Source organism: Lithobates pipiens, unplaced genomic scaffold (genome assembly GCF_037356315.1).
Source record: "Lithobates pipiens isolate NorthernLeopardFrog02 unplaced genomic scaffold, aLitPip1_a1.2 Scaffold_8, whole genome shotgun sequence".
In the NCBI taxonomy this organism is placed as follows: Eukaryota; Metazoa; Chordata; class Amphibia; order Anura; family Ranidae; genus Lithobates; species Lithobates pipiens.
Window position 1 is genome coordinate 509925176 of NW_027507903.1, and position 288358 is coordinate 510213533.

A 288358-nucleotide genomic window follows, 5' to 3' on the forward strand; every position below is an offset into this window, starting at 1 on the left:
TATGAACACATATTAGCAACTTTACATTAAGTAACTATATACTAATATGTATTAACATGACTGAGACTACTCTAAACTTATTTTAACAAGATATAATCCACAATGTATCATTTCTTTAGCTACGTAGACACATGTCTATTTTTGTCTTCTTATGACATTCTGTACCAAGATACCATATATGTCATACTCAAACTGGTTACATCAGAAACGTATTACTAACTCAGCTTTCGATGAGGATATGTTTCACTGAACACTTGATCAAGGTCATTCACACATACTATTTATTATGATTAATCATAAAACCAAATATGTTTTGCAAGCTTGCCATAAATATATTATAACACCTATAAATGCCGAATTATGAATTTGGAATAATATTCTAACACTCAGCACAGCACATCTTTACTCGTGACCAACGCCTAAGTCACTGGCAAAAAACTGAGTTACTCCCAGTAAGGGGAGGGGTTATATAGGGCGTAAACTTCCTGTCTAGGGTGTGCCAGTGTCCATCACCTAAAGGTGGCCTATATAACCCATATAGTTACTACTATGGCGTTGTGTCCCGTACGATAAAGAAAGCGGTCATAATAAGTTGTACTAACAAGAAAGAGCCGGAAGAACATTTTGCAACTGATTAGGTTAATTGGCAACAGGTCAATTACGTGATTGGGCATGAAAAGAACATCTTAGAGAATCAGAGTGTCTCAGAACTAAAGATGGGCAGAGGTCCACCAATCTGTGTGCTGCATCTAAAAATTGTACAATTTCAGAATAATGTTCCCCAACATAAAATTTTAAAGAATTTAGATATATCATCATCTACAGTGTACAAGGGACAAAGTTGAAACGCAATATTGAATGCCCGTGATCTTCAGTCCCTCATACGGAACTGCTTTAACCACTACAATAAAGGGCACTTTCGCCCCCTTCTTTCCCAGCCCAATTTTCAGCTTTCAGCGCTCTCGCACTTTCAAAGACAACTGTGCGGTCATGCTACGCTGTACCAAAATAAAATTTTTATCATTTTGTTTGAACAAATGTAGCTTTATTTTGGTGGTATTTATTCATGACTGTAAAAACAGCTCATACTCACTGATCACCAGTCGGCTGCAGTGATCCGCTCTCCTTTCCTCAGCGATGACTTCTGTGTGAGGAGAGGAGAGCCAATTGCCTAACAACCGGCCGTTTGTTTACATCACATGACGGCTGTGATTGGACATGGCCGTCATGTGATCAGGAGGGCCAATCCGAGATGCACCGTGTCCGGGTGACACAAGCGCATTGGGAACGTGCCGCTGCGCGGGCATGCGCACGCGAGTGATCCCCCTACTTCTGAAGGACGTTCAGGAACGTCCAGTCAGAAGTAGAAGGCTCCCACCTGGCCGTATATATACATTGGCCGAGTGGGAAGTAGTTAAAAACAGGCATGATTCTGTGATGGACATCTCTGCATGGGCCCAGGCATACTTCCAAAAATCACTCTGTCAACACATTTCGCTGTGCTATCCAAAATGCAAGGTAAAGCTCTATCATGCAAAGAAGAAGCCATATCTGTGCATGATCTAGAAATACCACCGTCTTCTCTGGGCCAAAGCAATTTTTTATGTAATCTTTATTTATAACACATAGAATACAACATATCCAACAATGCCCTACTTATGAGCATTTGCGAACAAGATAGCAGAGGTAAGTGCATCGACGTATAGGGCTGTTCTATCAGAAAGCTGCTACCCATCAGAATATGCAACGGAAGTGACGTGCCATCACGGCCATCTTGGTACACCTGCACTCGTCTGCAGTAAGGTTACAGTTAGAATTATGAAAGCAGACATCTTTTTACACCCACTGAAGTCTTGCATTTCACACTTATATCAGACTAATGCAAATTTGACATTCTTTTTGGCAATCGTGGGTGCAGATTCTCTGGGCTAAAGAGTAAAAGGACCATTCGGCTTGTTATCAGCGCTCAGTTTAAAAGCCTGCATATCTGATAGTATGAGTATGCATTAATGCGTATGGAATGGGCAATAGCCAAAAATGAAAAACGCCTGTACACGAAATGCATCTAAATGCGAGTTACCGCGTTTACAAGCTGTTAGCCCTTGTACACATGGTCGGACATTCCGACAACCAAATCCGTCGGATTTTGTCCGAAACTGTTGCATACACACAGTCGGACAAAGTTGTCAGAAAATCCGATCGTATTTAACGTGATGACATTGTTTCGTTAGAACGGGACTACGTTCAGGCTAGTAGCCAATAGCTTTGGTCTAGGAATTTGATCTGAGCATGCGTGGCACTTTGTCCGATCGGAATTCTCTATACATGTTCGGACAAAGTCCGATCGGATCATGTTGTCGGAAAATTTTATAGCCCAGCTGGAAAACTTGGTCCGCCGGATACTCCGACGGAAACAGTCCGATGGAGCCCACACACTGTCGGATTATCCGACAACACGGTCCTATTGGACATTGTCCATCGGAATGTCCGACCGTGTGTACAAGGGCTTACAGGCATTTGGTGTTTGAAATGCCTCTGAACATCTGTCCTGAACCCATTTTTTTTGTGTTCCAAAAAAATGCTACGAAACTCAACTGTCTAGAAACAACTATAAAATGACCCTGTGTACATGTACTGATAAGTTAACAGAGGAGAGTTCAGGGGCACCTGAAAAAAATGCCCAACTGCTCCTAAACGTCCGTTTACCAGCAGCAGTGTATATGAGGCCTAAGCACTGGGATGGCATAAAATGTGTTGACATCTTCTTTGGCCAACCAAGTGTCTTGCTGTTACTATTGAAGATGTCATTACAACAATAAAGTGGATCATTTTTTTCAGAGTGCAGCCATCCAAGTTTCTTGCGGTTACAGAGTGTTGGTAAAAGAAGGGATGCTACAATGTTTTAAACATTACCCTGTTCCAACTTTTTCAGGAATTGGGGTTGTACTTTGCCAGCATTTTGTTGCTCTCTCCCAACTTTTTTGAGATGTGTTTCTGCCATAAATTTCAAAATGACCATTTTTTAAAAAAAGTGTACATTTTCTGTTTTCTTTTGTAAATAAAATTGGGTTTATGACATTTTCAAATCCATTGCATTCTGCTTTTATTTAGATTGTACCCAACATCCCAACTTTTTTGGAAATGGGGTTGTAGAATATGTCATTTGCACACCAAAATGGTTGTAGATAGATCCCTTTTTATTGCATCATGATAAATTACACCATCATGCAACTTTAAGAGCCACACAGGACCTCTTTATCAAAACTAGTCTTAAATATTTTTGACACCACCTTATATATTATACATAAGGCCCAGTTAACATCACATGCAGTCCAGTGCATTTTTTTTTTTGCATCAAAAACACATAAAAAGTCAGTTATATGGTTTAACATGTATGGCATACTTTTTTTTTTTTAAGGTAACTTTAATTATACAATATATAAAACATACATAGAAAACAAACACAATAACAAAAAGAGAATTGAACAGTCGCATTTCAAGTATCACCATACAATGCAAACCAGATGTCCACTTAATACACTGATTATATATAATGGAAGGGCAGTTACACAACACAAGTTCACCAAAATACGTAAAATAGAAATCGTCAAAAAACAAACAGTATGGCATCATTAGTGTGATTCTGTTCTTTACTGGCCAATCACAAGCTGGGACTCAACCTTGACCAGGCCCGGATTGGCCATAGGGCAAACCGGGCACTTGCCCGGTGGGCCACGGCCGCCTGGGCCGCCAGGCTGCATGTCCTTGCTCATCCGCCCGCTCAGCCATCGGCGCCAGGGGGGAGGAGCTAGAAGAGACGCCTTCGGCGGCCTCTGAGCGGCTGCGCGGCCGCCCGTATAGGTCAGCCGTCAGTGCCTGGGAGGAGCCAGAGCAGACACCTTAGGAAGTGCCCGAAAAACCGTGAGTACAGCCCCCTTGTAAACTGTATAGGAGGAGCCGGGGGGGGGGGGGCGGCTGAATATAGAAGAATAATTCTCTCCATCTTCCTCCTGCAGTAGCGGAATGCCTGCAAGAGGGAGAGGAGAAGCATTCAGAGACTGCAGGAGGAAGATGGAGAGAATTATTCTTCTAAATGCAGCCGCTCCACCGCTCCTCCTGTCCTGCTTCTCTCTACTGCTTCCCCTGGTCTCTCCACCGCACCCATACTCTCTGCCATCCTGCCATATTCTCTGCCATCCCCCCATGCTCCCTGCCATCCCCCCATGCTCTCCACCTCCCCCATGCTCTCTACCATCCCCCCATAGTCTCCACCTCCCCCCATGCTCTCTGCCATACTCTCCACCTCCCCCCATGCTCTCTCCTTCCCCCCCATGCCATCTGCCATCCCCCATGCCATCTGCCACCCCCCATGCTCTCCACCTCCCCCTATGCTCTCCACCTCCCCCCCATGCTCTCTGCCATCCCCCCATGCTCTCCGCCATCCCTCCACCTCCCCCTATGCTCTCCACCTTCCCCCCATTCTCTCTGCCATCCCCCATAGTCTCCACCTCCCCCCATGCTCTCTGCCACCCCTGTGCTCTCTGCCACCCCCGTGCTCTCTGCCACCCCCCCGTGCTCTCTGCCACCCCCCCGTGCTCTCTGCCACCCCCCCCCAGTGCTCTCTGCCACCCTCATGCTCTCCGCCACCCCCCCCGTGCTCTCCGCCATCCCCCCATGCTCTCCAACTCCCCCTATGCTCTCCACCCCGCATGCTCTCCACCTCCTCCCATGCTCTCCGCCACCCCCCATACTCTCCACCTCCCCCCATGCTCTCTGCCATCCCCCCATGCTCTCTGCCACCCCCCCATACTCTCTGCCACTCCCCATACTCTCTGCCACCCCCCATGCTCTCCGCCATCCCCCCATGCTCTCCACCTTCCCCTATGCTCTCCACCTCCCCCCATGCCATCTGCCATCCCCTCATGCTCTCCACCTCCCCCTCATGCTCTCCACGTCCCCCCCATGCTCTCCACGTCCCCCCATGCTCTCTGCCATCCCCCATAGTCTCCACCTCCCCCCATGTTCTCTGCCATCCCCCTATGCTCTCCACCTCCCCTCCATGCTCTCTGCCATCCGCCATAGTCTCCACCTCCCCCCATGCTCTCTGCCACCCCCCCATGCTCTCTGCCACCCCCCATGCTCTCTGCCACCCCCGTGCTCTCTGCCACCCCCCCGTGCTCTCTGCCACCCCACGTGCTCTCTGCCACCCCCCAGTGCTCTCTGCCACCCCCATGCTCTCCGCCATCCCCCCATGCTCTCCACCTCCCCCCATGCCATCTGCCACCCCCCCATACTCTCCACCTCCCCCCATGCTCTCTGCCATCCCCCCATGCTATCTGCCACCCCCCCATACTCTCTGCTGCCCCCCCCATGCTCTCTGCCACCCCCCATGCTCTCTGCCACCCCCCATGCTCTCTGCCACCCTCCATGCTCTCTGCCACCCCCCATGCTCTCTGCCACCCCCCATGCTCTCTGCCACCCCCCATGCTCTCCACCTTCCCCTATGCTCTCCACCTCCTCCCATGCCATCTGCCATCCCCCCATGCTCTCCACCTCCCCCCTATGCTCTCCACGTCCCCCCATGCTCTCTGCCATCCCCCCATAGTCTCCACCTCCCCCCATGTTCTCCGACATCCCCCCATACTCTCCGCCATCCCCCCATGCTCTCTGCCACCCCCCATTCTCTCCACCACCCCCCATGCTCTCCACCTCCCCCATGCTCTCTGCCACCCCCATGCTCTCCGCCTCCCCCCATGCTCTCCGCCTCCCCCCATGCTCTCCGCCTCCCCCCCATGCTCTCCGCCACCCCCCATGCTCTCCACCACCCCCCCCATGCTCTCCACTACCCCCATGCTCTCTGCCATCCCCCCATACTCTCCGCCTCCCCCATACTCTCTGCCACCCCCCCATGCTCTCTGCCATCCCCCATAGTCTCCACCTCCTCCCATGTTCTCTGCCATCCCCCCATACTCTCCACCTCCCCCCCATGCTCTCTGCCACCCCCCCATGCTCTCCACCTCCCCCCCATGCTCTCTGCCACCCCCCATACTCTCCACCTCCCCCCATGCTCTCTGTCATCCCCCCATACTCTCCGCCTGCCCCATACTCTCTGCCACCCCCCATACACTCCACCTCCCCCCATGCTCTCTGTCATCCCCCCATACTCTCTGCAGCCTCCCCCATACTCTTTGCCACCCCCCATGCTCTTTGCCGCCCCCATGCTCTCTGCCGCCCCCATGCCCTCCAACACCCCGTGCTCTCCGCCACCCCCAATGCTCTCCGCCAGCCTCCCTGTGCTCTCTGCCACCCTCCCTGTGCTCTCCACCTCCCCACATGCTCTCCAATGCCCCCCTGTGCTCTCCACCTCCCCCTATGCTCTATGCTGCACCCCTGTGCTCTCCTCTTCCTCCCTGTGTTCTCTGCCTCTCCCCTGGTGGGTTCCCCCTCTCCCTCTCAGGGGATCTGTCAGGGAGGAGAGTGGGGAAGGGGCCGGTTAACATGTCATGGGCTGCTCAATGCAAAATGCCCGGGCCTATTTTTTGTCCCAGTCCGGGCCTGACCTTGACCAATGTGTTATGTAACGTCAAGGAGCCAGCTTTGCTGACTGACAGAGCTGAAAGAATATCAAGACTTGCTTGAGAAATTTTCAAGAATTTATAGGTATATCAGAGCCTTCCAAGATCATAACTCATACCTACAGTATGTCAGAATTATAGGAAAAACAGTTCAGAGTCCCTTGAGACATATTATTGGAGATCCTGTCTCAGAACATTTTTTTTAACCTGATCCCAGTGCTCTTTTGTAGCTTCAGGCCTTTAAAGCAGTAGGACAGAAATTATCTATGTATATCTACTCGGGTCACACCTATACTAGCATAGGTGCCAATACCAAGGATCTGTCGGCATGGAGAGCGGAGGAAAGAGTCAGTATATGTGTCATTTACAGGCTCCACTCTCCTGTCCATTCATCTTCAGTCTGCAGCTGAGGCTACAGAAAAGGGGACTGGGGAACCTGTGTCCTCAGTCCCTTTCTCTGTCTCAAAGGGGAGATATCAGGGATCTGTTTAGACCCCTGATCTCTCACCAATGTCTCCACCGCCCCGGACCATTTTGCTGGCCAAAGACCAGACCACTTTTTGCGATTCGGCACTGCGTCACTTTAACTGACAATTACGCGGTCATGCGATGTGGCTCCCAAACAAAATTGACGTCCTTTTTTTTCCCACAAATAAAGCTTTCTTTTGGTGATATTTGATCACCCCTACGGTTTTTATTTTTTTCGCTATAAACAAAAATAGAGCGGCAATTTTGAAAAAAAAACGCATTATTTTTTTACTTTTTGTTATAATAAATATCCCCCAAATATATATATAAAAACAACATTTTCCCTCAGTTTAGGCCGATACGTATTCTTCTACATATTTTTGGTAAAAAAATTGCAATAAGGGATTATTGATTGGTATGCGCAAAAGTTATAGCGTTTACAAAATAGGGGATAGTTTTATGGCATTTTTATTCATTTTTTTTTACTAGTAATGGCGGCGATCAGCGATTTTTATTGTGACTGCGACATTATGGCGGCTACATCGGACATTTTTGACACATTTTTGGGACCATTGTCATTTATACAGCAATCATTGCTATACAAATGCAGTGATCCCTGTGTAAATGACACTGGCAGTGAAGGGGTTAACCAGTGGGTGGCAGTGTAGGGGTTAAGTGTTCCTAGGGGTGTGTTACTAACTGTTGGGGGCTGGGCTTTCTTTTAGTGAACACTGATCTCTGCTCCAATCACATGGAGCAGAGATCGGCGTCACTTGTTGTTAGGCAGAACGGGGAGATGCTGTTTACAACGGCATCTCCCAGTTCAGCCGCCCTGTGAGACGATCGTTGGTATGCCCATGGCGATCGAGTCCGCGGGACCTGCGACCGAACTCACGGGGGTCCCGACCAGCACGCGGTGCTCTCGCGATGGCAGGGCGGCATTTAAGATTGGACGTACCTGTACGCCAATATGCCTGCCCGTGCCATTCTGCCGACGTACATCGGCGTGCGCTGGTCGGGAAGTGGTTATGGTTAAATTGTAAAAATAATACACACCTCCTCAGTGCCACCTATCAGTGCCCATCAGTGCTGCATATTAGTGCCACTGTCATGCGACATTAAAAAAAGTATCAGTAATTGTTATCGGCGAGTACTTGGAAAAAAAAGTATCAGTACTTGTACTCGGTCTTAAATAAGTGGTATCTTTGCAACCCTAATCATGGTAGCGGATTGTAGGAGAGGTGAGTATATGATGAGGGTGTTGGGGAATTAAAGAAAACCTATTGCTTTGTCCTGGATGAGAAAACACTGCCTTGCTTTAGATTAGCCAATAAGTATCTCTTAATCTAAGGATACAGAGGCAATGAAATCCCTCTACTTCTACTGTTGGCAGACACAACATTTGCAGCACGCTGAAGTCAAGGTGATTTTAATGAGATAACTGTCAAGAAGCAGTCAAATCTTTCAAAGGTAAATAGATTTAAAAGGTGTATAAAACCAAAACCTGTTTTTTTTAGGTTTTGGGTAAAGTGTTGCATTTTTAAAACTGAACTCCAGGCACAAAAACTCATTTAAATATATTCCCCAATGACCACAAAGGATATAAATATACTCTGTGTACATCAAATGCCTTTGCAAACCTAGATATTTCCTTGGAAAAGTAGATATGACATCAACCTGTGCAGAGAGCAGAGCTGTGGGAGGGGCTCAGGGATCATGCCCAATACAGACTGCCTGCAGAAAACTACAGGTGTGGGAGGAGAAAAGACCAGTCACCCTGCACAAGGAGAGAAAGCAACAGTTACTGGTCTTTATTGCAGGAAAATAAACACACTGGATTACTGCACAGATCTGAAAGAACTACACAAAGCACAGCAAGATCCAATTAAGAATACACAGGATTCTTGTGTTTAGACAATATTTCCTTATCCTGGAGATTTAAACACCCTGCAAGTACAAAAAAAATACCTGATCTGCCAGAGAGATTTAATCACCAGTGTAACCCTAGTCTAAGTAATACCCACCCTTCATTGGCTATGCAAGATCCTTTCTATCCTTTATATCTCCTCCTTCAGTTTTCTGCTGGCAGCCTGTGTTGCAGGGCCGCTGATGGGGGAGGACCACAGGCCCTTCTGTAGGGGGCCCAGGCACACAGGGGGATCAGTGTGGCAGGGTGGGGGGGCCAATAACAGGAACGATGCACTGCTCTCCCTGCAGCAGCTCAAAGACGGTTTCTCCCCCTCTCCCTCCCCCCGGATTTCAGCTCCTGAAGGGTGAGACACAGACACATTGTTCCTGTATTTGCCCCCCTCCCCCGCACCAATCCTCCTTCCTGTCCTGCCCACATCCAATCATCATCCCCCCTGTGTGCACCCCCATAGCGTTGTTAGCTTTCTTCTCCCACTGGGCACTGCGGGTACACATGGAGAAGTGTCAGCTGTCAGAACTGAGAGCAGAAAAGGGACACAGGAGCGAACACATCAGTACTGATCGCTCCTGTGTCCACTGATAACGGAGCATAGTAAACTGCTTCAGTTTATGACTAAATAGGAGCCTCTGTCTCTGAGGCTGCTGAGAAAGAAATTAGAGAATCTGTGTCCCCAATTACTTTCTCTGCCTCAGAGATGAGATGTCAGGGGTCTGTTATTTTAACCAAGTGCCCCCTAACAGCACTGAAAAAATAAAAAAAATTAACCATTTCAGCCCTGGAAGGATTTACCCCCTTATTGACAGGCCATTTTTTGCAATACGGCACTGCATTATTTTAACTGACAATTGCGCGATCGTGTGACATTGTACCCAAGCAAAATAGAGCTTTCTTTTGGTGGTATTTGATCACCTCTGCTGTTTTTATTTTTGAGCTATAAACAAAAAAAGGCCAACAATTTTGAAAAAAAAACTAATTGTTTACTTTCTGCTACAATACATATCCCCAAAATAAAATATATTCATCAGTTTAGGCCAATATGTATTCTTCTACATAATTTTGGTAAAAAAGAAAAAAAAAAAAAAAACAATAAGCATATACTGATTGGTTTGCACAAAAACTATAGCATCTACAAAATAGAGGATAGATTTATGGCATTTTTTATTTTTATTTTATTTTTTTACTAGTAATGGCGGTGATCAGTGTTTTTTAGCGGGACTGCGACATTGGAGCTGACAGATCCCACAGCAAAAGCCACATTACAAAAACACATTCACACTGTACAGGCCACAGCACCCATGTGAATGAGCCTCAAGACCTCATTTACACACAGAGCTTTAGTAACTCAATACAGTTTTATTTGTTAGATTTAAACAATAACTATGTAAATTATGCAATTTTTGTTGATTTTGTTTTTGTAGGAATACAAAATAGAAGCCATCTAAACCAGCTATTTATTTATTTATTTTTTTGGTGAAAAAATTGTTTTGATATTTTCAGGGGGTTGGATTTCTAACAGCTTCCCTGTTGTAGTGTGTAGGACTTGCTGGGTCCCTCCCACAGCTCGGCTCTCTCCACAGGCTATGTTCAGCACAGTGATGTCACTGCTATTTTTACATGGTAATATCCAGGTTTGCAAAAGCACTTGGACACACAAAGTGGATTTATATTATTTGTGGCTATTGAGGAATACATTTAATTGACATTTTCCATGCCTGGAGTTCAGCTTTAAAGCATAAAATGTGTGAATGTGAATATACAGTATTACAGAGATTTACTGCATATGTTTTACCTAGACATACAATTTAATCTTTCCTCATGCCTGACCTTCTGTATGCCTCGTATTATTATTTAATTGCCTTTCTCTGGTCTCTCCCCAGTGCTCCAGCATCCTTTTTGTGACCTGGTGCCTAAAACTGGAGCGCGTATTCCAGATGAGTTCTTCCAAATGCTTTCTATAAATCGTACTAATTGCTGCCGCCTGTACAGAAAAGAAGTAGACTACTGGGTATAATGAATAAAGATAATAAACTCTACATGTGAATTATACATGATACGTTCCAATGTGCATTGTATACAGTTACAGAGCGTGCTATGTATCGCCTTCATTGTTATGGGTGCCAGTGATGCAACGTGACAATGATGGTTAGTTGGTGGTGGGTGACTAAAAATGTTTAAAGGTCAAAGAATGCCCATGTGACATGGCTTGTGCGTGACATTCCAAATAGTTCCCTTCACACAGCACGACTCCATCCTGTGCATTGATCACAAGTGGCACATGATCGGTGCCTGGCTTATCACATGCTAACCAGCCAGACCTTTAAGACCTCATCCACACTGGCACTGTCAAACCTGTGTTTATATGCAGAGGACATTTCTGAACTCATATAAATGCACATAATGATTTTTCAATCATGTCATTCACATTGTGTGTTTAATTGCATTTAGGTGAGGTCAATTTATCTGCATTTAGAGAAAACAGAATTATGTGTCCAGGATCCAAGTAGAAATGCTAAACACATGTAAATGCGAGTAAACTGGCTAATAAGGATGAGCTCCGGCGTGTTCACACACTCCACGTGCAGAGCCCGCCAGGAACGTGGAGTGTGCGAACACGACGGAGCTCATCCCTACTAGCTAATCCTTCTAAATAGCAAAAACATCTACATGCAGGAAAAAGTATTCTGGGAGGCATAAAATGATTTATACTTTGCAGATAACTTTTCCTGCGTTTAGAAAAGATAAACACAGGAGTGCCAGTGTGAATGAGGAGACCCTTTTAATGTTTATATGTATTTCCAGGGCACATCTAAATGCATATAATGATTTTTCAATGGTGTCACTCACACTGTACATTTACCTGTATTTAACCACTTCGCACCCAGGCCAATTCTGCCATTTCTCTCCTACATGTAAAATTCATAATTTTTTGCTAGAAAATTACATAGAACCCCCAAACATTATACGGTATATGTTTTTTTTTAGCAAAGAAAAAAAAAACATTAAAGTTAGCCAATTTTTTTTGCATAATGTGAAAGATGAAGTTACACCGAGTAAATAGATACCTAACATGTCACTCTTCAAAATTGCACACTCTTGTGGAATTGCGCCAAACTTTGGTACTTAAAAATCCCCATAGGCAACGGTTTAAGTTTTTTTTCTGGTTACATATTTTGAGTTACAGAGGAGGTCTAGGGCTAGAATTATTTCTCTCGCTTGAATTTTTGCAGCCATACCTCACATGTGTGGTTTGAACATCATTTTAATATGTGAGTGGGACTTACGTATGCGTTGGCTTCTGTGTGCAAGCTCACAGGGACAGGGGCCCTTTAAAAAAAAAAATTATGTTAATTTGAATTTTATTTTTTAAGTTTGACACTTAAAAAAAACAAAAAAAAAATCTCTTGTAATAGGAATATACCACAATCGGTCCTTTTTACAGTGAGATATGGGGCCAATAAGACCCCATATCTGACCTCTAGGCTATGAAGCCTAAAATTAAAAAAAACAAAACGATCACGGCTTCCCAGCCAATGCGATGCCATTTTTTTGAATGCAGAGGCCAGGTGTGACGTCATAACATCGCGCCCGGCCTCCGAACGATCATAGAGACTGGTCCGCTGGAAATCTCTATGATCACCATCCGGGGCAGGCGTATCCGTTTTCCAACTCACTGATGGAAGTGGTGAGTCAGTAGAAGCACCGGTGGGCGATGGGAGGGGGGAAATCCCCTCCCGCCACCCATAAGAATGATCAAGAGGTGGAACAGCCGCTATGATCATCCTTATGGTGTAGGGAATCGCCAGCTGAAAAAGCTGATATCTGAATAATGTCTGTAGCTGCAGGCATCATTCAGATATCCCCTGCAAAGTCAAGGATGTCCATGGACGCCCTCCCGGCGCAAAGTGGTTAAGTGTGGTTAGTTTAGGCTGCGTTGAGAGAAAGTAAAATTCTGTCTGTCAAAGATCTGGTTAGACACTCTAAAGCTGCGTACACATGATCGGATTTTCCAACGGGAATTGTGTGATGACAGGCTGTTGGCGGAAAATCTGACCATTTGTACGCTCCATTGGACAATTGTTGACAATTGTTGTCTCCATTGGACAATTGTTGTCGGATTTTCCACTGACAAATGTTGGATGGCAGGTTTTCAGATTTTCCGCTGACAAATGTCTGTTGTCGGATTTTCCGAGTGTGTGCACACAAGTCCATCAGACAAAAGTCCAAAGTACAAACACGCAATGCTCGGAAGCAAGGACGAGCAGGAAACGGCCAGTCTTATAAAACTAGCATTTGTTATGAAGAATTAACATTCATGATGTGGCAAATGATGAAATCTCCAAATGCAGCGCACATTCTCTTGTTCTTTAATGGGATAATAATGAAGCTGCTTTACTGGTGATACTGATGGAGTTCTGCTAAACGTATTTATAACGTTTTTTCTCGTGATAAAGAAGATTTTTTTCTTTTTGGGTCAAGTTACCACAACACCATTATCCCATAGTTTAGAAGATCAAAGACACAACTATGTTGATGTCCCTTGTTAATTTTACATTGTATTTTTTTAATGTAACTGCTTACTCCCAAACTGTCATTTGAAGTAAAACATATAGCCAAGTATTTTTCTATTACATTTTTATTTATTTAATAGGGATCACTAGAAGGTCCTATAAAAATCAAGAGGAAGGCAGCGATGGAGAAACTGTTGGAATTGGTGAACCCTTTGTACCCCAGAGCAGACCTCAGTTATGGGAAGAGCAAAATTGGGAACCTGAATGGGAATCCATTTATAGGGAGCACAAGAATGTTCTGGACTCCGAGAGATCGGGAGCAGCAGCAGATGACTGGTATGTCCCCAGGCTGTGGTATTACCACAGACTGTGGTTTTTGACAGACCAGACCAGAACCCAGGCAATCGTTGTCAATGCTCCCTTACACCATTTTTTTCTTGTGCATTATTCCAAAAAAAATATGTAAATAAATTATACATGTTATCTGCCATCCAAATAAAAATTAAATAAGTTAACCAAACTAAACTACAACTAAAATCATAATTTTTGAACAAAAAGCAAATTTGTAATTATATGGATGAAAATCCCCAGCCCAGTGGGATTGTTGGGGGTTTTGGGGCTGGAACTGCCAATGTCTGGCATGCTGCTGTGGTGGGTGGGGCTGCTGTGGTGGGGCATCCAAATCATAGATCTGGGTTCTTGATGAAATTTCTCCCCTCCTCCCCTTGTTGAGGAGCTGGAGGATTAGTTCCTCGCACATACTCCTTTGGTCCACATCCATAGCCCTCAACTGATTTGCTGTCAGACAGCCAAATGCCTCAGCTCCATCTGGGGCCATAGTGATAGCAGTTGTTGCATGGCTCAGGAAGGCAGCTTTGGCCTCATCTAGGTTTTTTGCTTTTCCTGGCCCTTTTAGCAGGAGGGCGTAGGGGAGGGATCTGGGACTCTGTGTGGCTGCTAGCCAGGGGCTCTTCCTGACTGACACTTTCCTGTGTATGAAAATGGGACATAATTATTATTTTTATAAAAATTTTGGTCATCAATCACACACAATTTTGAGATCATGACTGTTGCAAATTGAATGTTGAGAAATTGAAGAGACTATCATTCTGACCCCAGCATTTTGGAGTGTTGACAGTGATGGCCTGGGTTGGGTTTGGTTGGACAAAAAAAATGCAGGCTGTGTTAGTACCACAGCCTGGGGACATATCTGTCATCTGCTGATGCTCCCGATCTCTGTGATTCCTGGACCTTCTTGTGCTCCCTATTAAATGTACTCCTCAGGTTCCCAATTTTGCTCTTCACAAAATTGCTGTCTGCTCTGGGATACAGAGGCTTCACCAATTCAAGAAGTTTCTCCATCGCTGCCTTCCTCTTGATTTTATTTGAGTAATCCCTACTTTTCACTTTCCACAGAGGGCAGCTCTCAGTATTGGGAGTATCGGGAGTAAATTGAGGCAAAAAGTCTGGTGCAGTGAATTTAGCCACCATTTTCTAATATTTCTCTGATGCCTATAAGACAGAACACAAGATAAACCATAATGTCAGGCTTAACTCATAATCTGGTCCCAATATAGGCCTCAATCTAAGCAGTATAGGTCACTAACACCACCGATGTCCCAATTTACAATTGTACCTTCGTTTTATGGCTCCTTTTGCGTGTTGGCGATGGCGATCATCAATTGCGCGTTATGGCTTTATATAAACTACGCATGTGTGAAACTCTACCCCTGTCCTTCTTTCTAGTTGTAGCACTAACCCACGAAGGAGCTGCTGGTTAGATTTGGGCTTACCGTTACCTTCTTCTTTTGTCTAGGGGTGTCCCGTGGTAGATGGTCCAGTAACTAGAGAGACTGACAACAGATCCACTTGAATAGATTTTATTTGCAAAAACGTAGACAATTGAACAGTCTCTTAAATTGGGATCAGAGGGTTGGAAAGGAAGTTCAGGTACTCTTTAGTGTCAAAGTCAATATTGAAGAAGCTGCTTACTTTGACTGCATCCAGAGAATAGCCATTCATAACTGGATGTTCACTCAAGTTGGACAGTCCTTCTCTCACAAGGCCTAGCAGCCAACAAGGTGCTTAACTCAGGAAAAGGTCTCTGCAACAGACGTTGTTGTAGAGCATGTAGGAAAACTAAACTTGAAGAACACTCGTGGGATACCTGGATCTTTCAGCCAGCTTGGAGATATCCATGAGACCGGATTCTCTTGGGTACTTCAGCCCTTCCAGGCTCTTACTAAGAAACCAACCTGTACGTGGTCTTCTTCTGAAGAGTCCTCCCCTGGAATGCTTGAAGTCACTGGGTCTCTCCCAAACCGGAGGCGGCACCCAAACACCTCAGACTCCTCCTTTAGTTTCCTTGCCTAGGGCTAGCCAGCCCCGAGACATCAAGATTGGGTGGATCCGCACCCCAGGCCATAGCCATCCTGGGGGCTGGTCAGGAGGACCAGGACCATGAAGTCAGTACATCCTTCTGGACCGAAACACCGAACCACGTGACGTCCGCATCTTAAATACCCTCTCCCAGAAAGCACAGCAAGAGCGCCACTCCCACTGGGCGGGCTCCGAGAGAGAGTAACTTAAGCACCCAACCAGACCATAGTTCCATACCTGCCAGAAAAGACAGTGCCCCCTGTGATCAGGCGGAACATGTCATAGTCCAGTCAGACTGATGCTGAAGTCCAAATTTAGACAATTGTACCCAAACCAAACTGCAATTTAGGTATAACCTTAAGTTTGAAAAACGCATAGCGCATGCTCTTCAGGAGCCGGCACTACATAGTGTATTCCCCACCTCTTCTCTTTCAGGACAGTGGGATAGCAAATGGTGGTGAGACAGCAGGTGTGTGGCGAGAGCAGCAATGATGAAAACCCAGAAAAAGCCACTTCCAGATCCAGGAGGCGTTATAAGGCCACAAATATGTCGTTTGAAGAAATGGTGAAGATGGTGGACATCTTATTGAGGACCGACTATGATGGGAAACATGGACCTTACAGAAACCCAAATGTCAGAAGGGCCAAGATAAGGAATTTTGGGGTACGACGAAACAAGGATCAGCTGAGAAAACGCTGGTCAGACCTTAAATTGAGAGAGAAAGATCAGTATAGAAAGATCAGGAAAGTGCTGCGAAAAAGTAAATATTTGTCCTATGTTCCTATTATTACTTTTGTGCTGGTCCATGTTCTTTTCTTTACCGTTCTACAGTTTAAAATGGCAAGTTTTATTTTCGTGGACACAGGGATCATTCGCGGGACATTAAACATCGTTTGATCGTCCACTAATTCTTCGTTATTGGGAGATGCACGGTAAATGCTTTTATTATGGCCTATTTTGATGTAAATACGTTTATTAGATTGTTGTCTAGATGTGTTAGTAACTAATGAAATGTCAACTTTATTCAATGCCAGTAGAGACACTCAGCAGCTGTTACATAGATGGACACAGGAGCACCAGTGTGGGACACCATAACACCCTTGTTATGATCTTTTTTGTTGCCTACATCATGTTAAAAAGGATCAAACCAATGCGTTTCAGCACTTGCAGCCTTCCTCAAACGAGTAATTATGCTTTATGAAGCATTATGAATTATGAAACACATCAGCTTGTTTCCTATTTACATTTTTAGTGAGCAAAAGAGGAATCATCGAGTTGCCAGCTCCTATTTTAACTTTGCCCATTTCTCAGGGTGGTTTGCTCCCTCACCTACAGCACCAAATTGGACCCCGCACATTGTTGAATATGGTGGGGTAGCTTGTCCAAATGTATTGTCATGTACAAAAAGCTTAAAGGTGTGCTTTCACACATTGTATAAATATCCGTGTTTTGTATATTACTATTTCACCCAAAAACTTGAATAACTTCAGTTTTTTTTAGTTACACGTTTACCTGTCATTTTTGTAGTTTTATAAGAAATGTATCTGTAAGCCAAGTTACATCTAAAAAAGTAGGAACCAACTTGGTGTCTGTCCTTGCTTCTTTAGGAATGCTGTATTTTGTTTGCAGAAAAGTACAAATACGTACTTTGTTCATTTAAGGATGCAAATCGGTTTGGGCAGCAAAGCCTTATGTAGTGAGTGCAAAAATTAACGTATTAACTAAAATTAACTAAATCGCCCTACTTCACTTGAAGTTGCGCGATTTCTAAGTAGCAAGGTCAGTGCGCTTTCAGGTACTACTTGATAGACATTTGTGTGGCTTCATGCCCAGATGTCTATTGAAGTCGCACCTTAAATTGCCAAAATTAGTGCAGGAACTACTTGTGTGAATTGGTGCGGTGCTGCTAATTCTGTGTCACACAGATTGGAACAATGCCATTGCTGCCAATAGGCTGCGACTTGTCATGCGATTTTATCTCTCTGCATGACAAATCACTCCAATGTGAACCTAGGCTTTAGTGCTCAAGGTCAGTGTTTCTCTACTCCACTTCTCTAGGTGCACCACCAGGTCCTGTTTTCTGTATGTTCCTCAGTAAAAAAAACAACTGTGTGAATTACTAACCTTGAAAATGACATCATCTGTCACAAAAGCAAAAAATATAGAAAACAAGACCTGGGAATGCATCTGGAGAAGGAGAGTTGGGAAACACTGCTCTAAGTAATGTTAATTGTAATCTTTATGTTTTTTTTCTTCTGTTTTTAAGAATAGCAAAGCTAAAATTTGCAGATGCCCACAAAGGGTGCCAAAATATTCTTATTTTCCTCATGATCCCATACCTAAAATGTTTGTCTTTCTCTACATCTAGGTTGCTAAAGCCACAAAACACACAGTGGGTCAACATGTGCTAGCTCCCATCATGGGATATCAATGGGCACATTTTGGGGGTGCAACCCCTTCCTCTTACCTACTTTAGTTATGAGGAAGGGGTTGCACCCCCAAAACGCTGCCATTTATACCCTGTGATGGGAGATAGCACATGTTCACACACTGTGTTTTGGGGCTTTAGAAACAAACCTGTTTGTATCTACACACATTTTAGGTAGGGGATCCTAAATAAGGGACATTTAACAGTTATGCCTTTACGTGGCTTCAATTTTTGTATTTTAGAGGGGTGAGATCACCCCATCTGAGAAAGGCAACATCAACACAGTCTTGGGATACTAATGTCTCATATGGCCTTCACTTTAACAAACTCAAACTTTGTAAGTTCCTGAGTTGGGGATGTGTATCTTATGTTTTCAAACATGCCTGTTTAGCCCCAAAAACTGGCTTCCTGACGACGCTCAAATGTGAAACGCGTAGGAGTTGTGGGAGACATACGGTCCTTGAATACAAGCCAGGAACAGGTCGGCCCAGTGGAGGGAGACTAACACCACCTGCGGAACATCAGTGGCTTGCCCGATTTTAGAACGGTTTTCTCATTGCTGGAAAGGCTTGGTGTCGGACAATAGACACATTGAAATGTGAGTGCAATACGTTTTTTATTGATTTTTCCATTAAAGTTAAAACAGTTTTACACATTTAATTTTGTATGAATATATGGACGTTGAGGAATTGCTAACGGGAGGAATGCGTTGTGGATTGGTTATCCGTTGAATGAACTGAAGGCTTACTGATTGGGGACATCTGGTGAGTGGCCATTCTGCTTGGTGACGGTGGCACAGTTTGGTTATTTTAGTTGACACAAGTGGACTTTTGATTAGAAGATGATCGGTGATTAAGACAGCACAGTTGGAGCAATCGAATTAAAATATCGCACAATAAGGACGCTATATTTTTTGCAATTATAAATTAATGTCTTGTGTATATATTTTGGATAATATGAGGGCACAGTGATTATTTAGTGAATATAAGTATTATTAAGCATACTCTATTGAGAAGGGGGTAGTATAAATAGTGAGTGGGAGGCGCAATCCCCTAAAGATATATATATACACTGTCCAAATTGAAGCACATTTTGCCATTCATAAATTACCTATCAAGATAATATGAGACAAAAACTTACTATGTTACAATCGAGTATAAGCCTAGGGTGGGAAATGCAACAGCTACTGGAAATGGAAAAGTGGGTCAACAATGCCAATTTTCAACCTCACTGTGCCATCTCCATTCCTCACTGTGCCCATCTGCAGCCACATGTACTTGATCTCCTGAACACCAGCGCTGTGACATGCAGTCTAGTCAGCGGCTTTGCAGTGTAACAAAGCCCCGCCTCCTCCTCGTCCTTGTTGGTGACAGAACACTGATTCAGTTTCCCAGCAGTGAGTCAGTGTTCTGCCTATCACGGACGAGGAGGCGGGGCTTTGTTAAACTGCACAGCCGCCAACTGCATGTTATTATGATTATTATTATTTTTTAAATCATAATAATAACAAATGTTTACAATCACTTTAATGCAGCAGATGAAAGACACATCATGCTTACTTCCCTTAGACATCGGAAGATGTCCAGCAGTGCCATCAGCACAGAACTAGTGGAAAATGGTGAGACCCAGGTACACCCATCTACTGTCTGGGGAGGTCTGGCTAGAAGTGGTCTTCATGGTCTACAGGAAGTGCGGTGAGGTCAGTGGATGGTGAGGCACTGGCTAGTATCAGAGCCAGATACACACAGGTCACATACGCCATGATCGTTGGAGCGAGAACAATAATTCTAGCACTAGACCTCCACTGTAACTTTAAACAGGTAACCTGTAAAAAAATTTAAAGCAACGTTTATGGTGATTTTTAAGGAACTGAAGTCTGGCGCCATTCCACTAGTGTGTGCAATTTTAAAGTGTGACATGTTAGGTATCTATTTACTCTGCGTAACATCTTCTTTCACATTATACAAAAAATGGGTGTTTATTTCTTTTATTCATGAAAAAGTTTTTTTCCCCCCAAATAAAACTCGCTTGAAAAATTGCTGCGCAAATACTGTGTAACATACAAAGTTGCAATGACCACCATTTTATTGACTAGGGTAATCTGCTAAACTATATATATATATATATACATACATATATATATATATATATATATATATATAAAAAAAATGATTATGTTATAACACATAGCATAATAATATATGATTTAGCTTGATTATAACAGTACCTTTTAAGCAGCAGCAGAGTCTCATTCACCCATAAACCCATGCCTTTTCCTTCCAGTTAAGAGGGCTTTGGAAGGGAGCATGTGTCTTTTAGACACATGCCCCCTTCTATGACACTGTAGTGAGAGGAGAGCCTGTACTCCAGCATTGTTATTGGATAAGCTGATCAGATTTCCCCGTTTTCCAGGAACGCTCTCCCTGGACTGAATTTGTCCCCGGGTTTCACGCCGCAGCAGCCATGGCACTATTTTCGGCTGCTCAGTCTCAGCTACTTCTGCATTTTAGCTATCGCCTGTTGCCCATCCCATCGGCACTTCCTGGCTCCTCCCTCACTCTGCCGCCTGTCCGATCAGACACTTTGTCTAATTGGTGTCCGTCTAACCCTGCCCACACTCCAGCCTCCTGCATGCAATGCTTGGATTGTGCCCAGCCTACCTGTGAAAACCAGCCTGAGAGGGGAGGCAATATTGGTGAGTGAGCCAGTGAGCCATCCGCTCCATGAACAGCTCTCCCGTCTCACCAGACCTCTTTGATTTGCCTCTTTCCCTTCACATTTTGTCCCCCCCCGTGCTGACTGAGGGGGAATTGTGCTGACTGGGGGCGGAATTGTGCAGACTGGGGATTGTGCAGACTGGGATGGAGAGATTGTGCAGACTGGGGGGGAATTATGCTGACTGGGGGGGGATTATGCTGACTGGGGGGGGAGGGCTTGTGCTGACTGTGGGGGCTACTCAGTGCTCTGGACAATAGTCTGAGGGGACGCCTGTAATGTACACAGTGCTCTGGACAGTGGTCTGGAGGGGAGGTCCAATGTACACAGTGCTCTGGACGGTGGTTAGAAGTATTTTTTTTTTATCTCATGGACGAAATGTGAGAAATAATGTATATATCATACAATCATTCCATAAACACATACCACATATACTGCATCATATCATTTGAGGAAAATATGCCTATAAAATAGTTTACCCTTTGCCAATAAAAAAATAAATAAAAAATGTCACGGCTTTCATTTTGAAAATCTGGTCATCCTATTATTGGACAGCTTGGACCATTGGTACGTTACCATTGGTCCAAGGCTCCAAGCTGTCCATTGAGCTCAGTGCCTTTAAACAAGTAGTGAGAGGCACTGTGAGCTCTTCCTCTCCATCTGCTGCAGAGTGCGCCAGCTTGTATTTAAACTGGCTGTGCTGTATGTAGCGTCAGACAGGCTGTGCAAGGAGCGTGGTATCTCCAGAATCATAGGTGGCAGGAGCCCCAAAATTGTCCAGTGGGCAGGTAGGATTTCAAATATTTACCCCCCAAATTTGGGGTCTCTGAGCTATGACCCTCAAAGCTCGATCCCTTTTTTTTTTTATATGTCCTTGGCAGGTGAGGCTCATGTACCGGCTCCACTCTCCAGCCCTTTACAAACAAACTTCCTCCTGCTATAGCCAAATATTTAAAATTTTGACTCATCAGTCCTAAACACCTGCTGCCATTTTTCTGTAGCCCATTTCCTATGTTTTTGTGCATAGTTGAGTTGCTTAGCTTTATTTCCACATCCTATGTAGAAAAAATAATAATCTTCCCGTGTATGAAAGCTGTGTTCAATTGTGAACAGGGCACATGGAAAAGAACGTAGAGACCTTGAGCTGCTCCCTGTTTTAGAGAGAATCACCCAGCACTGAAAGAAGATCCCAAGGACCCTGCATATCACATGGCCATCAGGAAAACGCAAGTATAGAAATGAAAAATAAAATAAAAATTATATTATATATATATATATATATATATATATATATATATATATATATATATATATATATATAAAAGAAAATACTGCTGGGGTTGGGGGTCATATGGAGCTGGGGGTTAGAGCATGAAGTTAAGGTGGTTGTAAAGGCTCAAGGTTTTTTACCTTCATGTAATCTATGCATGAAGATTTAAAAAAACCTTCTCTGTGCAGAAGCCCCCCCAATACTTACCTGAGCCCCATTGCTAACCAGCAATGTGTGCGACAGTCTCGGCTCTCCGGGGACTCTCACTCCTTATTGGGTGAAGCAGCAGGGGGAGCCATTTGCTCCCGCTGCCATCAATCACATCCAGTGAGCCAATGGGGAGAGGGTCGAACCGCAGCTCTGAGTCTGAATGGACATGCAGAGCAGCGGCTCAGGAGCGCTCCTTCTCAGGTGACCCCACAGCAAGCTGCTTGCTCTGGGATCACTCAGTAGGAAGGAGGTGGCTGGAATGCTGCCAGGGAACCCGTGAAGAGGAGGATCTAGGCTGCTCTGTGCAAAACCACTACACAGAGCAGGCAAGTAGAACACGTTTGTTATTTTTTTTTTTTTAAAGACAACAAGCCTTTACTATCACTTTAAGCTTAAAAATAACACCTGGTGGTCCTGCCATGAAGTTACTTTTTCAGGCACTTTCTGCTATAAGATGAAAACTGTCTAACTATTTGAAAATTGTTGCGCTATTTTGGTGTCATATGCCGCCCCCACTGTTGTCACCACCTGGGAGAGGGTAAGAGGATGTGCATATACAGTAGAAAGGTAGTGGCTGAGAGAGGCTGCAGGAGATCAGCAACATTGGGATACAAAAGGGGATTATTTGCCAAATGTTTATAATACACTAGGAGAATATCATTCGGTTAGGTTTTAACTCTACTTTAAGGAGAAAAACAAACTTTTTTGGTGCCTTGCCAGCCCTTTTACTCAAATGGGCTGCCTTTAAAGTGTAAATAAATCCTAACAAGGAACTTCTTTTGTTTGCTCATGTTTGGTTTGTTAAAAATACAATTGGAAGTGATAAGTGCAACAAGAAAAATACCTGTTGATCCCGCCAGGATCGCAGTGAGCTCCTAACTTTCTTTGCTTTCTTCTGCACTGAAATCTAAAGACATGTCAGCAGCCTTGCTCAGATCACTTCTGTCAATTATAGAACACTTCCCCCATGTTCTGGTGGGGGGTGGGTGTTCTGTAGTCCTTATTCATATCCTAACCCAGACAATGGTGATCCTCCCTCCATAGATACAGTGCAGTGCATGATCTAGAATGGGAAGTTTAACTTCTGCTCTTGGTCGTTCTGCTTCAAAGCAGTAACCTTTACTTAGTCATAAAGTCTCCAATTAATGTAATATAATAGAGTGTCATTATGTACGACAGAAGAGAAAATAAAAATGTCCCTAACATATACTCTGCACAATATAATGTTCCCATTAAAGATAATTAGGCATTCCCAAGTGTTGTTGACCTACTTACAGATTAATGAGGTCATGTAGCGGGAATGCAGTCTGCTACTTATCCCAGACACACGTGAAATCTGGATCACACACAGCTAACATTTATAGTAAACATATATGGAATCCGCACATATAAGCACCTGTTGTGTGGCAATATTGCCTCATGGGTATATTATGGGCCCATTCAGATCTCGGTGTCCTGGCGAGTTGTGTTAATGCACAATTTTTTAACATATTAATGTGCATTGAATTAAAAGGTGTAAAAAAGTGTTCAATAATGGCTGTGCAAATGCTTTTGTAAAAGCTTGTTGTATGTCCCCTGCAATTATACAAGATAAAACATGTGCATGCAAGGCCAAAGAGGATTATATTTAACATCAGTTAAAAGGATTATTAGTGGAGGTGTGAGATTGGATCTGGTACATCCAATCAAAAATTAAGAACTAAAGTTCATTAAAAGATTGAAGTATATTTGTTCAGGGTAGGCTTTCTCAACTAGAGTCCCTTCAGAGATTACTATGGGTTCCTTGAGCATCGACTAACTGATTTCCCACTTACAATGATCCCCAATGTGAGGGGCAATTTCCAACTGACATCAAATGGAAGGTGTCTCTCTGTACCAAAAACACCAGTGTGTGTTGTCATTTCTTCACTGATCACCAACCTAAAGGGGCATGTCTTCAATGATCACAAACCTAAAAAGGGGCATGTCTTCGATGATCGCCAACGTAAAGGGGCATGTCTTTGCTAATGTTAAGGGGCATGTCTTCAATGATCATCACTTTTCTACTGATGACTAGATTTCACAGGATGTGTCTGTTCTCTGGCTATTATTTGTTTAATTTCATGATTATTTTTGCCATATAGAGCAAGGAAATGTTGTAAAATAATCCACTCTGGATGTCAAATGTCCCAGGTATGCCATATTTAAAGTGATAATAAAGGCATTCATTTTTTTAATTTAAATAAAGATTCTATACTTGCCTGCTCTGTGCAATGATATTGCACAGAGCGGTCCCTTATTTTTCTCTTAGCGCCCCCCTCACAGGTACTGCTTTTTTTCTCCAGGGGCCCCCTTAACAAGCCGTGTGCTATGAAGCTGCTATGAGGCACCTGTGAGGGCAAGTCTATGGCTCCTGCTACTGCCAGGAAGTAAGAGGAGCAGTGCTGCAGACGGAATAGTGTTGGATTGGTGAGAGGAGTCAGGTAAGTGTTTAGGGATGAAAGGGAAAGGGGGGGCAGTTAGTGGGGTGGTTTTTACCTTTATGCAGGGAATACATTAAAATAAAATAAAAAAATTTACTTTAGAACCACTTTAACCTTGCAATAGCTTTTTTTTTTACAATGGAATATAATGGAAAATTTGTGTACATGCCTTAGTGTCCGGAAAGGAAAATTACTGTCATGTAAGTATACAAATTTTCAATTTTCCTGACACAAGCATGGCCGCATATACATTTGGAATGTAGCAAGCAAGAGACAAGGGTGGGTAATGCTGAAGTGTTTACTTTGAGGATTAGTTCTATCCAACACTGAACGACCAAAGTATATTGTAGCAAATACAAACAAACCCAAGGATAAACCGAGGAAAAAAAACAAGCTTTACTTACCACCAGCCCACAGACAACCAGATAACCTGTCTAACAGTATGCGTTAAAAAAAGGGGTTTAGTCTACACACATTTGCAAATGCATGCGTAAGCCACAGAGCCGCGCCAAGGCACCCCAATATCTGTGGTACCTAACACTAACTTATAAGTGTCCCCACAGTGGAGGCACATGCATTCTGATGGATAGGTGAAAGCAGGTGGACTGAAGGGGAGCCACCCCTTCTTAAAAGGTACAGGAGCACACTGAACACCCAGCACAATGGCAACACAGGTGTCAGTGAGATGCCTGACCAAAAAACACAACCTGTGACACAAAAAGATGCCACCCACTCTCACCTATAGCTGGCTATCGCGGTAAGAAGCTTGGAAGGCAAACAAACCCAAGGATAAACCGAGGAAAAAAAAACAAGCTTTACTTACCACCAGCCCACAGACAACCAGATAACCTGTCTAACAGTATGCGTTAAAAACGGGTTTAGTCTGCACACATTTGCAAATTATAAGTGCCTTGGCGCAGCTATGTGGCTTACGCATGCATTTGCCAGCTATAGGTGAGAGCGGGTGGCATCTTTTTGTGTCACAGGTTGTGTTTTTTGGTCAGGCATCTCACTGACACCTGTGTTGCCATTGTGCTGGGTGTTCAGTGTGCTCCTGTACCTTTTAAGAAGGGGTAGCTCCCCTTCAGTCCACCTGCTTTCACCTATCCATCAGAATGCATGTGCCTCCACTGTGGGGACACTTATAAGTTAGTGTTAGGTACCACAGATATTGGGTTTTACAGAGTGGGTTTACCAAGAAATGTGACAGTTACTGGGTCCCAGATTGTGAGGATCCAATTCAGCATCTAATATTCCCATATGTAGGTTTACTTGCATATAATACAATCCTTACAGCAGGGAAGAGAGGAGTCAGTTCTTTAACTTCTGCAAGGTTTCCCATGATGTAGTATACCTGAAGTTTGGAGTAGGTGTCCTGACTTTAACACGTTTTCAAACACTCCAGGAGACCTCCAGGTGAGTCTTCACTTTTGGTCTCCAGCATCTAGATATAACTTTTCTGACCTTGGATGATACAGTCGGCCAAGCTGTGTGATTTATTGGATCTCAGGAAGGAGAGTTGGTGGTTCCGGGATCAGAGACTATACCTGAGGATATCATGGCCTGCAGGACACAGGGCAATTATTGTCCTCCTCACCATTGGACAACTGCGGATCCTGATAAGGATCTTGGAGACCACTAGGTTTGTTAGATATACATATTGGCTAAACTGCAGACCCAGCTGGATGTCAGTAGTTCCACTGCTTCCACCTCTGGGAAGCCACTGAGTTTACTATCAGGTTGATATTCTGAAAGCCTTATTGTTGTAGATCCCTTGAATGGCTTGTTGGTTTAGAGGCCACCCCTTGACCGCCAATGGTTTTGTACTCTATGGTAGTGGTCATCAACCCTGTCCTCAGGGCCCACTAACAGGCCAGGTTTGCAAGATAACTGAAATACATCACGGGTGATATCATTTGCTGCTCAGTGATTGCAGTATTCTAGTCTGCATCTCCCCAAGGTAATACATAAAACCTGGCCTGTTCGTGGGCCCTGAGGACAGGGTTGCTGACCACTGCTCTACGGCATCCCCCAGGAAGTTCTAGGAAACCAGACCCCCGACAGAAGTTGACTAGTCTTGCATTCCTTCTTGACAGTGAAGATAGGAACTTACAATTTTGATGACTCTTTCGAGGATAGCTGAGGCTCTTTGTTGCGTTTTTAAATAGACTTTAGCCTGAGAAACACTGCAACTTTGATGTTGGACATTTATCTCCTCCATTGGCATGAGTACCCAATAAGTAAACAGATTGCAATGCTTGGCATGTCAGGTAGCTGATCAAGCTGAAAAGACTAACTGGTTTAGCCACCACCAAGGGGACTCATCTCCTATGTGGAGTCACTGTTCCTGGTACAGGAAGCAAGCCGTCCATTACTACAGACACTTGTTATTAAAGTTTTTAACCTTCTATTGAACCCTTTGTATCACATGGATTACTGCCGACTACTTTTGTACCACTGAGACCCTGAGATGCAACAGATGGAAAAAAGAGCTATGACTTGTTGAGGTGGGATACTTATACGGTCGCTTGCTTTGAGGTAACTACCGTATTCTTCTGAATTATCAGAACTGCTTTCAGGAATGTCATTATTGTAATGTGATTAGTTGGTCTCCTCCCAATGAGGACTCATCCAAATTTGATCCAAGCTTAATTAGAATTTTGCCCGTATCTGGAGGACATTGAGCCAGCAGGCTGTTGCCCAAACAATGAATACCTGTAGCCCTTGCTCATGCAAGACAGACACTATTGGCTGTAATGCCCAGAAACATGCCCAGGGTATGTAGAAAGACAGAAGTCTGTCAGATGAACTTGTAGTGAAACTCTCCAACGGCCAAGTGAAGATATTTGCAACAGCAAGGGTGTATTGGTGTGTGTATGTACATACCCACACATCTGCTAGGTCAAAGACGACCTACAATCATATCTGATGGCTTGAGCAGTTGATTGCAAGGACTTGATTGCAAATTTCTTGGATCTTCATTCTTTCTGCCTCATGCCCCAGTCAGCGACTAAGAACCATGTATAGCATAATCCATGACATCATCTTTGGACAGGTGGTTCATTGTTAGAGCAATTAACGCGTGAAATAAGTGTTACCACATCTAAGGATTTATGGAGGGAATGAAAATTTCAATGACTTCCTTAATGCACAGGATCCACGTGAACCCAATGCCCAACTTTTCATTGAATTTTGCTGACCGACAACTACTGGGCGATTTGGGTGGAGAAAACTTTGTTGCTCTTAGAAAGGAGTAGACTCTGCCTTAGGCCAATAGATAAAGAGGATCATGGATTCTTCCAGTCCCTGCTATAGTTTTTTCCAGGTTTAACCTGTCACTCTTCGTTACTTTGCCTTTTGGCTATACTCTGGTCATTGGAGACCATCATAAGGCCGCGTACACACGCGGGGACTGTTCGCTCAACTTTGTCCGCTGAACAGTGTTTCGGCGGACAGTCCGCTCGTGTGTGGGCTTTCAGCGGACAGTTTCAGCGGACAGTCTGCTGAACAAAGTTTTTCGGAAATTCCGAAAAACTGTCCGCTGAAACTCTGTTTCAGCGAACAGTCCCCCCGTGTGTAGGCTTGTTCGTCAAACTAAGTTCCGCGCATGCTCAGAAAGGATTTACACGCCGAAGTTTGCATTGCAGTGTATAGGACGTCGTATTTTTCGTCTCGTCGTACGTGCCGTTCACGTCATCGCGCACGGTTTCAGCGGACTGTTCGTTCGTCGTGTGTGGGCAAGTCCGTCCATGCTAATTTTGAGCGGACTGTCCGCTGAAACTGTTTGACGGACAAAGTTGAGCGAACAGTCCCCACGTGTGTACGCGGCCTAAGGGGTTAATCCCTCTTCTTGATATCACTGGATCCAATATGAACAATCGCCAATCTGGTTTAGAAGCGGTATGTGCCATCTATGGGTTGAACCACAAAGGTTAACGATCCACAACGGACTACTAGAGAAACCACATACAGTCCTGTATCCACAGTGGCTGATCTGGATCAATGGCCATTTTGTTTTCACTCTAAGATCAGATGTCATAGAGTTCCTTACTGGCCAAAATGTTGCTTTCATTCTGCCTGGCAGACTAGCACCCCTGGCTAATCTGATGACGACAGTTTGGCTGGCTGCTTTTGAGGTAGAGGTACCCTTTAACTGTTGCCGCCCGCCCACCGTCATATGACGGCGGAGCGGTGCAGCTCTTGTTCTGGGCCACCGTCATATTACGGTGGCCCAGAACGGCCCTATAGGCAAGTGGTTAAACAACTTGGTTGTATTTTTTTGAATAGAGTCAGTTTGAGTTAAAACATCCATTCTTTTGTTTTTGCTATGCCTATTTGCCATAGCAACTTTCCAGAAGCAAGCTACTACCAGCTAAGGCTGACCCATCTGGCCGGTCTGATAAGACTCCCTGGCCCACTGCTTCTGAGGTAGAGGTACTCTTTAAACACACTTAGCTGATTGATTAGCTTAGTACCTGAGTATTAGCGAATAGAGATCCACACACTTAGTTTGAACAGCGTCAAAACATCCACTTTCTCACTTCTGATATGCAAACTTGTCATAGCCACTTCCCAAGCTACTATCAGCTAAGACTGATAAATCTGGCCAGTCTTGATAAGAATCCTTGGCCAACTGCTTCTGAGGTAGAGGTTGCATTTAAATAAACGCAGCTGCTTGATTAGGCTTAGTACAGGACCAATAGTGACTACAGCATTTTCAGCCTTTGCCGCACCTTTTGCTGCATGCAACTTGGCATCACATCTGGGCAGGTTGACTCTCCTCCTCTGGAGAAGTGATGCTGGTGTTGAGGGCTGGAGAGATTTGCAATCCATTATGCCCATAATGTGCACTCTTTTAGGTTAAAAATGTACTTACATGTCTTCACCTTTAGTAAACATGGCTGGTCTCTAGGAAGGCTGATTTCTACTGGCTCACATAGGAGCTGAAAGACTGGAGGCCTAATACCTGGGAGTATATGCCAAGAAAACCTCTAACAGTAATCCACTACCAGCAACAAACCACAAATCTATGCAGTCTACTACAAGTAGCATACACACACACAAACAAACTCACATTCCTCTGCAGACCATTGCAGGATCGGATCACCCTTCACAACTGTGAATGACACCATCCGCAGCCAGCCACCGAGACCCAAGGGCCTGCCACCAAGCCAGTTGCAGTGCCCAAGGGTTCCCAGATAACCAGCAGCAACTGATCCCCCTGCAAGTGTGAGTGAGGTCTGAGACACTTCAGGCAGAAGACAGATAGATAACAGGCAGAGGCAAATGCAACTAAGCAGGTCACTGAACCTCACTCAGGCAACAGACTAGCATGTAACTGCGCAGCAGTCAAATGCATAGTAGTCCTTAAAGAGGGGGTAAACCCTGGTGGGTTTTACTTCCTCTTTTTTCCATGCAAAAGTAAAGCATAATGGGCTACTATGCATTGCATAGTAGCCCATTATGTGTCACTTATCTGAAACCGAAGCCTGTAATGTCACTGCTGTCCCCACTAGCAACGAGCGTCCATCTTCACCCCCTCTTCCTTCCAGGGCCGTGAACTCCGGGTCTGTGACTGGCTGGAGTCACCTGATGCCACTCCCACGCATGCGTGTGGGAGCCGCCGGTCACGGCATGACCCCTATTAGAAACGGCACGATCTGCCCTTTCTAAAGTGCGCATGCAGTGTAGTCATCGGTAGAGCTTTTTTTGTAAATATCTCCTAAACTGTGGAGGTTTAGGAGATATTTCAAGCACCTACAGGTAAGCCCTAATATAGGCTTACCTGTAGGTAAAAGTGGTTGTACAAACGCTTTAATACTGTAGAATCAGTATAAATCACAGGCAAGCAGTAAGGGTTAATAGACATCAATTGCAAAGGTTCACACAACAAACGAAAAGAATTAAAGCATTAATACACCATAAGCAAAGCCAGCAGAGCCAGGTCTTGCTGAGTAAATAGGAAAGGCTTCAGTTCAGCACAGCACACCTGCTATCAGCCCAAGTATTATCAATACTGCACACACAAGCAACAACCATAAATAAGACAGACTGAAACTATGGACAAGGCAGCGAGTTTCACATGTGTGATAGTTGCTCTCAGTGGTGCAAGTTAACAGCTTATACCCGCCAAGAACTTCTAAACCCATCTAAATGAACACTATAGAGTTGTGCACCATGTGGTGCCTTACCACCAGCACACCTCATGCATACCTTACAACTTTTTGAGATGGGAACGAGGGACACCTATTAGTAAAAGTATGTAGGCAAAGGACACGCCACATTAAAGGACAATTGTATGGGTAAAAAAAGGTTTGGCTAAACCCACAAGTGCTTTATTACTATTTATATTCCTTTATATTGGCTTTTGAAATGTACAAAAGCAGCAATTTAGAAATTGGATGAAGGTTTAGCACTGGGAAACACATTTTAAAAGACAAATAGTGCATTTTATATACAAATATATAGACCAAATATCAGACCAAAATGAGGGACAAATGAGGACAGAGGGACATTGTTCCAAATCAGGGACAGTTGAGAGCCATGCCTCATGGCCAACAGGAAGGCCAATGAATGTTCATCCATGGAGTCATGATGAAGGAGCAACCCCAATACCTGAAATATGGGGGGGGGCCTCCTCCATATAGGGGTTTTACAGCCTGTACAGCGGGGAGCATCGACCCAGGAGAGGCTTGAACCTGTGCAGCTTGGCCAGATGCATCCGGCAAGATGAGGGGAAGAAAAAAAAATCTTGCTTGTAGTAGTAGAGTAACCGGATGAGCAAAAAAAAGAATGTCACCTGGTGGGAGGCATCTTATTTATATAGTATAACCAGTCCTGGAATTGGGCAGGAGAGTGGAGCGTGACCACACGTATATGCTGTAATGCTTGTGTCAGGAAAGATATTATTTTCAGCAGAGTTCCTTGAGACCTTAAAGCGGGAGTACGCCGGGAGTCCGCGTTTTTTTTTTTTTTTTAAAAGCCAGCAGCTACAAATACTGCAGCTGCTGACTTTTAAAATAGTGACACTTACCTGTCCAGCGCGCCCGCGATATCGGCACCCGAAGCCGATCTCTCGATCGTCTCTCGGGTGCTGCCGCCGCCATCTTGGGTATGGGAATCAGGAAGTGGAGCCTTTCGGCTTCATTTCCCGGTTCCCTACTGCGCATGTGCGAGTCGCGCTGCGCAATAAGGACGGACCCGCTGCCTCTGGGATCTGTGTGTTTCCCAGCAGGCAGCGGGGGACTTTCGGAAAGGGGCGTAATCTACGCCCCTTTCCGCAGAGAGCTATCCCGGAAGTGGGTGCAGATACCTGTACTGTACAGGTACCTGCACCCCCCTCCCCCCTGAAAGGTGCCAATTGTGGCGCCGGAGGGGGGGGGAGGAATCCAATGAGCGGAAGGTCCACTTTAGGGTGGACCTCCACTTTAACACTTAATTGTCATATGACGTCCGTAGATGGGATCTCCCATCCTGGACAGGCATCATATAATGTTCTGGGCTTCCCGGCCGTCTGGGGGGCACGTGCGCACCCCCGTCGCGTCACTTGCGACCTGATGCGCGTGTCCGGCGGCACCGATGTCTGCCAGGCACCCGCGATTTCCCGTTAATCGAGCAGGACCGTGGATCTGACACAGATCCCCGTCCTGTCAGAGGAGAGGAGACCGATCATGTGATCCTAGTACAGAGGAACACCGATCGGTCTCCCCCCTTGTGAGTCCCCTCCCCCTACAGTTAGAATCAATCTCTAGGACACACAGTTAACACTTTGATCTCCACCTAGTGTTAACCCCTTCCCTGCCAGTGACATTTATACAGTAATCAATGCATTTTTATAGCATGGATTGCTGTATAAATGTCAATGGTCCCAAAATGGTGTCAAAAGTGTCCGCCACAATATCGCAGTCACAATAAAAAAAAAAAAAAAAGAACACCCCTCGCGGCTCACCGCCATTACTAGTAAAAAAATAATAATAAATGTCATAAAACTATCCCCTATTTTGTAGACGCTATAACTTTTACGCAAACCAATAAATATACGCTTATTGTGATTTTTTTGTGGGGAAAAAATGCTAAAAATATAATTTGGGTACAGCGGCGCATGACCGCACAATTATCATTCAAAGTGCGACAGCGCTGAAAACTGAAAATTGGCTTGGGCAGGAAGGGGGTGAAAATGCCCTGTATTGAAGTGGTTACAATTATTTCAAGGGTCCATAAAGCGATTCAAACTCAAAAGGTTTTATTTTAACATAATGCATAACACATAACATAATTTACCCTGTGTAAGGGTAAAAAAGTCCCCAATACTTGTTTTCCCCCATCCCTACAAATGTACCTGCCTCCTTTCTCCTTTCACCTATCCAGCACTGTCCCAGCTGCAGCACCGCTGCGGTCTCACAGGAGACACTGAGGGCAGCGGAGCCATAGGTTCCTGCTGCTCACAGTCTCACTCCTGTGAGTAGGGACCTTACTGGTGCAGTGTGTGTCTATGGACACATACAGCCAAGATCAGGAGTGCACCCATATGAGTGCCCACAGAGCACATGGCTTACTAAAGGGCACTCGGAGGAAGAAGGAGTGAACAGCGCAAACGGGGGACTACAAAAGTGAAGGTAAGTGACCGCTTTGTACAATATCATTGCATACAGCAGATGAATATAACATTTTTTATTTTCATTAAAATAGATTATGTCTTCATTCCTTTAAGGGTAAAAAGGGTGAGAAAGTCTAGTTTAGAGGATCATATTTCACAATGGCAATTGGAGCATGTGCAAGGTGCAAGGGTCTATTCTCTATTGTATAGGTGAGAAAGACTAACTGCATACCTCTAAAATAGCCACTATGTAAACATAAGAAATAAAAAATGATGGTAATGATTTAACATGATATTGATATGAAACAATTAAAACCTGATTTGTATACTGCTTTACATTATTTTCTTTTCCCCATTTAGGGCCGGTTCACACTATTGTGATGGCAGACATTGCATGTAATTCTCAGCGCACTGCTGTTCACATTACATGCGCTGTATGTGCGGTGCAATGTCAGCCATACAGATAGTATGGCTGATATCGCACCGCATTTGGTGCAAACACACACAGGACCCTTTTTTCTGTTCGGAACAGAATCGGATTGCATGTGTTCACACATATGCGATCCGATTCATGTCCGAACTGTCAGTTCGCAGTGCAATATGCGAGTTGAAATGGGGGTGTCGTTAACATATGACACCCCTTAGCAGTTCGCATATGGCAGTGTGAACTGCTGTGTGTGTCGGGTGCGATGCGGGAACCCGCAGTTGATTCGCAGGGTACTTTCATCGCAATAGTGTGAACTGGCCCTAAAGGAGAAGTATAGCCAAAGCTTTTTTTGGCTGCACTTCTTCTATAGACAGTATCAGGGCTGCTGATAGGGCAGTACAACCAGCCCTGTTGTACCGGGCCCAGCCAGCAGGGGGGGAGGGGGCTCAAGCAGATTTCTAGCTAAAAATAAAAAATAAAAAAAATGAATTTGCTAAATAACTTTCTTATCCTGCACCTACTCAATTGGCAAGGTATATCATACCTTCCTGAGCCCCATCAGGTTAATCGAGGGGCCCAGGAGGTGAGAGAAGAAGAGGGATTTTTCTGCATTTTTGGTTGGAGGCATACAATCCCTGCTCTGTGAACCTTGTGGTCACTGTATGCTTTCCTGGGCGGATGGATTCAATTGTAATGCAGCTCCCTTCCCTCAGTAAGGGCTCTTTCACATGGACGATCTGTTTAGGTCTACTTGTCAGTTTTTTAGGCGGACCTGAACGGATGCTCCATAGAGGTCTATGGATCGTCGGATTTCAGCGGTGACATGTGCGCTGACATTCGACCCGCTCCGATCCGAAAAAGTGTGACGGAGGAAAAACCTACTTTTCCATCCGTCATCGGATCAGATCGGGTGACGACGGACTCTGCGGTCCGTCATCATCCGATCTCCCATAGGGCAGAGCGCCGCTCTGACAGGTCCGTCCTTGCACAGAATGCAGAGACACAAACATAAAGAGGGTTGGGACTTTGACGAAGCATGCGATTTTGGAAGCAAAAAGCAGAAGAGCAACAAAAACCAAATAATGTAAATTTATTAACTATAGATTAAATGTATAGCATGGGGTACAGAGATACACATTGTATAATCCATAATCCATCATAAGTAGTAAGTATATTAAAGTATTGCACATCAAAAACATCAATCCCATAGTTCATACATCAAAAGCATTAAATTCATGTATAGGCATATTGCACATAATAAGAATCAATAGAGTTAAGTAAAAACATTCCAGAGTCTAGTAAAACTGCATGTTTGAATGTAATTTGTAGTATTTAAAGCTCTACGCGTTTCGTGGCTACATTGCCACTCATCAGGAGCTGATATATGATGAATATCTGTGGGACGAGAAATGGTGTGCCAACAATTAGTCAAGTTTGTATAATAAATAAGAAAAAATGGGGGAAAAAAGGCAATGTATCCAAGTCAAGTACCCATACTTACGGGTCAAGGGATGGCGGGAGTGCAGAGACAGACCTGTCATCTTCCTGCTCAGCAGGGATCAACGGAGCGATCAGCAAGCAGATGTTCATGGTGCGCATCCAGGGGTCAAGTCCTGGGGAAAAAAAGTGTGGGAACTCCCACCCAAGATCCACTCCCCCACCAAAAAATAAAATAAAAAATTATACGCTCATATGCACGAACACTTCAAAAGTGGTATTTTTCATCCAATTTTTGTATTGTGTGTATGAAGCTTAACTGTTAGTACATAAAAAAACAACAACAATCCTCAATAAACATAAATACAGTAATTCTCTGAATAATCAGCATTCATTCAATTGTGCTTCCATGCAAATGTGAACATCATGTTCTGGTCTTTATCTGATCTTTATTGGGGAATTTTATTTGGATATAGAGTGTTTATGTAGTGCGTTTACACTTTTCATTGAATAGAGTTTGGATAACACAGGGTTAAGCGGAAAGGTTATAAATTAACTGCACATTCCACTATGTCCATTATCTGGACAGAATGCTTGGGGAGATAGTGATGTGTTCCTGCTTAGGAGATGTATGTTAGCTTGGGGGGCTGCAAACTCTGCAGGGCTCCAACACACACTCGCTACTATTCCAACCCTTCACATATTTCCACATAAATTTCCCTCCTGGCATTAAACTTTGCCAGGTATTGTGCTCAGCTTACCACACCAAACTGATGTTCCTCCCTCAGCTCACCTCTCTCCCTGCATGTCCTGTGAGTAGAATAGCTGTGCTCCTCCTCTGGGTTCTCTCATCATATGGCACTGAAGATAGCGGGGGGGGGGGAATTCAGCGGGACACACAGAGCAAGTATGCAGGAGACTGGGGGGAGGATGAGGAGACAGAAAATCTGGAGGGGCCGGCGGGGAGGAGCGCATCACAAGAGGTCTGACTAAATACAATCTCTTAGCAGCAGGGACCGGATCTACCCGTCAGCTAGCTGTGATTGACAGGTAGATTGAAGAGGAAGCTGTCATGGGGCCCCCTACTGGCAGTGTGAAAGAGCCCTAAGTGCTGTGCTGCTGCAGCCTGAAGGAGAGACTGAAAGAGAGAGTAATCCTGACTCTGGTCCCACAAACAAGCAATTCCCCTACACACATCACACAGACTGAGGCTCAGTCCCCACACTCCCCATTGTGTTCTCATGGTTATTATGATGATTAGAGCACAGCAGGTTCGCTATGGCTCTGTCAGTGTAACATGCTGTTGGATGCTAACTTTCTTAATATATGGCTGTACTGTGCGTTACAGATTAGAACACAGCACAGCCATAAGAAAGTCAGCCCCACACAGTCATGTAAAGCCCCATACACACGATCGGACTTTGTACAAACTTTCCCTTGGATTTTTGTACAAAGGGCGTTGGCCATAAGTTTGTATTGCATACAAACGATCTGACTTTTTAGGCAACAAACACGAACATAGTGATGTTTCAACGTACTGACGACACTTCAAAAGAGGACGTTCAATTACTCCAGTGCCACCTTTGGTCAACTTCTGTATTGTTGTATGATCTTTTGCATTGGTTCTGAGCATGCATGTTTGTACAAAAGTCCGATGGTTTTGTGTACACACGATCGGACTTTGCTCCATCGGACTTATGTTGTCAAAAAGTTTGTCCGTTCATACAGCCAACAAAAGTCATATGAAGACCAAAGAAAAATTTGTCCGATGGAGCGTACACACAGTCAGATGTTGTCTCAAAACAGCTAATTTGCATGTTTGTTGTCAAAAAGTCCGATCGTGTGTACAGGCCTTTACACTGACAGAGCCATAGAGAACCTGCTGTGCTCTGATCATCATAATGACCATGAGCACATAGTGAGATGCAACTTTACACATGTGATGGGGGGGGAGGGGGGGGAGGAACAGTAAAAACACACAGCCAAGCTGCATTTTTACCAACTCCCAAATCACTCCCCTTTAAGAATTTTTCACCGAAGCTTTGCAATCAGTTCCACCTGTCAGTTTTTCCTGTGGACCAGTAGGTACAGTAGCGGTGTATGATGAGATAGTGGTGGCAATTGATGGGCACAGTAGCTACATTTGATGGCACAGTGGTGGCAATTGATGGGTACAGTAGCTGTGTATGATGGCACAGTGGCTGCAATCGATTGGTACAGTAGCTGCATATGATGGCACAGTGGCGGAAATTGATGGAAACAGTAGCTGGATATGATGTGATGTGACAGTGGCTGCGCTTGATGGGCACAGTGACAGCAATTGATGTGTTTTTTTCTGAATTTTTCCGTTTGTTCCCCCCCCTCCCCCCCCCAAACTTTGAGCACCAGCTGCCATTGATGTGGACCTGATTGAAAGCTCCATGTAGGTCTACAGGAGTCCAGATATGAATTTACTTGTGTCCATTCAGGTAAAAAAAAAAAAATTATATATATATATATATATATATATATATATAGCATAATAATGGTTATTAAAGCGAAGTTCCACCCAAAAGTGGAACTTCTGCTCATCTTATTCCTCCCCCCCCTCCAGCGCCACAATTGGGGAGGGGACAAGGTATCCTTTTCCACTTCCGGGAGTCCCTGCCGCGGAGCTGTGACGTCACCACGGGGCTCCCTCCTCCTCCCCCGGCCCCTGGGCCAATAGGAGAGAGGAGCGGGGCCTCGTGCATGCGGAGTAGGATTCCAGACGTGAAGCCAAAAGGCTACACTGCCGGATTCCCTTACCCGCAATGGTGGCGCGGAGCACCCAACAGCTGATGGAAACATCAGCTGCGGGTGTCGACATCGCTGGATTCCAGGACAAGTAAGTGTCCATTTATTAAAAGCCAGAAGCTAAGTATGTGTAGCTGTTGGCTTTTAATGTTTATTTTTTTTTGGGTGAAACACCGCTTTAAAGGTTCACCTTTTTGAACATCTTACATGTTCAGCTCCTGCCACCATTCCCCCTGATTTTGTGACAGCATGGGGTCAGGGGCGGAGCCAAGGGTGGGTTGTGGGCAAGGCCAAGGGGCCCTGTCAGGTACGCTATACAGGGCCCCATGATTTCTAACAGCAGCCCTGGACAGTATGCATAATTAAATATAAATCTCACAGTAAACTGCACAAAACAATGTATAGGTGATCAGTGTTTGTAACAGAGTCCAGGCGAGGTCATCCGGTGCTCAACATGAAGATTGGAAAATGCTCCACTGACAGGGGCGACACTGCAGTCTCTCCTCTTAGTGAGAGGCAGGGAGAAGAGAGCATCTGAAATTTCCAGCCCATCCCCATTGCACCTGGTGCACATTGCCTCTTCTCTTCCCAGCCAAGCCCTGGAGCCAACGCCAATAGTTAGTTAATCTTATACAGTAGTCAAATACATATTTGCTATAATCCAGTCCCTAGTTGTGGCACTCCTAATTTAGAGAGAAAGTAATATATAAATAGTGGTCATATACATATAAGCTTTAAGCAGGGTTGGACTGGGGCAAAAATTTGGCCCTGGACTTCATCCAGACCAGCCCACTTTAATTTTGCAAACAAGCACAAAAACAGTATATAAAACTATACCTAAATTGTGCAAAAAAAAAAAAACATAAGTAGCATAACATAAGTAGTCCTCACTAACCTCTTTTATTATTTCACTTATTCTCCTCTGTATTTTTCTCATCTTTCTCACATCACTACGTGAGGTTGAGGGCAAGCAGCGCAGCCATTAATTTGTCACTGAAACCGGCCCACTGAGCTATCGGCCCACCGGGAAACTCCCTGTAGCCCCAATGGCCAGTACATGCCTGGCTTTAAGGCAAATTCTAGCCAGACACACACATTATAATATATATTAGAGCTGCACAATTAATCGCCAAGAATAGTTATCGCAATCTTGACTAAAGTATTTCACAATTCTTTCTATGCAAAGAATTTTCTCTGCTCTTCTGAAGCCACAGCCCTCAAAAGAAAGGAAGGGAAAAACCGAGCAGTCTGCCAAGAATCACAACATTCTTTATCAGTATAAACATTGTAACAATTTGTCAATGGAATAGACTTCTGTATAAGTGAAAAAAGTTTAAACCATTTAAACACTAAACCTTTTTCTGACATTTGCTGGTTTCAAGTAAAAAAATATTTTTACTAGAAAATTACTTAGCACCTCCAAACATACATACATATACATATATATATATATATATATATATATATATATATATATATATATATATATATATATATATATATATATATATATATTTTTTTTTTTTTTTGTAGACACCCTAGAGAATAAAATGGTGGTTGTTGCATGTTATGTCACACTGTATTTGCTCAGCGGTCTTTCAAATACAATTTGTTTTTGAAAAAATGACTTTAATAAAAAAAAACAAAAAAAAAAACAGTAACGTTAGATTTTACATCGTGATCTTTTTATTCTAAGCAAAAAAAATTGTGATTTTGGCCAGAATCGTGAAGCTCTAAATTTATATATATATATATATATATATATATATATATATATATATAAATAAATAAATAAATAATAAAAAGAAAGAAAGAAAGACAGAGGGGTGGCCGGAGAGAAACACTTGTAGAACTATTTTGAGACATTTTTCTGTCAGCGGAGATGGCGAAGTCACAGCACACAAGATCAATGACACAGGTGCTTCTAAGGTGTGGTCTTGTTTACTAGGAGAGCTCAACAGGTCTTGACAGTTCTGTCCAAGTATCACAAGATAGATACATTGGATAATTAAAAGCGGTGTGGCCATTTCAGTACACCCTGGAACTTTTGAAACATTATACTCTTACTAAAAGAAAGAAACAAAATAAAAGGGAGTTGGATAGCAGAGCAGTATTAAACCCAAAAACACCAAGTGATCTGACCAGTAGGTCTGCTGTATTTCAACTTACTTTAACAGAAGAAGCTGTCCAGACAAAAGTAGCAGTTAGGGGGTTGAGACCAACCATTAACACTGACAGAGGGCTTACAATCATCAGCTTTTATATATTTATATAAAACCTTTATCCCTATTGGAAAAACCTGTTGATCTAACTGCTTGCAAAGTGTTAGTCAGAGTTCAGCTTTAAATGAAAAGTAGGGCCAAAGCTCTTTTGGTCCTACTTCTCCTGGGGATCACAGGACTGACAGTCATCGGATCTCTGCTCATTAATGACCGAGAACTGAGCAATCAGTGGTCTTTGCTTTCTCAGTTCTCAGTGTAGAAACGGGGGGAGACAGATGCTGCATCCACCTAGGTGATTATACATGGTTATTTGCATAGGTGTGTGTGCCTAGACACATTCTAATCGCCCCGCTGTCTTCTGAGATCTGCTCTGAAATGTTGCATCCAGACAGTGTGTAGCCCACGCTGCCTGTGAAACATTCAGCAGATGGCGAGGTGAGAGCTGCTCAGTGTTTGACACCGTTAGCTAATGTAACGGCTTACAGTGAGAAGATCAGCTGTCACAACTCAGCGGTGATGTTGGGGGTTGGCAGGACCGAAAAGCCATCAAACACCAGCCAATGGGATGGGGTCTGGGTGGGCTGCTACATGTATGCGGCTCCGCCCCCCTTCCTTACACAGCCCAATTATTAGCTGGTGTTGTATAGCAGCTCGGTCCCTCCCACCCTGACATCACTGTGGAGTTGTGACAGCTGATCATCTCACTGCATGCAGTTACATTATCTGACAGTTTCACACACTAAGTGGCTCTTGCCTCATGATCTGCTGAATGTGAAACTCCACCGATGCCAATCAATAATCCCAATCAGTGCTGCCTTTCAGTGGCAATCAATGCTGCCAATAAGTGCTGCCTAGAAGTGAGACCCATCAGTGCCAATCAGTGCTGCCTATCAATGCCAATCAATACTGCCCATCAGTGACACCCGTCAGTGCCCATGAGTGCTGCCAATTAACGCTACCAATGCTGCCAATCAGTGCTACCTACTGGAGGTAGGCAAGTAAAAAAAAAAAGTGTCCGTAAAAGGCTTGCGGCTAAGCACTGTTATGTGTTCCCACACCACAAAATATAATAAAAAAGTGCAGTGCTAAATTACTAATCAGTAACTTGACAATAATGTTGGCACCCTCCAATGTATTAAAATCTCAATAAACTTCAATATTACCACAATAGTACCGGTCTGTGTGATTTGCAATGTCATATATAATACACATCAAACTGAAAACAAGACATAACAAATGAAACTTAGCAGGGATGGTGGAAACCCCTTTTCAGATAATTGCAATGCAAATTAACTTCAAGTACAACAACTTTTTAGTTAGGACTTTCACACCATTACAGCACTTTTGGAAGTTTTATTGTTTAGTTTGTTACACTTAATTTTATCTGTTTTAGTTACTATTATAATGTGAATTATTGCACTTGAAGTTAATTTTCCTCCACCCAAGGCTCACTCATCCATGTCTTTATGGACCTTGCTTTGTGCGCTCGTGCACCGTCATGTTGGAACAGGAAGGGGCCATCCCCAAACTGTTCCCACAAAGTTGGGAGCGATAAATTGTCCAAAATGTCTTGGTATGCTGATGCCTTAAGAGTTCCCTTCACTGGAACCCAGGGGCCAAGCCCAACCCTCCAAAAAAACCCACACCATAACCCCCTCCCCCTCATGATGTGGACCAGTGCACAAAGCAAGGTCCACAAAGACATGGATGGGCGAGTTTGGGGTGGAGGAACCTGACTGGCCTGCACAGAGTCCTGACCTCAACCTGATAAAACACCTTTGGGATGAATTACAGCGGAGACTGTGAGCCAGGCTTTGTCCTCCACATCAGTGCCTGACCTCACAAATGCGCTTCTGGAAGAATGGTCAAACATTCCCATGGACACTCCTAAACCTTGTGGAGAGCCTTCCCAGAGGAGTTGAAGCTGTTATAAAGGCAAAGGGTGGGCCAACTCAATATTGAACCTTACGGACTAAGACTGGGAGGCCATTAAAGTTCATGTGTGTATGAAGGCAGGCGTCCCAATACTTTTGGTAATATAGTGTTACATTTTGACCATAGCCAGTGTGTAGGTAAAGTTACAGATAAATATCTTGTTTACAATTTAAAAAGATATTCTCTCTCTCTCCTGAAAAAATAATAAGTCATACAATAATGTCCTCTTCTATAGCTGCCAGTGTATTATCTCTCCATCCATAGTAGTTGTATTGTTCTATTCCCAGAGGCTACATATGCCTAGAATCCAGTGTAGATCCTGAGGTGCCCCGCCCAGCCCCGATGATTCATTCCGATCACACTCCGTGCCACCTTGAGGGTGAACTTGTCTGCAGCACACATGGCAGACCTCCCCGCTTAGCCCAGCCGCCTGACCTCATTCGCTTCCCTCTTCTGTCCCTTTAAACCTCCAGCGCTCCTTCCATTGGCAGTCTATTTGCCTACCCCCGCCCTCTCTGCGCTTTCATTGGCCTCGCTCAGTCGCGCCCCTCCCGATCTGCGCTAGAGTCGCCTACTGATTGGCTGGGACCGCAGCGTGTTGCAGGAAGCGCCCCGCTGATCCGCTATGGGAGACGGAAGTGTCGCCTGACTGGGGGTCTCCGGCCGGGTCTCAGTGAGCCGGTGGGCTGGTCGGGGTGGGGGGACACACAGCAGTGAGATGAGAGCAGCCCCGGAGGGGGATGGCCGCCGTCAAGAGTCACAGCCGCGCCGGGAAGAGAGAGGAGGAGAACGGCGCTCTGGACCGCTCCCTCCAGCAGATGATCTCAGCGATAGTGGACGAGAGGAACCGCCTCAATATCCGCCAGGAGATCAGCGGCCTGGGTGAGGGATATAGGGGGGCTCCACTATACGGGGGTGGGGGGACAGCAGAGCCTGAACGGGATCTGTTATTATTGGGGGCAATAACGGGGTCTGATCATTGGAGGAGGGGGGTGATCTATTAGAGGAATGGGTGGAAGGGGTGATCATTGGAGGAGGGGGTGGAAGGGGTGATCATTGATGTTACCGATAGTAAAGGATAGAGGATCTGATGTTGGGGGGGGGGGGGGGGGTGGTGGTTAGTACAATAATTTGGGGGTCTGATGACACCTTGGGGGGGGGGGGGGGCTATTATAGAGAGATACAATGTGATATCATCTATATTACTGTGTGATGTACTAATGCTAACATTGCAGTGTGTCTGGAATGTCAATTATAAAATACAATTTTTTTTTCATTGGTGGGGGTCTTTATTATTGGTGGGTGTTGGTGCCACAGGGAAGGATCTGATCATTGTAGCGGGATCTTCTGTACAGTCATAGATGATGATTGGTTGGGGGGGTCCTTTATTATTGGGTTATGTACTAAAGGGAGATCTGACAATTGTATATTGCTGGGCTCCCTATTATTAAGTAAGATTGCTTTTCATTAGTGGGGTTTTTATTATCGGTAATCATCAGTGCAGTGGTAGGGTGTCCGGCAGTTTTATATAATATTTTATGATCTAAAGGGGAGATCTGACATTTATGTCCATCATTGACAGAGTCTTTGTCAGTGGGCAATGTACTAAAGGGGGAGCACTGACATTTGCATCTGTCTGAGTGCTCTATTATCAAATGTAATGTTACATTTTCATATGTATTTTTTATTTTTTTGGCAGGTGTCAGGACAGTTGAGGGGGGTGTTATCATTGTAGTGAGATCGCTTACAGAGAAATGGTCATTGATGGGGTCTTTATTATTGTATGATGTACTAAAGGGGTCTGATGGCTGTATCTGTCTGGGCTCCCTTTATATAGAGAGAGATTTATTAAGGGAGTTTTCATTATTGGAAGGGGGAGGGGAGGGGGTTATGAATGTGATCTAGAAGGATCTGATCATTGCAGTGAGATTCCTTGCAAAACTATACTCATTGCTATTATTTTATTTCAGATACTTATATAGTGCTGTCAATGTACACAGCAATTTACATCAGTCCCTGCCCTCATGGAACTTACAATCTAAGGTGTGCTGTACTAAAGGGCATCTGATAGTTGTATATGTCTTGGTTCCCATTTATATATTACAGAGGCATTTATTCATTATTGGGGGGTGTTATCAGTGTAGTCTAGAAGGATGTGAACATTGTAGTGTGTAGTCATTGCAAAAATATAATTATTGCCATTGTGTGATATACTAAAGAGGATCTAATAGTTGTGTCTGGGCTCTTTTATAGAGCGGGATTTATTCTGAGGGTCCGTATTGGTGGTATCCATGCCGTGTCTGTGTGCTTGCTGGCAGAGATAAATATTTAAGGGTCTTTTTATGCCAGAAATGTACAGAAGGATCTGACAGCTGTGCCCCGATAGACTCTTCTATAGGCTGACATTATAATTTGTGGCTGTTTAAATATTGGTGGGTGTTTATGCAATGAAGGGGGCTCTGGTGATTCAGATGCCCAGAGAAATACTGATGGGGTCCTTATTAGGAGAGGTCATTGTAGTACATGAGGGTCTGACCATTGTTCTGCATTAGGCTCCCTTTATAGGAATGGATTTCTCACAGGTTGGGTCTTTATCATTGGAGGTAGTTTTTAACAAAGTAGTATCTGATCCTTCTGGTGGGCTCACTTGCAGAAACTGAATAAAATGATCTTTATTGATATGATAAAATGGTCAGATCCCCCCCCCCCCCTTTATTTGATCTCTCAGATTAACAGACTTTTATACAGAAAATCTTTAGATCTTTCTTTTATAATTGCTGGGGTCTTTATTATTGGTGGGTTTCAATGCAAGAAGAGGAACATATAGACCTTAATCCTGGTGTCCTTTACAATACTTCGTATTGATGGAGCCTTTACGGTAGGTGATAACACTCAATATATAAGGCACTTGCTAGGCTGTTGAGATCGTTATAGGAAAGATTTTCTCAATGATAGAGTTCAAGGGTGCCAGTGCAATAAAAGGGGCATCTGATTATTCTGGTGGTCTCACTTGTAGAATCAGACAAATTGATGGGGCTTTCATGACTTGATACTGTAATAAAGAGAAATCTGACAACTCTTCTGTCTGGGCTGGTGGTTTAATTTTGAGCTTTTTCATGGGAGGGTGGGTGGCTTTCATTATGTATTAAGTGGTATATCTGCCAGTTTTGATTGTAATCCTGGAAATATAAATATTGATGGGGTTAAGGTCCTGTCACCTAGAACAAAGGAAGTGTTGAGAACTGTACCTATCAACGCTGATGGTCTCTTGTTTTCAATGGGGGAAGTTGTTTTTTAGCTTTAAGGAGATCTTATGTTGGTGGCCTATCTCATAGGAGAACTCATTCTTACAGGGTCTTTATTATTGTAAAATGTGGGTATATAAAGGAGGCTCTAGCAGTTTCTGGGTGTGCTATGGGTTTTTGTGGTGTGTGTGTGTGTGTGTGTGTGTTTATTTTTTGTGTTTGTTTGGGTTCTGGGAAGAGATGTCTGTAGACATTATTACAAAGACACCGATCTCGATCTTTGTAATAAAGGGAGTATATGACATCTCTGGGTGTGTCCTTGGTGTCTGTTATTGAAATATTTGTGTGCATTTTAAGACTGCAAAATGCATTGATGGGAGTTTTATATTTCTAGTGACATGTTTGTGGCAGGAGTACCTGGTTTCCCTCTCCCTGGCAGTAATAGAATATTTGGGTTGACATGGACAGGACATCTTTTGATGGTTTCTCATTGACACAAATATTTTTGATAAGAATCATTAATAGACAATGCTACAGATAAAAGATCCATCAGCTCTTGTTGCGCCTTTTTATTTTATTTTTTTATTTTTTATAAAGTGAAATTTGAGGTGGTTCTTTTGAAAGTTTTCATTGCAGTAGCTTGGAGGGAGGTCGGCTGGCCGAAAATTCTGGTGGCCCCTCTCAGGTTTATTTTAATAGTAATTGTTTGATTTTTATTTATTACAGGTAATTTATATAGCATGTACAATATATGCAGCACAGCTTCACATATATCCTAAAGTCACATCAGTCTGTACCCTCAAGATGCTTAGAATCATTGGTCCCTACTTCACATGCATACGTATACAAGGGCCAATTTAGACAGAAGCCAAGTTACCTACCAAAATGTCATTAAAGTACCCAGAGGAAACTTATGCAACCACATGGAGAGCGTGCAAACTCCATGCAGGTAGTGTCATGGATGGGATCTCAACTGATAACACTAGTGCTAACTGCTAAGCCGCTGTGCTGATGATATTGTAATAAGCTGGGATCAGACGTTATTAATAGGATGTGGTCTCTTGTTTGCTATAGTGCCAGAAGTGGAATGAAGGCTAAAGGATTGCAACAATCATTTGACAGTTTTTTTTTCTTAGCCTTGTCGGTTATTGCCAAGAGAAACATAGTTCCTCTCCTTATTTAACTGCCTCATCTTTGTGCATTTATCCATGCCTGTGTAGTGTCATATTTTGCTCCCCATCATAGAATGCTCCAGAAGTGACGTTGCGGCCAGAAATTTAGCACTGCGCATGCTCGATGCGTTCCAAATTTTTGCACCATGTGTTCCAGAGGGTTTCCGACAATGTAGTTCAGTGAAACCGTCAGATAATGTCACGGGAGTGAGGGGAGGTAATCGTGACATTAACTTTAGACAGAGCAGAAAGCGGCGGAGAGAGAGCAGGTAACTGTGTGGCTCAGGGAGGGGATTACCTCCCCTCACTTCTCTGACATTATCTGACTGTTTCACTGGTCTGCATTGTTGCAAATTATTTGGAACGCATGGCGCAAGTGTTTGGAACGCATCGCGCATGCGCAGTGTTTAATTTCTGGCTGCAACGTCACTTCCGGAGCATTCTGTGATGGGGAGCAAAATATGACACTACACCTGCTGTCATGAAGTATTTGAATTGGAGGGCTTTATATGCTAATAGGCTTACTCACCATATCTTTAAAGAGGAGTTCCTTCCTCAGGGTATATAAAAATCAATCAAATTTATTTTAATACAGTGCTTTTTGGAGTAAAAATCTATCTAAAAATAGTTTTATATTTTAAGATAAATTAATAATTTAGTTTATTCAGCATGAAATGGAGCTTAGTTATGTAGCATGAGGCTGTATATTCTGCAATATTTACTTTTTTGGTAAACTCATTTAATGAATCCAAGCTCTGCAAGCAGAGATAACATGCACTGCATTGATGCATTCACACATTTTCACAGTAACCATGAGATGAAACAAAGGTCAGGAATATTAATTTTATCCCATTGTTTTGTAAATCTACAGTATGTACACTCCTCTTCTCCCCCCCCCCCCCCTTTTCCCCCCCTCTTCTCTCCTTTCTTTTTTTTTCTTTCACTCCTTGTCCCCCTCCCCCCTTTTTTATCTTTTTTCTCCTCTCCTCTGAGCTTGGGCTGAGAGGAAAATGTGTTCCATTTTTTTGTACTTTCTTTTAAATTTGAGGCTTCATTTCTTCTTTCTTTTTCTTCCCCTTTTAGGCTGGGTTCACACTGCTGCGGCTAGGAGAACAGGATGTGATTCGCACCGCACTGCAGTGCAAATCGCATCCGATCTCTGTGCGATGCGAGTTCAGCCATACAGATGGTATGGCTGAATTCGCATCGCACCCGCCCCAAACTCGCACAGGACCCCTTTTTTTGGTCCGCAGCAGAATCGGATCGCATGGGTGTTCACATGCGATCCGATTCCTGTCCGAGTTTGCAGATCGCACTGCGATATGCGAACTGATCTGGGGGTGTCATTAAGTTTTCACTGACACTCCCAGCAGTCCGCATAGGGCAGTGTGAACTGCCGGCGGGAGGCATGCGATGCGGGAACCCGCCGCGGATATGCGGCGTTCCCGCATCGCTTCAGTGTGAACCCAGCCTTAATATTTTTACCGAGCAGCTTCATTTCCTAACAGAGGAAATTAATGGCAGTCCTGTTTTACTATCGTTCAGTGCCAGGGACCCGCCTAGTCTCCCCGTATAGCAGACTTTGGATCAGTTCCATCTTTGTTTTAAATTGATGTGCCACCTGCTTTTCTATCTTAAATATTTTTACATTTTGATTTATGCTCCTTAATTATCATTATCGATCAGATTCTTCTCCATCTGGTTTTTCATGCTTTGTCCACCTGTATTCCGTTCACTTTGGAGGTTTGGGGTCCAGTACCGTCCAAAGGCATTTTGTTAGCAAGGAGAACAGATACCTTTTAATTTTTGAGTTTATGATCACCACACTTCCAAGATGCTTTCTGGAAACCTATTCTAAAAAGTCTTCCAACTCCTCTTGAAATTTCAATGATACTGTGATATGTATAGGAGATCCTATTTTCCTCCATAAATCCTACATGCATACATTTTTACAAAAACCTTACTTCCATTTTCAATAATGTTGTTTTCCTGTGTTGTGACATATGATTGGTTGAAAGCAAAACTATTGGGTCTATTTATCAATGTTTTCACTCAAGATTCACACCACTTTCATCAATTTTTTTTTCATAAGATTTAATTAGAAAATGGTTGAAAATATTGATTAATCTCTATTTAAGACTGCTTATAGGCAGATACACTATATTATCAAAAGTATTGGGACATCTGCCTTTATACGCACATGAAATTTAACCAGTGATGTACGTCGGCAGAATGGCACGTGCAGGCATATTGGCGTACAGGTACGTCCGATCTTTAATGCCACCGTGCCGGTCGGGACCCCCGTGAGTCCGGTCGCGGGTCCTGCGGACTCGATCGCCGCGGGCATACCCGCGATCGTCTCATGGGGCGGCTGAACGGAGAGATGCCGTTTTGGAAACAGCATCTCCCCGTTATGTCTAGCAATAAGTGACGCTGATCTCTGCTCCATGTGATTGGAGCAGAGATCAGTGTTCACTAAATGAAAGCCCAACCCCCCCACAGTTAGTAACACACCCCTAGGAACACTTAACCCCTACACTGGTTAACCCCTTAACTGCCAGTGCCATTTACACAGGAATTGCTGCATTTGTATAGCAGTGATTGCTGTATAAATGACTGGTCCCAAAAATGTCCGATGTGTCCGCCATAATGTCGCAGTCACAATAAAAATCTCCGATCGCCGCCATTACTAGTAAACATTTTTTTTTTTATAAAAATGCCATAAAACTATCCCCTATTTTGTAAACGCTATAACTTTTGCACAAACCAATCAATAAAAGCTTATTGTGTTTTTATATATTTTTTTTTTTCTACCAATAATATGTAGAAGAATACGTATCGGCCTAAACTTAGGGAAAATTTTTTTATATATATATATATATATATATATATATATATATATATATATATATATATATATATATATATATATATATATATATATATATATATATATATATATTTTTTTTTTTGGGGGATATTTATTATAACAAAAAGTAAAAAATAATGCGTTTTTTTTCAAAATTGTCGCTCTTTTTGTTTATAGCACAAAAAATAAAAACCGCAGGGGCGATCAAATACCACCAAAAGAAAGCTCTATTTGTGGGGGAAAAAAAAGGATGTAAATTTTGTTTGGGAGCCACCTCGCATGACCGCGCAATTGTCAGTTAAAACGACGCAGTGCCGAATCGTTAAAAGTGGTCTGGTCTTTGGCCAGCAAAATGGTCCGGGGCTGAAGTGGTTAATGGCATCCCAGTCTTTTATGCCCTGTACACACGGTCGGACATTCCGACGACAAAATATTTTGGCCCAAACTTGTCTTGCATACACAAAGTTTAGTTTAGAACGAGGGGACATAAAATACGTACGACGGGACTATAAAGAGGGCAATAGCCAATAGCTTTCGTCTCGTAATTTTATTCTGAGCATGCATGGCACTTTGTGTGTCAGATTTGTCTACACACGATCAGAATTTAAACGATTGGATTTTGTTGTCGGAAAATTTTAGATCCAGCTCTCAAACCTTTGTGTGTCGGAAATTCCGACAGAAAAAGTCAGAGCCCAGACACGATCGGAATTTCCAGCAACGCAATCCGATCACACATTTTCCATCAGAAAGTCTGACCGTGTGTACAGGGCATAAGTCCGTAGGGTTCAATGTTGAGTTGGCTCACCCTTTGCACTGATGTGGTTGAGAAGGCCTAGCTTGCAGTCTCTGCTCTAATTCATCACAAAGGAGGTGTTCTGTCGGGTTGAGGTTAGGACTCTGTGCAGGCCAGTCAAGTTCTTCCATGTCTTTATGGACCTTGCTTTGTGCACTGGTGCACATTCATGTTGGAACAGGAGGGGGCCATCCCCAAACTGTTCCCACAAAGTTGGGAGCATGAAATTGTCTTGGTATATTGACACCTTAAGTGTTCCCTTTATTGGAACTAAGGGCAAAGCCCAACCCCTGAAAAACAACCCCATTCCTTAATCCGCCCACCATCAAATGATTTGGACCAGTGCACAGAAGCAAGCATAAAGACATGGATGAGCGAGTTGGGGGTAGAGGAACTTGACTGGCCTGCACAGAGTTCTGACCTCAACCCAATAAAACACCTTTGGAATGAATTGAAGTGGAGACTGCGCGCCAGGCCTTATTGTCCAACATCGGTGTCTGACCTCACAAAATGCGACTCTGGAAGAATGGTCAAACATTCCCATAGACACTCCTAAACTGTGTGGACAGCCTTCCTAGAAGAGTTTCAGCTGTTATGGCTGTCAAGGGTGGGCCAACTCAATAATGAACCTTACGGACAAAGACTGGGATGCCATTAAAGTTTATGTACGTGTATAAGCAGACGTCCTTATACGTTTTACAATATAGTGTATATCCCAGAAAATTGAGGGTGGGCAGGTCAGTGCCCATCTTTAAATGTAATGCTCGAACTCTGGTCAAGTGAGCATTTTGTTTACCCTGTTTGGAAAGGGGGAGGTGTTACAGACAGTCCTGGTGACTGCCCATCTTGGGGTGCTGTAAGGAGGGGGACAATAACCATTGACTAAGTCTTCTTACTCGACCAAGCACTTTGTCCTCTGAGAAAGGTCATTCAGGGCTTTTGGGGTCTGCCTCATTAAACAGTGTATTGGAGTCCAAATTTACCACTTGTAGGTAGTTCTTCTCTTAAAAGGGACCTGTAAGTTGAGCGATGTTGCTGACTCTCTCCCATTTATAAAAAATTGTATCTCATGCAAATCCAATGGCTTCCCCGATGTAAGTCGCAGACACGGAAGAAGTAGATAGGAGTTTTGACTTTACTCTGCCTTTTTTCATCTGTCTACTTGCACTGGGTCATAGATAAAATACTGTCGCCAGAAATCTCTAGGTAGATAGTATTTCCGGAAGGTCATCAGTGGTAGCCTCCTATAGTTATCTCAGTTCGGATTTTGTATGAAGGCAATTTACAGCAGTTTTGTGTATGTTAAAATTGGGAAACTCTGTGCTGTGAGCATCTACAGTGGATATAAAACCTCTGAACTCTCCTGTTTAAAATGTCAGGTTTCTGTGATGTAAAAAAATGATACCAAGATAAATCCTTTCACAACTTTTTCCACCTTTTTAACCACCTCAGTACAGTGCAGTTACACCCCCTTCCTGACCAGACCAATTTTCAGCGTTCAGCGCTCTCACAGTTTGAATGACAATTACTCAGTCATCCTACACTGTATCCATATGAAACTTGCGTCCTTTTTTCCACACAAATAGAGCTCTCTTTTAGTGGTATTTAATCACTAGTGGGTTTTTTATTTTTTGCGCTATAAATAAAATAAAACTTAAATTTTGTGAAAAAAATGCCTTTTTCTTCGTTTCTGTCATAAATTTTTGCTAATTAGTAATTTTTCTTCATAAATTTTGGCCAAAATTTATACTGCTACATATCTTTGGTAAAAATAACCCACATTGGTATATATTATTTGGTCTTTGTGAAAGTTATAGAGTCTACAAACTATCGTGCCAATCACTGAAAATTGATCACTTCTGATCAGGCCTTCAGTACATCAGGTGTACCTCATTTCTTGAGACACTAAAGCCTCATGCACACGAGACGCAGTTAAACGCACGTTCAGATGCAGTTGGACAGTTTTTTCAACTGCACCTGAACTCATTCAATGTTATCCTATGTGTCCATGCACACAGTCTCGTTTTTTTCCGTTTATATGCAGTTGCGTTTAATCTCGTTTTTCCAGAAGCAAAAAAATGCGTTCAGAAACAAAAATTTCTGCGTTTCAGACGCAAAACGCGGTAAAACGCGGCAAAACGCCGCTACCGCGTTTAGCCGCGTTTGCGTTTATATGCGTTTTTAAAGGTGACCTTTTTTTTTTACATTAAAAATCTCAAAAATGATTGCAAATGATGAAAAACCATTAGAAAAATATTTTAAACAATTGCAATTGCAAGTGGACAATCCACAACTTGTGGCAAGTGACGTGGCAAGTGGACAATCCACAACTTGTGGCAAGTGACATGGCAGGTGGCAAGTGATGTGGCAAGTGGACAATCCACAACTTGTGGCAAGTGACGTGGCAGGTGAAGTGGCAAGTGACGTGGAAAGTGGACAATAGACAACTTGTGGCAGGTGACGTGGCAAGTGACCTGGCAGGTGACGCGGCAAGTGACTTGGCAGGTGACGTGGCAAGTGGAAAATCAACAACTTGTGGCAGGTGACTGGCATGTGACGTGGCAAGTGGACAATAGACAACTTGTGGCAGGTGACGTGGCAAGTGACCTGGCAGGTGACGCGGCAAGTGACTTGGCAGGTGACGTGGCAAGTGGAAAATCAACAACTTGTGGCAGGTGACTGGCATGTGACGTGGCAAGTGGACAATCCATAACTTGTGGCAGGTGACGTGGCAAGTGACGTGGCAAGTGGACAATCCACTTGTGGCAGGGGACGTGGCAAGTGACGTGGCAAGTGGACAATCCACTTGTGGAAGGTGATGTGGCAAGTGACGTGGCGAGTGGACAATCCACAACTTGTGTCAGGTGACGTGGCAAGTGGACAATCCACAACTTGTGGCAGGTGATGTGGCAAGTGATGTGGCAAGTGGACAATCCACTTGTGGCAGGTGATGTGGCAAGTGGACAATCCACTTGTGGCAGGTGACGTGGCAGGTGACGTGGCAGGGGACGTGGCAAGGGACGTGGCAAGTGGACAATCCACAACTTGTGGCAGGTGATGTGGCTGGTGACGTGGCAAGTGGACAATCCACAACTTGTGGCAGGTGACGTGGCAAGTGGACAATCCACATCTTGTGGCAGGTGACGTGGCAGGTGACGTGGAAAGTGGTGTGGCAAGTGGACAATCCACAACTTGTGGCAGGTGATGTGGCTGGTGACGTGGTAAGTGGACAATCCACAACTTGTGGCAGATGGCATGGCAGGTGACGTGGAAAGTGGACAATCCACATCTTGTGGCAAGTGACGTGGCAGGTGATGTGGCAAGTGACGTGGCAAGTGGACAATCCACAACTTGTGGCAGGTGATGTGGCAAGTGATGTGGCAGGTGATGTGACAAGTGGACAATCCACATCTTGTGGCAAGTGACGTGGCAGCTGACGTGGCAAGTGACGTGGCAGGTGACGTGGCAAGTGACATGGCAAGTGGACAATCCACATCTCGTGGCAAGTGACGTGGCAGGTGATGTGGCAAGTGACGTGGCAAGTGGACAATCCACAACTTGTGGCAGGTGACGTGGCAGGTGATGTGGCAAGTGACGTGGCAGCTGACGTGGCAAGTGGACAATCCAAAACTTGTGGCAGGTGACGTGGAAAGTGACGTGGCAAGTGATGTGGCAAGTGGACAATCCACAGCATGTGGCAAGTGACGTGGCAAGTGGACAATCCACAACTTGTGGCAGGTGACGTGGCAAGTGAACAATCCACAACTTGTGGCAGGTGACGTGGCAAGTGACGTGGCAGGTGAAGTGGCAAGTGACGCGGCAAGTAGACAATCCACAACTTGTGGCAGGTGATGTGGCAAGTGACGTGGCAGGTGATGTGGCAAGTCACGTGGCAAGTGGACAATCCACAACTTGTGGCAGGTGGCATGGCAGATGACGTGGAAAGTGGACAATCCACATCTCGTGGCAAGTGACGTGGCAGCTGACGTGGCAAGTGACGTGGCAAGTGGACAATCCAAAACTTGTGGCAGGTGACGTGGCAAGTGATGTGGCAGGTGACGTGGCAAGTGACGTGGCAAGTGGACAATCCACAGCTTGTGGCAAGTGACGTGGCAAGTGGACAATCCACAACTTGTGGCAGGTGACGTGGCAGGTGACGTGGCAAGTGAACAATCCACAACTTGTGGCAGGTGACGTGGCAAGTGACGTGGCAGGTGATGTGGCAAGTGACGCGGCAAGTAGACAATCCACAACTTGTGGCAGGTGATGTGGCTGGTGACGTGGCAAGTGGACAATCCACAGCTTGTGGCAGGTGGCATGGCAGATGACGTGGAAAGTGGACAATCCACATCTCGTGGCAAGTGACGTGGCAGGTGATGTGGCAAGTGACGTGGCAAGTGGACAATCCACAATTTGTGGCAGGTGACGTGGCAGGTGATGTGGCAAGTGGACAATCCCCAACTTGTGGCAAGTGACGTGGCAAGTGGACAATCCACAACTTGTGGCAGGTGCCGTGGCAAGTGACACGGCAAATGCAAGTGTACAACTGCTCTCTATGCTGCTGCTGCTCACTCTGATCAAAATAGCAGAAATAGTTAAAAAAAATGCTTTGAGAGCTTGGGGAGGGTCTACATGATGTTATCTTTATAAACGCGTCTAAACGCAAACGCGTCTAAACGCGTCTAAACGCGACATGCAAACGCGGCAAAACGCGCGTTTCTAAACGCGCGTTTCAGCTTTTTTTTAACAGAGGTTTCATCTGCGTCTCGTGTGCATGAGGCCTAACAAGTCAGCAAAGTACAAATACCCCCCAAATGACCCCTTTTTACAAAGTAGACATCCCAAGGTATTAAGTAAGTAGCATGGTGAGTTTTTTTAAGTTGTCATTTTTTCCCACAATTCTTTGCAAAATGAATATTTTTTTTTTTTTTTTTTTTTTTTTTTTACTAAATTGTCATATTATCAGGTTATTTCTCACACACAGCATATGCATACAACAAATTACACCCCAAAATACATTCTGCTACTCTTCCCGAGTACGGCGATACCACATGTGTAGGACTTTTACACAGCCTGGCCACATACAGAGCACTAACATTGATGTAGTACCTTCAGACGTTCTACGAGCAAAAATTACGCATCTCATTTCTCAACCACCTATTACACTTTTGAAGGCCCTGGAGTACCAGGACAATGGAATTTCCCATAAAATTACCCCATTTTGGAAAGCAAACACCCCAACGTATAATCTGTGAGGCATAATGAGTCTTTTGAAAGGTTCATTTTTTTCCAGAAGTTTTTGGAATATGTGGAAAAAAATTAAAACGCATTTTTTTTTTTTTTTACACAAAATTGTCAATTTATAAGATATTTCTAACACATAGCATGTATATAGCAAAAATTACACCCCAAAATACATTCTGCTACTCCTCCCGAGTATGGCGATACCACATGTGTAGGACTTTTACACAGCCTGGCCACATAGAGAGGCCGAACATTGAAGTAGTACGTTCAGGCGTTCTAGGAGCATAAATGACACATCTCATTTCATTCCTACCCATCACACTTTTGAAGGTCCTGGACCACCAGGACAGTGAAATTACCCACAAAATGACCCCATTTTGGAAAGCAAACACCCCAACGTATATTCTATGAGACATGGGCTGGAGATAGGTACTCGGGTACTCTGATGGTCTGGTGACAGGTACTCGGGTACTCTGATGGTCTGGTGACAGGTACTCGGGTACTCTGATGGTCTGGTGACAGGTACTCGGGTACTCTGATGGTCTGGTGGCAGGTACTCGGGTACTCTGATGGTCTGGTGACAGGTACTCGGGTACTCTGATGGTCTGGTGGCAGGTACTCGGGTACTCTGATGGCCTGGTGGCAGGTACTCGGGTACTCTGATGGCCTGGTGGCAGGTACTCGGGTCCTCTGATGGCCTGGTGGCAGGTACTCGGGTACTCTGTTGGCCTGGTGGCAGGTACTCGGGTACTCTGTTGGCCTGGTGGCAGGTACTCGGGTACTCTGTTGGCCTGGTGGCAGGTACTCGGGTACTCTGTTGGCCTGGTGGCAGGTACTCGGGTACTCTGATGGCCTGGTGGCAGGTACTCGGGTACTCTGATGGCCTGGTGGCAGGTACTCGGGTACTCTGATGGCCTGGTGGCAGGTACTCGGGTACTCTGATGGCCTGGTGGAAGGTACTCGGGTACTCTGATGGCCTGGTGGCAGGTACTCGGGTACTCTGATGGCCTGGTGGCAGGTACTCGGGTACTCTGATGGCCTGGTGGCAGGTACTCGGGTACTCTGATGGCCTGGTGGCAGGTACTCGGGTACTCTGATGGCCTGGTGGCAGGTACTCGGGTACTCTGATGGCCTGGTGGCAGGTACTCGGGTACTCTGATGGCCTGGTGGCAGGTACTCGGGTACTCTGATGGCCTGGTGGCAGGTACTCGGGTACTCTGATGGCCTGGTGGCAGGTACTCTGATGGTTTGGTGACTGGTATTTGGGTACTCTGAAGGGCGGTGACAGGTACTCATATGGACTGTGACAGGTACTCGGGTACTCAGATGGACTGTGACAGGTACTCTGGTACACAGATGGACTGTGACAGGTACTCTGGTACACAGATGGACTGTGACAGGTACTCTGGTACACAGATGGACTGTGACAGGTACTCTGGTACACAGATGGACTGTGACAGGTACTCTGGTACACAGATGGACTGTGACAGGTACTCTGGTACACAGATGGACTGTGACAGGTACTCTGGTACACAGATGGACTGTGACAGGTACTCTGGTACACAGATGGACTGTGACAGGTACTCTGGTACACAGATGGACTGTGACAGGTACTCTGGTACACAGATGGACTGTGACAGGTACTCTGGTACACAGATGGACTGTGACAGGTACTCTGGTACACAGATGGACTGTGACAGGTACTCTGGTACACCGATGGACTGTGACAGGTACTCTGGTACACAGATGGACTGTGACAGGTACTCTGGTACACAGATGGACTGTGACAGGTACTCTGGTACACAGATGGACTGTGACAGGTACTCGGGTACTCTGATGGACCGTGACAGGTACTCGGGTACTCTGATGGACCGTGACAGGTACTCGGGTACTCTGATGGGCCGTGACAGGTACTCGGGTACTCTGATGGGCCGTGACAGGTACTCGGGTACTCTCATGGGCTGTGATTGACAGGTACTATGAGTGGTGGTGACAGGTCCTCTTTATTGGGGGGGGGGGGGGGCAATCAGTATGATTGGTGTACACTGTATGCGGTAACGAGATGTTACCGCAATCTCCTCCTCACACACGATCGGTGTGTGAGGAGGAGAACCCGGTAACATCCCGTTACCGCAGTTTGTTTACATTTTTGTGATCGGCTGTGAAAGGATCACAGGCGATCACGTGGGTAAACAGCCGGCCAATGGCTGTTTACCAGCGTCGGTGACGAGCAGTGTTCCCGGGGAACACGCCGCCACCGCCGTGCACGCGCAGCGCGCGCGCATGCGCCGTGCACGTTCGGGGTGTGACCATCTGTGATCGGCCGTGCCTTCATCACGGCCGATCACGTGGTAAACGGCCATAACGAATGGCTGTTCACCCCCTTCGGTGGCGAGCGGTGTCTCCGTGACATGCCGCCACCGAAGAAACAGGGATGCGCGCGCACAATCGCGCGCATTCCCTGTTTAAACGGGAGGCCGTCATATGATGGCCTCCCGCCACAATAGGTGCGCCGCCTGGCCGTCATTTGACGGCCGGTGGTCAGCAACTAGTTAATGTGATTTTTATAACCTGTACAACTCAGTTGAAAAACAAACTGGAATCTTTTTTGGTGGGGTAAAAATCTAAATATGGTTGCATAAGTGTGCAAATGTAGCTGTGTTCAGAATTAAGCAATCGCATTCAAACTCATGTTTAATAGGAGTCAGTATACACCTGCCATCATTTTAAAGTGCCTCAGATTAACCCCAAATAAAGTTCAGCTGTTTTAGTAGGTCTTTCCTGATATTTTCTTAGTCGCATCCTAGGTCCGCAGAGCGCTTCCAAAGCATCAGAGGGGTCTCATTGTTAAAAGGCATCAGTCAGGAGAAGGGTACAAAAATTTCCAAGGCATTATATATACCAGGGCTTGACAAATTTGCTTGGAATCTAGTAGCCAGCTTAAAAAGTTAGGATCCAGGTCGGTAACGGCGATCCGGACCTGTCCCTGGCCTGACATGGAGACGAGTGAGGGGAAGATAGCGCCGCTTAAAAAAATTGGCCTAACTTTACTGTTGTCTTATTTTTTTTTTTATTAAATTATTTTTCCCCAAAAAAGTGCGCTTGTAAGTCCGCTGTGCAAATACGGTGTGACAGACAGACAGTATTGCAACAACCACCATTTTATTCTCTAGGGTGTTTTTATATATATATATATATATATATATATATATATATATATATATATATATATATATATATATATAATATAATATAATATAATATAATATAATATAATATAATATATATGTGTGTTTAGGGGGTTCTAAATAAAGGGAAGGAGATGGGCAGGCAATAAAAAAACAGACAGGGGAAGCTCCATTAGCATTGCTGGTTGTCATACCAATGGCCACCACAAGAGGGCGCCAGATTCCAGAAGGAATCATAGGACCGCAGAAGACCTCAAAGCCGCGGCCTCAATTACCGGCCGCCGGCGTAACGGCCCGACGCGATCACACCGGGGGGGGTCCACGGAGACAGGATACCCCCAGCTGTGCTGCGCCAGGTCGCTAATTCTAGTCGCAAATGCGACCTGGCGCCCGGGTTTTGTCGAGCCCTGATATATACCATGGAACAAAGTGAAGACAGTCATCAAGCAGAGAAAATATGGCACAACAGTGACATTACTAAGTACTGGACATCCCTTCAAAATTGATGAAAAGAAAACCGGTCAGGGAGGCTGCCATGAGGCCTACTGCAACATTAAAGGAGCTGCAAGAATATCTGCCAAGTACTGGCTGTGTGGTACATGTGACAACAATCTCCTGTATTCTTCATATGTCTAAGCTATGGGGTAGAGTGTCAAGATGGAAGCCTTTTGTTATGATGAAAAACATCCAGGCCTGGCTACATTTTTCAAAAACACATCTGAAGTCTTCCAAAAGCATGTGGGAAAATGTTTCCTGGTCCGAAACCAAGGTTGAACTTTTTGGCCATAATTCCAAAAAACAAAAAAACACTGCACATGACCAAAAGAACACCATACCCACAGTGAAGCATGGTGGTGGCAGCAGCATGCTTTGGGGCTGTTTTTCTTCAGCTGGAACAGGGGCCTTAGTCAAAGTAGAGGAAATTATGAACAGTTCCAAATACCAGTCAATATTGACACAAAACATTCAGGCTTTTGCTAGAAAGAGGAGAGGAACTTCATCTTTCAGCATGACAACGACCCAAAGCATACATCCAAATCAACAAAGGAATGGCTTCACCAGAAGAAGATTCATGTTTTGGAATAGCCCAGCCAGAGCCCAGACCTGAATTCGATCTCTGTGGAGTGATCTGAAGAGGGCTGTGCACAGGAGATGCCCTCCCAATCTGAGAGATTTTGTTTTTTTGCAGTAAGCGCTGTAATAAAATTAAAAGGTGCTTCGACAAAGTATTAGTTTGAGGGTGTGCACAATGAAAAAAACATGGTTGCACATTTTTACTTCCACCTAAAAAGATTTCAGTTTGTTGTTCAACTGAGTTGTATAGTTTATAGGTCACATTAAAGGTGGAAAAAGTTCTGAAACGATTTCTTTGTCTCATAATTTTTTTAAATTTTTTTACATCACAGAAACCTGACATTTTTAACCGCTTAAGGAGCGCCTCCTACACATTTACGTCAGAATGGCACGGGCTCTTTAAGTGATCGTCTGTTCCCTGTTATAGGGAAAACTATCAGTGACGTCACATGCCAAGCCACGTCCCCCAACAGTCAAAAAAAAAAAAAAAAAACGCACATCACACTTAACCACTAGGGGGCGTGGAGGGGTTAACTCCTTCACTGCCAGTGTAATTTACACAGGAATCAGTGCATTTAAATAGCACTGATTGCTGTATAAATGACATTGGTCCAAAAAATGTGTCAAAACCGATGTCTAATGCGTCTGCCATAATGTAGCAGTCACAATAAAAATTGCTGATCGCTGCCATTACTAGTAAAAAAAAAAAAAAAAAAAATTTAAAATGCTATAAAACTATCCCCTATTTTGTAAAGGCTATAACTTTTGCACAAACCAATCAATCGCTAATTGTGTGTGGTGTTTTTTTTTTAAATTATATATATATTTTTTTTTTTGGGAATATTTATTATAGCAAAAAATCAAAAATATTGCTTTTTTTTTTTTTTCAAAATTGTCGCTCTATTTTTATTTATAGCGCAAAAAATAAAAACCGCAGAGGTGATCAAATGCCACCAAAAGAAAGCTCTATTTGTGGGAAAAAAAGGACATCAATTTTGTTTGGGAGCCACGTCGAAAGACCGCGCAATTGTCAGTTAAAGCAACGCAGTGCCGAATCGCAAAAAGGGGCCTGGTCCTTTGGCTGCAAATTGGTCCGGGGCTTAAGTGGTTAACAGGGGTGTGTAGACTTTTTATATCCACTGTATTGTCATGTTATCAGTGTATTAACAGAGATTGTAACTAGATTATGGTAAAAAGTATACATCTAAAGCCAAACCCCCCTTTGGGATAAATACATTGTCCAACAGGTGCTACAACAAAAGAAGCAACTTTTGCTTCAGTACTCTCATCCCATCCGACCCTGTCCCCCAAAGACTCCTTGTTCGTTGCCACCCGAGGGCCCAGCAATCATTAAATTTTTCCTTGTTCGTTGATGCTTCTACTGCTAGTCTTTCCCAGTCATTCCACTTCCTCTGATCCCGCTGTATCATGAACCTGCCATAGTTTTGGGCCTTCATACTGCCTTGGGCTCACAGTGCTGCTCTACAGGATGACCTTCACATGTCATTATGTGAGCTCTGTACTTTCCAGAAGCAAGGACAGGCTATTGTGGTTGAGTTGTAGGGCAGTTTTGGGGCAATGCACAGTTGCGCCCAACCTGAAGTTGGCATTAAATAAAATAAAAATATATAAAATCTGATGCAAGATTACGGTGGTTTCCCTTTACCCATTGTATGTGTAGACAGAGCATATTATTGTTTGAACTCTTGTCATTCATGAGATAGAGAACCTACTTTCTGTTTTATCTACAAGAGCTGATGACGTTATCACAAGTAATGCCAGTTTCCAATTAATCACGGTTGAAGGAAAATAATCTAGTGTGTTCTGTTGCGCTCTGTCATCCATCCATCTTTTATAAATGATTATCTTGTGAGGAGTGGAGGTTTATGCATTGCATCGTAAATTGGTAGCTAGCTAATTTCTGCATATGTTTGGTGATTTTGAAAACTGTGTCAGGTTTATAACTAGGAGACCGACAATCATTCCATTCTACTTGGGTTTTCTGATCTCTGGTTCCCATGGACAATAGCAGTCCTATTCCTTTTTGTCTAATGCTGCGTACACAGGACCAGACTTTCCGGCAGACTTCCCTGCGGAGTTCCGACGGACTTTCCGAACGGACTTGGCCACACACAAGCACACCAAAGTCAGACGGATTCTAACGTGATGACGTACGACCACCGGACTAGAATAAGGACGTTCATAGCCATTAGCCAATAGCTGCCCTAGGGTCGGTTTTCATCAGTCGGACTAGCATACAGATGGATTTTTCGACCGGACTCGAGTCCGAATCGAAATATTTGAAACATGTTTTAAATCTCAAGTCCGTCTCAATTTTAGACCGCAAAGGTCCGATGAAGCCCATACACGATCATATTGTCTGACGGATTCGTTCCAAGTCCGGTCGTGTGTACGCGGCATCAGAGTTCAGTCTTGTGCAAATAGCTTCCACCTTGAATGTAGCGTCAAAGTAAAATTAAAGGCCAAACCTTTTTACTTTGGATAGAATAAAGAAGGGTTAAAACCCCTATCTGTGATACTGGGGAGATTTGCTTTCATGTCTGTTCCATAGCCAAATTAGGAAGTGAGAGGAAATCCCTTCAAGGTAAGGGAATCATTGGTTGTCACTAGAACTAGTGTCCCCATTGCAAGATTTCCGCTCTTTTCCTGGTCATGTGACAACCCAAAACTTGTGGATAAATTTTTTTTTTTTTTGTATTCACTTTCTTCACATCTTCATTCTAAATAACTATAAGTGGAACAAATAGAGAGGGTGGATCTCCCAGGCACAGATAGCAATAAGAACCTGAAGGGTGTTCTCTCATCCCTTTTCACTCCATTGACAATGGGCGCGGGAGTCTTCTGTTTATGATCAGTGTCCCTGATCATTATACAGTGGCTAAAATAAGTATTTAACACGTCTAGGTAAATATATTTCTAAAGATGCTATCGACATTAAATTTTCACCTCATGTCAGTAACAACCCAATGCAATCCTTGCATACAAAGTAACTAAAACCAAATAAGTTCAGAAATTAAGTTATGTGTAATAAAATGGAATGATGCAAGGGAAAATAATTGAAAATGCTAACTGAAATGTATTTAATACTTCATACAAAGTTCTTTGTTTGGTAATGACCGCTTTGTGACGCCTCCTATATGGAGAAACTAGCGGCATGTATTGCTCAGCTGTGATTTTGGCCCATTCTTCCACACAAGCAGTCTTCAAAACTTGAAGGTTCTTTGGGCCTCTTCTATGAACTCCTGATCTTTTAGTTCTTTCCATAGATTTTCTATTGGATTTAGGTCAGGTGATTGGCTGGGCCATTCTAGCAGCTTTATTTTCTTTTTTTGAAACCAGATGAGCATTTTCTTGGCTTTGTGTTTGGGATCATTGTTTTGCTGAAATGTCCACCCTTGTTTCAGCTTCATCATCCTGGTAGATGGCAGATTTTTATCAAGAATGTCTTGGTACATTTTTCCCATTCATCCTTCCTTCAATGATATGGTGTTTGCCAGTACCGTATGCTGAAAACAGCCCCACACCATGATGTCCCCACCTCCAAACTTCACTGTTGGTATGTTGTTTTTGGGGTGATGTGCAGTGCCATTTGACCTCCCAAACATGGAGTGTATTATGGCATCCAACGAGCTCAATTTTGGTCTCCTCTGACCAGGCTATCTTCTCCCAGTATTTCACAGGCTTGTCTAAATGTTGTGCAGCAAACTCTAAAGGAGCTTTTTCTTCGGCAATGGAGTCCTGCGTGATGAGGATGCATACAGGCCACTGCGGTTGAGTACATTACTTATTGTTTTCGTTGAAACAATTGTACCTGGCAATTCCAGGTTTTTCTGAAGCTCTCCACAAGTGATCCATGGCTCTTGGACCACTCCTTCTGATTGATTATTCTTTTCACTCCTCTGTCAGAAATCTTGCGAGGCGCACCTGGTCGTGGCCGGTTTATAGTAAAATGATGAACTTTCTACTTCCGGATTATGGCCCCAACAGTGCTCACTGGAACATTCAGAAGTTTCAAAATTCTTCTGTAACCAATGCCATCAGTATGTTTTGCAACAATAAGTTTGCAAAGGTTTTGAGAGAGCTTTTTTCTTTTACTTATTAGATGTTTCCTGTTTGACACCTTGGTAATGACACCTTTTTATAGGCCATCACTTGAGACTGAACCAGCTGATATTATTTACGCTGACCAAGGAAGGGGCAGGATTGCTTTCTAATTACTGATAGATTTCAGCTGGTATCTTGGCTTTCCATGCACTTCACTTTTCATCATGTGTTTTGAATACTTCTTTCCCTGCATCATTCCATTTTATTACACATCAGTTCATTTTTTAACTTATTTGTTTTGTTTTGTTTTCTTTGTATGGATTGCATGGGTTGTAACCAACGTGTTGAAAGTTTCATGTCAATGGCACCATTAGAAATATATTTACTTGGAAGAATAGTGACATGTTCAATACTTATATTACCCACTGTATATGTGATCACCCTCATCACTAACCACCCCAGCAAAATGTCACTATGACCTTTCCAGGTTGTGGACAGGCCCTCGTCCCTCCTTTGCATTATAGGAATGCTGGTCCTGCGGAAGGTGGCGCAGCAAAGAGAAACCGTTTCCGTGGACTAGGCATGCAGCTGATGGAAAGCCTTCAGGAACAAGAAATAAAGTATAGTTACCTTCTATGTTCCTCCCTAGATTTAACCCTTTCAGTGCAGGGGTGTAGCTTGCAGACAGGGTTTTTTTTCCTTTAAATTTTAAAAGCCTAAATAATATTATTATTATTATATATATATATATATATATATATATATTTTTTTTTACTTTGATGCAAGGAATGCATTAAAGTAAAAAATGTTTAGGCATCAATATCCCCCCCCCCCCCCTAAAATCTCCCCTCTTTTTTGTTTACCTGAGCCCTCATTCAATTCAGCAATGTGCACATCTGGAGCTCCAAGGCACCCCCCCATGTTGAGGGCACGCGGCCTGGTACGGCTCAGGAGGGGGGGGGCGCCCGCTCGTCCCCACCCCCTTTCCTGGCCGGCCGGGTAGCGTGCTCGGATAAGGGTCTGGTGTGGATCTGGGGGGGACCCCCACGCCGTTTTTTCGGCGTAGGGGGTTCCCCTTGGAATCCATACCAGACCTAAGGGCCTGGTATGCTCTCGGAGGGGGAACCCACGCCAAATTTTTTTCAGAAATTTGGCGTGGAGTTCCCTCTTGAGAGCTGATAATTCTGTCAGAGTCGCCTCCGTATAGACGGAGATCCGACTTGGAGGCGATCTCCATTGAAATCAACGGGTACCGGTCGCCTACAAGTCGGATAGAAGTAGTACAGGAACCTTTTCTGAAGTCGGAGCGACTTCAGTAGTGTGCATTAAGACGGCTCTCATTCACTTACATTGCTTTTTAAATGTTGTCCGACCTGAGGCGACTAGGGGCGACCTGAAGTCGGATCAGGAGTTGCCCCTGTGTGAATGGACTCTAAGGACTGGCAAGTATTGTTACATTTTTGTTCTTGGGTTTAGAATCATCTTAACTGTACAAGAGCACAGTGTTAATTGATGGTCTCAGAATATAAGGAAATGTATATACTGGTGAGACGGCAGGTTTTCAAGTGAACTTGAATGCACTGTGTAAGCAGAAGGCATTCAGCCATATCCTAGTTACACATTGTGTTTATTTTACAATATCCAGCCTTGTGTGCGTGTGTGTTCTGCATAGCTGAATGGTATTGTGCAGGATTGTTTCACATCTGGGTTAAGTATTTCACAAGTAGAATTTAAAAGTTGGTTTAGCAAACACATGGCATGCATGGAATTTCCTAAGAGTCCATTCACACAGGGTCAACTGTAGATCTGACTTCAAGTCGCCTTAAAGCGGGAGTCCGCCGTTTTTTTTTTTTTTTTTTATTTTTTTTTTTTTTTTAAAGCCAGCAGCTACAAATACTACAGCTGCTGACTTTTAAAATAATGAAACTTACCCGCCCGGCGCGCCCGCGATGTCGGCACCCCGAAGCCGATCTCTCGATCGTCTCTCGGGTGCTGCCGCCGCCATCTTGGGTATGGGAATCAGGAAGTGGAGCCTTGCGGCTTTATTTCCCGGTTCCCTACTGCGCATGCGCGAGTCGCGCTGCGCAATAAGGATGGTCCCCGCTGTCTCTGTGATCCGTGTGTTTCCCAGCAGGCAGCGGGGGACCTTCGGAAAGGGGCGTAGCTTCTGCAGAATCTACGCCGGAAGTGGGTGCAGATACCTGTACTGTACAGCTACCTGCACCCCCCTCCCCCCTGAAAGGTGCCAATTGTGGCGCCGGAGGGAGGGATGGTTCCAATGAGCAGAAGCTCCACTTTAGGGTGGACCTCTGCTTTTAAGTCGCGCTACATGAAAAAAATCCACGTAAGTGAATAGATCCATCTTAATGCACGCTATCGCAGTCGCTCCGACTTCAGAAAAGGTTCCTATACTACTTCAATCCGACTTCTAGGCGACTTATACCCATAGAATTCAATGAAAGTCACCTCCATCTATATTTAAGAGACTTTACAGGGAAAGTCGCCTCACTAATAATAAAAACTGGCATGGGTTCCCCCTCCAGGGGCAAACCAGGCCCTTAGGTCTGGTAAGGTTTATAAGGGGACCCCCCCACGCCGAAAAAATCCATACCAGGCCCCTATCCAAGCACGCAGGCCGGTCAGGAAAGTGGGTAGGGACGAGCGAGTGCCCCCCCTTCTGAACCGTAACAGGCCGCATGCCCTCAACATGGGGGGGTGAGTGCTTTGGGGAAGGGGGGTGCCATGCGCCCCCCCCACCCCAAAGCACCTTGTCCCCATGTTGATGAGGACAAGGGCCTCTTTCCAACAACACTGGCCGTTGGTTGTCGGGATCTGTGGGCGGGAGGCTTATTGGAACCCGGGAGCCCCCTTTTAATAAGGGGACCCCTAGATTAATAATAATATATTATAATAGTAATTAGGCAGCTCCGGGGGTCTTCTTCCAACTTCTCCACTCTCTTCGCCTCTTCTCCCGCTCTCCGGCCTTTTCTGCTGGGCTCCTCCGCTATCTTCTTCCAACTCCTTCTTTTTTTATTTATTTTAAATTTTTTTTGCTTGCTTTGGCCCGGTCTTCTGTGTCGTCTTCTTCCCTCCTTTTCTTCCAATGTTGACACGGCGCTCTCTCCTGCTGTAATGCCGTGTCCCGGGAATGTGACATCATAAGGAGTGGGGTCACTGGGTGACATCGCACGGGGACTACGCCCCATGCCTATATAAGTCGTTGCACACCTCGCACACGGCATTACAGCGGGAAAATGGATGTGCCTGAAAAATGTCTGACAAAGCCATAGTGTGTATGGACACATTGGCTAACATGGAGGGGAGATGAAAAGAGAACAAAAGCCTGTAGGAGTCGCTTCTTTGAGCTCCTTTGATCTGCAGTGTGCATGAGTCCTTAGGCTTAATGTACACGGGACATTTTTACAACCTCTCCTGAACAATTTAACTTGACAGATAGTAACTAATTTTTTAAACTTTTTAGTTTTGCCGCTTTTACATGCCGTGTTTTATTAGCGCTTAACCACTTGCTTACAGGGCACTTAAACACCTTCCTGCCCAGACCAATTTTCAGCTTTCGGTGCTCTCACACTTTGAATGACAATTACTCAGTCATGCAACACTGTACCCAAATGAATTTTTTGTCCTTTTTTTCCCACAAATAGAGCTTTCTTTTGGTGGTATTTTATCACCTCTGGGGTTTTTATTTTTTGCGCTATAAATGAAAAAAGACCGAAAATTTGGAAAAAAAACGCATATTTCTTTGTTTCTGTGACAGAATTATGCAAATTATTAATTTTTCTTCATAAATTTTGGTCACAATTTATACTGCTACATGTCTTTGGTAAAAATAACCCAAATTAGTGGATATTATTTGGTCTTTGTGAAAGTTAGAGAGTCTACAAGCTGTGGTGCGAATCGCACAAAATTGATCACATCTGATGTACTGGTGGCCTATCTCGCTTATTGTGACCCGAACAAGTCAGGAAAGTACAAATACCCCCCAAATGACCCCTTTTTGGAAAGTAGACATTCCAAGGTATTTAGTAAGAGGTATAGTGAGCTTTTTGATGTTGTCATTTTTTTTCCCACAATTCTTTGCAAAATTAAGATTTTTCATTTTTTTTTTTTTTTCTCCACAAAATTGTCATTGTAATAGGTTATTTCTCTCACGTGGCATGTGTATACCACAAATGATACCCCACAAAAAATTCTGCTACTCCTCCTGAGTATTACAATACCACATGTGTGTGACTTTTTCACAGCCTGGCCACATAGAGAGGCCCAACATGCAGGTAGCGCCATCATGTGTTCTAGGAACATAAATTACACATCTAACTTGTTGACTATTTATTACACTTTTGAAGCACCAGGACAATGACACGTGACACTGATGACAGATGGCACTGATACGTGGCAATGATGGCACTTATACGTGGCACTGATGACAGGTGGCACTGACAGATGGCACTAATATGTGGCACTGATGACAGATGGCACTAATATGTGGCACTGATGACGGGTGGCACTTATACGTGGCACTGATGACACGTGGCACTAATACGTGGCACTGAAACGTGGCACTGATGACAGATGGCACTAATATGTGCCACCGATGACAGATGGCACTAATACATGGCACCGATGACGCGTGACACTGATGACAGATGGCACTGATAAGTGGCATTGATGACACGTGACACTGACAACAGATGGCACGTGACACTGACAGGTGGCACTGATGACAAATGGCACTGATACGTGGCACTGATGACGGATGGCACTATGTGGCACTGACGACACGTGGCACTGGGGGCAGGTGGCACTGGGGGCAGGTGGCACTGGGGGCAGGTGGCACTGGGGGCAGGTGGCACTGGGGGCAGGTGGCACTGGGGGCAGGTAGCACTGGGGTGGATGGCACTGGGGGCAGGTAGCACTGGGGTGGATGGCACTGGGGGCAGGTAGCACTGGGGCGGATGGCACTGGGGGCAGGTGGCACTGGGGCGGATGGCACTGGGGCGGATGGCACTGGGGCGGATGGCACTGGGGCGGATGGCACTGGGGCAGATGGCACTGGGGCAGATGGCATTGGGACAGATGGCATTGGGGCGGATGGCACTGCTGGGGGCGGATGGCACTTTATTTTATTTTTTTTACTTTTTTTTTTTCCCCCCACAGGCAGAACGGCTGCCGCTGCAGCCGTTCATCTCTCCCCTCTCCCCTCCTCGCACAGACAGTGCGAGGAAGGAGAGCGGCGCCGAGAGATGATCTCATATGTTTACATATGAGATCATCTCCCATTGGACACGCCGATCACGCTGTAAACGGCCGCTGTGATTGGCCGTTTACAGCGATCTGTGTTTGCCTGTCCCCGGGGGACACGGCGAACACAGAGCTTCCGCGATGCGCGCCCGCGGGGGCGCGCATTGCGGAAGTAAACATCGGGCCGTCCAGGGACGACCGCCCGGACGAATGCGCCTGCTCTACGGCCGTCATTCGGCCATAGGGCGGGCGCGAGGAGGTTAAAAAAAAAAGTTGCCAAAAACTAAAAACACTTGTAAACGAAACGCGAGTTACCGTGCTTAAGCATTTGGCGCTTGAAATGCCTCTAAACTCAGCGTCTGAACTGATTTGTTTGCTTTCAAAATAGGGCTCTAAACTCAACTGCCTAAAAACGACATTAAATAAATCTGTATACATGTACACATAAGATAACATATTCAGGGGAGTTCAGGGGCAGCTGGGAAAAAAAAAGCATCCAACTGCCCCTGATGTCCATTTATGTATGTGAGGCCTTAGCGTCTCCCTCCTCTGGATGCCTCTTGTAGCAAGCTGGTGCTAAGGAGGCATCCATGCATTCGCACACTCGTGAGCTGTGCAATGTGCTTCTATAGACACAAGTGGCACCACTAAGATACAAGCTGCTCCCGTCTCACAGGAGTTTGACTGACAGCAGCAGGAGCTTATGGCTGCCCTGACCTCAGTTTCTCTGTGAAAGCAGGAAGTTAGTCGAGTGGCTCTGAGGGTAGAACGGCGTTGGAGCGGTGACAGGAGAAAGGTAAGTGTTTAGCGATGGGAGTGGGTAGAACAAGTACTTGGGCATTTTTGTTACCCTTTCACACTGGGGTACTCAGCACGCTGGCGGTAAAGTGGCGCTATATTTAGTGGCGCTTTACCGTAGTTTTAGCGGCGCTGATCGGCCGCTAGCGGGGCAGTTTTAACCCCCGTTAGCGGCCGAAAAAGGGTTAAAACCACCTGCAAAGCGGCGCTGCAGTGGAGCTTTGCAGGCGGGTTTGGAACGCTGCCCCATTGTTTTCAATGGGAAGGGGCGCTTTAGGAGCAGTAAATACACCACTCCTACAGCGCTCCAAAGATGCGGCTTGCAGGACTTTTTTGACCGTCCTGCAAGCGCAACACTCCAGTGTGAAAGCCCTCAGGGCTTTCACATTGGAGTGTACTGAGCGGCTCTTTCAGGGCGCTTTGCAGGTGCTATTTTTAGCGCCTGCAAAGCGCCTCAGTGTGAAAGGGGCCTAAGCCCATTTTCACACTGAGCTGCGATTAATGAAGCTGTGCAAGTTCAGCACGTCCGTCCCGATTTCAACCACAATTTCAGATATCTGTGCAGGTTTCTGCACAGATGTCAATGTAAATCGCAGCCCAAAATTGCAAAAAGTAGTACAGAAACCTACTTTTTTAAATCCGGTGCAGCTCCGCAGATGCGGTGTCGCACAGATTAAGAATGGTGCCATTGACAGCAATTTAAATTTTGACACGTCAAATCGCATCAAAATGCTCCAGTGTGAACCCAGGCTCATGCAGAGATTTTAGTACCACTTTAAAGCATAAGTTCACCTTTTTGTAACATGTTACACCCATATTCAGGGTGTAACATGATACAAATGCACCAGTCCCCACACCTCTCGAGCCCCGTTTTTTTGATAGAGAGCTCGCCCTGCTCATTGTCACAAGCCAAAGAAAATGTGGCCGTGCGGGGCTCCATCCACCCATCAACGTCATTCAATTTAGTGTTCTGTGAATGTGAAAACGACAAGCACTTGACAGCCTTTTGCGGCTGTCGGCTTGTAGTTGAACTTCTCAATGAACTACCAGGGGGCTGTTGAGCGCCCTTGTAGTATGAGACTTCCTGTCATTCAGTAACTGTCTTCCTGTATGAGGTATGGGCAGACAGCTACACAGACATTCTGCATTCCGTGGCATTACACCCATGATCTGCTGATCGTGGGTGCAATGCTTTACAGATTCCTAAAAAGAAACAATAAATTCCATATTTTTTACATGTAAAAAATAGGCTTATTTATTTTTTCCTTTTTTGTAGGGCTGTGGAAATTTTAAAGATTAATTCCTCGGATTAATCCATTTTTTTGATCGGTCAAAATTCTTTTGATTGGTACTCGCCTCTCCGCCGGCTTCCGGGTCTTCAGGGAGTTCCGTCTGAGATCCGGTGACGTCAGGGACATCGATATCACTGGACTCCTCCCCCCTTCCCCAAGTGCCTCCTTCTGCTAATGAAGGGAAGGGGGGAGGAGTCCAGTGACATTGAAGTTCTAATTAAATGTAATGTGCACGGGGGAGGGGCTACGCATGGCATTACCTGCTGCTGCCCTACGAAACTAACATGATTGTCGGCTTTACATGCTGTGTTTTTTATCATCTTTATGTGAGTAGTTTGTTTGAACACAAAAATGTAATCTTTTATACTTGAGCGGTGGCGTGACCATGACCTGGCGTCCTTGCTGAGATCTAAGGAGACGTAGAGAAGTTTATGGTCCATGTTAACCATTTTGATACCCGCTTGCATGACCAACTGTTTGCACAGGGGTCCATGCCATAAGGTGAGAGTGATTAGTTAGACCGGAGGTGGAGGGATTGTCGCACTGCTGTGGAAAAAAAAATATTACTTACATCAGTTTAAAATGTATTTGTGTGAAGTTAAGTCATGGGTTGTGGAAACTAACTAGTGTCGGTAATTGTATATAGTGTATGCCACTGACTAATGCGTTGCGAGGAGATCAGCTAAAAGTAGTTGGATCTGTATTTGCGTTATAATTAATCAAAATTTCGTCGATTAATCGATTTTAAAAAAAAACGATTAATCTAACACGAAAATTTTAATCGGTAACAGCCCTACTTTTTTTGTAAAGGTGAACTTAACTTATCCTTAAGAGTTCTAAGGGGAAGACTTTTTTTTACCTTGATGCTTTCCATAAGTTCTCTCTTGAAACAGCGCTCTGCCTGTCTGTAAATAGTGCTGGTTTCTGTTCCTCTCCTCACAGGAAACAGAGGTGGCAGCGGGAGTCATTGGCTCCTGCTGCTGTTGTCAATCAAATCCTTTTGAGGTGGCAGGGTTAACCTGCACTGTGTGTACTATTAGAGCTGACAGGCGCCAGACAGGGCTCCCTGTAATGCCATTGCACAGAATAGGTAAGTATAACATGTTTATTATTTTTAGATGATAAAAAAACAAAAAAAAAGTACAACTGCTTTAGGTTACTGTTGGGGAATTTTAACTTCAAGGTGATGGTTTGATGCAATTGACTTTTATAGTTCCTTGTGGTGCCATATGTTTGGATCATAATTTATATACATCCTGTGATTAGGCCCCTGATGGGGGTAGGAGGAGCCGAGAGTCTGGTTGTATGGAGAAATGTTTGATGGAACATACAACTCTGTAAGGTTAAAGGGTGAAACCGTATTCACTGGATGTGCAGCTCTTCTTTTTTTTTTTTTGCTTTGGCAGTTCTGCAATGATTTGCCTAATGACATGTCCCCACTGAACCAGTTCTGTATGTAACTGTCTGGTATGAGTTCTTATTCTCCCATATGGAAAATGTCATTTGTAGCATTCTGCTCATCCCCCAATTGGCTTCTGTGTGGCTCGTCGTACACGCTGTATGTATGGTGGACAGAGAGCCTGCACGATGAATAATGCATTGTATGAGAATTTCATCTTCTGCGGCATACGGAGATTATTCAGAGACGTGTAAGTGTCTGGGGACGAGCGCTGCCCGCCAAATACCCGCTCACATTCTGCACGCTGCTGTGAGTTGACAAAACTGTTCACCCGTTTCATCCTGGAACGTATTAGGCTTGTGGACCTGCTAGCGGGGAAAATGCATCTGTAAAATAAAAAGCTTGGCTGGGAGAATCTTGTTTGATTTAGAAGGGAAATTTGCATACTCCACACAGGCATGTTTGGTGGGTGACTTGTAGCAACCCAAAAAATATAAATCGTTTACCCAAGTGCAGTTAAAAAAAAAAAAAAAAAAAATTCATATATAAAGTGACAATCTTATTCTCTGCGACCCAAAATAAATGCTTGAGTGTGCTCAGGCTGGCCAGGTCTGATGCGTTGGATACTGCTGACTAGCGAGGGTCCGTCCAGACACAAAGCATGCTGCAGACATGGGAAGAGATAGCCCAGTCATTGCAGACCTCGCCCAGCCTAAATGGTTGGTCGGGCAGGGTGTGCGGTGACCGGGCTATCTATCCTTTTTATTCTATCCTTTATTCTTGTTGCATAGTTTGTCCGGTTGAAGAAAGACACAAAGTCCAACCAATAAATTATAAAGCATAAAATATATATTCTTATTTATTTTTGTAAACTAAGCAGCAACGGAGACCAACTGGCAACTTTGACTTGTTAAAGCAGTAGTAAACCACCCAAAAATGTGCAAAAAAAAAGTCCCCCAAAATAACACCATGTGCTAGTATGTGTATACTAGCACATTATGAAAGACTTGCCTTAGAACAAAGCCCTCCAGCGGTGTGCTGTCACTGCTGACAGGGCTTCAATCTTCATCCAGGCTTTGGCTCTTTGACTGGCCGAGCCACGATTGAGAGCGCAGTGTGCATGCGTCGGTGATGTCTCCAGCTGCTACTATAGTAAATATCTCCTAAACAGTGCATGTTTAGAAGTTTACTGTACCTACAGTTAAGCCTTATTTTAGGCTTACCTGTAGGTACAAGTAAACCAGGTACTACCACTTTAAAATATATCTGAAGGTTAGTGTAAGTGCTAAACCGCGTGTTCGTGTTAAATCCTGCATGTCTGTATCGTGCAAGAAGCTGATACAGAGATGCTTTCCCTGTGCAGTCTGGACACCATAATGACCTACTGAAGGTTGCGCTCAATGCAAGGAAGCACCACTCTCATGTCTGTTGGGGAACCTGTACTACGTGGAGTATGTGGGTGGGCCAGAGCTCCAAGTTAGAAAGCGTTGGACTGCTTCCAGGTGGTTTCCTGGGCACACGCATGATCAGTTTTGGATTAATTTAAGGGCTGGTGTTTGATAGACCACTTTAGATTTCTAAGCGTCTGCATTCCTACACAGGTGCATCTGATCTGCAATTGACCTAAGCTGCATCAAGGCAGTCCCATTAGGCTGGGTTCACACCCAGCCTAATGGGACTGGATGTGATTCGCACCGCACTGCAGTGATCGCTGCATTAGTGTCGCTAGGTAGCTAGTTATTTTTTAAGGTTCACCGCCAGGTTTTTATATCGTTGGGTACCCCGATATACTACCCAATAATGGTTTTAACCCCCTGATTGCCCCTAGTTAACCCTTTCACCCCCTTTTGCCAGTGTCACTAAGCGATCATTTTTCTGATCGCTGCATTAGTGTCGCTAGGTAGCTAGTTTTTTTTTTTAGGTTCACCGCCGGGTTTTTATAGCGCTAGGTACCCCGATATACTACCCAATAATGGTTTTAACCCCCTGATTGCACCTCAAGAAATGAGATAGGCAGTCATAAATTAAAAGCTGTGTAAATTCCAGAAAATGTACTCTAGTTTGTAGACGCTATAACTTTTGCGCAAACCAAAAAATATACGCTTATTGACATTTTTTTTTACTAAAGACATGTGGCTGAATACATTTTGCTCTCAATGTATGACTAAAATTTAGTTCGATTTTTCTTATAACAAAAAGAAGAAAATATCTTTTTTTTTCAAAATTTTCGCTCTTTTTCCATTTATATCGCAAAAAATAAAAATCGCAGAGGCAATCAAATACCATCAAAAGAAAGCTCTATTTGTGGGAAGAAAAGGACGCAAATTTCGTTTGGGTGCAATATTGCATGACCGCACAATTACCAGTTAAAGCAGCGCAGTGCGAAATTGGAGAAAGACCTCTGGTCCTTAAGGTGTTTATTGGTCCGGGGCTGAAGTGGTTAAAGTGTATGTTATCTATTTAGTATTTTCTTTAGCATCATACCTCGCTGTATATTTGGGGACATCCCCCCCCCCCCCTTTTTTTTTTTTTTAAATCTGTTGTAAAGTTACCTGAAGATCTGCCAGTAACAGCACCTTCTGTTGAAGGCCGACAGCGCTAATGCCTAGTACACACGATGAGAAAATCAGACAAAAAATACCAGGATCGTCTGGAAATCTGATCGTTGGTACACAGCTTTCACCACAGTTCATGTGAAAATAGCCGAAGGGAGAAGCACAAACATTTTTCTCATACAATAATGGAACAAAATATTTTCACGTGATTAGTATGGTATTTGTATGAAAAACATCACCTTCAAAGTTGTATTCTGTCCTGGGAGAATTTTTGTAACTGTAGTAAGCTAACTGAACTGATGATCATTAGCCCAATGTTCTTATTGTGTGTACGAGACTTTAGCCACTACCTCCAGAATTTTCAGCAGCATTGTCAGGCTGTTGTGTGCTGTTGACAACAGGATGACAACACTTCTTCTAAGGAAGGTCATAGATTATGCAATTTTCTTTCCTTCCAACATGGGTGTAAAAAATTGATTGCTGCTGAATTGCTTAATGACTGACGGTGTTGGTGGAGGGAATCCCTCCCACGGCACTATTGTATTCTGCTGGCAGGAAACCGCCAGCTATAGCCGGCGGCACTAATCGTTCTGGAAAAGCCTGACAGGCTGGTTGTATACAAGTCAATAATGACTTGCCCCAAACATCCTTTGACGAAACACGTAAGCCGGAGCTGCATGCTGACATCAGTGTTCTACTGATCCCTGGAGAGTATTCTGGAGCTACCCTTAGGACCAGTGTCATGTGCATTCAGATCTAAGCTCTGTAGACCTTTCTAGAGATGGATCATTCCCATTCGGTAAGCATTTCATTATCTGTGGTGGAGGTTCTGCACATGGATACTTATTGTCGTTGATGGATATGGCATATACAAACTTTTTTTAAGAAAATCGCCTCCATATATTTTCAATTTATTCACGTGGACTTTGTTTTGAAATTTTTAATGGTTGCACTATATGTTGAATAAACTATAGCATAGAATGACACCTTTCAAGAGTCTGTTAAGGCTGCACACCCCGAAACAAATCTTGCAAAAAACACATTGAGGTTTCCCCATGTTTTTTTTTTTTTTTGCCGCAAAAGTAAGCCAAAAAGAGAGATTTTCCATAAAAATAGGTTTTATTGACAAAAAACTTTGGACATGGGTTACACAATACAAAAGTTTGAAACATGAGCTCCGGTTTACATGATACAAGACAGCTTGGATTGGTTAGCAGATTGAACAGTAAATGGTATCATACAAAGTTTTTGTTATGGGGAATATGCATCAAAATATGCAACCCACAAAATCTGTTATGGTTATGCTGTCCGATGCTGGGGAAGAAACCCCAATGCATTTCTAACTTTTGGGGTTATGGTCTTTCTGCAAATGGGGAAACCTCAATGTGTTCAACTTGTGCACAACCAGGTTGCCTATACATGGATCAAAATGCAGGCGGTCCCTGCTGAACCGGCCAAATTTTAATCCATGTATGCCTGGCTTAATTGAGCGACAATGGCATTGTCTGCCTGCAAGTTACTTGCAGTAAGTATCTCCAGGTAAGAAACTTGGCAAGAGATTCTCAAAAAATATTTGCTTAAGAAAACCGTATACAGAGAGGCATGATTGCAAAACTGTTTAGTGACCCAATAGCATATATTTACCTTTCCTTCTCTCCGATGCTCCATTTGCTTTATTTCATGTGTGTTATGTAACGGACTTATTTTCCGGCTTATGATATGTAACGGTGTCACACTGGATTGTTGCTCTTCAGTTTGTTTTAGCAGTAATCAAAGTAGATCTGTTTAAAGTGTGCGTTCCTGTTGAAGTGCGGTGCAGCATTGCGTCCGTGATGTGGGTTGCAACAACACAATTTATGTCAGTTATTAAAGCCTGTTTAGGCCTTGCAATATTTTCAGGCATTGATTTTAATGAATATATGCGCTCAGAGATTCTCTCCGTCACATTCATAGGATATTGGGCTCGCTCTGCACACCTGCTGCCTCTTAATTCATACATGAAAATATTTGATTTGCGGTATTTTACAAGCACAAGTCATGAAGCGAGATTGGATTGTAGTAATGAGACATCTGGTACAGGCCAATAAAGATGAACTTTTCATAAGCGGTTATTGTGTGCTGCAGATAAGGGATGGAAGCTTGATATTTGTATCCGGGGTCTGTGTATCCAGCCATGTTTGTCTCTCGTTAAACAATGTGTAAAGAGAAGTGATTTGCTCAGGCTTGGAGTCTCCATTGGTAGGGAGCGCGATCTCTAGCCAGCCGCAGTATAAAGTATGGAGATGGAAGAGTCCTTACTTCCATATTTATCAAAGGCTTCACAGTGGGAAAGGGGGCTGTCTAGGGCTGGTCACAAAGGGAACAATTTTTGTTAAGGTTTGACAAACACTGTAGCCAGTCTGGTTGATTTTGAGCATACGTGAATTTTTGTGCGTCGGACTTGTGTACACACGATTGGAAATTCCAACAAAGTTTTGTTGGCGGAAAATTTGAGAACCTGCTAGTCAAAATTTGTTGGCGGAAAGTCTGACAACAAATGTTCGACGAAGCTTACACACGGTCGGCCTTTCAGCCAACAAGCTCACATCCAACATTTATTGTCAGAAAATCTGATCGTGTGTATGGGGCAGCTTGCTATGGTGGCAGCCACACCGCAGCTGTGTTCAGACAAGAGCCGCAGTTTGGCCCTGCCCCTCTATCTCCTCATTGGCTCACTGACTTTGTTTGACAGCAGCAGGAGCCAATGCTGCTGCTGTGTCTGCTGATCATGGGTACAATGTCCTACAGGCTCCTAATAAAAAAAAAAAAAAAAAAAAAAAAAAATTTACCTGCAAAAAAGTGAATTTATATATATTAAAAGGTGAACTTATCCATTAAAATGGAGTAGGTCCCCCTTTACAGTTATAACACCTTCACATTCCAGAGAAGGCTTTCCAAAAGATTTTAATGTTTGAGGGAATTTGTGCCCTCGGACTAACAGCATTTGTGAGGTCAGGATGAGGCTACCTGGCTCACATTCAGCGTTAAATTCATCCCAAAGGTGTTCAGTAGGGTTGAGGTCAGGGCTCTGTGCAGGACACTCAAATTCCTCCACACCAAACTGGTCAAACCATGGATGGTTTGGAGCCGGCTTTGTACACAGGAACACAGTCTATCAGCCTTCAACTTCTCTGGGTTCAGATGTTGACCTTCCCTACGTAGAGCCCTTAAAGTTTATTTATTTTTTTAATAACAAACCTGTCGTACCTACCTGCTCTGTATAATGGTTTTGCAAAGAGCAGCCCTGATTTTCCTCTTCTTGGAGTCCCCCCGCCGACACGTCTGGCTCCTCCTGCCTTCAGGGTGTTCCTATAGCAAGCTGCAAATTTTTATTATAGTGTGCCCCTATAGCAAGGTAAAAAAAAAAAAAGGATTTTCTATAGAGTCACTTTAAATAACTTCTTTCTCCTGCCCAAGACTATATGTCCCATGAGGCATTGCTCCTCACACATTCAAATTCACAAGTTCTCAGGCACTTTTTGACATGTATGGACAGTGTACTGAGCTGTATGTATACTGCACTGTATTTCTTGATTATGTAAACAAATAATGTATTCTGTATGCAGGTCAACCAATCAATTTATAAAAGTAGCTGACAACTATTTTCATAATTGATTAGTTTCCGCCCTAATTAATAGTACCCTTGAGTGGAAACCTGAACTCAATCATTTGGAGGGGTTCCTATACTTTTGTTTACAAAAGTGTAGGCGTGATAACTGGGTGTCCACAATTTTTAACATATAGTGCAGGAATATGAAATTTTAAGTCCCATCATGCCTCTGGGTGTCATGCTTGTGGCTGTCAGTCTTGCTATGCCTCATGGGACTTGTAGTTCTGCAACAGCTGGAGGTCCACTAATTGCATATCCCTGCTATAGTGTTTTGGAAGATTTTATTCTCCATGAAGGGCTGATAGGTTTGCCTTTTTAAAACATTTAGTGATGGTGTAACCTCCTGCTTTGTATTTTGTTATTAGAATTCTGAAATATCCTGGGTGCATGGTCATGTATGACTGAGCTCCTAAATATCAGGTGTTTTATTATTTTGTGTATTAGGGTCTGTTGGATAGTCTGTGTATGGTGCTTTGAGTAGGGGGGTGGGTGGGAAGCTTTTTGTGCTGTCAGCCCGATGACGGCTTCAGGACCCTCAAGCAGAAAACCTGGTGTATTATTTCCAGATCACCCGCTGATGTAAAGGTCAGTACAACGCCGTTTGGGAAGGATCTGTTCGCTGACACATCCTATCTCTGTAAGCTTGTTCTCCACCTGCGTGTGTGTGTGTGTGTGTGTGTGTGTGTGTGTGTGTGTGTGTGTGTGTGTGTGTGTTGTTGTTTTTTATATTCATATCTATTTATACTTTCGTGGTGGCAATGAGCAATCTTCAGTGTTGAAGAGAGTGACAGCTTGATGGTGCTCCCATAATATAGGTTTGTCCATGATGACCAGGTAATGAGTTAACCAGTATAATTCAACCTGGAAGAAGTTCAACACTGGACCATATAATGGTGAATCTACAGAGGATAGTGCCCAAGAAGAGGTGAGTATTGAAGCAAGATCTCTGGATTTTAGCTGTGGCTGTACAACTTATTCTTATGTTAGACTGGGTTTAGGCAATAATATTTGAGTATAAGTTTGCTTAAAGAGGCGCTCTAATACATTTTCAGAAAAATAACTGAACGTTAGCTGCTAGTTTTTGTAGCTGTCTACTTTTAATAAACAGACACCTGTACTGTGGTCCAGCGTTGTGCTCACCCGAGACGGCTTGCAGCTTCACAGCCAGGTGCCACTACACATGAGCGAGCTGCATGGTGAATGGCCCCACAGTCTTCTGGGACCTGTGTGACGTTTCCCAGAAGACTGTGGCAAGGGGGAGGGAAAGGAGAACTTTCACTCAGATCGCTTAGGTCAGAAATCAGAGGAACAGGGGAGGAAGCCTTAAAGCGGTTCTGCACTGACCAATTTTTTTATTTTTTTTTGCGGAATGTTTAAACTATATGTGTTTAAAAAAAAAATACCTTACTTTTCCTGACTTCGCCCGCTATCCGTGTCCGTATTTCAGTGTAAATTCTTCTTTATTTCAAAGTTTTTAGGTCAATGTCATTTTGCTTGTGGGCATTTGAAGTCCACAAGCAATCGCTTCCTCCTTCCCTCTTTTTGGAGGAACCAGCATTCCTTGCTGGTTCTCGCGCACGCTCAGTGGCTACAGCTACGAGCTGTGTAATTTTCAATGTTGCCAGGACAACGGGTGGCGTGATGATGTCACGTCGTTGAAATCTCGCGAGATTTCGCTACTGATGGGCGCAATGACTCATGGGATTAGTTAGACGAGATCCCAGGAGACAGTGCAGAGACCGCAGGGGAAGAAAAAGAAAATTGCAAAGAACGAGAGGTAGGAGAAAAAATAAATAAAGGGGCATTGAGAAGTATTTGGAGGTGCGGAAAACAAATAGCAATAAGAGAGAAAAATGTGTGCAGAACCACTTTAAAGTTCTGCTTTAAGACTGTACAGGCTTTGTGAATAAAAGACCAAATTTGACAGTGCAAAATTCCAAGTCCAAATTGGTTTGTCTTCCTATGTATATGTACAGCATATTTTAGTGGGTCTAATGATATGTTCCCCTAGTAACAGCCTCTGTAATGGGTGAAGAAGAGAGCAATGTGAAGATTGCAATCCACAAAGTACAGCTCGGTGTCGCATCTCTGTGGCTCACCGCCGGGCTCATTAGAACAATTGCTGCCAGCCTTTTTCCCAAAGGATTCTGCTCTGTCTTTGGTTATAGATCTATTACTTATAAAGCTCTGAAAAGCATATGTACAGGGCATAATTTTTTTTTTTTCTTGCAGTTTTTTCTTATTTGTTCTCATTTTTGCTTCTTCCCTCCAGGCTTGTCGCTGATTGCTGAGTCTGATAGACTAAATTATTTGAAAGATTGCCCGTGTTTGTGAAAATAGACCTGAATTTTTGCATTAAAATCTATACAGCTGGATCTCTCTTGCACCTCCTCTTTCCACCTTTAGTAGCTGGCAGCCTTTAGCTTATTACATTCTATGATAGAGCTGTGCGAAATCTAAGACCTTAACCAAAACCTGTATGTAGATATGGTTTGGCTATGAGAGGTGCTGCCACAGATACCTGTTAGGTTCTTGGCATCTGTGACAAGACTTCTGTGCAGCAGATCTCCGATACGGGATCAGACCAAGCACAGCGAACTGTAAACTAGGTAAATCTGGTTAACTACTTAAATCTGAACACTGGACCTAAGGTAGTGCACTGATCAAAATATATCCATTCAACAGGGAGTGGGCAAATTTATATCTTTGTGTGGCCCTCCCTGTTCCACAGAAGCAAATTTCCCCGCCGCCGGGAAAAAAAGACTGAATTATTATAAAAAAACATAAATAAAAAAATACAAAACCATTTTTATATTTTGTTAATAAATTTTCAAAACGGGTAATTTTTCGCCTTCATTGATGTACACTGATGGGCACTGATAAGGCGGCACTGGTGGGCACTGGTTGGCAGCACTGATGGGCATTGATAGGTGGCACTGATAGCTGCCACTGATGGGTGGCAGTGATGACACTGATACATGACACTGATAGGCAGCACTTCTAGGTGGCACTGAGGCACCACTGGTGGACATTGATAGTTGGCACTCATGGACATTGATAGGCGGCACTGATGTACTTGTGGGCACATATGAGGCAGCTTTGCCTCTCCCTGCTCCGGACTGATGTCCCTTCATCAGGAGGTGATGATCATCCTTTTTTTTTTTTCTCCTCATGCTGTCAGCATGAGAAGAAAAAAAACAATTACCGATTCTCTGTTTATATCAGGTGATCAGCTGTCATTGGCTGACAGCTGAACATGGGTTAAGGGGTTGGGATTGGCCCCTTTACTCCGAACTGTGACCACCCGAGTCTCAATGACTTGGGTGATCACAGCGCATACCCTGCAGGGGGGCGCGGCCAGCTTGCTAAGGGGAGGATGTCTATTGACGCCCTCCCGGCAAAGCAGATCCGCGCAGTAGCTGTCATTCGGCTATAGCGCAAATCTGAAGGAGTTTAGAGACATTCACATCAGCAATGGCTGATGATGTCACTGCGCATGCACAGTGATGTTCTGTATTCAGGTTACAGTTTGTGCCATGGATGCAGAGTACAGTGCTTCAATGATTAATCCCGGGCACAGGTGTCATTGTGGCCTGACCATTCAAATGGCTGCAGATCATGAATCCGGAAGGAAGATGTAGCTAATATAGGAATTCTGGCAGTGGTGAAAACGTGCCACTAGAGGGCTCCGTTTTATAAAGGTAAGTCTGCCATAATATGCTTGCAGGGGGGCCATATTTAAAAAAAATAAAAATAAAAAAATGCTCTAGACTTTACTAACGCTTTAAGGGCTCATGCACACTGCAGCTCAAAAAAAAACTGCTTTTACAGGCATTTGAGCTTTTATTTCTGCTTGAAGAAGCTTGTACTTTTTGTGCTCTTCTGCATGTTTTTTATTGAGCTCCTTTTTTTTTAAGCATTTTTTTCACAAACCCTCCCCTCCCCATTTTTTTTATTTTGCCTATTTTTAAGCTTCTTTGAGCTTTTCCAAAAACACAAGTTTGGTGGGGTTTTTTCTGCCTGTAGGAGCGTCTGCCTGAAAACACCATAGTGTACATAGCCACTGTGTCTAACGTGGAGGGTGTTTCCAGGCAGAAAAAAGAAATGAGATCATAGAAGCTCAGAAGCCTGTAGGAGCCGCTTCTTTGAGCTGCAGTGTGCATGAGCCCTAAGAATGCAATTATAGTACGGTAACTCACCAATTTCATAGTTAGTCTGGTTGAAAAAAGACACAAGTCCACCTAGTTTCAAATGTTTGTTTTCTTTTTTTATTGGTTTAATTTTTTTTTCTTTCTTTTAGTGTTGCATTAAATGAAAAAAAAAAAAAAAAACTTTTTTCTTATTTGTAGATAACTGTAATGATTTGTTTTAGTAAGACCCCTTTCACACACACAGAGAGGCTGCTTTACCGTCGTTTTAGCGGTGCTTTTCGCCCACTAGCGGCCGAAGAAAGGGTACATGCGCCCAAAAAGTGCCACTGCTGAAACGCTTTGCAGGCGCTTCAGTAGCGGCGCCCATTCATTTCAAGCGGCAGGGGCGGTGGGTAAGTGGTGCATACACCACTCCTAAACCGCTCCCAAAGATGCTGCTGCTTGCAGGACTTTTTCTAATGTCCTGGAAACGCACCGCTCCAGTGTGAAAGCCTCAGAGCTTTCACACTGGGGCTGCAGAGAAGGCATTTTACAGGCCCTATTTTTAGCCCTTTGGCGCCTGAAAAACTCCTCCAGTGTGAAAGGGATCTAAGACAAATTCTAGAATAAAATGTATACTTTGTATCTACATTACCTATTTTCTTTTGTAAGCCAACACTGATTCTGATCAAGTAGAAAAGTGTGGGGGTTTTAGTTTATCTTAAGGCCCCTTTCACACTGAGGCGTTTTTCAGGAGCTACAGCACTAAAAATGGTGCCTGTATAGCACCTGAAAAAAACCGTCCCCTTTCACTCCAGTGTGAAAGCCGGAGGGCTTTCACACTGGAGCAGTGCGCTAGCAGGACGGTAAAAAAAAGTCCTGCTAGCCTCATCTTTGGAGCGGTGAAGGAGCGGTGTATTCACCGCTCCTACCCATTGAAATCAATGGGGCAGCTCGGCTATACCGCTAGCTGCAGCGGTGCTTTGCGGGTGGTCTTAACCCTTTTTTGGCCGCTAGTAGGGGTTAAAACCGCCCTGCTAACGGCCGAATACCGCCGCTAAAACAGTAAAGCGGAGCTAAAAATAGCACCGCTTTACCGCCAACGCAAACACCGCCCCAGTGTGAAAGGGGCCTAAAGAGGAACGTGAACCTGCCCCCCAAACGTTTTTGTTTACTGGTTACCATTTTTCCTTTGGATAAAAGGGGGGGGGGGGGGTGGGGGGTTGCTGAAAACCTGGTTGTCCCCAGGACTTGATGTGGGTTGAAATCTTCCAATGGGTACACCTTTTCTGTAGACCAAGACGACTGAGAATGGATTTCCCCTCATTGTGGGAGGTCTCCTTTTAACTTCCTGTTGCATCTGTGGGGCCGGGAAGAGAAGGGAACCCTCCCCACCTCAGGCACCACAATAATGCAATCTTTTTTTGCTTCACATGTAAGGCAGCCAGTTCATTTCAGTAGGTTTCCCAATATTCGATTAACTTGGCAAAAGAACTCTCACCTTTTTGGTGCTTAGCAAGTTTGCAGGCTTTAACTGCGCATTTTTCTGCATGTTCTTGTGCATGGAAAAGCTTGTTGCTTGGCACATTTGTGATGACAAGACTATGTCTTCAAGTATATAAAACTGATATGTTTAGTACAAGCAAAAGATGACCACATCTGCCAGTGGATGGGTGTGTTGATGTCCTGCTGCCTTTGAGATATTTGTCATAGGAGGGCCACCTGCAAAATGGTGGCATAAACCCCTCTCTTTCCCCAACTCTTTCTGTGCAGAGACGGCATCAGTCTGATAATCCTTGCAGTTAGTCCTCGGGATGCTGTAGTCACCATTTCATCATTCTTTTGTTTCTTCTGTTATACTCCAACTTGTGTCTGTTAATACAACACAACTGGCACTCATCTCTGGTTTATCTGAACGTTGCTCTGGTGCTGCGAAGATTTGGATGCCGTCTGGTAGAATTGCTATCGGGCACAGATGGCAGGGAACAGCTATGTATATTTTTAATCAGCCTGTGTCAAGATGAAAACTAGCAGTGTGTGCATTTAATCTTAACACCCAAGTCTGACCTTATTTCATACAATAGCTCACAAAAGTTAGTACACCCCTCACATTTTTGTAACTATTTTATTATATCTTTTCATGTGACAACACTGAAGAAATTAGACTTTGCTACAATGTAAAGTAGTGAGTGTACAGCTTGTATGACAGTGTAAAGTTACTGTCCCCTCCAAATAACTCAACACACAGCCATTAATGTCTAAACCGCTGGCAACAAAAGGAAGTACACCCCTAAGTTAAAATGTCTAAATTGGTCAAAATTAGCTATTTTCCTCCCCCCGGTGTCATGTGACTCGTTAGTGTTACAAGGTCTCAGGTGTGAACAGGGAGCAGGTGTGTTCAATTTGGTGTTATCACTCTCACTCTCTCATACTGGTCACTTGAAGTTCAACCTGGCACCTCATGGCAAAGAACTCTGAGGATCTGAAAAAAAATTATTGTTGCTCTTCATAAAGATGGTCTAGGCTATAAGAAGATTGCCAAGATCCTGAAACTGAGCTGCATCACAGTGGCCAAGACCATACAGCGGTTTAACAGGACAGGTTCCACTCAGAACAGGGCTCACCATGATCGACCAAGAAAGTTGAGTGCTCAGCGTGATATCCAGAGGCTGTCTTTGGGAAATAGACATATGAGTACTGCCAGCATTGCTGTAGAGGTTGAAGGGGTTGGGGGGGGGGTCAGCCTTTCAGTGCTCAGACCATACGCTGCACACTGAATCAAATTGGTCTGCATGACTGTCGTCCCAGAAGGAAGCCTCTTCTAAAGATTGTTCACAAGAAAGCCTGCAAACAGTTTGCTGAAGACAAGCAGACTAAGGACATGGATTACTGGAGCCATGTCCTGTGGTCTGATGAGACCAAGATAAACTTATTTGGTTCATATGGTGTCAAGCATGGTGGTGGGAGTGTCATGGTCTGGAGCTGCATGAGTGCTGCCAGCACAGTACAATGACATGCCAAAGCAGAGCATGATTCCCCTCCCCTCATAGACTGGGCCACAGGGCAGTATTCCAACATAACAACCCCAAACACACCTCCAAGATGATCACTGCCTTGCTAAAGAAGCTGAGGGTAAAGGTGATGGACTGGCAAAGCATGTCTCCAGACCTAAACCCTATTGAGCAGCTGTAGGGCATCCTCAAACAGAAGGTGGAGTGCAAGGGCTCTAACATCCACCAGCTCTGTGATGTCATGGAGAAGTGGAAGAGGACACCAGTGGCAACCTGTGAAGCTCTGTTGAACTCTATGCCCAAGAGGGTTAAGGCAGTGCTGGAAAATGGTGGCCACACAAAACATTGACACTTTGGGCCCAATTTCGAAATTTTCACTTGGGGGTGTACTCACTTTTGTTGCCAGTGGTTTAGACATTAATGGCTGTGTGTTGAGTTATTTTGAGGGGACAGTAAATTTACATTGTTATACAAGCTGTACACTCACTACTTTACGTTGTAGCAAAGTGTCATTTCTTCAGTGTTGTAACATGAAACGATGAAATAAAATTATTTACAAAAATGTGAGGGGTGTACTCATTTTGTGAGATACTATAATTTTTTTGTATTTTTCTAAATGTACAGCCACACTAAATTGATAAACGTGGTGCTCCAGCCAGGTGAAAGCACCCTGTCATTTTGGGTGGAGTATTCACGAATGAGGCCATGTTTTTTATGGTTCACCCTAAATATGGGTATAACATGAAATGTGGTTAGACAGGTGAACTAAGCCTTTAATTTAGTGGAGCAGAAAGTTGGAAACAGTGAATTCCGGGTTGAAAATTGGGAACCGTGTATCTAGTCATTTGGTGTAAAAATGTCCTGCTACTTCATTAATTTTAAGATTATTAGACTGTAGAAGAGGGGTGCTCAACCTTTTGAAGAGTGAGGGCCACTTAAAGGGGTTGTAAACCCTCATGCTTTTTCACCTTAATGCATCCTGTTTTTGTTTTCTTTGTTAGGCCCCTTTCACACTGACGTCCCGTTCAGGCCCGCCTGTCAGTTTTTCAGGCGGACCTGAACGGGTGCTCCATAGAGCTCTATGGAGCGTCGGATGTCAGCAGTGACATGTCCGCTGACATCCGACCCACTCTGATCCGAAAAAGGGTAACGGAGGAAAAAGCTATTTTTCCATCCGTGTGCGGATCGGATCGGGTGACGACGGGCACTGCGGTCCGTCGTCATCCGATCTCCCATAGGGGAGAGCGGCGCTGTGATAGGTCTGTCCCTGCGCAGTGTGCAGAGACGGACCTGTCATCTCCCTGCTCAGCGGGGATCGACGGAGTGATCCCCGCTGAGCAAACGGATATCCACGGGGCGGATCAGAACTGATCCGCCCCGTGTGAAAGGACCCTTAGTGAATATTTCTACTCATATATAATAACATATATTTGAACATTGCAAAAGCGCAAAATGAAAAAAAAAAAATCTATTTTGTAAATTTTCAATGCTTTGTACCATTGCTGAAAGCTGAAGTGAAAACAAGAGTTGGGGTAGGTATCAGTAGTTTGTATCGGTGAGTACTAAAAATAAAACAGTATTGGTACTCGTAAAAAAAATATGGTATTGGTGCATCCCTAGTCATAGGCATGCTTTGCTTTGGAGGGTGTCCATCCTATGGGGAGGAATAGGCTGTTGTCCAAATATTCCCGCCAGAAACTGGAAGATCAGAGGAGTTCACCGATTCTCACTGCTAAGAGGAGGATTGTGTCAGGGCCCATTCATGTGTACCCCAAAAAATCAAATAGCTGAGTTAATAAGCGGTTTCAGCTAGATGGCTCGGAATACAGTATCTTCTAAACAAAGCAGAAGAACTAGAACTGCTTCAACCAACACGTCAGTTTTACTGCGTTTATTGCCAGAACAACTTTAAGTGGCCTGTCAAGCCTTTCCCCAGCCCATGCATTGTCACCATGTAATAAAGACTCAAGGGTTGGGGATTGGATTTTCTCCACACAATACTCAAGTGTCCAGTTGAAAGGGCCAGGGTGTCGCTGTGTAATTACTCCTGATCAATGCTTTTTATTTCTTCCCGCTGTATTGCTGGCCTTGGTGCTGAGATTAAAGTTGAATATAGCCCTTAGAGAACAATTACAAAACAAGCACTGAGGCGTTCACTGTTCTCATTATGTCGGAGAGATGGTGTGTGTGTGTGTGTGTGTGTGTGTGTGTGTGTGTGTGTGTGTGTGTGTGTGTGTGGCTTTCAATGTTTAAAGGTAGGCATAGCCATTCGATAGTAGATGTGAAAGCACATTGTCCTTAGCACCAATGGACAATTTTTTTTTTTGTCCTCTTAACATTCATGCTTTTATTGCCTAAATGTATATGTTGGTCTAAGCCAGACAATTGGCTGCTTTAAGTGTTCAGGTGCACCCAACGAATAAAATTCAAAGTACTAACAATAATTTCCAAAGCCATCCGTAAATCTGCCCCCAGCTACATCACTGACCTAGTCCCAAAATACCAACCAAACTGCCCTCTTCGGTCATCTCAAGACCTCCTGCTCTTTAGCTCCCTTGTCACCTCCTCCCATGCTCGCCTCCAGGATTTCTCCAGAGCTTCTCCCATCCTTTGGAACTCCCTACCCCAATCTGTCCAACTGTCCCCTAATCTATCCATCTTTAGGCAATCCCTGAAAGCCCTTCTCTTCAAAGAAGCCTATCCTGCTTCTAACTAACACTGTTTTACTTCCTCCATCAGCTCATCCCCCACAGCTATTACCTTCTGTATCAATTGCCCCTTACTTTTTAGATTGTAAACTCTAACGAGCAGGGCCCTCTGATATCTCTTGTACCAAATTGTAATGTAACTGTAATGTCTGCCCTCATGTTGTAAAGCACTGAGCAAACTGTTGGCGCTATATAAAACCTGTATAATAATAATATATATTTTTTTTAAAATGGCCATTGTCATAATTGGCTTATTGGTATGCTGTAATCATAAGTCAAAATGAATCCTTCAGATGTGAAAATAGGGAAAAGCTGACCTGCCCCTAGAGCAGAGGTGGCGAACCTTGGCACCCTGGATGTTTTGGAACTACATTTCCCATGATGCTCAACTACGCCGCAGAGCGCATGAGCATCATAGGAAATGTAGTTCCAAAACATCCAGGGTGCCAAGGTTCCAATGTTACTGCAGGGCTCCATACCATGCCCTTGTCACTGGTAATCTGGCTTTATGGGAACGCCATCTCTTCTTCAATTTTAATGCATGGCAGAGTTTTTCCTGAACCAGACCATATAGTGTGTGTTTGGGGTCAGAAGCTTTTTGTCACCATAATGACCACCTCCACAGATCTGTACCCCTTTATTACTTCCATTGCTTTTTGAAAGCTGTATAGCCTTCAGTTAGTGAAACTTCTGCCCCACCAACTATCCATGAAGGCCGGAGAGAACATGCTTATCACTTCAAGTGCATTATTCTTAAAGTGGTTTGTTAATGCGGTAATGTGTTTGGCCAGGAATTTTATCTCCATTGCATTTCTACGTGCTTGGGGTGCTGTGGTGAATTTCAGAAATTGCCTTTAGCTTGAACCACCACCTTGTAGGGCGCGCATTTATCAGGTTTAAGGCACATCTTTGACCACTCTCTCCTGCTTTGGCTCATAGGGGGTTCTCTTTGGTCAGGGCCATACCACACCCTCTGTGTAGTCATGTCTCTTTTCTTTGATGCTGGCCACATGGGAGTGCCTGCTTGTTATTTGATGATAATAAGTACACTTTCAGGCAAAGTGCACTTATTATTTTGCCTCCCACCCCTAACCTAACAGATCCAACCTTTCCCTTCTGTAGATGCACACTTGCCATGACCTGATGCCTGCAGGGTCTTGTGTTTAATGTCTGGCACCACAAGTCCTCGTTCTATGACGGTGCCCACTCAGTACCCCCTAGACCATTGGGCTTGCCTACCTCTCCTGGCCTTTTTGACATTGTAATTCTGATTTGAAACAAATCCTTTTACAAGAGTTTGTGGACTAAACAAAGATTATAATCCAAAAGGCAGAGAAGTGAACAGGAATTGAACAATCTGTACCTGCTGCTATGGGTCACGTTTCATGGTTTTGTGGTTCGTTCACTTAGCACACATGTTCATGTCTTTGAAGGCAGAAATGGGATTTACTGACAAACTTTGACTGACGCAGGAAAAATAGCTTCTCAATTAATTTAAAGTGTTTTGGATAGTAGAGTAGGAAAGGGTTGAAACCCCAATTAGGTTAAAGAGGAGCTTCTGTCTAATTTTAAAAAATGTAATCAGTAGCTGCACAACCTGTAGCTGCTAACTTCTAGGGCCAGATCACACCACATGCAGTCCAGTGTGTTTTTGTTCTGCATCAAAAACGCATGAAAAGTAGGCTATATGGTTTCCAATGGCATAGGTCACACCTGTGCAGTCAGTTCCAGGACTTTTCAGTTCCAGAAAAAAAAAAGTAGAACATGCTGCATTTTTCCTGCACTGGACTGTACTGGAATGCAGTAAAACGCATCAAAAATACACTGGAACGCATCAAAAATTACCCTAGCATAGTGAAAAAATAAGAAAAAAGTACCTGGAATGCATCTGGAAAGCATTAAAAAAAACGCATGCATAAACGCATCTGGAATGGATCTGGAGTGCGTTTTTTGTGGTGTGAACTGGCCCTTAATAAAAAGATACTCACCTGTGCCAGGATCCAGCGCTGTGCTCACCTGAGCTCTTTGTTCCACCAATCTTCAGTCCCCGGCGGTAGCGTCCTAAAGTATAACTAAGGGCCAGTTCACACCAGATGCAGTTCTGTGCGCTTTCCGTTTCTGCATCGGAAACTGATTGCACTGGTGTGAACTAGAGCCATTGGAATACATGGAAAACACTGCATGCATTTTTAGGGCCAATTCACACCACAAAAATGCCCTCCTACATTCCGGATCAGTTTTTGCTTACAGTTCACACCACACACAGTTCCAGTGTGTTTTTGATACAATTTGCTAGGTTCCAGTACAGTTCTGTGTAGAAAAATGTCATTGTAATATATGGGAAAACACTGCATGCATTTTTAGTGCAGAAAAAAACGCATCTGGAGCTAGCACTTAAGAAAAACTTTTCATACATTTTGGCTAGAGGAGATGTATTAGAACACCTGTCAGTTTTTTATTTCCTGTCTGTGCTCTCGATTCAATCTTTGTCCTGATTTACTATTCTCATTGAAAGCGAAAATAAAAGTAAAAGAAAAGCCCAAATTTTGGGTTCTTCCCAGCGCTGGTGACCTGGGAGTCTCTAAGGAAGTTAGGAAAAAACACCACAATTGGACACAGATGGTGAACAAAAATCTGACAGAGGTTACAACACTCCTTTGCTCTAACCATAATTAAGAAAATTTTTTTTGCCTGCAGTTCTCCTTCAACTGTAGAAATCCAGCTGACAGCTTGCAGCTTCACAGCTGGGTGCCCACTGTGCATGCACAAGCAGTCCTGCAGTCCTCTCTGATGTGTCCCTGAAGACTGCGGAGAGGGATGAGGAAGACTTCCACTCAGATTGAGTAGGCGGAAGTGGGAGCCTAGGTTAATGTGGGAGCGGGTACCTGTCAAAACTAGGTACCCGCCTAAAGTGGTTGTAAACCACTATAATGCTTACCTGTAGCTACCGTGGATATCTCCTAAACCTGCATGGTTTGGATAAAAACAGGATATATTTGTATATATATGTGTGTATGTATGTATGTGTGTGTATGTGTGTGTATGTATAATTACTACACACACTTATAAACACAACACTTTTGTGTTTGCCCCTATTTATCCTGAGCTGAACTTTAAAGATCTACAGCTTTTTCTATGTACACAAAAGGCCTATTTCTCTCAAATATTGTTTACAAATCTAAGGCCCCTTTCACACTACCACGACTTCAAAGACGCGTGTTTTCAGAGAATGCCTGTTCAACTCACATCAAAGTCAGACCAAAGTAGTTCAGGGACTACTTTGAAGTCGTACTAATATGAATGCTAGTCGTTGGAAATCGCGGGGAACGACTTGTCATACGACTTTGCGGTCCCAAGTCACAGGACAAGTCGTACAAGTGTGAAAGGGGCCTAAATGTGTATTAGTGAGCACTTCTCCTATAATCCATCCACCTCACAGGCGTGCTATATCCTGATCAGACAGCATAATTATTGCACAGGTGTGCCTTTAGGATGGCCACAATAGAAGGCCACTCTAAAATTTGCAGTTTTATCACACAGCACAATTCCACAGATGTCGCAAGTTTTGAGGGACTGTGCAATTGGCATGCTGACTGCAGGAATCTCCACCAGAGCTGTTGCCCTTGAATGTTCGTTTCTCTACCATAAGCCGTCTCCAAAGGACTTTCAAAGAATTTGGCAGTACATCCAACCGGCCTCACAACCGCAGACCACGTGTAACAACACCAGCCCAGGACCTCCACATGCAGCATCCAAGATGGTCTGAGACCAACCACTCGGACAGCTGTTTGCAACAATCGGTTTGCATAACCAAAGAATTTCTGCACAAACTATCAGAAACCGTCTCAGGGAAGTTCATCTGCATGCTCATCTCCCTCATCGGGGTCTCCATCTGACTGCAGTTCGTTGTCGTAACCAACTTGAGTGGGCAAATGCTCACATTCAATGGCATCTGACACTTTGGAGAGGTGTTCTCTTCATGGATTAATCCCGGTTTTCACTGTACAGGGCAGATGACAGACAGCGTGTATGGCGTCATGTGGGTGAGCTGTTTGCTGATGTCAATGTTGTGGATTGAGTGGCCCATAGTGGCGGTGGGGTTATGGTATGGCCAGGCGTATGCTATGAACAACGAACACAGGTGCATTTTATTGATGGCATTTTGAATGCACAGAGATACTGTGACGAGATCCTAAGGGCCGTTGTTGTGCCATTCATCCACGACCATCACCTTATGTTGCAGTGTGATAATGCACGGCCCCATGTTGCAAGGATCTGTACACAATCCCTGGAACCAGTTCTTGCATGGCCAACATGCTCAGTGGGTGACATGTCCGGTGAGTATGTTTGGGATGCTCTGGATCAGCGTATATCAGCGCCTTCCAGTTCCTGCCAATATCCAGCAACTTTTCACAGCCATTGAAGAGCAATGGACCAACATTCCACAGGCCACAATCAACAACCTGATTAACTCTATGTGAGGGAGATGTGCTGCACTGCGTGAGGCAAATGGTGGTCACACCAGATACTGACTGGTTTTCGGACCCCCCCCAATATAGTAAAACTGCACATTTTAGAGTGGCCTTTTATTGTGGCCAGCCTAAGGCACACTGTGCAATAACCATGCTCTCTAATCAGCATCTGGATATGCCACACCTGTGAGGTGGATGGATTATATCGGCAAAGGAGAAGCGCTCACTAACACAGATTTAGACAGACTTGTGACCAATATTTGCGAGAAATAGGCCTTTTGTGTACATAGAAAAAGTTGTAGATCTTTTAAGTTCAGCTCATGATAAATAGGGGCAAACACAAAAGTGTTCCGTTAATTATGCTCAGTGTGTGTTTTAATATATATTCTAACCAAAAGTATTGGGACACCTGCCTTTACACGGCACATTTAATTTAATGGCCTCCCAGTCTTATTCCATAGGGTTCAATATCGAGTTGGCCCACCCTTTGCAGCTATAACAGCATCAACTCTTCTGGGAAGACTGTCCACAAGGTTTAGGAGTGTGTCTATAGGCGTGTTTGTCCTTTCTTCCAGATGGGCATTTGTGAAGTTAGGCACTGATGTGGACAAGAAGGCCTGGCTCGCATTCTCCGCTCTATTTTAATATAGTTTATATCAGCTGTCTGCGAGTGGCTTTGCTATGCAACTAGAAAAAGATTAGACAGGTTTTCTCTGTTAGGAGTAAGACATGTACTGGGTTTTTTATTTTGTTTTTTGAACACACTTGTTACTGAAACTCTATTTTTCATTTTTATCCCTTCTATGCTGAAATGCTTTTGGTAGCAACGAAGTTGAATTTTAGCAACATTAGCGCCCGTCTGCCATATACTTGAAAGGTGTTAAGGTATATTATTCTGTAGCATGAAGCCACTCCCTTCATATATTCATTTTTCTTTGTCCCAAATTCCCCTACAAATTCAATCGATGAAAAGCATTGATTCCCTAAGGTCATCCCTACCAGCTGAGACATATGCCTACCACTGCCTGCGATTAATGGAGAGACGGTATCAGACTTCATACAGGAAGCTATTAGACCAGTGCAGACATTTGTTTTAATATCGCTGTGTATTTTAAATTATTCATTACTTGTCCTGCCTCAGCTCCCATTTAATTTTTAAATGAATAAAATCTGTCGGCTTTTTTTTAATTAAATATTTTATATTTTAGAATCTGTGATTGTGATCAGTTTGATGCAAATGTGCGTTTTTAATGTTTTTCAATGCATGTTCAGCTTGCAGCTTGTCATTATTACCGTATATACTCGAGTATAGGTCGACTCGAATATAAGCCGAGGCCCCTAATTTACCACAAAAAAACTGGGAAAACTTATTGACTCGTGTATAAGCCGAGGGTGAGACATGCAGCAGCTACTGTTACAGCTTAAAAGAGTGGAAAAGAGGGTCAACAATGCCCATCTGCAGCTGCATACCTCCCTGTGTACCTCCCTGTGTCCATCCCTGTGTCCATCCCTGTGTCCATTGCAGCCTACCTGTGTCCTGTGCATGCCTCCGTGTGCCAATCTGCAGCCTCTGTGTCCTTCTGCAGCCTCTGTGTGCCATTTTGCACCGATCTGCATGTATAAAAAACATACGGCGGCCATGCCATTCAAAAGCCGCACCTCTCCTCCTCGTCTGTGACAGACGGCGGCCATTCCACTGTTCAAAAGCCGCGCTTCCGTCTGTGATAGGCGGAACACTCAATTTCCCAGCAGTCAGTGTTCCGCCTATCACGGACATCCTCTCATCCTCGTCCGTAGTATGAGGATGAGCGGATGTCCGTGATAGGTGGACCACTGACTGCTGTGAAATTGAGTGTTCCGCCTATCACAGACAGGGATGCGCGGCTTTTGAATAGTGGAATGGCCGCCGTCTGTCTGCACAACACGCTGATCGGGTAGGCAGACGGCGGTGACTCGAGTATAAGCCGAGGGGGGCACTTTCAGCCTAAAAAAGGGGCTGAAAATCTCGGCTTATACTCGAGTATATACGGTATATATGTACATCGAGCAATACTATTGCTTATATTAGTTGGCCCATAAACTTCATTTGATTTTGGTACAGAGGTTTCAGTGCTATTTTAGGTGAACATCAAAGCTTTTATCACTTAGCCTTTTTTGGTAGTGTTTTATTGTATTTTTATTTTTTCAAACTATCTACAAAATCTTTTGTAAATTGTTTCAGCCATCCAATAGAGTAGGATTATCTCCCGTAAAGTCTAATTGTATCTGATCTGTACTGTTTTTCTATCTCAGACAAGTCATTGTGGATGCACAAGCAACTCAGAAGCAGCTCTCAGTCTAATTTGTCAGCAAGCCAAAGCAACACAGCTTTTGATTTGCTACTGAGACCCAAGTACTTAAAGGGTTATATATATATTTATTTATTATTATTTATTTAATTTTTCTTTTTTTTTTTTTTGCTATACTTGCCTCCACTGTGCAGCTCATTTTGCACAGAGTGGCCCCGAACCTGGTGTTCTGGGGTCCCTCGGCGGCTGTCTCAGCTCCCTCCCACAAGGACTCCACAACTTCGTGTGAGCTCCCTCCCAGTGCTTGCGCGCCGCGCCAATGGATGTCATTGACAGCAGTGCGAGCCAATGGCTGCACTGCATTCAATCCATCCACTCTAGCCAAGCAACGGCCAGGGTGAGCGGCGAAGAGAACGTTGGGGGCGAGCGAGGGGATGGGGGGGGGGGGGGCGGCGCTGTCGGGTGTTTTTTCACCTTAATGCATTACCTTTACAACCCCTTTAAATCCTACGGAAACCTCTGATGCAACAGTACCAAATCCCTTAGCCATCAGCATAGAGAGCAAGCCTTGGCCACTATTTTAAGATATTTAGTGAGCTGCTGTTACCCCAGTAACTTCAGAGGTGCTTAACCACTTTCAGACCGGACCATTTTGCTGGTCAAAGACCAGACCACTTTTTGCGATTCGGCACTGCGTCGCTTTAACTGACAATTGCGCGGTCATGCGACGTGGCTCCCAAACAAAATTGACGTCCTTTTTTTACCACAAATAGAGCTTTCTTTTGGTGGTATTTGATCACCCCTGCGGTTTTTATTTTTTGCGCTATAAACAAAAAGAGCGACAATTTGGAAAAAAAAACATTATTTTTTACTTTTTGTTATAATAAATATCCCCCAAAAATATATAAAAAAACATTTTTTTCCCTCAGTTTAGGCCAATACGTATTCTTCTACATATTTTTGGTAAAAAAAAATCCCAATAAGCGATTGATTGGTTTGCGTAAAAGTTATAGCGTTTACAAAATAGGGATAGTTTTATGGCATTTTTATTAATAATTTTTTATTATTTTTTTTGTTACTAGTAATGGCGGCGATCAGCGATTTTTATTGTGACTGCGATATTGTGGGGGACCCATCGGACATTTTTGACACATTTTTGGGACCATTGTCATTTAAACAGTAATCACTGCTATATAAATGCAGTGATTCCTGTGTAAATGACACTGGCAGTGAAGGGGTTAACCAGTGGGTGGCAGTGTAGGGGTTAAGTGTTCCTAGGGGTGTGTTACTAACTGTGGGGGGGTTGGGCTTTCATTTAGTGAACACTGATCTCTGCTCCAATCACATGGAGCAGAGATCAGCGTCACTAGTTGCTAGGCAGAATGGAGAAATGCTGTTTACTCTGCATTTCCTCCATTCGGCCGCTCCGTGAGACGATCGCGGGGATGCCTGCGGCGATCGAGTCCACGGGTCCCGCGACCGGACTCACGGGGGTCCCGACCGGCGCGGGAGCGTGCAGCCGGCGGCGTGCTCCCGATGGCAGGGCGGCATTGAAGATTGGACGTACCTGCGCGCCAATATGCCTGCCCGTGCCATTCTGTCGACGTACATCGTCGTGCGCTGGTCGGGAAGTGGTTAAAGTGTTACTAAAACCACAACAGTAAAATCAGTCTGTATATGCAGTAAAGCATGCTTGCTATACTCCCTATGGAACCTAAGGGGTTAATCCTCTGCATTGTGTAAAAAGGCTGTTTGATCCTGTCTTCTCTGATCCTCCTCCCTCCTCTTTATGTCCACATAAGACCGAGTGCCAGGCACTGATATAAGTCACAAGACTGCTATATACTGCTGATGAAAAAAGGTATTTGGTACTGAATGCAGGGTCCTGGGTTTAGTAACACCTTTAAGTAAAATATTGTACATTTGCAAAGTTTATGTAATCCTTTTCCATTCTCTTATTGGCTAACTTTTGGTCTATTAAAAATGCCATTGAAATCATTTTGGTATATCTGTTCGAAATTGCAAAAGAAAAACCCTGTTGATCATGTCAGACATTCTGAGTAGACCTGTGATCTGTGCAACCTTACTATGTTGTATTAAGTAGCCCCATTGGCTTTCCTAGTTCTCTTGGAATCTTGAGACTACAGAAAAGCCCTTGTTATGGAGAGCGATTCAGTAGTTTGGCAAAAGACAGAGGGCAGTGCTGACACCACTTAGTTCACAAACACTGACTTCAGCTGGCATTCCACCCTTCAATAAAACCCTTGTAATGCATTTCGCCCAAGTAGGGCTTAATCTAAGAGACCTCCTACGGTTAAGCCCTACTTGGTTGAAACACATTATAGGGATATTCCTGATGGGTGGAGAGCCAGCAGAAGTCAGGTTGTAAATATCTGTTTCGCATTTTTGGTGTGTGGTCTTGTGAAACACTTGTAATTCTTTATGGTTGAGCTTGACAGGCTCTTATCGATGATAATTTGGTCTATTGAAGAGATGTACTGTGTATGTGTGTGGGGGTTTTTTTTTTCCGTCTTTTGCAGCTGTATAAAGTTGGAGTCACACAATACCTCTGGGTAGGACTGCAGACTTTTGCCTGTACTGTGCTGTGTGATCCCCTGCAGTGGGGCAGGAAAGGGAATGTTTTGCATTTTGTTAATATCTTGGGATTGCATAGTTGCAGAGAGACTTGGATAAGCAGTCTGGAGTCCCTGAACTAAATGGTGGGACCAGATTTAGTTTTTTTACTGAACACCAGACAACTAGCAACCAGGTAATCTAGATTAATTTGTATTCATTTTATTTTTTTCAGGTTGTTTTAAAGATGACCGCATTGTGTTTTGGACATGGATGTACTCCACGTATTTTATGGAAAAACTGGCTCCACGACAGGATGACATGCTTTTCTATGTGCGACGGAAACTGTCCTATGTGGGCACAGATGGCATCGAAGGCAAAAAGGTGACTAGCCGAGGAGTACCTCGCAGGGTAAATTTTAAAAAAACTGTTTTAATCCCCTCTTTTTATAATCCCTGGCAAAAAAAAATCTGTTGTCTAATTCAGATTATTCAGAAAATTGAGAGAGCAGAACTAAAAAAATGTGGATGTCATTAGATTATGCACAGAGCAGTTATGGGTGCCAGAGTAACCAATCAGGATTATACTTTTGCAATATAACGGGACCTTGTCATTTCCCTAAGAAAAATCAGTAGGGCAGATTCCTGCAATAGAAATGGTACACTGACCCTGTGGCTCCTACCTTTTTACTTTGTTTCAGCGCTCCAATCCCAGACTTCCAACATTTTACACTTTAGCAAGTGTTAATGTTTGTGTTCCTCTCTATGTACTGTGGCTCAGATCTCACTAAGACTTGCCAGTGACATGGGGGTTAGCGGTTGTTACCAGAAAATGAGGCAGAGAACACTTAGGCCGCGTACACACGGGCGGACTGTCTGACAGACTTGGTCCGCTGAAACGTGTTTCAGCGGACAGTCCGCTCGTGTGTGGGCTTCAGCGGACTTTTTCAGCGGACAGTCTGGCGGACTAAGTCTTTCGGAATTTCCGTAATATTGTCCGTCCAACTTTGGTTTCAGCGGACAGTCCACTCGTGAGTAGGCTAGTTGGACGGACTAAGTATGGCGCATGCTCAGAAAGGATTTACACGGCCGAAGGTTGCATTGCAGTGTATTGGACGTCGTATTTCTAGTCCCGTCGTACGTGCTGTACACGTCGTCGTGCAAGCTTTCAGCGGACTGTCTGTTAGTCGTGTGTGGTCAAGTCCATTCATTCAAAAGTAGGACGGACTGTCTGTCGGATTGTCTGATGGACTTAGTTGGACGGACAGTCCGCCCGTGTGTACGCGGCCTTACATCGGACATTCCCAGACGTTGTTGTTTCGCTGGAACTCGGAAGTAAGGTAGCAGATTGCAGAGGAAAATACTATACTGCTTCTGTTGCAGGAACCTGCCAATTGATTTCTTTTTTGAAAGAAAGGGTCGCTTTAAAAAAAAAAAAAACAGCACAAACCTGGGAATTTCACACCTTATTGCCTCCCTAACCTTAGTCCTTTATGGTAACGGGCAACCTTAGTGAGGGAGACTCGAGAAACTGGAAGGGCCGAGCTCCACTCTTTACAGAAAAGTCAACATGTGTATATCGTTCAGTTGCTTACGTTTTGGGTGTACCAAAGCTTTTTATATGCTGTTGTCACAGGTAACCTTTTGCTTAAGATTTTTTTTTTTTTTTCATTGCATGCTCAGCTTGCATTACCCAGGTGTGCTCTAAAATGAAAACCAGCATAAGCTTTTGTTTTGCATGGTGTAGAACAGAGCTTCTACCAGGCTCTTCATTCTATCTGTGCTGCCCATAGGGAAGGGAAGGTTTCTTTCTACTTCTGCCCTGGGGAAGGAAGTGGGTGGAAATCTTACCAAAGGGAAAGGTACCATTTGACAAGTATTACGTCCTGTTCCAGTGACAACTATAAAATGTATTTTTTCTTATTTCTGTTGCAATATCACGTGGTTGCAAAGGATGTATGCAAGATGGGGACCTTGGATTGCAAGCTCCTTGAGGGCAGGGACTGATGTGAATGCATAATATTTAAAAAAAAATTGGTAAATTGACGTAATAGATAAATGTGTTTTACTAGCAGGGACACAGAGTACTAAAAATATGCCGATGGTTTTAAAGTGTTACCAAACCCAGGACCCTGCATTTATTATATCTGGTCTACACGGAAATGCAATTATTATAGTAAAAGAGAACATTGGGACTTTAAATGAGGCGGTGACCTGGTAAGGTCAATTGCCTCCATCCCTATCTAAATGAGACAAAAAGGAGGACTGATGCCACGTACACACGATCGGAATTTCAGCCAGCAAAAGACCGATGAGAGCTTTTTGTTGAGAAATGCTACCGTGTGTATGCTCCATCGGGAATTTAGCTGGCTGAATTCCCACCAGCAAAAATGTGAGACCATGTTCTCAAATTTTAAGACGGAAAAGCTTTCTATTGGAAATTCCTATCGTGTGTATGCAATTCCGATGCACAAAAACTCACACATGCTCAGATTCAACTACGCGATGGAAGCTATTGGCTAATAGGTGCTTTTTCTTGTCCTCGTCTTACGTGTTGTACTATGTCACCACATTCTTGGCCGTCGGAATTTGGTGTGACCGTGTGTATGCAAGAAAGTTTGCACGAAATCCCGTCGGGAAAACCATCAGAGCTTTTTCCGACCAAAATTCCGATCGTGTGTACGCGGCATTAGGATTGGGGCTTTAGATGAAGCACGCAGGTGTAAACATTCAAATTAATTGAAAATCAATAATATGTTATATGAGGGTAATCATGAATAGACATAGACAACCAATACAATTCATTCAAAGGATAACCATACAGTAACTGCAAATTTCCATTTAGTAATACATATTGTAAGTAATGATTTGGTCAGGTAAAACAATATAACCAGAGAGATTAGATGAGATGAAACCCAAAAGTAAAAAAATACTGGTGAAGAGTGAAAATCGGATTACCTAATGCAAACTTCAGTTCAAAGTGATCCAAAAAGTGTCCAAGTGAAGAGATGGAGCCACCATGTGAGTCAAATGCCCCAGAATGAACCTATGAGGGCAAGTCCACCACACTCACCAATGTCGCGCTGGCCGGCATTGTGGAGGGGACCTGCACCTGGGTGGACAAGCCACCCCAAAAATGGTGCCAAAATAAGCTTGGCACGTTTTGGGTTTGATCTCATCTAATCTCTCTGGTGATATTTTTTGGCATTTTTAATTTATGTACTTGACTATTTTTTTTTTTCAAATAACATTTATTTATTATCAGGTTGTACAATACACATTCAGATAACTTGAGTGTATACTTTTCATATCCAAACAATGTTTAAACAAAGAGAAGGACAGTATACAGTGAAGTCTATGCCAGGTTCTATTTCTTCTCTGATCTTGAGATGTCAACCACGTGCTTGAAGCATGTGTATCCACAAAAGAAAAATCGCGTAAAAAGGACAAGTCGGAGTCTACAGAATACTCCGGGTAGAGAAGAGGAAAGGAAAGAAGGAGAGTAAAGATGAAGAATAAGGAGGGGTGGGGGAGGGGGGGAGAGGTGCCTCACCTCAGTAGCCTGTTCATCTGATCAAGGTGGGTCCTCCCGAAGGTGCCACAGCTCCCACACTTTATCGTGGGCGTCCGTTCTATCTTGCATCCTGGCCGTCATCCTCTCCATCAACTCCACATCTTTAATTCTAGCGTATAGGGTATCGTCGGAAGGGGGGGTCCTCTTTTTCCAATTGAGGGCGATGAGGCACCGTGCCGCTGTGAGGATATGTCGAACTAACTTTTTACGGGGAGTGGATATCTTAAGTTGGGACAGTCCCAATAGGGCAAACTTGGGACCCATAGGGATCTGTATACCTAAGAGGTTGATTAGAAGTTGTTGGACCGCGTTCCAGAAGGGGGCGATTAATGAGCAAGTCCAGTAAATGTGGAAAAGGGTGCCCCTATCTCGCAGACATCTCCAGCACCGGTCGGAAGTGTTAGGATAGATGGTGTGGAGTACATCAGGGGTCATATACCATAGGAAGATTATTTTATAAGCATTTTCTTTATATAACGTGCAGAGCGAACTTTTTGCCGCCTGTGACCATATCACCTGCCACTGTTCTCTGGATATGTCCTCATTGAGGAATTTCTCCCATTTTAGCATGTATGCGTGTTTTCCGGTGTTGTCCATGGAGTAGACATTCAGTATTTTGTAGATATTGGATATCAAGCCTCGTTGAGCTGTACCCGCCAATATTAGGCTTTCAAATGGGGTTGGGGGGGAGAATTGTAGGCCAGGCGCTATGGTCAGGGCATAGTGGCGAATCTGCAAGTAACTGTAGAATGCCTGGCGAGGTAATTCATGCTTAGTCTGCAATTCAGAGAAGGGTAATAGTTTACGTGATCGTGGGTCTATCAAATTCCCATAGTGGAACAAGTCCCGCGAGGACCAGGGGTATGACATTTGGTGCGTAAGGCTATCCGGCACTGAGGGGTTACAAATAAACGAAGTTAAAGGCGACTTGTCTGAGGACAAAGCATGTGAGGGCGCCAGCCTACGCCAAAGTCGGCGAAGCTGTGACATGGGTCCCAACATGCGTTCAAGGGGCACCTCCACATTCGCACTCCACAGGAGACTGTTTGGGTGGGTAGGGGCCATCCAGATTTTTTCAATTTCTGTCCACCTATTATACGATCTTTGAGTGAACCATGATGTTATTGCACGGAGTTGCGCCGCCTGATAGTACTTTAGGAGGTTGGGAAAGGCTAGTCCACCATCCGATCGGGCCGACATCAGGACAGATTGGGGTATTCTATGCCTTTTGTAGTTCCACACAAATTTGAGTAAGTCCGATTGTAGTTTTTTCAAATGTTTGTAAGGAACCGGGATGGGTAGCGTTTGAAATAGATAAAGTAACTTCGGGAGGATCGTCATCTTTATTGATGCGATTCGGCCTAGGAGGGAGATTTTGTGTTTTTTCCATGATTGGAGCAAATTTCTAACCGAGCGAAAGAGGGAAGGGAAATTCTCCTGATATAACGTGGTAAACTTTGGGGTGATGTGTATTCCCAGATATTTCAGGGAGGTACTCTGCCAACGGTAGGAGAAATTTGCCTGCAATCTCGAAACTTCGGCTTCCGGGATGTTTAGTGGGAGAGCCTCTGATTTGGATGCGTTAATTTTATATCCTGATAAGGCCCCATAGCTATCCAGTTCAGCCTGAAGGTTGGGAAGGGACACCCTAGGCTGGGTCAGGGAAAGGATGATATCGTCGGCAAACAGTGAGATTTTAAACTCCTTGCCCCTGACCGGTATTCCCCTAATGCTTGGGTTACCTCTGATTGTAGCGGCTAGGGGCTCTACACAGATCGCAAACAGCAGGGGCGAAAGTGGGCACCCCTGCCGTGTGCCGTTGGTTATAGAGAATGATTTGGATAGGGCAAAGGGGGTCCTCACTTGGGCTGTAGGGGCAGTGTAGAGATGTTGGATCGCCCTCAGGAAGGGTCCCCTGAAGCCTACATGCCGAAGCGCAGCGACCAGGAAGGGCCAACCAAGACGGTCAAAGGCCTTTTCGGCATCCAGGCTGAGTAGCAAGGACGCCGAGCTCTCCCTGTTCGCCACGTCCACCAGGTCGATGATCTTCCTGGTGTTGTCGCCCGCTTGCCTGAGTGGGACAAAGCCCACCTGGTCTTTATGTATGAGGGATGGAAGGACTACATTCAGGCGGGTGGAAAGTAGCTTCGTAAAAATTTTGAGGTCAGAGTTAAGCAGGGCAATTGGTCTGTAGTTGGCGCATGAAATGGGGTCTTTGTCTGGTTTGGGGATCACCGTGATAAAGGAGCGTTGCATATCTGGTGGTATAGGAGTATCATGGAGGAAGGCATTGAAGATTCTGCACATATGGGGAGTCAGAATGGAGAGGAAAGCCTTATAATATTCATAAGGCAATCCGTCTGGACCCGGGGATTTACGAGGAGGGAGTGCTTTGATAGTCCGTTCTAATTCCTCGTCTGTGATCGGTGCATTCAGGGCTGCCAGGTCAGCAGGTTGGAGTCGTGATACTCCACTACGTTCCAGGTACTGATGCATACGTAGGGAGAGGTCGGGAGAGGGAGGGTTACAAGGTATGTCAGGATTGTTGTAAAGTTTTGTGTAGAATTCTGCGAACGTGTGTGCTATATCTTTGGGGTGGGTCAATAAGGAGCCCGAGTTGTTTCTGACTTGGTGGGGGGTGGACATGAGGGTGTGTTCCCGCAACTTCTTCGCCAGCAGGGAATTCGCTTTATTGCCTTTGTCATAGTAAGTTTGCTTTAGTTTAAGCAGAGCCTTTTCTACACGGCCTAATGCAAGGTCACCAAGGATAGTCCGGAGTTTCGTGATTTTCCTAAGGAGGGGCACAGTGGGGGTCAGCTGCAGTCGGTGTTCTAGGGTTCCAAGTTCTTTTTCCGTACGGACCCTCACGGCATGGGCATCCTTTTTCATGGCGGACGATAGTGCCAGACACCTGCCCCGTATAACCGCCTTGTGAGCCTCCCACAGTATAGAAGGGGAGATGTCTGGGGTATTGTTTTCCGCAAAGTAGAATTGCAAGGTGGAGGTCAGCTCAGAAGCTGACGGGAGGTGTTGAAGCAAGAACGTGTTCAGTCTCCAGTTGCAGGGTCTTGGGGTGGGGGAACCCAAATCAAGGGTGAGCATGATAGGGGCATGGTCTGACCAAGATATTGGTAGTATCCAGGCCTCCCGCGTGATTCTAAGTGTAGAGTTGTTAACAAAAAAGTAGTCTATGCGGGAGTGGGTACGATGGGGGGGTGAGTAGAAAGTGTACTGTCGATCCCCCGGATGAAGAGCCCTCCAAGCATCAAACAGAGCATAGCGTCTAGCAAGTTGACGGAACAGCTTCGAGTCCCTAAGGGCTCGAGCCGGAGATGTCCGGGGGTTCACCATATGGCGATCAGCAGCCACTGAATAGGTAAGGTTAAAGTCACCCCCCACCACCAAAAGCCCGTGGTCATTTTGAAATAGTCGGGAGAACGTTTTCGATAGGAATCTATACTGTTTGACATTCGGGGCGTATAAAGCGCATAAGGTCATGTCCTGATCTCGCCATCGTCCTTTAAGAATGACGAAGTGGCCATGAGGGTCACTATAGTGTTCCCTTTCCGTGAATGGGGACCCATGTTTAATGAGTATGGCCACACCCGCTCGTTTGGAAGGACCTGAGGAGAGGTAGTTTTGGGGGAAATGCTTGGAGGCAAATGCAAAGGTGCCCCCCTTATCCAAGTGAGTCTCCTGGACAAATATAATGTCTGCGCCTGACCGCAGAAATTCCCTCAGCGCCAGATGCCTTTTCTTATTGGAGTTTAGGCCTCGGACATTTAGAGAGAGTATCTTGGCCATCTTAGGAGGAGGTGGGGGAAGGAGTAGGAGCGTATCTTACCTGTTGTGGAGGCGAGGGTCCGGAAGACGGCGGCCAGGAGCGGGCACACATCAGGAGGAGAACCAAAGAAGTACCGTGATCTGCACAGTGAGCCACCTGGGATAGGGGGGGAGGTGGGGGATAAGGAGGATAGCAAAAAGAAAAGAAAGAGAGAGAGGTTAGCACATAAGAGAACCAGAGTAATCAAAGCAACAGTAAGCATCTGACCTTGAGAGGCTCTCCGGCCTAGGTCAGTACGGTTTCCCCGAGTTCCACCCACCCTCCCGCGTAGGGGATGGGCCGGGGGAGCACCGGGGAGCCCTTGGCTAGGTGTGAAAAACAAAAAAAAAAACGGTAAGTCTAAAGTGAGCATAAACACTCAACAGGGGGACGGAAAGGAGAGCGCAAAAAATTCCCACTCTCTCGAGTCTCAACAGAGACGTGCCCATTAAGTAAACTTGACAGTAAATTCAAGGCAGATAGGGGGGACCAACAAAACAAAAAATACAATAAAACAAAAGGAAAACTGCATGCAAAAATGACCAGGACAGATCCATTCAGTCTTGCGTGGGTGACTGTTCTACTAGTGAAGTGGACCCGGGGGAGGGGTGCCTGTGGGGTCACCAGTCTTGCGTCTGGCGGGGTTACGGGATGTATCCGTGTACCGGGGACGGTGTGCCGAGGGGACCTTCTGCCACATGATCGGAGGCGGGGGTTGCGTAGCTACCAAGTCCCAGTCCGGAAGTTGGGGTGCGGAGATCTCTAGAGTGTCACAGAATGCATTCAGGTCCTCAGGGTATCGCAGAGCAGCGGATTTTCCCTGAGTTTTCGCTGTGAGGCAGAAAGGGAATCCCCATCGGTAGGGTATGTTGCCGTCCTGAAGGATGCGCAGCAGGGGTTGCAGGAGCCTTCGCTTTTGCAGGGTTATCCAGGAAAGGTCGGGGTATAACTGCAAATGAGTGTCGCGAAATGTCACTTTGCGAGCCAAGCGTGCTCGTTGCATGATCTCTTCCTTGGTATGGTAGGAGTTAACCCTACAGATGATGTCCCTGGGTTTGGAGGCAAGATTCTTGGGACGTGGGGCCCTATGGGCCCTGTCCATCTCAATGCGGTTAGTAGCAGGTGCCCCCAGGAGGTTGTTAAACACGGTCTGCAGAATGGACTGAATGTCCTCCGGCCCCTCCGACTCCGGCACCCCTCTGACGCGGATGTTGTTCCTGCGCCCCCTGTTGTCCAGGTCCTCCACGTGGCGTTGCAGGTCTCGTAACAGGCTACGGTGTTCAGCACCTTGGAGTTGGGTCCTGTGGACAGCTTGTTTGGTCTCTTGGATTTCTTCTTCGGCCATTTCCACCCGATCTGCTAGGTGTTTTAGGCCAGACTGCAGGACTTGTATTTCTGTGCGGCATGTGGATTGTACATCTGCAATTAGCTGCTTGAAATCCTCCTTAGTGGGTATCGCCTGTAGGTAAGAACGCCACTCCGGGTGCGCAGGGTAGTTTTCTCCCGACATTGAGTGTGGGGGTGATTGAGGATATGGGGGACCAGGGTGAGCGGTGTCGTCGCTCTGGGGGGCGGTTGTCAGTCCCGGGGTGTGGCTCCAGGAATCCCCCCATGCCGGGGTCCTTGTGGGTACGTAGTCCTGCCCGTGCCCTGCAGCATAGCTCGTGGGGACTGGAGATTGCACCGTTTGGGCATAGGTGGGGAAGGGTGGCTCCTGTCCCTTTAAGGGGTGTGGGATCTGCGTGTGCGACAGTCTCTGAGCCTTGGGAACAGGTGGGCCGTTCATGCAGCCTCTGCCAGCCTCCTGGCTACCCCCCGATCCCTGAAGCACACTGCCTGCCTGGGTCAGAGGGGCAGGGAGGGCTGGGTAGTCTGCGGAGTAATCCGATGAGGCTGGGGAGCCGGGGTCCCCCATAGAGGTGCTCGGGTCAGGTGCTGTTCTGAGCAGCTGCGGGTAGGCATCCGAGCACTGGGTGTATTGCGGGGGAAGGGAGCCGGAAATGTCGGGCCGTGCGCCGTGGAGCGGCATCTCCAACGAGGCTGAGTGGGGAGAACTCACCGCGCCTTGGTCGCCCTGCGGGTCCCGCTGAAGGCTCTCTGGGTTGCCGTGTAGTGCCTGAGCCGGCGGTGAAGGCAGCGGAGGTGTCCGGGAGCAGGCCGTGGAAGTCGCCGGCGCCATTTTGTCCGTCCCGCCGGGAGGCATGTCCGAGGGTGGAAAGAACGCTCTGAGGTCCGTGGAGGAGTTCAGCGGGGCTCGTTCTGTTCCCCTGGATCTCGCGGATCTAGTGGTCCTGGATCTGCCCATGAAAATGCAGCGAGGTGTCCCCTAATCTGCTAAAAAGTTCGGGCTGAGAGAGAGCTGGAAGTTCAGGCAGCCATTCAGATCGGCTTCCGGTCACGCCCCCCCGTACTTGACTATTTTATCAGCTTCCACTCTCACTAACCAAACTTTATTTATACGCTCATTAGCATCTCATTACCCTATCCTTTTACCAAGTATAGGACATATGACACAATATATCACACTATACAAGCTCTTAGTATATTATTTTAGATATTTTTTATTTTTGGCTTCGGCACTTATGGTCATTTATGACTATTTCCATCTTTTGGAATTTTGTTCCTTGGAAATACTCCTTGTTGAGTCCTGGGCCGTCCAAACCACCTCAGCTCCTGCCAGTGATAACCCCAGGGGTTCTCTGATTCATGTTGGCACACTCCCATTAATTAGATACATATAATGTAAGTACTTTTGAAAGTGGTTTTGGGGGGGGGGGGGGGGTCTTTCCTAGGTAATTTTACCTTACAGAGGATCAGACCATATAGATATTCTTTTTATCATACTACAGTATTAATTTATCCACGTGCATGCTCCTGAAGCGTGGATGAATCCACGAAATGCATAGAGCTATTATATGCCGTGTTTTTATGCCTAATTATATATTTTACCTGAGCAAATCATTACTTGTATTATACGATATGTATTACTTAGTGGTAATTTGCAATTACTTTATGTATATCTAAAGTCCCAATCCTCAGTCCTCCTTTTTGTCTCAACTGTTAAATACCTTTTCTTCTCTCAGCAGTTAGAGCAGTCTTGTGACTTCTATCAGTGTCTGGTTAAAGCTTGTAGGAGGAGATTTTATTCTCCTCTTATTGTCCTATATGGCTGCAGGACCCTTGACCCTCTGGATAATGCTGATTGGCGCTGTGCTGATCACATGCATTCTCCCAAGAAAAGGAAAGTGTGTAGCTGCTGGTTTTACATTTTTGCAGCAGTGGGCGGACCTCTTCTTTTAATTTTAGAATTATTAGTACTACCATTTTTAATTTTCTCCTTTGTTTCTAAAAGTAAGGCTCATTACCAAGACTATACAGTATCTCACAAAAGTGAGTACACCCTCACATTTTTGTAAATATTTTATCTTTTCATGTGACCATACTGAAGAAATGACACTTTGCTACAATGTAAAGTAGTGAGTGTACAGCTTGTATAACCATGTAAATTTACTGCCCCCTTCAAATAACTCAACACACAGCCATTAATGTCTAAACCACTGGCAACAAAAGTGAGTACACCCCTAAGTGAAAATGTCCAAATTGGGCCCAAAGTGTCAATATTTTGTGTCGCCACCATTATTTTCCAACAGCGCCTTAACCCTCTTGGTCATGGAGTTCACCAGAGCTTCACAGGTTGCCACTGGAGTCCTCTTCCACTGCTTCATAATGACATCACGGAGCTGGTGGATGTTGGAGACCTTGCGCTCCTCCACCTCGTTTTGAGGATGCCCCACAGATGCTCAGTAGGGTTTAGGTCTGGAGACATGCTTGGCCAGTCCATCACCTTTACCCTCAGCTTCTTTAGCAAGGCAGTGGTCCTCTTGCAGGTGTGTTTGGGGTTGTTATGTTGGAATACTGCCCTGCGGCCCAGTCTCCAAAACAGAGGGGATCATGCTTTGCTTCAGTATATCATAGTACATGTTGGCATTCATGGTTCCCTCAATGAACTGTAGCTCCCCAGTGCTGGCAGCACTCATGCAGCCCCAGACAATGACACTCCCACCACCATGCTTGACTGTAGGCAAGACACACTTGTCCTTGTACTCCTAACCTGGTTACCGCCACACACGTTTGACACCATCTGAACCAAATATATTTATCTTGGTCTCATCAGACCACAGGACTTGGTTCCAGTAATCCTTGTCCTTAATCTGCTTGTCTTTAGCAAACAGTTTGTGAGCTATCTTATGCAACATCTTTATAAGAGGCTTCTTTCTGGGACGACAGCCATGCATACCAATTTGATGCAGTGTGTGGCGTATAGTCTGAGCACTGACAGGCTGACCCTGCCACCCCTTCAACCTCTGCAGCAATGCTGGCAGCACTCATACGTCTATTTCCCAAAGACAACCTCTGGATATGATTCTCAGCATGTGCACTCAACTTCTTTTCCTCGACAATGCCGAGCCTGTTCTGAGTGGAACCTGTCCTGTTAAACCACTGTATGGTCTTGGCCACTGTGCTGCAGCCAGTTTTAGGGTCTTGGCAATCTTCTTATAGTCTAGGCCATCTTTATGTAGACAAAATTCTTTTCTTTTTTTCAGATCCTCAGAGAGTTCTTTGCCATGAGGTGCCATGTTGAACTAGTGACTGAGGCATATTTATGGTATTGGTTTATAGGCTTATTGATGGAAGTAAATTTTTAGTAGGCATTTGAAGCATTGGAAAGTGAGATGGGGAGAAGTGCTTGAGAAGTCTTAAAGTTTAGTGGAAAAAAGTTGTAGATGGCATGCATGCTATATGGCTAAAAGTTTGTGAACAACTGACCATCATACTTATATGAGCCAGTTGGACATACCATGCCATGGGCAATAATATGTAGTAACCCAGTCTCCATTAGTAAAAATATGTTTAGGGGTTATAGAAACCCACCGAGAAAGATTGGTCTTCTAAAGGTTCAGGCAGTGTAGCTTATATTGGGTAACCCAGACAAATGTCCTGTATGAAACACTTATTTTTATTATTGCACAAAACCCACATTCACAAATTAATATAAAACAAAACCCTTCACCTTACACCCATTAAAATGTCATCTTTAAAGAGGAAGTAAACCCTGATGGGTTTACTTGCTTTTTCATTCCCTGCAAAGGTAAAGCATAATGGACTACTATGCATCGCATTGTAGTCCATTATGTGTCAATTACCTGACACAGGAGCCAGCGATGTCACCGCTGTCCTCTGTAGTCCGGCGCATCCATCTTCTCGGTGGGGTCTCGCAGCTCCGCTGCTGTCATTCGGCGAAGCCGCGATGACGTCACTCCCGCGCATGCGCATGGGAGCCGACACGCGCGGCATCTTCGTCGTTGATGATGCCGCGCTCAGTGCGCCTGCGCGCCGCTGTCTATGGCGCATTCGCCGTAGACAGCGGTGCCTGTCTTCGGGCAAATATCTCCTAAACCATATAGGTTTAGGAGATATTTCTTGGACCTACAGGTAAGCCTCAATCTAGGTTTACCTGTAGGTCAAAGTGTGTTGTAAGGGTTTACAACCACTTTAATGGGCATAAGGTGAAGGTTTTTGTTTTTATTATTCATTTGTGAATGTGGGTTTCTCTCTCTTTCTTTCTTTCTTTCGCTCTTTCTTTCTTCGCTGTTTCGCTCTTTCTTTCTTCGCTGTTTCGCTCTTTCTTTCTCCTCCTTATTCCTCCTCTCTCTGTGCAGGTCTCTTAAGTTCCTCCACTCCAAACCCATCAAACCATGCCTTTTATGGAGCTGAAATTAGTTTGAAGTGCTTGTCTTCATGACAGGTTCACTTTGACATAGAAGCCCTCTATTTTAGGCCTTTTACTCTGTGTTTGCTTCTAGAGCTCAGAAAATGAGGGAGGCAAAGTCCCTAAATGGATGCGACAGATTGAGGTGACGGATTGTCTTGTTTATTGTGGTAATTTAAGCATTAAGAGGTTTAATGTAAGCACTCCCGCTCCTAGAAAATCTCCTTTTCACGTAGTAGGCTGACTGCAGCAGTACTGTTGCAGGAAATGGACATTAATTTTGTTTATAAGAACATAAAGCACATTTTAAATAACTCAGGTTGCTGCATAGTGCATGTCTTTGAATAATTACAAACATCCCCCCTTCCTTCCTACAAGGAAAACGACTTGAGAAATCCTTTAAAGGGAACCTGGCATGACAGCTGTTTCCTTTCAAAGCCTAGTGTGGCATACAGTGCCAACAGCTGCCACTACCCTTTTAAAGGGTACCTGACGGGTAGACCTGAATTCCAGCAGAGGCAGTGAGTCTGTCAAATGTAGGTGAATGTAAACATGCTTGGGACAAAGGCATCTATACTGATACAAAAAAATCAAAAAGGGGGCAGACTCAACAGACTTTTGTCTCTTTTGTTGTGATCACTTCTGTTTTCTTTGCGTTGAGGAAGCTTCCAAAGTTGTACACGTAGTAGCTACTGCCTTTAAATTTCGGAAAGCTCAGTGAAGTTCTTTTTTTTTTAAATAGGCAATACTGTAGATCCCACTGCAGCCTGAAGGTGCTAGTTTTTATTTGCAGGCTTATAGTTTAATTTTGTCAATGAAGCCTATATGTAAAAGATCGTCATAACGCTCTCCGATTTTGACTTCTTTGGTTTCTGATCATCAGTTGGGACTGTAGCTGTGACAGTGAGGATTGAGAGCCAACAGCCACACAAAATGTCAGCTGACGGCTCTCAGAGGTAGGATGTATATCAATCTATCCCTAGTATAGGGCTTTGTGCTGGGAAACTTAAAACTGAATTCCAGATATTATTTGATTTTGAAATTTGCATAGTTATATTGGTCCAGGTAAGTTATACATATAACATACCTGGCTGATTTGTGTGGAAGCAGAGAATCGCTGTATTAGTTGCTGCTACTTTAGTGATCTTCGCTGTCTTCCAGGTCCTGTGTTGAGCAACTACCTTACTGCAAAGTAACCATACAGCAGGCTTGAAGTCATGGTCTCCACCTCATCTAATTAAAGAATGCATTGCGTTCATTGAGAAAAAATGCAAGGCATTCTCTGAATTGCGCCTGTGCCGAACAATCAACTCCATCCTATGCAGCAGGGCAGGTGCTCTACACAGGACCTAGAACACAATGAAGATCACTGTAGTAGTGGTGGCTACTTCAGTGATTCTCTCTTCCAGAGAGATCGGCCAGGTATGCAATATGTGTTCTTAATTGATCCATGTAATAAAATGTATACCTGGTTTTCAGTGTGGATATACAGTTGGTTGGTGGCATGTGGCTAATCGGTTACCTCGTTTATCTAATTGTCTCAAAAAATGTATTTGCTCTGTAGTAGATTCTCCCTTTTAGTCTTTTAATATGTAATAAAGAAGCGATGAGATGAATTTGGTTGGTGTGGACACTATTTAACCCACACTGGCCAAATTTTACTGCCCTAGCTCGTTGCCGAAATCTTCTTGGTTGATGTCATTTATGTTGGCTCATCATTGATATTGATTTCTTTTTTTTAAACATTCTGAGAAGTTGATTGCCTTTTAGCCTCTGTGAAGTCCTGTTTATAGGGTACCAATGTTCTAGTGGAACTTTACCTATAACAGTTTTGATAACAATTAATTTTTTTTATTATTTTAACGTACATTTCACATAAATAATTATGCTGCCAAAATGAGTGTGTGCTGTAAATTGTCTCCTGCATTGCTACTGTTTTTTCTTGCTAGAGGCTGCCATTTTGTTGAAGCCAAGAGCAGTCCCCTCCTTATTGGAAACTGTCCTCCTTTCCTTTGGTCTCAAAAAACTATGGTGGGTATTTAATAAAGGTAAATCCACTTTGCACTAAAAGTGCACTTGGAAGTGCAGTTGCTGTAGATCTGAGGTGGACATGTAAGGTAAATAAAAAAACGCATTTTAGCCTGCACATGATTTGAATGATAAAATCAGCAGAGCTTCTCCTCGTTTCAGATCTTCCCCCTCAAAGTGGATTTGCCTTTAGTAAGTAACCCCCTATGTGTCACTTTCTGTAATTTAAAATGTGTGCATTTCCAGCCTTGATTGTATGTCTTAGCTCAAATAAAGAGGAAGGCTGACAGAGGCCTTGCAGTGCTGAATTTCATAGGAGGGAGAAAGAGAATATGGGGGAGATGAGATAAGACACTATCCTTGTAAGTTTAACTCTTTTGTCTCCTATTGGCAGCAGAGTTTGTCCTGTCACCTCTGCTGCCTGCTTTTCTTCCCCCTTCCTAATCTGTGTTCCATCCACACACTCTGTGTCATTTCTTTCTTCCCCCTTCAGCAACAGTAACCATGGCCTTCTAATTTGTTGGTGAAGGCGTCCTGAGCACCGAGTGGAACACTAATGGGAAGATTGTGGTTCTAAGTAAAGAAAAAAATTATTTGGACTATTCAATGTATATTCTCTTTGCACTGCGCTGGTTGTTATTGTCTCCTCCATTTTGTAGGATTTGGGTGGCCTCTTAGATTGTGATTTATAAGTTATCGTTTGCTATTATTTAACTTATATTTATCACACAGCGCTGCTTTTTAATTTGGATATCGCTATCAGAAGCTCATGTCTTATATACTGTTATATTGATGGTTTCCAGCAGGTAGAAGTTGAAGTCTATCGAAAAGATTCGAAGAAGCTTCCTGGCCTTGGAGACCCTGACATTGACTGGGAGGAGAGTGTCTACCTAAACCTTATATTACAGAAGGTTGGTGACTGTTCTGGTGTGACCACTGGTGGCGTCGTTCGCGCCTATTAGAGTGTTTTGGAATGCTTACATTTATTTTTTTTATTTTATTTTTTTTGGGAAGGAGGCATTCCTTCTTGGTCATTATCCGTTGCTTATGGCAGGACTGTAATTTTAATTTCTAACCAAATGAGTTTAACACATTCTTCTGGTTTTAGAGTTAAAAGCGAAGTGTGGTATTTAAAAAAAAAAAAAAAAAAAAACAGGAAAACAAAAAAACAAGAAAACAATCATACTCACCTAGGTGGTTGCAGAATCTGCCCAATGCTGCATATGTTCTCAGCTGGCTCTAAGACAAACAACTGATAGTTCAAAGACCACTAATCGCTCAGTCTTCAGTGAGCCGAGAGCTGGTGACTGTTAGTCACTGGCTCTCTGCTTTACTCCTCCAGCCCTCACTGGAGCATCAGACTGTGGAGGGGGTGGGAGCGGCTAGCTTTCAGCCACATGCTGAGAGGCAGAGTCAGCTGCTGGTCAGGCAAAAGGGTGGATCCCAAAAAGACAGGATCCCTTTTAGAGTCTGGACTGACTGAGTGACGTCGGCCGACAGTGGACTTTAGCCCGTTGCTGGTTGAATACAGGTCACAGAAGTGCATTTAGTTTGCCCTACTTCTCCTTAATACGGGTCTGCAAAGGGGTAGATAGGGAAGGCACAGGTCTTGGTGTGTGTTTGTTTTAAAAGCTGAAATAAGAAAACCCAGGTTTTACTGCACTATTCACTTTCAACCTTTTGAGATTACCACCGCAGTGGTGGTAATTTTTTTATTTTTTTTGATGCTTGATGTCCTCGTTCTATTTGGCCAGCATCTTTTAAGCCCACTTCCTCCTGACCCCAAGTCACCAGGAACCTGCCCCATTAAAAGGAGAAGTAGCACAGTGATGAGCTTGCTTTTCTGTCATTCTGCTTTCTCCTCCTAACAACGTGTTTCCTGTCAGCACATGAACTGATTGTGCTTTGCAGGGACTGCAAAGACTGATAGTCCTTTCTATATTGCTTGTATATTTACAAAATACATTTGATTTATGTATATCCTGGGGAGTTGCATTCATTCATTTGTGTTGTATCTGCCTACAGCTCAACTTTAAGCAAATGGGTGTGCTAAAAATGTATGTGTCCTTGGAATATTTTGTCACACCGTATTTGCGCAGTGGTCTTACTCGCAATTGTTTTGGTGAAAAATACACTTTTTTGACTTAAACAAAAATTGGGCTAACTTTACTGTTGTCTTTTATTTTTATTTTTTATATTGTGAAAGATAATGTTACGCTAAGTAAATTTGATACCCCACATGTCATGCTTCAAAATTGCGCCCACTCATGCAATGGTGACAAACTTTGACCCTTAAATCTCCATAGGCGACGTTTAAAAATGTCTACAGGTACACTTTGCCATGGACTTCTGTTACATCTTGTGAGTGTGATTCACTTTCTGAAAGCGCACCAAATCCATAGGATATACTAGAAGTCTATGGCTCAGTGCAGCTAACCCACCGGAAAGCTGCATGTGCACCGTGCTGCACCTTCGGATCAGTGTGAAATCGGCCTAATCAAATTTTTTTTTTTTTATGTGCTAATATGCCCATTGCAAAAAATGCAATGTATGTGATATTTAATACACTGACATTTTTCCCTCTTCCAGCTTCTGCTGGCATCACTTTCCAGGCTGCTACAAAGGTCCTAAGTGGAGTGCATTTGGTATCACTCCGCCTGGGACAGGAGGCGACGCTACAGAGGAAGCATCCGCTTATGCGGCTTCTGCTACTTCGCGTCCGCCTTCTTCCTCCACTGCCAGTGCCAGCAAAATATGCTGTGGGATGGCGGGTCAGCAACCCGTTGATCAAGATCTAAGCTTGCCGATCCGCCATCTCGAAGCAATGGCCACGTGCTTCCCTGGTTTGAGGCTTCACACTTAAGAGGGCCTCGGGCTGAAAAGCCCTACTTTAGTTAACAAAACAAAAAAAGTACTTTTTTTTTTCACACCACTACTTCTTTTTTTTAAAGTTATTTTTCTTCCTTTTTTTTTTTTTTTTTTTTTTTTTTACAAGACCTGCAAAGTTAAAATGAATCTGACATTTTGGGGAGTCTTTGTATATCTTGTGGTCCTGGGACAGCTCTGGAGAAAGTGTTATTTCAATCAAGGTCCAGTCTAAAGTTCAGCTCTGTGCAACGAAAAAAATGAAAAACACCTGCAAGTGTTACTTGCTCTTTTGTATTGGGGAGAGGAGAAACTGTTTTTTTTTTTTTTTTTTCTTACCTGATCCTCCACTCCCCTGCAGATGGGACTTCCCATGCTCCAGCGGTGCACTGTCCCTCTGTGACATTCAGCTATGGACCCTGCTTTGGAGCATAGGGGGAGAAGAAGCTGCAGGGAGAGGCAGACGATTGAGTAAGTAAATTCCTTTGGTCATTTTTAGTCGGGGGGAACAAAAATAAAGCAACCTTTAGTCACACTGCCTGTTGGCTGATCTGGAACACTCGCTCATAGATGGAAATATTCTGGCCTGCTAATCCCTATCTTTATAGCAAGGACGTAGCTTCACTGGAGGCACATAACGCAAGAATCTGAGTTGCTGCTATAAGGCTGTTATGTGTTATCTTTTTTTAGACTTGCAGTAATAAAATTATTGGCTGTTGACACAACAATTTTGTTTCTTGTAGCCTCCCTGGTGGCAAAAATTAATTTGTTGTCTGTAAAAGTTTCAGTTCTGCCTTTTTGAACAGATGTCTCCTGAATTACAGAAGTGAGACTCTCTTGGGTAAGATCAGAATGCGGTTGAAAGCTTTTCTATAGAGATTTTGGTGTAATTTTGGGCTTTTGTTGGAATAAATATTAACATACAATTTTTACTCTATATAAATAAAATAGTTAAGACATGGCACTTATCACAATTCCACCAATTCGCTGCTGTATGCCCAAAATGGCCAGTAAGACTGTTCAAATATCTGTTGGCTGTACTGGGGGTCCCTGGGTTTATCAGCCACCAGCTGCTTCCCTATACTCTTAATACATTAAATCTGAACTCCAGCCTTTCCTTCAGTCTTGCACAGTTTTACAGGCTACTCTCCTGTACTGAAAATGTTTTTTTTCCGATTTCACTGCACACTGTGAGCTTCTGACAAATGCGCATTGGAAGCTGCAGCAAATCGGAGCTGTCCCTGGCCTGCTTTTTTTTTTTTTTTTTTTCTCCTTTTTTTTAATGTTTATTTTCAATTGGAATACTGACCCAAGAGAGTGACATGGTTCAATACAAATGAGCTCTTTCAATCATGGAGGCTCAGCAACACATGTTGTTGTTACTTAGGGCAGTCTACATGCAAATGTAGCATTCCTAGAAACACCCACTCATTCAGACTGACATCCAGCCATCGAACCATTTTAATATTTGCAAAACTTCTACCAAGAAGCAGCTCACTGCTTCTGTCAGGACTGAGACGGGGTGCTGAGATGTTTGCAGTAAGCCACGTACACAGCCCTTCCAGCCTCTCACAAGCCACGGCCTGCCTGCACTATATAGAGAAGACCCAGTGATGATATAAGTGTATCTTACAAGTGTACCATATCGGGACCGAAGACACGTGTTGAAATTAAACAGCATAAACCGACCTATAAAAGAGTCTCTGAAAATTTCTAAAGGCATTATTTGCCAAATCTCAAGCAGGCGTGCCGCTTTAAGCACTGTAAGGTGAAGCCGACCATGCCGGTGTAACATGCTGGTGTCAGAGAGAGAGAGAGAGAGAGACGGTACAAAAATGGGGGGGGGGGGGGGGCATGGAAGGGGTGTAGGATGCTCTGGAGGGACGCAATAGACTAAAAAAAGAAAGAGGAAAGTTGTTGAGATGGAAAGGAGCATTTCCTTGCCATCAACAACTTTCCCCTTTCTTTTTTTAGTCTATTGCGTCCCCCAGAGCATCCTTCACCCTAAGAAAAGTCCTCTTGTAGCTGTCCAGATAAGGATTCGTCGGTTAAAGTTGTAGGGGAGTCGTCCGCAAGGGCAGTATCTACAGATGCCATGGCTTTCAAAGAGTTTGAGGAGGAATAATGTGCCCATATCAACCAGAGAACATGTTTTTATTGAAAGGCTTTGTTAAGGTTGAATATTTATTCATTGAGTTTTAGTAAAACGAAAAGAACCTAAAGTTAGGGGAAATCTTAACTTTTAGATTTGTAACCGTAAAATTGGGTGAGCGAACTCTTCCAATAGGGACACTTGTTCACTTGTTCTGCCGAAGATGGGATGGGGTTCCCCTTCTTTGAAGAGATTTCCTCTCATTTACTGTTGCTTCTCTGAGACAAGAAAAGTCAAAGCAGAAATGGGGCAGTTGCTGACAGAAGCCAGTTGTCCGCTTCTTCTGGAGAATGGAACCCAATTGGTTACTGGGAGCAGATACCTAAGTTATTGTGTATTGTCACCTTTTGTCTTACTCCCCATGTGGACATTACTCCTCTGTTGTCTTGTTCCAGCTCGATTACTTAGTGACATGTGCTGTATGTACGCGCTCTGACGCCGGAGACATTCACATTCATAAGAAAAAATCTCAAGTAAGTATTTGTCTTTATTTGCAGTTTTTATGTTCAGCTATTAAAGGCTCACTCCATCTTTTCATTATGTTACATGATACACCTCTATTTAAGGTGTAACCTGTTGCTAAGTGTCGGGTCACCAGACAGATATTAGATTGGAATCTCTCCAACACAGACAGCAGTAAGAACCTTCACTATCTAACTAAAAATAAATGTCAGAGGTACCACCTTGAAATGTCCTTTGTACTTTGCCCATGGAAGAAAAAATTAAGGGTCATTTAATAACCCTCTCCCCTTCCTGCTAAGCCGTGTATACTTGTCTTTCCTTAGCTCTTCCGCTGCTTCATTTTGATGTTCATATGACCGACACCCTGGTTTGGTGGAAGAGGTCTTCCCATGGCCTCAGCCAAAGATAAGCCTATTTTATTCAAAGTAATGGATGCCCAGGAATAGGTCACATCTGTCTTAAACATTGCTGCCACTTTATGCCTCTTGCACACAGGGCTGTCTAGGAGCAGTGCATCTCTCCCGGCATTTTAGTGCACCCAGGAGAGCCAGGATCAGTGTCCAGCCTTGCTGCAAGCAGCATGTCGGTCAGAGACTGACTTTGGCTGGATGAGACTGTACGATGTACCATGTGGTAATGTCTTTTAGGGCCCTGTGTGTTCAGGGGTGAAGGACCAGAATGCAGGTCCCATAGGGCCCTTAATGCCAGTACCACTGAGTACAGTGTTCAGCCCCATCCAGCCACACCCTGTTATAAACTTTAACAGGCTTCCTGCAGGTCCTTCATCCTGAACTCTCAGGCAAGTGAAAGGAAAGCATCAGTTGCAAAGGAGGTAGCTACAGAACAGATGTTTAACCTAAATGGGTTACTTTAAGGAGATTTAAATTGGCTATTTAATACACCTTTGAAGATTGTAGGTTACATTTTGTGCATTTCTAGGAGTGTCTGATCTGACATTATTTTGCTGTTTCAGCAAGTATTTGCATCTCCAAGCAAACACCCAATGGACAGTAAGGGGGAGGAGTCAAAGATCAGTTACCCCAATATCTTCTACATGATTGACAACTTTGAAGAGGTAAACTGCAACCATTCGTAGTGTGTGAAATGTGTTTTGTATGACTGGGTTTGCTGTTGCCCTTCTGTGGTGTGCAATCCCCAAACTGTTTCGTATATTTTGTTATTTCTTTTTTTTTTTTTTTTTTTTTTTTTTTTTGAGATGCTAGTTGTTTTGGCTTTTTTGTTGATCCAGACTTCAGTATTTTCTGTTTAGGTGACCTGAAATAAGTTCCGCTGATTTCACTAACTGCATGCTTGTTTCAGGCCAGCTATTGAGTATCTTGAGGTCAGAGACTGCCAATGAGGTCAGCAGTGGTGGCCTCCATTGTGCTTTCAGTAAATTTATTCTTTTTTAAAGTGGTTATAAAGTCTAAACACCACTAACTGTTTTCCCTCTGTCCCAAACACTTATCTCCCATAACCAATCCAGCGCTGTCCAAGCTGCATCACCGTTCCTTCTTTTCCTGGTCTCTAAGGAGACAGAGGCAGCAGCAGGAGCCATTGGCTCTTGACTGCTGTCAATCAAATCCTGCGAGGAGGGAGTAGGAGAGGATGGCTGAGCGTGCTGTGTGTGGCTGTGAATGCACACAGCCCATCCTGTACGGGTGCTTCCTCAGCACACTGTGGGGGCACTCATAGGAAGGAAGTGTAGAGTGCCAGAAAGTAAGTCAGCAGTGAGAAAACGATACCTCACTCATTCAGCCAGTGAGGGAGCAACACGTGTAAGCAGATGAGTATTTTACTGCCTTGTTGTGTCTTGACATAGCCATCTTGCAATCGGCAAGTCATTGTCTGCCTCAGGATCACTAGTCTAACATGGCCCTTACCTAAAAAGTTTAGCACAGGATCATAGCATGGTGTGTGCCTCACAAGTTTCTTATCTGGAATCTTATCGCAGGGGTAGTACAGGTACAAGTACAGAGACCTGGAGACGGCTTGCATCACTGTTTTGCCTAATTTTGTGTTGTAGGTGTTCAGCGATTTGACTGTGGGAGAAGGAGAAATGGTGTGTGTCGAGCTTGTAGCCAGTGACAAGACTAACACATTTCAAGGGGTCATTTTCCAGGGCTCCATACGCTACGAAGCACTGAAGAAAGTGTATGATAATCGGGTAGGTGTTATGTTCCCCTTCATCACATTTTGAATATTATTTACATACCTCAGGACAAGCACTTACATCAGAGCAGAGTACTGGCAAGCATTCACCTGGCCCATTTGTAGAGAATTACAGGAAAATAACAGCTTACTTGTGCTATACTATTTCTTTAAACTAGTGTCACTTTTTTTTTTGCAGTCTGTGTCTCTGTTGTGGAAACGTTTCACTTTTCTTTTCAGGACAGGAATTGATAAATCTCTCCAATGGGGATGCAGACTGTGACAAAACACTTTTTTTCTGAAACTGGGCTCCAGCCTTTGGCTGTGTTTTTCCTGTCCCGGTGACAACAACTCCACTCATTTATTTTACAAAGTATGTTATTCATAAAAAAGATTAATCCAGCAGGCTCTGTTGACAATTAGATGGTTGCATTAAACATGGCAGAAAGAAAAGGATCCCATCGAAGAGATTCAATTGGAATATTACAAATGTCACCAAAACAATGTAATATAAGTTGAAGTCCTCGAGGCAGAGCGGTCAGTGCTCCAGATTACGATGCATGGTGAAATAAGGCTTAGGCACTTCAAATAATAGAGCAAAGTAGAAAACAGTTCAACCGAAAAAGAGAGGCTGCCTATGTATACAGATATACACATTGTAACCCTTTTTTATAAAAAGAATTGTAGTAAGGCAGAAACTGAAGAATAAGAGATAGAAGGGATAAAAGTGGAAGATTCAAGAAAAAGGGGGGGAGGGAAGAGTCCAGCGGGGGGTGCAGTTGGAGACCTTTAAATTGAAAGAAGTCTATTGTCGAACCTTGAGGGTTGGGAGTATGTTATCCAAAGTTTCCATACCTTGAGGTATCTGAAGCAAGGGCTGACAATTTCTCATTGGTCATGATATCATTCATGCAGTGCTTAACTGCTTCAAAACTAAGCACTGGGGACTTCCAGGATCTCGCAATGGTCAACTCAGTGGCAGTGAAAATATTTAGAGCCAGTTGGCTTTCCAGACGAAGCAATTCTGGGATTGGTTTACAAAGAAGGGCTTCATAAGGGTCTCTTTTTTTAAGGTTGGTTTTAAACCTGTTACAAAGAGTATAGACCAGTGGTGGCGAACCTTGGCACCCCAGATGTTTTGGAACTACATTTCCCATGATGCTTTAGCACTCTGCAGTGTAGCTGAGCATCATGGGAAATGTAGTTCCAAAACATCTGGGGTGCCAAGGTTTGCCATCACTGGTATAGACCCTGACCCATAGGCTGCATACCTTGGGACATAGCCACCAAATATGAGCTATTCTACCATCTTGCGAGCAGCCCCTGTAACAAAGAGGAGAATAGGATGGAATAAAACGAGCCAACCTAGCAGGCGTTTAATACCATCTATATAACACCTTATAAGCATTTTCCAATATAAGGACATTCTTGGAACCTTTGGAAAGGGCTATTGTCATGATCTGACAGTCCTCTTCATCCATTTGCCTTCCCAAATCATTTTCCCAATGTAAATGGTAGGATTGTACTGGGGGTCTCCTGTAGGAAATTATTGAAAAGTAAAGCAAAAAAAAATTCATGGGGAATGAGGTCGTGCCCTGCATAAATCTTTTGAAAGAGGGATATAAAAAAAAAACCTTTTGAAAGGGGCCAAAGTATATATGGGGTAGGTTGAGATTTTATCAGTTGTTTGAGGAAATGTCATCTAAGTTGTAGATAACTGTAATGTTCTCGTAAGGGAATATCATGGAAAGATCTAAGATTCAAAAGTCTATATACTGTGTGTGTGTGTAATATATATGTGTATATGTGTGTATATATATATATATATATATATATGTGTGTGTAAATGGGTGATTACAACAATTGTACTGTCATCCAACATAGATTGACAGGACAATGAAATATATATATATTATTAATATGGGAGCTCCCCCTACTTTTATTGCTATGCGTGAAATTTCACTTAAAGTACTCAGTCTTTATCTTTCGGATCTTCGCTAGCAAGGGTAACTCCATATAAATGTTGTACTCCAAGGTTAAAGCGGTTAAAATTGAATTAAGGATGATCCTAGAATTGCTTCCACAAATATAATACAGTGCTTGAAGCGTGATAGTAAGTAGGCCTTGTGCCTGCCTAGCATCAGTTGCTATACTCCTTCTCCATGGGACTAGGTATCCCAGCAAGGCCTGTATATGTCTGACTAGGTGCAAGGGTTTAGAAAACGGTGGGTAGCAACCCGCTCACCAACTGGATCGGAACCTTGGTATGGTAACTTTGGTCCGGTAGTTGCCGCTTCTGCGTTAGCCGGTTCTGTCACTCCGTCCCGACAGGTGGAACTGGCCTTCCGATGCTCAAATGAGTGTCTCTGGATCCTCTCAATCTGATCTCTGAGTTGCTGGAACTTCAGGTTACTCACAAAACCAAGCAGAGTTGAGCTCCGCACAGGCAATAGGTCACTTCCTCTGGGAGGCCCCTGCACCAGTCCTCACAGGCAGACCATGCCTTCCCAAGAGACCTAAAATGGCCGCTCGGGGTCCTTTTATCTACTACCCAGCATGCAATGCAAGAGAGGGTGTCCATGGGTTGGTAACTCAGCATCCTGGGTAAAGGGGTCAACTCTCCAATGTAAATAACAGTCACTTCCTGTAAATAGTTCAATGCTTGAAAGCCAAATATCATTTAAGTTCACTTTCGGTATTTCGCTGCTAGATGGCGCCAAACACTAAGCTATAGAACCATTCATAGACTTTCATTAGAATGCTAATACACATCAGAAGACAAGGATATCAGCGCTACATGTGTATTTCATTTTTTAAATGTAGTGTGTATCTATATCTCCTGTATTGGCTTGTTATTGAAAGGTGCTGTTTCTTTGGAAAACACATACTTCGTTCTGATACTCTGAGACGTTTTAGCCCCTAGAGGAATTAATTTTGTTTTGGACCGTAAATGATTTCCTACTTTGAAGTAGGTGATACGGCTGCCTTTTGCTACCTGTACTGCTCTCACTAGAAGGATTCTTTGTAGCAGTCTGACATGGACAGGCTTGTTATAGCTGTAGGAGGGCTGCCTTGTTTTATTAGCTTGGTGACTGGTCTCATTATCTGTTTCTCACAGGTCAGTATGGCAGCCAAGATGGCTCAGAAGATGTCCTTTGGCTTCTACAAATATAACAACATGGAGTTTGTGCGGATGAAGGGACCGCAAGGCAAAGGTCATGCGGAGATGGCCGTGAGCAGGGTGTCCACAGGAGACACATCGCCGTACGGTACAGAGGAGGACTCCAACCCAGGTTCACCACTGCATGAGAGAGTGAGTATGAGAGCAGTCTGTATACTGCGGGGCAGATGTGAGAACAGAGTTGAGCAAAAGACGTAAACTTTCAATGCAGATATGCATTATTGGTTGTCCTATACTGCTTCACAACAAGATCTGCTGTAGTGAAACTACCGCTATGATTAGCACAATGGTGTTTCACACATATGGGGAGTTGCTGTATCGTTGGCCATTTGGGTTTCCACAAACCTTTGTCCCTTCTCTCAATGCTGTGATTGGTGCAGAACACCTCACTGTTACCTACATACCCAAGCAAGTGTAGGAACACACCGCTTATATATATGTCCTGGTAATCCATTTTGTACCTTAGGGCAGACTTGATGAGCACACATAATTCTAAATCGATTGAATAAAGGTTTTTCAAGCATGGCCTCTCCTATCTTTATTTACATAAAAGCGAACCCTGACACTTTTTCCCTTTTCAGCAAAGTGACAGAATGCCATATCCCCCCCTTCTACTAATACTTGCTTTCTCCAGCCTCCCCTGTTGCCATGTTCACCTGCTACAGACCTAAGCAGAAAGCCCTGTGTGAGCTTTATGACAAAGCTTACACAGGTCTAAGAAACATCCACCCCATGTTTAAGTGCTTGGACCTGATTCTCCAATCCATGAAATAGCACATCTCTGGGGAGAACATATTTATTCTCTGTATCCAGAAGTACATAGCCGCTCCAAGGGTTCGGGCAGGTGAACAGAACAGCAGGGTAGAACAGCACAGGTGAGTATCGGAGGCAGGTGAAAAGGGCCGTCAAAGAAAAGCCTAAAATGGGCAAACGACAACAGTACTATAAGCTCCATCCACGGTGGTTCTTTTGTGCATTACCCATAATAACCAATCAGATTCTACCTTTAATTCTTCAAGTCTATGAGAAAATAAAAGGTCCAAATGGTAGATGTGGGCAATGCGGGTTGATACAGTTCTTTCCTCGAACACCTTATAATCAGAGGCCTGCTGTAAATTATATTGCTGACCAGTTGTATTGTTTGTCCCATCAGGTGACGTCATTTAGCACTCCGCCCACTCCAGAGCGCAACAACCGTCCATCCTTCTTTTCTCCGTCCCTTAAGAGGAAAGTGCCCAGGAACAGAATAGCAGAGATGAAGAAGTCACACTCCGCAAATGACAGTGAGGAGTTTTTCAGGGACAGCGATGACGATGGAGGTAGGACATAGAAGACTATTTTCACTGTTGTATACATAACCGCTGCTTTTGACACTGGGCCCTACATTGCACTCCAGAATTCTTTGGTAGTTGTCAGATTTCATAATGCCATGCACACAGTCAAGACATCCTGTGCCTGAAGCAGCAAAGCAACCCCAAAACACCAGTCAACGTCCACCATATTTGACTGTTCTTTTCTTTAAATGCCTCAATTCTTTTTATGAAATCCATAGAAATTAGTAAACAAAAAGCTGTAGTTTTTTTGTTTAGTTTGTCCACAGCAGATTCTCCCAAAAGGATTTTGGCTTCCTCAGTTTTGGCAAACTCCAGTCTGTGTTGTTTTTTTTTTTTTTTATCTTTCTGTGTCAGCAGCGGGGTCCTGCCATAGTGTCCCTTTTTCATTCAGATGACGAAGTATAGTGCGAGGTGACACAGTTGTACCCTGTGCCTGAAAGTGAGCTTAAATTTGTCTGGAAGTTGATCAAAGTTTTTTTTATCCACTATTCGAACAATCCTTTGTTGCTATCTTTGATACATTTTTCTCTTTCGTTCACGTCTAGTAAGATTAGCTACAGTGCCACGGGCTGTAAACTTTTTGACAATGGATACAGGAACATTAAGATTTCTGGAGATGTAACCTTGAGATTGTCCAAGCTTTTCCACAATTTTTCTTCTCACATCCTCAGACAATTTTTTGCTGCGCTTTGTCTTTTCCATGCTCCGTGTGCCTCACAGAGACACACAACAGAAAGGTTGAGTACATTTTTTACCATTTTAACTGGTTGGTGCGATTTATACTTTGTCAGCACCTGTTAATTGATACAGATGAGTTACAAATTACAGGAGCATCACAAACTTGGAATGCCAATCATTTTGCCCAGACCATTTTTTGGAGTTTTGTGTGTAATGTGTCAGATTTGGCCTTTTTGTTTCTCCAATTTTCTTATCGTACATCACGGGACACAGCGCCATAGTAGTTACTATGTGGGTTATAGGCCACCTTCAGGTGATGCACATTGACACACCCTAAGACAAAAAGTGCACTCACTATATAACCCTTCCCACGGCTGGGAGTTCCTATGTTGGTCACGAGTAAAGCTGTGCGGAGCTCCACTTGAGCATTCCTTGCTGGGGCTAGCCATGCAGCTGGATCCATTCAAAGTGTCTTTTTGGCCGAATTGAATGGTACCTGGGCCTCGTATCCGAAGAAACAAGGTTTTGCCTGTAACTCTTTTTTCTTTAGAGAGCTGGACCCTGGGATCCAGTACTTTTTGGTATTAAGGCCATAGCGTTTTAACTGGTGGTGGTGCTAGTACAGGTCCAGGATTGTGAGTCTCCTCAAGGATCCCTAGCTCCTGAAGGTTTAATGCAACCCACTGTGAGGGGTGAAGATTGAGTCTGTTGGTTTACCACAGAAAACCCTGTGGCAGGAAAGGTAAGTGGAGTTTTATAAGAAAATTTTCTTATGAATGTCTCCTTTTAAATTCGGTAAGTGTTGTCATGCCTATGTGTCACCACTGGTGGCTGTATTGAGCACTTACCATTTCGGGCTTCTCAGAGAGCCCACGTTGTGTCCAGGAAGCAGCAGGTTTCTCTTCTTCTGGCCAGCAGCAAGTCCTCTGGTAAGTCTAGGGGGGTTCCCTCTCCTCACCAGATGCCTCCTTGTGCTGTTTTTGCTTCACTCTTCTCAGGGAAAGAGCGCTACAAGAAATTGGGAAAAAAATTTAATAAATGGCGTGAACGGCGCGACGTTCGGTAGCTTCCAGACCCCCCCCCCCCCGCCCGCCATTCCTTCTTCCCTCCCTGTGGATCCCAAAGTTTCAGAGCCCGAGCTTGCGTAAGAAAGAGCTTAGCGCGGCATTGGCGTCCTCACACAACGCCCATTGTGGGAAGGAGTGTTTTAAAAAGCACCATTTTTGCTGTTGCAGGCTACAGAGGGACACGAGAGCAAAGATGGCATACAGTCACACGGAAGCCTAGAAACATTTCAGTAAAGATGGCATCCTCCCCTTGACAGTAATATGGCTGGTCAGAGTGAGCCATCAGGGGGGACAAGGGTTGCAGCTTCCCTTGACACTGCAGCCTCTGTGTATATTACTAAGGAGGTTTTTTTCTTCAAGCATTTTAGTTTGGAGCAAAAAATTGATGCTTAATCGCATCCCAGAGTGGGACCAAGCAAAACAAGTCCCCATCCATTTGCTAAGGTCCCTCGTGCTGAGGAACAAGGGGCGAGAGATGACGAACTTCTCTCAGGGGACCAGGAAGACGCTGATGTCTCCTCCTCCGAAGAACCTAATACAGAAAGATCAGGTTCGTAGGAAAGGTTGTTGGTACTATCTCTCACTGAATTGGTCTGCTCCACGTTTTTACTGCCAGCAGCGCAGTCAGTAGATGAGCCCACTTCTGGTTTGGCTTCACTAAAGCCTTCCCAATCGGTTCATGCTTTTCCTATCCATTTATGATTTTAAAAATCGTATGTATTCTGAGTGGGAGCACCCAGATAAACAGATGTATTCCTCCGAAAAAGTTTTCAGGACTTTATTCTATGGAGGAAGAGTTTTATAAGAAAATAGGGAGTTCCAGCAAATGTCCTCTGTAAACAAAAACCTGACTTGTCCAGTAAACAATGCTCATATGCTAAAGGTTCCAGCACATAAGAAGTTGAAATTCCTTTTTAAAAAAATATATATATATATTTCGCTCACAGGTTCAGCCTGCGCTGGCAGCGATTGGAGTATCTCAGTCCTTAAAGGACCAGTTTATGGAGATACTCAAGGTTATTCCTGATCAGCAGGCCCAAGATTTGGCCGGGATATCGGAAGCGTTGTGTTTTACAGTAGACGCTTTGAAAGATTCTATTCTCCAGACCTCACGGCTCATTGCTAGGACTGGTACATGTGCGTAGAATCCTATGGTTGATAAACTGGTCAGCCAACGCGCCATGCAAAAATCTCTTGGCCAGTTTGCCACTTCATGGTGAATGGTTATTTGCAGACAATCTGGATAAGTATATCCAAAAATTTGTAATGGGAGAAGTACCCTTTTTTTTCGGTTAAGAAGAAGCTTAAGCATTTTTCTTTTAGGCGTGCTTCTTCTCCAGTGCCAGGGGCATCAGACTCCAGGCAGTCACGATGGCCTCCATGAAGTGAAAAATACTAAAGCCTCCTTATGAAGGGGCAACCCCGCTTGCTTGAGTGGGGGGAAAGCTTCTAAAGTTTTCAAGAATCTGGCAGGAACAATGTCAAGACAGATGGGTGGCTTCCTCAATATCTCTAGGTTACAAACTAGAGTTCAGAGAGTTCCCGTCTCCTCGTTTTCTCAGGTCGAGCGTTCCCAGAGATCCAGTGAAAGAGGTCTCTCTTTCTAGCTTTAGATCATCTCTTGTCTCAGTGAGATATCGGTGGTCCCCTTAGAAGAGCAAGGATTAGGGTTTTATTCAAACCTTTTCACGGCTCCAAAACCAAACAGGGATGTCAGACCCATTTTAGATCTCAAAGATCTAAACCGGTTTTTGAATATCTGTTCTTTTCGCATGGAGTCAATCTGATCAGAAGTCTCCATCCTACAAAGGAGAGAATTTCTGGCGTCAATCGACATCAAGGATGCTTATCTCCATGTGCCAATTTTCCCCGCTCACCAAAATTTTCTACGCTTAAAGGTAGAAAATCTTAATTTTCAGTTTGTAGCTCTGCCGTTCAGTCTAGCTACTGCACCTCGAGTGTTTACAAAGGTCCTGGCTCCTTCTTTAGCCAGGCTAAGGGCTCGAGGTATAATGATACTAGCCTACTTAGATGATCTACTCTTGATAGATCAGTCGGTAGCCTACTTAAACTAAAGCTTGGTCACCGCAGTCGGCTACCTGGAATGCCTAGGTTTGATTCTCAACCTAGAGAAATCCTCCTTAAAAGCTTCAAGGAGATTGCTGTACTTGGGACTGATCAAGTTCAGGAGAAGGTGTTTTTGCCCCAGGGTCATAAAGGAACTGATTCAATTGGTCAAAACAAAGAAGAATCCTTCTATTCCACCTTGCATGAAGTTATTGGGAAAGATGGCGACTTCTTTCGAGGCCGTTCCTTATGCACAATTTCATTCAAGACTGCTGCAAAACAGTATCCCGTCAACTTGGAACAAGAAGGTCCAAGCTCTGGACTTCCCAATACGTTTATCCTCGAAGTGCGTCAAAGCCTCAATTGGTTACCTGGAAGGTGTTAACAGATGCCAGCCTTTTGGGCTGGGGAGCAGTCCTGAAAGGTGTCTGTCCAAGGGAAATGGTCCAAATTAGATATGACCTTGGCCATCAATATTCTAGAGATTCGGGTAGTACGCCTGGCCCTAGAGACCTGGACGCTCAGACTATGGAATTATCCTGTCAGGATCTAATCCGACAATGCCACAGCAGTGGCCTATATCAGTCACCAAGGGGGCACGAGAACATGTGCGGCCCAGAGAGAGGTGAATCATATTCTTTTTCGGGCAGAAAACAACATTCCTTGCTTATCAGCAATTTTCATTCCAGGGATAGAGAATTGGCCAGTGGGCTACTTGAGTCACCAACAATTGTACCCGGGAGAATGGTCCTTTCACCCCAACATCTTTCTGTCAAAAATGGGGAGTCCCTGGATGTTGATCTGTTTGCATCCAGGTTCAACAACAAGATTGTCAACTTTGTGTCAAGGACAAGGGATCCGATGGCATTCGGAACAGATGCCTTGGTTTTTTTCCCATGGGATCAGGTTTCACTGATCTATGCATTCCCTCCTGTTTTGCTGCTTCTGTGCAGGGTCAAGTAAGAACGAAGGAGCTGATTCTTGTGGCCCAAGAGATCTTGGTTTGCCAAGATCGAAAACATGGCGGTAGCAGACCCTTTGTCCCTACCACTGTGGCCAGACCTTCTCTCGCAAGGTCTGGTATTCCATCCTACCTTACAAACGCTAAATTTAATGGTTTGGCTATTGAGACTCACATTCTGAAAGACTGTGGGTTGTCAGCTTCAGTAGTTTCTACTTTGGTTAATGCTAGGAAGCCGGCCTCCAGAGTCATATACTATAGAGCAGGGATCTGCAATTAGTAGACCTCCAGCTGTTGCAGAACTACAAATCCCATAAGGCATAGCAAGACTCTGACAGCCACAAGCATGACACCCAAAGGCTGAGGCATGATGGGACTTGTAGTTTTGCACCAGCTGGAGGTCCGCTAATTGCAGATCCCTGCTATAGAGTCTGGAGGACATATATCTCCTGGTGTGAATCCAGGGTTGGCACCCTAGGAAATATGTCATAGGTAGGATCCTTGAATTCCTACAGATGGGATTAGAAATTAAGCTGGCCTTGAGTTCTATCAAGGGCCTTATCAGTTTTTTTTTTTTTTTTTCAATGACCACTTGCTTCACGCTCTCTGGTTTATAACTTAACCTTGGGACTTGAATTTAGTCCTGTTGGCATTACAGAAACAGCCTTTTGAGCCAATACATTGAATACAAGATATTCTCTTGGTCCTCTTGACGAGGGAAATAATTGTTTTGGTTACCATATCTGCTGCAAGAAGAGTATCAGGGTTGGCTGCTCTTTTTTGTAATGAGCCATATTTGATTATTCATTAGGATGAGGTTGTATTGCGGTTTCATCCTAATTTCTTGTCGAAGGTAGTAGAGCTGCACAATTCTGGCCAAAATGAGAATCACAATTTTTTTGCTTAGAATAAAAAGATTACGATGTAAAATCTTTCACATTATACAAAAAAATGGGCTAACTTTGCTGGTTGCTTTTTTTTTTTTTTCTTTATAAATTCATTAAAGTCATCTTTTTTTTTTTTTTTTTTTCCTCAAAAAATTGCATTTGAAAGACTGCTGTACAAATACCGTGTGACATAAAATATTGCAACAATTACCATTTTATTCTCTAGGGCAGGGATATGCAATTAGCGGACCTCCAGCTGTTGCAAAACTACAAGTCCCATCATGCCTCTGCCTCTGGATGTCATGCTTGTGGCTGTCAGAGTCTTGCTATGCCTCATGGGACTTGTAGTTCTGCAACAGCTGGAGGTCCACTAATTGCATATCCCTGCTCTAGGGTGTCTACTCTACGAAAACAATATATATAATGTTTGGGGGTTCTAAGTAATTTAAAAAAGTAAAAAAAAAAGATTTTAACTTGAAATCAACAAATGTCAGAAAAAGGTTTAGTGTTTAAGTAGCTAATCTTTTTCACTTACACACAAAGTCTATTCCATTGACAAATTGTTACAATGTTTACACTTAACCACTTCAGCCCCGGACCAATAAATACCTTAAGGATCAGAGGTCTTTTTCCAATTTCGCACTGCGCTGCTTTAACTGGTAATTGTGCGGTCATGCAATATTGCACCCAAACGAAATTTGCGTCCTTTTATTCCCACAAATAGAGCTTTCTTTTGATGGTATTTGATTGCCTCTGCGATTTTTATTTTTTGCGATATAAATGGAAAAAGAGCGAAAATTTTGAAAAAAAATGATATTTTCTTCTTTTTGTTATAAAAAAAATCGAATAAACTAAATTTTAGTCATACATTGAGGGCAAAATTTATTCAGCCAGATGTCTTTAGTAAAAAAAATGTCAATAAGCGTATATTTTTTGGTTTGCGCAAAAGTTATAGCGTCTACAAACTAGAGTACATTTTCTGGAATTTACACAGCTTTTAATTTATGACTGCCTATCTCAATTCTTGAGGTGCTAAAATGGCAGGGCAGTACAAACCCCCCCCAAATGACCCCATTTTGGAAAGTAGACACCCCAAGGAAACTGCTGATGGGTATGTTGAGCCCATTGAATATTTATTTTTTTTGTCCTAAGGGATTGAATAATGACTAAAAAAAAAAAAAAAAATAAAAAAATAAAAATTTACAAAAAGTTGTCACTAAATGATATATTGCTCACACATGCCATGGTTATATGTGGAATTGCACCCCAAAATATATTCAGCTACTTCTCCCGAATATGGGGATACCACATGTGTGGGACTTTTTGGGAGTCTAGTCGCGTACGGCACCCCGAAAACCAATCACCACCTTCAGGATTTCTAAGGGTGCAAAGGCCATAAAATGCCAAAATAGCACAAAACCCCCCAAATTACCCCATTTTGGAAAGTAGACACCCCAAGCTATTTACTGAGAGTCATGTTGTCTGAACGAAAAAAAAGAGATTGATCGGTGGGTATGCCCCCCATTAGATACCTCCCTTCATCCACCCACTTCTAATGATGGATATACATGCACCATTTATATATGCCGAAGCATGGGGGCATCCTCCCGCAAAAAAGTTATGCCGCGTACATACGTTCAAACTTTTCCATGGGCAAGCCCCCTGTCGGAATTTTGACCGTATGTACGCGGCATTAGGAGCAAAATCGCTCCTCCACCCCTTATGCCCCCATGCTTCGGCATATATGCTCTTTTTTAACTGTGGTGGTGAAATCACCGCCTACAGCACTGGAGTCACGGCTTTATGTATCGTGGGAGCAAACGCTGTTGCTGTCAAGATAAATAAATCCGCGCTGCAGCTGAATGGCGTACCTGCTAAGCAAATTATGGTTAACGTTAAAACAAAGTAACATCCCAGTAAAACCTTACCATACCATACCTGCAAAGCAATTGCCAAAAAAAACAGTAAAAAATAAAACATTTTTTAACACAACCTGTGCCTAAAATATATATATGCCGAAGCATGGGGGCATCCTCCCGCAAAAAAGTTATGCTGCGTACATACGTTCAAACTTTTCCACGGGCAAGCCCTCCGTCGGAATTTTGACCGTATGTACGCGGCATTAGGAGCAAAATCACTCCTCCACCCCTTATGCCCCCATGCTTCGGCATATATGCTCTTTTTTAACTGTGGTGGTGAAATCACCGCCTACAGCACTGGAGTCACGGCTTTATGTATCGTGGGAGCAAACGCTGTTGCTGTCAAGATAAATAAATCCGCGCTGCAGCTGAATGGCGTACCTGAAAACATGAAAAATGGTTAACAATAACACAGTAAACAGTAAAGTATAAAAAACTTGAGAGAGAGAGAGAGAGAGAGAGAGAGAGAACAATAAAACGACAACTATTTTTGGTTTTTATATTTTATATTTTTTTTGGTTTTTTTATTTTACTTTTTTTTTTTTTTTTTTTTATACACTTTTTTTTGAACTGTAAACTGTAACTGTAACGGTTCGGGTCTCTCAAAATGCGATGGCATCTTGGGAGACCCTGTGTAAGTGTGCCTAGCCTGTGAAATGCTGTACCCTACGCTAATACTTCACTAGTTCATGGTAGCGTTCAAAACACTCACCCTGACAAAGACCAGGATTGCCAGGACAGCGTGGACAATAAGAACGGGTGTCACGCCTATATCCGCGCTTGCTACAGACACGACATCTTTTCTGGGGGGCTCGTTGGGTAGGGGTACTCGGGAGGACATAAGAATAATGCCTCTCATGCAGCCGGCTTACTGCATTTGGTTGGGAATGGTGAGGTACAGAACCGTCTGGAAACAGAAGCTCTGTGACAACCTCTCTTTGGAAGAAAAGAAAGGTTAATGTTCCGCCTGAAGTTTTGTATAGCACAAAAGCATTCAGCAAAGCCAATTGAAATAAGTAAGCAGACACTTTTTTGTACCAGCGTCTGGTCTTACGGGAAGTTAGATACGGCGCCAACATCTGGTCATTGAGGTCCACCCCTCCCATATTTTTGTTATATTCGTGGACACAGAGGGGTTTCTCCACAATACCAGTCGCCGTAGAAATTTGTCGTGTCTGCATGAAGGGAGGTAAGAACGAAAACATTCTTATTATGCCTCCACTTCATAGCGAGCAAATTATTACACCGATAGCAGGCTCTCTCCCCCAGCCTAAGACGGGAATCTACAAGCCGCTGGGGAAAGCCCCGGCGATTAGGTCGCACGGTGCCACATGCTCCAATCTGATTATCAAATAAATGACTAAACAGTGGCACGCTGGTGTAATAGTTGTCCACGTACAAGTGGTACCCCTTTCCGAATAAGGGTGACACCAATTTCCACACTATCTTGCCAGCGCTTCCTATGTAATCAGGGCAGTTCTCCGGCTCTACGTAACTATCTTTACCCTCATAAACCATAAAGCTCCATGCATAGCCTGTGGCCCTGTCACAGCACTTATAGAGCTTGACCCCGTATCTGGTACGCTTGTTGGGAATGTACTGTTTGAATGACAAGCGACCAGTAAACTTAACCAGGGACTCATCAACGCAGACAACTTTTTGGGGAGTAAACAAGTCTGCAAAACGTTGGTTGAAGTGGTTTATGAGGGGCCGAATTTTGTAGAGCCGATCGTATTCAGGGTCTCCACGTGGACGACAAAGTTCATTGTCACTGAAGTGCAAGAACCGCAAGATCTGCTCGTATCGTTTCCTGGACATGGAGTTAGAGAACACGGGCATGTGATCAGCCGGATGCGTGGACCAATAAGCCCGCATCTGCATAAATGTATGTGTGCCCATGTTGAGGGAAAGGCCCAAAAACGTCTTAAATTCGGAAACCGTAACTGGTTTCCAATCTCTGGCAAGAGACGGCAACTGGGGATTAGCGGCGATGCGTTGACCAGCATATAAATTGGTTTGGTCCACAATAGATCTATAGAGATCTTCCGTGAGATACAGAGAATAAAAATCGAGTGGCGTAAAATCATCTGTATCCACCTGAATACCGGGTTGGGCAGTGAATGGGGGAAGTACGGGTTCTGCAGAAGTGGTGGGCACCCAATTGGGATAGGCGAATTCTGCAGGAAGGGCACTATGGGTACGACGGGCCTGTCTTTTTCTTCTTCTTGGTGGCAGCGGGACACTACTTGTGCTTGCCACCTCGCCAGCTTGAACTGCACTTATGGGACTCGCCACGTCACCATGTGATACTGCAGTGCTGGATGTACGTCCAGGGTGTACTAGGCCGCTGGTGCTTGTCAGTTCACCAAAAGGATGAGCGGCGCTAGTACTGGCTCTATACTCCATACGAGGGACTTGCGGTTCCTGCACCTCAACAACATCAGAAAATCGGGGTCGGGTACGCCTGACAATAGCAGGGACCTCTTCTTCGTCGTCAGAGCTATCTGACATGGAGGCGCTGTCCTCTACAGGTTCGTATTCTGAGCCTGAATCTGACAGATCAGTGTCTTCCTCTTCACTATCTGTCATGCTCAGAAACGTGTAGGCCTCTTCACTAGTGTACCTTCGCTTTGCCATTTTGGGCTCTAAATTTAGGGGTACAGTAGTGAGACTCACAGGTAAAAAAGCACCTAGCCTGTCAGCGACTGTATAAAACGCTACAAAAAAAAACTGTTAGCGATCGCAGGGATCAGGCCTGACTCTGCGAACGCTGCAGTTATGTGTGTTGTGTTTTGTAAGTGACAGTGATCGATCGATACTGCACTTGGGTGGGCTGGGCTGGGCAGAGGGGCAAAACGCAGGTGCTAGCAGGTATCTGGGCTGATCCCGCTAACAATGCGGTTTTTTAGAACCCTAAATTGCTGGGCACGCTAGTATAGATCTGATCAGATTAGATATTGATCTGTTCGGATACTATACCACTAAGGGAGGTGTATGCTTTGCGCGTGGGTGTTAGCGGTGCTGGCACTAACCTAGCACTGCCTGGGGTGAGGCAGACCCTTTCTGACCCTAAAACCAAATTTATATCACCCGCCGGGTGATCAGGGGGTTAAACCTTTATTAGGTAATAAATGGCGGGTGCCCTGATGCTATAAAAAGCGAACTACCTAACCAGCGTCACCCGTAACACTTATACGGTGATCACTGGTGAAAGGGTTAACTAAGGGCAATCAGGGGTTAAAACCTTTATTGGGTATTTATATGGGGGTACCTGAAGCTTTATAAAAACCTGACGGGGAACCTAAATAACTAAATAACTAACTGGCTAACCAGCGTCACCAGTGACACTTATGCAGCGATCGCTGGTGAAAGGGTTAACTCTAGGGGCAATCAAAGGGTTAAAACCTTTATTAGGTTATATATCGGGGTACCTAACGGTATAAAAACCTGGCGTTGAACCTAAAAAAAAACTAGCTTCCTAGCGGGACCAGTGACACTATTGCAGCGATCAGAAAAACGATCGCTTAGTGACACTGGTAAAAGAGGGTGAAAGGGTTAACTGGGAGGGCAATCAAGGGGTTAAACCTTTATTAGGGGGGGGTAGGGGGCTACCCTGGACCTAAAGGGGCCTAACACTAGCTGCCCTGACACTTTTTACAGTCACAACTGACACTAAATGTAGTGATCAATAAATAAATGAACACTGCATTAGTGACACTGTGACTGGGGGGGGGGCGGGGGGCCGATCAGGGGGTGACAGGGGTGAAATGTGTGCCTGTGTGTACCTATGTGTCAGTGGACTGTTGGTGCACTTACTTGGACGTCTTCACTCCTCGCTGTCCGGTTCAAAAAGACCGCCACGAGGAGTGTGACATCACTTCCTCCTCCTGTGTTTACATTTTCACAGGGGAGGAAGTTCGTCACTGGCCAGGAGCGATCGAGAGGGGATGGGCGGAAACCAACGGCCATCCCCTCATCGCCGATCGCTCCGGCACCGAAAGGGACCGCCGTATCTAGCGGGAGGGGGTCCGATCGGACCCCCCACCCGCTAGAAGGCATTCACGTACATTTACGTGATTGTGCCTGCCTGTGCCATTGTGTTGACGTACATTGGCAATACGGCGGTCCTGAAGTGGTTAAGGTCAACTGATAAAGCATGTTTTGATTCTTGGCAGACTGCCCAGTTTTTTCTCTTTCTTTCTTTTGAGGGCTGTGGCTTCAGAAGAGCAGAGAGAATTCTTTGCATAGAAAGAATTGTGACACACTTTAGTCATGATCGCAATGAATCTTGACGATTAATTGTGCAGTTCTAGAAGGTAGTGCCCGGTTTTCATTGGAACCAGGATATTGTTCTGCCTTCATTTTTTCCAGAACCTCGTTTTGTGAAAGAATGGTCGCTACATTCTCTTGATGTGGTGAGAGCGGTCAAGGTCTATTTGAAAGTGACCGCTCAGATTCTTGTAACGGATGTTTTGTTTGTGTTGCCAGATGGTCCTAAAAGAGGACAGGTAGCATCAAAATCTATTTTTAAATGGATTTGTGAAGCGATTGTTCAAGCTTATGGTTTAAAGAGAAAAATTCCTCCTTTTCATGTTAAAGCGCACTCCACCAGGGCTGTTGCGCTTCTCGGGCAGTGCATCACCAAGCCTCCATGGCTCAGATATGCAAGGCTGCAACTTGGTCTTCAGTCCATACATTTACCAGATTCTATCAGGTAGATGTAAAGGTCAAGAGGATATTGCCTTTGGGCGCAGTGTGCTGCAGGCTTCAGTATGAGTCCTCTGATCTCTTAGTGCCCTACTTTGTTTGCGTCTCCCTCCCTTCAGTTGGCATTGCTATGGGACATCCCACATAGCAACTACCATGGCTCTGTGTTCCCCATGATGTATGATAAGAAAATAGGATTTTTTATAACGGCTTACCTGTAAAATCCTTTTCTTTGGAGTACATTACGGGACATGGTATACAAGTGTATTGATTTGCTACAAAACTGAGGAACTCCCAGCAGTGGGAGGGGTTACTTTTTGTCTTGGAGCTTGCCAGTGTCCGTCACCTGAAGGGGGCCTATAACCCACATAGTAACTACTATGGCTCTGTGTCCACTGATGTAGTTCAAAGAAAAGTATTTTACAGGTAAGCTGTAATAAAAGTCCTATTCTTCGTTATACAAATGAAATAAACATGAGAATGCCTAAACATTTGTAATTTGTGATTGCAACAATTTTCTGAGCGAAGTGGTGCATTATCTGACAGAAATGCAGAAGTGCCACGACTGTGTGTATGTACGTGTGTGTGTGTATGTATATGTATATGTATGTATGTATATATATATATATATAATTAGGGCTGCAATTAACGATTTTCATAATCGATTAGTTAGCCGATTATTGTTTCAATTAATAGGATAATAACCTTAAATAAAAAAAAAGTGGGTCAAATTGACGTTAATTTTCAACCACGGTGATAGGAAAATTTGGAAATGATAGAAAACTTCTCGGTCAAAGGAATTTTCAGACAGTGTATGTGGTTTTTCTTCAGAAATGAAGTGAAAATTTCAACCAAAATTCTTTCATTCAGTGAACGTACAAAGATTTTTCATCTGAATTTTCTCACCTGAAAATTGATCCGTGAGGCCAGCATAAAGCTCGGTACACACCTATGCAGTTTTAGCTTTTGATCTGTTTATGCAATGCTTTTTGCTGTGTGTTTTGATTTTTGCGCACGTGATTTTACTGCAATTTGCTGTTTTTTTTGGGCAGATTAAAAAACACAAATTGCTGCAAAAACGCATTACATTATTTTCTGCAGCTTTTCCATTGAAGTATATTGAACCAAAAAAAGCACCGTTTTGTGTTAAAAGTCCCTGGCCCTTTCCAAATATGCAGCGGCTGAAAAAAAAGCACAGATATGAACGCGTTCCATAGGAAACCATGTAAATGAACTGTAGTGCGTTTCTGCAAAAAGCACCAATTAACATATAGATGTGAACCAGGCCTAAGACGTGTAGCAACATAATGGGGTTAAAAAGACAAAAATTAGCCCTTTATAGTACAAAAAAAGCAGATAATCACTACTAGAAGGGGTTCAATTTTTCACTGTAGAACAGTGAAAGTAATATTTACAGTAGTGATTATGTTTTTGTACTATAAAGAGCTCAATGTAGTTTTTCTTAAACCCCATTATGTTACTGGCCGATTAATCGATTATCAAAATGGTAATCGATTAATTTCATAATCGATTAGTTGTTTCAGCCTATAATAAATATATATATATATATATATATATATATATATATATATATATATATATATATATATATATATATATATATATAATATTTATGGGTTTATGTCCTTGCATATATATTTGATTCCATCCAAGTAGTGAGTGTACAGCTTGTATAACAGTGTAAATTTGCTGTCCCCTCAAAATAACTTGACACACAGCCATTAATGTCTAAACCGCTGGCAACAAAAGTGAGTACACCCCTAAGTGAAAATGTCCAAATTGGGCCCAAAGTATCAATATTTTGTGTAGCCATCATTATTTTCCAGCATTGCCTTACAGCTTTCCATTTGAGTCCTCTTCCACTCCTCCATGATGACATCACAGAGCTGGCGGATGTTAGAGGCTTTGAGCTCCTCCACTTTCCGATTTGAGGATGCCTCACAGATGCTCAATAGGGTTTAGGTCTGGAGACATACTTGGCCAGTCCATCACCTTTTATCCTCGGCTTCTTTAGCAAGGTAGTGGTCGTCTTGGAGGTGTGTTTGGGGTCATTATCATGTTGGCATAGGATCAGTCTACGAATGGAGGGGATCATGTTCTGCTTCAGTATGTCACAGTACAAATTGGCATTCATGGTTCCCTCAATGAACTGTAGCTCCCCAGTGCTGGCAGTACTCATGCAGGCCCAGACCATGACACTCCCACCATCATGCTTGATTGTAGGCATGACACACTTGCCTTTTTTACTTTTCACCTAGTTACCACTACATACGCTTGACACCATCTGAACCAAATACGTTTATCTTGGTCTGATTGGACCACAGGACGTGGTTTCAGCAATCCATGTCCTTAGTCTGCTTGTCTACGGCACACTGCAGGCTTTCTTGTGCATCATCTTTAGAAGAGGCTCCCAAAGACTATCTCTGGATATGATGCGGAGCACTCACCTTCTTTGGTCGACCATGGAAAGGCCTGTTCTGAGTGAAACCTGTCCTAATAAACCGCTGCATGGTCTTGGCCACCATTCTGCAGCTCAGTTTCAGGGTCTTTGCAATCTTCTTATAGCGTAGGTCATCTTTTTGTAGAGCAACCATTCTTTTTTCAGATCCTCTGAGTTCTTTACCATGAGGTGCCATGTTGAACTTCCAGTGACCAGTAAGAGAGTGAAAGCAATGACACCAAATTTAACACACCTGCTCCCCATTCACACCTGAGACCTTGTAACCCTAACAAGTCACATGACACCGGGGAGGGAAAATGGCTAATTGGGCCCAATTTAGACATTTTTACTTAGGGGTGTACTCACTTTTGTTGCCAGTGGTTTAGACATTAATTGTTGTGTGTTGTTGTTTTGAGGGGACATCAAATTTAAGCTTTTATACAAGCTGTACACTCACTACTTTGCATTGTAGCAATATGTAATTTCTTCAGTGTTGAAAAGATATAACTTATTTACAAAAATGTGAGGGGTGTATTCACTTTTACCTGCCAAAGGATTTGGTTGTTTATCCAGTCCTGAGATTTACAAAGCTTCGCCGCACAGCTGAAAGGATTACACCACTTTCTCTGTGATGCACTGCAGAAGGGATACAGTGGTGTTTTGTGTGGTGTGTTTTTTTTTTTTTTTTTTTATACCCCTTCCTGCTTACTGGATAGTGAAAGAGCGAGGGGACCTTGATGAGGGCACCCCCCTTCTTTCTCATCCTATCGGCATATTCTGCACCTGAATGGCTCCCAGTCCTCCTGCCTTTCCCTGTCCCAGTTGAGCTCTGCTGTACAGGCTATTGCAAATTAAGGCACTTGGACTGCATTTAAAGATTATTATTTTTTTTTATTTTTTTTTTATAATAATAATCAATAATTGAGATCTACCTGACATTCAGTTTGAAAATGTTTTTGTATAACCAAGTAGTTTTTGTAAGTGTAGGATATTGTTAGAACTCGATTTTTCCAAATGAGGGGCAAATCCCTTCAATTTGTAAAGGGTTTACTTTCAGTTCCTGTCACATCTCCAAGAGAAAGTTCCAATGGGAGACGGACAAAAAATTTAACTGATCCTATTTTAAACTTTCCCTGCCAGTTTGACAGCCCTGCTATAGTAGTTGATGCTACTACAGAGATTGCCACAATATTCTGGGTCCTGTGCAACTGCCCCACTGCTGACTGACCACAAGTGGTTGCTTGGTTTACACTGTAATTAAAAGGCACTCTGAATGAGGTGAAGAGAAAAGGTGTCATTCATTCATGAATTTGTTGGAGAAAAGAGTGTTGGCAGTGCCAATTTAGTGTGGACAGTATGCAGTGGGGCAGCCGGTTGGCACTGGACCCAGAAGATTGCAGTGAACATTGTAGTATGCCAACTACTACAGTAAAGATCAGCTTTCAAAGCAATCCCTCACCTATGAAATATTCCTACTTGCATTGCACTGGATCAATGTAAGTATGTCCTTAGGATCATAACTGGCATTCAGCTTTAAATACATTAGTGCGCATCTTATTTCTTTCTAAAAGCACCATAATTAAAATGAAATGGAGCTCCATCTGCTGGCTAAGAATGAATGCACAAAACTATTTCTCTTTGCAATACTTCAAGAATAAATGTCTTTTAAAACTAATTTTGCACCCTTCCTCTGACCTAACCCACATTGACTGGCACAGGACAGTGAACACTTCTATGGGTTTATGTCCTAAGGCTGGAGACAGTTTTGTTTTCAGTTTTTCATCTGTTTTTTACATCCTCCACTTGAGTACCAGAAGCCATTTTTCATACAAAAATCATTTGTTTTACATCAGTTTTTTGTTTAATCAGTTTTTTTTTTTATCAGAATAAAAATAGGGCTTTTATGTAAATGGATAACCATTCATTTTTCCATAGAGTTGCATTGATGTCCGTTTTTCATCCATCAACAGATGGATGAAAAAATGGACAAACAGTACGCATGTGTGAAAGGGGCCTATGTGACTAGATCAGCTGCTGGAGCTGCTTAAAACAGGATTTTTTTCGTACTCACTGTAAAATCCTTTTTTCTCTAATTCACCGACCGACACAGCTCCTCTCTTAGCCATTGGGTTGTTATGCCCACCACTAGGAGAATACTAGGCATTAGTAGTTATGCAATGCTCAGAACTCTTTAGTTCCGCCCAGGGGGCGGTCCCTTGGGTAACAACCCTCCAGCCTGCCATGCAGTCATCAGTACGTCAACAAGCAGTATAACGTAAAGAGAAAAAGGAGGGGTGGGTGCTGCGTCGGTCGGTGAATTACAGAGAAAAGGACTTTACGGTGAGTACAAAAATCCTCCTATTTCCTCTTATATTCACCGACTGACACAGCTCCTCTCTTAGCCATTGGGACGTCCCCAAGCAGTGCCAAACGAGGGGTGGTAAAACAGCATAGAAACTTCATCCACCATGGCAAGTGGGACTAGTGAAACTTTATCCACAAAAAACAACAGTGCGTGGAGAAATCCACCACAAAACCAGGGTACCCTCAACAGGAGTGACTTCCCACAACTGCACCAAAACTGCGGAATGTAATGCAACAGTGCATTAACTTAACGGCACTGCGTTTTTATCGAAAACCAGGAAAAAAGAAAATATATTGCATAATCAATTGCAACTATACATCCGCCTGCAAAACTTTGTGACCAAAACAGGCATCGGCCGATGCACTGACGTCTACCTTGTAGAACTTGGTAAACGTGTGGACAGATGACCAGGTCACCGCTTTACACACCTGAGCAACAGACGCTTGGTGTCGGAAGGCCCAAGACGTTCATATTGCCCTTGTGGAGTGGGCCGTAACAGGAAAGAGGGGCACCTGCCCCTCCAAGGAGTAGGCTTGCACTACAATCTGTCTGATCCACCTGGAAATGGTGGCCAACGAGACCGCCATGCCTTTTTTCGGACCAGCCACCAAAACAAACAAGGAGTCTGACTTCCAAATGGGAGCAGTGCCAGACAAATACACCTTAAGAGCCCAAACCATGTCCAGAGTGTGAAGGGCCACTTCCCTAGGGTGTTTTCGCTTAGGACACAGAGATGGTAACTCAGTGTCCTCTTTGATATGAAAAGCCAAGACCACTTTCGGCAGAAAAGATGGTTGCGGACGCAACACCACCTTATCCTTGTGGATAACCAAATAAGTCGACTTGCAGGACAAAGCTGCCATTTCCGAAATCCAGGCAATTGCAACCGGGTCGTGCGGACTGCGCAGTGCCCATGGACACCCTGACGGCGGTCCTCAATTCGTTCGCTGGCGAGATGAAGGTGGCACGGGGGCAAAAAAGCGCCCCCTGGAGCTGAGGTTTCGTTGTGGCTTGCCTAGCGCGTAGCTGTGGCCTGCACACGCTTGATGGCCAGACTGGGGAGACTACAAGGATAAGAGTATCCAGCCTGTCACCCAGTCGGCTGTTGATAGCAGATCACGGGATCATTCATCTTGCGCAAAAAGCAAAGCTTCTGCAGAAAAAGCACGGACCGATGGGCCCGTAGGGTTCCTAGGTCCTTCTCCTTCACTAGGCAAAAAAAAAAAAACTGATGACTGCATGGCAGGCTGGAGGGTTGTTGCCCAAGGGACCGCCCCCTGGGCGGAACTAAACAGTTCTGAGTGTTGTATAACAACTAATGCCTAGTATTCTCCTAGTGGTGGGCATAACAACCCAATGGCTAAGAGAGGAGCTGTGTCGGTCGGTGAATATAAGAGAAAACAATAATTAAAAAAAATGCAATAAAGCTCCTGTACATTCCCATAGGTGCTTCTCTATATAACTGTGCTGTACGTCATTCCACAGATATAAACAATGTAACAAACCTGAGGTCACGCTCCCTCTCTGGAACGGGAAGATCATTGGTGGGGTCATGGCTGAAGCTGAACAGAACCGACGAGAACTTCCTTCTCTATGCACACCTGACCTACGTCACCCTACCACTGCAGCGCATCTTGTCTGGTAAATTCCTGACCAATCATAGTTTTATTATTTATTACTTGTTCATCTTTTTCTAATACTTAGGATCAGAGACATAAACATTAAAGTGACACGTTTGACAGAACCTAAAGGGTTTTTAAACCCAGTAACAAAAACTGATAGCATTGCAAAAATAGTTTTAACAGTCCTTAGACGTGGTGCCTGCATTAGTTCTTTTTTCACTTGTTTGCCTTTATTTTAACCATATTTTAACCTGGTAATTCTGGCATTAACATATTTCCTGCCCTATGTAGTCCCAACACACTCCCTTTCCTAGGGTGACAAGGCTGCTCAGTATGGTTGTCACCCTAGCAAAGGGAAAATTAACAGAATATAACTGGTGTGCTTGGAGGCTACTAGGGTGCCAACATCCCAGAAATGGTCTATACAACAAATTGTTTCATGGGTGTATGGGACATTCCCGCCACTAAATGTTTTAAAGGCAGAAAATTAAAATAAAACCATTTTATTACATTTATTAAAACCATATCGCAAAACATACACTGTATGTTAGACCATAGGGAAATAGGATCCCATAAACTCTCATAGGTTCAAGTCTTGATGTAGAAACTGTCTGACATGATTTGCATATCTCTCTTCATCAGGGTAAAGCGCACACCTGGAAATGCATAGAGAGGTTAGCATTTGCAAACCTATAGATGAGAGTTAAAACAATAAGTCTGGTGGTGTGGTTATGCAATCCCATAGGGTCCCAAAAGGATATTGGTCAGAAGGATCCTCCCCCTACAGATAGATGGTGATGGTGTCCCCAGAAGGAACGGGGACATCTGTAGATGCAGAGATCACAGGACAGCTAAGAAATCCCAACTGCAGCCCAAAATGAGCCCCACCCAAGAGAATGGCAATACTTCATTAGCAGTAGAGTTGCATCCCTTTGGGACCCTATTACCGTGGGATCGCATAACCACACCACCAGACTTATTATTTTGACTCTCATCCATAGATTTGCAAACCCTAACCTCTCTATGCAATTTTAGGTTCTCCCTGCGCCTGTGTGGGTTTCCTCCCACACACGCAAGACATGCTGGTAGGTTAATTGGATCCTGTCTAAATTGTCCCTACTAGTATGTATATATACTGTATGTGAGTTAGGGACCTAAAATTGTAAGCTCCTTGAGGCTGGTGTGAATGTACAATATAGATGTAAAGTGCTGCGTAAATTGACAGCACTATAGAAGTACCTGTAATAAATGTAAGGAGCATCCTTCCCACTGATTATTGTACTGTGAGCTGCAGATATAGTAACTATTAGGCTGGGTTCACACTGCTGCGGGGGGAGATCCGGATGTGATTCGCACCGCAAATCACATCCGATCTCTGTAGCGATGCGAGTTCAGCCATACAGATAGTATGGCTGAATTCGCATCGCTCCCGCAGCAAACTCGCACGGGACCCTTTTTTTGGTCCGCAACAGAATCGGATCGCATGGGGGTTCACACCATGCGATCCGATTCCTGTGCGAGTCGGCAGATCGCACTGCGATATGCGGACGGATCTGGGGGTGTCATTAACATATCATTGACACTCCCAGCCGTCCGCATAGGGCAGTGTGAACTGCCGGCAGGAGTAATGCGATGCGGGAAAACGCCGCGGATTCGCGGCGTTCCCGCATCGCAGCGGTGTGAACCCGGCCTTAACAGAGGTTCCTCCATGTTAAAAGGTTTGGAGAGGCTCCTCTAGAACAGTGGTTCTCAAACTCAGTCCTCAAGTACCCCCAACGGGCCATGTTTTGGGAACTTCCATTAGATAAAATAGCTGTTATCAATACAATGTCATTGATATTCATTTAAAGTAGCTGTGCAAAGTAAAGGAAAACCTGAAAACATTGGCCGTTGGGAGTGCAAGGACTGAAGTTGAGAAGCACTTCTCTAAAAAGCGCTGCATCCCTGACCCCTCCCCATGCAGCAACCGATATCTGTATCGTGATCTATTGATCGTTGATTACAGCGGTGAGCAGTAGATCGCTATTGGAAGTGTTTTTCTTGCTGCATGGTAGAGCTGTATCTATTTCCCCCGACCCTATCCAGAACCCTCACAAAAGAGAAAAAAAAGTAAACAAAAATGTTAAATCAAAGCAATACAAAGACCTTTTACGAACAAGTTTTGTATTGTAGGAGCAAGGCTTTTAAGTTTCTAAAATTCCTTTAATAATGGGTATGTTGAAACCTAAAAGATGGAAATAAATTAAGAAAAACAAAAAATCCCTTCAAGTTGTAGTAAACCCACTTTTTCATTTTTTTTTTACCAAAAGTAAGCCTGTAATAAGGTGTACCTGTAGTTACTGTGAATATCTCCTAAACCTGCACTGCTTAGGAGATATTCCAAGTGCATGCAGCCGGTAACCTCACTGGAGAATGCCCTCTGAAGATTCGGCATACCATGCCAGACCTTCAGAGCCCGTGATGGCACGCATACTAGCACATTATGACATTGCCTTGCAGGGGATATTTTTTTTTCCTTTTTTAACTTTCTTTAAAAAACAAAAACCATCCAGAGTATTAAACCTGATTATTTCAAAGTTCTGGGAAATTATTTGGCCTGTCCTCCTCCTCTTTCCTGTCCCCACAGAAAAAGGGGTGTCTCCGTTTTGGTAAGACATATGACACAAGAATGAAACCTACCTCCAGAAGCCTCAATCTGCAGCTTTTTTGAGAAAAAGGAGGCTACATATCATATTTCAGGGAAAATTACTCTTCCACGCCACATGTGAGGAGATTCCTGGAATCTGACTGCTGCAGTGCAGTAAAGGGTTTACAATGTTTGCCATATATTTAGGAGTGATTGGTTGCACTTGTTGCCTGGAATTGCCTAAATCAGAACCAGAATGCATCCAATTACAGCTGTGTGTGCTTATACTTTTTTCCGCTCTTTGCAGATATCTTGGAGGTGAGACAGAAGCCAATCCTGATGTCATAGCAGAAAAAAGATGTCGCTGCCATTGGAAAACCTGAAACTTCACTGCCAAAGTGCCTCCTTGACCTGCAGTGGTTTCCTTTGATAACACTACCACCTAGTGTCTATAAGCAGAAATGCACCGGGCGTAATAAATGAAATTGACTGTTGTCCAGGCGGACTACCCATCCTGGTCCCTGCAGCAAGAAGAGGGTTAAAAATAATAATAAAAACAAACTACCAGCCAATCTAAAGTGCCTCTCTAACCCTTCCCAGGCTTACATCACAGTGTTCTGGTCAGAGACTTGATAAAAAGGGGCTGTGTTCAAAACTAGCAGGCTTTACAAATAATTTGTTATATCCTTTGATTGCAAGTGCAAAATTAACAAAGGGACGGTGCACACACTGATGATGCTGTCCATGCTTTGGTAAGCGATTTCATTGAATGTTATGATGTGGAGCAATGGAACGATTATGTAGTTTGGCGTCCGTGTTCCATGAGTAAGACAGAAATGCGTCATTTGTAAGCGAGGAATTTTAATAGCTCGCCATTGGAAAAAATTCTCTGTGTGTAAAAGCCTTTCGGTTTACCTTTTTTTATTTTGTGTTTGCACCAGAGTCTTTCCTATGTGTGTTTCGTGTTTTTTTTTTTTTTTCTTTTTTAATTTTTTTTTTTTTTTAACAGAAAAATTGTGCAATCCAAATTCTGTACCTGTTGAGTAACCTCTGTCCATATTATTTATTAATTTTCATCTCTTTTTGTAAAGAAAAAAAAATGAAATAACATGTACACTATGAGGGAAAACTAAAAGAACGGTGTCCTCTGAAACTACTACTAGACCTGAATTTTTTTTTATTTGTAATTTGTAAGCGAGTTAAAAGGTCAATATAACTGTTGCTTTTTGAAAAACCCTGTTGGAGAATCTTTATTGAGATAGACTTTTGTGTATGTATTATCAATGACATTTCTCTTCGCTTCTGGTAGCCAAAAGGAGTGGTGGAGGAGTGAATGGGGCGTGTGCACTCTTGAAGTGCATATAAGAAAGTGACTCTGCTCTCGGCCCTCAAATATTCTGGCCCCCTCCCCTCTGGTCTCTTGTTTCTATCAAATATGTGATCATGTTTATTACAGCATATCCCCCACAAGGAGGGGGGGGGGGGGTGTGTGCAGGATGTGCTGCGTTCAATAAAGTTGATTAGACACATGTCAGTAAAGGAAACTTGTGGTATTACCCCACATGGCAAAACCCCATCAGGTTGAACTCACAGTGCCCACCCAATACATTTTAGAAAACTCTTAATTGGCACATTTGTTGCTGAAAATCTTCCCGTCTTCCTCCCAAGGAGACCTAAGGGTTGGTGGGACAAACCTAACCTAGATACTACAATAGTCTGTAGGGGCGTTATGAATCAAGATTTTGAGTTTTATTTATGAACAGACTGTTGTGGACCCTGATGTCCCATTTCAGGTTTAATTAAGGGTACGATGTTCGAGTTAAAAGCAGTATTGTATATTGGGTTCCCTTTGGTGTCTACATGTACCTGTCAAATTGTTCTCAAATACCCCTAGACCTGTTAGTCCAGGTGGCCTTTATACCGACATAAAGCATACAAGTCAATTGTTCTTTCCCAGCCTCCTGGTTATTAAACTAGCTGTTCATAATAATGACCCGGGGACAGGCAAGCCACTTATCGGCTCCAAATTTGCATTTTAGGCTCTCATAACACTTGGGAACATTAAAAAGAAAAACCTTTTGCAGGATATTTTTGCAATACATATACATTTCTCATTCATTCATTGGCAGACACAGCCTTCTTTATTCAGAACCACAGGGTTATAACGCTCCCTACGGGAGGAGGACACTAGGCAGAAAAGAGACTTTGCTACGCCCATGGGCAGTCCTAGGTGATGTACAGCCCACCCCCCTCTGCTATAGGCCTTCAGTTTTTTCTGCCTAGTCAGGAGTAAGGACCTAGTTCCCTGCTGGGATCTCTTGACCTGGCAATGTTTATTTTTTAGTTATTTTTCCGGTGAGATCTACAATCAACTGCCAGGCTGGGCGATGGCCTTGACATTCGATCCAGTTGTCACCCCAGTCTGGCCAGCAAGTGCGTGCAGACCGCAGCTACCTGCTAGGTCGGCCCCGACATAGCCCCACTGGACGGGGACTGGCCCTGCGAGGTAAACGTCTCTCGAGGTCACAAACGACGGGGTCTTAGCCCAAGTCGCAGCATCCCTCAAGGCCAACAGCCCCCCCACTTCGGTGGCGAGGAGATTCTGTCCTGATCGGTGCTTGTTTTGTCCTGGTATGGTGAGTAAATGTCCCCCTCTCCTCTTAGGGGGTTTTTGTGGCGGACATGGGCCCCTCTGCAGGTTGGTCAGACCCTCTTTTCCTGGCCTTGGTGGTCCCTTGGTAACCCCCCCCCTTCCCCCTCCATATGGGGCTCCCTTGCTTTCTAAGCTATCTGTTTCAGCGTTAGTGCTTTGACAGGTATTGTGGCTGAAGTGTTGGACTGCAGACCAGGCCTCTAAAAAGGCCCTAGCTGATCTGCCTTTTCAAGGCGATCATTTGTTTGGGGCCACTCTGGAACCTCAGTGGTCAAGTATTGGACCAAGGGGAGTGGTCCCCTCCCATCAGGAGGTATTTCAACAGATCTGTCTACGCTTGGGATCTGCAGAGGTAGATCTGATGGCATCCCGAATCAACAGGAAGGTGCAGAGGATTGTTGCCAGGTCTTGGGACCCTCTGGTGGATGCCTCAGATGCTCTGATCACTCCATGGGGCCAGTATCATCTGATCTGTACCTTTTCATATTCGCAAGCTTCTGCCATGGCTGTTGCGCAGGATCGAAGCCGAAGGAATTCCAGTCATGCTAGTAACCCCCGGACTTGCCTTGTCAGTCCTGGTACGCTGACCTAGTGCGTCTGGTCACAGACACCTCCTGGGAATTCCATGGTATAGATCAGTGATGGCAAACCTTGGCACCCCAGATGTTTTGGAACTACATTTCCCATGATGCTCAGCTACACTGCAGGGTGCATGAGCATCATGGGAAATGTAGTTCCAAAACATCTGGGGTGCCAAGGTTTGCCATCACTGGTATAGATCCTCTTGAAGAAACCTCTTTACATGAACTGAAAGTATGCAAGATCTTCCATCCAGGCTTCATGACTGCTGTACGACTCTCCGCCTCACAGAGGTCCTGTAATTAAACGCTTGTTATCTATAATTTTTTTTTTAGTGCACATAAGTGCTCATGTCAATGCTGCCGGCTATTTTGTTTATTTCATATCTTTGTTTTGTGTTTAATTTGCAGCATCAACGGTTTTCACATAAAAGGAATTCATTACTTTTCAGGGATATGTAATTTATCAAGTAAAAGCAGTTCATTACTGTGTCTCATCTGTCTTCCAGCCTATAAATTTCATTTGTTTACAATTTCATTTTTAATTAGTTTCTAAGGCTTTAATCTTTTTGAGATCAACATCGAAAGCAAAGCAAACATGCTAGCACAGCGGTAAGTGTGTTGGCAGATGGCTGGTTTGAGTTTTTTTTGTCTTTCAGGCCTCATGCAGATGGGTATTTGTTACTTGTGCTTTGTGGCATGCTGCGCTTTGTAAAGGCAGCTAGTTCAACCAGTATAAATAGGTGGAGGTGCCTTGCTATAAACGCTAGGTTTTGATGGATGCTGAAGTAAGAAAATTGAGACCTGACATACCTGAGTTACCCTAATGTTAAAGAAGAATTCTAAGCTCAGTTCATAAACTGCTGTGTTGTAAAGTGGATTTATCATTAGTAAATTTTTCCATAAATGCTAAGTACCGTATTTCCGTACTTAAAATCAGGGGAAAATCGTGGGTGCGTGTTATACGCCGAACCCCGCTGATTGTGAGTGGAGTGGAGCGGAGCGATCGCCGCCGAGATGCACATAGCTGAGTGTACTCTGCTCCACTCACAGACACACCTTTGTTATGCCCATCATAGGGTGGGACTGTGAACAGAGCCAAGTACACTTGGCTATGTGTATCTCGGCTCCGCCCCTGCAATGTTGGCGGCGTTTGCTCTCCTCCGCCCAGTCCTGGCGGCGCCAATTTTAACCACTTCCTGACCGGACCATTTTGCTGGTCAAAGACCAGACCACTTTTTGCGATTCGGAAATGCGTCGTTTTAACTGACAATTACGCGGTCGTGCGACGTGGCTCCCAAATAAAATTGACGTCCTTTTTTTCCCCACAAATAGAGCTTTCTTTTGGTGGTATTTGATCACCCCTGCGGTTTTTATGTTTTGCGCTATAAACAAAAATAGAGAGACAATTTTGAAAAAAACGCATTATTTTTTACTTTTTGTTATAATAAATACCCCCCAAAAATATATTAAAAAAAAACATTTTTTTCCCTCAGTTTAGGCCGATACGTATTCTTCTACATATTTTTGGTAAAAAAAATCGCAATAAGCGATTATTGATTGGTTTGCGCAAAAGTTATAGCATTTACAAAATAGGGATAGTTTTATAGCATTTTTATTATTATTTTTTTACTAGTAATGGCGGCGATCAGCGATTTTTATTGTGACTGCGACATTAGGGCGGACATTTTTGGGACCATTGTCATTTATACAGTAATCACTGCTATATAAATGCAGTGATTCCTGTGTAAATGACACTGGCAGTGAAGGGGTTAACCAGGGGGGGCAGTGTAGGGGTTAAGTGTTCCTAGGGGTGTGTTACTAACTGTGGGGGGGGGGGGGGGTTGGGCTTTCATTTAGTGAACACTGATCTCTGCTCCAATCACATGGAGCAGAGATCAGCGTCACTAGTTGCTAGGCAGAATGGAGAAATGCTATTTACACGTCTTTTTCTCCATTCAGCCGTCCCGTGAGACGATCGCGGGTATGCCTGCGGCGATCGAGTCCGCAGGTCCCGCGACCGGACTCACGGGGGCCCCGACCAGCGCTCCCGATGGCAGGGCGGCATTGAAGATTGGACGTACATGTACGCCAATATGCCTGCCCGTGCCATTGTGTTGGCGTGCGCTGGTCGGGAACCGGTTAAATTCATCCAAGGCTGGAATGGACACTGGGGGCAAGGCTGCACTGGATACTGGGGGCAAGGCTGCACTGACAAGGCTGCAATGGACACTGGGACAAGGCTGCACTGACCTGCATTGATGTGCATTTAAATGTAAGTTTTTTTTTTTTTGTCCCTTAAACTTCCCTCCTAAACTTGGGGTGCATGTTATACGCCGATGCGTGTTATACTCCGATAAATACGGTAATTTGTAACACTAAGAGGTATTTATTACCTGTCTCAGAGAGCGCAGTGTTCCCCTTGACAATGCCCTTTATCTACTTTTCCATCCAGGACAGGACCATCTTTGTTCAGGCATTATCAAGGGTCACCATCTACTACTTGGGCTGTGACGTTGGCTCAGATGACACAATTGCGTATATTCTTGTTAAATTCCTAATATTATGAGCTCAGGTTTGGAAAGATTGAGTTTGAGGCAGTGGCCTGATATGATATAGATCAGGCAACTTGGCTCCAGAGCCTACCCCCCTAGGGACAGAGTTTATCCTTTCCCTGTCAGAGCACATTATATAAGGCCGTTGGTATTTCTAAGGCTTTTCAGCATCATGTATCTGTTCTCAGATTTGCAAGGCTGCCACATCATCCTCTGTTCTCTATATTCTACCATGTGGATGCTTAGGCCTTGGCTGATGCAAGCTTTGGCGACTAGGTGCTTCAAGCCATTATCTAAGTGTTTTGTTGAAGTTCTTAAACCCTCATTTTCTTGAGGGTCTGTTGGAAGTTCTGTGTGCTATGTTTGTTGCCCAGCTTATTGCTTGGGTACATCTCATGGTCTATGAATATACAGTGCCTTGCCAAAGTATTCGGCCCCCTTGAACTTCTCAAACTTTTGCCACATTTCAGGCTTCAAACATAAAGATATAAAATTTTAATTTTTTGTGAAGAATCGCCAACAAGTGGGACACAATTTTGAAGTGGAACAAAATCTATTGGATATTTTAAACTTTTGTAGCAAATAAAAAAACTGAAAAGTGGTGCATGCAAAATTAATCGGCCCCTTTACTTTCAGTGCAGCAAACTCACTCCAGAAGTTCAGCGAGGATCTCTGAAGGTTCCAATGTTGTCCTAAATGACTGATGGTGATAAATAGAATCCACCTGTGTGTAATCAAGTCTCTGTATAAATGCACCTGCTCTGTGACAGTCTCAGGGTTCTGTTGAAAGCACAGAGAGCATCATGAAGACCAAGGAACACACCAGGCAGGTCCGTTGTACTGTTGTGGGGAAGTTTAAAGCCGGATTTGGATACAAAAAGATTTCCCAAGCTTTAAACATCCCAAGGAGCACTGTGCAAGCGATCATTTTGAAATGGAAGGAGTATCAGACCACTGCAAATCTACCAAGACCTGGCCGTCCCTCTAAACTTTCAGCTCAGACAAGAAGAATGATCAGAGATGCAGCCAAGAGGCCCATGATCACTCTGGATGAACTGCAGAGAACTACAGCTGAGGTGGGAGAGTCTGTCCATAGGACAACAATCAGTCGTACACTGCACAAATCTGGCCTTTATGGAAGAGTGGTAAGAAAGCCATTGCTCAAAGATATCCATAAAAAGTCTCGTCTAAAGTTTACAATAAGCCACCTGGGAGACACACCAAACATGTGGAAGAAGGTGCTCTGGTTAGATGAAACCAAAATGGAACTTTTTGCCCACAATGCAAAACGATATGTTTGGCATAAAAGCAACACAGCTCATCACCCTCAACACACCATCCCCACTGTCAAACGTGGTGGCAGCATCATGGTTTGGGCCTGCTTTTCTTCAGCAGGGACAGGGAAGAAGGTTAAAATTGAGGGGAAGATGGATGCAGCCAAATACAGGACCATTCTGGATGAAAACCTGTTGGAGTCTGCAAAAGACCTGAAACTGGGATGGAGATTTATCTTCCAACAAGACAATGATCCCAAACATACAGCAAAATCTACAAAGGAATGGTTCACAAATAAACGTATCCAGGTGTTAGAATGGCCAAGTCAAAGTCCAGACCTGAATCCAATCGAGAATCTGTGGAAAGAGCTGAAAACTGCTGTTCACAAACGCTCTCCATCCAACCTCACTGAGCTCTAGCTGTTTTGCAAGGGAGAATGGGCAAGAATTTTAGTCTCTCGATGTGCAAAACTGATAGAGACATACCCCCAAGCGACTTGCAGCTGTAATCGCGGCAAAAGGTGGCTCTACAAAGTATTAACGCAAGGGGGCCGAATAATTTTGCACGCCCCACTTTTGAAACTTTTTTAACTAATAAAAAAATGAAAACGCCAATAGATTTCGTTCCACTTCACAATTGTGTCCCACTTTTTGGTGATTCTTCACAAAAAATAAAAATTTTTATATCTTTGTTTGAAGCCTGAAATGTGGCAAAAGGTTGAAAAGTTCAAGGGGGCCGAATACTTTCGCAAGGCACTGTAAGTCCTGTACTATATAATAGGAATTTTGACTTGCCTCTAAATTCCTTTTCTTAGACTATGGTACAGAACACACTCCGTTTTTGTCAGCAAGTAATACAGTGAAAGGGAAGGGAGGGTGCTGTTATGGACTCCAACAAATAGATTAGACCATTGGGATGTCCAAAAGAAAGCGCATGAGGGGTGGGCTAAAGTAAACAGCTAACTGGCCAAACAGATCCCGTCTAGAGCAAAAAGTTGCATAAATAAACAGGCCCCTAGAGAGCCATCTATAGGACTTTCTAACTGAGGCCTAAACCTCCAACCTGGTAAAACTTAGTGAAGTTATGACAGAGGACCAGGTGGCTACCTTACAGACCTGGGACACCAAGGTCTGGTGTTAAAAAACCCATTGAGTATCAACACCTCTGATGGAATGGGCTTTTACAGGAAAGGGAGGAACCCTGCATTTTACGTAATATGCCTCAGAAATGATTTGTTGAATCCACCTAGTAATTGTAAATCTAGTGGCAGCCTTTCCCTTCCAGAAGACTTGCGTGAACAAGGTATCAGATTATGAATCAAGCCACCATTTACTAGTAACAATAATAATAATAATAAAAAAAAAAAACATAAATCTATACCAGTTTGTGGACGTTATAACTTTTGTGCAAACCAATCAATATACACTTATTGGGACTTTTTTTTTTTTTTTTTTTTTTAACCAAAAGCATGTAGCAGAATACATGCTGGCGTAAATTGATGAAGAAATGTGATTTTGAATTTTTTTTTTTTTTTTTTTATTGGAAGTTATTTATAGCAGAAAGTAAAACATATTTATTTTTCAAAATTGTTTGGTCTTTTTGTTTATAAAAAAATTACAACTGCAGAGGTGATCAAATACCAGCAAAAGAAATAAGAAAGAAAGAAAGAAATCTCTATTTGTGGAGAAGAAAGGAAATCAATTTTATTTGGGTACAGTGTTGCATGACCGCGCAAATGTTAAAGCAACGCAGTGCTGTATCACAAAAAATGGCTTGGTCAGGAAGGGGTTAAAACCTTCCGGAGCTGAAGTGGCTAGGTATGCCCCTGTGTACAACCATGGGCAAAAGTTGAAAATGACACAAATGTAAATTTTCACAAAGTCTGCCACTTCAATGTTTTTAGATCCTTTTTGTCAGATGGTACAATGGTATACTGAAGTATACATATAAGCATTTCAGGAGTGTCAAAGGTGTTTATTATTATACAGGATTTATATAGCACTAATAGTTTATGCAGCACATTACAATGTAAGGGGGGGGAATTACAATACAGAAGGAATAGGGGGGCCCTTCTTGTGGAGCTTACGATCTCAAGGGAGGGGGAGGTGGTACAAACGGTAATAACTGTGGGGGATGATCTGATGGAGGTGATTTGAGTACAGTTCTTATATGGAGGTGGGGTAGTCTTCCCTGAATAAGTGAGTTTTCAGGGATCACATAAGGGCGGACAGGGTAGGGGCTGCCTGGACATACTGGGGCAGGGAGTGCCAGAGGTAGCCTATGTAAAGGTAGGTAGACATGTGCAAAAGGAAAAAAAATTGTTTAGTTTCGTATCGTTTTAATTCGTTAATTAATTTCGTTTAGTTATATTCGTTAAATTAGTTTTCAGATTTCGTTTCCTTTTCTACAGAATTCGAAAAATCGGTCGCATTTGAAAATATTTCTACCAGATTCTAAATGATTTCAACATGATTCTAAATTATTTCAACTGCATTCGAAAATATTTTGTGACCTGACTTTTGGGCCATGTATCTCGGGGTCACTTGGTGCTAGAAACCCCAAATTGTTGTAGTGCTAGTTCTATTGTGTTTGCATACCAAATTTGGTGTTTCTAGCTCTAAGTGAACCCGAGATATGTGGCCCCAAAGCTAACTGCACATTGGCTGTGCTCTCAGCCAAACTATCCAATGGCTGGTGTCATAACGAATCACATGTGCAGCACCATAGCAGTTGAAGATTAAACAGAGGCAAAGATTTCAGCTTCCTTGGCGGAAAATGATAGGGGGGGGGGGGGGTTTACTTCCACTTTAATAAGATCTCCTGCAGACTATTAGCATCTATTTAATTTTTTTTGCAGATTTCCTGCAGACTATTAGTATCTACTTCGTTTTTTCACCAGATCTCCTGCAGACTATTGGCATCTATTTCTTTTTTTTTTTATTTTTTTTAAGCAGATCTGTAGACTATTAACAGCCATTTCACTTTTTTTTTATTTTTTGCAGATCTCCTGCAGACTGTAAGAATCAATTTCATTTTTCTTTTTGCAGATTACTATTTATTTCCATCAGATCTCCTGCAGACTATTGGTATCCATTTAATTTTCTCAGCGGATCTGCAGGCTCTTAGCAGCCTTTTCCCTGTGTATAGAGATATAAGCGGTGATATTAATAAAAATATATATATTTATATTTTTCAAGGCGTAAATAAGTTGTTTTGTGACGTCATTGGTCAAGAAGAGGTGAATTCTGGAAATGTTGCAGAGGTTAAGGTGGCAAGAGGTAGCCAGTGATTGGATTGAGGGGCTTCATGAGAGGTCATAGTCTAGCATTACACCTAGCACCTTGGCATGGGTGGAGGGACTGATGGTTGTGCGGTTCTCAATGGTAAAGTCGGGGGGAGGAGGAAATGTTACAAGCTCAGTTTTAGAAAGATTGAGTTTGAGGAAGTGGTATGACGTCATACTGATATGTCACTTGGTAAGTTTGTGATATGTGAGGAGATTGAAGGGGTTGAGTTGAGAGATGGCTCTGGGTGTTGTCAGCATTGAAATGGTATTGGAAGCCACGGGCAGTTATCAACTGGCCCAGGGAAGAAGTATAGAAACAGAATAGGAGGGGTCCAAGGATGGAACCTTGGGGTACCCCCAACAGGAAATTGAGCGGAGGAGATGGTGTTGTATGTGACCACGAAAGTGCACGGAGATAGGCAGAACCAGGAAAGAACAGAATCATAGAGGCCAAGGGAGTGGAGTTTTGTTGAGGAGGAATGGGTGGTCAACTGTGTCGAAGGCAGCAGAAAGGTCCAGGAGTAGGATTATAGCGTACAGGTTGTTGGTTTTAGCAGTTAGTAGGTTGTTGAGTTTTAGTAGGGCAGTTTCAGTGGAATGTTGTGGGCAGAAGCTGGCCTGTATGGGATCGAGAAGGTTGTTGTCAGTGATGTAGGTGCTCCAGTCATGTTGACTGTAGGGTTATTAAGCCACCTGCAGGAGAGTATTAGGCAGAACATGTAATACATGTGAAAACGTCAGAACTTTACAGTTCTGCCCAGGGGGTGGTCCCTCTGATAATATCATCTCAGTCTGTTTCCTCCAGCTCAGTTTTTTTTCTGCCTAGTGAATAAGTACCTAGGCTCCCCGCTGGGACCATCGGCCCTGGGGCTTTTTTTTTTTTCCTGGATTTTTGCCTTTTGCACAAGGTTTTAAGATCCTGTGATCTGCTATCGATAGCTGCCTGGGTGACAGGCTGGATATCCTAGATCCTTGTAGTCTCCCCAGCCTGGCCAGCAAGCATGTGCAGACTCTAGCTACGTGCTGGGTCGGCCACGACATGCGCCTCAGGCTCCACGGACGGCCAGTGAGCACACATATAACCGGACTACCCATGGCTTTGTCACAGTATGCCGTGGCCAGCAGCCACCCTGTACTCCTTGGGGGTGGGTCCGGATGGCAAGTTCAGCTCTTCCTGCCTTGGCGGGCTTGAGCAGCTGGACATTCCCTGGGAGGTTGATGAGGGGGGGTCCCTCTCTGTCCCTACGTTACACACAACATGGGGGATGCTGCATGACTGGGCTGCTGAGTGGTGTGTTTACCTGAGCTAGGGGTCCCCCAGTGGGGGCTGCTCTGAGCGTCTGGTCTCTCTGCTGCTGGCTGTGGGCTCTGTATGTGCTGCCACCATTATCTCTGTTCATTCTCGGTGTAGCTACTTGGCCATTTTCTGTCAGTCTCTGTGAAAGCATGGTCTGCTTATACAGGGGGCCTGGGGGCCATTTTTGTCCCCAGCGCAGCACTTGGTAAGGGTAGAGTCCTGTGGCGGGGGCCCCTCAGTCTGCAGCAGCTAGGAGGGTGGGATTGAGCACCTTGTCCTAAATCCCCGGGGGGGGCGGGGGGCGGCAGACAGGGTGGGTCAGAATGGCATCAGAAACTGATGTTTCTTCCCCCCAGATCTCCCTGCAATTGCAACAGGCTGGTGTGCAAACAGTGCAGTTCCTTTTGGACGCTTTGTTGGCGGTCCTTGAAAGGTTGGTTGCCAGGGTGGAGGCGGTGTGCAGGCACAAAGATGGTTTAAAAAAGCGCCCCCCCCTCCCCCTGGGGACAGTGCTGACTCGGGCCCTGCAGTGACTGGCGGCCCCTGCTCTGATGTGTCAGAGGACACTGACCAGGACCAATCAGACATTGAGGATGATGCCCCGTCTGGGTCCACGCAAGACAAAGCGCTAGTTAGAGTGCTTATCACAGTTGTGCATGATACCCTGAAAATTCCAGATACAGCAGGATCCTCTGCTGAAGTAGTGGCCCTTTTTGGGTCCCATAACCCTAAAGGTCTTTCAGTATCTGGCTTATTTCGATAAGTTCATAGTCAAGGAATGGGGGAAGTGCGAACCGGACCTTTTCCTTCCCCAAAAGAATGGCGGTGCATTACCCCTTTGGGGAGAACCTTCTTAAGAAATGGTTGGCTCCTCCGGTTGTGGACCCCTCCCCCCCAGTATCCAGGTTAAACAAAGTAACCACGATCCCGGCAGAATGAACCCCTGCATTTAAGGACCCTACTGAGAGAAAGGCCGAGGCAGTGGCCCATTCCCTGTTTAGGGTGGCGGGGTCAGCAATACGACCGGTACTGGCCACAGTATTAATGTCGCAGACACTTACTGAGTGAGCGGGCAATCAGACTTACTGGAATCCCCTTGGCCTCAACTGCGAGGAGCAGATGGGGTAGGAAGGCATAAATCAGCTGATAATGCCCCATGGAGCCACCAATGTATCCGACGCGTCTGCCCCAGGGGTCTCTTGACCTGGCCACAAACCTCTGTACCTTCCGACTGAGCCAACATATCAACATCTGGTGTGCCCCACCTTAGGTAAATGAGCCAAAATAAATCTGAAAGCAGTGACCATTCCCCTTGGTCCAGCATCTGATGACTTAGTCTGCTTGCAAGTTTTTTACGCCGGGAATGCATACCGTCAGAGCCTTCTTTGGGACTACAAAAAGATTGGAGTAAAAGCCCCGAAACGTTTCCAGCGTCGGTACGGGTACTATCATCCCCCGCAGCAGCAGGTCCTGTACTGCCCCAAACAGGGCCTCCCGCCGAGCCAGAAGATGAAGGTTGGAGGGAAAAAATCTGGCAGACAAGAAAAACTACATTGCACCCTAATGAAACCAGTTTGAAGACCCACTGGTCAGAAAGAAGGGAGGTCCACTGAGCTGCAATCAATCTCTCTAGCGCTTTCTTAGAAGTCTGGGGCACAGACCAGCATTTAAGACAAATGATACCGAGGCTCTAGAAAGCCAAGGGGCTGCATCACAGACATATTTTAGGCCCTGCACCAACTGGTCTGCAAGTTCCACACAGACCGCTGAAACCTGTTTCTTCTCCCACTTGCAGTGCAATAACTTAGCCTGTTCAGTAATAGTCTGTGACACCAGGGCTGTGGCCAACACTGGCTGCAATGCTGACTGTAAAGATGGACTGGGCAACCACCTCACCCCTTCTGGCAGCCAGGTCCTTGAAAACAGGAGTCCCTTCCACCAGAATCAGGGTTACCTTATTTAACATGGATACCGGTGCTCAACGACCAGAGCTGTCAATTTTTTCAGGAAACTCTCCTTAAAAGGATTAACACACCGCCATCCATCTCAGGATTGCAAAGGCCCACTGCGGGCTTCCCCATTCCTTGTAAATAAACGTATCAAGGTAGGTAGGTAGGTAGGTAGGAGGAGGAGGAGGAGGAAACACCTTAGCAGTGCGGGCAGGCTTGTAAGACCCAAAAGGGACTGACGCCTCTCCAGAGGCCCCCGGCCATATCCTTCATCTTTAGGGTATCCCGCACTGCTGTGATAAGTGCTCCTACTAGTGCTTTTTCCTGCGCGGGCATGGCCTCATCCTCGCTGTCCAAGCGCTCCTGGTCCACATCCACCGACACGTCAGAACAGGGGCCACCTGTCACAGCAGGGCCTAAGTCTGAATCAGAGCTTTCACCAGAAGAAAGTGGTGGGGGGGAACCCACACACCACTTCCATCCTGGCAACAAAGGACTCCAGGACCGCCATACTGACCCACTCTCACCTGTCACTGCTTAGGGACCAAAGGCAAGACACAACAAAATCCCACCCTCCTAGCTGCCACAGACCGGGGGGGGGCAGGACTCTCCACCCTGACCCAGGTACGGAGCTGTGCTGCCACCTCCCGCTCTCCCCTCTGCCAGCCACGAGGTGGTCTGTGTCAGTTTTGCGCTGTTCCAGACTGAAACAGCCACCCAGTGCGAGAGTGAAACAAAGCTGGGGCTACTCAAAAATGGCCACCTCGGCAAAAAAAAAAAAAAAAAAATTATTACAGCGTGCCGGGACAATGGCCGAGGTTAAGAAAACTCGCTGCAGCTACAAGAAAATGGCCACGGTTGGTGTGGCTGCCAGACCCCACATGCCACAGACATGCAAGGAAAAAAAAAAAAAGCCTAGAAAAACAGGGAGAAACGAGCAGACCACCAACCGCCCAGTGCAGCCCCCTAGCAGGACTCAAAGGGGGAGACTACCAAGATCTATATGATCCAGCCTGTTGCCCAGTTGTTGATTGTAGATCGCAGGAATCAAAAAGCAGAACGAAAAAAAAAAAAAGTCCTTCTACACTAGGCAGAAAAACTGAGCTGCTGGAAACAGTGTACAATGCCACCCCAGGGGGTGGCCCTACTGGCTATAACCCCCTCGGTTTATACATGTTCTGCCTAGACCTCCTGAAGGTGGCAATATAACCCTAAGGTCAAGATTAAAAGGTGCCGAGTCAGTCAATGAATGAAAGACAATCAAGCTTTGACTCAACCTGTTTGGAGGAGGATGAATGCTGCTTATGACCCCAAGAACACCATCCTCACCATCAAACATGGGGAGGTGGAAACATTAAACTTTGGGGGTGTTTTTCTACTAGGAGGACAGGACAACTTCACCGCATCAAAAAGACTAAGTTAGACTTACCGGTGACGGTATTTCTAAGAGCCTTTCAGGACAACCCCGGAGAGAGTAGCTCCACCTTGCAATCAGGAAACACATGCCCACTTTAAAAACACCTCCTCTTCCTCCATGGCTTCAGTTATTGTGGCCTTCCGACGCTGGAAAACAAAGCACAGAAAGCACAACACCATGGTAGAACTTAATACATTTACTAAGCATAACCTAGGGAGGGAAGTAACGGTTGTCCTGAAAGGCTCTTAGAAATACCGTCACCGGTAAGTCTAACTTAGTCTTTCTCAAATCGCCTTTCAGGACAACCCCGGAGAGGATAACCGAGAAACTTACCCTAGGGCGGGACTACTGCCTGCAGAACCTTCCTGCCGAAGGCCTGATCTGCTGCAGACAGTAGATCTAACCGGTAGTGCCGGAGAAATGTCGAATAACTGGACCAAGTGGCAGCCTTGCAGATTTGTTCAGGCGTTGCACCGGCCCTTTCAGCCCAGGAAACTGCCGTGGATCTAGTAGAGTGGGCAGCAATACCTGAGGGAGGTATTTCTCCTTTTGCTTTATAGGCTTCTGTTATAGCCAACTTAAGCCATCTACCCAGCGTACTTTTAGAAGCTTTCTCCCCCTTGCGTGATCCAGAAAATATCACAAAGAGGGCGTTTGATTTTCTAAATTCCTTAGTAACTTTCAGAAACTGTAAAAGACATCTTCTCACATCCAATGTGTGAAAAACTTCCTCTCCTGCATTTGCTGGGGTTGCAGAAAATGTAGGTAACACTATTTCCTGTGATCGATGGAAAGTTGAAGATACTTTCGGTAGGAATGCTGGATCCGTCCTAAGTACCACCCTGTCCTGATAAATTTTAAGGAAGGGTTCTGTAATAGCTAGAGCTTGTAGCTCGCTGACTCTCCTGGCCGAGGTGATGGCCACCAAAAAGATTGTTTTTAAAACCACCTTCTGTAAAGAAGCTTCCTGTAAGGGTTCAAACGGTGCTCCCGAGAGACCCTGTAAAACTGTAGACAAATCCCAACTGGGAAAGTCTTTAAGGGCTACTGGTCTATTTCGAGCAAGAGCCCTAAAAAATCTAGAAATTAAAGTTTCTTTAGATAAAGTCTTTTCAAAGAAAACTGATAAGGCAGCCACCTGAGTCTTCAGGGTACTGGCTGCAAGACCCTTCTCCATTCCTTCATGGAGAAACTCCAAGACGGACACCGTGCTCTTGACCTTGAGTTCTCTAGAACTGCACCAGGAGTTGAACTTTTTCCAGACCTTCATGTAAATTGCCTGTGTAACTGCCTTCCTACTGGACAGCAGAGTCTTTACTACTTTATCTGAGAGACCTTTGGCTTTTAATAGGTCCTCCTCAGAAACCAGGCGGTTAGCTGCAGGAGTTCCACCTCTGGATGACTTACTGTCCCCTGGGATAACAGATCTTTTCTGAGTGGTAACCTCCATGGGGGCTTCGAGGCTAGGTTTCGAAGACCCGCGAACCAGGGCCTTTTTGGCCAAAAAGGAGTGACTAGTATTAAGTCTGTCCTTTCTTCCCTGAATTTCCTCAGTACTAGTGGAATTAGAGGAAAGGGGGGAAAGGCATAGCACAGCTGGTAATGCCAGGGGTGAGCGAATGCATCCAACCCTATTGCTGCATCTCCTTGGTGAAGAGAAAAGAACCTGTCCACCTTTGAGTTCTGCTGGCTGGCAAAAAGGTCTACCTGTGGAACCCCCCAGGCCTCGGAGATCATCAGGAACACTTCCTGATTCAGACTCCATTCTGCCTCTAGTAATTTGCACCTGCTTAGGAGGTCCGCAAACAAATTCTGAGAGCCCTTCAGATGCACTGCCGATAGTGAGGCTGTGTTCTGTTCTGCCCAGGCTAACAACAGATTGGCCAGCTCCATCAAGCTCCTGCTTCTGGTTCCCCCTTGCTTCATAATGTAGGTAACCGCTGTTGTGTTGTCTGACAACACCTGGATATGGTGGCCTTTCAAACTCTGCTGAAATGCCACTAAACCCAGAAAGATCGCCTTCAACTCCCTCCAGTTGGATGATCTTTGAGCTTCCTGTTTGGACCAGACCCCCTGAGATGTCTGACCATCCAGATGGGCTCCCCAGCCCCAGGCACTTGCGTCTGTAGTAAGGCGCTTGTCCACAGGAAAGGTCCACACCAGGCCCCTTGAGAGGTTTGCCTGGTCTCTCCACCACCAAAGAGCCCTTTTCGTCTTTGACGAAATTTTTAGCTGTTTTTCCAAAGGATCTTGATGGGACCAGCTTGACAAAACCTCCCTCTGAAGGGGTCTGGAATGGAACCTGGCCCACTGAACAGCCGGGATTGCTGCCGTAAGCAGGCCCAGAACTGCCATAGCCATCCTGACTGAGACTGTCTGGTTGCTCTGTATCCGCTGTACAGCTAGCTGTAACTTTTCCTGTTTTTCCAACGGTAGGAAAACTTTCTGGAGAATCGAATTTAAGGTATACCCCAGAAATTTCATTTCCTGTGAGGGGGTCAGGATTGACTTCTCTAGGTTTAGAAGCCATCCCAGGCCCTCGAGGTGAGACTGGGCCCTCTGGAGATTGACTAGGACCTGCTCCCTGGAGTCTGCAAAAAACAAAAGGTCGTCCAGATAAGGAACGACTGGAATCCCCTTCAATTTCAGGGGTTCCAAGGCCTCTGCCATAATCTTCGTAAAGACCCTGGGAGAGGATGAGAGTCCGAACGGCAGAGCCCTGAATTGGAGGTGCCATACCGAACTCCCCACCTTCAATGCCAGGCGCAGGAACTGCTGCGATGCCTGATGAATTGGTATATGAAGGTAGGCATCCCTTAGGTCCAGGGATGCCATGAAGCATTCTGGGGTCAACAGCTTTGTGATGGAGAAAATTGTATCCATCCTGAAATGTTTGTACCGAATGAACCTGTTCAGGAATTTCAGATTCAGGATTAGACGGTACTTCCCTGAGGGTTTTTTCACCAGAAAAATATGTGAATAAAAACCCCCGCCCTGCTGGTTTACTGGGACTTGAATCAGAACCTCTTGCTGTATCAGCTCCTGTAACAACAGCTTCATTGCAGAGGCCTTCTCCTGATCCCTTGGCAATGTTGTCACATAAAACCTGCTTGGGGGTAGTTCTGAAAACTCCAACCTGTACCCCTGATCGACAACGCTCTTCACGAACAGATTTGGAGACAGCCTGTCCCATTGTTCGCGAAAAGCTGACAGTCTCCCCCCCACTGGGGAGATATTGTCACTTGTTCTTAGGGGACTGCTCTGGGGGAGATCTAAAGAGGACTCCACCCCTGCCTTTGCCCTTCTGTGAACCCCATCTGCTCTTGTGCTCCTGGTCTTTTTTATGGGACTGCTGAAAAGCACGAAAATTCTTTTTAGCAATCTGCTTTTTCTTAACTGGAAAAGCCTTCTTTTTATCGGCTGTTCTATCCAGCACAGACTCTAAATCGGGACCAAAGAGCAAGTCACCCGAGAAGGGAAGACCACACAGCTTGACCTTAGAAGCAGTGTCCCCAGACCATGTTTTCAGCCAAACTGCTCTCCTGGCTGAATTTACAAGAGCCGAAGACCTAGCGGCCAGTTTAACCGATTCTGCTGATGCATCCGCCATGTATTTGACTGCATTCAGGATCAGTGGAAAGGACTCTAAGAGATCCTTGCGGGGTGTCCCCGCCTCAATATGGCTCTTCAGCTTCTCTACCCAACATTCCAGATTCCTGGCCACCACCGTAGCTGCCATTGCTGGTTTTAGACTGACTGACGCGGCATCCCAAGCTTTTTTAAGGATGGAGTCAGCTTTTTTGTCCATTGGGTCTTTAAGGATCCCCATATCCTCAAAGGCTAGATCCGTTCGTCTGGATACCTGTGAGAAAGCTGCATCGACTCTGGGTTTTTTGTTCCAAACCTCTGAGTCCTTATCTTCGAAGGGAAACCTTCTCTTGAGAGTTTTAGAGAAGAAAGGGGCTTTTTCTGGGTCCTTCCACTCTTTTCTCACTGAATCTGAGAGGACCCTGTGGACAGGAAAAACTCGCCGTTTTGTTTCGTCCAACCCCTGGTACATTTTATCATGAACTGACAGTTGTACTTTTTCTTCTTGAATTTCTAGAGTAGTGTAGATTGCTTTTAAAATATCATCTACTTCCTCTAGTGATAGCTTGAATTTGGAGCCCCTGCTATCTTCTTCCTCTTCCTCCTCCTCAGAATCCCTGAAGGAGATGAGAGTACTACCCCCTTCGTCTCCAGACTCTTCAGTTTCCACCTGTCTGGATGACGACGCCCTGGGGCTGGGCGGTAAGTTCTGAGGCTCGGCTGTGCGGGAGGGTTTTGTATCAGGATGGACCTGACTGAACTCAAGGAGTTTGTCAGCTCTTTAACCGAAGAAAACAAATCCTTATATTGTTGAGATGTTTCCTCTTCCATCAATTCTCTGATACAATTTCTGCACATTGCCTTCTGCCATGAATCTCTGAGGGGGGTTTTGCAAGAAGGACATTTTCTCTGACCTGGTCTAGCTTTTCCTAGTGATTTTTCCTGAAACGACATACAGGTTTAACTCACTAAAAGCTCTCAACAACCAGTTGTTTAACACCAAGCCAGTGCAGAGACCCACCACCAAACAGACCACTAGTGAGACCCCAGAACTAGGCTGCAAAAGGTCAGAGCGAAGTCCACCTCAGACCTGCAGCGACAGGCCCCCAAGAGGGGGGAACAAAACAAAGACATAACCCACAGTAAAGCAGAGGGTGCCAGTGCACCTTACGTACCTGGGCTGGACCGGTGCTGGGGGCGCCTGTCTCCGCCATAGCTGGCTTGCACTCTTCCATCGCTTGAGTGAGGCAGCTATTTTACAAACCGCTCTCATTTTAAATTTTCCCGGCTGCCGCGTCATCAAGGCCGGCCGGAAGCGGAAGCACGCGGTCACCTGACCCGCCCCATGACCCCTGCGTTCCAGGCGCTGAACCACGGCGCCACGCCCCCTCAGAGCGCCCGCGCGTCACCGTAAACGACGCCGTCGCCGCCCGGGACCCGGCGCCGAAAACGGAGCCATGCCGCTGACCTGCAGCGGCCTCCGCCAGCAACAGAGCCCTCCCTGTGCTAACAAGCGGACACCGGGCACCCGACGCCGGCACTCCGAGGGTCCTTACTCCCGTGAGATGGCGGGATCAGGAGCTCCAGGAGTCCTCTCCCCGTGGAGATGCTGCTGGGGGTCAAAGAGAAACAACCTGCAACAAAAGGTAAGCCTTACTCCCCTGCAGAGAGTGTAGCTCTCCCTGGTTCAGGCACATGCTTCCTCCAAGGAGGAAACACAATAACTGAAGCCATGGAGGAAGAGGAGGTGTTTTTAAAGTGGGCATGTGTTTCCTGATTGCAAGGTGGAGCTACTCTCTCCGGGGTTGTCCTGAAAGGCGATTTGAGAAAAAGGGGACGATGGGTGGGGCCATGTACTGTCAAATTTTGGGAGAGAACCTCCTTCCCTCTGCCAGGGCATTCAAATGGGTCATGGATGGGTAGTCCAGCATGACAATTAGGGGTGCACCGAATGGAAATTTTGGTACCGAAACTGGAAATGAAGGATGCACTAGGCCGAAAACCGATACCGAAAATTTGTTAAAAAAAAAAGTATATATTTTTATATACAATTGTATTATATTTGACGTTTTAATTAAGATCAATTTAAAATGATATGAATTTATTGTTGGCCATTGGCACCTTTAGTGCAAGAAAAGCACAAGAAATATGCAGTCTGCAGTCTCTACCCATCTCTTGTACCATGTCCCCAGGCTCTCTCTCTCTTATATTATGTCTGCAATATCTTACTTAAGCACACTAATAGTATTAGCAATTCCATTCGGTGCACCTCTAGCAGACATGATGCAGGAGACAGTCAGACTGCAGACACAATACAAGAGATCAATGCAGCTTCACCTGTGCCAATCAGATGCAGCTGCCTGTGCCAGTCATGCAGCCTCACCAGTGCCCATCAGGCGCAGTAGCCTGCCAGTCTCCAGACCTTAATCCCAAAGAAAATATGTGGAGAGAGCTGAAGGTTTGAGTTACCAAACGTCAGCCTCAAAACCTTAATGACTTGGAGAGGATCTGCAAAGGTGGGACAAAAATGCGTCCCGAGATGTGTGCCAACTACAAGAAACATATGAGCTCGGTGATTGCTAACAAGACATGTTTTTGTGAAGGGGTTAAATACTTAATTTCACTCATTTAAAATGCAAATCAATTTATAAAACTTTTCTGAAATGCGGTTTTATGGATTGCTGTGCTGTTATTCTGTCTCTCACTGTTAAAATAAACCCACCATATAATTATAAAATGAGAGATAATTTATATATATATATATATATATATATATATATATATATATATATATATATATATATATATATATATATTTATTAAAAAAAATATATTCTCTATATTTTTTTTCTGTATCTATAAAATTGTATTTATTATTAGAAGGATCATTTGCCAGTGGGCACAAATCAGCAGATGATCAAACACTCCCCCCTCACTGTATATATGAAAAAGTTTGAGTGGTGTAAAAACACCAAACACCTTCTCCTACCTGAGGGAAGGAGGCACCAGATTAGTCTAAGGGCACTTTCAGTGACTATCCCTAGACACTCAAATTTCATCCATGCCACAGGACTCCCTAAAAAGGGTCCAATTTTTTTCCATTACAACAGGCAATGCCACAAGGGCCTTCAGGAACTTGTCTCCTCACTAGGTATTCTGTATTACACCCTACCGGCTCGTATAGCATTGTGTCAGTTCAGTGCCAACCTGCAACAATAGCATGGGGTTTGGGTACCATTCCTCAGAACATAGAAAAGTCTGAAAAATGGATCTGGAAAAGGCTAGTCTTTTACTTCCAGGTGGAACCATTGAGAAAGTAGTCAACTACAGACATAACCATTTCCAAAGACATTACGCAAAAAAAAAAAAAAAAAAAAAAAAAAAGTGTAATACTTGCCTAAAGGTGGGGATGTCCTGTCTATTTGCCAGTGTCAAATTATCTGAAGGTTGCGGCATAACACAATCGAGAGACAAAGATACCCCCCAGGACAAAGGGTATCAAAGAAATAAATGATTTGGAAAATAAGGATCCTTCTACCGATTTATCCATAGTAAGCTGCAGTGAAGAGCAGATGTAATCTAGTAATCATTTTCAAAGACAGACAGGAAAGGCTCTTTCAAAAGTAACATACTTTACTTTATTCCTTTTCAACGCTCTCAGAGACAATTTTGTCAAGTATTCACACAAACCAATCAGTCAAATGTACAGTGATCATACGAGAAGGAAACAGTCTTTGCAAATCATTATGGGAATAGATTATTCTACAGCATGATTCACAGGATTATTGTAAAGTGCAGAAATAACATTGTAAGACAATTTTGTAGTCTGACCATTCAGAACACAAAACAGTAATTCTACACAAGTGCCTCTGTGGTATAGCAGATAGGACATGAAGCCGAACTCCAGCAAAATGGTTTAGATTCAGATTGAGGAAAGGCTAGAAATCACTATCAAATTAAATTTGATATGGACGCAAGGCAGATCTAAAAAAAAACAAATTATTATAGCTCTGTCATAATTAAAGCAGAACTAAAAAGTCAGATTTAAAAATCTTGGGAGCAAGCAGACTATTTACTGCAGAACAAAATTTGCAATGTCTTTCCTGCAATAAAATAAACCTACCTGCCTGGTCAAAGTCTTCTACAATTTGATACAGTGCCAGTGTACAGAGACATGCACAGGAGTTCTGTCCTATGCCTGTCAAAGGCCACTGAAGGAGGAGAGTATCTGTGGCTTCAGTTCCACTTTAAAACACCATTACACATGTTTTAAGATACAAGAAGTGCAAGTGCCTGAATCGTGCTTGGTATAAACTTCTTATAGCCCCAGTACAGAGCCAAGACTGGGAGAGGTAGAAGCTGCACAGGGAGCCAATCATGCCTGCTGCAGTACTCATGTGCTAACAAGCAGCATGCAAATACAAGGAGGAGAGTTGAGTGACAGATGAGTTCATCAGCGTGTTCCTTCTATGTTCACAGTCCAATAACAGGCTGTGGGAGTGGCAAGACAAGTGTTGCTCAAATACAGCAGATTATATTCAGGTCTTCTGCCCTGCCAGACAAAAAAAACTGGATGGGCAGAAACCGTCATTAGCAGATAAAGCGGCTCATATATGGAATTCTTCTGTCCATTTGGCTGTTTGCCTGGAATCCAGCTTTAGGGAAGAGCTAGAACCTGTCAGCTTTTTCTCAACACATGGTGGAACAGGTATATGAATTACCAAAAAGTATCAGATACCTTCAGCAGGCCTAAAGATCAATAGCTTTGATTCTTTTACACTGACTAGTAAGCCAATAAAATGTTCAGACTTTGCTGGCTGTATGCTTGTCTCGAGTCAGTGACCCAATATATTTACCCTTCTAGAAAGTCAGCACAGCTGCCAACTAACTAGCATTTTCCAAAAGAAGACACCAATAACTTCTTTAAATTTTCACATAATGTCTTGGGATTGTAAAATACCTTTCGATTTCACTCTGCAGCAAATCATGATTTTCTATTGCTTTAAAATGTATACTTTTTTTAAAAGGATCATTTTCAGTTATACCAAAAATTTATTCTTCTTGCCATCAAAGCAATGCTTTTATTGCCCTCCTCTTACTGGCCAAAAAAAATCTGCACAGAGCTTGGTGTTCCATTACCGACAGCCCATTTCTATGGCATCCCAGACGACCTCTGGCCTCTAGCAGCACAAGATTTTCAAGAGGCCTTTGCACTTCTAAAGGAATATCTTGGAAGCTCATTACCACACCCAGCCTCATTTTGCGAGCAGAGTAAAGGCAAAACTTTCAACTAAGAATTTATCCTAAAAGATCTCAGCAACTGCACTAGTATGTGTGTTTGAACTGCTGGGTAGATGGTCCTGTCTGGAGTGACAACTCAAATTGGCATTCCAGCATCTGGCCACAGCTGCTTTAGTCACTGCTTCATTTGAAGTCTCTTCAGTGACAGGTTCTCTTACATATCTCTACCCCCCCCCCCCCCACCCCACCCTCCTCCTATCCAGTAACATCCTTCGTCCACAGTGGGAATACAGATTCCCACTGAACAAAGGATGTTACTGGATAGGAGGTGGGTTAGATAGTTGAGGAGAAAACCTGTCACTTTGAGAGCCTATCACTGAAGAGACTTCAAATGTAGCAGCTGTGGAATGCCAAATTTGAGTTGTCACTCCAGACAGGCCCATCTACCTAGCAGTCCAAATACACAAAGCAGCAAAAAAATAAAGTTCATGTCAAAACAGGTAGAAGCCATTTTAATTCTTCAGGGAAATTCTGTCTCAGACAACCAACTGCAGACAAGTTTTGTGCAAAGTTCACTTCCTTTACATCCCACGACAACCAGGATAACAGTTTGCATTCGGTTAGCCCTTGCAGGCAGCAGAAACTGCCTATGTGCTAACAGCACAGAACTTTGAAATATTCCTTAGCCGTTCCTAAAAACAAACATTTCAAAATGAAGTAGTTGGAACAGTTCAAAAGTTATTGTTTATACTAAATGAGACCCAATAGTGTAACCTGCTCAAAGTACATTTAAGTATCCATGCCATTAGAACCTGAAGTCTGGAAGAAAGAAAGAAAGACAGACATTCCCCCCCCCCCCCCCCATGACCCCCCACTGCAAGGTATGCTCACTCACCCTTTGCTGCAGAAATGTACCCCAAGTAAGCACCAGCAGCGTCCACACTTACCTGCCACTCCAGTGTAATAGTGTTCAGCCTGGTGATTTGGTTATTCAGGGCCAAGCTCACCCATACCCAGTTTCCCTACAGCAGGCCTTTTGATGGAGTGTTGGAAGCAGCAAGGCAGCACAGATGGGTGAATATACACTGCCACAGAATAGGGTGGAGGTGCTCTCTTTAAAACCCAAATTCCAGATAGATAATTTGATTCCCCTTGTTAGGATCTGTTATCCAATTAGCTTGCCTGGAAGTGGAGAGGGGTTATATTCCTGGTTATGCAAGCTGTCTGGTGTGCAAATCACAAATCTAAAATATAATTACAAACCCTCGGCAGGTAAAAACGCACATATCAATTTCAGTTGCGTCTTTAGCCACCTGCCTAATATTCTGCTTTAAAGTAAACCGATATTTAGAGCAGACCCAGAGAACTAGTATAACTGCTGTAAAGCTGGAATTATAAGATATCATTTTGTACTTTCCCCCCTGCAGTCCACCACACAAATTTGCTTCTAGGGTTCTCCTCTGCAAATGTTGATTTCTTAAAATGTAATAACCTAGTGCCAAGTGCGACTGGATCAGTCTCTAAATGATCTGTTATAAAAGGGACAGCGTAGAAGTCAGTACAGAAAGAGCAGTGCTGCAGAGAGGATACTTTTTCAACAAAGTACAGACTGCTCGAAGACTCTGCTAATCCTATGATGGTGGCTTGTAACTGAGGAAAAATTAGAAAACCTGGAGCTAAAGAAAAAGGAATGCGAATTAAGGCCCCGATCATCACACTGTAAACACTGAAGGATCTTGAATGAAGACCAGCTAAGGCTTTGACTGTGACAATAAGATCACTCGTTTCTGTGTCAAGAATTCTTCACCTTCCATTCTATGTACTAAACTTTCTTTAAAGCTTTTATTACCAATTGACTCCATTCTTAACAAAAACTTATGAAAAACACTCGTATGACGTTATGAGGGTCAACAGAAATGATAATACATGGTGACCTTTTGAGTTCAATATTGAGCAGCAGATTGGCAAGGAAGGTCATTTTGTGAAGGGCTAGATGTTTAGGCTCCCTTCTTCTCCAGGAGAAGTTTGTGCAGCTCATCAGCATCTGCTGTCGTTTTCACTCTGATCAGCATGGTGGCGGGGACGGTGGGGTTCTTCTCATTGACGGGAGGGTTAGGAACACAAACAATCATCACATTGTTTTTTCCCGTTCTAGAGCAGGGCATGGAAGGCTGCACCAAAATGTTCAGTAGGATGTGGCCTAGAGAAAAGAAGACATTAATGCATTCATATTATTCCCAACACCAGAACATGCTTTTTTTTTTAGGTCTCCCCCCCACCTCCAGAAAGGCCTACAGCAGATATATAGCCTAATTGAATATTTAAATTGCAAAAAGCACTTTGATTTAAACATCAGATTTTTTTTTTTTTTTTTTTTATATATGTTTTTTCCACACTTTGTAGATCAGTAGCACTACGATACAACAGGCATTTATCTACATGCACTCCAGTGATGGTTTGGGCATCAAACTAATGGAGAGGAATGGGAAAGGTGAGCAACAAAAGGGGGTGGGAGCTTTTTTTTTTTTTTTTAAACAGAACCCATTACTTTTCCCTTCAACCTGAACTCCAGCCAGGAAGAATAAAATGTTATTAGTAAGGTACAGCCTTACCTTGGTCCAAATTGCGCTCTTTTTCTCTCTGTATTTTTACCAAGTTCCCCCTAAGCAGATCCCTTAATGCTCAATTTCTTCTTTCCAGTTTGTGTAACCGGGCGCTACTGCTTTCTATACAAGAGAAAATTGCTCATGGCTGTTTTTTCTCCCATCTGTAATCTCCAGAAGGAGTTGTTTTGTCATTGTACATTCTGTGGGTAGGTAGGATTATATAGTTTGTTATCATAACCCACCCACAGTCATTGATTGGTAAAAAACAGCCTAGAGCACTGCTCCTATGCCTACCCACCTGGTCAGTGAATTTGATGGCATCATTGGAATAGTTCAGATTTTCCAAAATTTAGAAAAATAAACTTTTTAAAAAGGAGTTTTCATTGTGAAAGGGAAAAAGCGAGATCAGGTCAAAAAAACTGTCCCAGTTCCTGGAGTCAAGGCATAAAGGGACAAAATGATAGTGTCTAACTACTTGCGTACTGGGTACCTCTATTCCCTTCCTGCCCAAATTTTCAGCTCAGTTTCATTTTGAATGACAATTGCGCCGCCATGCAACACTGTACCCCAAAAAAATGTTATCTTTTTCACACAAAGCTTTCTTTTGGTGGCATTGAATTACCACTAAGGTTTTTTTATTTTTTTTGCTAAAGACTGAAAAATAAAAACAACCACCACACCTTTCATAGTGAAGTTATAACATTTTGCAAACAGGTAATTTTTCTCCTTCACTGATGTGCGCTGTTAAGGCTGTACTGGAGGGGGCACCGATCGGCAGCTCTTAAGGGCACTTTTGGGACTGCACTGATAATCAGTGCCCATGTCCCTTTCAGAGAAGCCAGTTATGTTTTCCTCAGAGCTGCCGATTTCCTCTTTACCTCAATTGGTGATCAGCAGTGTCCCCCAGACACTGATCACAAAGAGCGCCATCCAAGATCACTGGAGGCCAACATATGACTGCCTCTCAAAACTACTCAGCTGCACTGTAGCCGTTATTCGGCTATAGAGTGGTTGGCAAGTGGTTAAAGTGATTCTAAAGGATTTTTTTTTTTTCCCCTTAAACATTATACTTGCCTGCTCTGACTGTATTAAGGCAAAGAACCCCCCCCCCGAAAAAAAAAAAAAAACCCTTACCTTTAGAACCACTTTTTTTGTCTTGGTGATGCACAACATATCACACCGACATGCAGATGGAGCCTTAAAATCAGCATCTTGGCTGACAAAAATGCATAAATGAAGCTAAAGGTTACTCACCAAGGTTTGTATCAGCACGAACCAGCAGCTGGGTTTTCTGATCTTTTACTGGTTTTAGGTGAAGTGTTCCAACACCCTTTTCTTTAAATTCATTGTCTTTCTTATAGAAGAGCTTGCACCTGATGAAGAAAAAAACAAAATAACTCCAGGAAGACTGACCCCTCGGTCTGTTACATGATTATAAAAGCAAAAAGTCATGTACAGTGAGCATTAATGTACAATGCCTCAACATACCAAGTTACAGCAATATACACTGTTTAATAATTTTTATCATGCTTATTCCAAATATCCACTGCAGTACACATCACCGTGGAAAACTCAGTACTACTAACCACAGGACAATACAGAAAACATTTTATATATGTAGCTTCTGTCTGTAGTGGATGTTTATGCAACACAATTTCAATTGGCCTACTTGCTAAATGCCTGCTTAGGCAGTAGCAAAAATTATAAAGCGCTAGGAAGTCTCAGCTGACATTTACCTGCACTGACATAGAAGCAATAAAACAATATCCCTGTGCTGCATTAGGCAGGACGCACAGCATGGATACAAGACAAAGAATGCAGATGCCCATATGTATGTGTAAAAAGACAGATCAAAGACATGCCCAGTCTCTTGGTAAGATTTATCCTACCCTCTGAAACCACACAACTAGCCCTTGCTGCAATGAAGAGCCTCAATGACCAGAAAGGGTTAGGACAGCATTTGGCTTTCTGCAAGAAGTTTAGGGGCTCTTAAAAAAAAAAAAAAAAAAAAGTCTTAAAATAGGATCCTGAAATAGCAAAGTGTAGCCGTCTTGACATTTGGTCATTATATCCAAGCTCTGGTCAAAACACAAACCACCTCCCAAAATAGTCTGCACAAGTTTATTTTTCTTTTCACTTATGTCTGCTTTCCAGGTCCACTGCTGGTTAGGAAATGTCCATGTCAGGCAGGTTGTGACATGGATACCCGAGTAAGGACCCCACCAGACATATACAAAATGAGGCAATCCGATAAGGGGCTGTAAAGGTGGGGGGGGGGGGGGGGGGGGGGGAAGTGTTGGTTTCTTACATTGCCCAGATCTGGGATTTAAGCAGTCTTCTTACTGCTACTGAGCTGAAGCTATGGAGATAAACATCTATGCGACATTCCAGATCCCTCTTCTGAAGATACCAATTTCCATCAGCTGTCAAGATAAATTATCTGGATTCATTCCTTCGAGTCCCAGTAAAAATATGCAGGTTGACAATGCTCAACCTTCCAGCTTCATAAATAAAATTAGTGAGCAAGGAAGGGAATTACAAATCACATTTTCAAAAGCGAAAGGAATAGCCAGCATAGGTACCGTATTTATCGGCGTATAACACGCACCCCAAAATTTAGGAGGGAATTTAAAAAAAATAAAAATAAACTTTTAGGAGGGAAAAAAAAAAAAAAACAACTTACATTTAAATGCCCATCAATGCAGCCTCATCAGTGTCATTTGCAGCCTTCCATTTAGCCTCATCAGTCATTTGTAGTGTTTTCAGTGTGTTTGCCACAAAAAAAAAAAGGCGCCGCCGAGATACAGAGTGGATCGCCTGTGTATCTCGACGGCGCTTGGTAGTTCGACGGCTTTCGGGTATTTTCGGCCGCACTCTGCTGCTATTTTCGGCTGTTCTGGGCTATTTTTGGTAGCTTTCCGAAAGCCGCCGAGCGAGGCGGAAAATAGAGAATGGCCGAAAATAGCTGAAAACGTCCGAAAAAGCCAGAAAGGATCAGAAACAGTGGGGGAATCTGCGTATAACACGCACCCCCGATTTATCCCTGATTTTGCGTGTTATACGCCGATAAATAAGGTTTCTCTTTTGTAACAGATTCAACTGTTAATGCAAAGCACAATTGAACTTCTCTTAAAAATCAACCCACGTCAAAAATAAGACAGTTATCTCTAATTTTAGGGCAGTGGTTGGAGAAATGCATATAAATGTGTTTCCTTGAACAATACACCCAGGACTGTTGGTTTAAACCAAGTAAACAGCTCAATATTATAATGCCCGTTTTAGGCTTGTTGGCCATCAGTGCAGGGGCACCATTGTTTTTTATGGCGTAAAGTTTGGGGAGCAACAACAAACTATAATCTAACAGGTTATGGGGATACTGGCCAAAATCTCTGATGAACCAGAGTGAAGAGCGGGTGGGCTTTTTAGCCCTTATCCCCATAAACTACATGCTAGCACTTTTAAAATAAACATTTGGCTGTGGGGATGAATGCACATTACTGCCCTTCTGCAGAATCAACTCACTTCTTGGAATAGAAGGCGTCCTCTTCTTTTATTTCTTGTACAACTACTTTTGGTGGCTCTTCTGCCTCCTCTTCCTCTCCACCACCTGTTAAGTTTAGAAAGCAAACATGTATACCAACATCAGCATCTTAACAGAAATGCAATTTACAATAGAAGTATGGGGTGGAAAACAGACCTACAATCTTAATTTGATTCCACCCAATGGCTATCTGTATTTAGAGAAATTCAAAAAGCAGCACTGCTTCAATCACTGGGAAAGGACGCTTAAGATAAACAGATGGTATTACACTCCCTACAGACTTGCAAGATTTTCCCCATTAATTCCCCCTTTTGCTGGCAAAACTGCAGACAAGTAGTACTACACATTCTCCGGAAATGTCCAACCCTGACTAGCCACTGGCATCAAGTCTTCCAACTCATTGCCTCCCTGACTGGGATCATCTTCCTCCCCAACCCAGCCCTAGCAATTCTACATATTGGCATAGATACCAGTACCTTTAGAGCAGTAGTCACTCACTCACTAATTCTCCGCAAATGGAAGTTCACAGACTCCAACATCTCCGATCTTAAAGCTATGGTTCAGCAGAACTACACCTGCGAACCCATGTTGGCCATCAATTTCCATTAGATTTGAGATGACATGGGAAATATGCTAGGTAATCCAACATTTACTGAAACGTACCTGTTGTAATCGCTCTTTACTTTATATATGTTGATTTTCTGCATTTATTCAAGACATATACTTTCCCTATTCTGTAATTTGTAGTTTGCAAAAGTCTCCAAAATAGATATGGGGTTTGTTTTCTTTGCAGAATTATACTTACCTAGGTGGATGGATCTGTCCCCCACCAGCTCGAACACTGGGAACCAAGCGATCAAATACCACCAATCACTCAGTTCTCAGGGCTGCCTGAGAAAAGAGTTGATGACCGTTAGTCAGCACTGTCTGCTCCCCCCCTCGCTCACTGGAGCGCTAGACCTTGGAGGGGATAGGAGTGGCCGGCTTAGACTCTCAGTGGCTCGCTGAGCTGGGTGCCAGTCCAGGCATGTGGGTGGATACTGACTTAATTTTTGCTATTTTGCCCAGCTTGAACCGGCTCTGTGACCTCAGCCCACTGTCTGCTCAAAATGGGTCAACAGGAGTGTAGAACAAACTGCACTCCTGTGGATCACAAGCTTTGGCTGTACTTCTCCTTTAGTGTGACAAGTAACCTATGACAGCCAGATCACCCACCTTAAGTACCTACAACATAAGTCATCGGGCAGAAGTCATCGGGCAGAATAAGTCAATCTATAAATGTGTAGCACCTTTGCGTGGATCCACACTTTAATGGCCATAAATCTTTAACCACATAAAACCTTAGTTGTATTATTTAAATGTTCAACTGGCTCATTTTGAACACCCCATTGCAACAATCAGAACTAACTTTACAAGCCTGTCCCAATTAAAAGCGTTGTACCTTTTATTATTAAAAAGCAAGCCAACTCCAGTAAAGGGATTGTGTTTAGGCCGAGATTAAAGTCATGTCAGGCAGCAGTTTCAATCTCCTCTCCCCTAGTAATCATTCTGCCTCACACTAACTTTGTAGTAAAATTACAAGGTAAAAGGCATCTTTTGTGATTACAGCTGAGCACTGCACTAGGATTTATATAACGGTCATATGCCTGCATCCCGGATCAGGAAGTAGATTGTGAGCCTGGACTATAACCAAAACTAAGAGGAGACCGTTCTGCAGAAAAGCAGACGTAGACAGTAGTGATGTACTAAGATCTGAGAATAATGAATACCTTGAAGTGTTAACACATTGCTTACCATGTATGCCGCAACATGAATATAATTTATTTGATGCTTGGTCAGCTTTAACATAAACCCAGAAAAAACATGACATGTTAGGCTTCATGCACACGAGACGCAGATGCAAACTCTGCTGGACACGTTTTTAAAAGCTGAAACCGGCATTTAGAGACGCCCATTTTGCCTCAATTTTTACCACGATTTAGCGGCGTTTTAGCTAACATCATAGACCCTCCCCAGCTCAAAAAACATTATTAACTATTTCAGCAATTTTGTGAGACCAGAATGAGTAGCAGCAGTGTACTTGTATTAAGTGTGTCACTTGCCACGGCACCTGCTACAAGTTGTGGATTGTCCACTTGCCACTTCACCTGCTACGTCACCTGCCACAAGTTGTGCATTGTCCACCTGCCACAAGTTGTGCATTGTCCACCTGCCACAAGTTGTGGATTGTCCACCTGCCACAAGTTGTGGATTGTCCACTTGCCACCTGCCATGTCACTTGCCACAAGTTGTGGATTGTCCATTTGTTTAAAATATTTTTTCAATGGTTTTTCATCATTTGCAATCATTTTTGAGATTTTTAATGTAAAAAAAAAAAAAAAAAAAAAAAATAGGTCATCTTTAAAAACGCTTATAAACGAAAACGTGGCAAGCATTTTGCGTCTGAACCCATTTTTTTTTTGCTTCTGGAAAAACTAGGTTAAACGCAACTGCATAAAAACGGCAAAACACGAGACTGTGTACATGGACACATAGGATAACACTGAATGAGTTCAGGAGCAGTTGAAAAGTGTCCAACTGCCTCTGAACACGTGTTTAACAGCGTCTCGTGTGCATGAAGCCTTAAGACTGGAGTAGAGAAACACTAGCTATATAGTCCTTACCAGATTCCGCATTCTTGGTGCTTGTCCCTGACTGGAAGGAAAACGATGGCGTCCCTGCACTGCTCTTACTTGTATCCTTATTTAAAAGACTGGCGGCTCCTACTTTAAAAGAAAACGTAGCTGCCGACCCAGAGCCAAATGAACTGAAATTTGCAGTGTCAGACTTTTGGCCGAAGGAAAAAAGGGAAGCCGATTCAGTTTTCGTCTCAGTTTTAGACTTTGCTGGCTGCTCAGACTTCTCTTTGCTGGAAAAAGAGAAGGTTGGCTTGGCCTCTGTATTTGAAGAAACAAGGGTGGACACGGAGGGGGTTGATTTGGAAGTGCTGTCGCTCTCAGATCCGCTGTCTGTGCCTGTTCCGTATTTCTGTTCAATACTAGCCAAATGTTTCTCGTAGTCTCTAAAAATTGGGGTCAAATCACACAGAGGTGTGGCATTCACATGTTTCACTATCCAGTCTCGTACAGCGCAATTCAGGGACATTAACTGTTTGTTGTATTCAGTGGAGCTGCCAGGCTTGCTTGGGGTAGGACTAGAGGTAGATGAAGGCGTTTCACCATTTGTTTTTGCAGTGGTGGAGGATAAGTCGATCGTCGAGGACAAGGATGTTGGTGGTCCATTTGCAAAGAGAGACCCTGCAGAAAAAACAAAACAAAAAAGAATGTCAAAGAGAAAGAAGTGTCACACCAGTGTGGTATGGCAAATTTGTTTACAGCACAAGAGATCAGTTTCACAGAATTACCTTTGACAGGTAAAACAGTAAGGAGGGGTTTAAAGCAGAAATTTACCCATAACAGTGCGATAATTAAAGGGTTAGTTCAGGTTTACCAAAACACTGCCTATGCAGATAAAAGGGCCTCTAAATAAAAAACTGCTGCTATGACTAAAGTTGAATATTGCCCTTGCTATAGGTGTAGGCTATTTACATACCTCATGAAGCTCGACTGAAATAGTCTCAGGACTAGTTACTGCTCATCTCCATCAACAGGAGTGAGCTCAGAACTACTGCATCAGACGTAAGAGCATGTGAGGGGGTTTGAATCAGAGAAAGAACTCACTCCTGTGATAGTGAGGTGAGCAGTACCAAGAACGGCTCACTTAGCAACATCCTGCGAGTCCGTAAGCTCACAGCAGGGGTCCAGCGAGTCCCTGTTCACCGTTTGAGGTCTGATTTTGGTCCAAATTTTTGGCTGAATTCGGACCTGAAGACGCACAGGACTCCCGTGCAATTTGCTCTGCAGCCACCCTGGCTCCATTTAGAGCCAGGTCACAATCCGAGATGCAAATTGGATGCGCGGAAACCCGCAACCAAGTCGCAATAGTGCAAGCCCAACCTCAGTCAGGCAAAACACTGTGGCGCTGATCAGTGTATTCCGATAGCTGGGAGACATCCCTGCCGTCACAATACAAAAAGACACAGCGGGGAGAATTCACCCAAACTCAAATGTGTGAATAGGGTCAGTTTCTTTTTCAAGGAATAATAAAAAAAAAAAAAAAAAAAAAAAAAAACACACACACTCATCTATGGCCAGCCTAAAGCCTCATGCACATGACCAGATTGTTGGCAGGAGCAACTTTCGGCCAAAAAGGGCTAGTAAATTTTCGGCCAAAGGTCTGTTGCCAGATTTTCAGATCATCTATACACAAGTCCGTCACACAAAAGTCCAAACACATGCTCGGAATCAATGCTCAAACACACACACACACCACATTAGCAGAAGGTGCCCAAAGGGTGTCGCTCAATAGCTGAAATTCCACGTAGTGCATCACTACCTTGTTTGTTGGCCAACAATTGTAAGCCGTTAGTAAGCAAGTCGGACGCTCTGTTAGCCAATCAGATCGTGTGTATGAGGCTTTAGTCTAAAAAGGTCACTTTCTGTAATTAAAATGTGGGTAACTTCAGTTTTGATTGCAAGTCTTGGCTCAGCTAGGAGGGGGAAGGCTGCAGAAGACAGTGCTGATGTTCAGAGCTGCCCGTTTAGGCAAAAAGGAGATAGTGTCTTTATCATCTCCCTGATTCTATACTTAACATTACAGCTGAATTCTACCTTTTTCACTAGAACTGAATGGAATGATGGAACACACCAGCATAAATCATACCTCTGTACCATGTTGCTCTGTTGTCTGCAGATCCCCTGATATTCTGGGTTTAATTGTGGCTTTGTACCATGTGACACTCTGTATATCCTCCCGATACTATCACCTTCCACAGCCACTTCCTGTATTGACTTGTCTGTAAGACTTCCCTTTGTAGTCTCAGACTCTGCAAATGATGCAACTTCCTTCACAGCTCTGATGGCATACATACCAATTAGCATTCTATCCCACCCAGTCACACCTAAGGCTGCTTTCATAGCCAGGCGTAGTTTCTGGAGGTGCTTTTAACCCCCGCAGCAGAAAAAGGGTTAAAACGACCCGCAAAGAGCTGCAGTGGCTCTTTGCCAGCGGTGTTGTCCATTCTATTCATTTCAATAGGCAGGGTGATTTAGGAGTGGTGTATACACTGCGCCAAAGATGCTGCTTGCAGCTTTTTTTTTTTTTACACTTACTGCCAGTGCATCGCCTCAGTGAGAAAGCATTCTGGCTTTCACACAGACTGCAGGGTTGCTGTTTTTCAGGCGCCATTTTTAGCCCAAAAGTGCCTGAAAAATGCCTCACTGTGAAAAGGGGTCTAAAGGAAAAAGTCCAAACCTCCCAAGTCCCACCTCACAGACCACATCATTATTCAAGGATAGTCCTTCATACCAAGCCTGCTATGAAAGATAGCTGTGCAGGATTAAATGGATCTCAATTAGAAATCAATCCTGCCCAGTTAAAGTGGTGTTCCAACCGCAAAAAAATATATTTTATTAAACGTTAGCAGCTACAAACACTGTAGCTGCTGACTTAACAAGGACACTTACCTGTCCAGGGAGCCCACGATGTCAGCCCCCTGAGGCCGATCTGGCTATCAGCTCGGGTGCAGGCACCGCCATTGTAACTAAGGGAAAAGAGCAGTGGAGCCTTCAGGCTTCACGGCCGGTTTCCTACTGCACATGCACGAGTCCCTTTCTGAAAGGCCCGGTCATCTTCTGGGACACAAAGGTCTCAGAAGAGGACGCCAGGGCCGAGGTAGGACAGACGTACAGTCAACATTTCAAAAAAAGTACTAAAAAAAATAAAAATAAAAAAGTTATCCAAAAAACGAGTAGTGGTCTTTCATTAAGATAATGTTGTAAAAGTGGGTGGAAGTTCGCTTTAAATATGCTGCCCAGTGTAAACAGGGAGAGCTCCACCCCTCATATCCCACCCTCCCAGAGCCCTGATCCCTGTGAAGCGATTAATTTAACCATATGACATCCTGGACTTTGGGGATACCTGCAGCTACAGGTATCCCCCAGATATCTTTTTCAGCTGGCTATTCCCTGCACCACAAGAATAATTATAGCGGCAGTTTATCCCCTCCTGCCACCCTCCGGTGCTGCTACTGGTTAGCCGTGTGCTCAGCAAGCCAGAGAAGGAATCAACTGGTGCCAGAAGTGGAGCATAGGGAATCCCAAGGGACAGGTGGTCCCCAGCAATCTATGACCTTCTATGCCTGGGCGTGACATTATGCGGCCCGGCTGAAGTAACAAATTTGCCAGGGACTCTGCTGGAAAGGCCAAGATGTTTTTTTTCTTTTGATCTCAGTCTTTCCTGCCTGAAGGAGACACATAGGGTCTTATAGACATAGCTCATTATGCCTTTTTCTTGCAGGGTTTTTTTCTTTTTAATTGTGCAGGTATACAACTGTTTTAATAGCCATTCAAGACCCTGTGTCAACTTGTGTGTGCACGTTATCAGACCAAAATCACCAGGGTATGTAAGCTTTTTGATCAGGGCGATTTGGGTAGTTTTTTGGATTATGATTTAAAGAGAGTAAACAGTTTATTGATAAATGGCTTTAGCCAAACACTAACCATGAGTGAAAAAGGTTTGTGTAATCAACCTATGGATCGCGATCTCGACTAATACATCAATATAGGCTTCATGGATTCGAGCTTATGCGAAGTGGTTTTAATAGAATAAACTCTTTACAACGATACTGCACTATTGGAGCACCCCGTTTCATTATATATAGAGAGTCCATGATATCGGGTGTGACGTCTGGATTATCAGTGGATATCTAACCCTGTAAGGGTTGCTGTGGTTTTGACAAGCATTAGAGTGCAAGGTGAGTTTTCAGCCAAAGAGGAGTGGAAACACTGAGTGCACGCAGTGTGGTGAAAGTTTTAGACAATCCAGTCTCATTTATGAACTATTTTTGTACAAAACTTTTTTATTTTTATTTTTTTAGGCATTAGTGTTGATCACCATCACGTCACTGGATTTATACTGCTTACTTTAGTTTACACTGTAAATGCTTAGTTACACTTAGCTGCTCTGTTACAGTGGATTTGCACAGAGCAGCCCAGATACTCCTCTTCTCGGGTCCCTCTTCTGTGTTCCTGGCCGTCTCCCTTCTGTTCAGTGCTTCCAGAGCAAGCAGCTTTGCCATGTGGCACCCAAGCCGAGTCACAGCTCCCTGTGACCAGACACGAAGACCCGACCCGTCCTCTCACCCCCAAATGGCTAGCTGACTTTGACAGCAGCAACAGCCAATAAGGAGGAAGAATCTTGGACGGGGTGGCTGAGAGACTCATGGACATTGCTGGACAGAGGGACCTCAGGTAAATTAGGGGGTGCTGGGGTGGCTGCTGCACACATACTAGGCCTTTCATCTTCATGCCCAGAATGTATGAAGATAAAAAAAAAAAAAAAATTCTGCCTTTAAAAACCACTTTAATTTTCTGACTAAAGTTCCACTTTATGACATTAATACAGGCGCAACCACTGTTGAGCCTTTTGAAAATGAGCTCGTTTCCTAGCTCTCTGCAAAAAAAAAAAAAAAACACACACCAAATTATATAATATATATATATATATATATATATATATATATCTCCATCCATCCAAGTAGGCACAGTAACATGAATTTATGGTCTGCATAGTTTCATGTCAGTGGCTAAAAATATCAAAGACTTTGGTACAGCAGCCAGACAACTTGCACTTTCAAACGGGGTAGGTGGTGCTGGGGTGTGACTGTTTCAGAATTTTTCCACTTCATAAGATGCACCCTATTTTTTTTAAACCTACTGCAAAAGCAAAATTTGGGGGGAGGGGGGGGAGGAGGGAGGAGGAGCTTTTAGGAATCACTACACTAAAAAATTGTAACAAGAGGAGATACACTGCACTCTGTACATGATGCTTGGATACAGAGATCAAAGTTTAGCAAAGCCTATACATATGTGTAGCACTGTCTTCTGCAGCCTTCCCCCTCCTAGCTGAGCCAAGACTTGCAATCAAAACTGAAGTTACCCACATTTTAATTACAGAAAGTGACCTTTTTAGACTTTCCACAAATATAAAAAACACCCCTCAAAAAAAAAAAAAAAAAAAAAAAAAAAAAAAAAAAGCCCCACTTACCAAAAACTGGTTTGCTTTCAATTGTGGGCTTTGAACTGCCGAACAGGGATGTCCCACCGTTTCCATTGGTCAGACCTTGAATTGGTTTAGCTACACTTCCAAATCCAGTAAATGATGCTCCAGATGGTACCAGGCCTTGAAAGCCTTTAAAAGCTCCTCCTTTTTCAGCCTAAATGGGAAGGAAAATGCATTTAATGGAACAGAGCAAGCTCCCGGCATCCCCCATGGGACCAAGTCATATAACAGCAGTGTAAAGATATCTGCAGTCTATGCAGGACATTTGAGATAAGACATACAGAAGATATTCTATTGGATGACAGTCCTCAGACAAACTGATCTTCAGAGCTGGAATTTTCACTTATTGTAAATCAATATTTAAATATATATGTGCGCATTTTCTTCATTTGGTATCAAACATCAATCTCATGTGTGTATTATCTGTCAGCTGAAGTCAAAAATATTAACTAGAGGTCGACCGATATGGGTTTTTCTCTGGCCGATGCAGATATTTAGAAATCATGGTGGCCGATGGCCAATATATGATGCCGATTTTTTTGGGCCGATATGTTAGGCTGATTTTTTTTTATTTTTTTTTATCCCCCTTCATCTCCTAAAACAGACACCTTTCCCACTGGGGCGTTTTTTAAGGCGCTTTTGGGCTAAAAATAGCGCATGTAAAGTGCCTGCAAAACGGCTCCCCTGCAGTCTGTGTGAAAGCCCGCGTGCTTTCACAGTGAGGCGATGCGCTGGCAGGATGTTAAAAAAAAAAAAAAAAAAGTCCTGCAAGCGGCAAGTTTGGAGTGGTGTACACCGCTCCTCCACCACTCCTGCCCACTGATATTAATGGGCACCACTGCCGAAGAGCATGTAATGCGATTTGGCAGCGGTGCTTCACAGACGCATTTAACCTCTTCTTCGGCCGCTCGCTGGATTATATGCGCCCCACTAGCAGCCGTATAGCACCGCTAAAATGATGGTAAAGCGCTGCTAAAACTAGCAGCCTTTTACCATCAACGCCTGCCCGCTCCAGTGTGAAAGCAGCCTATAAAATAAAAAACAGGTAGTCAAAACTTTTGGACGAAAAAAAAAAAAAAAAAAAAAAAAAAAAAAAAAAATGGGCCAACTACTGTTTTAGGTTTTTTTTTTTTTTTTTTATCATTTAGCTGTTAGTTCTAAATCAGCCTTTTTATCAGCTCAATCAGCCGATGCCGATTAATTAAAAAATGGCAAATATCGGCCGATATATTGGCCAGCCGATATATCGGTGGACCTCTAATATTAACACAAACCTAACATGGAAAAACAAAGTCCACTTTGGCTTTTTGAAACCAATCTCAGCTCTACTTGTGGGCGACATCACCAAACATCAAATCAGAGCTGGATACTCAAAGAGAAAAAAAAAAAAAGAAACAAATTAGTAAGAATGCACTCTTGCAATGGATTGAAGTGTATTTTCACATCATCTGTGCCTCCCAGAAGCAAAGAGCTGTTAAGCCAGAAAAGCAGCTGATCAGACTGCTTTGTGTCTGATCAGCTATACTGGAGATTGAAGGAGAAATTTCAGATTTAAGACCTCAGAACTCTCCATAAAGGAGGATCTGTCATGACCCATGCTGTCACAAAGGATGTTGTTCATCCCTTGTGATAGCAAGAAAGAAAGAAAGAAGAAAAAAAAAAAAAAAGGAAAGTACTCCCATCATTACATGCAAAAGTGACCCTATACTCAAGTCCGCACGCACGCATATGTAAACGGTGACCACATTTGCGAACAATTCCAGCACCAGACCTGCGATGGATTTCTAGAATCGTAACATGTAAAGGCGTTTAACCACTTCAGCCCCGGACCATTTGGCTTGCCAAAGACCAGAGCACTTTTTGCGATTCGGCACTGCGTCGCTTCAAATGACAATTGCACAGTCGTGCGACGTGGTTCCCGAACAAAATCGACATTCTTTTTTCCCCCCACAAATAGAGCTTTGTTTTGGTGGCATTTGATAATCTCCTTGCGGTTATTTTTGGTGCTATAAACAAACAAAAAAAAAGCAACTATTTTGAGAAAAATAAATATTTTAATATTTATTACTTTTTACTAGCAATGGCGGCGACATTATGGCGGACAGATCGGACACTTCTGGCACTATTTTGGGACCATTCACATTTAGACAGCGCTCAGTGCAATTAAAAATGCATTGATTACTGTGTAAATGTGACTGGCACTGAAGGGGTTAGGTGTGTCCTAGGAATGTGTTCCAACTGTAGGGGGGATGGGCTACGTGTGTCACACTATCACCGCTCCCAATCACAGGGAGCTGTAATCGGTGTCCTGTCACTAGGAAGAATGGGGAAATGCTGGTTTACATCAGCATTTCTCCGTACATCCTCTCCGTGAGACGATCGTGGGTATCCCCACTGACAGTCTGCGGGACCCGCAATCACACTCACGGAGCTTGCAGCGGGCATGCGCCCACAATGTCGCGTCTTAAAGGGCAACGTAGAGGTATGTTAATATGCCTGTACATGCCATTCTGCCAACGTTTATCGGCGTGAGCCGGTCAGCAAGTGGTTAAAGCGGCGCCTATGGGAGGCACAGATGTAAGAATGTACTTCAACCCATTGCAGGAGTGCATTCTTACAAAGTTTTTTTCTTCAGCATCCAGCGCCGTCTTGATGCTCAGTGAGGTCACCCACATCTTCCACAAGCAGGGGTGAGATTGGTTTCAAAAAGCCAAAGTGCACTTTGTTTTTCTATTTTAGGTTTGTGTTAAATGTTATTTTTTTGAAAGTCAAAAAGAATTCAGCTGACAGATAATACACATTAGAGCTGCACCGATTCTGGCTACAATGAGAATCATGATTTTTTTTTTTGATTAGAAGATCATGATTCTCGCAGTGTAACATCTTTCACATTAAAAAAAAAAAAAAAAAAAAAAAAAAAAAAAAATTGGGATAACTTTACGGTTTCTGTGTATTTTTCCCCCAACAACATTGAGTTTGAAAGACCGCTGGGCAAATACAGTTACATAAAATATTGCAGCAATTGACATTTTAAGTAATTTTCTAGCAAATATTGATTTTAACAACAAGCGTCAGAAAAAGATTTAGACTAAGTCTTTAAGTTGCTAAACTTCCTGCATTTAGATGTTGAAAAAAAATCCAGGCGATCTGCCAAGTTTTTATTTACACACAGACATTTCCCTTTGATCTAAGAAGGAAGCTTAGTTACAATGTTTAAAAACTTGGCTGACTGCCCAGATGTTTTCTTTTGACAGCTGAGTGAGCAGATAAGTCTCTCCAATTGTTATATGAAAGAATCGGCAAACTCTGCAATAGAGATCGTCAGTGGGGTTTAATTGAGATCACAATTTTTTTTAACGATTAATCGTGCAGCTCTAATACACGTGACATTGCTGGTCAAGATCAAAAGTATACCAAAATACACACATGTATTATGGATGTGCAATAAAAAGCGTATTACAAGCACAAACAGCTGCACAGTTTTGGACAAACACGTCCTTCATCAAGCTGCATGTACAGCACTAAAATTTCTTACTCACATTTCTTGCCACACACAGATGTATCCCAGTACCAATCATCTCGTTATCAGTAGTTTTAGAAATGGACTAAGTTACTTGAATAGCGCCCAGAAATTCCATGTACTCAATTCTATCCTTATTAAACTAATATATCAGTGCAAAGTTTTGGAGGTCTAAACCCACATTTCATTATTCCATATACACGACTATGTATGTACATTTTTTTAAACTGTCGCTTTGTGGCCAAGTGTATCCACATGCAAAGACTGTGCTCAGATGTGCAGACCTGCTGCTAAACAGCAAGCCATGAAAAAGCACACATGACATTTACTCTAGCATGGTGTCTGACTGCAAAAATCACCACAAGATAATGCAGAATTCATCCATGCAACAAAAAATTCAAGGCCCCTTTCACACATGCCTTCAGTTTGTTTCATCAGTTTTGTCATGTTTTTTTCAAAGATGATCAGTTCTGCATTGAGGAATGCCTTTTTTTTTTTTATTTATTTTTGGACAGCTCTGGCTCTGCACAGTTTATATAGAATCAGGGAAATTTCAGTTCCTATATATATCCATATCCCTAAATTAAACAAACAAATGGGCAGGGTCATGACATCACCCAGTGACCACACCCCTTGGTTAATTTAGTGGCGGACTCTAATGACAGCTTCTGCTCGGCACAATTAACCACTTCAGGACCGCCGAATTGCCAATGTACGTCAGCACAATGGCACAGGCAGGCAGAATCACGTACATCTACGTGATTGCCTTCCAGCGGGTGGGGGGTCCCATCGGACCCCCTCCCGCTGGTTACGGCGGTCCGATTCGGTCCAGGAGCGCTCCGTGATGAGGGGATGGCCGTTCGTTTTCGGCCACCCCCTCTGGATCGCTCCTGGCCAATGAGAAGCTTCCTCCCCTGTGTATTGTTTACACAGGAAGGAGGAAGTGATGTCATTCTCCTCGGGGCGGTCTTTTTGACCGGACTACGAGGAGAAGAGTAAAAGTAAGTCTGCACGAACACTACACTGACATGTAGGTACACACAGGCACACAAACCCCCCCCGATCCCCCCCCCGCCCCCCCTCAGTCACAGTGTCACTGATTGCATTGATCATTTCTTTACTGATCAATGCATTCAGTGTCAGTTGTGACAGTAAAAACTGTCAGGACAGTTAGTGTTAGGTCCAGGGTAGCCCCCTATCACCCCCCAATAAAGATTTAACCCCCTGATTGCCCCTAGAGTTAACCCTTTCACCCCCTTTTGCCAGTGTCACTAAGCGATCATTTTTCTGATCGCTGCATGTGTCGCTAGTGTCGCTAGGTAGCTAGTTATTTTTTTAGGTTCACCGCCAGGTTTTTATATCGCTAGGTACCCCGATATACTACCCAATAATGTTTTTAACCCCCTGATTGCCGCTAGTTAACCCTTTCACCCCCTTTTGCCAGTGTCACTAAGCGATCATTTTTCTGATCGCTGCATGTGTCGCTAGGTAGCTAGTTATTTTTTTAGGTTCACCGCCAGGTTTTTATATCGCTAGGTACCCCGATATACTACCCAATAATGTTTTTAACCCCCTGATTGCCGCTAGTTAACCCTTTCACCCCCTTTTGCCAGTGTCACTAAGCGATCGTTTTTCTGATCGCTGCATTAGTGTCGCTACAGTCGCTAGGTAGCTAGTTATTTTTTTAGGTTCACCGCCAGGTTTTTATAGCGCTAGGTACCCCGATATACTACCCAATAATGGTTTTAACCCCCTGATTTCCGCTAGTTAACCCTTTCACCCCCTTTTGCCAGTGTCACTAAGCGATAATTTTTCTGAACGCTGCATCAGTGTCGCTAGGTAGCTAGTTAACTAGGCTCCCAAAAAGTCCCCCACATGTGGTATCCCCGTACTCGGGAGAAGCAGCAGAATTTATTTTGGGGTGTAATTTGACTTCTGCCCATAGCATGTGTGAGCAATATATCATTTAGTGACAACTTTGTGCAAAAAAAAAAAAGTTTGTAATATTCCCGCAACTTTTGGTAAAATATAAAATATTCCATGGACTCAACATGCCTCTCAGTAAATAGCTTGGGGTGTCTACTTTCCAAAATGGGGTCATTTGGGGGGGTTTTGTGCTATTTTGGCATTTTATGGCCTTCGAAACTGTGATAGGTAGTGAGGAGTTAAATCAAAAATTTGCACCCTTAGAAATCCTGAAGGTGGTGATTGGTTTTCGGGGTGCCGTGCGCGACTAGACTCCCAAAAAGTCCCACACATGTGGTATCCCCGTACTCGGGAGAAGCAGCAGAATGTATTTTGGGGTGTCATTTCACATATAACCATGGCATGTGTGAGCAATATATCATTTAGTGACAACTTTTTGTAAAAAAAATTTTTTTTTTTTTTTTTTTTTGTCATTATTCAATCCCTTAGGACAAAAAAAATAAATATTCAATGGGCTCAACATACCCATCAGCAATTTCCTTGGGGTGTCTACTTTCCAAAATGGGGTCATTTGGGGGGGATTTGTACTGCCCTGCCATTTTAGCACCTCAAGAAATGAGATCGGCAGTCATAAATTAAAAGCTGTGTAAATTCCAGAAAATGTACTCTAGTTTGTAGACGCTATAACTTTTGCGCAAACCAAAAAATATACGCTTATTGACATTTTTTTTACTAAAGACATGTGGCTGAATAAATTTTGCCCTCAATGTATGACTAAAATTTAGTTTATTCGATTTTTCTTATAACAAAAAGAAGAAAATATCTTTTTTTTTTCAAAATTTTCGCTCTTTTTCCATTTATATCGCAAAAAAAAAAAAAAAAAAAAAAAATCGCAGAGGCAATCAAATACCATCAAAAGAAAGCTCTATTTGTGGGAAGAAAAGGACGCAAATTTCGTTTGGGTGCAATATTGCATGACCGCGCAATTACCAGTTAAAGCAGCGCAGTGCGAAATTGCAAAAAGACCTCTGGTCCTTGAGGTGTTTATTGGTCCGGAGCTGAAGTGGTTAAGTATAGAAAGGAAAAAAAAAAAAAGAGCAGAGAATTACATTTAAAAGCAGACAGTGACTGTGAGCAACGGCAAGTGAGGGAGCCTGTCTGTACAGGCTGCCCCTCACTGTGTATACTGATCTTCTCTTCTCCTGGCACACACCGTCGCCCACACCCCAAAATCTAAAAAAATAAAAAGCTGAAAATGACAGTCAGCGCCAGCAAGTGAGGGATCCTGTCTGTACAGACTGCCCCCTCACTATGTATACTGCTCTCCTGCCTTTCTGCGCCACACCTTCAGTACCTGATCTCACAAAAGCTCTTTTGGCTGAATGAGCACAAATTCCCAAATCTTGTAAAAAGCCTTCCCAGAAGAGTAGGGGCTATAATGGCCACTAAAGGTACAACTCCATATTAATTGTTGGGGTTTTGGAAAAGGTTGTCACACATGCTTGGTGTCATGATCAGGTGACCACAAACTTCAGCCATATAAAGAGGAATAGTAGACTTACATCACTTCCAGGGTTCCTTCTTTTTGCTTTCTTAATTTCCCTGTTCTTCAGAACATCTCGAGTTGCTACAGAGAACGTTCCTGCCTAAACAGTAAAGGGAGAGAAGATACAATTTAATGGGGGTAAGCAGATGTAGTGCAAAACAGTTTACAGGACTAAAGAAACCCTGTAAGAGCCAAGATCGAAATGCTCAAAAAAAAAAAAAATCTAGCTCCTGAACAGTGTTAATTTTGTAGTTGACTAATATAGTCAACTACAATAAGTCTAAAACAATTCTGATGACTAAAATATGACTAAACTAAAATGATATTTTAGTCAAAAGACTAAAACTAAATTGAAATTTGACTTCAAAATTAACACTGGTTTTTAGTGCATGCTCATACCTCAATACCTTAAATAAAATCAGATTTTTCACTCCAGCAGTATATAAAAAGAAGTTTGGAAATTGTAGAGAAATGTTAACGAATGCAATACAATTTAATTACACCCATTAGATTTTAGAGGACTAAAATTAGTTTTAGTTAACTAAAATGTACTGGAGATTTAAATCAACTAAAACAATTGCAGAAGACTAAAACTAAAATGCCATTTTAGTCCTAAGACTAAAACTAAATCGAAATGTGCTGCCAAAAATTAACACTGCTCCTGAATTCTACATTGATTTGTAGAAAGCAGACTTTTTATGCTTGTGGTCCATATGTCTATTGTCAAAAAAGGGTCAACATCCTGCGCTTATCCTACTCTCCTGGTGAAGCGAAGTATGACTATTGAAATTAAGAAATCAAAACACATTGATACATAAATGAAAACAGATAAAGAAAAGCGGGGGGGGGGTGGGGAATAGAATAATAATAATAATAATAACAATAATAGAATAAGAATAGATAAAAGAAACAGGTGTGCTAATCTATATGAATATTCACAGTGCAAAAATAATTTAGGGGCATAAAGTGCACTCCTACAAAAACACGTGTATAGAAAAATATACGATTCTGTTCATAAACGGATGTGCATACAAAAATGTCCAGCTGGCAAACCCTAAGGGCCAGTTCACACCAGATGCAGTTTTTTTTCTGCACCAATAGTCAGTTCCAGTCAGTTTCTGCACCAGAAACTGACTGCATGGTGTGAACTAGAGCCATTGGAACACATGGAAAACACTGTGCATGCATTTTTAGTGCAGAAAAAAAGCACACAGAACTGAACGGAACTGCGTCTGGTGTGAACTGGCCCTTATACAAAAAGGGGACCAAGTATGTGAAAACTTCTGTGCTCTCCAAGGAAATTGGGTGAAGCTAACACAAGGGAAGTTCAGTGATCTTCTAAACACAAAGACTTTGTTATCCAATACTTGAAACTACTGCCATCTGGTAAGTAGTGACGGGATATTAATCTCACCACGCGCCAACAGACTGGGCTAAACTAACCAAATACCAGATAGCAGCGGTATCAGACAATGGATAATGATTACATCAGGCTCCAACACCTTAACCACTTCCCGACCAGCGCACGACGATGTACGTCGACAGAATGGCACGGGCAGGCATATTGGCGTACATGTACGTCCAATATTCGTTGCCGCCGTGCCATCGGGAGCGCGCCGCCGGCGGCGCGCTCCCGCGCTGGTCGGGACCCCCGGACTCGATCGCCGCAGGCATCCCCGCGATCGTCTCACGGAGCGGCCGAATGGAGGAAATGCTATATATAAACAACATTTTCCCATTCTGCCTAGCAACTAGTGACACTGATCTCTGCTCCATGTGATTGGAGCAGAGATCAGTGTACACTAAATGACAGCCCAACCCCCCCACAGTTAGTAACACACCCCTAGGAACACTTAACCCCTACACTGCCACCCACTGGTTAACCCTTTCACTGCCAGTGTCATTTACACAGGAATCACTGCATTTATATAGCAGTGATTACTGTATAAATGACAATGGTCCCAAAAATGTGTCAAAAATGTCCGATGGGTCCCCCACAATGTCGCAGTCACAATAAAAATCGCAGATCGCCGCCATTACTAGTAAAAAAAAAAAAAAAAAAATTATTAATAAAAATGCTATAAAACTATCCCTATTTTGTAAACGCTATAACTTTTGCGCAAACCAATCAATCGCTTATTGCGATTTTTTTTACCAAAAATATGTAGAAGAATACGTATCGGCCTAAACTGAGGGAAAAAAAATGTTTTTTTATATATTTTTGGGGGATATTTATTATTACAAAAAGTAAAAAATAATGCGTTTTTTTCAAAATTATCGCTCTATTTTTGTTTATAGCGCAAAAAATAAAAACCGCGGGGGTGATCAAATACCACCAAAAGAAAGCTCTATTTGTGGGAAAAAAAGGACGTTAATTTTGTTTGGGAGCCACGTCGCACGACCACGCAATTGTCAGTTAAAGCGACGCAGTGCCGAATCGCAAAAAGTGGTCTGGTCTTTGACCAGCAAATTGGTCCGGTCTGAAAGTGGACCCGGTTTTTCAATGGGCACAGGAATCATGGTATCTTTGAAGAGCTGATATCCAATCTGTTAATGGTAGACGTCTAACCACTTGAGCTGGCTGGTGCAAACCACCGCTCTGTTTTTTATGTGCATTTTTGCTGATGTTTGGCTGCCTCGATGTAAGTTTAGTGTGCCGGTTTAATAAACCATTTTGTTGAAACCTATTGCACTATGAGGCTATCCTCTTCTCTTATGCTCTGGGATTTATCCTTGAGCTGCCAGATTAGATAACGGCTCTTCCAAACATACCACGATTCCCGTGTCCATTGAAAAGACCGGGTCCACTTTTACAGCTTAAAGCGGGGTTCCACCCTAAAGTGTCACAGTTGGCACCTTTCGGGGGGGGGGGGGTGCAGATACCCGTTTAAGACACTTCCGAGTCTATGCCTCTTCCTGTCCCGGCGTGCTGCCTGCTGGGACACACATGGGTCCCAGAGACGGCGCGGACCATTCCTTTTGCGCTGCGTGACTTGAGCATGCGCAGTAGGGAACCGGGAAGTGAAGCTGCAGCAGCCGAGAGATTTATCGGCCTCGGCTGCCGACATCGCTGGATCCTGGGACAGGTGAGGTGTCCATTTATTAAAAGTCAGCAGCTGCTGGCTTTTAATATTGTTTTTTTTTTTACAGTGAAATCCCTCTTTAAAGGTGTTGGAGGCTGATGTGATCATGGCCCAGTGTCTGATACTGCTATTATCTGGAATTTGGTTAGTTTTTACAGCCAAATCTGTTGGGAGCATGGTGGGATTATTATCCAATGCTTGAAACTGCTGCCATCTGGTAAGAGGTGAATCTATGTGGTGATGGGATATTAAAGTCTGTGTTTTAAAGAGCACTGTTCCCTTATATTTGGTTCACTCAATTCCCTTGAAGAGCACAGAAGTTTTCACATACTTTGTTCACTCAGTTCCCTTTTGTATAAAGGGTTTGCCAGTTGTTGATCATTTTGTATGCACATCTTTTTATGCACCTTTTATTAACTGAATTGTATATTTTTAACATTAGGAGTCATTTACTATACACTTGTTTTTGTAGAAGTGGAGCTTATGCCCCTACATTTTTACATTGTGAATGTTCTTATTGATTAGTGCACCTGTTTCTTTTAATTATAAAAGTCTATTGAAAAGGAAAGTGTGATGTAAAAGAATTGAACTCTTGAAGCTTTCCACAAAAAAAGGCAGACACGGGACAAATAACTAGCCACCCGTATTGCCCGTGATCTCCCTACAGACAATCTTTTCCCCATACCTGGCTTACCATGCCTTGTTTGGCATAGTGTCTGTGTGGAGGCTAGAGCTGGGCGATTGTCTCAAAAAAATAAATCAATTTGCTGACAATTTGGATCTATTTGACCTCTCAACTCAATTCAAGATTCAAATACATTTTTCCCCAGCCCTAGTGGAGGTAGCAATCTCGTTAGAGGTAGGGCTTTGCTTCCTCATGGCAGTCTCTAGCAAAGAGAACAGTGAGCAGAACAATAGTGACATCAACAAATTCCACTCCAAATCTGCCAAGACTAGAAGTCAAGAGGCAGCAGTACTTTGGATCTTACACTACAGATAGAAAAATAACAGTACACTTTCTGGATTTGTACAAGAGCATGTCCAAACAAAAAAGTAAATCTTTCAGGGCATTGCATTGACAAAATTAACATTTCAAGATGTTCTCTATTACACAGCAAATCTTCACTTTTTGGCCTCATGCACACAGGATGTTTTGCCAACTCTCCTAGAAGCCTTTTCTCCTGGCAGCAGCGTTTTGTTTTGACGGGGGGGCATTTACAGGTGTCAAGCGATTGGACACAAGACACCAGATGCCCCTAGAAGCCGCTGAAAACATGTCCAGTGTGTATGAGGCCTTTCAGTTCATCCACTTTATAGGCAATTGAGAATCCCCCCCCCCTTAGAATAAATAATCTGTCTGGAAAGGGGAAGCGCTCTTTCACAAAGATCCTTGAATGACGATGAAGAGCAAAAAATATGTATTTTTTGGATTTTTGTACTCACCGTAAAATCCTTTTCTCTGAAGTTCATTGATGGACACAGCTCCTTTAAATCTTGACCTTAGGGTTATATTGCCACCTTCAGGAGAGGACTAGGCAGAACATTTAAAGAAAAAAAGAAAAAAAAAAACTTTACAGCACTGCCCAGGGGTCCCACTGGCTATAACCCCCTCACTATTCTTCCTGCAGCTCAGTTCGTCAAAAAGCAGTAAATCAAAAATAGAAGGGGTGGGTGCTGTATCCGACAATGAACTTCAGAGAAAAGGATTTTACGGTGAGTACAAAAATCCTATTTTCTCTTTCATTCATTGACGAACACAGTTCCTTTAAATTTTGACTTTAGGAATGTCTCCAAGCCGTAAAAAATGCGGGATGGAAACCACAATAAATAACTTCACCCACAACAACAAAGAGGAACTCCTCAGAGGAGTTGCCAACTTAAACAGCCGCCAGCAAAACCTGCGGCCAACTTATGCATTTGAAGATGCGTTCACAACAACCTTGTAACTTAAAATGAAAGTGTGAATTGCAACCTTACACAGCCTCCTGCAAAACCTTGCAGTCAAAGCAAGCATCCAAAGATGTGCTCACGTCAACTTTGAAAAATTTTGTGAAAGGACGACCAAGTCCCTGCCCCCTTACACACCTGGGAAACAGACGCTTGATGTCGGAAAGTCCAGGAGGTTCCAATTGCCCTGCTGGAATGTGCCGTGACAGGAAAGGGGGGCACCCGCCCCTTTTAAGGCGCGAGCCTGAACCACGATCTGTCTGACCCACCGAGAGATGGTGGTCGACAAGACCGTCAGACCCTTTTTTGGACCAGCCACTGATACAGAGTCTGACCTCCAGAATGGAGCCGTAGCAGACAGATATACCCGTAGAGCATGGAGCACGTCCAGGGAATGTAAGGCAACTTCCTTCGGATGTGTTGGCTTAGGATATAGGGATGGCAGCACAATGTCCCCATTTAGATGAAAAGCCAAAACCAGCTTCAGAAAATAAAAATAAAAAAAATAAAATAAAAAATGAAATAAAAAAAGGGCTGCGAACATAGCACCACCTTATTCTTGTGGAGAACCAGGTAGGGAGACTTGCACGACAAGGCTGCCAATTCAGAAATTGGCAGATGTAATTGCCACTAGAAAAACTACTTTCCGAGAAAGTCAACAAGCGGAACTCCCTAATATTTTCAAACGGCGGTTTCTGGAGGCAGCGGTGGTCAAATCAGAGGGGCTTGTCTGAAGGAAGAAAGACTCTCGCTTCTGAGGAGCCCAGTAGTAAGCCCAGGTACTCCAGGTGTTAAGTTGGCACCAAAACCGACTTTTTTTAGGTTCAATACCCAACGAAACTCCCAGAGAGTTTGCATGGTGTTCTCCACATCCTCCCTTAATTCTGAGGCGGAAGCTGCTCTCAGAAGGAGGTCTATGTAACCCACGATTGCAATCCCATGTTGCCTTAATGCCAGAATTGGGGTCAACAGCTTGGTGAAGACCCAGGGTGCTGACGCCAGGCCAAAAGGGAGAGAGAAAAAAAATTGCAGAAACCTGATGCCTGAGGCATATGGGTACATGCAAGTATGCGTCCTTGATGTCCAAGGATGCCAGGAAGCCCCATTGATGGAGTGTAGCGACCACAAAGCGAACCGATTCCATCCTGAACATTTGCACTTTCGCAAAGCTGTTGAGGGCCTTGAGGTGAAGGATTGGACGGACCTCTTCCTTCTTTGGGACTACAAACAGATTGGAGTAGAATCCCAGAGACCTTTCAAGCATCGGTACATCGCCCCGCGTAGTAGCAGGTCCTGTATTGCCCCAAACAAGGCCTCTCGACGAGCCAGAAGTAGATAAAAGTTGGAGGAAAAGAATCCGTTTGGTGGACAAGAAAGAAACCATCTTTTATCCCGATGAAACCAGTTTGCAGACCCATTGGTCAGACAGTAGGGAGGTCCACCGACCTGCAATCTCCTGAAGGCAACCCCCCCACCCAAGAGTCCGATGGGGGCAAACCTTCATGCAGTAAAATTCTGCTCACAGGCTTGCGAAACCGGAGACGATTTTGTACTTCAGCAGGCGCCTTGTTGGCCTGGGAACGCTTACCTGCCGACCCCGGCGGGCGAAAAATCTATTTCTGAGCAGAAAAAGAGGGCCCTTGCCTACGGTGTGGTTCTTTACCCTTCGACTGTGTGCGTAACGTGCTCTTCCCACCGGTAACATTTTTAATAATGTCATCCAGGGAGGCTCCAAATAGCCTCTCACCTTGAAAGGGCAAATCCACCAGTTTTTTTTTTTTTTTTTTTTAAAGATGCCTGATCCGCAGACCAGCATTTCAGCCAAATCAGGCGCTGTAGCACCACTGCTGATACTGATGTTCTAGACAGCAGGGGGACCGTATCCAGGGCCGCATCACAAACATACTTAAGGCCTTGCACCAACTGATCTGCCGGTTCTACGCAGAACGGGGAAGTCCGGGCCACTGCCTTGGCCCTCCTGTCGGCAGGGTCCTTGAAGGCAGGAGTCCCTTCTACTGGAATCGTGGTTACTTTATTCAACCTGGATACCGGGGAGTCAACGACCGGAGGAGATGCCCATTTTTTCAGGAGGCTCTCCTCAAAACGGTAACGCACCGCCACTCTTCTAGGGACTGGCAATGCTAGTTGCGGGCTTCCCCATTTACTGTAAATATTCAAATATGGAAACACCTAAGGCGCGCGGGCCAGTTAGCGGGACCCAAAAGGGACCGCCACCTATGCAGATGACCCTGCTGTATTCTGTACCTTCAGGGTATCCCACACCGCTGTGATAAGTGCGCCTACTAATGCTTTTACCTGCGCTGACCCGGACACACAGTCATCCTCATTGTCCAAATGGTCCTGGTCTGCATCCTCTGACACGTCAGAACAACGTTTTTTTACCCCCCCCTTGAGTCTGCACGCCGCCTCCATCCTGGCAACAGAGAACAAAGCATTCCTAGGCACATTTTGTGCAGGTGAGCCGGTTGCAATAGCAGGGATGTCTGGGAAAGAAGTGCCAGCTTTTGACACCATGCGAACCCTCACTCGCCTGTCACTACTTAAAGCGGGATTCCAACCTAAAGTGGAACCTCCGCTGATCGCATCCCTCCCCCCCTCCGGTGTCACAATTGACACCTTTCAGGGGGGAGGGGGGTGGAGATACCTGTCAAAGACAGGTATTTTCACCCACTTCCGGGCATAGACTCCCGTGGGAGTCTACGCCATTCCTGCCCTGCCACGCTGTCTGCTGGGACACACACGGGTCCCAGTGACAGCGCGGAGATTTCCTATTGCGCGGCGCGCGCATGCGCAGTAGGGAACCGGGAAGTGAAGCCGATTCACTTCACTTCCTGATTCCCTCACCTAGAATGGTGACTGCAGCAGCCGAGGGATCGATCCCGGCATCACTGGAACCCGGGACAGGTGAGTGTCCATTTATTAAAAGTCAGCAGCTGTAGTATTTATAGCTGCTGGCTTTTAATATTTTTTTTTGGGTGGAATCCCTCTTTAAGGCAAGGTGCACAAAATCCCACCTCCCTAGCTGCTCACAGACTGAGGGGCCCCCCGCAGGACACACCATCCTGACTGAGTACTGCGCTGTGCTACCGCAGTCCGCTCTGCCCTGTGTCAGTCACGAGGTGTTCTGAGTGAAAACCGCACTGTTCTGGAAGCACAGTCACCAGCGATAGAGGTAAACCGCGCGGAGGCTACAAGAAAATGGTCGCCGGCTGTTCTAGCAAAAAAATCCTCAGAAAATGACTCCCGAACCTTCTAGGAAATGGCTGGCAGAAACACACTGACTAGGGCTACAGGAAAATGGCCGTGACCTCAGAAAAATTGATGCGGAACGCGCAGCGGCCTCCCCTCGAACCACGGGCCAGGTACCGCACCTCATGCCCAGTCACACAATGGCCCCAGTATGGGGAGGAGGGAATGAGGGACAGGGAGAGAAGAGAGGGAAAATGTAAGTGAAAGACCCCCCTAGTCGACCTCCCAGGGAATACCCAGCTGCTCCATCCTGCCGAGGCAAGTGGAGTCGTACTTACCCCTCCTGTAGGGACTGGTGGACGCATTCCACCACAGACCAATCACCCGAGCAGTACGAAGTGGCTGTCAGCCACGGCACACTGTGACAAGGACAGCATTAGGCCTGTCATGTGTGCCCCGGAACATATAGCTCACCAGCCGCCCCTGGACCCAGAAAAGGGCATGTCGTGGTTGATCCAGCACGTAGCTAGGGTCTGCTCACGCTCAATGGCCAGGCTGGGAAGACTATAAGGATCTATATTATTCAGCCTGTCACCCAGCCCAGCTGTTGATTGTAGATCACAGGATCAAAATTGCAGGAAAAAAATAAAAAAATAAAAAAAGAACATTCCAAGGGCCAATGGTCCCCTCCGGGAGCCAGGTCCTTCTACACTAGGCAGAGTGAGGGGTTATAGCCAGTGAGAACGCCCCCTGGGTGGTGCTGTGCAGTTTTTACATGTTCTGCCTAGTCCTCTCCTGAAGCTGGCGATAGAACCCTAAGGTCAAGATTTAAAGGAGCTGTGTCTGTCAACGAACAAAAGAAATCATGGAAGAGCCCTACAAAAACCACTATCCCCACGTCAAAAGCTCACTCACATCCTCCGCCTCCTCCTCTTGATCCCAATTGCGGTCAGTCAGCTCCTTGTCAGCTACTCTTTTTGCCATTTTACCTGCAATAAGGATGGTTCTAAAATAAGTTGTTGTTTTTTTGAACACATACACAGCAACAATAAAACCTTCAAAGACTTCCACAGCTGTATAGGCAATTCTGAACAAAGTATGTTTGAACAAAATTACAGAGTATATCCTAAAAGAAGCTGCACTGCAAGAGTAGAAAAGTACTAGTAGATACTGGCAGAAATCCAGTGAGCCAACACCTTCACTGCTGCAATAAAAATCCCAAGCAGTGCAAGTCCTACCCAGTTCTCTACCACAGAACAGTTCCTCCGTAAAGAGGCATTTTGTAGTCCAACAGAGGTGTTAATGAGCTTTGTAAATATATCAGGACTAGCGCTACCAACCCTGCAGACATAGAGCCAGTAGATCCCCAGATAATGCGTGATGAGAAGATGCACCCTGAAGCAGATTGACAAATATGATTGCTCTGGAATCACCTGCTCAGAGGTGACCTTGTGATTAATGTGACATGAAAAATTTAAAGCAGGAACCTAGATTTGCATACACTAATCAGCCATAATATTATGACCACCCACCATAACTAGTCAAGGAATGGACTCCACTAGACCTCAGAAGGTATGATGGTATCTGCACCAAGCCAGAGTTAACTGCCTGTTTTATTGTAGGGGGTGACAACAGGGATTTACTTGATCCTCCACCCCCGCGTTCCAGTGGTCTTTAAAGTGGACTGTTGCCAACGTCTGCACCCCAGAGCATGCTCCATACACAGGAACATGCTACAGCTGGACCATGGGGGAACTAGATTATCTGGGGAATCAGCGGATCAGGCAGGTATAAGCTTTGTGCTCACCCTTATAAAAAACAAGCAATTGACCTATGCAATGCGGGCATAGCCCCACTGAATAGGGGGGAAAAATAAATAAAAATGTTTGCTTGGGAGATGGGCTTTAAGTTCTGTAAGTTGCAAGGTGGAGTCTCCACGGAATAAACTTGTTTTTCCAGCACATCCCACAGATGCTCACCTGGATTGAGATTCGGACGCCAAGTTAACACCTAGAAATTGCATTTCCCAAATTATTCTTGCTTCCTTTAGACCAGGCCACTTTCTTCCATTGCTCAGTGGTCCAGTTCTGATCCCTACATGGCCATGCTGTGAACACAGGTCAACATGCGTAGCCCCACATGCAACAAGCTGTGAAGCACGGTGTGTTCTGACATTCATTGCAACCAGCATGAACTTATTCAGCAATCTGAGCTCAAGTAGCTCTTCTATTGGATTAGACTACATGGGCCAGCCTTTGTTGCACACGTGCAAAGCAATATTAAACTTGCTTTTTTATAGTTTTTTTTTCCCCTCCAAACATGTTATACTTATCTGCTCTGTGCAATGGTTTTCCACAGAGCAGCCTGGTGGCTCCTCTCCCACACCAGCTCTCCTGGCCCCTCCTTCCTGCCACAGCTTTCTCTGTGGGCACCCAAGCAGGCGCATTTCCATGTGTCCACACAGAGCCTTATGGACTAACTGGCTGTGATTGACAGAAGCTAGAGCCAATGGCTCCCGCTGCTGCCAAACGCTAATCAGGAGTGGGAGTCCCCAGGGAGGCAAGGCTCTCGTGGACATCGCTGGATGGAGAGGGGGCTCAGGTATTAGTGAAAGCTGCTGCACACAGGTTTTTTACCTTCATGCATAAAAGATTAAAAAAAAACAAAGTGCCCTTACAACCACTTTGAGCCTCTGCCATTTTCATTCCTTCCTTGGACCACTTTTGGTAGGTCCTGACCCCTGCAGAACAGGCACATTCCAGAAGAGCTGCAGTTTTGGATTGCGCTGACCCAGTAGTCTAGCCATTACAATCTGGCCCTTGTTAAAGTTGCTCAAATCCTTACACTTACCCATTTTTTCTACTTTCATCAGATCAACTTCTGGGACAATATGTTCACTTGCTGCCTACTATATCCCACTGTAACGAGATAATCAATGTTATTCACTTTACCTGTCAGTGGTTTATGGCTGATCGGCGTATATGCAGTGGTATATACCTTGCAAAGCACCGTAGAAGCCAGAGAACCAGCAGAATACATTATACAAACCTTGACTCCTAAAGAGACTAACCCACCCTCCTTGTTCCACCAACCTGTATTTATTAGATTAGCAAATGTGCCCTTTAAGGAAAGGGATATTTTAGGACTTAAATCCCCTAATCATTAGGGTTGCACTGATACTGAGCATTTGTAGGAGTACTTGTACTCCTGCAAATGCACCGATGTGTCACCTGGATAACTGGGCAGGGAGATCGGTGCTTGTACCTCCCCCTCACCACATCGCCCCTGCCTGTCCTGTGTCCTCCATATCCCCCATGTCCTCTGGTCCCCCCATGCCAGATCCATCAAGATGGAGAGCAGAGGAGGGAGCTGGTAAATCTGTCATTTACTGGCTCTTTCCTTTTCTGAATGCTCAGTGACGGGGCCAATCCTAGGCGGGTGCGCCGAAGTGCCAGGGCACTGTCAGTTCCGAGTGTGCACATCCCCCATCCCACTGTATAGTCCGTATGAGGAGGGAGGAGGCGGTAGGCTAGGACTGCCCCACCTCCTCCCCATTTTCACCCCCCTTGTGCCCACCCACAACCTCTTTCTGCAGCCAATATGTGCCTGGAAGGGGTTGTGGGCAGGGGATTTCAAAGTAGCCAGTGCTCCTGTCCTGATGTCGCTGCCTGAGAGTGCCTCTGAAAACAATGCAGCATTGGAGCCCAGGGTGAGCGATCTCTCTCTTCCCTAAATGCGCCAATCTTCCAGCCTCCCATGTGCCATAGTGGTCCTTGCTGACATCCATGTGCCATAGTGCTCAGGGTGTCAAAAATCCTCGCACCAGGCCTGTTGCAATGTCAGGTGGGTGGCAGTGGGAGCGTGGTACAGCAGTGTCCTCTGGGTGCAGGGATCTCTACATTGTAAGTGGGAGGCACCCCCTCACAAGGAGGCTGCATCCATGTGGAAGGTGAACATTGAGGGCAGCCAGGAGCCCAGGAGAGAGAAAAAGCTTCACAGCCTCCTTGACCCCCGAAGTGACGCTCAGAAGTATCCCCAGAGTCCCAAAGCCTAGACTCAGTCTCCAACTTCCTTCTCTGCTCCAGCATCAGCAGGGGGGCCTGGAGGACAAGGACAAGTGGGAGCTGCTGGAAGGAGCAGCAGAGCACCTCCTGGATCAAGAAGGTACTGGGCATCATACTCTGTCACAGACCTACCTGCAGATACAGATTGGGATGGGGGGGTGGGGGGCAGAGGAGGGAATGTGGATAGGGACAGGGCTAGGGGTCTCTCTCTCTCAACCCATCCCTGTCTGTCAGCCCCCCATCTCTCTCTGTCTCCGAGACCCTTCTCTCTCACTCAGCCATGCTCTTTCTGAGCCTGCTCTGTCAGCTTCCCTCTGTCTACCACCCTCTCTCCTCCCCCAGCCCCCCCTTCTCTCTCTGCGCCCTCTTTCCACCCCCCTCTCTCGTAATGATGGAGTGCTCTGCAGTGTGTAGAGGGGTACAATTAGAGTAATGGTATCTGGGGAGGTGTGATCAGGGTGGGTGGGAATATATACACCATATGGGAGGTGTGACCTGGGAGTTTGCTTATGGGGTGAACCCAGCCATTGGAAGTTTTAGTTGGCCTCAGCTGCCTGTGGCCAGTGAAGGTTAGCGAGGAATGTATAATCCCACCCTCCTCATTACACAGCTCCATTTTTAGTGGTATGTGACATCCTTTATGTTGCACCCCATCACATTACAGGCGCACTGTGAAGGAGGTACCAGCTCAGTTTTAGACAGGGAGTAGCAAGAGGATGGCGCAGCTGGGTGGCAAAATGCATCTTCACCTATGTAGGCCTTGCACTGGCCACGAGTGCCAGAGTGCTCCCTGCCCTCCTTGTGTATGTCACACACACACACACACACACCGCACAAGCTTTGGTCTGAAATATCGAACAGTGCTATAACAAATTCCCGCCTCCTGTGATAGACGGAAAAATTTAATGTGTGACTTGTACCATAGGAGCCGGGACTTTGCTACAATGGCCGCCCAAGCAATTCAAATACAAGCTCCGTGACAGCTGGAGATTGCTGCTCTGTGCGATTCAGGGGCACTGGTAGGCTGCCTTGATCTCTTGCATCATGTCTGCAGCCTCTGACCATCTCCTGTAGTATGTCTGGGGGCTCTTCCTAACAGAGGCCCTCTCTGTGTCCATTAGAGACCCCCACCCCACCCCCCCCCCCCGGTCTCTGCTTCTATTCCTGCATTTTGTTTATTGTTAAGAGATCATTGGTAACAAAGGGGAGGAGCATCTCTGGTTGAGTCGTTGCCATAGAAATATTTGTAAAGGGAAGGAGTTAGTAAGATGACCACACCCATGAGGGGGTGCCAAAAATACTTGTGTGACCCCAGGATCGGCCCTGGTTCGTGTTCACGACTGTCCATTCCCATAACCGAGCAGAGTCTGTAATTGCGATGTCTCCGTTTATGAATGGAGAGGAGCTGCGGTCTCCTGTCCATTCATCTCCAATGCAGCTGAGGCGACAGAGAAAGGGAATGGGGAATCTGTGCCCTCAGTGCCTCTCTGTCTCAAGGGGAGATCTCAGGGATCACTGATCTCAGCAAAGCCCCCCTGTGCTGTCAGAGGAGGAGAAGACAGATCATGTTTTCCCACAAAGTAGGTACCGCGATCTGTCATCTCTTCTAGTTAGTCTCATCCCCACACAGTTAACCCTTTGCCTGCCAGTAATATTTATACAGTGCATATTTATAGCACTGATCGCGCTATAAACGTCAATGGTCCCAAAAATGTGTCAAAGGTCTCCAATCTGTCCGTCGCAATTAACGCCATTACTAGTAATAAACGTTATAAATCTTTCCCATAGATTGTAGATACTATAACTTTTGCGCAAACCAGACGCCCATTACAATTTTTAACCAAATATATGTAGAAGAATACATATTGGCCTCAACTGATGAAAAAAAATTTTTTTTTTTCTCATTTGTGGGAATATTATAGCAAAAAATATTGTTTTTCTTCAAAATTGTCACTCTCTGCTTATAACGCAAAAAATAAATGCAGAAGGTGATCAAATACCACCAAAAGAAAAGCTCTATTTGTGGGGGACAAAAAAAAAAAAAGAAAAAAGCTGCAAATTTTGTTGGGTACAGCATTGCATGACCGTGCAATTGCCAGTTAAAGCAACGCAGTGTCAAATTGTAAAAAGTGCTCTGGTCAGACCTTCCAGGGCTCCAAAGGCTTTTTACCTTAGTGCATTCTCTGTATTAAAAGGAAAAACTGCTGCTCCCCCCAGCCCCCACGTATAGTTACCCGAGGACAATCTGGATCCAGCGATGTGCATGAGCGCAGTAGCTCTCTCACTCCTCACAGGCTCAGACACAAGTTAAACAAAAGAACATTGCTCAATTCCCTCATCAACACAGTATTGTATTCTGACAGTAGGAGGTTTCCCAGCAGTCAGAATACAATGATCACTGCCAGCAGCTATAGTGACCAGCAGTGACCACACAAAAATATAAAATAAAACACCACACAGGCTGGTTGTCCTGAAGATAATCAATGGATGGTCTTCAGTACAACCAGCCTGGCCATCGGTCGAAATTTGCCCGGTTCCTGCTGAATCAGACAAATTTCAATCAGTCTTTGGCCACCCCAACTTACAGAAGATCGATAACATTTGTTTAAGAGTTCAGATCAGAGGAAGTGACGAGGACACTGCACTTCCAGCAAGATCAACAGGTGCTTTTTGTACTGGTACACATCATCAGCCTCAAAGAAGAAACAAATCTAATGTACCGTATATACTCGAGTATAAGCCGAGATTTTCAGCCTCTTTTTTGAGGGTGAAAGTGCCCCCCTCGGCTTATACTCGAGTCATCGCTGTCTGCCCGCTCGATCAGCGTGTCGAGCAGACAGACAGCGGCCATTCTATTCAAAAGCCGCGCCTCCGGCTCCGCCTTCGCCTGTGATAGGCGGAACACTGAATTTCCCAGCAGCCTGTGTTCCGCCTATCACGGACGTCGTATCATCCTCGCACTACGGACGAGGATGATACGACGTCTGTGATAGGCGGAACACAGGCTGCTGGGAAATTCAGTGTTCCGCCTATCACAGGCGAAGGCGGCGGCGCAGCTTTTGAACTTTACAATGGCCGCCGACGAAGAGGGCACGGGACGGCACGGCACGGGACGGGACGGGACGGGGGCAAGGCAAGGCACGACACGGGACGGATGCAAGGAGGCAAGGCACGGCACGGGACGGAGGCAAGGCACGGGACGGAGGCTCGGGACAAAGGTAGGCTGGACGGACACACACACACACACACACACACACACACACACACACGGATGGAGACACACACAGGGATGGATGGATGGATGGATGGAGACACACACACACAGGGATGGATGGATGGATGGATGGATGGAGACACACACACACAGGGATGGATGGATGGATGGAGACACACACACACAGGGATGGATGGATGGATGGACACACACACACACAGGGATGGATGGACGGACACACAGGGATGGACGGACACACACACAGGGATGGACAGGCATGTCTCACCCTCGGCTTATACACGAGTCAATAAGTTTGCCAGTTTTTTTGGGGGTAAATTGGGGGCCTCGGCTTATATTCGGGTCGGCCTATACTCGAGTATATACGGTAATCAGCCATAGTAAAATCAGACCAGTCATACAAGCATCCTAAAGTTAGTACATCATAGCCATGGCCTACATAATGACCAATGTCCACACAGAAAGGTCAGAGACTAAACTGGATCTATTAAGTTTATGTGAATGGAACTGGCTCTTCAAAAATCCTGCTGAGTCCTATACTCCACATTAACTTTGTCCACGTCTGATGTAAACAGTGACTACTGCCTGCATGAAGAGAGCAGGCACTGTACAGTAGAGCTGCACGATTCTGGCCAAAATTAGAATCATGATTTTTTTGCTTTGAATAAAAAAAGGATGACGATTCTCGCAACGTAAAATCTCACAATATATTTTATATATACACACACACACACACTTTTTTTTTTTCCCCAATTCATCCAATTTTCCAAACACAATGTGACATAAAATATTACAACAACCACCATTTTATTCTCTAGGGTCTCTACTAAAAATATATAGTTTTGGGGTTGCAAGTAATTATTATTTTTATTTGTGCTAGAAAGGGGGGGGGGGGGGGATTTTTAACTTGAAAAACAACAAAATGTCAGAAAAAGGTTTAGGTGTTTAAGTGGTTAAACTTTTTACACACACACACACACAGTCTATTCCATTGACAAATTGTTACCATGTTTATACTCAAGTTCAACTGATAGAATGTTTTGATTCTTGGCAGACTGCCCAGTTCTCTTCCTTTGGAGGGCTGTGGCTTCAGAAGAGCAGAGAGAATTCTTTGCATAGAAAGAATTGAGACACACCTTTAATCAAGATTGCAATAACGGTTCTTGACGATTAATTGTGCAGCTCTACTGTACAGTAGGACCAGTATCTGTATAATGGGAGCACACATTTACTTTTTGACCAGCACTTTCATTAAAGGACAGTATACTCTGTACAGGTCGATCAATGCCTGTATAGTGCGAGCAGATACTGTACACAGTGGCCAGCTCCTGTATAACCACTTTAGCTCTGGAATTTTTACCCCCCCCTTCATGATGACCTTTTTTTGCTATATTATGCTGCGCTATAACAATTGCGCGGTCATGCAACGCTGTACACAAACAGAATTTTTTACCATAGTTTTCCCCACAAATAGCTTTCCTTTGGTTTTATTTGATCATTTTTTTTTGCACTATAAAAACTGAAAAAAAGAAAAAGTTTTTTTTTTAAAGTAAAAGTAAAAATTTCTTCATAAAATTTAGGCCAATTTTTTTTTTTTTATACCAGTAATGGTGGCGATCAGCCACCTATAGCGGGACTGACAGGCAAACTGACACTAGGTGGGAACTGACTCACTGCCACTAATATAGCAATCAGTGCTAATAAAATGCACGGTCACTGTAATAATGACACTGGGCAGGAAGGGGGTAACATCTGGCGCAATCAAAGGGTTAACTGTGTGCAGAGCCAGTGTTTACTGTGAGGTGCATTTATTCCCCTTACCCCGAAAAGTAGGATCACGTAAATAACACAATTCTGGGCAGTCAGCAGTAAAACTACAATGCATGGCGGCAAGCAGGTAATGAGCAGACATTGTTTTTATTATAGTCACTGGTAGCCACATGCAATGTCTGCTCTGAGTGGTCACTGTAGTGCAGGTGTGCTCAACCCCTGTTTCGGAGCCCTCTGATGTGGATGCTTTCACACTGATCCGCATGTGCAGTGCACTTGTGGCTTTCCTGTGAGTTATCTGTACTAAGCCATAGTCTATCATATCCTGTGGGCTTGGTGCACTTTCGGAAAGTATGTAATAGAATTTTCGAACGACCGAACGTCTATTTTTTTTTGTAAAATGCTAGTCTCATGTCGAAAGTGAAGGCGACTCAAAACAAATTTTTTTTTCGTATGACAGAATACCAAGTCTGAATTGACGTAATGTTTTGTATGAGTTCTTTCTTTTCTAAGCATTTATAGCCTTGCGCTTACAACATGAAAAAAAATCATCAATTTTTTTGCTTAAAATTAAAAAAAAAAAAAACCCACACGATTCTCACATTAAAAAAGGCTAACTTCACTGGTTATTTTTTTTTCATTAAAGTAATAAAAAAAAAAAAAAAAAAAAAATATAGGATTTTTGTACTCACCGTAAAATCCTTTTCTCTGAAGTTCATTGACGGACACAGCTCCAGTAATCTTGACCATAGGGTTATTACACCACCTTCAGGCGAGAACTAGGCAGAACCCCTCAGCCTGCTTCCTGCCGCTCAGTACATCAACAAGCAGTATAATGTAAACCAATAGGAGGGGAGGGTGCTGTGACAGACAGCTCCAGTAATCTTGACCATAGGGAAGTCCCCAAGCAGTGTCATAACGAGGGGTGGGAACAGCACTATAACTTCACCTACAACCAGCGGTGCTCCCTAACAGGGTAGTCACCATCTTAAATAACCACATCAGAACCTGCGGTCAACAAATGCAACAGTGCATTAATACTCAAATTAACAGTTTTTTTAAAAAGGAAGAAAAAAAAAGTGCAGAACTGCAACATTATACGGCCACCTGTAAAACTTTGCGGCCAAAGCAGGCAGACGATGCGCTTACATCCACATTGTAGAATTTTGTAAAAGTGTTAACGGACGACCAAGTCGTCGCTTAATGTCGGAAAGCCCAAGAGGTTCCAATTGCCCTGGTGGAATGGGCCATGACAGGAAAGGGGGGGGGGCGGCTCTCTGATCCACCTGGAAATGGCCGATGAGCCCACCTTCCCTTTTTTCGGGCCAGCTACGAACTGAGAGTCTGACTTCCGAAAGGGAGCCGTGGCAGACAAATATACCCTTAGAGCCCGGACCACCTCTTTAGGATGTGTCGGTTTAGGACACAGGTGGTAAACAATGTCTTCCTTGATGTGAAAAGCCGAGACCGCCTTCGGTAGAAAAGAAGGTTGCACACGCAACACCACCTTATCCTTGTGGATAACCAGATTGGGGCCCTTGTCTTGCAAGTTGCCCTGTTCCAAAAACCCTCCTGGCCTATGTAATGGCCACTAGGAAGACTACTTTCTGAGAAAGTCAAAAAGGGAACTTCTCTGATGTTCTCAAATGTCGGTTTCTGAAGCGCCAACAGCTCCAGATCCCACGGGGGCAGGCTGAAAATAAATAAAAATGATTATAGTGATATAGATATATCTGCTTAAAAGATGTTTTTTGTGCCCGCAACATAGTTGAAATCACAGTCCGACAGGCCCCATTTCCTTAGCACCTGGCTCTCAACAGCCATGCCGTTAAAACCAATGATGGTAAAGCAGGATGGAGAAAAGGACTGAGACAGAAGGTCTTCTCGCATTGGTAGTTGCCAGGGAGCGTCCACCACCAGGTGTACTAGGTCGGCGTACCAGGGACGGTGAGACCAATCTGGGGCAATCAGTATCACCGCAATCCCCTCGGCCTCCACTCTGCGGAAAAGACATGGTAACAGTTTTAGCGGATGAAAAGCGTAGATCAGTCAGTACTGATCCCATGGAGCCACCAACGCGTCTGACGGGTCCGCCCAAGGATCTAATGTCCTGGATACGAATCTCGGCACTTTCTGATTGAGTCGGGAGGCTAGGAGATCCACGTCTGGTGTGCCCCACTGCAGGCACAGAAGCCTGAACACCTCCGGATGCAACGCTCATTCTCCTGGGTCCAGCATCTGGCAACTTAGGTAGTCCGCCTGCCAGTTTTATACTCCTGGGATGTAAATTGCCGACAAGGCCGGACATGTCGCTCTGCTCAAAGGACGCAAGCGACCTCCCATGCTGCAGCCAAGCTTCTTGTTCCTCCTTGATGGTTGACATATGCCACCGCTGTGGCGTTGTCTGACTGGATACTGATCACAATCACGATCCCGCGTTGTTGCAACAAACACCAAAATTGGAGTCAATACCTCGGTAAAGACTCTGGGTGCCGATGCCAAACCAAAAGGGGAGAGCCACAAACTGGTAGTGGGCTTCCCCTACTGCAAATCGCAGAAACCTCTGATGCATATGGGTATGTGCAGGTACGCATCCTGGATGTGCAAAGATGCCAGAGAATCCCCTTGATGGAGTGCAGTGACAACTGAGCGAACTGATTCCATTCTGAACCTCTGTACTTTTTACAAAGCAATTGAGGGCTTTTAGGTCCAAGATTGGACGTACCCCTTCCTTTTTGGGGACTACAGATTGGAGTAGAACCCCTGAAACCTTTCAGATTCCGGAACAGGCACTATCAGCCCGCAGCTTAGCGTGTCCCTTACTGCCCCCAACAGGGCCCCCGGCGAGCAAGGGTATGCTGGAGGGGAAGAATGTGTTTGGTGGCCAAGAGAGGAATTCTACTGTAGCCTGAGGAAATCAGTCCACAGACCCATTGGTCGGACAGCCAAGAGGCCCACCAGGCTGCAAACTCCCGAAGGCCACCCCCCTCCCCACTCAAGTGACAGGCGGGGGCAAACCTTCATGTGGTAGCACTTTTGTTCGCAGGCTTGCAGGTCCAGGGACGCTTTTGTCCCTCAGAGGTCATCCTGTCAGCGTTTAGTAGAAGTCCCGGACGGATGAAAAAGCCTCTTTTGAGCAGATAATTAGGGCCCTTGCCTGCGCTGTGGCTTCTTAGTTTTCCTGGCCTGTGGGAGCAAGGTACTCTTCCCACCTATGACATTCTTAATAAGGTCATCCAAACGAGGCTTCAAAGAGAAGCCACTGACCAAGGAAGGGTAGATCCGGCAAGGCTTTTTTTTTTTTTTTTTTTTTTTTAAGATGCCTGGTCTGCAGACCAACATTTTAGCCAAATCAAGCGCCGTAGCACCACTACTGACACTGAAGCCCTGGAGAGCAAAGGAAGCGTATCCAGGGCCGTGTCACAAACGTAGTTGTGGCCGTGCACTAACTGGTCTGCTAGTTCCTCGCAGACAGGAGTAGCCTGCTGCTTCTCCAATTCACAGTGCAAAAGTTTTGCCCATTCAGTAAGTGTCTGCGACACAAGTGCTGTGGCCAGTACCGGTCATATTGCTGCCCCTACAACCGTAAACAAGGAACGGGCCACTGCCTCGGCCTTCCTGTCAGTAGGGTCCTTAAATGCAGGAGTCCCCTCTACCGGGATCGTGGTTACTTTGTTTAACCTGGATACTGGGGGGTCCACGACCAGAGGAGCCGACCATTTTTTTAAGCAGGCTCTCCTCAAAGGGGTAGCGCACCGCCATTCTTTTAGGGACCGAAAAGGTCCATTGCAGGCTTCCCCATTCCTTGTATATGAACTTATCGAAGTCAGATCGCCGGAAACACCTTAGGTGTACGGGCTGGCTTGTGAGACCCAAAGGGAACCGCTACTTCAGCAGAGGAACCTGCTGTATCCTGAATTTCCAGGGTATCACACACAGCTCCAACTAGTGCTTTGTCCTGCGTGGACCTCGATGGGGAATCATCCTCTCTGTCTGGCCCTGGTCAGCTTCATCTGAAACAAAACAGCAGGGGCCAGCAGTCTCAGCGGGGCCCGAGTCTGAGCTCTCCCCGGAGGGGGGGGGGGGGGCACAGGGGCTGCTTTTTACCACCTTTGCGAAAAAAAACTGAGCTGCAGGAAGCAGGCTGAGGGGTTATTACCAGAGGGACTGCCCCCTGGTCGGAACTGTAAAGCTTTGTTTTTTCACATGTATTACGTGTTCTGCCACTCCTCTCCTGAAGATGGTGTAATAACACTACAGTCAAGATTACTAGAGCTGTGTTCGTCAATGAACAAAAGAGAAAATTGCATTTGAAAGACCGCTGCACAAATACAGTGTGACATAAAATATTGAACAACCACCATTTTATTCAATAGGGTGTCTGCTAATTATATATATATATATATATATATATATATATATATATATATATATATATATATATATATATATATATATACACATATACACACACACACAGGTACGTTTGGGGGGTGGTTAAGTTCAACTTGAAACAAAAAAATGTCAGAAAAAAGTTAAGGGCCAAGACCAGATGCAGTTCCATTTTTTTCTGCACCAATACAGTCAGTTCCGGTCAGTTTCCACACCAGAAACGGACTGCATGGTGTGAACTAGAGCCATTGGAATACATGGAAAACACTGGGCATGCATTTTTTAGTGCAGAAAAAAAAAAATGAACACGGAACGGAACCGCATCTGGTGTGAACTGGCCCTTAGTGTTTAAACTTTTTTCAATTACAAATTCTATTCCATTGAAAAATTGTTGCAATGTTTATACTCAAGTTCAATTGATAAAGAATGTTTTGATTCTTGGCAGACTGCCCAGGTTTTCTTTTCCTTTCTTTGGACAGCTGTGGCTTTAGAAGAGTAGAGAATTCTTTGCATAGAAAGAATCGGGAAACATTTTAGTCACGATCGCTATAACGATTCTTGACGATTAATCGTGCAGCTCTAGTTCACATGTAACAAAAATTTTAGTCTGCACATGCAGGTTTTGTCTAACGAAAAAGCGAAAGTCTGTCAAAAATCAGCAGACAGCTCGTCGCAGAAATTTTTTTTCCATCCGATTTTCGTATCGTGCGTATGGGCATTAAGAATCCTGGCAGCTAACCCACAGGAACTCTATAAAAGCGCTGCACCCGCAGTGTGGGTAAACCACAGGACAGTGCCTGCATACCAAACGCCAGACACCATATGTGGGGGAGTGCCCCGTATACCAGACACCGTACGTGGGGGAGTGGGATACAGTGACGTATACCGGACAGCAGACATCTTCCATGTGGGGGGGGGGGGGTTGTTGGGTGGACGACAGCACCGTATACCGGACTCCAGACACCGTACGTGGGGGGGGGTGCATGCGTCCGTATACCGGGCGGCAGACACCGTGTGCGGGGGGGGGGGGGGGGGGCGCGACAACAGCGCCATATACCGGATTCCAGACACCGTACCGGGGGGGTGTGGCAACGGCGCCCGTATACCAGACGACGCCAGACACCGTACGGGGGGTGTGCAGCATCCGTATATGGGGAACAGTGCCTGTATACCGACACCACACTCTGTATAATGAGCAGACATTTTATTAGCCATTGTGTACAATGTCTGCTCTTATTAGACAGTCACTGGTCAGTGTGTCTGCTCTCCATATACAGGCATTAGTCACCACCACAGATTACTTCTCAATATTTTGGCACTAATCATCCTGTAAAGGGTGTGCTCTAATCACACAGGCACAGATCACCACATAAAGCGTTTGCTGCAATTATATAAGCACTAGTCACCGTGTACATGGTCTGCTTTTATTATAATGGGTACTGATATACATAATGAGCAGTGCCTATAGAATTACAGCACAGTGGCAACCTAGTTAGAGCACATATCATACAGGGGCCCAGTGACAGTATAATGAGAGCACGTAGTGACCGGTGACAGTTCCGTTAGAGCACATATCATGGGGGGGGGGGAGGCAGTGACCGAATAACCAGAGCACATGCGGTCTCCCTCCCCAGTGACACAGGTGAGGCCTACGATCTCCCGCCACTTCCGCGCCGCACTCAAGCGAGGCCTGGGTCTCTATTCCCGTCACCCACATAGCTACTACGAGACTAGGACCTCTTCCCTGCCTACCTGTCAGGACCTACACATCACCACTTCAACCGGCGGAACGACCCGGGCGGGAAACCGCTTCTCGCAGGCACAGATAAGGGTCAGCGCGCATGCTCCTCCGCTAACGGCCGGAGAAGGGGAGGGACTTGTTGCCAGGAGCGACTCCCCATTCACGGCAAGGAATGGTACAGTGAGCATGCGCGAAATCCTACCGCCCAATGGCGAGGGAGCTGACATCATCCAGAGGTTTCATTGATAAGGCCGGGAAAGGAGCGCGCGTGCGCAGCCCCTTACGTTCTGCTGGAATGTGTGACGTTCTGACTTCCTGTACAGGAGCCAATCAGATTCCAAGCTTCACATAGTTCTTATGTCAGCTTCTAAAAAGTTGTAAATGAGAGTTCTGCTCTCAATTCAGTACATTGTTTGGAATCCTAGTTTACCCACTTAAAGACAGAGACTCTTTTTGAAACTTACCCTTATAAATCTCAATAGGCAATGTTTAAAATTTCTACAGGTTATCAGTTTTGAATTAAAGAGCAGGTCTAGGGCTAGAATTATTGCTTTTGCTCTACCAATCACGGCTATACCTCATATGTGTGGTTTGAACACCATTTTCATATGCCGGGCGCTACTCACGTATACGTTCACTTCTGCACGCAAGCTCGTCAGGTCGGGGTGCATTTAAAAAAAAAATTCTTATTTATTTTACTTTTTATTTTTACATTGTTTTTTTTTTTTTAAAATGTTTGGGTCACTTTTATTCCTATTACAAGGAATGTAAACATCCCTTGTAATAGAAAAAAAAGCATGACAGGACCGCTTAACCACTTCAATACCGGTGTGGTAAAAAATTCTTCGACTTACGCAGAACCTCGACTGCATCACTTCTGGTGAAGCTATGTCCACTGCACATGCGCGGCTTCACCGTGGCTATATCGCGCATGCGCAGACTCTCCTTTCAGGCTGGATTCACACCTATGCATTTTTAGTGCTTTTTTGCATTTTGCAGATTTGCACTACAGAACGTGTTCCATGGGTAACCATGTTAAATGGGCTGTAGTGCAAATCTGCAAAAATGCAAAAAGCACTAAAACTGCATAGGTGTGAATCCAGCCTCAGTTGAGGAAAATTTTAGACTCAAGCGGGCGGACGGATGTGGTGTGACTAATTACATCATCGTCAGCACTGCCTCCAGCCCCGTCTCTGTCTATATTAATGTGAGCAAGGTCCAGAGAAAATATAGAGCTGCCCCACCCCCTAGCCTGCTCTGCTGAAGGAGGCGTGCCCATTTACAACATAGCACTGTCTATATCAATGTGAGCAAGGTCGAGAGAAAATATAAAGCTCCAGCCCCGCCCCGCACCTAGCCTGCTTTGCTGAAGGGGGACAGGCCTGTGTGTATGTCAATGGCAGGTCCAGGAAAAATAGAGCTGTGCCGGAGGGAGGGGCCAAACCTTTGCAAAGAAGAAATTCCTCATCAATATGAGCATCCACACTGCATGATGTACATAATGTGAAGGGCTGTGCAATCTGTTCAGGAACGAAAACAGCAGCCTGACACACGGAGCCTCCGCTTGCACAAATCTGTCTGTGCACAGCCCTGCAAAATACATATACGGGAGGTCAAAATTATACAGCAGTGAGAGTGGCGGCTGATGCCCAACATTTAGCAATGTTGATGGGCAGGTTTGGTGGATTGTAACATTGAACTACCCGCCCTTATCACCGGCCCATCTCTGGGCAATTTGTAGGCACACCGCCCCCTGCAGAGTTATATTGGGATAGCATTGGAAACGTGTGACAGAATGTAGTATTAAGTGAGCAGGCGCCGTGTAGAGCTGATGAACAGCTGTTAATCTTCGAAGACTTTCGGCGTCTCGTTTGTCCTCCATAATGCGCAAGCGATGCACCTGCGCAGTACAGGGCGGACACTATCCGATGGGGGACATTTCTCGACAGGACACTGGCAAGAAGATTTTAGAGGCGAATTGATATACAATCTCTCTTCTGCCTCCTCAGCCAATGGAAAACACTGTACCCAGCCACCTTCTTTGACTTTTAAGAAGAGGAGATGTCAGCAGCTGAATTGAAGAGGGAGAGAGAGGACAGCCTGCTATGAGGACACACTGGAAGAAGCAGACAGATTCCTCAGCCCCAGCACTGACAGACAGTGAGTTGTATTTCCCTGCACTGCTGCCAGCATGGAGCTCCAGAGAACAAAATCGTTCATCAAATCCCTCCAGGCTTGTATACTGACACCAGCAAGACCTGTGATAAAGATTGTCTGTGGGGCATACAGAACACAGACAGCCTGTATTCCTCTCTGCCAGCACAAGTCATATGGTACTTACAGAGACTCTGACAGGGACAAAATAATCTGGGATGTCTGAGAGTTCTGTCCATCCATCCATCCATCCATTCATCATCTTTAACATAAATGTAGCTGGTGTCACAATACAAGAAGAATGTACCTGTCACCAGCCCATCAGAGTAACCGAGTACCTGTCACCAGCCCATCAGAGTACCCGAGTACCTATCTGCAGCCCATGGAATAGAATATACATTGGGGTGTTTGCTTTGCAAAATAGGGTAATTTTGTGGGTAATTCCATTGTCCTGGTGCTCAAGGCCCTTCAAAAGTGTGATAGGTAGTGACCTGGTAAATGGAATAGCCATTTATTTATCAAACATTTAGTTATGATTATAAAAACATGTATTTTGGTTAAGCAGATATACTTGTTACAAAGGCCCAGGATCTATGTAGAAGCTGTTTGTGTTTGTGGTCAAATGCCATTCATACCTCCAGCTGTGAAAAGGCATTTCCCCAGAGAACTCTGGAAGTGGTGTATAGGTGCTAAATGACCATCTGTTTATCAATGTAAATAACCAACAAATTGATTAGGACTTCAAAAGAGTCCAGGTGCCAAGTCGCCAAGGTGCCACCCCCTTCAGAATGTTTAAATTGTATCACAGGGTTCTCTGTCATTTCAGAACAATATATTGTGTCACCATGTACTGGTTGTTCTCCCTGCTTGTGGCTAGCTACAAGCTTGAAATATTAAATACATCTTGTTGAATGTGGTTCAGCAGTCAAAATGTTATTGGAAACCCCTAAGTTCTGGGATTTCCCTATCAATTGGTCCTTCAAGGCCGGAAATGATAACTTTAGAGACATTTCTAAGAGGTGGAACAACACAAGCTGGGAATTCAATTCTGCTGGTCAAGGTAAGCTAACTTTTTGCTTTGAACAGGAACAAACTCTGGACTGCCGTACTCTTGAAGAAAACGCCTTTCTTTAAAAAAAAAAAAAATTCACATCAAAAAACAACTTTTTGCTTACTGTGATTTCCCCTCGTGCTGTGACTATTTCTGTAAATTGGTGTCATGGAGTACTCTTTCAAAGAACCTTGCCTAATGAATTTTGTTATTTTTATGTTTCTTTTTACTTTCAATGCTATCTGTACTTATTACTGTCCTTGCATGCATGTATGTGAATGGCTTGCCCTATTTCAGGTGCAATGTGTGCTTAGCTAGGATTTTTACAGTTCCTGAGTCTGTGGTGACCAGCCAGGTCAGAAATCAGGTCTTCGGACTCAAGGTATCATTCATAAGCTGTGGCTAATAAGGTACTATGTGTGGTAAGCCCCTGGTTTATTGCTAAGGGTGACAGGCTGCTTAAAAAAAGATCGCTGCTTGAATCCTTACTACCAGTTTCGAATTTTGAAACAAAAAATTCAATTTTCCTTTTCTCACCTGCGTAGTTCTCCATAAAACTGCACAATAAGCAGAAGTACTGTCCCCCCTATTCTGCAGTGTCTATAAATTTATGGAGGGAAGCAGAACTGCCAGATTCTATACTCTAGAATTTTCTCCTATTGAGATTTTTTTTGTTACTGTACTGCACAGTTTGTTGGCATATGTGTGTTGTGTGTGTCCTGCATGAGTGGCTTATCTAAGGGAGTGCTTTTTACATTCCTGAACTGTTTTAATCTGTCTGTGTGACCCCATTCAGCTTATGTAACTGAACCCCTATTCGGTTGTACCTGTCATATGTGCTGCCATATATTTTTCTATTTAGAAAGGAGCGTGTTTTTACATCTTAAATCCAGAGTTTCTTTTGTAGCAGCTTTTTAGCAACTTCTGTGACAGAACCCCCTTCCCTCCCTTCCTTGGTCTGTGTGACTCAGGGCTCAGTGTGCGTGTCTGGACTCAGCCTATGTGGCTGAGTTGTCAGTTCCTGCTATTATTAAGTAATTTGTGTCTGTGTGGCCATTGAATTTAATAATAGATGAATTCTTAAAGTGGTGTTGCCACCAAAAAATGAAAAGCTGCTTAAAATTAATAAAAAAAATAAAAATAAAAATAATTGGCAAAAAAAATTTTTTTTACTCACCTCTAAATACCGGTTGCTAGGGGGTCCCTCGTAGTCTGCCTTCTTCATTGCCCGGGCTGGTGACATCACTTCCCCTTGCGCCACACATTCACCTGGGACCTGTCACGTGTCCCAGGTGACTGTACGCAGTGGGTGCCCGGCTGTGAAGCCACAGCCGGGTGCCCACAGTATGCATGACGGCGCCGCGAGCGGAGCGGGGAACGAGGGGGGGCTTCGTTCCCCCGCATCGCTGGACCCTGGGGCAGGTAAGTGTCCGATTATTAAAAGCCAGCAGCTGCAGTATTTGTAGCTGCTGACTTTTATTTTTATTTTTTTAAGGGGTACCCCACTTTAAGGAAGTTTCACCACCGTGTGAGATGGGGAATTGTACCACCGAGTACACCCCAGATTGGTATCTGTGTGATCCCACCGGGATCTTCTCCTGGACTGCCAAAGATTCACTTTGGGAATAGGAGTGGTCGAGTCCCTCAAGAAATGGAACCAAGGCACACAGGCGTTTTGTACCACTAGAAGGCTAAAACAAATGACAAAAAAATGTTGAAAAAAGGAAATAAAAGAAACTTATTGTACTGTATATGAATATGAACCTAATAACAACATTGCTAAAATAACTGCAAGAACATTATATCCTACCACCCAGCGTACTTATAATGACCTAAGTAGACATGCTTTAGAGCCCATTGTAGATGAGTGAACTTATAAAAAAAAAAAAAAAAGGAGGGAAAGTGCAGTTTTATTAGAGAAATGTGCTAATATTTTTGTCTACAGCGTGTAGTTGGCTAAGTGTGAGAGTTATGTTTGTTGTATATATAGCACCGGCTCCTGACGAGCATGCGCTATATGTTTTTTAAATTTAATATTTCCTAAAACCACAGTTGGGTTTTAGGGTTGATTATGCCAAATTATGGTTTCAGTGCCAGTCTGGTTGGATTGCACTGGGTTCTCCTTGGCCACGGGTGTCGCTGTTACCGCTGGCAAGTGGGAGAACGCAGTCTGGCTGGGCGTATTGAGTGCCATCCTTTCTCGGGAACCAGCCCAGTGGGAGTGTCATCCTGCTGTGCACTATGGGAGGTGGTATTTAAGGTGCTGACATCACGTGCTTCGGAGTTCCGGTCCAGAAGATCCTTCTGTCTGCTTGGTCCTGGTCCTCCTGACTAGCCCCTGGTCCTCATGGCCTAGGGTGCGGATCCATCAAATTCCAAGTCTCGGGGCTGGATAGCCAAGGCAAAGTAACTGAGAGGAGGATTTAAAGGTGCCGCCTCATCTGAGGAGAGGCCCAGCAACTGGAGAAGCACCCAGGGGAGGACTCTTCGGGAGAAGGCCATGGATAAGACTGGCTTCTCAGAAAGAGCCTGGAGGCTCAGTTGAAGGACACTAAATGGATCTACACTCATACGGTATCGCTGGACCGGCTGCAAGATACTGGTACCGTATGATAGCTCTCTAAATGTATCTATATCCCTCAATTACATTCAAGTCTGTGGCAGAGACTTTTTTCACAAGTGTTCTACATCCAAGTCTGTGGCAGAGACTTTGTTACAGTGTTCCACCTTCAAGTCTGTGGCAGAGACTTTTGCTTTACTTAACACTCTATCGGCTGCTAGGCTTAGTGAGAGAAGGCCTATCAGTAGGGATGAGCTTCGTGTTCGAGTCGAACGTACGTTCGACTCGAACATTGGCTGTTCGGGCGTTCGGCGAATTCGGAACCTTTGGGCCGTTTGCGTCAAAATTCGAGTGACGCGCGCGCGGACCACAATGCACTGCGGTGGCGCAGTGCATTGCTGCCCCATGATTGGCCAAGCATGCACTGTGACCCCGCATGCTTGGCCAATCGCAGCGCCGGCAGCGAGGAGAGCCATGATTGGCCACAGGCATCCTGCCTGTGGCCAATCAAAGCTCAGGCTGTGTAGTGCACGCCCCACACTATATAAGGCCGCCTTTGAGGCGGCTTCGTGTAGTGTGTTACTTAGCATCTGAAGCAGTGGGTGTTCTGTGTACCTTCAACACAGTACACACCAATCGTTTTTGGCTGATTTCCTATCTTGCTGCTGTGTAGTGGTTGTTGTCTGTGCCCTGACCGCAGTATACACCACTATATTCACCTCACCTATATAGCTAGTGATCTAGCTTTAACCACTTAACAACTGCCCATTGCCGATTAACGGCTTCAGGGGGGTTGTTTAACTCTGAGAGGCCGTTAATTAACGGCCTCCCAGAATTCTGCTCTCGCGTGCCCCGAGGTGTGCGCACTCGAGAGCATCCGTGACCGCCGGGTCGCATCACGGATCACGGTAAACGGCCGCTCATAGAGGCCGTTTACCACGTGATTGCTCCGTCAAATGACGGAGTGATCACTTGGAAACAAACCGGTGTCATGTTATGACGCCTGTTCCTCCCTCCCCTCTCTGTACCGATCGGTACAGCGGAGGGGAAAGAGATCGGTGTCAGCAGCGATGTGGGCTGCAGCTGCAGTGCCCACATCGCTGCTCACCGAATTTAACCCCTCAATTCCCTGCCAATACTCTGCAATACCAGTGCATACTCTGCAGTACCCTGCCATTACTCTGCAGTACCCCGCCATTACTCTGCAGTGCAGTACCCTGCCATTACTCTGCAGTGCAGTACCCTGCCATTACTCTGCAGTACCCCCCATTACTCTGCAGTAACCCCCATTACTCTGCAGTACCCCCCAATACTCTGCAGTACCCGCCATTACTCTGCAGTACCCGCCATTACTCTGCAGTACCCCCAATACTCTGCAGTACCCTGCCATTACTCTGTAGTACCCCCCAATACTCTGCAGTACCCTGCTATTACTCTGTAGTACCCCGCCAATACCCCGTCAATACTCTGTAATACCCTGCCATAAATTGCCATACCCAGCCATACTCAGAGATACCCAGCCATACTCGGTGATACCCTGAAATACCCAGCCATAGACGCCCCCCACCCCTCACCGCCCTCCGGTGCTTCTACCAACTCGCCAGTACGATCAAAGCCAGAATCTTTTTTTTATTTTTTATTTCAGGCTTCCCAGCCTAGAGGTGAGATGTGGGGTCATATTGACCCCCCAGATTTCACTGTAAAGAGGACCTGTCACCCCATATTCCTATTACAAGGGATGTTTACATTTCTTGTAATAGGAATAAAAGTGATCAAAAATATATTTTTGGGGAAAAAAATGTCAAACTAACATAAATAAAGTAAAATGAACAATAAAAAAATAAAATAAAAATTAAAGCGCCCATGTCCCCATGTGCTCGCATGTGCCACACATGTGAGGTATCGCCGAGAATGTTAGAGCGAGAGCAATAATTCTAGTCCTAGACCTCCTCTGCAACTCAAAACATGTAACCAGTAAAAAAAAAATTAAAGCGTCGCCTATGGGGATTTTTTAAGTAGCGACGTTTGGCGCCATTCCACGGGCATGTGCAATTTTGAAGAGTGACATGTTTGATATCTATTTACTCAGCATAACTTCATCTTTCACTTTATGCAAACATTGGGCTAACAAGTGGTTAATAATAGAGCTTGCAGTCAGTAGTGTTAGGAGTGCGTTAGGAGTCAGTAGTGTTAGGAGTGCGTGCTGTCTGCGTGCTCTGTACCCAGTACATACCGCTATAATATAGGGCAGGCCCCTACTTTCAAACATCCAACTTACAAACATCTCCTACTCGCAAACGCAAGGAGACAGCAGCAAGTGAGATGAAAAAAGATGGACGACAAAACAAATTATACAGGGGTGATAACCCTTCCCTATGTTTTCCAAAAAGCTTAAAGATAGTTTTTTTGACTGGAGCTACACTTTAAAAATGTACCGGTTGAAAATGACAAACAGATTCAACTTAACACAACAAACCTACACAGTCCCTGTCTTGTTTGCACCGCCTGTATACTGCTGTTCTGAGTATATAGGGCCTGGGGGCCACACGCATTTCCTTTTTTTAATATGGGTACGGGGTTCCCCTTAATATGCGTACAAGACCCAAAGGGGCTGGTAATGGGCAGGGAGGGCTACCCATGCCATGTTTCTCAATGATTTTCAACCATATTGCAGGAACCAGATATAACATTAAAACCGCAAGCAGTTTTAAATGGTGTTATTTCCGTTTAATGTCATTTTGTGCAGGGACTGTTCTAAACACGGGAAACACGTGGCACTTCACAGGCATACTACAGACACCCCCCCAGGCACCATATTTAAAGGAATATTTCACTTTTTTTTTTCACTTTAATCGTCATTAAAATCAGTGCTCCCGCCAAAACGGCAGTTTTTAAAACTTTTTTTTTCAGTGACCCATGTCCCCTGAGGCAGGAGCCAGGTCCCCAAACCCTTTTTAGGACACTATCTTGCATATTAGCCGTTAAAATTAGCACTTTCCAATTCGAACGTTCGAGTCCCATAGACTTCAATGGGGTTCTAACGTTCGTACCGAACGCGGGGGTCGTTCGCAAGTTCTGGTGCGAACCGAACCGGGGGGTGTTCGGCTCATCCCTACCTATCAGGTAGTTGTGAGAATCCAGTTGTGAAACAGTAATTCTCTGGATTTCTATTGTGAGAGACTTCCTATTCTTTGCAGTTCCAAAAGTACCTGAACTACCTTTCCTCACCCTCTACCCTTCATTGAAAAACTGTGTTATCTTTTCCAATAAATATCCCAAAAAGAGGATCCAGTGTCAGTTTCTGCAATTCTTTGGGCCATCTACCACGGGAAACCCCTAGATGCATACAAGGTCAAGAAGGTAACGGTAAGCCCATTAAAAACAGCAGCTCCTTTGGGGGTCATTGTGACATATATATGTGTGTGAGATCCATGGATTGTTATGTAATGTTTCCACCGGGTATTCCTACATTCCTACACTCCGGGGAAATGCTGGTAGGTTAATTGGTTCCTGTCTAAATTGTCCCTAGTGTATGTATGAATGTGAGTTAGGGACCTTAGGATTGTAAGCTCCTTGAGGGTAGGGACTGATGAATGTGAAATAATAGTAACACAGTATGAATATGGGTGGCATGATGATTTGTTTGTGTTTGTGATGTATGTTTTAAAGTGATAGGACAGTGCCACAAGGACAATTACAGGTAACATGTCAGTGGCATGTCGGTCATTGCAGCTTTTAGAAGCAAGAAAAATATTAATATGAAAAATAAAACGTAAAAAAATTACCGTATTTATCATCACATAACACGCGCCGGCGTATAACATACACCCCAAGTTTAGGAGGGAATTTTAAGGTAAAAAACTTTTAGGAGGGAAATTTAAGGAAAAAAAACTTACATTTAAATGCCCATCAATGCAGCCTTATCAGTGTCCATCTGAAGCCTTGTCAGTGCCATTTGCACCCCTTGTCATGCAGCCTGTCCATCATTGCAGCCTTGTCCTGCAGCCTGTCCATCATTGCAGCCTTGTCCTGCAGCCTGTCCATCATTGCAGCCTTGTCCTGCAACCTGTCTATCATTGCAGCCTTGTCCTGCAGCCTGTCCATCATTGCAGCTTGTCTATCATTGCAGCCGTGTGCATCGTTGTCTCCTTGTCAGTGTTAATTGCAGATTTTATTTTTAAAAATGGCGCTGCCGAGATGTCCTGTGTATCTCGGCGGCGCCCGGTAGTTCTCGCCCGCCTTCGGCCATTCTCGGCGGCTTTCGCCCGCCTTCGGCCGTTCTCGTCGGCTTTCGGCCGCTCTCGCCCATTCTTGGCGGTTTTCCGAGAAGGGCCGAAAGCCGCCGAGAATGACCGAAGGCGGCCGAAAGCCGCGAGAAGAGTCGAAGGCGGCTGAAAGCTGCCCAGAGGCTCAAAATCGCTCAGATATCGAGGAGGATTGGCGTATAACACGCACCCGCGATTTTCCCCTGATTTTAAGGGGAGAAAAGTGCGTGTTATACGCCGATAAATACAGTATTTTTGCTTATTCTAAAAGAAAAGTTCATCTAAAACCTGTGAACTGAAAATCGCTAATTTAGATACTTGCTGTGGTGGCTAATCATGTGGTCATTGGAGCCACACCCAATACACTTAATAAAATTGATAAAAACAATTAAAGTGAAATGTTAAAGGGGTTGTAAAGGTAAATGTTTTTTCACCTTAATGCATTCTATGCATTAAGGTGAAAAAACATCTGACAGTGCCTGCGCCCCCAGTCCCCCCGTTTTACTTACCTCACCCCTCGAAAGTCCCGCGCTCGTCCCCCGACGTCCTTTCCACCGTTCAGCCTGGCCACTGATTGGCTGGAGCGGATGGATGGAAAGCAGCGCAGCCATTGGCTTGCGCTGCTGTCAATCACATCCACTGACGCGGAAACGCCGGGGGGCGGGGCCGTGTGATACAGCGAACGGCTATAGCCGCCGGCTGTATCACGGGAGCGCGCCCGCAGATGCTTCTCACCATGCGAGGGAGCTCGCATGAACATGAGAAGCACCTGCAGGAGGATGCCGAGACAGCCGCCGAGGGACCCCAGAAGAGCAGGTTCGGGGCCACTCTGTGCAAAACGAGCTGCACAGTGGAGGTAAGTATAACATGTTTGTTATTTTAAATAAAAAAAAATTCACTTTACAATCCCTTTAAAAGATTAGTGACGTTAAAAAAAAACAAACAAAAAAAACGTTTTCACTGATGATTAAAGTTTAAAAATAAGGAATGGTGTTTTATAGTTTAAAGGAGCAACGACCCCCCCCCCCCTTACTTTGACATGGATTAAATTGCATGGCTTGTGTGTGTGTGTAAACAGCTGTATTGTCATGCAAATTGAGTGAGCTGAGGAACTGTAAACAAAAAAAAAAGTAAAATACCTCCTAATAATGTATATTTACATTTACATGTGTGTGTATTAACGGTGATCTTTGTTTCCATAAAAGTGACAGTTTTCGAAAAAGTTTTTCAATGTGCTCAGTATGGTGAAGTATAACTGTCTTGCAAGACAAAGGGGAACTTATAAAAAAATATATAATAATTTGTTTTTTTGAGCTGCTCATTTTTAACCATGGTGAATAATAGTTTTTTTTTTTTTTAGTAATGGTATACCATACATAAAATCCAGGTGGTAACATTTAGTTTGAAATGTTGGTATTAGAAAAAGTGCAGTGGTAAAACATCTAAGAAAGAAAATGTTAAATATCTCTAACCTGTGGTTTATTTTTAGGAGGAAAATATAATGTGTTTTGTTACTAAAATGTTGATGCTTATCCCTCAGATTAGTTCTATGCCCTGAGTTGATTTATTTAGGGTCTTCAGAACAGAAGGAGACCACAGCCTTCAAAGACAATTCACCAATGGAAGTATTGTTCTAAAGTGTTTCTATTTTCATATGTAAACATTTATGGGTTTCACCCCCCCCCCCCCCCCCAGCTAAATATTGGTGCATCCATCTGAGTCTGTACTGCCCAGTTTCTTGTTCCAATTTACATTATGAAGTTCTGAATCTTTTTTGTTGTGTTATGATCTGACATGTATGAGTTTTAAAAATGTGTCTCCAAGTGTATTGTAAGCTAGTTTCCTGTTAGGTGACACCATGCAACTTCACTACTCTGATAGATTCCTGTGTGACTGTTTGCATGGCTACTCATTTCTAGCTGTCTTATGTGTCTTTGTGTATCTGTCCCCAATGTCTGTGTGTGTCCAGGCACACACCTGTCAGCTTGAATTTTACTCCCTACTGTTTAGTGATCCCAGCACCTCAGCGCTGCAAGGGATTCTCATTTGTCCATTGACCCTTAGTTCTAGGTATTTGCCTGCCGGGGTGAGTAAGAGGGCCGCAACCGGGGAACTGTCTGCAGCACAAACCATCTCTACCATCAAGAGCTCTGGAGAAGACAAGGCAGTTCCTTAAACTCTGCGCCTTGGCCCTTTCAAGAGCCCTCACCATTGTTGCAAGTGTGGACATGCTGCTTTCTCCCCAGATAGTACCATTAGGTATCCTTCCTCCCTTAGAATCCTTGTACACATCAACAGTATTGTGTGTACCTGACTTCCTGTGAACTCTGAACCCCAGTACTGCACTATACTCCTGTCATGCTTGTAAATCCTGTATTCTGTGCTCTCTTGTCTATGTTCCTGTAGGATCACAAATCCAAGCTATAAGTGATAGGCCCCCCTCTGAGAAGTCTATTGTTCATGATAAATGTTTCATTGAATTCAGGATAGTTTAGACAGTTTAGTTTAAATGACAGTAGAATAACATTTTATACTAAATGAGAATGGTTTCTCCTTGTATTAAGACTTTTTTCTTTTCTTCTAGGTCTTATTATCTCTAGAACATAGATTTACTTCAGCAGTAAAAAAACTCAACGGCTTTATGGGCATTTTTTTAAATGATCTACTGTTGGACTAACAATCTGAGTGACTCCATCTTCAAAAATATCCTCCCTCATTCCTTGGCTTTATGACATCAGCCACAAACAGCAGTAATGGAAAAGCGTGCTTTCAAAAGCATTTTAGATGTCTGAAGAACTTTGATACTTATCACGTCAGCTGTCTGAAAAAAAATCAGAGCTCAGTTTGCTATAATTGCAAAAAGATCTGCACACCTACTGGAAGTTTTTTTTGTCATGTGGACTGTAGACATGGGCGCCGTCAATAAATTTGTTTCGTTCCATTCCGTATTAGAATTAATTCGTACTTCGTATTTTGTGTCCAAAATTAATTTTCAATTTGAATTGTCCTTAGGTTCGTTAACTTGTACGAACATTCTTTACGATGAATTTAAAGGAAAAAATATATACCTCAATATGACAATATGTCCAAATTTCGTTACTACGGAAACAACATGTGACTTGGTTGACCAATCAGAGGTTTTCTTCTGCTGCTGAGCCCTACAGGGCAGGCCCGATCATGTGACTTCCCTTTGTGGCTTTGTGGGTTAGTTAATGTAGTGGAGCAGATCACACGATTATTTGTCTGTGCATCTGAGCGAATATCTTTGCAATCCTTAGTTTTTCATTGTTCATTTTAGTTTATATCTGTTGTAGTTTGTGAGTGTATCATCTGTTAGTGTTTAGTTTCTGGTTTTATTAGTTTTTTGGTTGGTTTTGAGAGATCTTTTTTTTTTTTAATTTCTTGTTTCATTTAGTTAATATTTTGTTATTTTCTGTTGGTATAATTTTTTTTGTACATTTGGTGATTTTGGTGTTTGTTTGCTGTAATCAAAATCATATATTTTTTTTGTCTACATTTTTCTAACTTTTAAAGGAAAAATGAGCAGCAAACAAGGCCAAAAAAGCAGTAGGAGTGCTCCTGGGAGAGGGAGAGCTATGAGCTGTACATGAGCAGCAGGTGGGACATTCTGTCTCTGCGCCCTCTGAGCTCAGCTCACCTCCCATAAAGCTGAGGCGAGTGGGAGTTAAGACTGCTGGTGGTAAAGAGCCTGGCAAACAGCAGACATTTGCACATCGCCAGCTGTTCCAGGATTTACCTCCTAGAACCAGCAGCACAATTCATAGCAAAAGTGGCGCTACCACCTCTGCCACTGCTACCAGTAGCATGCTGCCCATTGGTACCTTTTATGGAAGAGGGCAGGCCAAAGGGGTTCCCAGTGCACATACATTTGTGCAGCCAATGCTGGAGATCCTGGCCATGCAGCAGGAAACATTTCAGGAGGCTGAGGCTCATGATGATGTCACCACCACCAATGCTGCCAGTGCCATCACCATCAGCACTACAGGGAGCTTGGCAGTGGTCAGCAAGGAGACAGAGTTTACTGCTTCTAATGATCACAGTTCCCTTGGCAACGTGAAAAAGGTGGAAGCAGGCTTTCCTGACATTGTTGTAGACAAATTTAATTTCCAGCCCTCTACCCATGTTGGCACCACCGACAGCCCAGAAATTATCTCCCCTCAGTCCCCACTACTTTTTTCTCCTGAAAAAGACCCCTGTCCAAGTGCTTTCTAAGCCTCCAGCATCAGAATGGGCCAATGCAACCATTAGACCTCAATCCATCACAGAACCCAAAATACCTGGGATGTTCAGGTCTCTTCCTCCTGCTCCTGCCAAACCTCAGAAAGAGAGTGTGACCACTGCAGTGGAAGGGATTCCATCAGGCAGTGTCTGAGGTGATGGCTGCCGTTCCAGCATTTGGCAGCATTTTAAAAGAATTGATGTGGGTCAGAAGGCCAAATGCAATCACTGTGGCAGGAAGGTCAGCCGGGGCCGAGACTTAGGGCATCTCAGTAATAGTGGCATGAACCAGCACATGCGTGTGCACCACCATGCAGTGCTGTTAGGGGAGAAAAGTATTATGGTCACTCCTCCAAACACCAAAAGGGGAACCAATAGTGGCACAGCCACCATGAGTGCCAGCACCACCAGCCAGTATAACGCAGAAAAGAATGCTGTTACCATCCTGCATCCAATCCATACCAGCCAGGCCACCCTGTAAGATTTTGGTGGCTTTCAGAGTAAGGGTATGGCTCGGGCGCAGGTGCATAAAATAACACGCCTGATTGGCCAGCTCATTGCAGTTGGAGGAGCACCTTTCAACATGGTGGAAGGTGAGCCCTTCAAGCAATTGATGCAGGCTATTGCACCACAGTACTGTGTGCCATCATGTAAGACCTTCAGCCAAACTGTGGTGCCAGCCTTATACAGGTCTTGTGTCGGGGTGCTCAAGGAGGAGATTGGAAGGGCAGGTGGACAGGCAGTGCACCTGACCACTGACCTGTGGAGTGCGTGTAGTGCCCAGCATGCCTTCCTGTCCCTGACGGCACATTGGTGGCAGGCCAAGGTGTCCCATGATGTAGTTCAAACATCTGGATCCTCGTCAGCAGTTGACAAACATGGGCACCGTTCCTTCCTCCTGCATGCTGAGGTGCTTGATGAAAAGCACACAGCGTGAAACATCCTGCAAGCCCTGCAGAAAATGTTGTTGCAGTGGTTTGGACAGGCAGACAGCAACTGGATTGGCTATGTTGTCACTGATGGAGGCAACATGGTCAAGGCTGTAAGGGATGGCAGCTTTGTGGGTGTGCACTGCTCAGCCCACCTTCTCCACCAGGTGGTAACTGATAGTTTTCGGTTGGTGGAGACCATTTCTGGCAGCGATGGAAGGCTGTCCAAAGTGGTGGACTCTTGTCGGAAGATGGCTGGCCACTTCCATTGGAGTGTGAGGGACAGCCACCTCCTCAGGGTGGAACAGAGGAAGGCAGGCCTTCCAGAACACTGCCTAAAACAGGATGTGGGGACTAGGTGGAATTCAACCCTAGCAATGCTGGAACGCATCCTTGAGCAGCAGAAGGCTCTCCATGCCATGGCCTGTGATCATAACATTGGCATAGAGAGACCTTTAGGCAGGGAGGACTGGGCCATAATTGGGCAGATTGTGGCAGTCCTCAAACCTTTCCTCTATGTCACAGAACACCTAAGCTGCGAGGATGCCAGCATTGTTCATGTGCTCCCACTCTTCAACCACCTTCAGAGCAAATTGGAGCGGTTCAAGTCAGCTGAGGAACCTTTGCCTGGTGGTGGCCCTCAACCTGATGTGTTGGCTCTGCTAAACACATTTCTGATGGAGTTGGGCAGGCGCACGCAGGAGTTGACCAGAACTGATGCTGGCTGCCATGTGTGACCCTCGCATCAAGGGCAAAATGGCTGTGCAGTGTAGTGCTCTGACAACATGGCGGGACAGACTAATCGACAGGGTGCGTCAGAGGGAAAGGCAGATGGTAAGGCTGGGAGAAGAGGAAGAGTAGGAAGAAGATATTGAAGACCCCCTCTCCCATGCATCATCTAGTGAAGTGAGCAGAGCTCCTGCCAGCGGAGCATCTTCTGTCTTGGCTGAGGCACTTGACACTCTAATGGGAACCTCCAGCATAGTGCACCCCAAGAAACCCATATCAGCAAAAGAGGTTGTCATGTCCTATTTTTCAGCCCCACCAGTGCATCCCACCACAGATCCAATGTTTTTTTGGCAGGAGAAGAGCGAGGTGTGGCCTGCCCTCACAGATATTGCCAAGGAGCTACTGTCCTGCCCTACGACAAGTGTCCAGAGTGAGCGGGTGTTTTCTTTGATGGGAAACATCCTGTCACACCAAAGATCCCAGTTGTCCCCCCAGCTAATGGAGCAGTTAGCATTTCTGAAAATCAATTTGCCAAAGCTGGGGTACCCCTCCCTCCCTCTGAACATTCCTTGAACTGACTGTCTGCAGCAGAGATGGCCATTTGGTCTTAGCAGTTGGTCCTTGTCCCTCCACACAATCCCTCCCCGTGCTTCTCATCTACCCCTATTCTACCCCTATTTGCTTGTGACATCATCTGGGATGGACGAGAAGAGAGGAGGTGCCACCAGGGAGGAGTGGAGAGAGAACTTATTACACACGCTTCCTGCGCTACTCTGCATGCTGGCTGGTAAACGCTGTGCCCTGATGTTCCCCAATGTGCCCTGATGTTCCCCAATGTGTCCCAATGCGCTCCAATATGCCCTGATGTTCCCCGATGTGCCCTGATGTGCCCCGATGTGCTCCAATATTCCCTGATGTGCCCCAATGTGCCCTGATGTTCCCCAATGTGTCCCAATGTGCTCCAATATGCCCTGATGTGCCCCGATGTGCTCTGATGTGCCCCAATGTGCTCCAATATGCCCTGATGTGCCCCAATGTGCCCTGATGTTCCCCAATGTGTCCCAATGTGCTCCAATATGCCCTGATGTGCCCCAGTGTGCTCCAATATGCCCTGATGTTCCCCCACCATTCTTCTCATTTACACATATGACTGCTAGAACAGATAAAAAGGCATTTAGGGAAATTGATCAAAATTGGAGCGAACAGAATCTGGAGCAGTTGCCCATGGCAACCAATCAGCTTCTCTTCAGTTCATTCCGTTAAGATTTGAAAATGAAAGAGAGAAGCGGATTGTCTGCCATGCACCGCTGGTCCAGTTTTCGCCTGCTCCAGTTTCGATAGATCACCCCACACTGTTTGGGGTCACCGGGGATGTGCGGAGAGCACATGCTTGGTAACACCAAACAATTTCCAGTGACCCTGCACATCCCCGGTGACCCCGTACAGTGCAGGGGATCAAAACTGGAGCAGCTGTGCATGGCAGCCATGTGCTCATTATGAGGGGCTCCCACCATCCCTGTGCTGTGCTGACTTCCTCCTGGGGCTGTACCCCTGCTTTGCTCAGTATGTCAGCACAGCACAGAAATGGTGGAAACCCCTCATAATGAGCACAGCAGAGGTACAGCCCAGGAGGAAGTCAGCATAGCACAAGGATGGTGGGAGCCCCTCATAATAAGCATAATGACTGAGTCGTCGATGCAACGACAACTGATCCGAAATTCGTAAACAAAAGTTCGTATTGCGTACAAAATTCGGACGCATGGCAATTCGTATTTCGGATCCTCCCGAACGTACGAATTTAGGGAAATTCGTACGTATTTGAGATTGTCTAGTGGACTGAGATAGTCCTGAAGAAAAGAAGATTATGCATGAACATTGTATGCGTTCTTAAGGTGTTGCAGTGGAATCTTATGGACTAGCTGTCAAAGTTAAAGCGGAGGGATCAACTAAAGACTTGGCGTTCATACATTGTTAGACCAACGTGTATTTTTTATTTTAGACATTTTTGTATTTTTATATTTTTGTTTAGTGTTTAAATGGAAAAAATCTGCGCTAACCAGAAACAATTAATTAAAACGAATTACTTGATGTGCATATGTCCTTTGTTTGAGTATTAATAAGTGACATATAATGTGCAAGAAAATAATGTGTAAGTTATTACAAACTAGATAAAAACAAGGTTCTGCAACTAAAAAAAACTGAATATTCAGCTTGCATGTAAGGCTGCTTTCACACTGGGGCGGGAGCGGCGTCGGCGGTAAAGCGCCGCTATTTTTAGCAGCGCTTTACCGTCGTTTTAGCGGCGGTCTGCGGGCGCTAGCGGGGTGGTTTTAACCCCCGCTAGCGGCTGTTAGGTGTGACCTCAACAAGTCACCTATTTGTCAGGTTATGTTACCGTTTCCCAATTGTTAGTTAGAGTTCTTATCTAAGCAAAGAGACACGGAGGTATTCAGTATTTCTGCTCAGAAGTCCGTCGTTTAACTCTGACACTGACTCTGGCTCTGAGCTCTTTATTACTTCTCTTTTATAGACAGAAAAGAGCAAACATCAGCAAATGTAAAAAAAAACAACATTTTTGCAAAGAAAAAGCAATTCTCCGGGTGTTATCAGCTGATAAGACAATCTTCTGGGCGTAGACTGCTTTTTAGGGCTGATGCGGCCTCTTCTTGATGAGTACGTGACAATAGATGACGAGTCCTTATTTTACTGAGAAGTATAGAGAAAGACATGTATTTAGTAAGACATATTGTCAACCATTTTGTTTAGACACCCCTTAATCCTTACATTTCCCCCTTTGACATCACCCCTCCCTCTTGCCCTGGGTCCACCTGAACAAGTTCTAGTCGGCCTATATCCAGAGTACTCTCCCTGACCGCGAGTTGTCAGAGGGGTATACACCCATCCCCCTGGACAGTACCAACATCTAAAATTCAGGAAGAGTGGCTTTTCTGACAGATGGGTGATGTCAAGAAACTAAATCCACCTATCTTCACAAAAGTTCCATCTTTTCCGCATCATTTACCTTGGCTTTCTTGCAAAAGCACATGAGCAGTTTAAAGCATGCATAAAAGAAAAATACGAATAAGAGCACCACTATAATTGTCATTGCTGCCTTCTTAACCCAAGAGAATAACCCTGAGAAACTAAAAGTTCCACCAAACGGATCCCAGTCGCGACCAATATTTCGGGCCTTCTCTTGTAAATTCTTTACTTCCGTACGGTGTTGTGCAATGATGTCATAATAGTCAGGTACCTCAATGCTGGTGTTATGTATCCAAGTACAGCACTCATAGTCCTCAGTAGTTTCACAGAGTCCTGTCAGTGCTGCACTCATACTTTCAATTGCTAATTCATGTAATTCTAATTGTTGTCTGATGGCTCTGGTCTCCAGATTTAACTTAGTAATGTCATCAGAGTTTTTCTCCAAAACATCATTAATAATTCCTGTATAGTTATTTAGTCGTTTCATTAAGTCTATACCCCATCCTGTCCAGGACGGGAACCAAGCCCATGCCATGTCCTTCTTCAGGAATATTTCTCTTTTACTACGATACCTGAGGGGATATCTAGGGTGCATGCTAGCTTCTAATAGGTGATCACCTCGTTCATCACCTACTACTCCCATTACTGGTACTAAACTTGCGAGGTAGCACCATCCCTGAGCTCTTCTAGGTATCCAAGTATAACATTTATCCTCACAACAGATGTATATATTATTTCCTAGAGCTACTGATCTTGAACTGATATCATTTCTATAACGAGAGGTGTATCCATAGAGGGATAAGTTGGATACTAACCACCTAACATTATTATCCACAATGTTAGTGAGGAAGTCAGATAATGTCTGGTGTGTGCTGGAATTACTGGGATAGAAGCTTCCATTTAATACGACAATGGACAAATTAAACTTGCTGTCTTGGCATTCTCCATTTCCTCCCGTTGTGTTCCCTAAGTTGAAACACCAATCAGGGAAAAAGGCGAGACCATTTGACTTAAACATTACTGTCTCGCTGGTATTTGTTCTAATTATGTTAATGCTACTGTTAGCAAGATCAGTATAGTTTATAGGAACTGCCATCAGTGGTATACTTGCTGTGCTGGGGTGTAATTTGCTACAAATCCAACATTTCTCATATCCTGACTTCTGGGCATAAGCATATTTAAACTTCAGTAATAACATTTTTTAGAAAATCCTTCATCCTTGTGTATTTTATTCTGTGAGGTAACCAAACTATTAGCCAGAATTACTGAAACAATAAAAAGATACATTTGCCAACTGGCTCCTTTTTACAGTGAGAAGCGTGGATCCAGGTAGGTTTCCCTTCCAATTTCACTGAGGTTGCTGTAATCAATAGCACCTGGAAAGGACCTTCAAACCTTGGTTCCAGTGTCTTTCTGGTATGTTTCTTTACATACACATAGTCTCCTGGTTGTAGATCGTGAGTACCTGTGACAGAATTAGGGTCTGGAAGAGAAGAATACACACTCTTGTGGATTTTAGTCAGACGCTGTTGCAACTGTATTACATACGTAGTTAAACTATCACATTGTAATTGCATACTTTGAGGAAAATATAAACCTAATCTAGGTGCACTTCCAAACAGTATTTCATATGGGGATAACCCTGTTTTTCCTGTTGGGGTGTACCTAATAGAGAACAAAGCTAAGGGTAGGCACTCAGGCCATGGTTTGTTCAACTCCTGCATAGCTTTTTGTATTTTCAGCTTGATTGTACCATTTACTCTTTCTACTGATCCTGAACTCTGTGGGTGGTAAGGAGTATGAAAACTTTGTTGAACCCCTAACATTGCCATCACATTTTGCATTATTTCTCCCGTGAAATGTGTCCCCCTATCTGATTCTATTGTTTCTGGGAGACCAAACCTAGGTATCAGCTCAGTAATCAGTTTCTTGGCGGTGGCTTTTGCCGTAGCTGATTTCACAGAATAACTTTCGGGCCAGCCTAAAAATAGGCAGATGCACACGAGAACAAATTCAAAGGGGCCGCTCTTAGGCATTTGTATGTAGTCAATCTGCAGTCTCTGAAAGGGATATTGGGCCCGGACCTGATGTTTACGTGGGGTTTTCACTCTCTGTCCTGGGTTATTAATCAGACAGATTTGGCATGCAGCACAGTAGTTCCTTGCAGTACTACTGAATCCAGGGGCTAGCCATCCTTGGCTTACAATCCTATACATAGAATTGGAGCTGACATGAGTGGGTAAGTGGACAGCCGCTGCCATTGCGGGGTATAGAGAAGCGGGTAGACATATTTTGTCTCCTTCTCTCCATACATTGTCAAGGCCTGGTGCAGCTCCCTCCTTAACCCAACGGTCCTTCTCAATAGCCCCTGCTTGTTCCTGTAGTTCGATTAGCTGCTGCCATGTGGTTTCGGGCATACTCACCTGTACCGTGGCTAAGGTCTCAGGGCTTACTTCCCCTAGAGCTGCCTTCTTTGCAGTTAAATCTGCAAATGCGTTTCCTTTTGCCTCAGTTGTTTTTGCGCTCGTGTGTGCCGCTATCTTCATGATGGCTACTCTTTTAACCTTTTGAAGATTGTTCAGGACTCTTTTGATTCCTTCACCATGTTTAACAGGTGTGCCTGCTGCTGTAAGGTAACCTCTAGCTTTCCATATGTGGCCATAATCATGTGCAACACCGTAGGCGTATGCGGAATCAGTGTAAATGTTCCCTTCTTGTCCCTCTAAGTGTTCTAGGGCTTTCTCTAGAGCGGTTAGTTCCGCTTCTTGTGCCGACATGTGTGCTGGTAGTGACTTTGCCTCAATTACCTGTGTGTCCGTTACCACAGCATAACCTGTGTGATATTTACCTTTGTCATCGGCAAATCTACTACCATCTATGTACAGTGTGTGTTCTGCATTTGCAATGGGTATGTCTGTGACATGTGGGAACCCCGTGGTTTCTTGTTCCATAAGTTGAAAACAATCGTGTTCATCAGATGTTATGTCCTGAAACGAAAGTGTGTCAGAATCCTGAGTATCTTGTGCTGTGTCTACACCATTATCATCATTACTCCCCCCTGTCAAATCTGTCTGTAATGGTAAAAGCTGTGCTAAGTTAAAAGAAGTGCATCGCTGAAAGGTAACATTGGGGGGTAGGAGCAAAGTGCATTGTAGACGCAGCTGCCTTGCCATTGATATGTGTTTTGGCTGGACCTGTGACAAGATGGCGTGTATGTCATGTGTGGTATGTACCACTACAGGATTGTCTAAGACAATTTCTGAGGATTTGTCAATGATAATTGACACTGCTGCAACTGCTCGTACACAGGACGGTGATCCTCTAGAGACAGGATCGAGAGCCGCCGAGAAGTATGCTACCGGCCTTTGTTTGATGTGTTGTTGTGTCAACACCCCTGTTGCGTGTCCCGTGATTTCAGCAATGTACAAATGAAATGTTTTGGTATAATCAGGGATCCCGATCGCAGGTGCCGAAATTAGTAACCTTTTTAAGGTGCTAAAAGATTCATGACCTGCTTCTGTGAGTACATAGGGTACTATTTTCAAGCAATCATATAATGGCTGCATCAGAGAACTGGCATGTGGTATCCATTGTCTACAATATGACACCATTCCCAGAAACATACGAAGTTGCTTAAAGTTGCGTGGGATATTCATTTGTCTTATGGCCTGGACTCGGTCTTCAGTGAGGTGTCGAGTACCCTGGGATATACAGTGGCCCAAAAAGACAACCTTTTTCTGACATACCTGTAACTTAGTTCTATTCACCTTGCACCCTTTTTCAGCCAGGAATTGTAACAATGATAAAGTGGCTTTTAAACAAGTCTACATATTGCAACAATACACAAGTGTCAGGCGGTAGCCATTCCCCCTATTTTTACTTTTTAAGGTTTAGTCAGTGGGGCATCGGACAAAAGACCGTCATAACCACTTATGGGTATGGTGTCACGGGACGTCATGTGTGGAGGGACTACTGAATCAGACAACAGACTGCGTGACGCTCCTGTGTCAACCAAACAAGGAATATGTTTACCTTCCACCTTCATCAACATGTGGAGCATTTTGTTCTCTGATTCAGCTAGGACTGGGGCAAGTCATGCGGTCGGATCGTCCCTATCATTGGTACGCCTCTGTCTGTAGTCCCTCGTGTCTCTGTCCGTGTTTCCTTCCTGTTCGTCTTTTATCCTTTTCCTACAGTCTCTTTTTATATGTCCCACCTTGTTGCAGTAATAACAGGTAAGAGGTTTACGGGAGGAATTCCCTCCTTCATTGACCCGGGCAACAGTGTTAACTCCCGGTGTCCTTCTGGGTTTAGCTTCTGCTAAATCAGCCTCTATGCCTTGTGCTTTCTGCAACAATGTTCCTCTGTCCCGTATGGCTCTCCATTCGGGAGTACATGCCTTCAGTTTGTCACCTATTTGGGGTACTAGTCCTTCCATAAACTGTCGATTGAAAGCCCTAATGGTGACGGGTAAGGCTAAATCTAGACCTTCGTCAGCCATCATGCTTTCCATGTTGAGGTAAAATTCTGTAACAGTCTGACCTGGGGCCTGTTTTATGGGCGCTGTCGAACCCCTTTCCTGCTGTTTCCCTTGGCAAAATTCTCGAAACTGAGCAATAAACAGGGGTCTAGAGTCTATATGACGAGGATGTATTCCTGGTGGATCTGCCGCTGGATCCCCTTGTGGTCTATGTGGAGCAATTTCATTCATAAATTGATTAAACATCGTTAGTGTCATTTTATGTCTACATATATCTTCCCCATCTTGCCAAGTTGCTTCATGTGTGTCTAGTAATTGTGTCACGAATCTACAGAATGCGGCAGGTTTTGCTACGGGATCAGGAGCATTCTGTATTAATGCCATAAGAGTGTCAGCCGACCAAGGTGTCCATGTCCTCAGAACGACTTGTCGGGTCACTGTAGGTGGCTGTCCTGCTTGACCCGCATTTGGATTATTTACTTGTATTACCCTAGTCCGACTATGGACTGGAGCTACGGGCTCTGGTCTTTGAGCGCCGCAATGCACACATTCCTGTGCCCAGTCTGGGTTCTGGGTACCGCATACTCGGCATACCCATCCTCTTCCTCTTAAGGAAGGATAAAGTTTTGGTCTTTCATTACCTGGTGTGGTGGTGTTATAAGGAGGTGGAGTATCTCCCGTATTTACCCTATCGCCGGGAGCAGAAGGAAGACTTTTGTGTCGGACCTTCATATCCCATCCACCCTTTTCCTGACAATACTCCCATCCCTCCTCTTCAGCCCTGTTGGAAACCTTAATTAAACATTGTATTTGTGATACCCATCTGTTCTTCAATATCTCTCCCTGTCTGTCTCTCTTTATATTCTCCCAACCTTCTACACTTAGCCCATTTTCTCCATCCATCCCCAATTTCTTGAGAATCCTATTCGTGCCCTGTGCCTTATCCTTCCCATACAACATTGTAATTATGTCTTTAACAGCATAACATTTCTGAGATTCCTCCTGGGGTTTACCATGTGTCTGGCCCATTTTGACAGTCCTGCCTAGGTGGCGTTTGGATCACTTACTAAGTGTCTCGTTGCCTTCTCCTCCTAGGGTGCCAAAATACTAAAAACCTCTCCTAGATGAGATTTCTGAAATCGAATTACTTTATATGCTAGCCAACTGACAAATATTATGACCAGACTGACGGCTACAACATATACAAGCATTCCCTTTTGGTGGCCAAACACATATGACTAGGTCTCCGGGACTTTGTGGAGACCTTTATTTCCGTCCCATTACCATGGAATCTCTCAGCATTCGTTTCTTATTCCTGCTTTATCGAGGCAGTCAGGACTTATACTTTCAACCCGTTTTTAGGCTCATGAATCAAAAAGCGTATATCAAACTTAAGTGTCGGACCCCCAAAGTACTCTTACGAGTTAAGGGCGCATTCCGTTACCCATTGGGATGATATATGTTTCAATTCACACCATACAAACAGGGCTTATCTCAGTCACAACAGACAGATGACAAGTAGACAGACAAGAAACAACGGTAACATAAGCCAAAATATTAAGTTCAAGACCCGCTTACTACAGAGGTTGGTGTTTACCTGAAGAACAATTCAGACAGATCAGGTGGGCACAAATCTAAGAAGCACAGAGTTTATAAGAAAATAAAGCTTTTCTTACCTGCGCAGGATTTGTCTGTGGTTCTTGATGTGCCCGGCCTTTTTGTTCCGTCCTTATGTTCGTTCGCCTCTTGTAGTTTCTTTCTGCAGGTCCCTTGTTCGCGGCGCCAGAAATGTTAGGTGTGACCTCAACAAGTCACCTATTTGTCAGGTTATGTTACCGTTTCCCAATTGTTAGTTAGAGTTCTTATCTAAGCAAAGAGACACGGAGGTATTCAGTATTTCTGCTCAGAAGTCCGTCGTTTAACTCTGACACTGACTCTGGCTCTGAGCTCTTTATTACTTCTCTTTTATAGACAGAAAAGAGCAAACATCAGCAAATGTAAAAAAAACAACATTTTTGCAAAGAAAAAGCAATTCTCCGGGTGTTATCAGCTGATAAGACAATCTTCTGGGCGTAGACTGCTTTTTAGGGCTGATGCGGCCTCTTCTTGATGAGTACGTGACAATAGATGACGAGTCCTTATTTTACTGAGAAGTATAGAGAAAGACATGTATTTAGTAAGACATATTGTCAACCATTTTGTTTAGACACCCCTTAATCCTTACACGGCCGAAAAAGGGTTAAACCCGCCCGCAAAGCGCCGCTGCAGCGGCACTTTGCCGGCGGTATTGCCGCGGTGTCCCATTGATTTCAATGGGTAGGAGCGGTTTAGGAGCGGTGAATACACCGCACCTTCACCGCTCCAAAGATGCGGCTAGCAGGACTTTTTTCACCGTCCTGCCAGCGCATCGCTCCAGTGTGAAAGCCCTCCGGCTTTCACACTGGAGTTAAAGGGGCCGGTTTTTTTCAGGCGCTACACAGGCGCTATTTTTAGCGCTGTAACGCCTGAATACCGCCCCAGTGTGAAAGGGGCCTTAGTGTAATAAGACTTGAGTTGCGCAACCTAAATAAATTAATGAATTAAACGTGTGAACAATCAAGATACGCACACCCCAAAGTGAATGAATGAATGCTCTAACTGAGTGACCTGATGTGCCACACATCCAATAATCTTTAAAGTGAATCAATAAATCTCAAAATAAAATGTAAATAGATATAGATATGAACACAAAAATAAAAATAAATGAAATTTATCCACTATTATATTCAAACCAATGTCCACAATGACCATAAAACACGCAATAAGGATATATGGAACCACTGTAACTAAAAGTCAATATTGATGACACAGAGAGTCAGAGAAATTTCCAAGAATCCTTTCCGATGTAGCAAAAATAGCCGACAGTGCAATAATGTAGCCAAGGTTCTCTTGTGCTCTGAGGATCTTGAAGGGGAACTCCATGCCAAATTTAAAAAACAGCGGCATGGGTTACCCCTCCAAGAGCATACCAAGCCCTTCGGTCTGGTATGGATTTTCAGGGGAACCCCTACACCAAAAAAACGGCGTGGGGGGCCCCCCAAAATCCATACCAGACTCTTATCCGAGCACACAACCTGGCAGGTCAGGAAAGGGGGTGGGGACGAGCAAGCACCCCCCTCCTGAACCATATCAGGCCACAGGCATTCAACATGGGTGGGTGCTTGCTGATGAGGATATCCGATAACCCTTGCCATTGCTTGTTGTGGTCTGTGGGCGGGGGACTTATCGGAAGCTGGAAGCCCCCTTTAACCAGGGGATCCCTAGAGCCTGGCCCCCATCCTATGTGAATGAGTATGGGGTACATTGTACCCCTATCCATTCACCTAAAAAAATAACAAAGATAAAACACATTACACATATTTTTAAAATAATTTATTAAGGCAGCTCCATTGTCTCTTCTGATCTATTTTCCCCTCTCTGGCTCTTCTGCCTCCTACGCTGATGTCTTCTGCCTCTGCCGGTACTTCTCCCCTCTCCAGTTCTTCTCCTCTCTTTGTCTTCTCTGCTCTCTGCTGATGTCTTCTAACCCTCCCTGGTTCTTCTCCCTCTGTTTGCTGTTTTCTGCCTCTGCTGGGTCTTCTCCACTATCTTCTCGCTCTTTTGCTGGATCTTCTCCGCTGTGTTCTCCCTCTGTTCTTCTTCCGATGTTGACTTGATGCTCTCTCCCGCTCTAATGCTGGGTGCACGGTGTGCCACTACTTATATTGGAATAGGGCGGGGTCATCGGAGGCCCGTCCCCTATGTCACTGCCCTATCATGCCCCAGGCGGTGACGTCATAAGAGGCGTGGCCTCCGGGTGACCCCACCCCACTCTAATATAAGTAGTGGCACACCGCACACCCAGCATTAGATTGGACGATCATATTGTTAAAATTGGGAACAAGAGGGTAGGACTTGGAACGAAGCATATGGTTGAAATTAATACAATAGTGGAGATTGAGAGATTTAATATTCCATAAATAACAAAATTACACACATAATTTCCATTTACATCCAAATAGGAATACACATTAAATCAATTCCGTCAATTCCTAAAACAGTGGTAACTGGTAATAACATGGTTAAAAATGGGTAGCATGATAGAGTTATAGAGTCCACCATATAACAGAGTGGGGTACAAAAATGTTGCAAGGTAATGGCCTGCGCATGGCCTATGACTGTTAGAGCTGTAGTATACTGGTGTAGCACTAACCCCCGAAGGAGCTGCTGGTTAGATTGGGCTTACCGTTACCCTCTCCCAGAAAGCACAACAAGAGTGCCACTGCCACTGAGCAGGCTCCGAGAGTAATTTAAGCACCCAACCAGACCATAGTTCCATGCCTGTTAGAAGAGACAGTGCCCCCTGTGGCCAGGCTGAACATCTCATAGTCCAGTCAGACTGATGCTGAAGTCCAATTTTAGACAATTGTACCCAAATCAAACTGTAGTTCAGGTGTAACCTTAAACTTGAAAACAAATAGCGCGGGCTCTTCAGGAGCCGGCGCTACACTGGTATATGGCAGTTGTTAGCTTGACACCTTTCGCAGCTTGGTGCTGCTTATCAGGAGCAAGTACGTGGTGTATCTGCAAATGGGAGATGAACAACTAGATAAATAATCTTGTATCAATAGAGGGGAGGAGAATGAAGATGGAGACCCCCCAATAGATCACTTACAAGTATATATGCAGCTGGAGGCATAAATGTCAAGGACCACGGACCACCCAAAGGCATCAATGTCAGGAGCTGGGGGGGGCTGGTCCAACGGCGACACACATTACGGGTGGTAACCCGGGTGGACCCCAAGGTGAACATGTGACTATAGGTGGTGATTAGACCAAATAAATGTAGTGCAAAATTGGTGTAAAAGGGGGTGTGATGACGGTGAGGTCTGTGTCATATGGTGGGTCTAATGTATATAAGCGGAGGGTGAAAGAAAGGGTGCTGGTGGGGGGTGAATGAACAGGAGTGAGGGTGGACAGCCATGGCGAAGGGTTGCCACTGAGATGCCTGAAAAAAGGAGTGTATATGAACGACAACCAAACAAAGTGACTGCAAACTGTACAAAAATTACCTGGTGCTGCAGAAGGGGGAGAAAAGAACCCTGGTTCAGGAGAGACATGAGAACTAGTGTGTGCAGGAGCCCCGTGTGACAAGGCAGCCACCCATAAATAAATGCGTGCCACCACTGGACACGCAACCACGTTCAGATAAAACAAAGACAATTCCATAGCTCAACTCACCAGTCAGTCTGCTGACCAACCAAATTAACCTGTCTAACCGTCTGTTAAAAGCAGGGGTTTAGTTAGCACACATTTGCAAACGCATGTGAAAGCTGCAAGGCCTTGTCACTGCACCCTGCGTTGCTTGCAGTCCTAACATTACAGATTTATAACTGTCTCCACAGTGGAAAGCACATGCATGGAATGGAGAGATGTGGGACAGGTGAGCCTGGAGACTGCCCAAGCCCCTTTAAAGGAACAGGAGCTCACTGGACACCCAGCAAGAGCACAATAGCAGCGAAGGTGCCCAGTGTGTCCCCGGACCATATATACAAACAGTAACAAAAAACTGGCCACTGCCCGCACCTATAATTCACCCAAAAGGTGAAAGACGTGAATAAATGCTAAAAGTGGTAGTAACGGCGCTCACCTGCTATTAATTGTACTTTCAGCAGGCTCTACGTGCTGTTAGTCACACTTTGTCTTTACAAAAAATATGTGTAAATGTGTGTAAAAATGTTAAGTGTAGCTAGAAAATGCCTACGTGACAATATCTCTTACAAAAATTATAATAAAATTAAAATTATGAAGAAACCAATATTTTATGAAAAAAGCACAATAAATATTCCACATGTGTAAATCGCTGGCAATATGCGTAAGGATATTATGAAGACCCTACTTCACATTATAAAAGCTATAATACACTTATTGTAATATTGAAGGTGCAAATGTACATTAGTGCAAAACTTACATTAAAAAGTGCTAGGTGCTTAAAAAAGTGCCATAATAACAGTATCTACTGTGAAAAAGTGCTACGTGCTACTAAAAGTGCCACAGTATATATATATCCAGTCCTTATGTATTTATAAAGTCGCTAAATGGAAGCATGCGATTTTTAGGTTGATGTAAGAGTCCAATGGCAGAAAAGACAATAATATTCCAGTAAGAAAGTTCTTCTAAAACAAAAGTGACAGTGTGCTTCAATTCTCAGTGGATTCCTGGATTGCAACCGGTGCAATTTTCGTGTATAAAGACAATAGTCCGCACTCACCAGCTCCCCCTCCCCTTAAGGGGTTAATGTGCCTCCACAGTGTAAGCCCCTGTGCCGCTGTGCAGAGCTGGCCCGATTATTATCCAGTAATTATCCAGAAATTTTTCCAGTAATTCTGTTTTTCAGAGCTCTTCATCACAACAAACCTGGGAAAGTATCCACCCAACTTCTTTCTCACATGTTACTTCTGAATGATCTTCCACAGTACAGTCATTCCCCTACACTTCCACAACTACCTTCACTCTGTTCTTGGCAATTGCTCTGCTGAGTCAGTGAGCTGTCTGGCTCCAATGCTTTCAGCGATTCTGCAGAGGCGCCCCTCAGGTAGCATGCGATGACTGACCCGCTGGGCTGGAGCTGTAAGGCCATGTACCACGCGGTAGGCCACAGTCCTCACACACAGTGGCAAGATGGTACACACACGATGGATCTCAGGAAGCAAGAGGGCTTGGGCCTGTTCTGCAGTCCACTTTTTAGTCTCTCCCATATTTCTCCCCTCTCTTTGCAGTGCAGGCTGGGCTTTGTAGTCTTGCCACTTTAAGAGTCAGTGGGGTTGCTTTGTGATGGGACTTCATGCCCCACAGTCCTCTGCTGCTGCTTCTTGATGATTGTCTCTCTTTCCCTGCTAATAGAGAGACAGGGAAGAGAGCATAGCGGTTGGATGCCTCACTGCGTGCGCCGCTCGCCACACAAGGAAAACAAGAGACAGGCTTGCGCTGCTTCAATGAGCACCTGTGTCAGTGTCCATTCTGGTGGCTACCGGTGGGGATGGTGGGAGGTGCGGGGCCGCAAGTGACAGAGCGACCCCCGCTACATGTGCAAGAGTGTACATTGCGCTCCATGACCCTTGGAGCTCATGTTCACTGGACACACATTAGGGAAACGCCACTGCCCTTACCCATAACCTTAGCACTAACTCTAATGCTAACTCTAATTTTTTACTTACCAACAAAGCTAGGTGATCATCATGTCAGCCCTGATGATCACATGGTTTTGTAGATAAACAAATCATGTCATATAGTAGCAGGGGGCATAGCTAGGAACACCAACCACTTCTAGCTTTAAATAGTAACATGTTTGTGTTTTTTTTTTTTCTTGAAATGTTAAATGGCGAATGCTAATTTCTTAGAATTTTAGAAGGAGAAATCAAGTAATTTCACTGCAAAAATGAAGTGACAATAAGGTAATTGATATTATCCCTAATTCTCACTTCCACAATCTGTTGCTGTTCTAAGTGTAGCATCCTCTAGTGTGTTCTACTAGCGGTAGAATAGGAAAAGGCATATACTGGCCAGGAATAACCTGAGTAACTTAATTGGGTCAGGGTTACTAGAGGCCAGGGCTGGATGACTCATCTTGGCAGCTCTCTGGTGCTTCCCCATGGTGTCTGGAAGGTTGGAGAACCTTCTAGAACTAGAGGGCAGGGGTTTGGAGGAGTTTCCAATCCCCAGATGTGGGCTGGCAGGGGTCAGAGAAAACCCCATAAATAGACATGGGCCATTCCAGCAGGGGAGGCGGGTGGAAGATGGAGATGGAGTGCTTAGGAAAGGCTGTCAGTGGCCCTTGAGGGAACTCCCTGCCAGGGAGGGGTGATACCTCGGGCTGGAGGCTTGAAATAGCTGGCCTAGAAGGATCCTACCACAGGAGGCAACTGAGGCCCGGTTCACACCGCTGCGGGGGGAGATCCGGATGTGATTCGCACAGCAAATCACATCCGATCTCCGTAGCGATGCGAGTTCAGCCATACAGATAGTATGGCTGAATTCGCAGCGCTCCCGCAGCAAACTCGCACGGGACCCTTTTTTGGGTCCGCAACAGAATCGGATCGCATGGGGGTTCACACCATGCGATCCGATTCCTGTGCGAGTCGGCAGATCGCACTGCGATATGCCGACGGATCTGGGGGTGTCATTAACATAACATTGACACTCCCAGCCGTCCGCATAGGGCAGTGTGAACTGCCGGCGGGAGGTGTGCGATGCGGGTAAACGCCGCGGATTCGCGGCGTTCCCGCATCGCTATTGTGTGAACCCGGCCTGAAGGAGAACCCTTAGAAGAGGCAGCGGGACAGAGCAAAAGACAGACAGTGAGTAGAGATCAGCACTGAGCAGGGACAACTCAAGGGGAGATACTGTCAGCTGTAACAGGCTGTAACAGTGCCCTCTGAAGACAGCAGTGGGTTTAGTCTTCATCCTTGCCATGGGGGAATCTCCATGGAAGTGTGCCAGTCGAGCAGGACTGGAGCAGAAAGTCTGTCATGAGAACTAGTGGCAGTCAGGTGTGCTAGCAATTTCTGCCAGCTAGTGGAGCTGGGATCAATGGCCACAAGGAAAGCAGAAGGAATGTCATGCTGTTTGCTCACTGCACTACTTTGTCAAGGGACTGAGAGTTCCTGCCTGTAATGGGTGAGCTAACACAAAACTCTTAGTTCCCCCCAAGAGTGAGCAGCAGGTGCTTTGCTGAGAAAACCAAGTTTGCGCAGAAGGAAGGAAAAGTAGACTTTTTGTAAATAGGGGGGAATTGTCCCCTTTGTTCATAGTTCTTGACATTCTTCAAGTTGGGCATTTCATATATTCCTACACCATACAAGTCATCAACAATAAAACATCTAAAACAAAGCCAAGTAATGGTTCCTGCGTTGGAGTGCATGAAGAAAATGCAGTGTGATTGGCTGTGCAGCAGTGGGGAACCGGGACACTAGCGACTCCTACGGGGGTAGTGCTACATAAGATCTGTCCTTGTCAGCACCCCTCTTCTCGACGCATTGTCACTGCTTTCCTGGTCTGCCTGGGTCGGTTATATTCCAGAAAAGTGAACAATGTCTTTGCTGCCACAACTGCTGTTCTAATCTATATTAAACTGTAAATAAATTAAATAAATTCCCAATTAGATTATAGCAATTAACAAAAAATGTTTTACTTAATGTCCAGCCAGATATAAAAACTCAAAGTAATTTAATTTCTGTATGAATTAAAAAAAACATTAAAGTGGTTGTAAACCATGAACATGAAATATGAAATTACATGTTTTCCTCACGGCAAGAGAAAAATGGTGACAGGGGAGGACACAGTCTATGATTGACAGCCACAGCTCTGTTGCTGTGTTCTGTATGAAGAGGGGTGTGCCCTTTACCTCCAATCAGCTCTCAGAGCTCTCCTTACTAATATAACTTCAGCTCTCCGCTCCCCTGTTTTTCAGAGCTTAGTGATCCTGTGTAAATTCACTTTGAATGGCTGTAGGGGCAAGATGGCATGATAAACATGTACAACTTATGTAGGAGGATTTCTTTCATCTCTGTGCATCACCTGAGGCCAGTCACTTCACTGGGTATATGTGAGGGTTTACAATCACTTTAACCACTTCCCGACCAGCGCACGACGATGTACGTCGACAGAATGGCACGGGCAGGCATATTGGCGTACATGTACGTCCAATCTTCAATGCCGCCCTGGCATCGGGAGCGCGGCACCGGCGGCGCGCTCCTGCGCTGGTCGGGACCCCGTGAGTCCGGTCGCGGGACCCGCGGACTCGATCACCGTGGGCATCCCCGCGATCGTCTCACGGGGCGGCTGAATGGAGGAAATGCCGTGTAAACAGCATTTCTCCATTCTGCCTAGCAACTAGTGACGCTGATCTCTGCTCCATGTGATTGGAGCAGAGATCAGTGTTCACTAAATGAAAGCCCAACCCCCCCACAGTTAGTAACACACCCCTAGGAACACTTAACCCCTACACTGCCACCCACTGGTTAACCCTTTCACTGCCAGTGTCATTTACACAGGAATTACTGCATTTATATAGCAATGATTACTGTATAAATGACAATGGTCCCAAAAATGTGTCAAAAATGTCCGACGGGTCCCCCACAATGTCGCAGTCACAATAAAAATCGCTGATCGCCGCCATTACTAGTAAAAATATATAGAATAAAAAATTATTAATAAAAATGCTATAAAACTATCCCTATCTTGTAAACGCTATAACTTTTGCGCAAACCAATCAATAATCGCTTATTGCGATTTTTTTTACCAAAAATATGTAGAAGAATACGTATCGGCCTAAACTCAGAGAAAAAAATGTTTTTTTATATATTTTTGGGGGATATTTATTATAACAAAAAGTAAAAAATAATGCGTTTTTTTCAAAATTGTCGCTCTATTTTTGTTTATAGCGCAAAAAATAAAAACCGCAGGGGTGATCAAATACCACCAAAAGAAAGCTCTATTTGTGGGAAAAAAAGTACGTAAATTTTGTCTGGGAGCCACGTCGCACGACTGCGCAATTGTCAGTTAAAGCGACGCAGTGCTGAATCGCAAAAAGTGGTCTGGTCTTTGACCAGCAAAATGGTCCGGTCTGAAAGTGGTTAATGTATAAATTAAAGAGGAAGTAAAGGGAAAAAAAATAAAAAACACACCCTGCAAGGCAAAGGCATAATGAGCTAATATGCATAGCATACTAGCTCATTATGAATAACTTACCTGAGAACGAAGCCCCCGAAGCGGTCCTCCGTCTTCCTCTTTGGATCCCGGAGCGACTTCTGGGTCTCGTGGCTCCGGTGTTGTGATTCGCTGGAGCCACGATGACGTCACTCCCACGCATGCGCACGGGAGCCGACACTCGCATATCGCCGCGATCTGCGGCCTGCCCAGTGCGCCTGCGCGCCGCTGTCTTTGGGTAAATATCTCCTAAACCGTATAGATTTAGGAGATATTTCTTGGACCTCTAGGTAAGCCTTAATCTAGGCTTACCTGTAGGTCAAAGTGGTTTGTAAAGGTTTACAACCACTTTAAAGTACATTAACATAAGTACATTAACCTGCTTGGATATCATCCTCCATGCAACAGCGATCAGACTGGGAGAAGGAAGGTCGGCACTGTAAACCAATCGCAATTGCTTTGCACAGTGCTGTCAGTTTCCTTTGGAAAACATACTCACATGTTCATCAGTGTCCTACTATTACTTTATCAGTCCCATCACAGGTGTCAACAGATCCTGCATCAGACTGGCTGATTTGCAGTGTAGTCTGGAGAGAGAGCTAGTTATAATAAAAATTAACATGTTTATTGCCTACTTGTGTATATCTTTCTCAGATAAAAACTCACAATTCAGTGCCAAAATATCAACACCATCAAGTGCAACGGTAAACGATATACAAAAATGAAACTATATGTAGCACCCACCCATTTTGGTCATAGGTAGTGATAGGTAAATTTGGCCAGAGCCTTACACTTTTTAGGCCTGGTTGTTTGTTTTGGGAGGTGGGAGTGATAGAATAGAGGGAGGTGTGGCCACCTACACTCTGGCTCAGAGAGATCCCCTCAGCCTTTCAGGAAATGTTCTGGAAGGGAGGCAGGACTTGGGACTGGAGTGGCAGGCAGCTTGTATGGAGAGCTCGGGACCAATCACTAATTTGTGTTGGCAGGGGCAGGAATCGCATATAAGGTGGAGGCCACATGCTTCCTGGGAGGAGTTCCTGGGAGCCAGAGGAAGAAGGAGTAAAGATGTAGTGTGCAGAAGGAGCAGGCTGGAAGGCCTGGGGGTTCAGAGACCCCAGTGCTGGATAGCAGGAGAGGGTTTGAAGGCCTAAGGGTTCAGAGACCCCAGTGCTGGATAGCAGGAGAGGGTTTGAAGGCCAGAGGGTTCAGAGACCCCCGTGCTGGATAGCAGGAGAGGGTTTGAAGGCCTGAGGGTTCAGAGACCCCAGTGCTGGATAGCAGGAGAGGGTTTGAAGGCCAGAGGGTTCAGAGACCCCAGTGCTGGATTGCAGGAGAGGGTTTGAAGGCCTGAGGGTTCAGAGACCCCAGTGCTGGAAAGCAGGAGAGGGTTTGAAGGCCTGAGGGTTCAGAGACCCCAGTGCTGGATAGCAGGAGAGGGTTTGAAGGCCTGAGGGTTCAGAGACCCCAGTGCTGGATAGCAGGAGAGGGTTTGAAGGCCTGAGGGTTCAGAGACCCCAGTGCTGGATAGCAGGAGAGGGTTTGAAGGCCTGAGGGTTCAAAGACCCCAGTGCTGGATTTCAGAAGAGGGTTTGAAGGCCTGAGGGTTCAGAGACCTCAGTGCTGGATAACTCACACAGTGCCATGTGGTTTGGAGGAGAAAACTGGACGTACTAGCCTGGGATGTACCGGACCATGCGGAGGAAGAAGTAGTTGAAAGGAGGATGCAGGAAACTGGGATCCACCTTCTGTGGCAATCATGGACTGTCGATTTGGAGAGAGCAAGGGAGTGCAACCCAGCAGTGCTTATCCATCAAGGACACTTTCCAGAATTGACACTGGGCGGATTGCAGGAGTCAAGGTAGGTGGTGAGGCCTAGGACTTTTAATTTCCATAACCCACAGCATCTTTCAGAGGGGTGCTGGTCGTTTCATCAAAGGAAAGTACAGAGTAACAGAGTCAGGAACCAGATTATTAGAGGCAACTCATATCCTCTACCTCCTTGGAACATCACTAAAGTTTCAAGCAATAAAGTTTCTGAAGTTTTCAAAGACTGTCTGCTGCTGTGAATTCTTGCATGGGATGAACGGAACACGTTAACACAAAGGTAATGAACACACTTTGCAGCTCCCAAGGGAGTAGTGTGCTACATATATATATATATATACACATATATATCTATAGATATATATCACATGTAAATGGCAAGTTGTTTTAGGCCCAATCTGGAAGTCCAGGAGAGAAGCCTAGGGCCTGGCTATGCTGTCTGATAGGCGTACCTGGGTCACAAGACTAGGTGGTCTTTTTTAGCCGTTTTGTAGCTGCTTGCTAGGAGTTCACTCTGGAATCTGCTAAAGTGTGTAGTGATATGTTTAAACAACACAGCACTTGCTCACTTCAACGCTATTATCAAAGTATCAGATGAAAAGCACATTGAAATCTGACAAAACATGCGGTATACCCAATACATGGCAGTCATTCTATTTGTGCTGATGACAGATAACAATTTGTATCACTTTCCGGCCTGAACAGAAAAGGAATCTGCACAGATATGTAGTAATTACTTTTCTGTCAACTAAGCTTGCATGGTAATCATTCTTCGCAAAAGGTTCTAGAAGCAAACTCATATCCAAGTGAGCCATTAGGGATAGCACCTTTCTAGTATGTAGTTGTTTATGATCTATAATAATTATAGTCCCTTTTTAATTTGCAGCAGCCATTATCTCGTGGAAATTTCCAGTCAGGGAAATCCTAAAAGCATCTAGCTGGCCAGCAACATCTGAAGCAGAACGAGGCATGTACAATACATACCATTAAATGTTTCTGAAGGATACTGATCCATTCCAGGTTGTCAAGGAACAGCACTCATAAACAAGGAATTCTCTCTATACACCGATGGATGTATAATTAGGCTCTTTTGATTGAAACACGTCACAAATTGGTGTGCAGCTGCCATTTTGCTTGGATACCATATCATGGAAACTGTACATAGTTGCTGCATCGGGGTAGGGTGGGGGTGTGTTGTTTTTAAGTGTAGGAATCTGCTGTCCTCTACTCTCTCTATTTGTAAAATCCTTTTGTTTCTTAATTATCACAGAGTTAATTGGTTACAGACAGGTACTTCCCTGTTAACGGGGTCAGAAACTGGACAACTGTGATGTTATATAAAGGTGGTCTAGGAAGTAAACAAAGAAAACAGAGTCAAATGACCTTATACAAACAGATGCTTCTGTGTTTTCATCCAGACTAGAAGCAGAAACTATTAGGCAAGAGTCCTATCATTCTAATACAACTTGGTTTAACAGCTACCCATGGCTTATATATCGTGTTGCCTGAATCCTTTTGAAAGACATATCTTTGTATTAATGTTATCTCAAATGCACAGTGACAGATAGCTAAGTTTGTGCTACTGTATATTCGTAGGGGTAACCATCCAGTATATTAGTAGGCAAACCTTGTTTATTACAATAAAATTTATATGCAGCTCCTGTTATTCTTGTTAAATCTGTCGCCTCTGGTCTGAGATTTTATAGCTAATTTTAGCTCAGGGCCAGGTTAGGCATCCGACGGCCACATCTAGTAGTTAGAAGTCCGAGTGCATGACAGATTAGATGCTACTCTTCCACTTAGCAAAGGTTCTGGTTCTCTTCTTACTTACAGGTTCAATGCACTATCCTGTTTGGGGAGGGTCCTTTCTCATGACACACACCCCCTCCCAAAAATATGGCAACACTAGGGTTGACACTTTTTCTACAAGCCAAACCTGAACACTTTAGCGACGCACAGACATTTTTTATTTTTTTGCAGTATACACTATAGGATTTTAACAGACCCGGGGCACCTTTTGGCGCTCCGAAGAGAAATTAGTAATGTGGCACACATAGTGTCCCCTCAGCCTCCTAACAGGCCCTGTTCAGAGTGACATTACTCTCTGAATAATGTGTCAGGGTTTCAGGTGGACTGAAACCTGGACACAATTCAAAACCTGGACTGTCCGAGTGAATCCCAGGACAGGTGGCAACCCTAGTCTACACTGGGAAACCTAGAGTGAAGAAGCATGGAGGCTTCAGTTGCGGACCTTTCCTGAAAATTCTAGATCCCTGACTGTCATTGTGAGCCAATAGCTTCAACACATTCTAAGTCACAGAAGATCTGACTTCACAGTGACTTTCCTGATACGACTAAGGCTATTGCTGAAACGCGTCAGTTTATTGTTTTACTGTCACTCTGATGTACCAATAAACGACACTTCAAGGATTACAGTGTTGCCGGCTCTTCTTACTACTGTTGCATTGGAGTGTGTTGGGACACATTGAGCCTTGGCATCTGTGAGTGGACCTGGTGTATGGATTGAGTTGTCCCTGCAGAGAGCGCTGTTACTTTTCTTCTTTTCCATACTTTCCTGATCCACACATTTGTCCCAGGTCAGTGTCTTAACCACTTACCTACCGATGTGAGTACGGAAGTAAGAACTTTTTATTGAAGAAGTGACAGGATTGTATGCCTCTTCTGCAATAAAAAACTGTGTTGCTCGCTTTAGCATAAATAAAAAAGGAAGACATAAGATGACATTTTTCCAAAATATATAAAGCCTGCAAGCTGTACAAATTTTTCCCTCCAAAGTGCATGTATTTTTTTTTGGTCTGTTATTTGTTTGTAATTTGTAACAGACAGTTATGTGCTACTTTACTTTCATACAGTGGGTAATAGGCACAATCATGTATTATTAGAAAGCCCTGAATTTACTGTGCTTTCAGACTGTGTTTAGAAACATGCCCCCACCCTACACTCTAATGGCACTATGAAATATGACTGGTTGCCATAGAAAAGTACTTTGGACTTACAAAGACAACCAAAAGAACTGCATTTTCTTGCAGTAACCAGTCAGTATCATTTAAAAAATAATATCAAACTGTTTTCTTTTACAATAATTTATATTGCAAAGTTTACATGGTATACAAAAGCATAAACATTGTAAAATAAATGTCAAAGACGCGAAGCATCCTCCTATACCATTATAGGCCATCAGGGCCGGGACAAGGGGTAAAGGGGTGTGGGGATTTGTCCTAGGGGAAGTCTTTTTTTAGGAGGGTTTGTGCTAGTAGGGATGATTGGGGGTGTTTCTGCTAAGAGGGGATGTGGTCGTGGGGGGGGGGTATTTGTGCTAGGAGGGGTGGAGAATTTGTGCTAGGAGGGATGACTTTTTTAGGGAGTGGTATTTGTGCCGGTAGGAGGGAAATTTAGCAAGGGGGTGGATTTGTACTGGGAGGAGGGATAATTTATGCTGAGGGGGTAATCCTGCAGATGAATGCCTCATTTTTTTGGGGGGAAGGGGATATTTTCTTACACATAATGCTCATATGTCCTGGGGGGTGCAGTTTTGTTTTGCCCTGGGCTCTAGATTACCTTTTCCCGGCACTGTAGGCCATAATGTAGTGACCGAGGAACAGAAAAATCAGGAGAAACTTGGCCTAACCTTGAGGCTCTGCCTAAAAGAGCAAACACATATTTAAAGCTGTGAGCCCTGAAGTATCAGCAACTGGTTACTAAAGTGAGATAAAAAAGTATAAGTGGAAATAATTGTCAAGTAACAATATTCAATAAGCTGTAGGGCACTCATAGCCAAATACATAGAGAGGTAGGTGTACAATATTGTCAGGAAATAACCCTGAAACCTCATAGCATGCCACCTTACTCATGAGGAAGTATGAGGGTTAGGGAGGCTCTGTGGTCCCCCATCAGCAACCTTACAAAGATTCATTAGATCATAACAGAAACCATAAAAAGGAAAGTATGTAGAAGAAAGAGAAAGAGGAAATACAAGAGAGAGAGAAAGTGAAAGAAAAGGGCAGGATTAGTCCCCTCGGCCCGGGCCTCAATCCTCAGGGTAGTCCAGCTAGGGTGCTTGGAGGTAGGCAATCCAGTGGTTCCATACTTTTTCAAACTTAACTTGTTTATCTTTACAGATGCTGGTCAGTTTTTCGTTTCGTTTTTTCGTTTCGTTCCATCTTCTGCCATACCACCCCACTACGTCTTAACCCCTAACCCTTCTTAGAAATACTCTTCCCACCCTTTTTACATTGTACCCTGACCTGCTTGGTATAAATTGCCCCTATTACTTCCACCTTAAAGGGGTGTTCCAGGGGATTTTTTTTTTAAGTCAGCAGCTACAAACACTGTAGCTGCTGACTTTTAATAAGGACACTTACCTGTCCAGGGTGCCCGCGATGTCAGCCCCGCTGAGGCCAATACATTCCTCGTATCGTGTCCTGGTGCCACCATTCTCACTAAGCGAAACAGGCAGTGGACAGGCCTTGCGGGTTCACTGGCCATTTCCTACTACGCATGCGCAAGTCGCGCGGTGCTTTGTGAATGGGGCGCGCTGTGTTCTGGTACACACACATTTCCCAGAACACAGCGCACCCCCTTCCCCTTCCCGAGGAGGAGAGAAGACTGAAGATCACCGTTGAGTAGGAAGAGGCAGATTAGCAACAGGCGTTTCTGGTAAGTTAAAAACACAGGCAGTTAAAAATACCGGCCCCTTACCATGTGATCAACTGTCAGCCAATGACAGCTGATTATGTGATGTAAACAGAGGATCAGTAGAAATTTTTTTTCTTCTCACGCTGCCAGCGTAAGAAGAAAAAAAGACGATCGATGGCTTCTGTTTGAAGGGACATCAGTCCCGAAGAGGAAGAGGCGAAGCTGCCTCATATGTGCCCACAAGTACTGCCTGCCCCCAATCAGTGCCCACAGTAGTAAGTGCCAGCAATCAGTGCTCACAAGTGCCACCTATAAATGCCCACCAGTGGTGCCAATCAGTGCCTCATCAGTGCCACCTAGCAATGCAGCCCTATCAGTGCCCGTCACTGTCACCCATCAGTGCCCATCACTGCCACCCATCAGTGCCAGCTATCAGTGCCACCTATCAATGCCCACCAATGCCACCTATCAGTGCCCACCAGTGCCACCTCATCAGTGCCCACCAATGCTGCCTATTAGTGCCCATCAGTCCCGTCTTATCTGTGCCCATCAGTGTAGCATCATTAGCGTACATCAATAAAGGAGAAAAATTACCTGTTTGCTAAATTTATTAACAAAATATAAAAATTACCTTTTTAAGTTTTTTAACAAAGAAAATAAAAAACCCAGAGGTGATCAAATACCACCAAAAGAAAGCTCTATTTGTGGGGAAAAAATTATAAAAAATTTAATTTGCATACAGTGTTGTATCAACGCGCAATTGTCGTTCAATGAGTGACAGCGCTAAAAGCTGAAAATTGGTCTGGGCAGGAGGGGGGTTTAGGTGCCCAGTAAGCAAGTGGTTAATCTTTCTCTATACTTTTTCAAGGTGAACTCTGGGCTAAAGTAATATTGTCTAAATAAAAGATTCCTGTGTATTCTTTCTTGAATCTTGATGTGCTTTGAGTATTTCTTCCAGATCTGTACAGTAATCGAGTGTGAAACCTTGCCTCTGTATAGTAGCTTCCTGTAATAAAGACCAGTCACTGCAGCTCCTTTTCCTTGTACAGGGCAACTGGTCTTGTCTCCGCCCCTCTTGTAATTTCTACATGCATCCTGTAATGGATGGGCCCGCTGGGTCCCTCCTACAGCTCTGCCCTCTGCATAGGCTATGTACAGCACAGTAATGCTGTCACTGCTACTTTGACAATGAAATAATTGGGTTGACAAAGGCACTCGGTGAACACAAAGTGGATTTATATCCTTTCTGGCTATGGAGGAATATATTTAAATGAAAGCTTTTCTGCCCGGAGTTCAGCTTTAAACTAAAAAAAATGGCTACACAGACAATAACTTTAGGATACCCCTTTACAAACCTAGATGCCGGCAGCAATAAAAAGCTGCCAGAGGTCCTAATTTCTCCCTTCTCTATCAAAAACAAATTTTGTCTGGAGTTCCACTTTTTTTCTGAAAGGCTCATAAGACCAATGTATTTTTCCAAAAAATAGAAATGGCAGCTTCATTCACATGTTCACTTTAAAAGACCATTGACTCCCTTTAAAATAGCAAAACCATTAACATTGTTTCACCAACTTAAAAAGGTAAAGAAGAGACAAATCAAGTATAAGTGATTACATTATTCATTTTTGTGTTTTTTAACTTGCTAAAAAAAATTAACTACTCCAGGAATAGTCAATTCCCTAAGCATGGCCCCCTTGTACGTTATAGCCCTTTCCTCCTCTGGGAGTGTCTAACTGCTGTCTGTGCTGGCCCAGCTGCTCCTCCCCTTGTGTCACCTACCTACATAAATATTTATGTAGCTGCTGGGGGTGGAGCAAAGGGGAATACTATAGAGCAGTGATGGCAAACCTTAGCACCCTAGATGTTTTGGAACTACACTCTACACTGCGGAGTGGATGAGCATCATGGGAAATGTAGTTCCAAAACATCTGGGGTGCCAAGGTTCGCCATCACTGCAATAGAGTGTCACTTGAATTATAACTCTGAGTCTACTTGGGCTGCTGACATTACATCCAAGGCAGTGGCACCAGTCTATGGGCTTTTGAATGTCTACACAAGGGAGACTTTGCATAAGATCGATTAAATACACATATAATCTTGTAGCACTGCCCTCTTGAGGACTGCTGAGAATTACTTGCTCACCTGCATGGCCATGACCAAGTGAACCTTCCAACCCACCTGACACTCTGGGTTCAGACATCCTTGTAACACTGTGCAGCAAGAATAAAACAACAATATTAGGTTCTGAAATATTTTACTTGAACCAAACAGAGCAAGTTATTTCACAAAAGGAAGTAATAAATCTGCTGAGTGGGGATAACAGCAAACAAATTCCTCCCAAGGACACAAAAAATGGTTCAGCCATGAACAATATCATATACATGCATGTACACTAGAGGTCGACCGATATATCGGCAGATATTTGGCATCTTTTAATTAATCAGCATTGGCTGATTGTGCTGATAAAAAGGCCAGCGAGACTTGGAGGTTTGTTTTGTTTAATAAATGTTTAAATGTAAGAAATTTTCCGTATCACTTATTACTGAAGGCTGCTTTCACACTGGAGCGGGCAGGCATTGACGGTAAACGCTGCTAGTTTTAGCGGCGCTTTACCGTCATTTTAATCGGGGCACTCATAACCTAGCTAGTGGCCGAGGAAGGGGTTAAATGCGCTTGTGAAGCGCTGCTGCCAAATCGCAATTGCATGCGCTTCGGCATCGGTGCCCATTCATTTCAATGGGCAGGAGTGGTGGAGGAGAGGTTAACACCGCTCCAAAGATGCTGCTTGCAGGTGAGCGCATCTCCTCATTGTGAAAGCACTCAGGCTTCTCGCGGCTTTTGGCTGCTCTTGGACCTTCTCGGCGGCTTTCGGCCGCTCTCTGACCTTCTCGACGGCTTTCGGACGCTCTCGGACCTTCCGGCGCGTGTTATACGCCGATAAATACGGTAGATCCAAAGTCACCTCCTAGAGCATGTTTCAGTTAACTACTTATGTGGCTACTTTGAGAAAGATGTAATCTAGCCAGTCTATGCTATCCTAACAAAATAGCAGATCTAGTGTCTAAAGTAATATATATATATATATATATATATATATATATATATATATATATATATATATATATATATATATATGTAATATATATATATATATATACTGTAGACATGTCACTGGAGAAGTGATCGAGGGGGTGTACATCTCACCTAGGTTGCTACACAGTGTGAGATGGTAAATCCAGGATGGATCAGTTTCTCAGCAGCGATATGCTACTGAGTTGTTATTTAATTTTGCCGGGCCTGGGTTTATATGGAATGGCAGGTAGGTTTGGTAGAGGGACCTGTCATTCCACACCCCCCGATCCAGTTCTGGGTTTTGGATCAGGTGAGCTTTGATCCTAATTAGCCTGGGAAGGTAAAGGCTCTGCTGGGCCTGCAGGTGATTGCTCTCAGCCAGGGAAACGAACAGTCTGTGTGTTTGAGGAAGCTGCAAGCACAGCCACTGCTGGAGCTAAAATCCACCCTGCGATATCCAGGCGAAAGACGCTGTGTTTGTAAGTGTCAGATAGGTGAGAAGAACCTGTTAGTAAGCGCCCAGCCGGGCTAGATCTTTTATTTTTGTTGTACTTAGAAAGCACAGTGTTGCTGTATATTTTTGTTTGCTGGACTGTTTGTACCACGAATAAACGCCAAGATCTGCTTTATAAATTCCAAGTCTGCTGTGAACTGTGTCCAAACACACCCTACCCCGGGAAGATCCCTTACAATTGGTGGAGGTAGCGGGCAACGCGGTTGCTAGGGGCAACGGTGTGGACAGACTTGGCTACAGCTGCTGATGTCCTGGGTGAAAGCTGCAACTACACTCCAAGAACAGTCCAGCAACATGGAGGAGATGCTGAAGCAGTTTATGCAAGTGAGTTTGCAACAACAGCAGGCTCAGACAGAGGCCAATAGACGACATGAACAGTCCATGGCTGCACAACAACAACTTATCGAGCACCTGATAGCAATTCGAGAGGCGCCTGTGGTTGCTAATCCACCCACAGTGATGGGAGCCGCTCCAGAGATTTTTTTTGGGAGAAGGACTGTGCAGAAAGCGCTGCAAAAGATGACTGCTGAGGACGATGTTGAAGCCTATCTAACAGTATTTGAGCGCGTGGCTGAGCGAGAGAAGTTACCAGCCGCTGAGTGGGCAGAGGTAATTGCGCCCTATTTAACAGGTGAACCTCAAAAGGCCTACTATGACCTCAGTGAGCAAGAGGTTAAGGACTATACTCGGCTAAAAGAGGAGATACTTGCCCGACTAGGAGTTACTACTGCAGTCCGTGCCCGGAGGGTACGCAACTGGAGCTACAGTCTGGACAAATCAGCGAGGTCCCAGATGTATGACCTAATCCATTTGGCAAGAAAGTGGTTGGAGCCAGACACTTCTACTCCTGCACAAATCCTAGAGAAGATCGTGATGGATCGCTACCTCCGAGCGCTTCCTACTGACCTGCAACGCTGGGTGGGACAAGGTGATCCTAAGAATGCAAACGAACTTGTCAACCTTGTGGAGAGGTTCCAGGCGACTGAGGACTACCTCCGTGATGTTCCTGCAGCATCTTCACCTCCCCGGAGCGCCAGATCTGTGCCGTCAGCTGGTAAGAGACTTCCATCTATTGGGGGAGTGTGGAGGGGTGCTGATGGGGGGAAAAGGGCTCAAGTGGTGTCTCAGGGACAAAAGGCTGGTGATGGTCCCGGGTGGCTAAGGGGCTCTAAAAAGGACTCCTTGCCAAGGGGACCAGGCCCTATCCAGTGTTGGAGATGCCATGAGGCGGGACACGTGTCTGCCCATTGCCCCCTTACCACTGAACCCATGGAGTGTGACGCTAGCCGGCGTCAGTCGCTATTTGCGGAACCATCTTGTGCTGCAGTTCCTGGACTAGAGACTGAACCGCAAATCTGCGACATCACAATCAATGACTTTCCTGTTAAAGCGTTAATGGACTCAGGAAGCCTCGTAACCTTGGTGCATGCTAGCCTGGTGGCTGGGGACTTAGAGTCTAAAAAGCATATGAGTGTTGTGTGCATACATGGTGATACAAAAGTGTACCCTATAGTGCTGGCTAAAGTCGGGACTGAACAAGGCACCATACAATATGAAGTGGGTGTGGTTAAAAACCTCATGCATAATGTAATATTGGGGCGCGATTTTCCATTATTCTGGGCTCTCTGGGAAAAAAGAAAAATCCCCAAAAGGAGTGAGGATACCTCTAAGGTGGTTGCCTTGTCCACTGTGAATGATAAAAGTGTACAGGATGAAAATGATTGTTTTCCTTTGCAGGTCCTGGCTGGGGAGGAGGAGGCTCCTCCCACTGAGCAAAATATACTAGACTTAGAGGTGTCTAGCGATAATTTTGGGGCTGCACAATTACAGGACCCCACTCTCAAAAATGCGAGAGAGCAGGTTGCTGTTATGAACGGGGTACCTCAGGAACCAGATGCTGAAAAAAGATTTCCACATTTTTCGGTGACTAATGATCTTTTCTATAGAGTCAATAAGGTTAAAGATGAGATTGTGGAACAGCTTCTGGTACCTAAGCCGTACCGGCGTCAGGTGCTTGACATGGCACATAACCATGTTCTTGGGGGACACTTGGGGACTGACAAAACGCGAGAGAGGGTTCTCCAGAGGTTTTTTTGGCCGGCCATATATGATGACATTAAAAAATACTGTGAGTCGTGCCCCACATGTCAGGTTAGTGCCCCAGTGTCACATTTTCGCAGTCCTTTGGTTTCACTCCCTATTATAGAGGTGCCTTTTGAGCGTATTGCCATGGATTTAGTGGGTCCCATTGTAAAGTCAGCTAGAGGACACCAGTATATTTTGGTAGTCATGGATTATGCGACCCGCTATCCTGAGGCTGTACCCTTAAGAAACACTGCATCTAAAACAATTGCACGTGAGTTGTTTTATATGTTTTCTAGGACTGGGATCCCCAAAGAAATCCTAACTGACCAAGGTACGCCATTTATGTCGAAAGTAATGAAGGAGTTATGCAAACTATTTAAAATCTCACACATCCGTACCTCTGTATACCACCCCCAGACGGACGGATTGGTGGAGAGATTTAATAAAACTTTGAAACATATGTTGAAGAAAGTGGTGGCAAAAGATGGTCGTGACTGGGATCATTTATTACCCTACCTCATGTTTGCTATTAGGGAGGTGCCCCAAGCGTCCACAGGGTTCTCACCATTCGAGTTGGTCTATGGTCGTCACCCTAGGGGTCTACTGGACATTGCAAAAGAGACATGGGAGAGTGAGTCCACCCCATACAAGAGTGTTATTGAGCATGTAGCACAAATGCAGGACCGTATAGCCACTGTAATGCCCCTGGTAAGGGAACACCTCCAGAGGGCTCAAGAGGCCCAAAGTAGAATTTACAACCGGTCCGCAAGAATCAGGACATTCAACCCAGGCGATAGGGTCCTTATACTAGTCCCCACTGTTGAGAGTAAATTCTTGGCGAAGTGGCAAGGTCCCTATGAAATTGTTGAAAAGATCAGTGAGGTGAACTACAAGGTGCACCAACCAGGTAGAAGGAAGCCTTTCCAAGTTTATCACATAAACTTGATCAAGCCCTGGAAAGACAGGGAATCCTTGGTGGCGACAAATACTGTTAATAATTTGTCACAACCAATCCCTCCAGTCAAGGTAGGTGATACTCTATCAGTGTCACAGAAACAGGAGGCTCAGGAATTTTTACAGAAAAACAAAAACAAGTTCTCTGACCTCCCAGGGCGTACACACCTCATCCATCATCACATTGAAACTGAGCCTAGAAGCAGAGTAAACCTTAAGCCCTATAGGATACCGGAGGCACGTAGGGAAGCCGTATCTGCCGAGGTAAAACGTATGCTTGCTCTGGGGGTAATTGAGTTGTCACAGAGTGAATGGTCCAGCCCAATTGTGCTAATCCCAAAGCCCAATGGAACTTGGAGGTTCTGTAACGATTTCAGAAAGTTGAATGAGATCTCCAAGTTCGATGCGTATCCTATGCCCAGGGTAGATGAGTTGATTGAGAAGTTGGGTAACGCCAGGTACATAACCACCCTCGATCTCACAAAGGGCTACTGGCAGATTCCACTTTCTGGTGAGGCTAAAGAGAAAACTGCATTCTCCACCCCTGATGGGCTATTCCAGTATGTAGTGATGCCATTCGGGTTACATGGAGCGCCTGCAACTTTCCAGAGGTTGATGGACTTGATTCTGCGACCACATCGTGATTACTCAGCTGCCTACCTCGATGATGTGGTAATTTTTAGCCCTGATTGGGAAAGTCACCTCTGTAAGGTACAGGCCGTGTTGGATGCCATAAGTGATGCGGGGTTGACCATAAATGCCGAGAAGTGTGCTCTAGCCCTAGAAGAGGCCAAATATCTGGGCTACATTATTGGGAGGGGGTTGATTAAGCCACAGCTAAATAAAATTGAGGCAATACAGAGTTGGCCTAGACCCCTGACAAGGAAACAGGTTAGAGCTTTCCTGGGTATTACGGGGTATTACCGTAGATTTGTGCCGAACTTTGCCTCAGTTGCTGCTCCACTAACTGACTTGACAAAGGGCGGAAAGACAGCAATGGTCACGTGGACCCCAGAGGCCGAGAAGGCTTTCCAAAGCCTTAAGTCTGCCTTGTGCCAACCACCTGTCTTAGTTACCCCCGATTTCAGGCGAGAATTTCTGGTCCAGACAGATGCCTCTAACACAGGCTTAGGTGCAGTACTCTCACAAGTAGTGAATGGTGAGGAGCATCCAGTGACGTACTTGAGTAGAAAACTAACCCCGGCCGAGAAAAATTATGCCATTGTGGAGCGAGAATGTTTGGCAGTAAAGTGGGCCCTAGAATCTTTAAAATATTACTTGCTAGGCAGGAAATTCAAGTTGGTGACAGACCATGCCCCCCTAACATGGATGAAGTTAAACAAGGAGAGAAATGCAAGAGTGACTAGATGGTTTCTCTCCCTACAAAACTTTAATTTCACTGTGGAACACAGGCCAGGGAAATTTCAGGCAAATGCTGACGCATTGTCAAGGGTAAGTTGTCTGTGGGGACAAAAGGCTCAGCCCTCCGGTCTGAAAAAGAGGGGGGGGGATATGTAGACATGTCACTGGAGAAGTGATCGAGGGGGTGTACATCTCACCTAGGTTGCTACACAGTGTGAGATGGTAAATCCAGGATGGATCAGTTTCTCAGCAGCGATATGCTGCTGAGTTGTTATTTAATTTTGCCGGGCCTGGGTTTATATGGAATGGCAGGTAGGTTTGGTAGAGGGACCTGTCATTCCACACCCCCCGATCCAGTTCTGGGTTTTGGATCAGGTGAGCTTTGATCCTAATTAGCCTGGGAAGGTAAAGGCTCTGCTGGGCCTGCAGGTGATTGCTCTCAGCCAGGGAAACGAACAGTCTGTGTGTTTGAGGAAGCTGCAAGCACAGCCACTGCTGGAGCTAAAATCCACCCTGCGATATCCAGGCGAAAGACGCTGTGTTTGTAAGTGTCAGATAGGTGAGAAGAACCTGTTAGTAAGCGCCCAGCCGGGCTAGGTCTTTTATTTTTGTTGTACTTAGAAAGCACAGTGTTGCTGTATATTTTTGTTTGCTGGACTGTTTGTACCACGAATAAACGCCAAGATCTGCTTTATAAATTCCAAGTCTGCTGTGAACTGTGTCCAAACACACCCTACCCCGGGAAGATCCCTTACAATATATATATATATATACGTTTTGAAGTATGAAGGAGAACCGCACACAGCCTTCAATCAAGTGCCAGCAAACAAGTCCTCCCACCGACCTTGTATATATAAGAATAAAATTCAAGAGGTTGCTGCACTTAAAAATGTGTTGCTTTATTTCATCCAATCTTTATAAAAGATTACAAAGCAAGTAGAGTCATTCAAGACAAAAATAGTTACAGTCATCTGTTCAGACGGAGATTACGTTTTGGGCTGGTTTGCTTGCGCCCTTCCTTAGATCAGTCAGAATCTACTTTATATGCATACATGGGCATCATCAAACATGGAATCAATATGGTTAATTATTCTCAGCTTTAATTTAATTCATGTTACAAGTACTCATTTTATACCATAGGCATGGAAAATAGCTAATCAAACGACCGATAATCTCATTATCTTTTTGTAGTTCACCCTATTATCAAATCTGCAAAACATATATAAAAATGTATCACAAATATATCTTTATTAACCACTTTCAGACCAGACCATTTTGCTGGTCAATGACCAGAGGTCTTTTTACAATTTGGCACTGCGCTGCTTTAACTGGTAATTGCGCGGTCATGCAATGTTGTACCCAAACAAAATTTGCGTCCTTTTTTTCCCACAAATAGAGCTTTCTTTTAAAGGTATTTGACTGACTCTGCGATTTTTATTTTTTGCGATATTAACGTAAAAAGACCGCAAATTTTGAAAAAAAATGATATTTTCTACTTTTTGTTATTAGAAAAATCCAATAAACTCAATTTTAGTCATACATTTAGGCCAAAATGTATTCAGCCACATGTCTTTGGTAAAAAAAAAAGTCAATAACTGTATATTTATTAGTTTGCGCAAAAGTTGTCACATCTACAAACTAAGGTACATTTTCTGGAATTTAAGCAGCTTTTAGTTTATGACTGCCTATCTCATTTCTTGAGGTGCTAAAATGGCAGGGCAGTTTTTTTTTTTTTTACACAAAGTTGTCACTAAATGATATATTGCTCACACATGCCATGGTTATATGTGGAATTGTACCCCAAAATACATTCTGCTGCTTCTCCTGAGTACGGGGATACCACATGTGGTCGACTTTTTGGAAGCCTAGCCGCGTACGGGGCCCCGAAAACCAAGCACCGCCTTCAGGATTTCTAAGGGCATACATTTGTAATTTCACTCCTCACTACCTATCACAGTTTTGAAGGCCATAAAATGCCAAGATGGCACAAAACACCCACAAATTACCCCATTTTAGAAAGTAGACACCCCAAGCTATTTGCTGAGAGGCATGTTGAGTCCATGAATTATTTTATATTTTGCCACAAGTTTCGGGAAAATTACAAACTTTATTTATTTTTCACAAAGTTGTCACTAAATGATATATTGTTCACACATGCTATGGGCATATGTAAAATTACACCCCAAAATAAATTCTGCTGCTTCTCCTGAGTACGGGGATACCACATGTGTGGGACTTTTTGGGAGCCTAGCTGCGTACGGGGCCCCGAAAACCAAGCACCGCCTTCAGGCTTTCTAAGGGCGTAAATTTTTGATTTCACTCCTCACTACCTATTACAGTTTTGAAGGCCATAAAATGCCAAGATGGCACAAAACTCCCACAAATTACCCCATTTTAGAAAGTAGACACCCCAAGCTATTTGCTGAGAGGCATGTGGAGTCCATGGAATATTTTATATTTTGCCACAAGTTGCGGGAAAATTACAAACTTTTATTTATTTTTATTTTTTTTCACAAAGTTGTCACTAAATGATATATTGCTCACACATGCCATGGGCATATGTGAAATGACACCCCAAAATAAATTCTTCTGCTTCTCCTGAGTACGGGGATACCACATGTGTGGGTTTTTTGGGAGCCTAGCCGTGTACAGGGCCCCGAAATCCAAGAACAGCCTTCAAGCTTTCTAAGGGCGTAAATTTTTGATTTCACTCCTCACTACCTATTACAGTTTTGAAGGCCATAAAATGCCAAGATGGCACAAAACACCCACAAATGACCCCATTTTAGAAAGTAGACACCCCAAGCTATTTGCTGAGAGGCATGTTGAGTCCATGGATTATTTTATATTTTGCCACAAGTTGTGGGAAAATTACAAACTTTTATTTATTTTTTATTTTTTTCACAAAGTTGTCACTAAATGATATATTTCTCACACATGCCATGGGCATATGTGAAATGACACCCCAAAATAAATTCTTCTGCTTCTCCTGAGTACGAGGATACCACATGTGGTCGACTTTTTGGAAGCCTAGCTTCTGCCTGACTCTGCGAACCCTGCAGTTATGTGTGTTGTGTTTTGTAAGTGACAGTGATCGATCGATACTGCACTTGGGTGGGCTGGGCTGGTATTGGTGGAGGGGCTAAACGCAGGTGCTAGCAGGTATCTGGGCTGATCCCGCTAACAATGCGTTTTGGGAAACCTAAACTGCTGGCGACGCTAATATAGATCTGATCAGATACTATATTACTAAGGGAGGTGTATGCTTTGCGCGTGGGTGTTAGCGGTACTGGCACTAACCTGACGCTGCCTGGGACGACGCAGACCTTATCTGACCCTCAAACTTATATCACCCGCCGGGTGATCGGGGGTTAAACCTTTATTAGGTAATAAATGGCGGGTGCCCTGAAACTATAAAAAAATAACTAACCAACCAGCGTCACCTGTAACAGTTATATGGTGATCACTGGTGAAAGGGTTAACTAGGGGGCAATCAGGGGGCTTTATGCGGTAGTATATGGGGGTCCCTGGCGCTATAAAAAGCTGCGGCGAACCTAAATACCTACCTGCCTAACTAGCGTCACCTGTGACACTAATACAGCGATCAGAAAAACTATCGCTTATTAGGCTGGGTTCACACTGGAGCGATGCGGGAACGCCGCGAATCCGCGGCGGGTTCCCGCATCGCATGCCTCCCGGCGGCAGTTCACACTGCCCTATGCGAACTGCTGGGAGTGTCAGTGAAATGTTAATGACACCCCCAGATCAGTTCGCATATCGCAGTGCAATCTGCAAACTCGGACAGGAATCGGATCGCATAGTGTGAACACCCATTCGATTCGATTCTGCTGCGGACCAAAAAAAGGGTCCCGTGCAAGTTTGCGGTGGGTGCGATGCGAATTCAGCCATACTATCTGTATGGCTGAACTCGCATCGCACAGAGATCGGATGTGATTTGCACTGCAGTGCGGTGCAAATCACATCCGTTCTCATAAACCGCTGCAATGTGAACCCAGCCTTAGTGACACTGGTGACGGGGGGTGATCACGGGGTTAAACCTTTATTGGGGGGGTTAGGGGGGGTACCCTAGAGCTAAAGGGGGCTAACCCTAACTGCCCTAACAGTTATTGCAGTCACAAATGACACCAATGCATTAATAAAAAAACAAAAAAAAAATGCAATTGGTGTCACTGTGACTGGGGGTGCAGGGGTGATTGGGGGGGGGGTGATCGGGGGGAGAAGGGGGGTGAAAGTGTGCCTGGCGTGTTCTACTGTGTAGTGTAGTGTTGGTGCAACTCACCGATCCTCTCTCCTCGGTGCCGGAACGAAAAATACCGACACGGAGGAGAGATTACATCACTTCCTCTGCCTGTGTTTACATTACAGGAGAGGAAGTGATGTCATGCTGCAATTCCATTCGTCAGGAGCGATCGCGAGGGGGTGGCCATGAATGAATGGCCGCCCCCTCATCCCGGATTGCTCCTGAACGGATTCCGACCGCCGCTGGCACCGGGGGGGGGGCCCGATCGGGCCCCCCACCCGCGGGAAGGCAGGGACGTACATGTACGTCCATATGCCTGCCCGTGCCATTCTGTCGACGTACATCGTCGCGCGGCGGTCGGCAACTGGTTAAATAAACATAGAAATCTAGAAATCTATTCAATCAACACTTAGAATCAAAAAAACCCTTATTTTAAAACATTTGTATATTCAAATGAACAAATAAAGATCTAAATTTACATTTAACCACTTCCTTACCGCTTTATAGTAATATGACGCCCACAGGAACCCTTCGTCCCTCCGGGCAGGCATCATATGACTTCCTGGGATTCCCTGCATTGTGGAGAGCACGCATGCCCGCCGCATCACTTGGGACCCAATGTGCGTGCCCGACGGCCGCGTTGTCCGCCGGGCACCCACGATTGCTCGTCACAGAGCAGGGACGTGGATCTGTGTGTGTAAACACACAGATCCAGTCCTGTCAGGTGAGAGGAGACCGAGCTGTGTGTTCCTATTACAGAGGAACACCGATCGGTCTCCTCCCCTTTTGAGTCCCCTCCCTCTACAGTTAGAATCACTCCCTAGGACACACAGTTAACCCTTTGATCACCCCCTAGTGTTAACCCCTTCCCTCCAGTGACATTTATACAGTAATCAATGCATTTTATAGCACTGATCATTGTGTAAATGTCACTGGTCCCAAAATAGTGTCAAAAGTGTCCGATATGTCCACCGCAATATCGCAGTCATGATAACATTTGCAGATCGCCACCATTACTAGTAAAGAAAAAAATAAAAATAAATATGCCATAATTCTATCCCCTTTTTTGTAGACTCTATAACTTTTGCACAATCCAATCAATATACGCTTATTGCGATTTTTTTTACCAAAAATATGTAGAAGAATACCTGTCGGCCTAAACTGAGGGGAAAAAAAAAATTTTGAAAAAAAAAATGGGATATTTATTATTAAAAAGTAATAAATATTGTGTTTTTTTTTTTTTCAAAATTGTTGCTCTTTTTTTGTTTATAGCGCAAAAAATAAAAACAGAGGTGATCAAATACCACCAAAAGAAAGTTCTATGTGTGGGAAAAAAATTTATTTGGATACAACGTCACATGGCCGCACAATTCTCATTCAAAGTGTGACAGTGCTGAAAGCTGAAAATTGGCCTGGGTAGGAAGGGGGTGAAAATGCCCTGGGTGGAAGTGGTTAAGCTGTGTAGGGCAATTGTATTGAGAAAATGGATCCAGTGAACCTTTCTCTTTCTAACAGCTAATTCATGATCGGATGATTCTACTATTCTTTTCCACACCTTCTAGGACCATATATTTTAATTGTAACACACTATGTCCAAATTCCTCAAAGTGTCTAGCAAGTGGTAATTGTGTTAATTTATCCCTGATTGAATACTTATGCCTTGCGATTCTGTCCTTCATCTTCTGTGTAGTTTCACCAATGTAAACTAATCCACATGGACACTTAATGGCATATACCACAAATGATGACTGATAATATCCCCTAATAGGAATGTTGAAACCTTTTTGGGTATGTGAAAAATGTACCCTTAATAATAGAATTGCACTGAATGCATGATAAACAGGGATATGAACCTAGATTTTTTGGTCCCAAAAATGTTGTTTTCGGTGCCCTTAATCAAAATTGGTCAGATCTTATTAATCGCTTGCGTATTGTTCTGCCCTTCCTGTAGGATGATATAGGAGGACTCCAAAATTCCTGAACCATAGGGTAGCTGGTTCTGAGTAAATTCCAATGTTTTTTTTATTATTATTTTAGAGATTATGTATGAAAAAGGATGATATTGCATAATAAAGGGAAATCTTTTAGTAATTTTTTTTTCGGGTCCTATTGCTGTCTATATTGGACCGTTCCTTTTTAACCAGGGCTTCAGAATATATTCAATCAATCAATTTTGCCTCCATCTCATCAAGCCTCTGACAACAGTACAGCGGATCGCTAACGATCTGCTGAACCCTCATCAGCTGACTGATTAAATTACAAGCGATCTTTATGTGAAAACTACTGATCGTAATCAACTTTTGCAATTTAATAGTTTTCATCCTCCCAGTGTATTGTGCTTCTATTCCAAAAAGTCAGCTGAGGAGGGTTCAGCAGATCGTTAACAAGTTCCAGGTTTCAGATCTGATTTTCTTTGCTAGCTAGGTTGGTTGTAGATAAAGCAATAGGTTTCTAGTGGTGAAGATCTAAGGTGTCTGAGCACAGTGTTCAAGCAATGCAGCAAAGTGTTCTTTGGTTAAAGATGTCTGTGCACAGTGTTCGGTAATAGTGACAATGAATGGATAAAAGGTCAAGAAATTTGCCCTCTCACCAAATCAATCTGAGGTCTTCTGGGCAGGAACACGTGTAGAAGCACTCAGGCAGCGGATCCGCTGTCTCAATCTTCCAAAGTGGAACTTGCCCCACGCACCCACACCAACAGGCATGTGATCCAAGTGATGTTAGCGATAGGATGTCCGACAGAGGATAACAGAGCTAGACCCCTTAGGCCTCGGGTTGCAAGTACGGCTCAGTGTGGTAGGCCACGACCTCTCTCTCTCTCTGTTACACATAGAGGTCCATCTTGCATCGGGCCCAGGAGGAAGAGAGGTCTGTGCGGGCTTCTCGCTTCTTTTATGGTCACTCCCAGCAACTTTCATGTCACCGTGAAGATCCCTGGGATGTGTAGTCTTAGGGTACATGGTTGCATAGTAATAGTCTGGAGGGGAACTATACCTCCCATAATTCACTTTGTTGGATGCACAGATATGTGGTCTCTGATTGCACTGATTACCAAAGAGACAGGCTATGTCTATAAACACTAAAAGGTATTGTGCTGTCTGCTGACAGTCGATATCGCTACAATCTTATGGGAAAATTATTTTTGAAATTAATAATCTGGTGAGAGGGTCTCTTTAAACAGCACTGCATAACCCCTAACAGTCATCATTTTCTACTAATATACTCTTTATTGAAGGAATACAGTACATAGCCTCCCCCTCCATTGCAGCACCAGTTACAGACAGACTGGATTTCATTTCACATTCAATTTTCATCCTATTACGAGTTGATTTCTCACATGTTCGCTGCTATCAGCCAGTGAAGTGGAAAACTGCGGGCATCCATGCGTGACCCTGCGGACAATACTCCGTGTCTGCAGGCTGTACACTAGTGGGAATCATTCTCTCATTAAACGTACAAGGAAAATAATCTCCTGTCTTAGTATGACATGGTGTACACCAAAGTGGGGTTCGAGGAGAAACAATTGTGAAATAAGTTCAGGCAATGCTTGGACTTGAGACGAACAAACCGATTTGCGCATATTTGGAATGGACTCAGATTGTGTTCTTTCACTGATGTGGATATCCAGAAGCTTTAGACGTTTAAATTCTTGATGACAGTCACGGGCTGCCCGATGCCTGCTTGCCCTTTCTGAAAGCCAATCAGCTGGGGTTGATGGAGACACATTTGTGCATTTAGTGGGGGGGGGTCACTTCTGTTCAGGGCTGATTAGTACAATCATCAGTCAGGCAGTTACAGCCACATCATGCTGACCCGCTCTCACTGGGAACCATAATGTCATCATAATGAACCTCATTCTAGCCATTGTAGAGATGTCAACCTGGGAGAATGCCTTCCTGGGTTAAAAGGAAGCAGAGCACAATTTGGACTGCAGCAAAACAGCATTGCAATAAGGATTAAAGTGACACTAAACTCCAGTTTAAAAAAAAGTATCATTTATTCTTAAGATATTAAAGTGGTTGTAAAGCCTAAACACTTTTTACCTTAATGCATTCCTTGCATTAAGGTAAAAAATGTTTAGGTGTCAACATCCCCCTTCATCCCCCTTTTACTTACATGAGCCCTCATTAGATCCAGCGCTGTGCGCGTCTGCAAATCTTCTCCCCCCTCACTTCTGGGTCTCGCTGGCTTTGCTGGAGCACTAGGATCTATTGGCTTCCAGTGCTGTCAATCAAAGCCAGTGATGAACCAATGGCTCCTGCTGCTATCAATCTGCTCAGTGAGGAGGGAGAGAGCTGCTGCTTTCGTGCACAGCACTGGTTAGGGAATAGGCTCAGGTAATTATGGGGGAGGGGGTTTTAAACCTTTGAGCCTAGTACAAACGGGCAGGGGCGGACTGACAACTAATGGGGCCCCCGGGCAATAGGAGATTATGGGGCCCCACTGTATATACAAACACACACACACACACAGTATACAATCACACAGTATACACAGACATGTTTCTATTGGCTGAGAAGGTACTGGAGAGGTGGGGCAGCTATAATCTAGGGATTTTTAGACCAAGAGGATGTCGGTAAGGGACATTTCAGAGACATGTAAAAAAAAAACACAGATTTTTACATACTGTCCCTGGTTTTACTGAGGCTGGCAACCCTGATGGGGCCCCCTAGTGGCTCGGAGCCCTCGAGCAGTGCCCAAGTTGCCAAATGGTCAGTCCGCCCCTGCACACGGGCCAAATGCTGTCTGGTATCGGCTGGTTCAATATCCAACATTTGGCCTGTGTGTATGGCAGGCAATCCAACAGTCAAAGGCTCATGGCCGAAAGAGGTCTGCTGACCGCCTCCTATACAGGGCTCTCAGACAATGGCTGAGAGCGCTGGCCAGGGTGTTCTGGCTAGGGGGTTTTGCTGACCCCCCGTCAGAACACAATAGCTCAGCAGGGGAGATCTCTTTACTAACATCAGATTGTTAGTACAGCAGCTCCAATATGAGCTGTCTGTTTTTTTTTTCATTCAGTCCACTGGATTGAACCACAAAAAACTAGCAGTGTGTACCAGGCTTTAGGCTTTAGGTCCACTTTAACGAAGAAAAAAACCTTCTATTGCTCTCAGTCCCCTCCACATCTCTTTTTTTTGCTGCTGTGATTTGACTTCCTGTTGGAGGGTTACCTTTATTCTTCATGGTTTACCTGTATGTAGGAACATTCCTTCTTGCTTGCTCCCGAATAGGACTATAGACTATGGTATTTGTGTTGTGCGTGAAACAGTGCACATGGCTGTAAATTGACCTGAGAGGGAAAAGGAAAGGTTTAGGAGCTCTTGGGGGATAAGGAGGCAGATAAACACAGTAAGAAGCAATTTTATAATAGTGGTTGTATATGGATTCTTTTTAGAGAATAAGGATATTGTGACACTTATATAATGGAACCGTGCGTCAGAGGGGGTGGGGTCACCGAGTGGCCCCGCCCTCCGTTATATAAGAACTGTCAGACGAAGAGAAGCGTCACACAGCGGGAGCCTCCCATTGTGCGGAGCGGCCCGAGAATGAAGCGAGGAAGAAGAGACGTTGTGGAGGAAGATGCCAGATGAGAAAACCGGAGCAAGAAGCAGAGGATCGGAGGAAGAAGAAGTTGGAGGAAGAAGAAGATGGAGGAAGAAACCTGAAGGATGAAGGAAGGAAGAAGGAAGAAGACCCGAAGAAAATGGAAAGAAGAAGACTTTAATAAAGAAATTGTCAAAAACTGGCTCTTGTAATTTTTAACACTTTTGACACTTTTTTGGTCAAATGGTAGGGGTACCCCCTTACCGTTTCATACAGGGAGGGAGGCTGGGATCTGGGGGTCCCCTTGTTAAAGGGGGCTTCCAATTTCCGATAAGCCCTTGCCCGCAGACCCCCGCAACCACCGGCCAGGGTTGTGGGGATGAGGCCCTTGTCCTCATCAACATGGGGACAAGGTGCTTTGGGGAGTTCCCCTTAAAATCCTAAAATCTATGCAAGACCTGAAGGGCCTGGTATGGATTTTGAGGGGGACCCCAACACCATTTCTTTTGGCGTGGGGTTCCCCTTAAAATCCATACCAGACCTGAAAGGCCTGGTATGGAATTTCGGGGGACCCCCACACATTTCTTTTTCTTAATTTTTTTTTTTTTTCTTAATGCTAACATGACCTGTGTGCAAATAACCGAGGTGCGCCCATTCAACTTATGCAAATGCATTTTACGTTGCTTGACATTTACTAAGATTTTGCAGGCGCAGTGAACCAAAGCATTTGAATGTGCGCAAATGTCGCTTGCGCATGCGCAGTGCATAAACTGACCTTGCGCCGTTCTAAGTGTATTTGCAGGCGCAGCAAGCTTGTTCAGAGAAAGTTACTTTTCCGTTCTATTTTGGGCGTATTTGTTACTTGGACAGTTATAACTATACTTCCTCACATCACCCTCATAATATTGCCACTTCCACCTTCTTTAAATTCTGAATTGAAGATGCCGTGTGCCATGTCTATAGCGGTGCACCGATCGCTGCCTCCTGTGCGACTGCAATATGATAGTAAATGGGGAATTGCGCTGTGTTACAGGCGCAAATGTTTTGTGAATATGAAAACGGGCATTGCTCATCGGTGTGCGCGCAACTCATGGTGCAAACCGTTTGTAAATAAGCCCCATGTGTTCTCTAGTTATAGATGTGGCCCAAGTTTAACTTTCACCATTGACTACAGAACACCTCCCCACTATGTGATGGAGCTGAAGAGAAAGTAAATAGTTCTGTAATACTTTCCTAGGGTGACAACATTGTTTTCTCCATTGATACAGTATGGGGATGGGGCGTTGTCACCCTAAGACAGGAAGTGTGTTCATACCTCCCAGCCTTTTGAGATGGGAATGAGGGACATCTATCAGCAAAAGTATGCGGGCATAGGACACACACACACGGGCACGCCCCCTTAAAGGAGAATTGTACAAAAAAACAAGATTGGGTAAACCCACAAGTGCTTTTTTACCACTACTATTCCTTTATATTGGCTTTTGAAACTTACAAATGCAGCAATTTAGAAATAAAATGAAAGGTTTAGCACTGGAAAACACTGTTTGATAGATAAAAAGTGAATTTTCTATACATCTAAATAGATCAAACCAAAATGAGGGACAAATGAGGAAGAATGAGGGACAGAGGGACATTGCTCCAAATCAGCGACAGTCCCTCAAAATCAGGGACAGTTGGGAGATATGAGGGTGTTATTGGCAGAATCATGAGGTGAAAATAAAGGAAACATGGCAGTATTTAGAAGTACCTCAACTACGTGTAGGAAAGCTTTTGCAAGGCATTTAAAGGGGTCATACCAAAAAAGTGAATTGAATTACCCCTGTAAGTCCATATTCTTGGCACATTTTTGATGGCTTAACCACTTGCCGCCCGCCCTATAGGCAATTGACGGCTGCAAAGTGGTTGCATAATCCTGACCGGACGTCATATGACGTGATCAGGATTATGAGCCGCTGCGCGCCCCCGGGGGCGCGCATCATGGCGATCGTTGTTGTGGGGTGTCAGTCTGACACCCGGCAACTACGATCTCGGTAAAGAGTCTCCGACGGAGACTCTTTACCACGTGATCAGCCGTGTCCAATCACGGCTGATCACAGTGTAAATGGGAAGAGCCGGTGATCGGCTTTCCCTCACTCGCGTCTGTCAGACGCGAGTAGAGGAGAGCCGATCGGCTGCTCCTCTGACAGGGGGGGTCTGTGCTGATCGATTATCAGCACAGCCCCCCCGAGGATGCCCACACTGGACCACCAGGGACGCCACCAGACCACCAGGGAAAAGGTAATCCTCCCTAGACCACCAGGGATGCCAGTCAGCACAATGGGTGCCAATCAGTGCCCATAATGGATGCCAATCAGTGCCCACAATGGGCATCACTGATTGGCATGCATTATTGTTTGGCACTGATTGGCATCCATTACTATAGTATAACACCAATGCCGCCTATGAGTGCCCACCTGTGCCGCCTATGAGTGCCCACCTGTGCCGCCTATGAGTGCCCACCTGTGCCGCCTATCAGTGCCCACCTGTGCCGCCTATCAGTGCCCACCTGTGCCGCCTATCCATGCCCATCCATGCCCATCTGTGCTGCCTATTCATGCCCATCTGTGCCGCCTATCCATGCCCATCTGTGCCGCCCATCCGTGCCGCCCATCTGTGCCAGCTATCAGTGCCAATTTGTGCCACCTATCAGTGTCCGTCCGTGTCGCCCATCCGTGTCGCCCATCCGTGTCGCCCATCAGTGTCGCCTATCAGTGCCGTCTATCAGCGCCACTTCATTGGTGCCCATCAGTGCCGCCTTATCAGTGCCCATCAGTGTAGCCCCATCAGTGCCCATCAGTGAAGGAGAAAACGTACTTATTTACAAAGTTTTGAAACTGAAACAAAAAAAAACATTTTTTTTTTTTCAAAATTTTCGGTATTTTTTTTATTTGTAGCGCAAAAAATAAAAACCGTAGAGGTGATCAAATACCACCAAAAGAAAGCTCTATTTGTGGGAAAAAAATGATAAAAATTTCATTTGGGTACAGTGTAGCATGGCCGCGCAATTGTCATTCAAAGTGCGACAGCGCTGAAAGCTCAAAATTGGTCTGGGCAGGAAGGTGTTTAAGTGCCCTGTATTGAAGTGGTTAAATATGATCTTTTTTTTTTTACTTGAAATTAAATTTGAACAGTATATGTGTTTGTCCAATCCAATTTTCGCAGCTAGAAATGGCAAAGGCTAGCAGGTGGCTATCAAACTCTACATTCATGTGTATAGATAGATTTGATCCTTATTTTATAAAGCTATAAGTGTTTCTTGTCATAGCCATATCTTTTTCTGAATAATTGAACCACTAGGAGGTGCTGCCCTATAGCTAGCTGTGAAAGATGGAAACTTTTGTAAAATTATTATGCTGAGAGCAATGCAAATGTGTCACTTGAGAAATAACAGAAATTGTAAGAACACTATCTCTGCCTACTATTAATGAAAAGCCATAAATTTAAGTAGCGACATTAGCGCTGCGTAGGGAGCAGACACCGAGCTGTCCATCACACGTTCAGAATTTTAAACTGTAATGAATGACAGACAGAGATATCACAGCACATCTATAATAGAATCTGCTTTAACAGAGAAAGTGACACAGGAATATATTCAGCTGCTGCCTTTGAATGATAACGACTGTTTTCTGTATTGGTAAAGGAAGAGCCTTCTCAATAACTACAATATGTGCAACTTCTCAGGTGAGTATTTTACAATAGATAGTTAAAGCCCATCTATGGAGAAATAAACCCTTCCCTGCAGTGGGGCTGCTCCTGAACTACAAGGGTTAAATGATTGTATTGCTCTAGGAGGCCGCTTTTAGGCTATGCTTAAACTTTTGGCTGGGGGCAGTAAAAATATGCAGGTTGCGACATATTTTTACTACCTCCTGCAATGCTAATGAGGTCTGGGCAACCCAAAACCGAGTTGGTAACACCAGGATACCCTTATTATGGCAACATTTTACAGGTCGCGACACAGGTAAGAAATTGAATTCTGTCTCAAAAAGCAGCATGGAAGGATTTCATACCCCCCTAGGGAGAGTAAACCAGGACTGCATCTCCCATAATAAACAACCTTTTAGCTGCAATCCAAACACTCCCTGATAGAACATGGCAAAACCTCCAAATCATCTTAACGAATATCAAGTGCGATGAGAAATTGAAATATTACAAAAAATTGACTTTATAGGCACCCAATTAAAAAGAACTAAACAAGTAATAATATTTTTCTTATTTTATTAAAAATAAATATAAAGAGAGAGTTGAGGTACAGTTATTACGATGACATATAAAATAAGGTTAGTTAGTAGTATACCCTGTACATATAGAAAGTGACATCATATAGTAACCACACTCATAGCCATAATTATATGTCATTTTTTGTAATATTTCAATTTCACTCTAATACTAGTACTTTCACAGTGTCACTCTATGCTAAAGTACTCTTCTGAAAATTAAATTATATTTAATATCAAGTGCGACCTGGAGAAGAGAAAATAGATGCAGGGTCGGCATGACTAAGGGAGGAACAGGTCTGAGAAGGGTTAAATAACTATGTAGTTAGTGGGCTAGGAGCGTAGTTTACCTGATTGGTGGCTTATGGGTCAGATGGTCAGGGTGGAGCCACAAGGGTTTTTCTGTGCAAGGGCTGATGTGTAACCATTCTGGAAAGTTCTGTTGATGTGAAGAGTTTGCTGTTCCCCTGCGGAGAGAGAGAGAGAGAGAAAAAGGATGAGCAACCTGGAGGCTTTGTGGGACCAGGTTAGGGCCGGTGCGGGGTCCGCAGTGGCTACAGCAACAACTGATGGGCATGATAGGGGGTCAGGGGTTGATTCATCTTCTGCTGGATCTCCCCCATCATCAAAACATGCTAGGAGGATTTGTCCTTTTCTCCCCTTTTTTGCTATTTGGACGCGATTGGTTAGGCCCATATGGTCTAAGGGGGATTGGTGTGGCTTTGCTATGATGAGCAGTTTCGGCAGCGGAAGGCCTTGCGGCCTCAGCTGCGTCAGAATCATAAGGATATTGGGCTTTGGATAAAGCTCACGGCTGGCTCAAGCAAGGGCGCTAGGGCAGCACTTTCGGGGGGGGGGGGGGGGGGGTGTCGTGGTTCAGGTGCTGCGGGACAGTCGGCCACACATAATAAAGGCTGCTCTTGGCAGTTCAATGAGGGAACGTGCCATTTTGGCACAAACTGCAGGGGCTGCGGGGGCTCCCACAGTTATGCCAAATGCTTTAAGAAGGGGAAGCAGCAATCTGTTAAGTCCACTTCAAAAAGGGAGAACCCCAGTAAACCTGTCCGTGATGCTGTCATACTTAAATAATTATCTCAGGAGGGTGTCGGCTGTTTTCCTTGCCAATGGCTTTTATATTCTGTGTTTTTTACTATGTCTTGTACTTCAGTGCCTATGAATTCAAAGTCCATGTTTTGGTTTCCGCAGGTGGTAACTGCAAGATTGCCTAAAGAGGTTGAAATGGGCAGGATTGCCAGCCCTTTCGATCAACAGTCCATTCCCTGGCTGCATGTGTCACTTTTGGGGTGGTACCTAAAAAGGAACCCAACAAATTTCGGCTCATCCATCATCATTGTCATATCCGAAGGGAGCTTTGGTGAATGATGCGATTGAGCCTTAACTTCAGTGCCTTCTACCTCATTTGATATCGCAGTCAGTTGGGTTCAGCAGTATGGCCAGGGGGGTGTTGTTGGCGTAGACGGATATTGAATCCGCTTTTCGTCTGTTGCCAATGCATCCAGAGAGCCAACAGTTGTTGGATTGTTTTTAGGGTGGGCAGTTTTTTTTTTGATCGTTGTCTTCCCATGGGATGTTCCATTTCTGGTTCATATTTTGAGACTTTTAGTACTTTTGTCAAATGGGTGGTACGGGAGGAATCACAGGTGCGCTCAGTTCTGCATTACCTTGACGATTTTCTTTGCATTGGACCACCAAAGTCCACGATTTGTGCGGTCTTGTTGCACACTTTAGAAAGTATCGCGCGGCGGTTCGGGATCCCTCTTATGTCTGAAAAAATGGAAGGTCCTTCCACAGAGATTCAATTCATGGGAATCATCTGTAGCACCCTCTACCTAAAGATAGGTGCTAGAGTAGGATTTTTCTAAGCACAGAGCTCAGATGCAATTAAATTTAACCAGGCCTGTGCTTTAGGTTGGGCCTGGTTATTGTGATTTGAGACTGGGAGTGTTCAGTGTAGTGGGGGGTGTGGCCACCTGTACTCTGGCTTAGAGATGCCTCCTCTGTGTTCAGATGGATGGTTCTGGAAGAGAGGTCGGACTTGAGACCTGAGTGGCAGGCAGCTCATGTGAGGAGCCCTGACCAATTATCTTTTGTAATTGGCAGAGGGCAGGTCTGCCATATAAGCTGGGGTCATATGCTTCCAAAGGAGGAATCTGAAAAGTAGAAACAAACAATGGAGTACCGAGTTGCTGTTCCGGGCGTCCCCATGTGGGGATGCGCCGAGCGCGGAGGAGGGATAGAGGAACCGCTAGGAAGGAGCTTAAGATAAAGATCTTCGTCTTTACTGAAGTATCAAGCTGCTGTGACCGGGGAACACAGGACTTGCATGCTGGAGGAGATCTGGAAGGACAAAGTAGCCGTTAAGCGGAGGAGAGTAGAGCAGTGTTCTATGACCGGGGACACAGAACTATTATCCTCCTAAAGAAAGGTCAGTGCAGAATGCTGTGGCCGGGGAACACAGGGTTGGTAGTCCTGGACTGGCTGAAAGCAGTGGTCCATTCGCTGCTGTGTGTCAGGTCATCGTGTGGAGATACCAAGTCATCTCCGGCCTGGTTAGCACAATGGTAGTGCCTTCCAAAGACTGTGGGGCTGTCTGATTCTCTGGGCCGACAGGGAGAAGCAGTGTGCGCTTCTGGCTCTTTGATTCGCATAGATAATCCCATCATGGTCAACAAGGATGAATTATTCTGAGCGATTCTTCTTTGTTCAAACGGAAGTTAAGAAATAGAATGTTTTTCAGTAAGGATTTGTACAAGGAAAGTAGAAGTAATAGTCTACAGAAGAGTTATTCAAATGGAAGAGACTGAGGTGCAAGCAGTACATCCAGTTTTTTGGAGAATTTAAATTGCTGATGCTGTCTCGTTTCCAGTGGGACAGGTTCCGGAAGCTGGCACTGGCAGCGGAGCAGCGGGCGGTTCCTTGTCCCGCACATCAGTGAAAACTGCCATTGAAATAGTTTGTGCCCTGGTGCAACGGTCGGGAAGTGAAGGTACCGGGTGTCAGGAACCATGAAACAGACAGAGACAGAAGTACAATGAAATCACACTTGTTTATTAATAAAAATAAAAAGGTAAATAGAAAAAAGCGTAGTCAAGCATAGCCAGAGTCCAGTAGCCAGATCAGTAGTCAGCCAGTCCAAAGTTCATAAACCAGATCGGGTAATCAGCCAGTCCAGACGTCAGGGATCCAAGCAGAGCAACTGCAAGCAGGATAGAAGCCAGGAGGGATGTCAGCAAGCCAGTCTTGAAACAAACAGCAGGAGATGGTTCCTAGTGATGTGAACAATGCGAAGGCAAAGGAAAGAGTGAGCTGGAAGGCTTTAAATAGGCAGGTCAGACGAGGATCATCGGGAACAGCTGGTAACTGTGGAAAGAGAAGAGAGCTAGCAATTAGCCGACAGCTGAGTGGCCAGCCCAGAGGAGGAAGGGCTAAGCCAGCTCTGACACCTAGGCAGCATACTCGTCAGTTTGGAGGGAATGGTCCGGATTGGTAAGTTCCATTGGTGGTTGCTCTTTGGATCAGGACATGCTTTCCCTGCTGTTGTATGTCACGGGATGGAGTTCACAGTGGGCGCATCCATTTCCAAAATCCACCCAAAAATGGAACTTCAGCTTTAAGCACTTCTCGCCCCCTTACATGCCTCATTTGGCATGTCATTTTTTTTTTTGGGGGGGGGTGGGTACATGACTTTGACAGATACTTCTTGTCCCACTTCCTTCTTCCATTGCTTGACCGCCTAGGTGACTCCTCCTCTCCCCCTAGGCGACCCCTCCCTCTGCAATCTTCTGGGACACGTCACAGGTCTCAGAAGATTGCCTGGCCACTAGGAGAGTGCAGCGCAGCTTGCGCATGCGCAGTGTGCGCCCGGCTATGAAGCCGCATTTGTCACAGCCAGGCGCCCACAGTAGTAATGACGGCACCGCAGAGAGGTGGGGGAGAGGAGCGAGGCTTCGGGTGCCTGCATAGCTGGACTGTGGGACAGATGAGTGTCTGTTTATTAAAAGTCAGCAGCTACACTTTTGTAGCTGCTGACTTAATAAACCAAAAAAAGACTGGAACTCCGCTTTAAATAGAAGTAAGAAATACACTCACTTGTTTTGGTGCCTGCCACCTGGTGTGTACACCACTGGTTCTATGCGGGCCCATCACGTCCTGGGAAGTGTGGCTTGGTTCCTCTCCCAAAGACGTTGTCAGAGGAAGTAGTGTCACATTGACACGGGATTAGCTTCAACGCGTTTCCACTTGATTGGTCGTCCTCAGAAACAGTTAGTAGTGAGTTTTATACCTAATGCAGGGGGTATTAGACTTTAGAAGCACATTCCTGTCTCTCTGAAGAGTGCTATTATGTTGTAAATCTATGGAATATTCCTGTCTCCTGCGACAGTGTTTATTACAGACATTTATTAAAAGTCATAACTGTCATTGCAGATATTGTGAAGGTTGATATTTCCTATAAAATATCCGGTGGAAGTGTATCAGGTTAACTACACAGTTAATTAAACCCAGTACCAATTGTTCTTAGTCTGCTGGCACATCATGAATTGGTAACAGAGAGATGTGAAGTTGACCAGCTATTTGTCACATGTTGGTGAAAGTGACTAGGGTCTCACACTGCGTTCGTCACACTTTAAGTTGCAAAGGCAGCAAACAGACATATTATCATCCACCTGTTCAGTTAGGAATTAGGCTGTGCTGCCACTGCACACAGTGCATACAGTTGCAGCCAATGGTGCAGGCTTTTAGGTGTTAGAACAGGTGCTGGGGAGGTGACATAATGTCTCCTCACTGCCTGCCATATGCCTTCTGAAAAGTGATCCACCTTGGATCACACTTCCAAGGCAAAGCTTGTGTAAATGAGTGCTTACTTACCCAATTCAATGATCCACAATCCCTCTCCTTTACTCTTCTATGCTCCAGTACTGCTCCGCCACCAATCTCGTTTACTCTCCTATGCTTCGGTATTGCTTTACCGCCACTCTCCTTTACAATCCTATGCAATGGAACTGGACTGTCCCTCCACAGCCTCACATGCAATGGAAGGCTGAAGCCCCATACACACTATCAGATTTCCTGCAGATTTATTTCCTTCAGATTTACCAAAACAATGTAGTGCAAGGGCCTGCCTGACTGCATACAAATTGAAACTCCTAAGGTTTGACCTCATATTATATGGTTTTGGTAAATCTGAAGGAAAAAAATCATCAGAAAATCTGATAGTGTGTATGGGGCTTTAAGGGGTTCTACAATGGACTTCATGACATCAGAGGACCTGTGATTGCTCCAGCATAAGGGAGAAGAGGTTGCAGGGACCATGCCTGTGAGCATGGAGAATCAGATAAGTAAAATTGCTTTTTTGCAGCCCCTTAGACCTAAATGAGTTAATCCTTGTAGTGCAGGGGAAGTGCTGCTGCTAGAATGTATTTTTAAGCTTCAGGCTGGGTTCACACTGCCGTACAGAGCGGCTCACACCAGGGGTCTGGTGCATCCCTACTCACTGTTTCAAGTCCGATTTCCATCCAAATTTTTGGCTGAATTCGGACCTGAAACACTCCAGAAGATGCACAGGACTCCTGTGCAATTCGCTCCGGAGCTGCTCCGGAGATGTATGAAACGGCTCCATAGAGAGTAGGTTACAATCTCCTGACATGCTAATTGGATGCGAAGAAACCTGCATCCAATTCACAATAGTGGGAACACAGCCTTAAACTTATTTATGTATGAGATTCAAATGTAAAATCTAAATTCCAGTCAAAATGGAAAATTAAAGTGGATCTACCATCAGATGTATCTTTTAAAGTGTCACTAAACCCACATCATAAAAAAACTATCAATAAATGTATTATTGCTGTATTACATGTATTACATGCTGTTCATACTCACTCAGTCAATATGAGATTAATTTGCTTTATACTGCAGAAAACCTAGTCATCCTGCTGCTCTCTATCTCCCCCTTTGGTCCATGTTCCCAATTCAACTAGGGATTTTGCAGCTGTGGTGGCAACTCTGCGCATGCTCAGTTTTCAGTCAGTTTCTATGCTGAGCATTCAGTCCCTATCACATCTGAGCAGCCCAAGTGACTATAGATTCACACACATAGGCGTATACACAATGGCAAATGATAGCCCACTCCCTCCCTCCTCTTCCATGCCCAAAAACCAACTAAGCAACACAATGGGTGTGGGATATTACATGTAGATTAATGGAGGCTTTACCTCCCTCCTATTCTAAGACACAGGCTGGAGGGGCCTATGACTGTCAGAAATCTGCCTACATCATTTTATTTCCACAAAATAAATAAATTAAGATTTAATTTCAAATATATATTTGTGTGTCAATTTAACCCCTTGGTGCTGGCTGCATGCAAATTTACATGAATTGGTGTCAATACAGCTGAGCCGGGAACATACGAGCTGCGCGCTCTCGTTACAGTTACTGACACCTAACCCAAAGCAGCGATCGGGAGTTTTTGGATCACATGACCACTGTGACAGCCAATCACAGCGGTCTTGTGATATTAAGCCCCGCCCTGCCTCCTAGTATCATAAACCTCTTAAAGGACTGGGAGGCACTGACACGAAGAGCAGTGGCGGCTTGTGGTTATTTGTTTGGGGGGCGGCAAACAACCACCCCCATGGAACCTCAAAGCCCCCCCTTCGCTGTCTGCCGGTAAGTCCACTTACCCCATCTAGGCAGCAGGCATCAGGCAGTGGCGGGCATAGGGTAGCGGGGGACATCAAGGTGCGGCAGACGGACATCAGGCTGTGGGGGGCATCGGGTAGCAGCTCCTGTGTCACCTGTGTCGTCTCCTCCTCACTCCTCCTTTCTTCAATCTTGTGTTTCCTCCCCTCCTCCTAGGCATTCAATAGGATCGCCTGTCCTTTCAGCCAATCAGGTGATGGGTATCAGACCTGCTTTCTGATTGGCTAAGAGGAGGATCAGTGTTGCAACAATGAATATTCCTTCGCTGTTGTAACACCTGCGTTGGCTCGTAGCGCAATGCTCTTCACTCCAAGTCCACCCTATGTTGAAGCCTATTAGAGCCTCTGGCTCTAATCAGTTGCTTAAAAAAACCCCGCGGCTGTAATTCAGGTGCCGGCATCCTGAAAGGGGCCGGATGCATGAATGGGGGTGGCTGTAGCTATCGACTGAGCATCGCATCACTAGAAGGTAGAGGGGGTGGCGGCCATGGATAGAGGGGGTGGCGCTCGTGCGTCCCTAATGGATGGGCTGCCACTGGCGAAGAGGTTAAAGTGGTTGTATGGTCAATTTTTTAACTTTTACCTACAGGAAAGCCTATAATAAGGCTTACCTGTAGGTAAAAAAAATATCTCCTAAACCTTTACGGTTTAGGAGATATTCCCCTCGGTATGCGCCGCTGACTGCAGCGGCGCATGCGCACAAGGGGGTTCTCGCCGTGAAAATCCGGCAGCGCTCGTCCGGCCGGACTGAAATCTCCCGCGTGCATGTGCGGGAGTGACGATATCGCGGCTCCGGCCACTCACAGCGCCGGAGCCGCGATACCCGGAAGAGACGCCGAGGGAGCATGTCAGCTCCCTCGGCGTGGATCGGGCCAGATGTTGAGGCCTCGTTCTAAGGTAAGTATTTCATAATGAGCTAGTATGCGGTGCATACTAGCTCATTATGCCTTTTGCTTTGCAGGTTTAAAAAAAATAAAATAAAAAATTTGCGGGTTTACTACCGCTTTAAAACAGTTTGTAAATATTACTTAGTTATTTTTACTCTGTATTCCATAAACTGTTTTTTTTTTGAACATGTGATCAGCAGCAGAGTACTAGAGGCTCCTCCTGCTTATGTTTCCCTGCAGACAGGCTGGGAAAGATCTGGGTCATGTGACAGCTGTATATCGATTAGGAAAAAGGTACTTAGATTTTTCCTAAATTAAAATAATTACAGCGCCATTATCTACATACAGAAATCGAAGGCACAATGTAAATTAAACAGTGTGTGTTTAGTATCATGCATGCATGCTAAGTAATGTCTCAGTGTTACACTTCCATGTATCTATTACTTCTCCCAAAGATCACAATACTCACCCTGACATTACCCTTATCTGCTTACCTCTCTCGAAGGACAGAAACAACTTTGTTCAGGCATCATTCAGGGTCTACATCTAATTCCTGCACTGAGATATTGGCTCAGAAATGACACAGTCATGACATATGTAGGACCTAGGCACAGTTGCCTGCAGGTATTTACCATAACTTGTACCCTCCAAAACCCCCATTTTCCAAACGATTCGACTCGAAGGTGTGGAGTAAATGGCCAGCCAGCCTTTAATTAACAAATATAAAGTAATTTAAATAACATCTGTAAACGTAACCATTAATTTCAAAATCCGTCAACTGGGTCATGCGTAGGGGAAAACCCCTAACCAACTGGTCACTGTGAAAACTTCTTGAAATTTGAACTCTTGCCTCCAATCAGACACCCTTGACTCGGAGGCAGTACCAAACCATCACAGTGACCTACCCCCTTTATTTAACCCTTCCAGGTTAACCCCTCGTAACCCAAAAGTACCATAACCACCCTCATCCCATGGGTGGGTACGACATGATCCATACATGTACCTCTCTCTTCTCTTAAAGCGACCCCAAAATCTGCCATGACCTAAACAGCCCTATACTCATCCTTTTATTAAACATAACATGGGCGGGAATCTCTTACTCCACCGCATGGACTGAGGTCACTTCCTTGTTCCTCTGAACTCTTTTTTGCCTGAGTGCCACCCAGCCCCTTATCCACTTCCATTCTGTTAAAGTAACCACTCCTATCTTAAAGCGGCAATGTCGGTCCACCCTGTCATGCTGTCTCTGCGCTGATCTCTGCTCTTTTTCCTCCGGGACTCCCTTTTCAATCTTCAAAACTCTAGGTACATTATCTAGTCACCAAACAATCTAGGGTCCACAAGAAAGAATAATATCACACAAGACTCATAAACACATACAACTATTGGGAAAATCTTTATTCCAGAATCATCACATCTCCATAATAAATGTAGCTGCAGTTTACCGATTAAAATCTAAAGACATTTAAAATGGACAAGCCACCAGGAAATAATGAGGATATGCGTTACATTGTTGCTCACGTTTCGTATTCTTGCTGTCTATAAGCATAATGTCTAATGCCGCGTACACACGACTGGACTTTCCGGCAGAAAAGGTCAGACGGAATCATTCCTTCAGATATTACGTTCCTGTGTGGGGTTCATCTGACTTTTTTCTTCAAAAATTCAGACAAACCTAGAAATAGAACATGTTTCAAATTTGTCCGACAGAATAAATTTCTATGGGGAAAACCATTTGTCTGTATGCTGGTCCGAATACGACACAAGGGCAGCTATTGGTTATTGAACTTCCTTTTCTAGTTCCGTCATACATCATCACGTTCAAAACAAATGGACTCTGGTCTGTTCGTGTGTGGGCAAGTCCGTTTGGTCAGAAGTCTGTCGGAACTCTGTCGGGAAGACCGTCAGACCTTTTCTGTCGGAAAGTCAGGTCCTGTGTATGCGGCATTACTTGTAACAAGTGTGTATGGCATGTGTCACAATCATCTATACTTTGTTATTCTTTGACAACAAATAAAATGCCATTTACATTTATATATAAAAAAGTAATCTGTGAGAGGTAATGCTCTGCTGTTATAAAAATGTAAGAGTCTAAATTCAGAATACTACAAATGTAAAAATTGGTGACTGGCTGTCTTTAAACCCAACATAGTGATTTATTCCCAAATTCTCAGAAGCTGAGCCCATAGTAACATAATGAAACTGTGATCAAGGGGTGCAGAGAGAATATTTTTCTTCCTAACACAGCTATTAGTCATTTTTATGATGACTGCTTGTAGACTGGATTTTTACCTTAAATCAGATCTCCAGCTTTCCCTTCAGTCTTGCACATTTGTACAGGATCCTCTATTGTATTAACCACTTTCAGACCGGACCAATTTGCTGGTCAAAGACCAGACCACTTTTTGCGATTCGGCACTGCGTCGCTTTAACTGACAATTGCGCGGTCGTACGACGTGGCTCCCAAACAAAATTGACGTCCTTTTTTTCCCACAAATAGAGCTTTCTTTTGGTGGTATTTGATCACCCCTGCGGTTTTTATTTTTTGCGCTATAAACAAAAATAGAGCGACAATTTTGAAAAAAACGCATTATTTTTTACTTTTTGTTATAATAAATATCCCCCAAAAATATATAAAAAAAAATTTTTTCCCTCAGTTTAGGCTGATACGTATTCTTCTACATATTTTTGGTAAAAAAAATCGCAATAAGCGA

General features: G+C 44.5%; 2 protein-coding genes and 1 non-coding gene across 5 annotated transcripts; 1 reads left to right on the forward strand and 2 right to left on the reverse strand.

Annotated features, from left to right (window-relative positions):
- Positions 1-42933: 42933 nt before the first annotated feature.
- Positions 42934-148056, forward strand: KIAA0930 (KIAA0930 ortholog). 2 transcript variants are annotated; one of them, XM_077469360.1, is made up of 10 exons: positions 42934-43220; positions 98359-98534; positions 114121-114228; positions 118730-118807; positions 119770-119871; positions 120823-120963; positions 124066-124260; positions 125282-125447; positions 144060-144215; positions 147130-148056. In XM_077469360.1, exons 1-10 carry the CDS (start codon positions 43079-43081, stop codon positions 147168-147170), a joined length of 1305 nt encoding a protein of 434 aa, XP_077325486.1. In that variant the 5' UTR covers positions 42934-43078; the 3' UTR covers positions 147171-148056. The 2 variants fall into 2 exon arrangements, with proteins under 2 accessions (XP_077325486.1, XP_077325489.1); XM_077469363.1 differs by having other exon boundaries at positions 42935-43220; positions 98359-98507.
- A 20979-nt stretch (positions 148057-169035) lies between these two features.
- Positions 169036-215576, reverse strand: NUP50 (nucleoporin 50). 2 transcript variants are annotated; one of them, XM_077469364.1, is made up of 9 exons: positions 215411-215576; positions 203051-203118; positions 201116-201189; positions 191977-192060; positions 184954-185122; positions 179472-180104; positions 176790-176874; positions 174522-174640; positions 169036-172861 (listed from the first exon to the last, which is right to left on the reverse strand). In XM_077469364.1, the coding sequence occupies exons 2-9, from the start codon at positions 203067-203069 to the stop codon at positions 172659-172661; spliced, it is 1386 nt and encodes a 461-aa protein (XP_077325490.1). In that variant the 5' UTR covers positions 203070-203118; positions 215411-215576; the 3' UTR covers positions 169036-172658. The 2 variants fall into 2 exon arrangements, with proteins under 2 accessions (XP_077325490.1, XP_077325491.1); XM_077469365.1 differs by lacking the exon at positions 203051-203118 and having other exon boundaries at positions 215411-215571.
- LOC143965198 (small nucleolar RNA SNORA15) lies at positions 188751-188875 on the reverse strand. The gene has a single exon (XR_013271581.1). It is a non-coding gene; the product is annotated as a small nucleolar RNA SNORA15 (small nucleolar RNA).
- Positions 215577-288358: the final 72782 nt, after the last annotated feature.

What these genes read in the sequence shown, in the direction of transcription:
- KIAA0930 (XM_077469360.1), top strand. Translation starts at nt 43,079, where the DNA reads ATGGCCGCCGTCAAGAGTCACAGCCGCGCCGGGAAGAGAGAGGAGGAG. An exon ending in TTCATAAGAAAAAATCTCAA is followed by an intron (nt 118,808 to 119,769) that starts GTAAGTATTTGT and finishes TTGCTGTTTCAG; the next exon opens with CAAGTATTTGCATCTCCAAG. An exon ending in TGATTGACAACTTTGAAGAG is followed by an intron (nt 119,872 to 120,822) that starts GTAAACTGCAAC and finishes TTTGTGTTGTAG; the next exon opens with GTGTTCAGCGATTTGACTGT.
- NUP50 (XM_077469364.1), bottom strand. An exon ending in TGAAAGCAAACCAGTTTTTG is followed by an intron (nt 180,105 to 184,953) that starts GTAAGTGGGGCT and finishes TTTTTTCTGCAG; the next exon opens with GGTCTCTCTTTGCAAATGGA. An exon ending in TCGTGCTGATACAAACCTTG is followed by an intron (nt 172,862 to 174,521) that starts GTGAGTAACCTT and finishes TCTTTTCTCTAG; the next exon opens with GCCACATCCTACTGAACATT.